The sequence below is a fragment of the Mauremys mutica genome, chromosome 2 (genome assembly GCF_020497125.1).
Source record: "Mauremys mutica isolate MM-2020 ecotype Southern chromosome 2, ASM2049712v1, whole genome shotgun sequence".
Taxonomy (NCBI): Eukaryota; Metazoa; Chordata; order Testudines; family Geoemydidae; genus Mauremys; species Mauremys mutica.
This window is the reverse complement of record NC_059073.1, coordinates 133,183,503-133,448,975: the sequence shown is the minus strand read 5'-3', so window position 1 is coordinate 133,448,975 and position 265,473 is coordinate 133,183,503. Positions and strand designations below refer to the sequence as shown.

At 48.3% G+C, this 265,473-nt stretch overlaps 6 protein-coding genes across 12 annotated transcripts; 3 read left to right on the top strand and 3 right to left on the bottom strand.

The window, feature by feature from the left end:
* The first annotated feature begins 17,330 nt into the window (after positions 1–17,330).
* ERLIN2 (ER lipid raft associated 2) lies at positions 17,331–37,862 on the top strand. 3 transcript variants are annotated; one of them, XM_045005878.1, is made up of 13 exons: positions 17,801–18,014; positions 18,171–18,240; positions 19,058–19,179; positions 20,619–20,700; positions 21,659–21,705; positions 23,289–23,350; positions 24,609–24,734; positions 27,431–27,504; positions 27,791–27,849; positions 29,373–29,464; positions 30,487–30,576; positions 33,414–33,493; positions 34,725–37,862. In XM_045005878.1, exons 3-13 carry the CDS (start codon positions 19,073–19,075, stop codon positions 34,905–34,907), a joined length of 1,002 nt encoding a protein of 333 aa, XP_044861813.1. In that variant the 5' UTR covers positions 17,801–18,014; positions 18,171–18,240; positions 19,058–19,072; the 3' UTR covers positions 34,908–37,862. The 3 variants fall into 3 exon arrangements, with proteins under 3 accessions (XP_044861814.1, XP_044861813.1, XP_044861815.1); XM_045005879.1 differs by lacking the exons at positions 17,801–18,014; positions 18,171–18,240 and adding an exon at positions 17,331–17,405; XM_045005880.1 differs by lacking the exon at positions 18,171–18,240.
* Positions 37,863–45,266: 7,404 nt separating this feature from the next.
* Positions 45,267–58,197, top strand: LOC123365001 (pyridoxal phosphate binding protein). The gene is made up of 8 exons (XM_045007589.1): positions 45,267–45,393; positions 47,303–47,410; positions 48,465–48,500; positions 49,175–49,250; positions 51,759–51,893; positions 53,017–53,159; positions 55,477–55,575; positions 56,484–58,197. Exons 1-8 carry the CDS (start codon positions 45,295–45,297, stop codon positions 56,610–56,612), a joined length of 825 nt encoding a protein of 274 aa, XP_044863524.1. The 5' UTR covers positions 45,267–45,294; the 3' UTR covers positions 56,613–58,197.
* An 11,797-nt stretch (positions 58,198–69,994) lies between these two features.
* Positions 69,995–186,442, top strand: ADGRA2 (adhesion G protein-coupled receptor A2). Its single transcript, XM_045003455.1, has 19 exons — positions 69,995–70,370; positions 113,006–113,077; positions 154,215–154,286; positions 154,673–154,744; positions 157,377–157,448; positions 157,896–158,059; positions 158,406–158,619; positions 159,341–159,505; positions 165,360–165,561; positions 166,150–166,299; positions 166,782–166,943; positions 167,125–167,325; positions 167,411–167,612; positions 168,116–168,324; positions 172,024–172,151; positions 174,264–174,387; positions 174,785–174,930; positions 175,924–176,013; positions 182,542–186,442. The coding sequence occupies exons 1-19, from the start codon at positions 70,132–70,134 to the stop codon at positions 183,776–183,778; spliced, it is 3,921 nt and encodes a 1,306-aa protein (XP_044859390.1). The 5' UTR covers positions 69,995–70,131; the 3' UTR covers positions 183,779–186,442.
* A 73-nt stretch (positions 186,443–186,515) lies between these two features.
* On the bottom strand, positions 186,516–194,179 carry BRF2 (BRF2 RNA polymerase III transcription initiation factor subunit). The gene is made up of 5 exons (XM_045003456.1): positions 194,068–194,179; positions 193,350–193,512; positions 191,922–191,981; positions 191,222–191,543; positions 186,516–188,458 (listed from the first exon to the last, which is right to left on the bottom strand). The coding sequence occupies exons 2-5, from the start codon at positions 193,501–193,503 to the stop codon at positions 187,747–187,749; spliced, it is 1,248 nt and encodes a 415-aa protein (XP_044859391.1). The 5' UTR covers positions 193,504–193,512; positions 194,068–194,179; the 3' UTR covers positions 186,516–187,746.
* Positions 194,180–199,269: 5,090 nt separating this feature from the next.
* RAB11FIP1 (RAB11 family interacting protein 1) lies at positions 199,270–221,029 on the bottom strand. 3 transcript variants are annotated; one of them, XM_045005855.1, is made up of 6 exons: positions 220,645–221,029; positions 211,703–212,151; positions 210,068–210,893; positions 206,737–209,061; positions 205,273–205,378; positions 199,270–202,944 (listed from the first exon to the last, which is right to left on the bottom strand). In XM_045005855.1, exons 1-6 carry the CDS (start codon positions 221,001–221,003, stop codon positions 202,729–202,731), a joined length of 4,281 nt encoding a protein of 1,426 aa, XP_044861790.1. In that variant the 5' UTR covers positions 221,004–221,029; the 3' UTR covers positions 199,270–202,728. The 3 variants fall into 3 exon arrangements, with proteins under 3 accessions (XP_044861790.1, XP_044861791.1, XP_044861792.1); XM_045005856.1 differs by lacking the exon at positions 220,645–221,029 and adding an exon at positions 220,072–220,146; XM_045005857.1 differs by lacking the exon at positions 206,737–209,061.
* An 11,837-nt stretch (positions 221,030–232,866) lies between these two features.
* Positions 232,867–255,370, bottom strand: LOC123362728 (prolactin-releasing peptide receptor-like). 3 transcript variants are annotated; one of them, XM_045003168.1, is made up of 3 exons: positions 247,910–248,042; positions 245,527–245,970; positions 232,867–234,953 (listed from the first exon to the last, which is right to left on the bottom strand). In XM_045003168.1, the coding sequence occupies exons 2-3, from the start codon at positions 245,943–245,945 to the stop codon at positions 234,320–234,322; spliced, it is 1,053 nt and encodes a 350-aa protein (XP_044859103.1). In that variant the 5' UTR covers positions 245,946–245,970; positions 247,910–248,042; the 3' UTR covers positions 232,867–234,319. The 3 variants fall into 3 exon arrangements, 1 of the variants encoding a protein (XP_044859103.1); XR_006576539.1 differs by lacking the exons at positions 245,527–245,970; positions 247,910–248,042 and adding exons at positions 252,439–252,579; positions 255,293–255,370 and having other exon boundaries at positions 234,819–234,953; XR_006576538.1 differs by lacking the exons at positions 245,527–245,970; positions 247,910–248,042 and adding exons at positions 252,369–252,579; positions 255,293–255,370 and having other exon boundaries at positions 234,830–234,953.
* Between the last annotated feature and the right edge of the window lie 10,103 nt (positions 255,371–265,473).

Below are 265,473 nucleotides of genomic sequence, written 5' to 3'. Positions count from 1 at the left end.
CCAAACAAAATAACTTCATCCAGAGAAGGGTTCCGGCTCCCCGTCCTCAACTCGCAGGAGTGCAGCCGCGCTCTGCGCCTGTCTCTCTCTCTCTCCTTGTGCGCCTGTGTTGTCATCCATCTGACTTGCTGTCTGCCTTTCTCTCTCTCCTTCTGCTTCTGTTTCTGACTCTTTCAGTGGGAGTGCGTCTCTGAGCACGTATGAGTCTTTATTTCTCGCTCTTTCTTAACTCCGACTCATTTAATTGTACTTCGCTTTTAAATATTAAAGTACCAAGGCCAGATCCTGTCTAGGTGCTGAGCACCCTCAATTCCCAGCGGCGTGGGTGGGGATAGAAGGTTCTCAGCAGCTTGCAGGATCATGCCGTAATGAGACAGGTGCTAATCCTGGGGGCAAACCTGCTGCATGCACCATAATCAGGACATTAGCAGAGCATATGGCATAAACCAGTACCAGTGCCACTAGCTCTTGCCATGCAGTGTAAGCCTCACAATACACGGTATTTCTCGTAGTGCTCCAGCCCCTGGCAGCATGAGATTACATGGAATCTCCGCTTTCATTACCAAAAAAAGTTTCTAGCCCTCAGAGTTGCCGAGTAAAGCTTGAAAATGTGACTCCAGAGTAATCTTAAAGCTCAAAATCCAGAAAGCAAACAGGAAGAGCCCAAAACATATTTGTTTGACTTAAAAATCATGAGGGTTTTTTTTTAATCTCCTGACTCTTTTTAGGCCTGAAGCATAGTTTTGGTATGTCTGGGGTCAGCAATATTGCAGTGCCCTAAGTTCCATTCAGCTTAGGGGATGCCAGTGCTGGCACTGGGGAGTGGCTGCCTGGTCCCCTTCTCCCTTCAGAGGCTTTGCTGATGTGACTTGGGTAGCAGGATTGATCTCTAGCGTAGGTTGCTGCCTCTGCATCACCTGCCAAGCTGGCTCTGAAGCAGCCTGAGCTCTCAGAGCTGCCGTGCCTGCGGGAGAGACCTTCTACGGCCCCTTCCCAGTGGAAACGTCCACAGAAATGTTTCCTCTGTTCGGATACGTGTATAGATGCAGAATGCTGGTCCTTGTTTGCCTCTGATCTGAGTCCAGGACTTATTCGTCATCCTCAGCACATCTTCAGCCCAGAGCTTCAAAGCTGTGGTGGGGGAAACCAAGCCTCCCTCCCTCCTTCTTGTGATTCCACTGAAGATCCCAGTGGAGCACTGCTCATGCATCCACGTCGGTGTTTCTCCTTGAGCCTCCCCTACCAGATGGAGCAGTGTCTGCTGCTTGCTGCAGGATGGGGAGGAGCATCAAAGATTTGGAGACGGGATGGTGTGTTTGAAACCATTTTTAAATTGGCTTGATGCCTGTGAGCAGTGCCAGTTCAACAGCTCTGCAGACTGAAGGCCTTGTTTACTCACAGGACAAAGACAGCCCGAACATCAACAGGACACCACCCCAAAAGAGGATTGGGCTGAGGGCACCGCTGCAAAGGGGGAGTGGGGCCAAACCCTTTTGATCCATGAGGCTTCCTATCACCTGAGTTTCCAGGGCGGAGCTTTCTGGTAGCAGCCCTGGCGTGTCAGAGAGAGCAGGAGCAGCCTCACGCACTGCGAGATGGAAATGCCCCCTGTGCCCGAGTGCAGGGATACCCCTGCAGGGAGATAGGCTGTCCCCTGCTACCACATCGCTGGTAACTCTTATGATGGGAGCATCTCATGGTGCTCGCAGAAGGTCCAAAGTCAAAGCAGATGCATTTGTGCTGTCCTTGGGGTGAAAACCTCCTTACCCAAGTCCACAGAGTGAGGAGAACAAGTAAGAGATGAGCCCAAATTGCTGTGCGGATCCTGACCCAAACTCTCCGAGGGCTGCTTTGATCCAGGGTTGTGGTTTGGCCCATTACAGATGGAGATTTGGATCTGGCTCCAAACTCCACCAGGGCAGAGATCCCATCTCTAGTAAAAACCCATTATCCCTGCAACTTCCCATTTAGCCTACCCCTCCCAGGTGGCCTCACTCCCCTCAGGCCACCAGCGTGCATGTCCAGCAGTGTGTGTTCTGCACAGTAATCCCCTTCTTAAAGGCCACTTGCCTGATGCGATTCCCCTTCACTGGGCTCTCCAGTTCCTTTCCCCAGACAGCTGAGCTCTTTGTAGTGACCGGACCCTTCAGAATTGTCACAGAGTGATTAATGACCAACAACCTTGAAATTGCCCTGATTGCCAGTTTGGGTATTGTTGGCCTGAAGCTTAATGAGTTCAGACAGACTTTTGCAAACCACTTTACTCGGGCAGCTGTTTAGTCTCATAGCTTCAGATTCTGGCAGAGTGAGGTGGGGAAAGGGCGGGGGGGCGGTGAACACACACACACACACACCCAACCCCATCCCATGCACTCTATCCACCTGAGCCTGCCCCAGGAAGGACTTGGAAGGTTGATCACACATGGGCTCTGGAGTGTGGACACCAGCTCTTGCTAAGCAGTGGTCAGTTCCGCCATAAACTCCAGTCAGTGGCAGGCTACTTGCAGGGGAGCGACGATGGTAGAATCTTCCCCTATATTTATATGTATGTGCTGAAACAGAGGTAATCAAACCCTATGCTTCAGGGCATAAGTAAACCGATTATTGCAGGGACAGGAAGACATTCCCACCCCTCCCCTTCGCCCCGCATAGCACATTGAATAGCCAGCCAGGTGCATTGTAGGGCAGTTTTGCCTTCCACTGAAGCAGAAGCTGTTGGCTGCTGCTGGAGGCAGGACACAAGACTCAAAGGAGCAATGATGTGTAGTGCATCCATTCCTGTGTTCCTCGGTGCAAGTGGTGATGCAGGATTTCACTGAATGGTTTGAAACTTTTACTCCTCTTGCTGCAGCTGCCACTTCCCTGGCAGCAGCAAGGGAGCCGAAAGAGGGTAACTCTGAATTCCTTAAGCCCGGTTCTCAGTTATGCGACAGCCTCTGTGCTCATGCTGGCAGCATAGAGGGGCCTTTAAGTGGGTGGACGTGGCCCCCCAGAGACTAGTGCTTGTGCTGGGGCCTTCCTGGCTGGCATATAGCTAGTATAAGGGCTCTGCAGTGGCCTTGTTCCCAGCCTCCCAGTGTACAAGAAATGTTGGGACCATGTCATGGATAAGGAGAGGGTGTGGCCAGAGTGCATTGCATTATGGCTGTTCCTGCTTTCCAAGGTCATGAGAAGAAGCAGGGTGTAAGTTCAAGCTGCCCTGAGGCTGCTTCCACTTACACCAAGTGGCAGGCAGGCCCTGAAAGGCCATGGACTACAAGGAGTGCCAAGCTGGTTTAAAGCCACCTTACGGCCAAGTGCAGGGACAGAGTAACTGCAAATGAGGCCCCTTTCCTTGTCAGCCAGGCTTCTCCATGCAGAACTCAACAGCAAACAGCATTTCCACTGGGTCAGATTCTCACTGGGCATTTTACTTCCAGCAACATTCCTCTGTCCTAGACTGATTCATTAGCAGCATTTTGGATCGTCACAGGGGCATCTAATGAGGGCCAAGTTTATTGCTGTTTGATTTTTCTGTTAAAACAATACAATAAAATAAATGCGTTTGGAAATCTGGTATGTGTTTGTACATGGTAGATTTATTGCTCTGGAGGCTTCCAGAGGGACATGGCCTTTCATTCCCTTCCTTATGGAACAGATCATATTGCAGAGTTTAAAGGACTCTGGAGCTATGATTTATTTGCAGGGAAAAAACTAGGGAAATCCAACTATCCGCTGCCTGGGTCAGATCGTCCAGTAACTCCCTAGCCAAGAGAATGTAGCTGTGTGTGCATCCTCCATGTATTTTCTTCTGTAGCTTGTATTATCATATTCCAAATATAGTACACAGCCTCTGCTGATCTCTGACCTCGGCTTCAGCACCTCTGTGAGGCTTCCCTGGCCCTTCTTGGAATTCCAGAAATAAACCAGCATTTTTCTTAGCATCGAAAAGCAACTCACCACGATGGGAGAACTGCACACGCCCTTGACTGTGGTCTCCATCTCCACATCAGTTACCAGCACTACTTCCTTTCCCGACCGCGCTGCACAGAGTTGTGTTAAGTCGCTTTGTGTCACTCGGGGGCTTGATTAAGAGCAGAGACCCAGGTTTCTGTCTCTAGGCTTGGCTTTTAAATCCACCAGCCGTCCTTTCCTTTCCAGGAAGCTCCCTCCCAGCCCTGCATTTACACAGCCGCACAGGAGAGAGAGTACGACTGCTTGGATTAAAGTCAGGGTTCATGCTCAAAACCTTTTTTCCATGCATTTCCAAACTAACCAGTCCATCACCTGTTCCAGTTCCCCAGCCTAACCCTCTGACAAGAGAGGATTATGTGATTGAGCTCGTCAATTGGAATGACGGCAACATGAATGCAAGCGTCATGTAACAAAGCACTGGTCGGGCAGGGTGGCTCTTATTGCGGCTGGCGCTGAATCATTCCTTTATTCGTATCTGATCAGAAGTGAAATTCATTTTTGTCACTGATACGGTCAGCTTCTCTAATCCTCCAGGCTCTGCTGGGCTGAAATGACCGAAGCAGGGCAGCCTCCCTTTGCTTGGAAAGGCCATTTCCCTGGTAAAGCAACGGCCAACACACATTAAACTGAGATAGCAGCATGGACGAGAGCTCATAAACGACGGTGCTGCTGCAGCACGGCCAGTGCTTCCTGGACAAGAGGAACCAGGGACTCTTTCAGTTCCAGTGGAGTGACATAGTGTCACAAATCCAAAGCCTGCCCAGCAACTTCACAGTTGTCGCTATGCCATGGAGGTCTGGAACTTTCCAGCAATGTTGTGCTTAGAACTCAGAGCCGCCTGCTCCAAAAGCCACCTGAGCTACAGAAAACTCTCCATTAGTTGTTAGCAATATCGGGCAAATGATACACAGTTGAGCAGTTCAGATTCTGCCTGCGAGGGTAGGGATATGCTGATGCCGTAGACTGTTCTTTAACTAATTGGAGTAGAAGCAAACAAGTTTTTTAAACTAACGTAAATGGTGAATTTTCTGTAACTTGAAGTCTTTAAACCATGATTTGAGGACTTCATAACTCAGCAGAGGTTAGGGGTCTATTTCAGAAGTGGGTGGGTGAGGTTCTGTGGCCTGAAATGGACCGGAGGTCAAACTAGGTGATTACAATGGTCCCTTCTGACCTTAAGGTCTATGAATCTAAGTTGGAGTTGATCAGTGTTACCCAAGCTAGCACTGGAGGGAGCTTATGTTAAAGCATTCACAGTTTGGATAAAGGAACTGTCTTGGAACCTCTCCAGATAACAAATCTCTCAAGAAAAAGGTGAGATCCCTAGGATTTTCTGTTCCCAGCCCGGGTGGACATCCCATGGCATTCTGGAGATTCCCCTTTATAGTCCTAGAAGTGCAGAGGTAGCAGCAAAAATGAAAAATAATTTTCCACCAAGCACTACAAACTTTCTCCAAAAAGGGTTGATTCAAGTTTCTGGCGCAGGTTTGGGCCAGTTCTTACTCTGTCCAAATTACATTGTCCCGTCACTCGCCATACCATGTCTCGCCTCGGAGCTTGTTAAAGCCCTTTCCACGTCTTAATTTTCCATACAGTGCATTGAAATGAAGAGTCTTCAAACATGCTGACAGCTGCACTTTATATACAGCTGAGTCGGTGAGGTTTGCTGAGCACAGCAAGGCTTTGGAGGAAGACAAGCAGATTAAGTGTTAGTTTTTCATCCTGCCATTATGGTGGAAGGTGAGATATTTTCACCACTGTAAATAAACTGTAGGCCACAGCGCCTTTCCCCTGAAAGGAACTGGTTTGACTCCATCCCTCTGCTTAATAGTGAGGGGCCCCAACTGAGATGAGGGCCCTGTTGTGTCAGGCACTCTACAGACACACAGTGAGACATTCCCTGTGACAGAGAGCTCACAGCCTACATAGACAAGACAGACAGAGGAAGGATTGATATCCCCATTTTACAGATGGGGAACTGAGGCACAGAGAGATGAAGTGAATTGCCAGAGATGACACATGGAGTCTGTGGCAATGTTGGGAACTAAACATAGAAATCCTGAGTCCTAAACCAGTGCCGTAAACTATCCTTCTTGTCTCATGACAGCCATCTTAACAGTCTAGATAGCTAGCGTGATTGATGACTGGAATCTCACTAGGCAGCCTGTTGCCAGGAGACTTTCGCCCAAAGCGGCTCCAGATTTTTGGAAGTTTCCCCCATGCCTGTTTTATCTGAACTTTTCTAGCAAGTATTTTTAGCGAGGGCATTTCTCTCTCGCGCTTTTTGCACAGATGGGTTCTGTTTGCCATTAGCTTCCCCTAGCCCGCCCCTAGGAGCTGATCTGAGCACTAATTCTCATGCATGTTCTGGGTAAATCTACTTTCTTCTCCTGGATGAATTGTGGTTTCTAGGAGCCATTAATCATTTTCTCTTAAAAACGGGAGCGGGGGCTGGGAACATTGCTCCTTTATTTACTGAGAAGATGACCTGGCATCCTGGCAGCTGGCTCTGGGTTGGCGTCTGGAAGATTAAGTGAAGGAAAAGCCTCTGGGCAAGTTCCCCATAGTGAGTGTTGAGCTCTCTGTGTTTCCTCTCCCTCTCTAACTACTGGGCTGAGCTGTGATGGCTTCCACCAGGACAGGGAGTGGTCAGCAAGCTCCCCAAATGCTGCAATTCCAGGGCTGGGACATTTCCATAGGCCTGCCAGTGCTCACCTCCAGTGCAGCTCCAGCCTCCAGGTGTCCCCTGGTGCTTCTCAAGGTGGGAGGTGAGGTTAAGCAATAGATCTCGGTCCCATCCCAAAGGAGCCTCTGACTTGAGGCCAGGATCTACGACATCCCAGCGCCAGTAGTGATGGTATGTCTCACTGCATTGAAATGGCTTCCCTCCCCATTCTGGCAGCTGCGAACTGGCTGTCAGAGGTGAGGGGAATGCAAACAGTGCAAAATGAGATCAGGCTGCAAGGGGGAAAAACAAATAGGAAGTCAGGGGTGTCTGAGAATGAGCAGACATCAATTAAATCACACGCCACATCCACATTCCCATTCTCAGGGATCATGCTCTCTTAGCCCATTCCCTGACACCTGGTTCTCACTCTCACAGGCTGCCTCTGAGGGGCTTTGGCACATCTCTCGGTGAGGACTGCCTTCTGGTCTGGAACAGCCCAAGGTCTGCGCTCAGAGGCTTGCTCACTTTGCAAAATGGCCTGTGGCAAGAAGGCTGAGCTCGCAAGGCTGACATCAGAGGCCACTAGCCATGCTGGATAGCCAGCAATGTTGTTGTAACTGCAAACACGCCATAAAAGATTGGGTGCCAGGAGAGAGCCTTTTTGCTTATGGAAAACAGGAATGTTTGGATCTGATGCATTTGCACATCAATCAGGTTATAGATCCCTTTGCATCCCTTTGCAATGAGCAGGGGATGTTATCTATGGTAATTCAGCATTTATTAACACGCCCTCTCCTTGTCCTCTAGGTATAAGCCTATGGGGGACTATTGCGTTATAAGACTATTTACAAAGGCAACTTGTCTTTGTAGATAGGCCCATGCAACCACTGCCTCCAATCCCAGTGGAGTCAACACAGTCTTTCATACCTCTAGCTATCTTGCTGTTCAGGTTCTTATATTGGTGCACACCATAATATCTGAGTGAACTTCCCAGAAAGATAAACACTGTTTCACACAGTTCACAGCGACCTTTCAGGGTGACTTGTCTTAATGTGCCAGACAAAATATCCTTTACCCTATTGTCCCGGACCATCTTTGTCAGCATCCTCCCATCTCAGAGATGGCTGCATTTCAGCAGTATTGGATGTGATACCATAGACTTGTAGGACTGGAAGAGACCTCTAGAGATCATCTAGTCTAGTCCCCTGCACTCAGAGCAGGAGTAAGTATTATCTAGACCATCCCTGACAGGTGCTCTTAAAAATCTCCAATGATGGAGATTCCATAATCACCCTAGGAAATTTATTTCAGTGCTTAACCACCTTGACAGGAAGTTTTTCCTAATGTCCAACCTAAACCTCCCTTGCTGCAGTTTAAGCCCATTGCTTCTTGTCCTATTCTCAGAGGTTAAGAACAATTTTTCTCCCTCCTCCTTGTAACAACCTTTTATGTACTTGAAAACTGCTATCATGTCCCCCCTCAGTCTTCTGTCCTCCAGACTAAACAAACCCATTTTTTTTCAATCTTCTTTCAGTCTTTCTCTAGTAGTAGGATGAATGGCCTGGTGCTTTGGGTGCTAACTTAGTTCTTTTCTACCAATTTTCTATATGACCTGTGCCTCAGTTCCTTATATGTAAAGTGCGGATAATCCCACTGCCACAGGAGTCTGTAAGGATAAGTACACTTAAAAACAAATGCTTGCAAGGGTTCAGATACCACGTAATGGGGGCAGCGATAGACAGATATAAAAGGCGCTCTTGACATGTAAAATATTTTAATTCTTTTTTAAATCCTTTTGTGAAGAAAACATCTACACAGTTGTGATGCCCCCTTGAAAGTTTTCTTGGGTTTGTAAAATTTATCTGTATCGTAAAATATTTTATAATGATGGCTAGAAAAGTTTACATATAAACCCTGTTCTTTACATGCCCTAAGCTCACAATAAATACCTATTAAATGAAATAAGGACCCTTTCTCCTTATCACCATGACTGAGGCTCTAGTAGGCAGAAAGTCAAAGAAAACTTTTCATGCCGTGATTGCAGGGAAGGAAAATAGGTACATCAAACACATGAGAACAGTTTCCAATTCAGGAGTGTCAGAGAGTGATTAATGACTAACAGCCAGAGAACTGCCTTGATTGCCAAGTGCTGTATTGTTAATGCTGACATTTAATGAGCTCAGACATACTTTAACACAATTCTGCACCATAATCTGCAAATAATGTTCAATAGACTCAATTTGTTTTGTATTTTTTTCTCCCCCTCCCTCCCACCTTGTTTTTCAAAATTGTGTCACAAAATTGCCAGGGGCCGAGCTAAGAGGCACTGTATTGTCATGCAGGATACTGATCCTTCACTGGCCCTTTAACAGTCTGTGGAGGGGACAGCAGAAGAGAGCTTGCCTCCTCCAGGGGCCAGTCAACAAAATTGCCTAGCCAGCTTTGGCCAAGATGATGGTCTATAGGTTGAAGCACTGGCCTGCAACCCAGGAGACCAGCAGTCAGTTCCTTGCTCTGCTACTGATTCCCTGTGTGATCCTGGCCAAGTCACTTAATCTCTCTATACCTTGGCTCCCATCTGTACAATCGGGATAATAACACTGTTTCATAGGACTGCTGCAAAGATGCAAGGCACTCAGATACCATGGTGATGGGGAACATATATGTACCCAGATAGCAAACCAGTTAATGCTGTTATGCAGAACTGATTTAAAGTGCTGTGAAGCAAGACCCATTGACTGCTGTATTCATGCCTGTCCTGTTTTGCATGGTGTTCTGTTGTTCCAGTGGTACCAGCTGCCCAAGGAGGACTTTGTTGGTTAGTTACTTGCTTTAAATAGCAGCAGACATACACATACATATAACCTAAGTGTGATGAGATGGTCTTACACATATATATGTGATCTAAGAACATTTGGTGGAACTGTCATGCCAAATCAGTATCTATAAAATTACATTCTGTGTGTGCTGGTTTATATTTATGGTCAGAGTTAAGGGTGTACGTGATTACAGGCAATTTAGAACCCAGTAATGGGACTGAGTAGTTCAAACTGTTCCTTCCAATGTGAATTACCTTGCTCTTGTCAGCTCTGAATTTCATCTGTCATCACCCTGCCCAGCTAAGCTTTCTCAGGTCCCTCTAGAGTTGCTCAGTCTTAGCCAGTCTCAACTCAGCTAAGTGATTTCTCGACATCTGGAAATGTTTCCAATTCACTTCACTCCTGCCCAGAATCATGAACAGGCATATGACCATGGCAAAATGGTCATAAACACACGCATGTGAACTCCATGTGACAGACACCTTACACCCACATGAATACAATCAAAATAACACGATAGATGGCCATGCATACATTCATCTGACCCAAACACAATGAGATGGTCATTTTTTGTTTCCAATGGCAGGTCTGCTCACAACTCTTGTGTCTCGGGGGCTGTAACATGTTACAGAGCTGTTTTGTAATTACCTCCAAGCCCTGAAATACCATGCTGTCCTGCTTACCAAGTTTAGCCTTTTGCAGCTGTGCGGGTGACAGCTCTGGGAAGGAATAATGAAGGGGTGCATTTCCTTTTTGCATTTCTGGACATGTAATGCTGTCGCTGAGTGTTCATACATTCCTTGCAGAAAGCTCCTTTTCCTGCCATCGCCTTCCACCAGGGGTGCGGGAACGGTTTGTATAGTAAGGGTGCTGAGAGCCATTGAACCAAACGGTAAACCCTGTATGTGATGGGAAGCACTTCAAGCCAGGGGTCGGGGATATGGCAGCACAGCCCACACCCGTAGTTCCAGCACCCCTTACTTCCATTGACTTTGTTTCCCTTGGCCTGGTACCACAGGAACAGCCTCCTGAAGAGAAGGGACCTACTTTCTCTAGCCTCGTTTTAACAATGAGCCATTTAGCTTCTCATGACTCCTCTCCCCATTGAAAATCTGGCTCAGTGTAGCCAGCGGTACCTCGTCCTTCTAAGTGTTAATTTGCCTTTTCTTGCATCTATGGCACTGCATGGTTATTATTGGATTTAGTCTTTGTGTGTAATGCCATAAGGGTGCTCAGTACTGAAATTCACCCTAAGGCCAGTGCACCCTTAAATCCTAGGATTTAGCTGATGTGTAGCTCTGTGCTAGCCCTCTGCATACGCGTGAATTTCACCCAGAATGAATAAAGACATGGTCTTTGCCCCAAATTGCTTGCAGTCTGGTGCTCTGATCCATCATCCCTAACACATGTGAAGCAAGTAGTTCCATTGCAAGACTACTCTGTGTTGCAGGATTGAGCCCTAGGGAAGCCATGACAATAATAATAGCAATAATAATAGTAATTATTATTACAATAAAAGATGTTCAGATCTAAGCAACCTACTTATGTGAAAAGAGCCACCTTTCAACTCCGGTTGATCACGTCTCCAGGGTAAAAGTACTAGCGGAACCGTCTGTAAATAATAATAGTGCTTACATGGTGCTTTTCATCTTCAAGGCGCCTTACAAACAACTTATTAAATAATTATTAGGCATCATTATTAGTGAAATGACTCGTTTCTTTTCCCCAGTAATTTTGCCCAAACAAGTTGGAACCGAAGAGCGGCCTGGCAAGAAAGCAGGAGCTGGAGCTGTCATTGTGGGGGCTGCTAATACCCAGCCATATTGGCAGTGTCAGCAGAAGGGCCAAGGAATGGCTGGGCCAGGGAGACTGAACTCCCTTCTTACACTCAGAGGTTGGTTCAGACTGGCCCACACAGTGGCGGGTGGAGAAGTGTGGGAGAAAGGGGCACTGCCCTTGCCTTTGCTGTACTTATTCTACGGGTAAAGGGCATTAGTCTCCAGGGCTCTTAAGGTGTTCCCGTTCCCCAGAACTAAGCAATGCACTTTTCTTGGCGGTCTGGCTGTGTTCTGGCCCCATCTCCTCCTCCAGAACAATAGAGGAGAGGGTACGTTAATCGGTCACACCTCCAGCAGACATTTTGGTTTTACATCCAGGCCCCAGCATGTGTGTTGCCGCAGGGAGCTGAGGGCACCAACTCAGTACCACTCAGAAAATAACCAATGTTTTTGGTAGGGAGTTTGGCAATCATTTTAATGGTGCTGGCAACACTTCCTAACAGCTTAGCATAAGACATGGGGAAAAGTCCTGCAGGCAGGAGTAGTTGCAGTGGGCAGTGCATGGGCAGGGAGAAATAGAGGGGTGTAGAATTTAAGGAGACAGAACTCGTGAAATTTGGCCAGGACAGCGGGGTTAGTCCTAGAGGGCTATTGAGGCAGGGTCTCTCAATAGGGGTATACAGTGTCTAGTTCATTTCAGGTGCTGCCACAGTACAAATAATAAAAATGCCAGGGGTCATTAAAGATCATGAACAATTAAGGCCTGAGTTTTATGGCCTGTCTTAAGGATGACTCCTCCATCAGCCCAGCACCAACCTCACATCATGGTAGGGTATGGGCTGAGTCCAGACCAGTGGAGAGCACCATCTACCCAGACATTAACAGCTCTTTCTGAAGCTTTTCTGAGATCTCTCATGCAAATCCTGACCAGGGCCAGCTCTGTTCTGTTGATGATGAGATCACAGTCTGAAGGGGGGTAGGGCTGCAAACAAGCCTCGTAACTCTTCTAAGGCGACCTCAGGCAATGCAGCAAGCAGTGATAAGGTAAGTTGTGGAATCATCATTACTGGAGATAGTCAAGGATTCAGACATAGGGCTAGACGGCCATGTATCAGTAATGCCTTGCTCTGTGTCACTGTGTGCAGCAGAGAACACAGCAGTAGTTCCATATAAAGGGACCAGGGGCTTCTGGAGTCTGAAGTCTCCTCTGCACAGAAGAGGTACAACCCAAGCTTCCCTCAGGCTCCCTTTCCAGTTCAGTGCAGACCACCTGTAGATATGAGAGGGCAGCTCAGTCTTCATGCTCCTTGCAATCCCAGCCCTCCCTCCTGGGACTATCAGCAAGGGAGTCAGGACCAGCTTTGGAGGTGGTCTCCTCTTTGCTTTTTAACAGGGACCCTTCTCCACCAGGAACTTGGCTGAGACCTTTACACCAGCCACGGAACAGCTGGTGTCAGATCCTAAGAACTCTCGGTGAGTACTCATCATTGGATTTAAACAGGTGAGATGGAGCTAAAGCCTTCCTCATCCCATTAAAAGTCCCTGACGTCATCCAGTCCCTGGGATCCTGCACTTCTATTAGATCTAGCTAGTCAGAACCTGCAGTCATGCAACAGCTACATCACCTGTCCCAATTCCCTTCATCAAGAGACAGAAAACTCTCCAGCCAGTTATATAGCTTACGTATTGTGACGCTCTCACACTGAAGTCAATGGGAGTTGTGCCACTCACCTCCGAGCCACAAAAGAGGATCCTCCAGCTCCCCCTTGTTACCAGGTATGCTATATCTCCTGGAACGCCCATTGGCTGCAGCCCTTCCTTGCAAAGGTGGAGTGTATTCCGTGGGACAAGGCGCAGTGATGGGCACCATGTCAGTCATATCTAGGCTACATCCTTGCAGCACAAACATGACAACTGAGAGGTAATATACAAACCCCGTTAAGGGCCCACTTGATAGTGGGAGATTCCTGCCCCATGACTCTGGTGTTATTAACCCAAAGCCCCACATCTCCCAGTAATGCGCTACACACTGGGCTAACCTTAAACTCCAAAGCAGGAGCCATGGGGACATAGTTTTCCACCTCTATTCACAACTGTCAAGCAGTGATTAATGACCAACAAGCCCGAAATTGCCTTTATTGCCAGCTCAGTATTGTTACTTGTGACAGTTAATGAGGTTAGACAGACTTTTACACAGCACTTTATGGGGGCCACAGATTTGTCTCCTGCAGAGCTTAACAACACCACAAGCTTTTGTACACAAAGAGCAAAGAATGTTTGGTTTCCTCGAAGACAATGGACAAAGAGCCAGCTCACTTTTAACACAGTGTTTGTCCACCTGTTCTAATCCATTATCAGTCATTCGCTTTTATGCTTTTGTAGTCAGGGCTTGTAAAGGGCCAGGAGGAAGGTAATGAAATAAAATATTGCACCTTTATTAAAAGAGGAGAGACTTTCCTGGTCTTCCTACTGCAGACAGGCTGGAGACAATGGCATTAACAAGAATATTTCAAAGACTTTCAAACATATCTCAATTAACTTTGCAGTAAAACCTGCAAAATATTTGTATATGGGCTCCCCTTCATCAGGCCAGGGAAGATGGGTGGAGGAGGAAAGGAAAAAAAGTTTTCAAGCACTAGAGAGAAGTGGATGTAGTAAACCATTCCTTAATATAAAAAAGTCTCTGCTGTTAAAAACCAGAGAGAGCGGCAGCACAGACAAGCACCTCATGTTCCTGGCCCTGGGTCTAAAAATAATGATTTCTTGGCTTCCCCCCCCCCACAGGATTATTACAAGTAATATTTACCTTTGTGCTAGTTCACATCTTGATACTGTTAAACACGTGGCCACAGATGGTTTCCCATTTAGAGTAACCATATAGCTTGAGCGTTATGAAGCAAAACTCCGTTGGTGAGCCAAAAAATACCCTGCGTTTAAAAATCTATTACTTCTAAATATTATATGTATTTTGTTTCAGCTCAGAGCAATTTCCTAGTTTACTCTTATTAAACCAAGAGGTGACTGGACAGCAGTTCTTGATTTATGAAACACATACTAGATTCATTAAAACCTTTAAAGATTTAATACATTTTATCAAGGCCTTAAATCTGGGCAAGCATTTAAAAAATCTAATCCAGGGCATATTTCATCCCAGATGCCTCTTTGCACGTATTTAAGAGCTGTAAAATGTGAATTGACAAATATTGCAGCTATTTCATTCCTTATTTCTAAATGGTGCTGAATTCTTCTGACAGGTTTGTTATATACACCCTGGGAGATCTATCAAGTGTAAAGATCAACTTATTCTCTTTTATTGACATTTTATATGTCTTTTCTATATTTCTTAAGTCCCCTTCAACAATTATGGATGCTGAAGATTTAATATATTTTTTCATGGTCTGTCACTTTTCTTATTATTACGCCTCAGTCTGGCCAAACGTGCATCTGAATAGGGAACAGATTTTTTAAATCACCTACAGATTTGTCAAACCAGGAATAAGAGAGGCAAAGAATTTGTGACATGATCTAACAGCCACTTCGCAGCTTGAGATTGACATTGGATTAGTGTCAGTCAGGTAGAGTTCATGAGTTTTTTATTTCCAAAGAAACTTGCTGAAATCTTTCCCATGCAGAGGGAAAATTAAGGCAGGTAGAATAGAAATGTATCCGTCTCAGCCTCACTGTGGGATAAAGGCTTCTCCAGCCCTGCCCCCATCCAACTATCTAACTCCCCCACATTGCTGCTAGCCCCTTTGCAGGGCAAAGGTCTCTTTAGTCTGCTCCTGCTCATCCCTCTCTCCCTGACATTTTGAACCCCCTGTAGCCAAAGACCTGTCTAATGCCACTTCTCAGCACTGTGGGTGGGTTTCCGTCACTTTCACCCACACCTAAACAGAACAACAAACATTTTATCCAAAAGACAGCACCTCCAAGCTGCACAGCACCCCCAATAGCACCATCATGGGGTCCAATCCCAACTAACTCTTCAACATCTGGCTTTCCTTGGCCCCAACCGGCCGGCCCTCACTGTGTTGAGGTCACAGCCATGAGCCTTGACAGCAGGGCAACTCCCGAAGTGGAGCAATGGCTACGGGCCACAGAGTGCTAAAGAAACTCTTTTGCACACTTGCATTTGTAGAAAACTATTCCTGTGCATGAGTGTAATTTACTAATTTGATGGAGCCAAGTAGCTACTTCTAGTTCTCCGACAGAAGTCCATGCCGTTGGGTGTCACATGGTGTGGGTAACCAAGAGAAGCGTCAGAGCCCTGGTTCCTTTCAGAAAACTGTGTATTTCAAGACTTGTTTGCAGTGTTGTTGTGGCTGTGTTGTGAGGAAAAAGCTCCTATTGGACTATCTTGTGCTGGTGAAAGAGACAAGCTTTCGGGCTAACTGAAGAAGAGCTCTGTGTAAGCTCCAAAGCTTGTCTCTCTCACCAATAGAAGTTGGTCCAATAAAGGATACTACCTCACCCGTCTTGTCTCTGTATTTCAAGAGTGACTGAGTCCATCCTCTTGCAGATACCTGGGCTGCTAGCTGGTTCTGCAATGCCAACTATCGGCACTACTGCATGCACTGAATTTCCCAGCATGGAATTGTGCTTGCAGCCAGTCAGCTGAGCTTGACTTTACCCAAGCTGGCTCCATATCGAGTTTTCATCCAAAGCACTTACAAATGTTAATTCACAGACTTTCACTACAACCTGCATTTTGCAGATACAGAAACTGAGGTGCAAAAAGGGTGATCATGGTCTATCGTGCCCAGTAGCCTGTCTACAATAGTGGCCCGTACCAGAGCTTCAGGGATTGTACAGAACATGGCAATTATGGAGTGATCCAGCCCTGTCTTCCATACCTGGCTTCTGGCAGTCAGAGGTTTAGGGTCACCCCGAGCATGGGGTTGCATCCCTGACCATCTTTGCTAATAGCGATTGATGGAGCTATCCTCTCATCTTCAACAGAGACTTAGGCTTTGGCTACACTTACACTTCAAAGCGCTGCCGCGGCAGCGCTTTGAAGCGCTAAGTGTAGTCAAAGCGCCAGCGCTGGGAGAGAGCTCTCCCAGCGCTGTCCGTACTCCACCTCCCTGTGGGGAATAACGGACAGCGCTGGGAGCCGCGCTCCCAGCGCTGGGGCTTTGACTACACTGGCGCTTTGCAGCGCCGCAATTTGCAGCGCTGGAGAGGGTGTGTTTTCACACCCTGCTGCAGCGCTGCAAATTTGTAAGTGTAGCCAAGCCCTTAGGAGCCTATTGAAAGTCAATGCTTTCAAGTCAAGACAAAATCACTTGTGCACATTCCTCTGGTAAGTCAGTGGCAGAGCTGGGACTATAAACCCTATACATATATATAGACTATATGCTATAAGAAGTGTTGGTGTCAGAGCTGAGAGCAGAACCCAGGACTCATGGACCACAGAGGTGAGACGATTTTGGAAAGAGGCATAGGACCATGTCAAACTGATGGCAACACAGCAAGTGAGCATCGGAGCCAGGGATAGGAGCCAGAAGTCCAGGGCTGCACGGAGGGTCGGTGTGGGAGCCAGGAATAGGACCCAGGAGTCCGGAGCTGCATGGTGGGTTGGTGCGGGAGCCAGGCCCAGGAAAAGGACCCAGGAGTCTGGGGCTGCATGGAAGGTCGGTGTAGGAGCCAGGCCCAGGAATAGGACCCAGGACTCCGGGGCTGCACGGAGGGTTGGTGTGGGAGCCAGGCCCGGGAAAAGGACCCAGGAGTCTGGGGCTGTATGGTGGGTTCGTTATGGGAGCCAGGCCCAGGAATAGGACCCAGGAGTCCGGGGCTGCATGGTGGGTCGGTGTGGGAGCCAGAAATAAGACTCAGGAGTCCGGGGCTGCATGCTGGGTCGGTGTGGGAGCCAGGCTCGGGAATAGGACCCAGGAGTCCGGGGCTGCATGCTGGGTCGGTGTGGGAGCCAGGCTCGGGAATAGGACCCAGGACTCCGGGGCTGCACGGTGGGTCGGTGTGGGAGCCAGGCCCAGCAATAGGACCCAGGCGCCCGCCCCAGCATTGGCAGGCAGGCGCTGACCTCACGGCGCCAGCAGGGAGTGAGTCTCTGGCTCCCCCTGGCGGAGCCGCCGCTGGAACTGCAGGGCTCGCGGGGCCGGGGGCGGCGCGCAGTGATGATGGTATCAGCGTCACCGCGGCGACACCCGGAAGTTGCTGCAGCAGGCGGTGAGTGCGGGAACCCTCCCTCTGCCCCCCCCCCATCTCCGAGCCAGGTTCCGGCCCCCGCCCCGCCGGGCCAGCCCCCCTTGCTCTCCAAGGGCTGCCCCTCCCTCTCCCGCCCCGGGGATCCCGGCCCCCCGCCCCCCAGGGCCACCTCCCATCCCAGCCCGGCTCCCACTCCTTCCTGGGGGGACCCCTCCCGCCCCACGGGCCCCCTCCCCTTGCAGCTCCCCTCCTGTGGGCCCCTCCACACCGGGCTCGACTCTCCCTCCCTCCAGCCTCCCCCCCTGCTGCCCCCAAGGCTGGGACCGGCGCCCCCCCCCCGGGCTGCCTCCCCCCGGGGTCTCAGCCCCCATGGGGTGAAGGCTGATGTGAGCACAGCTCCCCTTGGAGTCCGCTGTCTCAGGTTTCCCTTATGGCTGCTCCATCCCCAGGGGCAGGCAGTGGTTTGTGGTCCCAGATTGGTAACAGAAGACCCTCAGGCAGTCTTAGAAATGGTACAGCCCCCCGGTCAGGCAGGCACCGCACAGGTGAAAAGGCAAAGACAAGGTCCCCTCCCCAGCGTAATTTGTAATCTAGCCCAAGACCAGAGACTGAGTAAACCAGCAGCAATAGGTAGGGAACTGTGCGGCTGGGAGGGGAGGGAAGGAGGTGACAGCAGCTTGGATTGGGTATTAGGGTTCCTTTTAATGCTTGCAGGTATGAGCTACTTAATGGGGCAATACCTTTGGCCTTGTGTTTGTGGTTACGAATTATGTCCTATGTCTATAGCATAGCTCAAACCCTTCCCCAGGAAAGGAAAGAGACGTGGTGCTTTTTGTATAACATCTAAGGATTTAAGGTACGGTACTAAGGAACCTTTCCTTAAGATCACATGCATTCCCATGTGCGCTCTTTCTGACATTTACAAATAGTAAATAATGGTTTGTTGGGAAATAACCATCAATTACCATTCTGTGGGTGCAGGTCACAATTATAGTGGCAGAGCTGCACTCACTGCTTCGTTTGGCAGCCTGTGTAATTTGGTCGGGACTGCAAGAAGCCTCCTCTCCTGTTGAGGGGCATGTGTAACTCCTGGAGTTAATGTGCCCACATCAAACAAACTGTATGTGCCAAAAGTCTTCTAGTCCACTTGTGCATGTTGCTACTATAGCAAAACAGCTTTAAACTCCATGGAGACTGAGCCTGGAGAATAGGATACCATCACTATAATGTGAGGTGGAAGTTGCACTAGACTCTTGGCTTTCTGGTTCCTTTAACTATACCCCAAATGCACTGGTAGGGGATGTCTTAAAACTAATATTTTAGTAAATCTAAACAAAAAAAAAGAGAGCAAGCTGAGATGTTGTCCAGTGGCTAGAGCAGGAGAGTTGGAGTCAGGACTTCTCAGTTCAGTTCCCAGCTCTACTACAGATTCATTCTGTGACAACAGGCATGTGAGTTTGCTGCCTCAGTTTCCCTATTTATAAAATGGGAGTAAAACCTGCTTCCTGGGAATACGTGAGGGGCTTACTTTTTGTGAAGCACTTTGAGATCCTCTGCTAGAAGGATAGTTATTATTAGATCTTGTGTTAGTATTAGGCTAAGTACATTTAGTTAAATATTTCTCAGTTTGCCTCAGTCTCTGATCTCATGTACTCTACGTTCCCTTTCCCCAGGCGGAGCTCTCAGGGATGGCCCAACTAGGTGCGATAGCGGCGCTATCTGTTAGTTTTCTGGCTGCAACTCTCTTCTCTGCAGTACACAAAATTGAAGAAGGACATATTGGCGTTTATTATAGGTAAGACATGCATCTGGAATATTGTTTGGGTTCACGGTATTTTGAAATCACTATCCAATGGCTTTCCCCTCAGATGCCAATATTCTGTCAAAGAGGGGTGGAGTTGGGGAAAGATGTAGTTTGTAGTCCCAGATTGGTAACAGAAGACACTCAGGCAGTCTTAGGAATTATCAGTAATTCCACTTTACTATGAAATATCATGTGACTCATCCTCCTTCACCTGGATGTAAAGTCTGAGTTCGAGCTTCTATGTTTTCCCCAGAAGAGTTGATGATACCCCATAACCCAGATATTGAAATAAGGATTGCAGCTCTCTGCTCTGCTTCAGGTGCTTGTGATGATAACAGCTGTGTCAGGAGAGAAGCAGAAGTTCAAGTTATGGTCTTGGCTGGCTGGCAGGTGAAGGAGGGACTGACTGTGGAGTGAGTGATGTTGGTGAAAGGTGCAGACCTGACAGCCGTGAGGATTTAAGTCCTCTGTTCATCCTCAGATAAGATACAGCATTGGCAGCGCCAGCTTCCCTGCTAATAGACGTGCCCTGACCTAAAGGGACCATCTCTGTGTGTGAGAGAGAGTAATTCAGTCTCCATGGCTTATTCAACCCTTTGCCCCTCTGCTGAGCCTGCCAACAAGGGGGCCGATTAGTGACAAATGTAATGGCATGTTTTTGTGACGTGGGCACCTGTCCATTGAGGACTGGCTTGAGGGACCTCTCATCAGCCCATTCCACACAGGCTGCTGAACAGCTGTTGGGTGGTAACAACTTTTGATTACTATCAGCCTGGGCTGGATTTGAACCGGTGACCTGGAGGTGAAAGGTCCAAATCCCATGGCACTGATTTTCAACTATTTAGTCTTAAGGTATATTTAGCCCATCTCCATTTGTTTTCTGAGACTAGCAGGCTCTCCAGCTGCTTTGGATCATTAGGGTTCGTTAATTGCTATGGCGCTTTTCTCATGTATTGATCATAACTTTGAAAAGGTTTTGAAATCCACAATCATAATGCTGTGTGTCTGACTCTTCACTAGCTGGTAACTTTTTGTATCCTAACTGGCAATTGAATGTGGCTTGTGACAGAGCAAAATCAACCCCCCACAACCGCAGAGAACAATTTTTCCTTTCTTATCAAAGACAGGAAGAGCTTGTATGGTTTTAGTATTTGCTCATTATCTAAAGTGTCTTCAGTATGCTGTGAATTCAGGGTACGCAGACTGTATCAAGGACTTTAATTAAAGGAGAAAAGTGTCCAAGCACAGATGACAAATACAGATATATTTGCAGATATCTGTCTGTGTTTGGAAGTGACAAGATTATGTCAGTTTATTTACCTTTTCAGTGCATCTAATCTTTAATGCTTCCATACCTTCCTGTAGTCAAAGTATCTGCGGATACTTGGGAATAAAGTGTGTACCATTCTTCTTTGTTTCTTCTCCTGCAGAGGTGGCGCATTGCTGACTTCCACCAGTGGACCTGGCTTCCACCTTATGCTCCCCTTTATAACCTCCTACAAATCTGTGCAGGTATTTTTGCATTTGTCTGCTTACATTAGTGTTTTCCCACCAAATTGGTCAGAAAATGCTGCATTTGGGACATCAGTCTTTTCCAGGGAAACAGCCTGTGATGTCGCTGGCACAAGACTGATGATGACACTTTCAGGAACCTCCCAGAGGAGAATCTAGGCAGGAGAGGGAAATGCCTTTATGCTCAGTATGAGCCTGAAGTCAGTGGGAGTTGGTCAGACTCTGCCTGGACAAAGGGTGAAAATGGCCTATGTGCAGAGGACCAGTGCAAGGGTTGTGTACCACTTAAAGCCCCATGGGTACATCAGGCTTGGGTTGGACCTCTGCATGGGGCCATTTTCCCCCAGAGCAGAAGGCGAAGACCCATAGAGACCCTGCACTATAAATGGTCTTTTGCATTACATTCTCCCTTTTTATAGTTCCTCCTGCTACAACCTCGGGTAGATACAACAGACTGCTGCAAGGTTTGCATCACTGAAGTTGCCCCAGGCCTGCTCTGAACTTTCTGGGCTTTTTCCCCATTATCTTTCTCTTGGGATGGTATATCTTTCTTTTCCCCAGTTTTTCTTTCAAGCAGGGGAATAGACATTCTGAAGTGGGGACTTTGAACCTGTCCAGTAAACTTGCCGGCTAGATCACTGGCAAACGTTCTCAAAGAGTTATGCAGTGATGCACTCTTTCTGTTGAGCAACCTTTGGACAAGTGGCTTTCAGATTTATCCCTAGAGCTGACAAGCACTGGATAGCAAATGGAGGAAGAATCAATAAAAGCAGATTTAGTTCTAGCTTTTGCAGTTCCCCAGGCTACTCCAGGACAAAGGGGTGATATAATGAGGAACCTGAGAGCTGATACTCTGTAAGATGGCAGGAAAGCTGCTGAAAAACAAAGGAACTACATAACTCTTGTACTGTAAGCAGGCTGGCTCTTAACTGAATCTTTGTTCTCTCTCTCTCTCCAGACTACATTGCAGACAGATGAGGTGAAAAATGTTCCTTGTGGTACCAGGTGAGATGTCAGACCATCATCTGGCACAGCAGTCAAGTTATACCAGTTTTTCTTCTTGGTTTCTCCCCATGCTGAATCATAGGTTGCAGTACTTGAATGTACTTTGCCCTTTGTTCCTGTTAGCAGGCTGGTCAGACGCCTTCTTGCCCTGACCCTGAATTCGATCCTATGTTTTCAGGAAGCTCCAACATACCTTAACATTTGTTGCCTTATTGTAGCTGCATGTTTGGTGTGTTTTTAGTTTGTTCTTAGTATGAAGACAATAACACTCTGCTCTTAGTGTTACACCACTTCAGAATAACATACAGTAAATAATGCGACTGTTTAATAGTAACAATGAGAACTTCCTATAACTTTACAGTTCTCTTAAAGTCTACTGATTTGATTCATCCCTGGCCAAAAAAAAAAAAAAAAAAAGACTTCTGCTGGCATAAACCAGGATGTAAGGCTCCCAGTAGCAGAAAGTCCATCGGGTATAGGTTGTGGTGACTACAGCTTCCCTCTACTGAGAGCCTACATTAGCTCATCACAGCCTGAAAATTGTGTTGTGCTGACTAGGGCAGGGCCATGGACAAGGCAGGCAGGGAACGGGCTGTTTCAGAGCCTCCACTCTGCAGTCTCAGCTGGTGGGGCTTCTGCAGAGTGTCAAGTAGAAGCTGACTCTGGCTTCCCACAGGGCTACCCTGGGGAATGTGGCAGTGCAAATACCCTACCCTCTCCAGGGCATGAATGTCCTTATGGGTGTGACTGCTCTTGTCTCTAGGCTTGAGAGGGGACCTCAGTCTCCATGGCCTGATTCTTGGCCTACTTAAATTTCAAGTGAGGATAGACTGCATTACAGTTGGCTTCAGAGCCCTTTCCATGTCTAATCCTTTACTTAGCACCTTCTCTCCATGGATCTAAAATCCTGAGCATCACATGCTCTCTGTGAAGCAGGTTTTATCCCCATTTTGCCAGTGGGAAAATAGAGGCACAGAGAGTTTAAGTGACTGGGGTGAGGTCACAAGAGAGTCAGAGAACTAAGGAAAGGATTCAGGAGTCCAGAGACCCCCCCACACTCTAACCACTAGACCTGCTCCTCCCAAACTAGAACCCATTATTCCTAGCTTACACGTAGCTAAATCCAGAGTAAACTTTGCCATTGTTCTTGGGGTTCCCCCAAAACCTTCCACTTGGATTTGCTGTAAGTGCAGGCCCACCACTGTGAACTACTGTTACAAAGGTTGTGAAGTGTCCCTTTCAGTCCGCTAGAGGGTGTTGTCTCCATGACTGGTCCCTCCTGATGTTGTCTATGTGGCAGTTGGATGATCAGCCTCTAGCAAATTGTGAAATAAGAATTTGCTTTTATGAACGGGTTCAATGCAGGGTTGTGTTCCTGGGAGCTCTGTTCTCTGCCCCCCATCCTAGTCTCCTTTAAGTGCTGAATAATTATGGATAAGAAGTGGCTTGTTCTAGAAGAGCCAGTACTCCATACATTTTACACCCACCCCGGACCCTGGCTGTATCCCTGAACAGCTTTATTTGGTGCCAAATGTTACACCGGAATGTTACACCCTCCTTTTCTTTTTCTCTTCCTTTCACAGTGGGGGAGTGATGATTTATTTTGACAGGATTGAGGTGGTGAATTTCCTGATCCAGGGTGCTGGTGAGTTATCTCTGCCAATGAGTCTGCACGGCTACAGTATGAAGTAACACTCAGTCACATCTGAGTGTTAGCACGGCTTTTGCCTTCTGAAAGCTCCTTATGTTCCTGCTAATGCAGCATGGGGTTGAGAAATCATATCTGCTTGTGCAGTGATGGATTTGGAGGCCAGAAGAGCTATAGAAATTCAGCAGTGTCCCCTTTAAAACCCTCTGCTCTTTGGGCATAAACACTTAAATTTAAAATTAAGTTTAAACTTAAGACACAGAACCAGTTTTACTATTTTTTTATATATTTCTCTGTTTTTTTTATTGTCACTGACATTCTTATTACTTACTACCACTGATACACTAATTTTTCTAGTACCTTTCATTGTAATATCTATAATGCCTATCAGATGATAATTATTTATATCATAGTAGCCCCTACGAATCCCAGTGGTGGTGTGCTAGGCACTGTCATGAAGCGCCAACAATCTAAATAGGCAAAGGGTGGGAGAAAGGGGTATGAATATGATCAGAGAATTGGCATGTGAGACACAGATTAAGTGATTTGAGCACCTTTCACTTGAAAATGTCACAAACTGATGTATAGAGTCCCACTGAGATGCAGCCACCTCTGGGGTGGCATGCAACAGCCATCTAGCATGTTGGAAAAGAGTGGAATGAGGGGATACATTGGCCAAGAACATCAGGGCAAACCCCTCTGCTTGTGAATACACTGATGGGAGCACAGAAATTCCTGGTGAGTGGGACAGAACCAGACCGTTTTAGGTCCCATTGATTAAAAGTAAATCCATGTACAGCTTTGGGCCTGGGGGCTTCTTCCTGCTCTGAGAGTCTCACAAATTGCTATGTACATGCCCAAATTCACTAATCCACATATCGTATTGTTCAGACACATAATCCTTGTCTCACCACTTCTCAGCAAAGATTTAATAGCAAATGCTGTAGAAAGGTACTAAGACTTCATTATGTTTACAAAGCATATGACAGAACATTGGTTAGTATATTATGAAGTATTAGCATCAATAATTAAACCTTCCCTGTCAAAATAAATGAACAAAGTGCGCTTCTGCAATGCAGAGATCTTCTTTCCATTTTGTTCACTTGCTAGTGGCAAGGCTCCAGGCACTGGCAGTAAGTGGCCCCCAGTGACTAGTACAGATGTGTCAGGCTCCCATTGCATGTATCCCAGGTGGAGCCCGACTCAAGACCAACACCACCCTGGTCTCCTAATGCAAACCTCTCTTTCTCACCAGTGTATGACATAGTGAAGAACTACACAGCAGACTATGACAAAGCACTCATCTTCAACAAGATTCACCATGAGCTGAACCAGTTCTGCAGTGTTCACACTCTTCAGGAGGTCTACATTGAGCTGTTTGGTGAGCCCCATCTCTGCCCTGGGGCACTGTAACCTTACAGATGAATTGTCGCATTCACCCGAACATAACAACATCTCCTGTTGCTACAGCAAGGTTTTCTGCTGCCCATAAAATCTAGTAGTACACAATCAGAGCCTCCTTTAGGCCTCTCTCCATAATCGATGGGATTCTGATGAGATCGCTCCAGTAGCTGTTCTGTTCATGACCAGGGTTGGTTCAGTTTAATTAGTTAAACCTACACATACACACACTTACACTATCTCCTGAAGTATAAGGAATATGTTACTATAATTAAACTGAACCAGCCCTGGTCACAAACAGAACAGCTGATTGTCCTGTCGAAGGTATGGAAGCTTCGTCAGGTAAATGGCTCTGTTTAGCTAACCCTTGCAAAATAGTCATGGGAAATTTACTGGTCCAATCACAAAAAATATAAACAAGAACTTAGTCACCTGTCAAGAAATGTTACTCATTCAGGGCAAGCAAAATGCTGTATGGTGAGCTTATATCTCAGTTCTACCAAAGCAGCTATTATACTACCTAGGCATGCCATGTGGGTGTTCGAGAATAGGGCAATCTCTCAGGATGGGACAGATGATCCTCCATTCAAGACTGCAGGTTATCATAAAACTAGACTGTGCAGAGACTAGGAGAACCTGTTACAGGAGGGTGTCCTGACAGGAGAGGGACAAACAAAATGTCTGAATTGACCTTTACCCTTTCTAAATTCTTTAGTTATTCTCAGGATTAATTTTTCTTCTGAAATTGTGAGAATGTCTTTGCAATACTTATCTCAAGCTGGAGCCCAATCTCACTGTGTGACATTTGCACAGACACGCTGCATGTTCGTCCTTGAGATTCCGCGATCTGTTCTTCCTATGGCTGTGTGATAGTTGCTAATCATTAACTACTGTATCTGAACTGCACTTTTTAAGGGACTAAGAGATCCCTATTTTGACCGTGCACTGCTACAAAATATAGCATTGGGACTTGGTTCTATAGAGAAACAGGAGGGGAATTTTCAGAAAGTGTATTCATTCTTCACCCATAGATGTCTCCAGATGACATCAGCAGCTGCTGACGACAGTAGCTAAAAAGAGACTAAAGTAAACTGATTTGCACTGAAGGAAGGGTCTGTATAAATTTATATGCACTCCTTCATGATTGTTTCTGTCTGAGCAGGATGCTTTTTGGCTGAGGAGTTAGAAATGGGGTGCAGCCCATTGAATACAGACCTATGTCATGATTCCCTGCCTGTGGAGGCAGGTGCAGGAAACTGATAACAGCTGTTTCCTAAACTCCTGGCTGAACTGTGTTTTGAATGTGAATTCCAGACATCCGAATGGGGACAAAGCTAATAACTGAGGGAGTGAGCCTGGATCCCTTTCAGGGCTGTTAATTTTTTATTTTCCTGTTGCATTTCTCAGCAGGCCCCAGTGGAACATGCAACTTTCCTTGGAGCTTTCATTGCAGCAGGGCTTTGAATTCTTTATTTCCTTTTGAAATTCCCCAGCTACACTGAAGTTAATTCCTACCCACTGAGCCAAGTGGATTTGCTGATGAAAATGTGTCCAGCCTATTAAACTAACGAATGTGACCTTTCACCTTTCTCCCTTTTCCTCGTTCCGTCTCTTGCTGGCACACATTCAGCCCGGGTAGATCAAGGCCTGGCTAGGCCAGGTTTTAAATTACTGGGACTGCTCCAGGACCTGTTTGGAATGATAGCGTTGTGGGACATTGGTTAGAATAGCTCAGAATTTACTTGCACACACACCATGCGTGTGGGCATTTCCTTGAGTACTCACTGGAGGCTTGTGGCATCCCTGAGTTCCTTTAACAGAGAGACTCTTAGAAACCCAGAATTAGAAGTCAGGAAGGATCCAGATCCCCTGTTGCCCGAGAACCCCAGACACTGCAGGAAACTTGCCAAGCAGTGTACACCCACCTGATCTCGTAACATGACACCTGTTCAGTGCTCACAGAAAGATGCAAGTCCCTTGAGGTCCCTGCTGATATGGTGTCCTGGGGTAATATTCCTTCCCTGATTCTGAATTTGGCAGTCAACTGTGCCATGTACATCTGAGTGGTAGACACAGTGGATAAGGATCCAATCCCAGTTATCTCTTGAGATACTGCCAGTTGCCTGAGTAATTGTCCATTTATTCCCAGTAATGTGGATTCTGAGAGTACCTCCCAGGTCCATAAATCCCAAAGGTATGTTACTGGAGCTGTGGAAGATTGCAAAAAGATTGTAAATCCCCTTCTTTTTTAGATATTGTTGGTGCAAGTTCACCATCATGACAGACCACCCACCCGCTATTCATCCTACCCACCCCACACCAGTTACAGTATTTTGGTTTCACTGCCAGTTTTGTCTGGTCTTGCATCTTGCTTATGTGATACCATCTTGTTTTGCATGTGTTCAGCCTGAAATTTCAAATCAAACCTGATTTACTGAAAGGCTTCAGGGCCTGGCTCAAGACTGGAGTTTTGTTAGGAAAAAAAAAAGTGCACGCGCACACACAGGTGTCTCTTGATTTCCCCTATGGGATGTGTAGCCTGTGTGTATCTAACCTCAACTTGTGTTTCATTTCCAAGAGTGCTAAATCAAAGCCTATCCTGAATAACTCCACAAGTGATCTGAGAGCCAAATGCCTTGTGTGTTCTTTAACCATGTCTCACTTTTTTGATATCAGATCAGATTGATGAAAACCTTAAACTGGCTTTGCAGCAGGACCTGACCACCATGGCTCCTGGACTCATTATACAGGTAAGCAGGGTCCCACCTGGGCTGTACAAGGTGCTGGTCATGGGGAGGACAGTCACATCTGGTACAGAAATGCTTACGAGATTGGGTGTGCAGTGCTGGGCAGGGATGGCGAGCTGCACGTCATTTCTGGAAAACTGCTCTACCAACTAGACTCTGTGTTGAGTTCCTTGAGGCAACTAATGACTTTTGGCCCAATTTTAAGTCCCACACTTTTGTTGCCAGTGCTTTGATTGCTTGTGGTGTGTTGGCTGTTTGTCTAGCTTCCTCCTATTTGCTGTCTTTCCAGGCAGTCCGTGTCACGAAGCCAAACATTCCAGAAACGATTCGGAAGAATTATGAACTCATGTAAGTGCCTGGGACTCTCACCTTTGCGTTACCAAAGTGAATTTGTCATCCAGACTAATATGTTTTCATAGTATGCTGTGATCTCAGTGCCCTCTACCAAGCATGCTCTTTTAGCCTCCTGCTGCTTCTTTGCCAAGGGCGGGAGGCCCAAGTAATGGGAATGGCATCATGCAAGCATGCCTCTGCCATTGGGAAGGTTTTCTATATTTTGTGTGTGTGCGGGCATTTGGATGGCAAAAGTGGTTCATTTAGGGGCCTGTTGACCTTAACACTGTGCCTTCAAGGCTTTTTAAAAGGGCCTCTTGACAAGTGTGCACGAATGGCAGGGTGGATAAATTCTATCTGTAATCCTGCCGTTTGAATGGCGATGAAGAAATTGTTGATACAACAGGCTGAAGACTTCACATAGCTTTGAAATAACTTGTTTTAATAACACTTGGCGACATGATCCTGTTGTTTCAACACTTCCTAAGCCAGCAGCCTGCCTTGCACTGACCATTCAGAAACACACAGGTTCTCTGAGCACTGTGCCACCAAAGGGGGTGTAATCAAAAAAAGTCTTCCTTTCTTCCCAAATCCTCTCCCAGGCCTGTGTCCCTAGCCCCAGAAGTCCAGGTAGCTTGTGTGTGATGGGGCAATATGGAGATTCCTTATTTCTACAATCAGCCCATTTTTATCTCTGTCGCTATAAATACAGCACGGTGTGTGGTGTACTTTGGAGAGTGGCTAGTTCTTCAGGTCTGACTGCTGCTCCCTGAACTGTTTTTGAAATGGTTGAAATTTTAGGAGAAAAAATGGTGGTGGTGGTTTCAAAAGAGAATGTTCTTTAATTTCACTTTGTTCTTAGAGGGCAGTAGGACCGTGGGGGTGAGAGAGATACGGAGCCATTTTACTAAATAAAAAAAAGTAGCATTTGATCCTGCACATACACCTCCCAAAGCTATTTACTTACAAACGGAAAAGCAATTTCCAAGTGAAAAAGGGAAAACTTACAGCTATGGCTATGTTGAAGGCTAAGGTTTTTTATATAGCTTCACTTCCTGCTTTATGTTCCTAATTTAATAATTTGATACCTCCACTAACAGTAACTTTATATGCATGTATCCTAGTAATTAGTGCTTATACTGCCCTCCACTGGAGGGTGATATGCTCACTGGAGTAGCTCTGATTCACCCAGCAGAGGGCAGCAGTACACATTACATACTGTGTGATCATGCAAAAGCAGTACCTTTACTTGTTGTGGGAGAGGAGAGGGCTTTTTATTTATCGGGTCAGAAAAATGGAGTAGGGAGTTTGTCTATGAAATTAGCAAGGTAGAGTGTGAGCGTATGCATTGTTCTGTCCACTACCTGCCCCTGCAAATGCACTCTGGAGAGAGAATCTACTCAGTGTCATGCATATGGGTAGCAGTGGGACAAACGTGGAAGGCGTGGCTGTCACCTAAGGAGGATGGCTGCACTTCTAAGAACTCGTATCCTGTGTGGTCGCTGCAGTTCTGCATCTGTCTTGTTCTGGCTCACTAGGGAAAGCGAGAAGACAAAGCTGCTGATCGCGGCTCAGAAGCAGAAGGTCGTGGAGAAGGAAGCAGAGACGGAGAGGAAGAAGGCCCTGATTGGTCTGTATATGCATCTCCCATAGATGTGGCTGGTTGGGAAACTTTCCAGGCATGGGTGGGTGTCTAACCCAAACACCTCTCTGGAAGTACATGCAGAGCATGTGCCACTGCTGGGTCTTATGCGAGCAGCAGTATAGTGGCTCTAAGAGATTTTAAATAAGGCGACCGTAAACAAGATGAACACTGGCTGTTTATATGAAGTGGGATGGGGCAGAGACTGAAGTTTGGGGAGGATGAGAGAAGGTCTAGCACATCTCTAGTCGAGCTGATTCTGTTCAGAGTCTGTCAACAGCAAGCACAGTGACAGCCATAACTGCACCACTGAACGTGTGAACCAAGGGATTCGCTGTGAATTTCTCTACTGTAAAATTCTGTATTTGGATTAAATGTGCAGTCACAGGTTCCTGTGATTGTCTGTTTTAAAATGAGTTCCTCCTAATTTGGGCTACTTCCAGGAGTTCTTTGAACAGCTCCGTATCTTGTAGATAAGGACACTGAAAATGCAGAGTGTTCTCTTTCTGCTTGATACCCATCTCTTGCTCATGTAAAGCCTCCAGCACAGCTCTGGACTTCTCAGATGGTTTTCCTATGCTTGCTTTGCCTACAAACATCCCTTGATGTGATGCTGAACCTCTTGAGGGCTGAAAGTGATGTATGGGTATGTCCACACTGCAGTCTGAGGTGTATGTGCAGCATGTGTAAACATACCTAAGGTAGCTTTATCTAGCTAACTGGGGTATCAGTAGCAGTGAAGCCATGGCAGCATAGGCAAGCCGCCCAAGTATATACCCCAGCTCCCTGGTGGTTTCACTGATATTGGGACCTGAGCTAGCTAGATCAAAGCTAGCTCCCATGGGGCTACACCTACTGCAGCTGTACCTCCAGTTGCAGGGTAGATCTACCCTATAAGGATTGGGTTTGCCAGAGGAGTATAAGGAGGTGTGGGGCTGAGATTGCTTCTGTGGGAAAGGAGCTCAGGTCATAACTCTTTGGGCATCGAGATGTTTCCTTTACTGCTGCAGAGGCAGAAAAAATTGCCCAAGTGGCCGAAATAACGTACGGACAGAAGGTGATGGAAAAGGAAACGGAGAAGAAAATTTCAGAGATTGAAGGTGAGCAACAACCTTTCCAATAACAAATTCCTTTGTGCTTCTTCTCTGAAGATTTCAAAGCACATCACAGATATTTTAGTTAGTCCTCACGATGCTGCTCTGAGGTGGGGCAGTATTATCCCTATTTCTCTTATGGGTAAACTGAGGCACAGAGTGTGCATGTGAGTTGGCCAAAGTCTAACCACAACATGACTGAGCCCCCATGTGAAAGTACAGAGGCCTTTCATATTGAACCCCGGTGTATGATTGATTCAATAACCTTTCATGTGACCCTCAAAATGTATTGCAACTTTCAAAACTTATTTGTCTGCATGCTCAGATTCTTCCCTTCATTTCCACCCCCATTTCAGACTGGAGCGCTTGGAGGGACTAGGTCGATTGGGAGAGGAGGACATGTTTGCTCTGGCAAATGTACCAAAGTTGGAGAGCCCCAAACAAACTCCGAGACACTTGCCGCTGCAGCACAGGAGGCAGGCAGTGTGATTGTCAACAGTATTGCAGGAGCCAGCACTGCAGACTCCCGCTCTTCCCACGGAGATTTGTTACCACCACTACAGTGTGTGGGACACACCTAGGAACCAGGCAGAGCATCTTCCAGAAGCAGGAATATGCTAGAACTTTGTTAGGAAATCCTCTCAGGGTGGGGTGCTGCCATGCCATTCCATTCAGGCACCCACAGTGTTCCATGGAAGTTTACATCTGCCCCTCTTTCTTCAGAATTTTTCTAAAATGTGGACACCTATCAGGAGTTTTCAGTAAACATAGCTCTAGATTTTTGGTCTAGTCAAAAGGAAAAAAAAAATGTGCCCAAACTCATCTCACCAGTTTGTCCAGTTCTGAGATAAGCAGAGACCTGCCTTGCAGCTTTCGAGATCCAAAGATCAAGGTTGGTGTGTCTTAGAGAGGCAATGGTGTGTGTGATGGGGGGAGGAAATTGCCCTAGGCTAAACAAGTGAGTGTTTCTCTTTAAGCATTATCAGCAGTAAACAAGCCCTATATTCTGTCTTTTCCTGTCATGGATTCCTGCATTATTCACACCTATCTGGAATTGCTGTTTGCTTCCTTTAGGAGCGAATATTGACTAGGGGCAGGAATGGAAGCATTTCCTTGTAAATTATCTCTCTAATCATTTTTCTTTTCCAAGGCGATGGTTCTGAGTGCTTTATAGGAGCTTGAGCTCTTAACCGAGGGCTTGGCTACACTTACAAATTTGCAGCGCTGCAGCAGGGTGTGAAAACACACCCTCTCCAGCGCTGCAAATTGCGGCGCTGCAAAGCACCAGTGTGGTCAAAGCCCCAGCGCTGGGAGCGCGGCTCCCAGCGCTGTCCGTTATTCCCCACAGGGAGGTGGAGTACGGACAGCGCTGGGAGAGAGCTCTGGCGCTTTGAAGTGTGCACCGCGGCAGCGCTTTGAAGTGTAAGTGTAGCCAAAGCCTCAGAGGGCTTTTTCCCCATGCAGTGCCTTGTGTCAGGCAAATTCCAGGACAAGAAAAGGGCTCTGCCTCTCTGGCTCAGAGCTGCAAGGCCCTATTTCCAATTATGTTCATTATAGGCCCCATCAAGCTTTGCAGAAGCCCACTGAGGAGCCAATTAGAGTTTTACAGATCAGCAGCTTCTCATTAAGAAGTTCCCAGCAGAACTACAATAGTTTTTATTTCTTATGAATACATGTCACCAGGTGCCAGGCCTTCACTCCAGCTCCATACCAGACAGCGGCCCGTGCGTCCTGCAGGCAGGGACTTTCTGCCCTGCATCAGCCCTTCCAGCTGCTCTGACTGAGTCGGCAGAGCTGTTCTCATTAGTTGGCCAAATGGAGCGAAGCCTCAATTCCCAACCTTCCAGCTGCTGGTATTGTTTTTAAATGTGGATGTTCTCCCTGTTGGTGGAGATAAAGGAATGGTTTATCCAGTTGTTTGCTTTGAAACAACTTGAATAGGATCGCGGTGCACTCTGACAAGCCTGGATTGAGGAGTGTTGTTGCTCGCAGAGTTGAGTGCCCTAAAACAGGCTGTGAATATCCAGGGAACATAGTGGACCATACAGATAAGCCTGGCTTTACAGACTGTGCCAGTGTAACATTAAGGTTCATTAAATATGGTTAACCACAAAATGTCGGGGAAAAGGAAGAATGCAATAGGCAGTGGGGAAGTGTTGGTTTCTTTAGATGACCTTTATAAAATGTTTCATCTTGTATCCCTGCCTGATACTGACGAGAGGTGCTTGTCTAAGACTTGAGCACTCAGCATCTTGCAGGATCAAACCCTTTGTTTGCCAAGCTCTTGAAATCCTGGAAAAAGCCATATCTAAGAGCCCATCCAGGGGCCTGAGTTTAAGGGTTAAAGATCCCCTGGCCCTTTACACAAGAATTGGGGATGTTAGCTCCAGTGTCCTGGCCAAATTCCAGTTTGGGTAATTACATTCGCTACCTAAAATTCCCCCTGTGGTTTCAGTTTGATGGGGTGTTTTTTATGTCCTGTGCAGATGTGGTGTGTAGGATTGCTGCCTGCTGTTCTGTAGTGAGTTAGCTGCCATGCTTTTTCCCAAGAGATGGCTGTGTTTTGGAGGAGAGTGAAGATATTAGCCATTTGCCTCTCTTGCAGGGGAAGTGTTGGTGTATAATCATCTCATTACATTTCAGAGAAACTGTAGCTTCTGATCCTATTTCTTCCCCCAAGACCCAGGTGTGCCACCTATAGTTCAGAAGTGGTGTTGATACCCTGGCAGCATGTGGATGCTACTATAAATACAAAGACGGGTCCAAATGTGGAGCACATTTAACAAGTTACAGCAGCTGCATGCTCTCTTGTATTTAAATGGCTGCCGTGGTTTTCCTTACAGATGGTGCATTCCTTGCTAGGGAGAAGGCAAAAGCTGATGCCGAATGCTATACTGCCATGAAGATAGCAGAGGCTAACAAGGTATTTATCTGTACTTTGCCAGGCATGGTACAAACAGAATAAGAAGATGGTCCATGTGCCGAAGAGCTTATAGTTTGTTTAAAAAAAAAAAAAAAGAAGGCTGTGATACTGACTCCATGCTACATGTACAAAATGAATGTAGTTACTGACAATCAGGCCAGACTGATAGGGCACTCTTTGAACAGTGTTCACATTAGTATTTTGGTGGCATTCGCTCTGGAGGAGAGTATCAGAGGGGTAACCGTGTTAGTCTGGATCTGTAAAAAGCGACAGAGTCCTGTGGCACCTTATAGACTAACAGACGTATTGGAGCATAAGCTTATGTGGGTTCCTCTGACGAAGTGGGTATTCACCCACGAAAGCTTATGCTCCAATACGTCTGTTAGTCTATAAGGTGCTACAGGACTCTTTGTCACTTTCTGGAGGAGAGTTAATCATGAGACTAGAATGGCACTTTGTCCTGGATGGGCAGGGATGGTGTCCCTAGCCCCATTTGCGAGAGGCTGGGAATGGATGACAGCGGATGGATCACTTGATGATTCCCTGTTCTGTTCATTCCCTCCGGGACACCTGGCATTGGCCACTGTCGGAAGACAGGATACTGGGCTAGATGGATCTTTGGTCTGACCCAGTACGTCCGTTCTTATGTTCTGTAAATATGAATCTGTCCAGAGGAAACCTAAATGCGCTGGCTTGTGCTCTATGGAGGCTGCTCTGTTAAATGCTTCTGAGACCAAGGCTCCCTCTCTAGAGAAAGCTGGAGCTGCAGCACTTCAGTGTGATGCTAGCTCTGTTATAGCCAGAAAGTTTTAACTAATGCTTTGTGTGCCAACTGGCAAACTTCTTGCACAAATGGAGCAGGCCTCTAGAGGATGCTTGTTATGAGAAGATGTGATTACAGGGCACATCAGAATCATGCTGCTATTATCCATGGAATTCATCAATCTAGCAGAGCCATGAACCTGCTGGGGGGCAGCAAGCAGGAGGAGAAGAAATCAAATGGACAAAACTCTTGGGTGTAGAGTTAGAGGGATCACTGCCAACAGCAAAAACCGGAAGGGAACATTGTTTTTGCTGGTGTTTCTTTAAATAGGAAAAAGATGGGTATTTATGTCTTCGGGTGTCTGCCAGGTACGCTAGTGCTCTGGAAAAATGGTCCCCTATATGATCACAACAAAAGCTTGTTAGTAAATCTGGATGGCTTCTGATGTTCTGTTTTCTCTTCATGCAGCTAAAACTAACTCCTGAGTACTTGCAGCTGATGAAATACAAAGCTATTGCATCAAACAGCAAAATCTATTTTGGCAAAGATATTCCCAACATGTTTATGGACCACACGGGGAGCAAGCCTGCAGAGGGACTGGTGGAAGAGATGAGAGGAGAGAATTGGGCCGCTGCCGCTGAGGATTTGTGAAACCATTTTATAACACCTAATGACCTTGCAAAATTTCTGTTTATTTTTTAACAGATGAAACAAACTGAGAAGTTGGTTTCCCCTTTTGATTTTTTCACTGTTCTGTGCTGAAGCAGATGAGCCAGACTTAACCCTCTCAACCTTTTGTCTAGAAATCAGTTTAGACACAACTGTTTTGATATTCACAGGCCATTTTTTGGTTCCTTCGCAAGCCGGGTTCACCTCTGCACCGTATTTTGACTCCTCCCTTTTGGAGGCCTGGTCATTCCCTAGCAGGGGGAGAATCCTGCAGATTTCCAGCAGGATGATTTGTTGTGTGGTTAGGTTGATTAAATGAAACTTTGAGTTCTACATGAGCAGTTACAGCAATTGGGATACGGGAGGCAATGCCCTTCTTTGCTGCTGGAAGCTGTCATTGCTTTTGTTGGAGATTTCCACTACAATTTTTTTGAGCCCTTTGAAAGAGACAGAGGTGCTAGGATTTCTGTACACTATATATCCCAGCTTAAGCAAGGCAGCACGGATGTGGTGGCAGAGATTGTTAATTTCCCATGTCCTGAGATCAGTGTTTTTGCATTGTCCACATTTTGTAGAGGGATAAGGAGGTTCTAAATTCTGTAATTCTCTTTCTAGAAAATCCTCTGTAGAAGTGGTGCTACCAGGTCAGGGTTGAGGTGTTCTGGTGGGGGCGGCGTGAGCATTCCCTGTTCCTGTTCTCTGGCTAAATGGGACATCAGTCTCCCAAGATGCCAACATATGGTACCTTTCACCAACATCAGATTGACTTTTAGGAAGAGTAGCTTACAAAACAATGAATCACTCAGACCCCCCATCTTGCAAACACTTTTGCAGGTGAGTAACTATGCTCAAGTGAATGGTCTCATTGACTTATTTCCATATGTGTTCGTAGGATTGGGGCCTACATTTGAAATAGCCCAGTATGGTTCAGTGGCTGCGATACATTATCAGGAAGAGGATGTTCAGACAAGTTGAAGTGAATGGCTAATTTAGACCTCGTGTAGGCAGGGGCATACAAAACACAGTATTGTATAGTCACAGGGAGAAACAGGTGCCCCCGTTGTCTTTAGACAATTCAGAAGAACAATTTATCCTTCTCCCCCTCCAGAATGATGCTGTAATACATGTGGTCCATTAAGGTGCAATTTGATTTGTTTTTAAGTCTTCAAGTATGCAGCTGTGAAGAGTCCATAGATTTTTATGATGTATTGCGTGTGTATGTGTATATATATATGCAAAATCAACTGGGGGAAAATAAAGGGCTTAGCATAATTCAGGGCAGGAGAGAACATCTGTTCCCCCCAGGCCATCTCCTCCCACTTGGCAGGAAAGCCTGTTTATTAATCACTGTTTTATTTTGCAACCTACACACAGATACATGGTGGCTCCAGCCTGAGTGCAAACACCGTTGTCAGTGGCCAGCTTATTTCATTTATAATCTGTTGTTCCATATCCTGCCACCTGCTGCGTTGGTATTAGCGTGCTAAACTCATCAGAGCGCTCAGCCTGTCTGGGTGTTTTTGTAACAACACAGCCCCAGTCAGATAGAAACGTGATGAATTTCTGCTGCTTCCAATATTTTTCACATTCGTTTTCTTTAATATTTTCACAGCTTGAATGACTACTACTTTGCCTGTACTTGAAAATATAAAATGAAAGCTGCCATCAGTTACTGCATGACAAAACTGATAACTCTATTTGCGGTATATCTCTCTATATATTTTTTTACTTACTGGAAAACCTGAGGTTTATACCTTACATTCAGATTCCAGACTGATATAACACTGCAATAGAAAAATCAAATCACTACCCCAGCTCTCACATAACTAGCATTTGCAAATAGGATTCTGCACAGAGAACAGGAAGAGCGTCGGAAGAGCAGAACTTTTCTTTTTTTGCGGGGTGGGATTGTGGTTTATACTGAGGGTGGTCTCACTCGTTCAGGACTGTCTCACACTCATGGTAAATATTTGCATCTAGTAACTAATGCGTAGTTTTTAATCAAACATTTTTTACTAGTCAAAAAAAAAAAAAAGCCAAAGTGTATTGAACCATTTTATATGACTTTCATGTAAAACTATGTGGAATAAATAGGACTTTTTTTACCATACAATTTCACTATAAAAGAATGAGGAAAAACAGAGAAAAAGAAGTAGCCAATATTAGTACAATGTTAATTTAAAACACAAACATACAGCCTAATTATTCCGCCTGGTTAACAGTTTAGGGTGTGTCTACACTGCAGCAGCGAGCATGCCGCCTTGCCCAGCTAGGCAGACTGGTGCTAGCTCGGCTTGAGCTAGTGCACTAAAAATAGCAGTGTGGACACTGTAGCTCATTCACGCTATTTTTAGCTGCGCTGGCATGAGTCTGTCTGCCCGGGCTGGGAGGTTCGCTTCCTGCTGCAGTGTAGCCATGCCTTTAGTTACTGCAGCTTGTGAGATGACAAAGTGAAATCTTAGCATAATTGGGGGGTTTTATCTTAATTTAGCTAGAGCAAAGCTGATGCCATGCCTTTCTCTACCAGACTGAATTCAGTGTTGGCATCTGACACAGTTTCTTCATTATTTTATATCTTTAACCTCTTTTGCCTTCCAGAGTAAATTTGCTACTATATTTTACTCTATTCCATCTCTTCCTTGTGAGCATAGTGACAAGATGTCAGCTGGGTCTTTGTTTTTGTTTTTCTTTCTTTCCTGCATGCAAATTTGCAATGAGCATTTGAATGTGTAAAACCACTTGTTTAATGAAGGGACTACGAGGGGTATGTGAATGGTCATGTTTGGGAATCCCTGATTGAGGCATGAAAATAACTGCATTGGCAGAGGAAGTTCTGACCTGGGCAAGCATGGGAAGTGATGTGTTGGAATAAAAAAGCCGTTTTATTTTGCTATTTGTTATAATGACTGAATAAAAGTTTTTTCACTTGTAGCTTAATATTTTTTCAAGCATGAATGAGCTTGAAACATGTTAGCATGTACCTGGACGAGGAATGGGAGGGGAAAGAGATCCAGGGCCGCCCAGAGGATTCAGGGGGCCTGGGGCAAAGCAATTTCAGGGGCCCCTTCCATAAAAAAGTTGCAATTTTATAGAATACTATATTCTCGTGGGGGCCCCTGCGGGGCCCGGGGCCTGGGTCAAATTGCCTCACTTTCCCCCCCACCCGGGCAGCCCTGAAGAGATCTGCTCTGGTCCCTCAGCTTCTGTGTGACAGTTCAGGCAGCTGTGTGCAGAGCAGAAATGTGCATGCTGTGAGCATGCTGCCTTTACCAATGTGCAGAGTGAATTGACTTGGAGTATAATTATTGGACGCCAGTGACAAATTTCTAGGGTATGGAAGATTTGAGGGGAATAATTTTGTTCGTTCACATGGTTGTTTTACCTTTAACCTGACGGGGCAGCATGGTGTGTTTTTAGAGCAGCTGTGTAAACGCTGTCGTTCTGAATATCAGAAGAGAGGGGAAGGCAGCTGATTGCATCAGAAGACAAATATTTTGGTTCAAGGTACCATGTGACTATCTTCCCATTAGATTTGAGGTGATAAAGATTGGGATTGTCACAGAACCTCAGGCAGTGGGGTATCCAATTCCTGGATAGAAACACCTTTAGGCTCCCTTAACAATTCCAACTAGAACAGTGGTTCTCAAACTTCTGTACTGGTGACCCCTTTCACATAGCAAGCCTCTGAGTGACCCCCCCACTTATAAATTAAAAACACTTTTTTATATATTTAACACCATTATAAATGAGGGAGGCGAACCGGGGTTTGGGGTGGAGGCTGGCAGCTCGTGACCCCCCATGTAATGACCTTGTGACCCCCTTGGGGGTTCTGACCCCCAGTTTGAGAACCCCTGAACTAGAATGTGCAATTGGTATTGTTTCAGCAGTGCTGCGAATGACCCCAGCCCTAAGTCCTTGCGCTGTGAAGCTTCATCACTTGCTCAGATCTGATACATAGAACAGTAATTGGGGCCTGGAAAGTTTTGGAGACAGGGAGGCTTAGTGAACTAAGTGTGCGTTTCATAACTTTTTTTCAGTACCTTTGGGTGTGCCCTAGAGAGCAGCCATTCCTCATCAAGCGGGGGCTCAGGCTCTGTGGACCATGCAGTCCTGCCCTTCCATGCTGGGACTGCCCATAAAGAGGCCAAAAGACATTTTGTGATGTGGACATCAAGAGGCTAGATGGAGTCCCGCGGCTCCTTCCAAAAAAGCCTCTGATGGCAACGGCTGGACACGGCTGGGTGTAGTTGAAAGGGCTGTGTCCCATTGTGAATACCTCTAAGCCATCCAGTCCTCAATGTTTTAACAGTAAGAAATAACATTAACTCAGTTTCCCATCTGTAAAAAAGGCTAGTGATACCATCCCCTGTAAAGCACTGGTGGGCGCACATGTAAAGCGCTGTGTGAGAGCCAGGTATTATTATTACCCAAGAACCCCATAGTGTACAATAGGATGAGTCAGCCTCCCTGAATTAATTAAAGCTAAGGTACCTTTTCTCTCCTCAGCTTCCTGTCAGAACAAAGGAGTAACCAAGCAACCAAATAGCTCAATTTGCTGTAATTTTTCTGAGTCACAAATGCAAAACATGAGCTAGGCAATTTAAAACAGTTAAACACTTACATGCCTGGGCTGGATGAAAGAAAAGGCCATCATGCAATGATTAGTGGCTGTGGCTGGTTTAGGCAAGACCTTGTCTTGCATAATGTGCTGCTTGCTTTCTAAATTGGTCTGCATTAAGGAACAACAAATCATTGTGTGACCCACCACACACACACACATGTTTACAAAATGGGGAATAACTGGCTAGGTGTGGTCATACTGCTGACAAGGATCGGGGGCTGATAGTGGATCACAAATTGGATATGAGTTACCAGTTGCAAAAAAGGCTAATACGCTGAAGTGTCATAACAGGAGTATTGTACACCTCTACCTCAATATAATGTGACCCGATACAACACAAATTCGGATATAATACGGTAAAGCAGAGTTCCGGCGGGGGCGGGGCTGCTCACTTCCGTGGATCAAAGCGAGTTCGATATAACGCGGTTTCACCTATAATGCGGTAAGATTTTTTGGCTCCTGAGGACAGCGTTATATTGAGGTAGAGGTGTATGTCAGACATGGGGTAATTGCCCTGTTCTGCTTGGCACCGGCTGGAGTACTGTGTCCAGGTCTGGGCAGCCCACTGTAGGGAAGATGTGGACAAATTGGAAAGAGTCCAGAGAAAAGCAACAAAAATGATAAAGGTTTAGAAAACTTGACCTAGGAGGAAAGGTTAAAAAAAAGCATATTTAGTCTTGAGAAAAGAAGGCTGTGGAGGACCTGAAAAGTCTTCAGATACGTTAAGGGTTGTTATTAAGAGGACGGTGACCAATTGTTCTCCATGTCCACTGCAGGTAGGACCAGGGCCGGCTCCAGACCCCAGCGCGCCAACCGCGCGCTTGGGGCGGCGTCCCGCGGGAGGGCGGCAGCCGGCTCCGGCGGACCTCCCACAGGCATGCCTGCGGAAGGTCCGCTGGTCCACCGGCGCCGTGGGACCGGCAACCGGTAGAGCGCCCCCCGCGGCGTGCCGCCCTGCTTGGGGCAGCGGAAATCCTAGAGCCGCCCCTGGGTAAGACAAGTAGTAATCAGCAGCACTCACCTGGGATGTGGGAGACCCAGGTTCAATTCCTCTTTCTGGATTTGAATAGGAGGTTCCTACCTCTGAGCCTGGAGTTGGGCTGGTTCCTGTTCATGAATTGTTAAAATGAGAGAGGGGTGTGCTGGTTGGCTTAGGCAGTTCCCTGCCTAGCTTGCTGGCTTGTGTGGATCGCATTCTTCGATGCTCTCTCTCCCCATTCATTGTGGAGGGAGCCTAGCTGCCTAACTTGTTCCTGTGATTTTCTACATTCCTAAGTTAGGTGCTGTGATGCTCAATGCTGCAATGCCTAGTCTCTTTGTGGATCCTACGCATGGAGAGGCGTCAGGAGAGCAGAGGTCAATCCCAAACTTGAACATGACTCTCTGACTCTTAGAGAATTAGGTAAGAAGGGGGAGAAAAGGGCAAACAAATAAAATGAGTTAAAGGAATAAATTAAAGCAAAATAAAAAGAAATTAACCATAAGCACTGGAGCCAACAAAAATATCTGGGTCCTAGCCAGGGCTTACTGTCCTAGCCAGGGCTTACTGCCCAGGCCATAGCTTTCCTTCTCAATAAAAACATCTGTCTGAGCTCTCCAGTATTTACAGTTTTCATTTAATGCAGCAGGGACTGAAGGGAGGGACCTGGCAAAGGAAGATTTAGCTTCCTGTTTACCCCATTCCTCATTTTAAAAAATGCATATTAATTGGCTGTTAAATGGGTGCACTCAAGAAAGTGGGCCCAAATGGGTGTCCTTGTCTCATTTGCCACAGAACCTCAGCATGCCCAGCTATCTCTCCTATGATTCTGCTGTCTCCATTCCTGGCCAGCCTTGTGCTCAGAAATTTGCAAAACTGTGCTCTTTGGATCCTTTCTGACCGGAGTTACCATTTTTCAGTCACTAAGAGTGTGTTTGTTGGGGAATAAAGATGAAGCCTCTGAGGATTTATTCTGAGTTTAGCGGCACTAACTCTTTCTTGTTGTGTGTGGTTCCATATGAAGTCAGTGGATAAATATTCTCTGTTACACAATGCTGCCATGCTTTTGAGAGAAGGATTATATTAGATATATATCTGTGAAGATAAAAGGAGTGGGAAACCAAAACCTTTTTTCCAGGGAAGAGCAGGCCTTTTTCCAGTGCCCTGTCAAATTCCTGTCTTGTGTATAGAAAAAGGCAAGAGCTCATTTTGTTGACATCATTCAGTAATTCCCAGGTGGTTCTGTGGTGCAGAGTCTGTAGGACAGTGAAGTGACTTCATTCAACAAATGTATTTCACTCAAGTGCTGTGTGATGACAGTTGGAAAAGCAACTATAACAATGCTGTCATGGAGTTTCATGATTCAGTTATTCCAGATCAAATTTGCTCAGATGGCAGATTCTCTTACTGACCGCATTGCAAGCTCTACCTAGACCTGAAAATCCAGCCATGCTTTCTGCCCATGGCATCAGCACCAGCAATAAAGATTCTGTGGTTGGAAATGAGCTAACTCTGGTTATGATGTACAAGGCAGAAGATAATCCTCCTTCTCATATTCTTCTGCAGCCCTGCAGTTGCTAACAGATCTTTTGATGAAATTCACCCTTATGTACCACTTAAACCCTTAAATGATGCATAGGTCTTGAACTGCACAGGAGTGAATTTCATCTGCATTGAGGTAATCACTGCTTTCGAATATGGCAACATTCATGAGGAAAATGTCTTGTTACCGTAGAACTATCAAGATGTTAACAAATGGGACTTTGTCTAAACAACATTCCTTTTGAAATAAAGGAGAAGGTCATGGTTTAAATGTTTACATGTGGAAAACGTAGGGTGTTTCCTCTCTTGGAGTCATGGATAAACCCTGTATTTCTCATGCAGCCTCAGGTGTTATTTTTTCTTTTTGTTTTTTTCCTATGCTATTATCTGTGGTGCTTTTTAAAAATTCTGTTCTATTATTACCCAGACTGGAACTCCAGACCTTTGGAGTTAAAGAGTTATTTGCCTCTGGATTACTGCATGAGTTAAAAAAGGAATGTATTCCCCGGATCATCGGAGGGCAAGAACATCTTTCAAACAAGAATCTTAGTCTGTAGCTCAACCCTACATTTAGTTGGAGGTCCACATTTTGAAATGTGATTTTCCATGAAAAATAAATGGGTTTTAACTAAGAGAATAAAATATTTCATGAAAGCCCATGCTCCATGGGTTTTCCCATCCCTTGTTCGAACTTGTTCTGCATCACAGTATGATCATGTTGCATCATAAAGTTATTACAAAAACAAATTGTCTCTGAAAAGATTAATTTTCAAAGGTAGCAGCCCTATTTGGAGTTAGGGAGTGTCATAGAAAAAACTAGAGAATCAAGACCTGCTTAAATAAACCAGAGCCTACAGTGCGGTTTCTAATTCATTTCCAACTGCACGTCAAAGTATTGGTTTTGATTTTTCCGTGTTGTATTGTCTAGGTATTTGTATGGCTTCTGGGTGAGTGCATCACAGACATTAATAAATGTACCTTGTCAACATCCCTGTGAAATCCCCAGTTTGTCAGTGGCGAATTGAGGCACAGAGCATTTAAGGGTCAGATTTTCAAGTACTCAGCACCCAGATCTGGGATCAAACTTTCAACAGCTCGGCTCCCATTTAGGCGTCTCAGTAAGGGCTAGATTTTCAAAACCATGCTGATGATAACATGCTGATCCCTTTGGAAAATCTGGTCCTAAGAGACTTCCCCAGGGTTGTCATACTGAGTCTGTGGCAAACCAGGGACTTGAACCCAGACCACTGCCTTAAATAGAACATTATTCTGTTTCACCATGAAATGCAAAAGTGGCAGGGAAGCTGTGCTCCCTAGATGTGTACGTATATAGGTGGGGCCTGGGTGTTTTCAACAAGCAGCCCCTATCTCTGTAACTCATTTCTTCCTTTGAGTCAACATAGTCCATCTTTGTTGCCCTTCAGGCCAGACTGTGTGTGAATTCTGATTACCCAGCTTTTCTCTGAGGCTTTGTCTTGACAAGGAAAAGTGGTTGAGTTTAGACCAGGCTTAGCTAACGTGCTGGTTAAGCCCACCCTAAACTCAACCAATTTTCCTAGTCAACACAAAGCCTCGGGGAGTTGTGGTTGATGGCAGTGTTGTTTCATTTGTATTTGTTAAAAGGATGCTGTGAACTTTAATTTGCCCCTGATATATATGTTGGAAAGAGATGCTTTTATAACCCCTAAGGCTGATGGAAACATTTGTATAATGAAAAAACAAACACCAGAACCAGTTATTTTTGAACAAACATTCTTCTGCAGTGTGTGAGCTCCAAGCAGGGTGCCTCTGAGCACCTGGAAGTGAAATTGATTATAAACAACAGTGAAATTGACTTAATTGATTTCCAGCATCTAAGCTGAGCGAAAGGCAAAGACTAAACACCGTACATCAGTTACAAAAGTAAGGGATAATTAGGTTGTTTTCACTTCTAACATTCTAAGGTGTCTTTAGTAACATAGGTAAGAAATGTGTTTCTTTACAACATATCAATATTAAGATAGCAGCAGTTTCCCCTTAATATGGACTTGGCTGACATTTAGGTCCAGAACTACAGAAAGACTTAGGCATCTAACTCCTATGGTAGGTGGGTGGATAAGGTCTCCCTTATAACTTGTAGCCAACTGGTTAGAATGCTTTTTTAGGATGTAGGAAAACCTAGTTCAATTCCCTGCTTTTACTGATAAGAAAGGATTTGAATTTGGGTTTCACCCTCTCAGGTGCATGCCCCTTAACCACTGGACTGAAGGATAGTTTGATGGGGGGCTTTCATAGATGCTAAGGCCAGAAGGTACTAGTGTGATCTAGTCTGACCTGCCAACACAGGCCATGGGACTTCACTGAAATAATTCATAGAGCATATCTTTTAGAAAAAACAGCCTCTCTCAAGCTCTCCTGTTGTCACTGTTCCACTGCGTATAAATAGTTAAGCATACTTTGGGCTAGACAGAGTGAGTAAGAATGCTCCTTTAGTCCAATGGTTAGGGCATTCACTAGAGAGGTGGGAGACCCTCACTGCTCATCTTTGCCCTGGCTTTTTTGCTGACATGAACACAAAGCACAGTGTTGATGTAATATATTAAATGATACAGGAATTCACTCCTTAAGGGGAAGCCAGGCAGACAGAACCACAAGTAACAGAGCCAGCTGAGCATTACTGGCAGGTGCTCAGGTGGGCCATGTAACAACCTGAGCAGACCAGAATACGTGTATTGTTAATTAGTATTGTCAATGTACTTAAAGGAGAATTGATGATGTCTCTCTACAAATACTGGCTTTCTTGTTATAGTTAATGGCATCACAGAGATAATTAATGGAAATTAGTTATCCAATACTTGTATTACAGCTATTGCATCATTCTCATTAACGGTTGTCATTTGATGTGGCTGCTTGTAAGCTTTTGGCCCTGCCCTCAGATGATTGTAGTCCATGCAATCCACCCGCTGCACGACACGCACACAGCACTCCCGCGCCGGGCCAGCCCCGCTTTGCAGGGTGCATGTGCACTGGCAGGCTGCCACTCCTGGGAGGTGCTTAGCCTTCACTATGGCCGACCTTCTCAAAATGGCCGCTGCGCGCGGCCAGTCCCAGGGCGCAGCCTCGCTTCCGCGGCCCCACCTCCCTCAGCCATTGGCCGGATGGGTTGGAGGGCGCACGCCGATTGGCTGAGTTGAGGGAGGCGGGCGGGTGTGGCGGAAGTCGGGCTGAGGGCGGCTGCCTGGCGGGGGATGTGGTGGAGAGCAGGGATGGCAGCGGGCGAAGGGCTGGGCCGGGCGCTCCGGGCGGTAACGGAGCGGATGCAGCAGGCGGTGGCCAGGCGGCCCCAGGTGAGAGGGGGCGGGGCCCCGCTCGATGCACACCCCTACTCGCTGGGCCCCCCCCATGAGCCCCCCAGCACCGTGGGGCAGGGCCTCTCCCCCCCCAGCACCCGCCCCTGCTGCGCCCCCTAACACTGGTGAATAACCCCCCCTGCCCCACTCCAGGGGGCCTCCAGCACCCCCATCCGCTGGGCCCCCTAACACTGGTGAATAACCCCCCCTGCCCCACCCCAGGGGGCCTCCAGCACCCCCATCCGCTGGCCTCCAGCACCCCCATCCGCTGGGCCCCCTAACACTGGTGATAACCCCCCCGCTCCACTCCAGGGGGCCTCCAGCACCCCCATCCGCTGGGCCCCCTCCATGAGCCCCCCAGCACCCGCACCTGCTGGCTGTGTGTGGTAGGGTGAATTTCTGGGTGAAGGCTGGTGGGAGGCGGGTGCTAAGGCATGATTGGGTTGGCCTAGCCTAGGAGGGGTTTGGGGCTGGCTGGTTGTGGGGGGGTGTTATTGGGGAAGGAGTGTTTACAGTGGGGAGGTCAAAAGGGGGTAGGTTAGGTGGCTGCAGAGCATCTCTCCCCTCCCTCAGCTGGCTGGGTTTTCTCTTCCCTTCCCCTCAGTTGAAACGATTGGTCTGGCTTTTATCATGCCCCCAAATCCTATGAGTCTCACATATAGGGGTCTCATGCACCCAACCAGAGCACCTCAGCTGCTTTAGGGGCTGCTGTCCTCCTTCCATCCCCAAGACGTGCTCGTTGTTACCTTCTGAAAATCTCCCACCCTCGCCAGCACTAGGCTACTAATCGGCTCTCTCTGTCTCCTGCTTCTAAAAGCATGGGCGACAGGAGGGATTATCTCAGCCCACGTATTTTTGTGTTGTATCTAATGGAAGGAAAAATCAGGGCGTTTTTTGCCTTCCCTGAGGGATTCTGGTAGCGTAACTAATCTAAGCACCCACATATATTTCTCCCAGCTGTCAAATTAAGTCCAGCTCTGGCTGCTTAAGTGGCATAACATAGAGCTTGAGAGAAGGCCCTGCTTTTTCTATACTGAGGATTTCTCACTCTCCCGAAGTACATGCCCCACTGGGCAAGAAGTCAAGAAATGTTTGTAGGGAATTAGCTGTAAAAAGTGTGTCAAAAGTTTCTGTAAGGTCACACCACTGGGGAAACAACATTGTGTTGGAAAGTTAACGAACATATTAACTGACATGTTGAACATGATTTTGTACTTAATGTGGACAAGGACAGATGTGGTTAATGACACACTAGCTGGTTGTAGCTAACCTTATGAGCCACCTAGGGGTAACCATTTAACCCTAGGCTGGTTTTTGAAAAAAACATTGTCCTTGTCTACATAAGGTGCAAAATCACAATCAACAAGTTAATACATCTTCTAACATGATGCTTTTTCTCAGTGTAGATGTGGCCAAATTGTCAGTTAAGATTGCTGGACCTCATCTACATGGGGAGCTGTTTCTGACTGAGTCCATCTGTGGATGCTCTTATTCCAGATTAGTTTATTCCACTTTGGAGTAAGAGCAGTGGGAATAAAAGCAGCCCCATGTTGTTAATCAGGAATAGTTACTCAGCTTTAAATTCATACCCTATCTTATTCGGTTTGTCTTGCATGTGTAGATAAGCCCTTAGAGCATCTTGCCAGCATGGCCCTTATGATCCCAAGCGGAAGAAATCCTCATCAAGACAGTTAAGTTCTTCTCCTTAGTGGCATATTGTGGCACCTCCTGCACTACAGAGCAGGTTGGTCTAGAATACAGGCTTTTGGAGAGAGAAGGGGCTGTTGTTTTAAGTAGCTTGCCATGAGGATAACTCTTATTCCATTAGATGTTGAATAGCCCTCTCAACTGAGGTTTGGTCCTGGTATTCATGCCACTGACTTCTCACAACTGCTTCCTTTGACAGAGTCTCCCTGCTGTACAGCCTCGACTCGTGGCTGTCAGTAAAACCAAACCTGTAGACATGGTTATAGAGGCCTACAATCAAGGGCAACGCAGTTTTGGAGAAAACTATGTAAGTGCCCCCCCACACCTTTCTCCCATTATTTCGTAGGCTTTAAGGCCAGAAGGGACTGTTGGGATTTAGTCCAGCATACTGCATGGTACAGGCCATAGAATTTCACCCACTGAAATCCTGCATCTGGCCCAAGAAGTTGATCCTGAACTACAGCATGCCTTTTAGAAACTGTCTGACAAGCATTCGCTCTCTTGTGGTGAACCCTTAAGCTTTAGCCCCCGGGTGACTAGTAAAAGCGGACTCCGCTTCGAATCCATAGTTAGGTTTTCATTTGTGGACTGAAGCATTTTTCTTTATTTGAAGGTTGTTTAACCACCACTGTATGAATTCTTGTCTTCTAATTTCTTGACAAATGCTATAGTTCCATTCTAGACAGCAGGACATAATGGAAAGGGGAGTAACTGGGTATTTTATCCAGCAAGCCATAATTCTGGGCTGCGGTATTTCATGGCTGGCTCCTTTGCTTACATCCTGTTCTGTTTTTGCAATTAAACCTCAGCCAGCAGGGTAAAGAAGGGAGAGCTATAAGCAGTGCCTGAAACTTTTAATATTTCTGTACCAGATAACAGCACTTTTAGCTGACCTCCTGTACAGCAAGGATGCTAGCTTGTGGCTAGGTAGAGGAGGGGGAAAAAATCCAGATGTGCATTCTTGGTAAAGTAGTGAGAAAAAGTACCCTATATCTGAATGCTGTTCAAAGTGGCAGTACAAGTAAAAGCACAGTACCTAACTTCAGTTGTCTTCTACCAAATGCCAGACTCTCAGCTGAGTGGTGCTTGTCTGTGTTATACTCCATGAAGTACGTTCTGCTCGTGTTGCCACTGTATTACATCCATTAGCATTACTGGGTGCTACAGAGGAGAGAGCAGTCCCCATCTCACAATCATCCCCATAGACACTCCATGGAAAGTCCATAGTCGTGTATTTGCTCGTACAGTTGTATGGAGTGTCCCAGGAATGCTGGTTGCGGCACAGTACCTCTGCTCTTCCAGCAGAAAATGGAGCAGTGCCTGATGTACTTTTATTGAGAGGATGTCTTTAATTCACTCAGGTTCAAGAGTTACTAGAAAAGGCATCAGACTCCAAAGTAAGTATACTGTTTTTTTATATGGTCTTCCTGTCACCCCCAAAGTATCTTTACAATTAGGCAGACATTCCATCTATGTTTTAAGGAATCAAGGTGGAGGCTGAAGGAGGGTGGGACGTCCTTAGCTTCAGGGCTGTTTATCGGAATTCTTGAAGCTCTTGTCAATGAGCAGAGTTAGTCGTGAGGCTTGTGTGTGGACCCTGCATTGCCACTTTTTAATATATTTAACACCATTATAAATGCTGGAGGCAAAGCAGGGTTTGGAGTGGAGGTTGACAGCTCATGACTCCCCCATATAATAACCTCACAACCCCCGAGGGGTCCCGACTCCCAGTTTGAGAACCCCTTCAATAGTGGTCTCTGCCACAGGAGATACAGGCTGTTCTCAGGTTTTAAAGACCAGTGATAATGACTTGCTTTTAAAAAACCACATTGTTTTATGGTTATTTTTTTACCCACACTTTGCATAACATTCTTTTCCCTTAGTCCTCCCCACAGGAACCAAACTCACTTGCACCAGAAGCACTGTCTGAGCCAAACTTCCCTCAGTAAATTACAGAAAGAGATGCTTGGGGATTTTTCTTTTTTCCCTAGACACAAACAGTACTACATGCTTTTTGGTTGGTGAAAAACTTGCAGTTCAAACCTGATTAACTCTTCCTCTCTGTTCTCAGATTCTGTCTTTGTGTCCAGAGATTAAATGGCATTTTATAGGTCATCTGCAGAGGAGCAATGTCAACAAACTGATTGGTAAACTTAATTTAACTTCTTTATGCTCAGTGTCCCGGGGCACAAATTGTTCCTATGTCATAACTTGCTTGATTAACCCATTAGTGCAGTTGGTTACAGACCAAGAAAGCATGGTCCTGGCTTCATGTTTTACTTTTACTTCTGTCTGCTGTTATCCTTTTCCATAGTCCACTGCTGGCTGGAGGCGATTCAAAATAGCTCTGTGATACTTTTGCTTCACAGGAGGCTGGGAGCCCCTTAGTTGGGGGAATATGACTTTGGTGTGTCTGATATTCGCCTCTGACTGCAAGAGAGAACTGCTTTTGTGTTCATGAATTTTCACATACACTAAAATAAAACACAGCCTGTGGAACTCATTTCCACAAGACATCAAAGACCAAGAGCCTAGCAGGACTAACAAAGACTAGTCAGGTGCATGGATAATGGGACTATTCTGAGATTTAAAGGTAAAACTTTCAAAAGTGCCTAAATGAGGCCTTGGCTACACTAGAAAGTGTTGGGTGGTATAGCTATACAGCAAACCCTCCTAGTGTATATGCGGCTCATATGTACCAATGGGTGGTGGTTCTGATATATCTATTACCCAACAAAGTAATCTGTGGCTACGTCCACACTACAAAGGTAAGTTGACCTATGTTAAGTCGACCTTACAGCCACTGAAGTAATTACTGTGGTGGCTGCTGTTCACACTATCCTCCTGACTGAAGAGGGGCAGTGTGTGGGGCTGAGAGCTCCAGGGCTCTCAGCTCCACACCAGGAACCCAGCTGCCCCTGGGGCTTCTTGCCTTCCAGCTCCCAGCCAGCAGTGGGGGTGGGGGGCCAGCCACCCAGGGCTTCTCGCCTCCAGTGGGGAGATCCGCATCCATCGTTCGGCTGGCTGCCGTGCTCCCGGAGGACAGGAGGAGTGGGGAGCCCAGCCGGCAGCCCAAGCCGGGAGCCTGGGTGGCAGTCTGGCTTGGAGTGGAGACCGGGCAGCAGCCGAGCTTTGAGCTGGCTCTCTTGTCAATTTCATGGCTCAAGAAATTGACAAGAATGACAGCCAATAGCCCTTGTAAGACTGCATTGCCCTAACTACACCGACATGAGCCCTACCCCTCTTATTGAGGTGGTTATATTATGTCCGCATAGCCGGGGAGTTACGTCGGTGGAAGGAGCATTTCAGTGTGTACACCTCCACTATTTTGTCGACAAAACTCTTTAGTGTAGACAAGGCCTAGATCAGAAAAACACTCCTCGTCTGGTATTACGGCATCTACACTGGGGCTTTTGCAGACCCAACTCTAAGTTTTGGAAGGGCTGTAAAACCTCTTGGATGTGCACCAACTTCTATTGGGGGTGAGGAGGAAGCTTCCTGGGGAGTAGACTCTCATACCTACTCACTGCAGGTTTGTTGCAGCTGACAGTGGCTACTGTGGAAGACAGGATCCTGAACTGGGATGGGGCTATGGTCCAGTCCTATCTGGCATTTCTTGAATCCAGTACAGAATAGTATTTCATGAATTTTTGTTGTTTACTTAGAGAGAGCTTGGGCTGTAGAAAAGCTGTGCTGGGTCACTGTGACCTCTTCTAAGAATGGGAGAGATGATGTCCCACAACGGAGGGATATTTTGATATGTGCCATTTGTAGCAAGTAGTCAAGCTGAACTGCCACATCTGCTAAATTGGCCTAACATAGTCTGTGTGTTCCACGGCAAGTGCACAGTGTAGCGCACTGAACATGCTCTGCAAAGTCTAAAGTCTGTCTTTGGTGTAGGGCGCTAAAGAATGATTGAAGCCTCATGGAAACCTGGTGACAAGATCATTCTGTTTCTGTATCTCTGTTACTGATGCCTGTCTGCATGTTTGTTCCTCTGCCTCTGCTGCTTCCCAGAGGGAGGCTTATGACTTCAAGCGGGGAGTAAACAGCAGGAGCAGATGATCCAAAGAACTACCACCATGTTCCTCGTACAAATGGCCTTGGTAACAAAGAGCAAGGCACAAAAAATACAGTAAGCTCTGGGGGTGTAAATAGAACTTTAAGCTAAACGCTTCCTGCACTGCATGAGATACCTGCAGCTTTAAGGTTTTAGAAAGCACTGTGGCAGGTTAAATCCTCTTTCAATCCATTTCTTTCCTTAACAGAGATTTTCAACTATTTCATTTGGTTTGCAACCAAAATTTCTCTCTCTATCTCTGCCCCTTACATTTGTACCATCAAGTTGGGTGCCATTTTGCATTTAGCTCCTACGGTGCCGTACATTCTCAATGTGCTGTACAAACACAGACTAATCCTCGCAGCCCGTGTGAGGGAGGGCGGTACTGTTCAGTTCATTTTATGGATAGAGAAACTGAGATCCAGAGGTGAACAGACTTGCCCAAGGCATGTGTTGGATCCGGGATTGGGACTTGGGAGGTCCTGGCGACAGTTAACAAGAGGCTATTGCCAGTGGAGGCAGAAGGTGTTTCAGCTACAGTTGTTTGTGCTTTTGCCAACAGAAATGCCTTCAAATCTGCCTTATTTCTCCCTAGCTGTCCCCAATCTGTTTATGGTGGAAACGGTGGATTCTATGAAACTGGCAGACAAAGTGAACAGCTCGTGGCAGAAAAAAGGGTCATCGCAGAGGTTAAAAATCATGGTGCAAGTTAAGACAAGTGAAGAAGATAGTAAGTTGTTGGACACTTGAGCTAATGACATTCATGTTCTGTTAGCACTTTTAATGGGTACAATATAGCTGGGTTAGACTAATGTGTGTATTTAAAGAGCTACTCTAGGTCTGAAATTCAACCTGCCTTCAGTGTTTTAAAATGGAGTATCTCTTTCCAGTCTGAATAGCTCAGTTAAAAAACCTCCATTATCACTGAGAAATTGGGGAGGTGGTAAATCCTGCAGGGAAACGGGAAAAGCAAGGCTTGGATGTCGTTTGCCGGCATCACCAGAGCAGTTAATGCTATTCCTCACATTGGCCTGGCCTCAGTTGTGCAGGAAACAAAATGTTTGTTTCAAATGTCATTGGAAACGTGGGGGCACGGGAGGGCAGCCTAGCTTGCCTAACAGAAATCAAGGAGCTATGTGACGAGACAGATACATGCATTTTTAGGCCAGGTCTCCACTTAAGTTTTTACCAGCATAGCTACAGTCCGCTGGGGTATGGTTTTTAACAAATCACCTACACAGGCAAAAGCCCTGGCATAGAGGCTTTTATAGCAGCAAAAAGTGCTTTTGCCAGTTTGCCTTATTTCATTCACTGACCCAGAATAAGCTGTACTGAAAGGCGCTCTTTCCGTGGTATAACTGCATGTCTGCACCAGGACGGTTTGCCAGTGTAGACAAGGGCTCATATTCGAAAGCACAGAGGAGGTGTTGCAGAGAACAGAGTAAGCAAGGCACTGTCACCATCTCTTTCAAGGTTGATTTTCTTTTAACATCGATAGATTTTTTTTGTATTGCAGACTTTTTGGGTGCTGCTCCTACATCAGGTGAAGCAAGTGGTCAAAGTGCCCGAAGTGGCAGTGCTAAGGAGAATGCATAGGAGATTTTTCAATGCTCTAAAACCACTAGACCACCCCAGATGCTCCACAGCTCTTGAGGGGCTGCAAGTGGCTGTACCACTCTGTGCTCCATTTGTGAGAGCCCCAGCATTTGGTTTGATACTGCTGTAAGCCATAGATTTTTGGTGGGCTAAATTACAACAAAGTGAAAACCATACGTAGGCAGCCTCTGGCTCTGAGCAGGGAACTCGATCTGGAGTTTGGCGTGTGTGGCTGTTTCACCATGCTTCTTTTTCAGGTAAGCATGGTCTCCCACCTGAAGAAACAGTGGGAACAGTGGAGCATATAATCAAGGAGTGTCCAAGCCTGGAGTTTGTGGGCCTGATGACAATTGGCAGCTTTGGACATGACCTCAGTAAGGGACCAAATCCTGACTTCCAGGTAAGACTTAACTGGGGCCAAGTCTTTGGACTCACTGGAAATCAGTGGCAAGATTCCCATTGCTTGGGACCACGTTTAGCCCTTTTGACAATAATGCTGGCTAGGGCTTGTGGAGGACAGAGCTAAATGTGTGCAAAGCTAAACAGACCACCCCCACACTATTCATAAGGGGAAGTACAGCTCCCATGAACCCAACTGACCGAGACTGTGCCATCTCTTCCGCAGTGAGGCAAGGAAGCGGGTACATAGCCGCAGGTTGAGAGAGGTGCAGCATCCAGTTACAAAACTGCCAATTAAGGGCTACTGTTGCTTAGCTCTTCCAGTTGAAAAGGCTGACTGCAGAAAGGCCTGCTGGGAGATGCATTCTTACAGTAGCGTGACTGTAAGCCAGTGCGACCAGCTCCCCGGCTGTGGTGTCAGAACTCTCAGCGGCAGCAGAATTTCAGTCCCTTTCTTCAGGGATGGGTTTAACTTTCAAAACCAGAACAGATCCCCAGGTCTGGCTGCATGGTGTCTCCTCGAGCCTCTTCCTCAGAGGGATTCTGCCTCTGCCCTGCGTATACAGGAGGTGTCTCCAGCAGAGTCTTCCACTTACCTGGTGGGGAAAGGACCTGAAAGGAGGCTCTCCCCAAGTCCCTGCATCTCCTGCAGGGGTCTCTCCTAACTGAGCTGCTTGCTGGCCTTTCATTTGAGGACCAGGTGATCTGCAAGCTATGCTTGATTCTTGGCCTAGGACCTATTGCCTGGGCAATGCATGATTAGACATAGATGCAGCTAAGCCCAGCTCCCTTAAAAGGCCGCCCCACCATGTGATCACAACCTTATGCTGCAAAGATTTCTAGTACGTCTATACTACAAGTGCTACAGTGGCACAGCTGCAGTTACGCGGCTGTAGTGCAAACGCTGCAGCGACGGAGGTGGGTTTTCCATCACTGAAGTAAATCCACCCCTTCCAGAAGTGTGAATTTTTTCAAGCCCCTGAGGGACTTTGCGAAGTGGAGCTAAGTTTTAGGTGTAGGCCAGGCCTTGTCAGGATCAGGAAGAGGCTTCTGGGTTGCATAGGTCACACGTTGTATCAGAACAAATAGTTTCCCTTTTCTGAGGCAGATACCTCTCTAACAAACTCTCATTTAATTACGATATAGAAAACATCCATAACTGGCAGTAGCTACACTAACTCAGTGTCACTTCCATTTGGTAACTAATGAAGTGTTCTACAAACCTTTCCTGGGTATTGGAAGGAAGTGAATTGTTAGTTGGTGTTTGTATTGTGGTAGTGTCTAAAGACTTCTGTCAGGGATCAGCGCCTATCTGTGAGGTGACGTATTAGCCTGACATGGACGGTCCCTGCTCCAAAAAGCTTATGTTCAAAATATGACAGTAAGGCTCCAAATGAAAATAGTCTTCAACTTGCTCCAGTGTTCACTCCTTAATACTTGGCATTTCTAGAGCATTCTTGGTTTGCAGAGCACTTTGAAGACAATATCCTCAGTCCCCTCTGAGGTAGGTAAATAGTATTGTCCCCTATTCCATAAAGAGAAACTGAGTGACCTAGAGGTTAATGACTTGTTCGCGGCTGCAGAGGCCATCGACATCAGCGCTGGGATGAGAATGTGGGAGTTCCTGACTCCTAGTTCTAAAACACAGGTTAGCACAGTTTCACCTTGGAGGGAAGCTTTGCAGTCAGGGTATAAACCCCTGGCAACAGCATTTGGAAATGCTGATGCACCCTTATCCCTGGAGGTTCAAAGGTGTCAATGTTGTCCAATTCAAGGACTTACAAGGAAGTATAACTTACAACAGCCTGGTCCTTTGTGTAATCCCATCGGTCCTCTCCGGAGGCTATATCCAGGACACTCATAGGAGCCCATCTTGTGAAGATTCAGTGCATTTCCTCAGCAATCGCCTGATCAGACAGATCTGCCTTCAGGCAAAGCTTCCACCACAACTTGCCTTTGCTGTTTTCTGCTTTGAGGGACCTGTGTCTGAGGCCAAGTAGCGTAAGGTCCTATTGCTGCGCTGAATTAGGCCTGCTCCACGCACACTGCTGGGACACCTGTATCCCTTTAGAGGATGTGAAGGCTTCTGTGTGTATTGTCGCTAATGTGGCCTATAGATAAGCTGCATTGTACATTTCCAAAAACTCACGAGGTAACTTAAAAACGGGCACGAGTCCTTGAGAACAGGGAGAATGGGAACTGCAGCCAGATGGAGGGAATCTCCGAAGAAGAGCCTAAAGCTTGTTCCAGGACACTCTGAAAAGCATTTAGTGTAACTATTGAGCAATGTGTAATCTGCCCCTTGTTTCCCCTCTTAGGTGTTGATATCCTTGCGACAGGATGTATGCGAAAAGCTAAATATCCCCATTGAGAAAGTTGAGCTGAGTATGGGCATGTCCACAGACTATCAGCATGCAGTAAGTTTGGTTTCCTTGGGCCACCCCAGATCAAAGGTAGCAGTCATCCCACTGATACCACCTCCCTCTAGAGATAGTGACAGCACAGGCCTGTGATCAAACAGCCAGACCTTGCAGCCCATCCTGCACTGAGATTCAGAAGCTAAGTCTCCTGAGGCGCACAGCTGATCTTAACTGTAAGCCTAGAACTGGGTCATCATTGATCTCTCTATTTGATAGCTTCCCCTATTTGTCATGAGTCTTCCCAGAGTAAGGCTTGCTCCAGTGACTTCCACATTAGTGTGACTTTGAGCACTGGTTCTATTAAGGACACACCCTGTGTATCTAAGGTACTTACACGGACCCCATCCCTGGGGTGTCTGAGCCCTTCCCAATCGTTAATGTATTTCTCCTCACAAAACCCTTGTGCGGCAGGGCAGTGCTATTATCCCCATTGTACAGTGGGACACAGAGACTAAGTGACTTGCCCAGGCTCTCCCAGGGCAACTGTGGCAGAGCACGGAGTTAAACCTGAAGTTCCCAAGTCCTATGCTAGCACCCTAAATGCTGGGCCATCCTTCCTCTCTTCTTTTGTTCTAAAGCAGGCAAGCACAGGGCTAGCAAACTCAGCCAGTTCTGTTCTGGGATCTGCTGTCAGCATGGGAATACGGCTAGCTTGTTTGCTAACTTGTTCCACTGGGGGATACCTCTTGCACTCTGGCTTACTACTGGAGTAAATGATCAAAAGGGCACTTCGAAACCCAAATGTAGAGCAGAGATTGCATGTGGGAATAGAGAAAACGTGCATTCTTGTGTGTCCTAGTGGTTAAGCCCCAAGCTGGGTTACTGATGGGGCTAATGGGCTGTGGGACAACTTTGTACTGACCCCCAGTGTCTGAGAGTTGTCTTGTTCCCTCTTCTCTCTACAGATTGAGGTTGGATCCACAAACGTCCGGATTGGAAACATTATTTTTGGAGAGCGGGACTACTCCAACAAACCAGCCAACGCCAGTGACGCTAAAAGCAAAGTGGAGACCTTGGCTGTGCAAGAGCACTAAATGGAAAGAGGAAAGATGCTCTAAACTACAGGACACCAGGGAGACTTAACTATGCACTTTCACCTCCTTCCGTAGTGACAGCTTGTCATGCTAGCGAGGGGAAATACCTGGTAATAGACCAGAGGTCTCAGAACCTATAACGATTATTGTATGTGAGTAGAAACTGGATATTATTATTTTTTTTAACCCACAAACAACAAGAAAACTTGTGATTGAAAATGACTTCAGTGTCTTAGCTACTTTTAAGAACAATCACTCTTGGATAACTATATTGGATAAACCGATTAAGCACTAGAATTGAGTTATTAACGAGCAAGAGGCATCTCCAGCAGTCTGAGATTATATTTTTAATATGAGGCGTGGTTTACCTGACAGAGAACTAACTTCTGGTTAGCCAGTTTTAATGTTGTCAGAGGCATCTCTAAATACCCACTCATCTCGAGTGAGAAGGTACATGGCTCAATAGCTACCGTGTGCCTAGGTAGAAGCTACTGAATAACACTTAACAGTATTGACACTGAAGAGAATATTCACTCATCTGTTCGTTATTAGAACGGACATAAAGAACACAGTTGCTAGTGCAAATCAATGGCACGCTGCTTTTGGCACATAAATTGGAAGGTGCAAGTGTGCTGGCTTGGCTGATCAGAGATTGAATTTGTCCTCTCCAGACTGGCATTGCTAACTCTTACCACTGGTGACATATCTCCTCCTGTCTTTGTAGGTGGCTTTTAAGCCTTTAATCTTTTCCCCTTGTAAAGTGTTGAGTTATTTACATGCTACCCGATAAGTCCGGTTGCAGTGTGCTCTACAGGTTAGAGCAGGGAACTGTGTGTCTCAGACTCCTGGCTCTGCCATTGGCTTGCTATGTGATCTTAGGCAAGCCACTTAACCACTGTGCCTCAGTTTCCCCATCTGTAAAATGGGGATAATAATACTGACCTACCTCACATGGAGGATTGTGAGGCTTGCTTGTTTGTAATGTGTTTGAACCCCTCAGAGGAAAGGTGCTGCAGAAATGCGAAGTATTATTACCCCATTACTTCCAGATGTACATGAAATCAGTTGTATTTCCACTGCGCAGATGCTGTAATATAGTTCCCAAATCTTTAAATTCACTTCTTCATTGGCCCTGACCTCTGCTCTTTCTAAAAGCGAGAAGAAGGAAGCTGTTCCATCACAGTAGCTGTTTCATCCAGGCTTGCAGCACATAGTTTCACTGACAGTGTTTACAGCAGATCTGTTTTGTAACTTGCATTTTGACAGTCGGCTTCAGGGTCTTGTCTGTTGCAAGAATGAGGAGACCTTAGTCACCAGTAGCAGTTCCTGCTTTTCATGGCAAAAGGCTTCTCTCTGTGTGCGTGTGTTTGGTTAAATCAGCCGTGGGTTTTATCTTCTAAATGTAACTGAAAAGAACACACTCTTGAATCAGCCTGTCATGTTACATAGCTTCAACACTGCATGCAGTCCAAACGGCCCTCGTCAGAGCTCAAAGGGTGGTGTTTGATATAGTATGTTAATAAAACAGTTGTGAATTTGAATACCATCTGTGCCAATGACAAAGCCATTAAAGATGTTATTTTTATGTTCCAATGTTTTGGATGAACGCTGGGGGACAGTTGCTAGTTGCCATGCAAGACATCTGCATAACATGGGGCTGATGTTTAGTAAGACTGGCTTGTCCTGGAGGAGGGGGTTGCTTTGAAAGACAGCGGAAGCAAAGGGCCAGCCTGCCTGCATAAGAGGAAGGGCTTCTTGATCAGAGGGAAAAATAAACGAAGGCTGAGACTGTAGAGCAACCCCAAATGAGGTGAGCAGTTCTCTTGCTGTGCCTCTGGGTGGCACTGTCCCCCAATTCTGTAGATCTGGTTTAAGAGGGATGTTAGTACCTTTTGGCTGTGGGGTACAGATATGTCCATAATAATCCTAGGCTAAAGTGGCTAGCCAGAGGTATGGAAGTGTTTGTGCTCTCTAGCCACGAGGAGGCTGAGACAGAGCAGGAAGTACCGAAGCAAGGGAAACAGAGAAGAAATGATCGAGAGCATTAGCCATCCCCACTCCAAACAATAAAAAGGAAGGTGGTAGAATGGTTATCGCTACAGATTGTGTTGGCTCACCTGCCAATCAGCTATTGAGGAATGACAGTCTCCTGGCCTACACGGTGCTTTTCCACCCTGATCTCTACAGCAATAACAAGTTTGGGCTATTTGTGTGTTTATACACCAAACAAGCCCTGATCTTCAGTATGCTTTCTGCTATGGACTGCAGAAGAATGGAGCTCAATGATGATAGACTCAGCTGTGAATCTGTTTCTTCCTTAGCTCATGTTCCCTCCATGAAGCCCACCTGCTTTCCTTTCTCTCCCGTCTTCTCTACTCACTTCCGGAGTAGAAACTGGATACTAGTGGGGCTTAATGAGACAATGAATGATCTAGACTGGAAGGTAAGTTCCAGGGATCATGGTATTGCAGGAACCTATTGTGTTAGTGGGTTAATGCAGTGGGCTCTGAATTCTGGAGAGTGGCATTCAAATAACAAACTAGGTCACCAATGAACATAAGTGTTTGGTTTCCAAATCTCCGTTTGTGTATGTGTCAATTTGCACTCAGGAGCAGCACTAAAAAGATGCCTAGGACTCAAATAGCAGGATCTGCTGCTGGCCTTCAGTGAAGTACACAGTCACAGCTATGTCCGAGACCTACAGCTGATATAATGAGGTGTGCAGCATTAGAGATGCACTTTGCCTTCTTGCCACTACCTCTCCCACAGTACAGAACTAAGGAGTGGTATCAAGGGCAGCCTGGGAGGAGGAACTACCATTATGATCACAGTGGCTGTGGAGGGGCGAGTGCCAACATGAGAAGGCATTAGTGGGGAAAGCATTGCACTGTTAGCTTCTGTTCTCAATTTGTGAAGCTGCTTCACTCTCATGCATTCCAGCATGGTGTCACTGACAACCTGGGAGCCTTCTGTCTGTGCTGCAAGTTTGATGGGTAGCACCAGTGCCAGCTTCATGCACACCCTGCCCCCCACCAATAGAAGGACACCCTCCCCCCAAAGCGGGGATTTGGTCTCCTTTGGCCACTCTGAGGCTGCCAGCCAGGGGGCCAAATGTGGTGGTCCTCCCTGTCTAGGGAGAAGTGGGATTGGACCCCCCACTCATTTCACAGAGGCCCACTTGCCAGATGCTAACTGCTAGTCACTGGAATGGAGTCAAGAGCCTTGTGATGAAAAGTTTCCTGGCCTGTTATTAACCCCGTGGCACCTCATCCCCCTGCAACACGAGCTTTATTTACATCTATTAAAATATAAGCACTTGTCTAGTTTGCTGCCACTCCTATTCCCTCTTCTAGGGGCATTATCGCTGTCAGCATTTGCCTTGAAAGAATAATCCCAGCTGATGACAGTTTAGTCTTGAGGTCGGATGGATTACCCCTCCCATATAAAAAGTGTAAAGAAATAGTTGTTTGTGTTAAATCTGCAGCCTATTGCTTCCAGTGGGTATCCTTCAGTTCTTGTGTTGTATGAAGGTGTAAATAGCACTTACTTTCTTCACCCCAGTCATGATTTTATAGACCTCTATCATATTCCCCCCTTAGTCCTCTTTTCCAATCTTAAAAGTCCCAGTCTCTTTAATCTCTCCTCATATGGAAGCTGTTTCACACCTCTAATCATTTTTGTTGCCTTCTTTGTACTTTTTCTAATTCCAATATCTTTTCTTGAGATGCGGCAACCAGAACTGCATGCAGTATTCATGGTGTGGGTGTACCATGGATTTATATAGTGGCATTATGATGTTTTTCTGTCTTTTCTGTCCCCTTCCTAATGGTTCCTGATATATTAGCTTGTTTGACTGCTACTGCACATTAAGCAGATGTTTTCAGAGAACTATCCGGTTGACTCCAAAATCTCTTTTGTGAGTGTTAACAGCTAATTTTGACCCCATCAATTTGCATGTAATAGCTGGGATTATGTTTTCTAATATGCATTACTTTGCACTTGTCAACATTGATTTTCATCTGCCATTTTGTTGCCCAGTCACCCAGTTTTGTGAGAGCCCTTTGTAACTCTTCACAGTCAGCTGTGGACTTAACTATCTGAAGTAATTTTGTATTGTCTGCAAACTTTGCCACTTAACTGTTAACCCCTTTTTCCAGATCATTTGATATATTGAACAGCACAGATCCCAGGACAGATCCTTGGGGGACCCCACTATTTACTTGTCTCCATTCTGAAAATTCACCATTTATTCCTACCTTTGTTTCCTGTCTTTTAACCAGTTCCTGATCCATGAGAGGACCTTCCTCTGACTACATGACTGCTTACTTTGCTTAAGAGCCTTCAGTGAGAGACTGTCAAAAGTTTCTTGAAAGTCCAAGTACACTACATCCACTAGATCACCCTTGTCCACATGTTTGTTTGATCCCCTCAAAGAATTCTAATAGATTAGTGAGGCATGATTTCCCTTTGCAAAAGCCATGTTGACTCTTCTCCAAAATACTGTGTTCATCTGTGTCTGATAATTCTGTTCTTTATTATAGTTTCAACCAGTTTGCTTGGTACTGAAGTTAGGCTTACTAGCCTGTAATTGCCGGGATCTCCTCTAGAGTGTACTTTTAAAATTGTCATTACACTAGCTATCTGCCAGTCATCTGGTACAGAGGCTGATTTAAGTGATAGGTTATGTATCACAGTTAATAGTGCTGCAGTTTCACATTTGAGTTCATTCAGAACTCTTTGGTGATATCATCTGGCCCTGGTGACTTATTACTGTTTCATTGATCAATTTGTTCCAAAACCTCCTCTGCAGACCCTTCAATCTGGGACAGTTCCTCAGATTTGTCACCTCAAAAGAATGGCTCTCAGGTTGCAATCTCCTTCACATTCTCTGCAACACAGACAGATGCAAAGAGTTCGTTGAGCATTGCCACAACAGCTCTGTGTTCCTTTAGCACCTCGATTGTCCAGCGCCCCACCTGATCGTTTGGCAGGTTTCCTGCTTCTGAAGTGCTTAGAAAATGTTGTTGCTGTTAGTTTTTGTGTCTTTTGCTAGTTGCTTTTCAGATTAGTTTTTTTGGCCTGCATAATTTATACTTTTACACTTGACTTGCCAGAGTTTATGCTCCTTTCTATTTTCCTCAGGCTTCCCTGCCCAAAACCTAGTTTTTAAAAGCTATATCTACAGTGGCATACAGGATCTGATCCAAGAGATGAATATAGCTGAACCATTCGGTAATAGCAACTATAATGTAATTAAATTTAACATCCTTGTAGGGGGCCAAATACCAAAGAAACCCACCACAGTAGCACTTAACTTCAAAAAGGAGAACTACAAAAAATGGGGAGGCTAGTTAAATGGTAATTAAAAGGAACAGTCACAAGAGTGAAATGCCTGCTAGCGGAACAAAAAATAAAATAAAAATACCATCCTAGCTAAACAGAATCAAGAGGCAGAGAGACACAGAAAAACATCCTTTAAAAACTGGAGGTCAAATCCTACTGAGGAAAATAGAAAGGAGCATAAACTCTGGCAAGTCAAGTGTCATAATGTAGCTTTGTATTAAAGTCCTATCCACATGGCATATACAAGATTTATTCAAATGGCGCATTAACCTTGGACTCTCTATTAACTATAGACACTCCAGGCTCTCTCCCTGCCTTGGAGAAGCTGAGACACCCCCATGATGCACTCTCCTGTACAAACAGACCCGTCTCCCAGCACTTCAAAGCAGTTGTGAGCCAGGGGAGCAGCGAAGAAGCATGAGTTAGACTCCCTGTCTGTCACGAAGGAACTGTTCTTTGGGGATTGAGAGACCATCTCTGGGTAGACTTGGCTATCTCCAAAAGAAATAAAAACATGGATTATTCTAGGCTGGAATCATGTGTTGCTGCTCTTTTCATAGCAGTGGGTGAGGAAAGACTCCATGCAAAAGCTATATTTAGATAAATATCAATACTAAATAAGCAGCCTCCTACTCTAAAGGCAGCTTTTGAAACCACTGAGCTTTGCAGGCTTCAATTACCCAGTTAGGAGGAATCCAGTCTGTCCAGACACTGTCCTCTACCTCTATCCCTCCTCCTGCTGCTAAGTCAGGTTTGTTTGTTTCAGATAGTATCTTGTGTGTTGCAAAGTACTTGGCTTCAAGTTTGATCTTCCTGCCAATCTGTGAAATAAAATCAATGTGTGACCCTATTTGACAGATGTGCAGAGACGCGATCAGTGCTGGCTCTAGCTTTCAACAGGGTGGGGCTGCTGGGAGGACTTGGATAGACATGAAAGTTATCTGTTTTCCCCATTAGGCATCATTCAGTACAGTATATAGACTTCATGTGATGCTCAGGAGGGATCTCATCCAAAGGAAAAGCAAGCTGTATTGTTTCTTCTGAGGGCAGGAAGGACTGAGGAGGAGGAGGAGACCTGGCTTCAGTTTCTGTCTGTGCCTTCAGACCAGTCACTACCTATGGATAAGTTTAGAATCTCTCTAGAGGAAAGAGGGGGAGAGAGGAGCAAATGTGGATGTGGCTAAGGTGGTGCCAGCACAACGTGTGGGGAAAGGTCTAGGAGCGGCTCACCCAGCATTGGAGGGTGTCCCAGCTTAGGGTTAGAATGCTGTCAGAAGATGGCAGCTGGTTTGTGCAGTGACTGATCTGAAAACAATAGGTATCCCCAGCACAACAGCCACCTCCCTGATTACCACTTACCGGTACATAAGAACGGCCATAGGGGGTCAGACTGATGGTCCAGCTATCTCAGTGGCTGTTGCCAGATCATGCTTCAGAAGGAAAGAACAAAACAGGGCAATGATCAAGTGATCCATCCAGTCATCCATTCCCAATTTCTGGCAGTCAGAGGCTAGGGACACCCAGAGCCTGGGGTTCCATCCCTGACCACCTTGGCCAATAGCCTCATAGACCTATCGCCCAGGAACGTATCTAATTCTTTTTTGAATCCTGTTACACTTTTGGCCTTCACAACATCCCCTGGCAATGAGTTCCACAGGCTGACTGTGCGTTGGGTGAAGTAGTACTTCCTTGTATTTGTTTTAAACCTGCTGCCTATTAATTTCATTGGGTGACTCCTGGTTCGTATGTTATGTGGAGGGGTAAATAACACTTCCCTTTTCACTTTCTCCACACCAGTCATGATTTTATAAACTGCTATCATATCCCCCCCGAGTTGTCTCTTTCCTAAATTGAACAGTCCCAGGCGTCTTAATCTCTCCTCATATGGAAGCTGTTCCACACCCCTCATCATTTTTGTGGCCCTTCTTTGTGCCTTGTCCACTCCATTGATACTTCTCAGCAGTGTGGCCTTGAAGACTGAGCTTTCTTTTCTCCTGGGGTTTCTGTGCTCATCAGCATGGTGCTTGTGTCGACTCAGAGGGTCTCTCTGTGGATAGAAGCATCTTGGTCCTGGAGAAGTTTCCACCGCAGCTGCCTGTGCTGTACCTGTTCTGTGACTAGAAGACTGTCTGTCTGCAGCTCCTTTCAAATGCTCTCTATCTGTGACATTCCCCTGCTGGGGAGTCAAACCTTTTCCAAGCCTGGCTGCTGAGTCAAGCTCGTCCACTGTGTTGTGACCTGTTTCAGGTCTGCACCTAGGATTAACAAGAGCTACTCTGCATCTGTTCCTGCTGCGTCCAATGAGAACTTTCTCTTTAGAGCAAGCACTTGGCTCTAACACCCCGGTGTTTGGCTCTGATGAGCAGCTGTAGAGGCGCAGTTGGGCTGTAGTCATTGTCACTCAATCCCTGCTAGCAATTCTACATAGAGCTTCATCCTTGGGGTTGCTAAAAGTAAGAAGCCGTGAGTGTGTGAGATCTCTCCTTTGGCACAGCTTAGGGCTCCCATGCAGAATGCCTGTGTGTTGCTGCCCTCCAGAGGGCGATGCCCCTCTCACGGGTATGGTCTGCATGTGCGCTCTCCCCTTGTAAACAAGTGTTATTAGGGGAGGGTGTGTGGATTGGCCTAGCTCTGTGGGGCACTCCATTTGGAGCTCTTTAGAAGGCTGCAAAATGGTTAACTTCTTAATTGATTTTCATTCTCACTCTGGCCAGGACATTCTTGCAGTTGAGGCACTCAAGAGACCTGGGTTGAAGTTCCTGTTCAGCCATAGACTGACTGTGATACTGGACAAGTCACTTAACCTCTCTGGGACTCAGTTCTCCAGCTGAGTAATGGGGGCTGTGAGGGTAAATCCATATGCAGTTGGAAGGTGCTCTGCTACCAGAGAAACCTAGGAAGAGCCATACACCTCTACAGGAAGCCCTGGTGATAGGCCGACGTGGAGGGCTGAAAATCTCACCAGTGCTTGTTTCTGCAGCATCTGAAAACCAGTCTTGCAAAAACAAGTGGTTTGGATGTAGCCCTTCTGACAGATGAGCCCCCAGCACAGTGCAAATTGCATCTGATGACAGATGTAACACTTACTTTCTTGACATGTCATTTGACCTGCCTAATAGGATCTGTGAAAGCTTCAGACAGGGTAAAGGCCTTAGCTACACATGGTGAGGGCCAACATTCATGATGGGCTAGCCAGGGGCTGGAGCCTGTTGCAGATTTCATCAGTGGAAGCAAAATGAGACTTGTTTATTTCTTGGATAGCAGATTTCCTCAGTGAAAGCCAATGTAAAAGAGGTTTTTATTGGACGCAAATAAGCAGAATTTGGAGACTCTTCTGCTTTGATTTTACTCAAAGCCAGAGTGTTTTGCTTTTGAGGTTGGGAATGGAGAGGGTTACCGTGCCTCTAACACTCAGGCTCCAATGTTATGAAGTTACCCAGTTGTTTGGTTTAGCAGGATAATGATTCAGAATGGAGCAAGCTGGGTGTTTGGGAAAGAGTTTAGAGGGGCTTGGAAATAGCTGAAAGAACTTGTACACGAAGCTCAGATCAGCTGGGAAGCACTGTTTGAACATTCTCCTCTAGTGGTGATGTCCCTGGATATGTCACTTTTGTTATTGGTTTGGAGGAGGGTTGACTCTTTGTGGAGGTAACTTTATAGGAGGCTGAAATGCTGAAGACCATGTGCCGGGGCATGATTGCTTCAACGTGCAGAGCTCTGATTGGCCGGAGAATGCTGCCAGCCCTGACCAATATCCTCCAGGGCTCAAGAACCTCGCCAAGCCCATTCCTGTCCGCTCATGAGGAACGCACAATTAATGCTGTGTTTTCGAGGGCCCCTTCTAACCACTGGGTCAGACACATCGCCCTCGGAAAGAAAAGGCAGAGAGTGCCTCAATTATGGGCTGGCGTTGGATCCAGGGCAGTGCTCAGTATGTATTCGCGTAGGCATCCTCCTACCTCCCCACTGGCTCCCAGGAGGGAGGAGAAGTGAAACGGGTCATTAAGGCAACCCAGAATAAATCAGTGGGTGAGAGCCTAGTCCTGAATGGCTAGGCCACCCACTGCTACCCATGGAACTCTGGACAATGCATAAATGTTCTCTCTGTGTCTCTTGGTTGGAGTTTCCTTAATTTCCTTGCGTAAATTAGTAGCAAAGCATTAGGCCATTTCCCTGGTGGGATATTTGCAACGGAGCCCTAATTGCTATTTGTAAGATGATGGACCCACTCAGGCCTGCTGCTAGCTTCAGCTGACCAGTATTTTGGCTTTTTCAAACACTCCAATACCCTAATCCAAATACTTGTTTACTTAAGGTTTGAGCGGAGTGGCCTACTGCCATCCAGGGCAGTAAGCATAGGGCATGATCGTGTTTGCAGGACTGAGCCCTTGTTTTCTGCTTTGGGTGGTAGTTTTTTGAAATTCCCAGGGGCCTTGTCACTTAAAATCATGTCGCAAAGGAACAAAATACCTTCCTTTTGTTACTAGCAACACTGGAGGTTAGGAGTGAAAGAACTTTAATCCGCTAGGGCTAGATTTTCCAGAAATGGCTAGCTTTGTTTAAAACTCTCAAAGTCCGTTTCCCTGTTGTTCAGTCAATATCACTGATGCAACCTGGGGTTCATCTGCAGCACGGAATGGGGTGCGTGTCTGTCTCTTCTGGCTGTTTCTAATAGAAGCTGACAAAAAGATAGGTGGAAACACTTCTGTGAGTGTCAGTGTTTTTGAAAAGCTCATTTGCACCAAGTACGTGGTGGGCTCAGGTTAAGTTGCCTCCTGCTGTGATAGTCACTCCCTGGAAAGGAAGGCTTAAAGCTCCATTTAGGAGCCCTGGCAACCACAGGCTCCAGTCCCAACAGAGCTGACTCCTCAGTGAGATAAAGCCTGTTCCCTGCCGTTTTCTGTCTTTGAGTCATTACAATGAAACCTTAAAAACTGATTGGCTAGTGAGGAGTGTGTCAGACTCCACTTGGCATGCAGGCTGGGCCCCAGGCAGCAGCGTGGGGGCTGGTCAGCTAAGCACAGGGCCATACCCACTTGCAATACACTGTACAGCTTGACTGACCAGACATAAAACCTGCGTGCTCATTCGCTCTGCTCGCTCAGGGAGGGAAGGGTGTTCATGTGCCATATTAGAATAACCCTTCTCAGGCTGACTAGGGTGAACACCAGTTAAGTCCTGTTGTCAATTTAATGGGGGACAAATAGGATGTTGGTTTCCAAGGAGGGTATAACTGGCTGGACCTCGCTGGTCTCTAGTGCTAGAGTTCACTAGCACTTGGCTAGGTGCTGACAGCAGACAAGAAAGGCTTGGGGGCCCCTTGCAGCATTTCCTGGTAAAGAGGTGGGTTCACTGTGAAACCTGGTTCTACAGAAATCATTCCTTCTCCCAGCTCTGCCTCCCTGGAGCAATGTCTCTTGATGGGCTGGGGAACTGCAGCTGTACTTTGCTCCTTTCAGTGGGTTCGTCTGTGCTTGCATTCTGTTCCAGTTTCACAGTAACAGGTTCGTTACAGTAACCCTTTACATTTACCTGGCTCCTGCTACCTGAGGAGTTCAGTGCACTTTGCTGCTATTAATTTAGAATGACTGTCCCCAGTGAGGTAGGTCAATATCACCATTTTACAGATGAGACTAAGAGCGGTTAGGGGGCCAATGCTGAAAGGTGCTGAGTGCTTTCTGGGTCCCTTTGCCTGCTCCATTGGCTTCTTGCCATTCCTGATCAGCTGAAACACACTCTGCCAGCTGCTGGGGTTATGCATCTAAAGAGCTATGCTAAAAATCCACCTGCCTGTGTCCCCAACGTGAAGAAGCCTATGTGAGCAGCTTGGGCCTTTGTGCTGCTGTGAGTCCGCTCCCCTACCCTACCCCTGCAGTGAGCTGCTCTTCAAACAGCCCACGGCAGAGATCTGTGTAGGGAAAGGAAGGAATAAAAATTCTCTCTCCTTCAGGAGGGATTAGTGGGCCCTGATAGCTACCCACAGTGCAACACTCCGGAAATCGCCGCTAGCCTCGGACATGGACACACACCGCTGAATTAATGTGCTTAGTGTGGCCGCGTGCACTCGACTTTATACAATCTGTTTCCAAAAACCAGTTTCTGTAAAATTGGAATAATCCTGTAGTGTAGACATACCCTGGGAGAAGTCATAGTTGCAGAGACCTCTTTCCCCAGCCCTGACTCCCTCCTCTCTCATGTTGGGGCTCTTCAAGAGTTCATTGCCCTCTTTTGATCCCTTTTTATTTGAAACACCAGTGGGCTATGGCTGCAGCAAGCACAAGCCCCCTGTACTGGGAGATGAGGGGGAAACACCAAAGCCAGCTTCCAACAGTGGGACACAGGATGAACAATATTGAAGTTAGCATGAAAACCACTGAAGCAAACAGACACTTGAAAGCATGCAGTGTGGAAGCCAAGAGGGGCTGGAAGAGACAGACCACAAAGTGAACTGCAGAAATGCCTTTCAGTTCTTACTTCCCAGCACGTGGTACCCTTCACTATACTGCCTTCAGTCCACATGCACCATCCCTTTTGTGCTGTGTTTGTACAGCACCTAGCATAATGGGGTCCTGGCCCATGACTGGGCCTCGCAGGCGCTACTGCAGTACCTGTGAAGAATAGCAACAGGACATTCACACAGATTATGGGCACTGTGCTTCACCGCCCACAGTTAAGCATCTCAGTCTGGCTATAGACACTGAGACAAGTGATCTGACTCTCAAGGTGTTGAGCACCCCAGCAGCTCTCCAGCCACATGGGCATGCAACTAGAAAACAGGCCTGAGGAGGAAAACGGGAGTGAAGCAGGAAAAGGGAACCTGCTGGATAAGGCATGTGGGGCTGAGTGGGAAGCCAGGCAGAAGGGTGGAGGGATGGCTGTGTTACAGGACTTGAGCCGGTTGGAAAGGAAGAGGGAGCAGTGGTTGTCAGACTCCCCAAGATGGTGCAATAGCCCAATAAGGGGGGTTGCCTCAATCTTTAGTGCCACCAACACCTCCTTCACGCTACAGGTCCTATCACAAACTACATCATTCAGCTTCAGCTCAACCCACTGCTACACCAGTGTCCTGGAAGGCTGCACTGTCACTGGCTTGTGGCCCATTGGCTCAGCTCTTCTGTCTCCTGGGCAGATGGACATGCTTTCCACCTTGCTAGGCGGTAACCTGCCAGGTGCTGTGCCAGGATGTGGTTCATCTGCTATCCAGAGTCCAATAGTGGCCTACAGCAAATGCTGCAGGATGGACAAACTGTCCTGGCCCGATGGTTGCTGTACAGGAGCAGATGCTGCCCTCCCCAAACTTTGCAGATACAGAATGCCTCCTCCCAGGGAAAACCATCCTCCTGGCTCCAGCTCTGACCCAGCCCCAGCAGCCAAGTCACTGGGGAGGGGGACAGTGCTGTGGGGTGAGGGAACTGGAGTGCTCTTAACACACTGCCCACGCCTGGCTTTGGAGGCAGAGTGGGGGCAGGTCTGGCTGGGGGGCTTACACAGCGCCCGAGGGCTGCGCACCGGGTGTGTGGGGAAGGTTCCCGCTCCCTCTCCACAGGCCCTCTGGGTGGGCACCTTCGGCAGGCCCCTCGCGGCTCGGTGGGGCTGGTGGGGGAGGACGTCGGGGACTCCGGGGAAGAGCCCCGGGAGGGCGGGTGCCGCGGGGCCCCGAGATGTGTCGGGGAGCGCTGGGGCGCAGGAACCCCGGAGGGTTGGAGGGGGCGGAGCCCAGGGGCTCGGTGGGCTGAAGTGGGGGGGGAGGCGGGGGGCAGGCGAGCAGGGGGCCGGGCTGGGCGCTCCCGGAGCAGGGCGGCGCTAGGGCCCCGCAGCCGAGCCTGGCGGAGCAGGGGAGGGACCCGAGCGGCAGCCGCAGAAACCGCTAGGTCCCATCCCGAGCGCAGCGGCCGGACACTTCCCCGCCGGCAGCCGCGGAGCCCGAGCCCCCCGACCATGCCGCGGGCTGCGCAGGGCACCGGGCAGTCGCGGGAGGCAGCCAGGCGCCGGGGCGGCTCCGGGGGCGCGTGAGGGCGGAGCGCCCCTGGGAAGGAGCCGGGACCCTGCACATGGCTGCGCCCGGGACCTGGCTCTAGGGGGCCCGCACCCCTGTGCGCCCAGGGCCCTTCCTCCAGCGGAGCCCCGGCCGGGGGCGGCGTCTCGTGGCTCGGGGGCGCCCGGCGAGGATGGGCTGATGGGCTCGGGGCCGCCCCGCAGGATGCGCTGCGCGGCCGGGCTGCTCTGCCTGGCCGCCTGGCTGTGCGCGGGGGGCGCCCGCAGCTGCCCCGCGCAGACCCCCCGCTGCAAGTGCGTGGGGGAGCGGCCCAAGGGGCTGGGCCTGCCCAGCGCGGCCCGCAGGAAGGTGATCTGCAGCGCCGAGGAGCTGCCCGAGCCGCCCGACCCCCGCCTGCTGCCCAACACCACGGTCACCCTGTGAGTAGCGAGCGCGGGCTGGGCGGGCGGGCAGCGACAGTCCCGGCTGCCGGGACCCCCCACCCCCCACCCCAACAGCACCCAACAGCCCCTGGTTCCCGCTGCCTGGTCCAGCACCCAGTGCCCCCTATCTGGTTCCTCCAGCACCCACTGTCCGTACCCCTAACAGCCGCAGACTCCCCCTGCCTGCATCCCCCCATACCTGCTCTCTACGCACCCAAAGTGACTCCCCCTGCCAACCCCACATCCCGTGTGCCCCTCTCTACCTACCCCCCAGCACCCACCATCCCCCTAACACAGGGGTTCTCAAACGGGGGGTCGACTCCTCAGGTTATTACATAGGGGGTCCTGAGTTTTCAGCCTCCACCTTAAACCCTGCTTTGCATCCAGCATTTATAATGGTGTTAAATGTATTTAGAAAAAGTGTTTTTAATTTATAAGGGGGGTCGCACTCAGAGGTCTTCTATGTGAAAGGGGTCACCAGTACAAAAGTTTGAGAACTACTGCCCGAACAGCCACCGATCTCTCCTGCCTGCCCCCAGCACCCACCCTGATTCCCCCTACCTGCCCCATACACACCCAGAATGACTCCTCTGCCTACCCCTGTGCCTCTCTCTGCATTCCCCCAACACCTCACCCAGTGCCTCCCAGTGACTGCTCCCAACACCCCCAAAGTTCTCCTTCTGCCAGCCCCTCCGCTTGCCCCCCCCCAACACTCTCACATACATCTCCCTTTTTTCCACCAGTCACTTTGCTTCCCTTAGGCCAGACGCTTTTCCTGTGTGTAAACTCTGCTGGGCTGTTGGAATCCAGGGTCCAGCGCTCCCTGGCCAGAGGGGACGGTGGGAAGTGTTTGTTTGTTGAGGGCTATAAGCAGGCGCCGCTTCCAAACCACATAATGACCGGGCCAGGCCCCTGCCTTCGGGGAGCGGGGGGAGAAAGGGGGCTGAGAGTTCAGGCATGTGATTGGGATGATGATGACTTCGGTTGCGGGACTAGGGCCCACTTATGTTGGAGGTGAGGTGAATCGAGGAGGCTGTGCATGGGAGCCTTGCACACAGAGACCTTGTTTGTACATCAGTAGACGTGATTTCCTAGGATCTCCCATCATCACAGCTGTACCCAGGGGGTGACGATGGGAGCTGGTGCTGTCAGCGTTCTAGCTGCCATGGGGTCTGAGTGCGCCCAATGGCGGAGCATGCACCAGTGTGAAACTTGCATAAGCACAGCCGGGGCATGGGAGGCCATTCCTAGAACATCTGTGACATGGAAGAAGGCACCAGGCAGGGAGGACAGAAAACCCACGGGAAGCAACTCAGGCTCCAACTGTGTCTTGGTCTTGTCGACTTCCAAGTGTGCCACTCTTGGTGCGCTCGTTGGGCCCAGTCTCGCAGCCTGTGCTCAAGCCAGTAGTTCCACTGACTTCGTTAGCACCACTCACCAGAATAAGGTCTGTCCATTCTCAGCCCTGTTCGTATCAGGTCAGACAGAGTCTTTAAGAAGACTGGAAGAATGGAAGTGGCTAGATAGGCATGGGCACGACTGTAAAAAAAAAAAAAAAAAAATCTCTTTGTGGGCCTGATCCAGAGTCCACTGAAGGTAGTAGAAAGAGGTCCATTGATTTCAGTGGGCCTTGAATCAGGATGGGTCCCGTTTCCTACTGGTCTGTATTGGCAAAAGTTCCTAGTGCAGGCCTGGCCTGAAAATCAGTGAAATCAGTTTCACTTTGGTTTATAGTCAGTTTCATTTCCACCTTTTCCTTTGGCAACATCTGGGGCTTTACACAGAGAGCTTTTGTTTGAAAACAACTGTTTCCACTGGAAATAATAAAGCACAGGTTTCTTAAAATAGCTCCCCTCCCCTCAGTTTGATCTGGTAATGTAAAGTAGGGAAAGTTTTAAAAGTTCCATCTGTCTTTTCATTGTAACACTTGATTTTCAGTGGTTTGTATGCACAGAAGAGGTCTCACAGTTGAAACTTGTCTTAAAAGTCCTCAGAACCCCACTTTGTCATTTGAGGCAATGTTAATAGTACTTTATGCTCATCTAGAGCCCGATCCTGCCAAGGCTTTTTCACTTGCTTAGCCATACAGGCAGTAAGCAGGGTTCACTGGGACTGCTCGCAGGGTGTGATGTTAAGCATATGCATTGAGTCCCTGCACCTGCAGGTGTGTGCTTTGTGAATTGTCCTATTGAAGTCAACGGGACTATTTACAGTGCATAAAGTCAAGCACTTGCATAAGTGTTTGTAGGACGGGGGCATGTTTTCTGAGTTCCAGCATATAGGCAGTGGAGCCATTTTTAAAAAGCCAAGCAATGTTCTTGTTCTGTGTTTAACTCTGGTTTGGATTTACTCTTGCATCAATTTTTGTTAAGGCTGTTGGTATGTAGTGGTGGTGTGCTTATTAGTTTGTTTTTAAATTACAAAATAAGGGATTTTGTTTTTAAAGCCATGACATGTGCGTGCAGTGGCTGTGCGGATCATTCAAGTTCAGAAAGGGTGGGGTTACTCTAGCAAGCAAGCCTACTGCACTCTGGCACCTGACACGTTTGGGGTTCTGTTCATAAAGTTCATTTTATCTCCCCAGCCATGTTTTAGCCTGTGCTCTAGCATACTTGACATATTGGCTAAGATTTTCAAAAGCAAGTAGTGATTTCATGTGCCCAGCTTGTATCGCTTTAAAAGGGTCTGATTCTCAGAATGTGGGTGTTCGGGGCTTTCTGAAAACCAGGTCCCTTTCAGAGATCTCAAGCTGGGTCCCTGAAAAATGAAGCATCCAGATTCTCTAGTCCTTTTTGGAAATCTTGGCCAGTGGGTGTGCCTGTGTGTGTGTGTACACATAGAATAACCTATTTTGGCAATGTGAAAATCTTCCCACAAAGACAACACTAAAGATATAACTACAATAATACTACTGTAAATAGTCCCAAAACAAAATAAAACCAGTGATTTTCATAATTAACAGTGATATCTGCCGTATGTAATCCACTCTCTCCTTTAATTACCACCATACATAACTCAGAAATTCTGTTAAGACATCTGATCACTTTTCTCACTTCCCAGAGAAAACTGCTTTTTATTTTTATATTTTTTCAATTTACATCCCTGCCTCTTCCAAATGTGCACTGGGGCCCTGATTCAGTAGTCCAGCCTTATTCAACAAAACACACAAGCACATGCTTTGATGCTTTGCTGAACTGGGACTTGGATATGTGGCTAAAGGACTTTATTAGCTGCTGCTGAAATGCTGTATAGGAGGAAAGAACCAAACCGCACTGAGTGGCGGGGATGGTGAAAGCAGAAAGGGCATTCTGAAGTCTGTCTTTCACTGATTTAACATTGCTAGGTATTAGTTAATTTTCAGTAATTTGGCTCTCGGAAGGAGACGCTCATTTGCTGATAGGGTCATACAGAGACAGCACACAATGCAAAGTAGCAAAGCCTGATTGACCATACAATGAACATTAAGGGGCACCACTCAAATCTGACATGAAACTGACAAACACAGGCAGAAAGCTACAAATATTCAGTGACCCCAGACTTTAGTGTCCAACACTAAACGTGATTTATTCTAAACCTTTTCCAGATGGAAAAATCAAAACCAGAGGCTTCCAGTTGATGAGCGGCCCGTTTAGATTATGAGGGCGTAGTGGCTTGGTCTTCCGTTGGATTTAAAGTAGGAAAGCAGCAGTTGGCCCTTGAGAGTCACAGGGCATCCGTTCCGTTCTCTGTAGGTACTCACACTGCTCTCATTACGGTCGTATCTGAACGCCTTCCAGTCCTGCATTAAGCAACGTGACTAATGTCTATTTCTCAATGAGTGGTACTGCTGAAAAAATAGTTGCACTTCAAACCCATTCTGAAGGATCTGACAGGGGAAGATCTATGGGCAAAGCTCCTGAGTAACTCTGCAGGAGAGACTCTTTAGATAAAGTTGTAGAGCAGCTGATTCTTCGTGGGAAAGTTTGGGTACATTTTGTTTAGAACAATAACAATAACACTTGGCACTTAAAAGTAGGGCCCTAATTCTGGTCGTCTTCAGGTCTGGCCAGAATACAGGGACACGTTAGGCCTGAACGACCAGCCCTAATTCTGTCTTGCTTCTGTGCCCAAGCAAGTTATTCCTGCCAGAAAGTGATGTAACTGGTATGGCACAGGGGTGCATGTGCCCTGGCCAGGGTAGTACGTGCTAAGACACATGGAGCACGCTCCCTGCCCCACCATGCATCGCTCCTCTGCTGTTCTGCCTGCCTGCGGAAGTTGGGGGAGACCAGCATGTTTGAGCTGCAGCCAGAATGGGGAGCACCCATGCCTGTGCATGACCCGCAGCCAGAACATGGCCTGCGATGTTGTAAGAGCCCCGATGGTTTATGTTTTGAGTTTCTCTCTCTCTTTTTTTTCTTTTAAACCGCTAGGGGTGTTTGACGGAGCCAAGATCTTTGTGGCTTCAGAGTCTCAGCAGTCACGGCTCCTTATTCACCCTTCAAGTGAGACATCTCGCTGGTATCACAGTTCTCCCCACCGGAGCCAGAGGGAAGGCATGGAGGAAATAAGCAGCAGTGGTGGATAAGAGCCAGTGCATTCAAGATCCTGGTTCCATGTGAATGTGTCCAGTAATGGAAACCAGGGTTAGAGAGAACCAGGCACAGAGGCAGAGCCACCTCTAAAGCCTTCCATCAGGTGTTGGAGGGTTGACCTCCATGGATTAAACTCCAGCCTAGGCAGCATCTTTCCATAGTGGCATGAGTGATGTGGATGAGAGGACCAGAATCCACGTTTTGTGTTTTCCTGCCGTGTCTATAATGCATGGCTGATGCTCCTAGAAAGCCTTCTGTTTAGAGAAAGTACAGCTCGTTTTCTCTCCATCCAGCTCCCCCATGGGGATCGGTGCTACGCAGATAGATAGAAGCAAAACCAGTGAAATGCCAGCAGATGTTTAACTACAGAAATTAACTCCATGTGATGGAGTGTCTCTGGCAAAGGAAGAGGCCTGATGTGCCGAGAACCGGGGATGCTGAGTGCTGGGGATTGTCTGCTCTGCCATTTGATTGAAGTCCTCACGTTGTGCCCGGGAGGCTCCATGCAGACCATTGCAACTCCAGGGGAGCAGCATGGCTAAGGGCTTGATCCTGCAAGGTGCCCAGCACCCTCCAGTCCCATTGAAGGCTGTGGAAATCGAAGTTGCTCTGTATCTCGCAGGGTCAAGTCTTAAATAGCCACAGCTGTCTTAGCACGACATTCTGCATGGCTTGGCTCCGTCCTCTTGCCAAAGCAACTCCGTCACCTGGAGTCAATTTCTAAGGAAATGGAACAGCTGCAGGTATGGGATGTTGTTGGCTCTGGTTAGAGCTTTTGTGCTTTGTTATTGCAAAAAAAAAAAAAAGCAATTTCTTCAGCGTGCAGCCATTAGAAACCTGCCTCTGCTAATGTTCTTCTCTAGCACCCACGACCCAAGGTCAGGCACGCTCACATGCTGGGGGAAGTGTACAAAGGGGGAAGGGGTATTAGGCCACTAATATCCTAGTTTAGTATGAACAAAAGTTGCCAGTTAGCACTTGTTTATGTATGTCTCTCACCTGCCCTTGCATACATGCATGTATTGGTGCACACATAGGTGTTTGTGTGTGCCATACGAGCTGGTCTGTGGCATGTATTGGGGCTTTTACAGCTACTCTGGTTGGCACAAAGAGCCATTATCCAAGCTGCAGCCTTGTGGATTAGTAATGGAAGAAACACCCTAGGCTCGCCAGACTGTTTTCCTTTCCTTAGAGACAGGGCTGGAGGGTTCCCTAAAATGCATTCTTCCTGCATGGGTCACTTATTTGAAATGGCCCAAGTTGTGGGTTTCCCAGAACTTCTCTAGGGAAACCGCTTGTCTGCTCATGATGGTCCATGCCCACGTTACTATTGCAAATGTTGATAACTTTGGAAATAAAAATCTGGTTTCACAATTTGACTCCTGTGCATTAGATTCCAAGCAGGTGAGCCCAGTGAAGCAGAATTTCTCTCTCTCCTCCCTGACCTTTCTGGTACGTGGTAGTGGAGATGCATGAGAAGGCTCTTTGAGGGTTTTGTGAGTGAGATCATCCAGGAGCAACCAGACTTGATTGATATTTGTGTATCAAAAACTGGGCTTCTAATGGTACCTCTTTTGCAGCCATAGTTTATGGTGTGAATGCCGCTGCTCTGTTATAAAGTCCAGCACAATATACATGGGGTTCCGCTCAGTCTGGCCGCACATCGCCCCATCTGGGGGATGTGGGTGAAGAGAGAATGCAGTTCTGCCTCTCGTGCCACTTCTGATGTTCGTCCAAAGGCGCTGCGAGGTGACGGGGCCCTTTCAGACCTGTATTAATAAGGTTTTAATTCCCACCCCCTTGGAATGACCTCTGTGCTAATAGCCTAATGGAAAAAGTACTGTATTCTTAACAAGACACAGATAGCCGTGTTAGGCCACAGCCAACCCTGCTGTTACACACGCAGGAGTCCAAACCTCTTCCAGATGTGGAATTCTAGAGCAGGCCTCATTTCTGCGCACAGCTTGATTGCACCAAAATTGCATATTGTCTGGGGGAATATAGGGTTTCGACTTATGACCAATTTCCAGTTCTACTTGAACTGGCCTCGCTGAGTCCTGTTTATCCTGGGCCTCGCAGATGGTTTCTTTCTGAAACCCTTTTCAGCCTCCTATTTGTTATTTATTGGGCTGCAGTTGTGGCAGCTTTTTTCCCCCTTCTCTCCCCTTCTTCTCTTTGAAAAAATCGTCTCCCAAAGGCAAAGAGACTCTGGCGGCTCGCACGCTGATTTAATCATGGCAAGGCTAGGGAACTGGAACTAAGAAGATTGCACGGTAGAGCACATGTGGACGTGAGGGCTCATTCTGCCAGCTTCCTCCTCGGCCTCCAGTGCCTGCCCAAGGTGTAAAGAGGACATGTCTGTGGAGCATGCCAAAGTTGTTAGACCCCTTTGAGGTGGGTGTGAGGAAGGCTGGTCTTTGGAGGAGGGGTACTTTATGTGTATTTGAACAAGCTTCCATTTTGTTAGGAAATGTCTTGGCCAGCAACTATCATGACCCCTCTCTGAAATGAACCTCAGTGGGTCTTCTCTCAGTCATCACGTCTGTCCCCTGTATAGCAGAGACCTGCTCGAGATGGGGTTGCTGAGTAGCTCTGATCTCTGGCACACGTAACCGCTCTGCCAGTGGGTTTGAGTGCAAGCTGTTAGGTTCATGCTGGGCTGGGCTGGTGCCGCACAGAGTTCCTCTGCACAGCAGTGCCCAGAGAGTCATTTCCCTGCCTAGTTTTTCTGGTTTGAGTCTGGCCCAAGTTGGTAGTGACTGCAAGCTATTCCCGCCTCATGGCTCCTTTGTGCCTGTGTGAAACCACTTTGGTGGGTCTCAGCCCGTCCCCCAGAGGACGAGCGAAAATGCCACCACAGCTGGCACTAATTGGCCCTCTGGTTGGCAGGCTTGCCAGTGGCGGTGGGGAGTCAATGAACCAGAGACTGAGCTCTCCAAGACACGCTGAGACACAGACAGACCCATAGTATGATTACAGACCGTACAGTGCTCTGTCACCAGAGGATCTGAAGAAGGATGGTCCAGTGCTTAGGATGTTAGCCTAGCACTTGGGAGACGTGGGTTCAAGTCCCTCCTCCACTGCTGAGGGCTGGGGGAAAGCTGAGAAGTGCAGAGGAGCAAGGGGTTCAGACAGAGACATCTCTTAGGGAAGGATTTATTAACAGGGATACTTCGTATCCTAGTAAAGAGGGAAGGATGGTCGTTGATAAAGTACAGATAGGAACTAAAGAGAAACAGATTAAAAAGAGTTCTATTCAATTACATCACATGAAGGCAAACAACTAAATATTGACAAATGTCATAAGTGCTTGTGTACAAATGCTAGAAGTCTAAATACTAACATGGGTGACCTTGAGTGCCTGGTATTAAATGAGGATATAGCTATAATAGGCATTGCAGACACTTGGTGTAATGACGAATATCAATGGGACATGGTAATACCAGGGTACAAAATATATGGGAATGACAGAGTAAGTCGCACTATATGGGAAAGAAAGCATAGAGTCAAATACAATAAAAATCTTAAATGACTCACACAGTACCATCAAATCTCTACAGACAGAAATTCCATGCCTGAACAATAAGAGTGTAGCCGTAAGAATATACTGTTGGTCACCTGACCAGGAGGGAAACTGTGATTGTGAAATGCTCAGGGAGATCAGAGAGGCTACAAAAACAAAAACTCAACAATAACGGGGGATTTCAGCTATCCCTATGTTGACTGGGAACATGTCACTTGAGGACAGGATGCAGAGATAAAATTTTTAGACACCATTAATGACTGCTTCTTGGAGCAGCTAGTCCTGGAACCCATAAGGGGAGAGAGAATTCTTGATTTAATCCTAAGTGACACACAGGATCCGTCCAATAGCTGAGCCACCTCTGTACCAGATGACTGGCAGATAGCTAATGTAATGACAATTTTTAAACATACTCCAGGGGCGATCCTGGCAATTACAGGCTGTTTCAGTACTGGGAAATTGGTTGATACTATAGTAAATAACAGACTTATCAGATGCATAGATGTACACAGTATTTTGGGGAAGAGTCAACGTGCCTCTTATAAAGGGAAATCATGCCTCACCAATCTATTAGACTTCTTTGAGGGGTCAAATAACATGTGGCCAAGGGTGATCGAGTGTGCATAGTGGAAAGCCTTTGACAAGATCCTTACCAAAGGCTCTTAAGCAAAGTAAGCAGTGATACAATAAAAGGGAAGGATCTCTAATGGATCAGGAACTGGTTAAAAGACAGGGAACAAAGGGTAGGAATAATGATCAGTTTTCATAGTAGAGAGAGATAAATAGTGGGGTCCCCCAGGGATCTGTACTGGGACTTGTGCTGTTCAACATATTCATAAGTGATCTGGAAAAAGGGGTGAACACCAAGGTGGCAAAGTTTGCAGACAATACAAAATTACTGAAGATAGTTAAGTCCACAGCAGACTGCGAAGAGTTACAAAGAGATCTCACAAAACTGCGTGACTGGGCAACAAAATGGCAGATGAAATTCAGTATTGATAAGTGCAAAGGAATGCACATTGGCAAACATAATCCCAACTATACATACAAAATGTTGGGGTCTAAAGTAGCTGTTATCACTCATAAGAGATTTTGGAGTCAACCCAGATAGTTCTCTGAAAACATCCATTCAGTGTGCAGCAGCAGTTAAAAAAGCTAAATTTACGTTAAAAACCACTAGGAAAGGGATAGATAATAAGATTGAAAATATCATAATACCAAAATCCAGGATAGACCCACACCTTGAATACTGCATGCAGTTCTCGTCACCCTGTCTCAAAAAAAAGATATGAGAATTGCAAGAAGCACAGAGAAGCGCAACAAAAAATTATTAGGGGTGTGGAACAGCTTCCATATGAGGAGAGATTAAAAGGACTGGGACTGTTTATCTTAGAAAAGAGACTACTAACAGGGGACATGATAGAGGTCTGTAAAATCACAAAAGGTGAGGAGAAAGTGAACAGTGAAGTGTTATTTACCCCTCCACATAACACAAGAATGATGAGTCACCTGATGATTTCAATAGGCAGCAGATTTAAAAGAAACAAAAGGTAGTACTTCTTCACCCAAAGCACCGTCCATCTGTGGAACTCATTGCCAAGGGATGTTGTGAAGGCCAAAAGTATAACTGGATTCAAAAAAGAATTGGATAAATTCATGGAGGATAGGCACATCAATCGCTAGGGATGCAACCCCATGCTCTGGGTGGTCCCTAGCCTCTGACTGCTAGAGTTGGGATTGGACGACAGGGGATGGATCACTCGATAATTGCCTGTTCTGGTCATTCTCTCTGAAGCGTCTGGCACCAGCCACTGTCAGAAGACAGGATACTGGGCTAGCTGGACTATTGGTCTTACCCAATATGGTCGTTCTTATGTTCTTACAAGTTCCTTGTGTGATCTTGGGGAAATCAGTTAGCCTCTGTGTGCCTGCGTTTCCCTTCTGTAGAATGGGGAAAACAGCACTGCCCTACCTCACAGGGGTGTTGTGAGGATAGTGCATCAGATAAGTATGAAAGATAGATCTCAGAGCTTCACAAAGGTAGGTCAGTGCTGCTGTTCCTGTTCTGCAGATGGGGAGGGGAAGTGACTCACCCATGGACCCACAGCTGGTCAGTGGCCGAGCTGGGAATAGACCCCACGAGTGAAGGATGCCTGTGTGGGTGCCCAGTGGGAAGCTCCCCTCCCACCCCAGCATTGGGAGGATGTTGACTTTCGTCCCAGAGCAGCTGCTCCTTCCCCATGTGTTCCTGATCATCCCTGGTGTGAGCATGATGGGCTGGCGGGAGCGAGCGTCTGCAGAGCATTCCAAGGCAGGTAGAGCCTGTAGCCTCCCAGCCTTGTGTTTGCCCCCCGGCGAACCGGAGTCCTGGTGCGCTCTGGCTCCGGCAGAGCAGGCTGTGGGGATTCCCTGAGAGGGCTGAGTAATGCCCGTGTTCTGTAGAAGCTGCCGGGCTGAGTCGGTTTGCAGCCCAGCTCCTCACTGCTGCAGGTGGAGGGCCTGGCATGCGGAGGGTGCATCCTGCTTTGCAGCACGCAGTGGTGCTCTGAATGGATATGGGCCGGGGTATCCTCTGCCCTTCCTAGCCCCTTTGAGCTGTGCCCTCACGGTGTGACACTGCCTCGGTCCGGGCCTGGGGGACCGCTGGTGGGCCACACTCGATCGTGCTGTTGACCAGAAAGGGCCAGGTTGAGCCACAGGGGCTTTTGCTGGTGCTGGGCCCATCAGTGGGTGCTGGCACCTGAACAGGGGCTGAAAATGAGCGGTGTCCGAAACCAAACCACTACCCAGGCCTCGGTTAGTGTGTTAGAGGGGGTAGGACAACCCTTGTCTCTGTCTGCACCGTACATCAACCTGGCCACCTCCCCCAGAGACTCTCGGCTGATGGACTCATTCCAGCTCTCGGGAGCCAAGGTGCCAGGTATTTGGCTTCTGTGACATGGACACTGGGAGGAGGCTGGGCCAGCAAATCATCAGCTGCCCCTTGGGGTGTGGTCCAAGCGGGGAGGAGAGCCTGCCTGGTCTCTCTCTGCTGGAAGGCCAGTCGCCCGGCATGCTGCTCGCCCCGGGCAAAGGGCCAGCATGAGGCCTGGAGCGAGAGAACCTCTACGTCCAGCTCAGCCAGTTGTGGCGGGGTCCAGGGGAGCTCCTCTTCTCGCCAGCAGTAGGCTCTCCTGGGTGCTGATGTGAAGGCATTTCTCCTCCAGTGCAGCGCAGCGCCAGCTGGCGTTCACACATGGCTCTGGGGAAGTGGGAGAGGACTAGCAGCTAATGACGCTTGTTTCCTTCAGTGCAGGGAGGACCCCGGAGGATTATATTGATATTCCCAAGGTGACTCTCCAAGAGCCTTTGCTTGTTTACATCTTAGGTTCCCGGCAGCAGCCAGTGCGGTTCCTAGTGGTTCAGCTCAGAGCAGGCTCAGCCATCGGGCTCCGACCTGCTCTTCCACCTTGGGTCTTGTTGCAGCAATGCACAGGGCTGCTGCAGAGCATGGCAAGGGGATTCCTGCTCCCCTAAAGGAGAGGTGGGTGCACAGGCACTGCACTTGTGCTGGGGCAGCTGCTGGAAAGGGCTGAATCATTTGTTCTGTATCCGCCAGTGAAATCCCTTTAGCTGTAATGTAGTGCATAATCCCTGGGTTGGATTGAAAAGGGGAGCTGGCTGCCCCGTTCCAGCAGCGTCTTGTGCCCATTTGTTCATTGTCCATCCAACTGAGTGAATGCCTCTGCTGCTTCCCTCTCTCATGGAGTTACGCCCTGCACGGGTCATGTTGCGTTTGCTGTCAGTCCCTGTGCGTGACTTGCCCCGAAGCATGATGCAGGCTGGTTAGGGCAAGAGCACCTCGGATGCAGGAGCTTGGTAGCGATGGGAGGAAGGGTTGATGTGTCAAGCTGGGGATCAGCCTCCCAAGGGGAAGCAGTGGCAAGTTCATTTCATGGGGCATTTGGTCATAAGGTGATGTGCTGGGGAGCATGTGGTCGATAACACACCTCGCTGCAGCCTGCTATAAGAGATTGAGCGGCACCCCGATAGTCCTCTAGCACCTCTTGAGTTCGGGGCTCGTGTAGCTAGTGGATTTCTTGCCCATCACCGTGAGTTCTACTTTGATCCGCTTTGGCTGAAAATATTGGCTGTTCCTTATTTTACTGCTGTGTCCCACATAATTTAGAAACGACCTCATCCCTCTGGCAACGGCTGCACCAGGGCCGTTCCTAAGCCACCCTGAAATGAGCAGCTTGAGCCCCGGGCCCTGCCTCGGTCTCGTCCTGTTAGGAGCTTCCGGGGACAGCTGCAGAGGGCAGCTGGCTTTGCTGTGGTGCTCTCCTCCCCTCTCCCAAGACCTGCTGTGGCTCCGTCCGAGCTCCTGAAATGTGAGCTGGCAGCTGACGCTTTGTGCTCCAGGTTTGCGTGGCAAAGGGAGTAAATTAAAGTGATGTTAAGGCCAAGCAGGGGGGCTCCGTAGGTCGCTCAGGACACCTGTTGCTGCCAGCCAGGCCTGGAAAACCCCAGGCGCCCAGGACAGGTCAGTGATGGGGTGGAGCGCGAGCCAGGCCAAACTGCTCAGCCAGCACTTAGCCGCCATCCGTTCCTAGAGAGATCTACACCCTCTCCGCATGTCTCTGCAAGCATCCCTCAGTCCTACGCACACATGGGACTTTCCTGCACACGGTTTTATTCCTCTCTGAACCAGGAGGCGGTTTGCTTTTTGAAACGGGGGGTGGGGTGGGGCAGTTAAACAGGAAGGTGTGCCCGCGAGGAGTGCTGGAGGCCATCAGAGGCCTGACACAGGCAGACGTGAGTGTTTTTTCACTCCCTTCTTAACCCGGTGCTCAAAACCGAGGACTGTTGTCTTAGAATCAGCGGCAGGTGGGGTGGCTGGCTGCCTGCTGGCTGGTCCCAATCCTTTGCCAGCAATGGAGCCGGGAAGGGAATCTGAGAGCAGCACGGCATGGGCCATAGGGGCCGGGTGGGAGGCAAGACAGAGAACACGGCCCGTGCTCCAAGCACAGAACCTGTTGTGCAATAAGAATTAGCATCCCCTTGTCCTTCTCCAGCACTGGGGAGCTTGCCGGGGGTTGCATGCTGGATCCAGCCGTCGGCATGTGTCAGCACAGAGCTTTCTGCAGGGAGTGCTCTGCAAAGCAGCGTGTGAGAGGGACAGCTCGGGGGGGCCAGGGGGCCTGAGAGCCGTCGGCATGGTGAAGGCTCCAGGCCATTTGCACCCCTGCTCCCCTACTCTTCTCCTTTGTTTTGTTCTTGTTCCTCACCTTCATTTCAACTCTTCCTCCTTCTGGGGGCATGAATGACATGGCCACTGGTCCTGTTTTTATAGGGTCTGTGGATGAGACCGTCTAGGTTCCCCCTTCCCCACCCTCTTGCTTTAGGAGCTGCCCCAGTGCCACGCATTACTGCTTTTGTCTGAGGAGCGAACAGCCGTCCAGGCCCGAGCCTGGTGTAAACCTGCCGCCACAAAAAACCTGTTCGCCTTCCTCCCCCGAATTGGGCACATCTGGATCACCTTTCCCTTAACGGGAGGCACAAGATGTAGGCAAGTGCTGCAGGGGCGGGGAAACACCTCGGCCCCTCTTAGCTGCTGGTTACTGGCTGGGCGGCAACGACCGTCTCGGAGGTTGTGTTTTCCACACAGGCGAGAACAAGACCGTGTTCAGCCATGGCTCTGTTTGTAATGCAGGCAGGGTCTGGGAGGGCAGGCGGGCGTTGTCAGAGCATAGAGGGCTGAAACACCTAATACTGTGCCCTTAGCATCCCCTTTCATCTCAGTCTGTCCAAGGGCTTTACTGTGAGCAAGGGGACTGAGCACTAGCGATAAGGTGATCTCCCCAAGAGCATGCAGCAAGTGTGTTGCAGAAGAACCCTGGAGTCCTGACTCAGGATACTCTGCTCCCTGGCATGGTTCATAAAGTGACAGACTTGAGTATGGAGCCTCCAAGTGGGATGACCTCTGCCGGGGCTCTGAGCATGGTTGGATACCCAGTGCTGCCCGCTGTCCTTGTTTGATCGTGAATTTTGAGATATTTGATTGCTTTTCTTAAAGCCCCATCTCCTGGAGTCAGGTGATTATGTGAGAATCTCAACTTTCTTTTTTCTCTCTTTCCCCCACACCCCCCGTAACTTTCTGGCTTTCTTGGTTGTGGCAAAAAGCTGGAAAAGGTGAATCCTGAAGGCAAATAAGCCCCCAATCTGTATTGTTTTAAAAAAATCTCCTGCTTTTTCAGCCAATCTCCTGATTGTTTTGGCAATACTGGAAACCTCACAGCAGCGTGCCAATTCTCTGCTGGCGCAGGGAGCCCTCCCTTCCCCCCCCCCAGGTATCTGATGTGTCAGGGGAGGTCTTACTGCCTGTGCCGTACTGGCCATTTCGCACTCTCTCTGGGATTTTATTTTTCCTGTTCTAACAAAAGCAAGTGTTGGAACAATAATTTTCAGGCCTCCAAAATAGCCTGCTTTGATGTGAGCCTCAAGACAACGCCCTGGGCATGTCGCAGCGAAGGGAAGAGCCCCTGAGCCTGTGAAAACAAAGGGAGAAGCTGGCTGGGAGGTGGGGTCAGGGGGTGCCACTTGGTCATGCCCTGGCTGGGCGGCAGCCTGGATTTATTTGTCTGCCCCTGTTCACGATGAGGCCAATGGGATTTTAGCCCTTAGCTGTAGTGGCACCAGGGGACCCAGAGTGGGGTGCGGAGGTGTTTTGGCGTTGTCACTAGTTGAAGTCTAAACCCTAGTGACCTGTGGCTTCTGATCATAATGGCCAACCTGCAGTTGGCAGCGTCCACCCGTTTCTGCAGAGAGAGGCTCAGAAAGGAATGTGCCCTGGAGACAGGGCTCTCCTTTGGCCCACCAGCAGAGATCATCCGTCCCGGTTGGGGGTAGGCCCAGAGGAGTCAGTGTGCTGGGGGATACCACTGCTGCTTCCTGAGGCTTGTAACCTAGCACCTTTCTCCCACATGAAACCCGCATTTAGACCATCCAGTGCAAACCGATGAGTTCTCCCCTCCCCCCCTGGGAGTGGCCCATAACGCATCAGCTCTCGAGCCATGTGCTTTAAATTAATGCACTTAGAAAGCAAAGCATAAATCCTCCCCCTCTATTACTGCGCTCCCATCTGATGGTATTTGCCTTTCTGCTGCACGTCTCCATCCTGCCGACCGCGCTCTGACCGAGGGGGGCTAGCATCTCGCCACCTCCTTTTTTGGTGGAGTCCATAGGAAGTTTGTTGTTTTAGCCGCTCTGTTTCTGGAGCCGTTGTTTATCCAAGTGGATTCCAGCGGGCTTGAGAAAACAACCTGGCCTCTTTGCTTTTGGCTCCTCTTTCGTGATTTAAAAAAATCCCCTGTGTTGACGCTCAGCAGTGACTCGACGGTGCTGCAGCAGGACTTGGCACCCAGCAATTAAGTCCTATTAACTTCAAACCACTGGAACCCCTTGGAGACTCTGCGCGACAGGTTTTTGACACAACCCCAAACACGCTCCACATTAGGGGGCGTCAAGTGTTGTACAAAAGCCGCAGCTCTCTGGGCTCGGAAGAATCCCCGACAGCCGCTACATCTGTGACAAGTGCTCCTGGGTGTGACTGTCCATGGACAATGTTGTCTGCCCAGTGCCCTGAGCCCCCCTGAGCCCGCCTGCCACTGGGCTGCTGCCAGTTATTTCCATTTGACTCAATGCTTTAATTCCTAATCCCCGCATTGTCCAAAGAGACTTTTCCAGCCCTCGCTCAATTAGCCAATTAAAGTGTGTAGTGTGGCTGCAGTGTGTTCCCAGGGTGAGGTGGGGAGAGCGGGGAATGAGAAGCCATCCCACCCGCCTACTGTGTTAAATGCTAAATTTTGTCATGCTTATGGTGGTGTTAGGTATTACTCACATTGTATTAGTGCCAAGAGGCCCCGCTGAGATCTGGGCCCCTTATGCTGGGCGCTGAACAGACACACAGTTCCTGCCCTGAAGAGTTTACATTCTGAATGGACAAGACCAACACAAGGTGGGAGGGGAAACTGAGGCATGGAGGGGCCATGCCTTGCTCACAGTCGCACAGTAGATGAGTGGCTGAGTTGGGGACAGAGACTCCCAGCCCAGTCCCCTGCCCACGGGACCATGCTGCCTCTCATGATAGAGGGTGGCTTGGCTTTTCAGGTGTCCAGCGCCTGGGCAGCTGGAGCTGTGGTGCCTCCCCTGTGATGCTGCTTTGTCTGCACACTCCAAAGCCTTAATATTTTCATTCCCTTGTCCCTTCTGAGCAGAGAGGCCTGGTCCTTTCCCACTCCCCCTGCACAGGAGATTGAAATGTGAATGTGTTTAGCAAAAGGCTTTGTAAGTTGGAATCTCGTGAGTTAATGTTTGGTTGGGTAGCTTCCTGCACTCCCTGCTTTGAGGGTCCCCGTGACATCCCGAGCCAAAGCCGAGTCCCTGCTCCGGAGAAGGACTGTCCTGCTTTCATGGTCTGCCAAGCGTGTGTGTATGTGAAGAGCAGATGCGGCCAGCTGGGAGGAGAGGGGCTCTGGGACCAGGCTGCACAGCCTGGGTGGGGAACGCGGGGAGGGGAAGGGGGAGGGGGGAAGTCGCTTCCCTTGCTGAGGCTTCCTGGATGTTTCCATCTCTGAAGTCTCCCCTGCCCGTACCCACGTCCCTCCTCAATCCATTGCTTGTCCCCACCTTGGAGAGGGGACGGTGCTGATGGGGCAAGTAGGCTTTGGAAGCAGTTGGCTGGTCTCAGCCAGTGCACAGCTTCCCCTAACACCCTTCCTCTCTCCTGCTCCCTGCTTCGTTATGGAGCCAAACCGTGTGTGGGTCCCTAAGTAAATAAACAACGCAAAGTCAATAGCAGGAAAGGGTCTGGAGAGAGAGGGCAGGAGCCCAATCAAATGAGGCCCTGCAGCCATGCATACAAAGTGTGGTTTCATTTATCATCAGCACCCAATTCTATACAGAGTGGGCTGGCCTGGGACCCTTCCCTCCCACCCGGCCCCTCCAGACCTGCCAAGGGAAGCACGGCCCAGGGGACAGCGCATCCCACAGCAGCCTCGTCCTGCGCGTCAGGAGAGTGCTGACTCGGCGCGCCCCAGGGGAAAGGTCCCTGCTGTCCTATCTGGTAACTGCCTGGTGGATGCAGCAGGGCTCGCATCTCCCTTCTCCTGGTGGGGACAGGCCAGTGAGAAGGGGGCAAGGCAGGAGGGGTTAGGCTGGCCTTCCCCCAACACTCGGTGCCCTGACCCCGTTCTGCCTTCGTGATCCAGGCCTGAGCTCTCGGGGGTAACTGTCAGCAGAAGGCTTTTTGCTTGAGGGCAGGGATAGAGGCAAAGCAACCCATCCTAAGTAAGAGTAGAAGAGTGAGTCTCTTTATGGGTGGATGCTGGGTTTTCAGCTCCGGTGTTTCCACCACACTGGGATGGAGGCAGTGATTTCTTTGGGGGTGGGTGGCTGGGGGAGCTGGGCAGGGTTGGGGTAATGAGATGAAGGGTGGTTCTGGGGTGAAGGCCCTGGGCAGGACTCAGGAGATCGGGGTTCAGTTCCCAGATCTGCCACAGACTCCTTGTGGGACCTTGGGCAAGTCACTTTGGGTGGAATTTTAAAAAGTGCCCCAGTGAATTAGGAGCCCAGCAGACCCACTGAAAGATCTGCCCCTAGGCAACCCACCCAACATCTCTTGGGCCTCAGGTCCCCATCTGTGCAGTGAAGATGACGATTCGCTGGAGTGACTGGGTGGCATTCTCTGGCCTGTGTTATGCAGCAGCTCAGATCCGATGATCACAGCGTTCCTTTCAGGCCTTAAAATCTATCCGTCAGAAAGCACATGAATGTTTTGCTGCCAGGATGAATTCCGAATCCACAGCCGCCTCTGGCAGACCGAGTGGCTTTGTGGGGAGAGATTCCCATTGTGTCAATGCAATGGAATCCCCGGCCGCGCAGTCCCCTGGAGGGTTTTTTGGCCTGGAGGCTCTTGAGGCTAGAGGCTCTGCTTGCTCTCCTCCCGCTGAGACGGCATGCAGAGGGTGACACCACTCCCTCCAGGCCCAGCTGGAGCAGAGAGAGAGGCAGACTTGCATGCCAGAGGCAGGGCCTGGATCCCTGCTGCCCACATGCCTGTCGGGCCCCGTGACTCTGCTCCCAGATGCCATGTGCAGATGCGTGAGAATGCATGTACAATCCACATGTGTTTAAGGCATGCGTGTGTTACACAAGCAGATGACAAAATCACACTCGGGTACCCGCAGATGTACTGTCACTGAGAGCGCAGTTTGCCCCATCTCTCGTTCTGTTGGGCATGTGTAGTACCTATCGGCACGATCACCCATTTCTCATTGCTGGAGGCCTTTCGTGCTCGTGAATGAAAGGCTTTGTGGGGTTGGGGTTTAGCACTGGTTCCTGGCTTCAGTGTGGTGGAGTTAGACCCCTGATGGTATTTGGGTGTAACATGGGCCGTCCCCCTTGGATGGGCTGGGGAGTCCAGGAGAGGCCCTGCTCTCTGAGGGGTTTCTTCGGGAACAGTCCGAACACCGAACTCCCTGGAGGGGCAAAGGAGGGGAATGGACTTGGCCTCGCATTTGTAAGTTTGAGACTCCAGGACACACAGATGCCATTCACTCTCTGCCTGATGGCTGGTTACCCCATCAGTTCAGGGACCAGGTACAACACAGACCTGCTTCTGAAGGGGGCTTCCTTGGGGGAATCCACCAGGCAGTTGCCACCTCTAAAGCCAGCTAGAGGAAGGCGTCGCCTGAGTTAACTGGGTCTGTGATCCCAAAGGAAATGCTTCTCCAGTACAGCGGTTCAGACTCTGTTGGCTGGCGTAATGTCTCTCTCCTCCTGCCCATTTCTGTGTGTGTGTAGAGTGCTTTGTGGGAAGGGGAATGGGTGTCTTCCTCTCAGAAGGTGAATTGGAGTTTTTTTGTTGTCTAGAAGGGAGTATTGTGTAGCCTACTGCTTGGAGTAGGAGGCTGGGAATCAGGATTTCTGGTGTCTGTTCCTGGGTCTGCCTCGACTCACTGCTGACCTGTGGGCAAGCTCCTTAGCTGGGCTGTGCCTCAGTTCCCTCATCTGGGAAGTGGAGACAATAAATCCTTCTCTTGCTTGCAGGAGGAGGCAGCGGGGTTTGCATGGCTTAATGAAGCTTTATGGTATGTGCCTATTTGAGCTCCTCTGGTGAAAGACTTCATTGATTGCAAAGTGCTGCTATGAGAGTTGTAAGTTTTATTTTCAGTTGCAGAGGGAAATTAAGGGAAGTGGCTCTAAGTCCTGCAGGGAGGTGGCTGACACTCCAGAGCTCCTCTCAGTCCCTGCGGATGTGGCTTGTGCGTCTCTCCCATACAGATTTGGGGTGACGTATCTGATGCAGCTTCTTGGTGGTTTTCTTTGTCTAGTTTTCTGGTGGTCAAGTCATCGGCAATGGCTAATAACCCCTGGTAATCTGCTCAGATCCCAGGGATGAGGTCCAGCCAAACTTTATTTTGTTTAGAACAAAGTGTTGGTTTTACACTGTGCTGGCTCCTTCACTCTGCGCTCTGCTTAGTTTTAGCTCATATTTAGCAAATGCTCAGTTTTATTTGGATGATTGCTTTCACTGGGGTCAGTTCTGCGGCGGCTGTGTTATTCATCTAAGGGCTCAGACTGCACTGATGATGGCCAGAACAAGTCCACTAAATGTCCCCCAGGCTCTCCCACTGCCTCTGCACAAGGGTGCTTCCTTTGCTAATACACCTCTACCTCGATAGAACACAACCCGATATAATGGATTTGGATATAACGCAGTAAAGCAGTGCTCCAGGGGGGCGGGGCTGCGCACTCTGGTGGATCAAAGCAAGTTTGATATAATGTGGTTTCACCTATAACGCTGTAAGATTTTTTGGCTCCTGAGGACAGCGTTATATCGAGGTAGAGGTGTACCATCTTCTCACTCCAGTTCTGCTGTTCTGGGGCCAGGGAGCCACTTGCAGAATGCCTGGGGTGGAATCGCACACCCCCTCAAAGGTGATGGGAGTTTTCCCATTGAATTCAGTGGAACAAGGTTTGCAAACCAGACATTTGCTGTCTGGTAGGTAAATTCCAAGCTCCGCCCTTCTCATGCCCTTGCTGGAACCCCTGGGGGAAACGAAGACTGCCCTGGTTCTGGAGTCACCAATGCAATTGGTGATCATGGTGAGGCTAGGGGGAAGGCTGCTGCATCTCTGTTAACAATAATAACAATATCTAGCTTTAATATATTGCATTTCATCTCTAGATCTCCAAGTACTTTACAAAGGGGGCCAGCAGCATAATTCCCATTCTCCAGATGGTGAAACTGAGGCACAGCGAGGTGAAGTGGGTCATCCACTTCTACCGCTGCTCTGCTGGAAATAGAACAAAGGTCTCCCGTGTCCCAGTCCAGTGCTCTGTCCACTAGGCCACACTGCTTCCCTTAGCCATATTGCCTTACCGAGTGGCCACCAATAGCTGTCCCCACTCCTTGTTTTTCTAGAAGCCAGAGGGGGGAGGGCAAGTGTGGGAGGGAGCGTTTATCCCCGTCTCATTTTATTTTCAAATGTTTGCTCAGTGCAATCCCCTGGGGCTGTGGCGGGCGGCGTGAAAAGGCTCCTTGTTGCACTGGGGTGCTTGCTACAGAGCTTCCCAGGCAGAAACAAGAAACCATTGCCCAGCATGCCGGAGCATGACACTGGGAGTCAATTTAGCTCCTGCCTCCGGAGAAGCAGCCTTTTGCCCTGGGGGAGGAGGGGCCCTGCCTTGGGTGAAGGATCTGGAAGGTCCCTAGTACTGTAACCAGATTTGGTTGGATTGTGACTTCACTGAAGGAAATTGGACAAATATCTGGGACCCAGAAAATTCTGCCTGCCGGATTCCAGCTGGGGAGGACTTTCATCAGCTCCCAAGGGCAGCAACTTGCTGCTGGAAGATTCTTGCTTGTGCACAGTTGGTCAGGAGCTGGTGGTCACCCAGGCCGGGTCAGCAGTGACTGCAGACTGGACCCTGTCTGCTGGCTGGTCAGCAGCCCCTAGGGTGACCAGACAGCAAATGTGAAAAATCGGGACAGGGGGTAGAGGGTAATAGGAGCTTATATAAGAAAAAGACCCAAAAATCAGGACTGTCCCTATAAAATTGGGACATCTGGTCACCCTAGCAGCCCCTGGTGGCTCTCTGCCCTGTTCCCAGTGGGACTCGTGTCCCGCTCACAGAAAGTACTGTTTCTACCAGCACTGAACGCCTGTCTCTGGGGGCAGCCCAGGGAGGAAAGTCACAAACTGAATGGGCCACAGAGACTGAACTCCCCTTTCGCCCCTAGAGGCAGGTCCCACCAGGTCAAGTCCCAGATGCATTGGTGTAGAGGGATGGAGGAGTCTTGCTCTGCTGCTACCTGTGCTCTGTTGGTTATCAGAGCATGTGTCCTATAGCAGTGAGGACCGAGTACACCCTGTCTCCAGGAGGCAGAGTCCTGTTGACCAGGAGAAAACCAGCCAGTGAACTGTGCCTCTAACTGCAGCCAAAGCCTCTGGTGCCCCTCTTGCTGCATGGGACCATGTGCTGCCACTTAGCTGAGAAAGCTGCTCTGGGCAAGGGGTGACTTGCCCAGGCATTGTTCACCACTGCCCTTTAAAGGGTGTTGGGCTACTTCCCAGCTCTGTGGGAAAGGGGCCAGGGACGAATCTTCACAATGCAGCCTGGATTTGAGTACTTGTCAGGGACCAGCTCCTGCCTCGAGGCTCTAGTCTAGGTTATGACATGCATTGTGCGTGGCTGCCCCTTGACCAGGGCCGGCTCCAGAGACCAGCGGGGCAAGCACCTGCCTGGGGCGGCCCTTTCCCGGGGGGGCTGCAGGCTGGGCCGGCGGACCTGCCGCAGTCATGCCTGCGGGAGGTCCACCGGAGCCCCGGGAGCAGCGGACCTGCCACAGGCATGACTGCGGACGGTTCGCTGGTCCCGTGGCTCGGCTGGACCTCCCGCAGGCATGCCTGCGGCAGCTCAACCAGAGCCGCCGGACCTGCGAACCGCCCGCAGCTGCGGGAGGTCCAGCCGAGCCGCGCGACCAGTGGACCCTCTGCAGTCATGCCCGCGGGAGGTCCGCTGCTCCCGCGGCTCGGGGGCGCCTCCCGGGCATGACTGCTTGGGGCGGCCAAAAACGTAGAGCCGCCCCTGCCCTTGACAGATCTCTCTGTGCACTGCATGCATTGAGGGTGAAAACTGGACCTGGGCATTATGCAGCGATTCATGTCAAATATATTTTGGCCTTCGCTATTTGGCTTCCCGGTGGCTTGTAATACCAAGGCAGATGACTTGTCAGGGTCTGAACACTAGGTGGGTTAGGCTTATAAGTGGTACTAAGTAATTTTTAACACAAATAAAGACTTTATTAACATTGGGAAGGGACAATGGACTAGTGGAGACCCCAGCTCTGCTGCTGACTTGCTGTGTGTCCTCGGGGCCTCAAAAGAAAGGCTGTTGCCTAGAGATTGTAAAGTGCTTTGAGTTCCTTGGAAGAAAGGTGCCATGTTACAACATAATATAATTTGTATTTCAGAGACAGAAGAAAATGGCTTGTTTGGAAAAGGCTGACACATTGCTGTGAATAAGAACAGCTGCTGCGCTTGCAATAGCAAGGGAGAATTGCAAGGCTGGTTGCGCCTCATGCAGGATAGTGTGAGCTGCTCACCAGCTGGGGTCAGGAAGAAAGTCCGTCCCCCATACACAGTGTGTTGGGCTGTCTCTACACCTTCCCCTAAAGCAGAGGTTTTCAACCTGTGTCCGCGGGGTCAGCAGACAATGTCTAAGATTTCCATCTCCATCTGAATTTTTGTAGGGGTCTGCAAATGGCAAAAGGTTGAAAACCCCTGCCCTAAAGCATCTAGCATTGGCCGCTGTCTCGGGGAGGAACTGCACTTGAACAAAGCATTGCTCCTTTCTGGGGTGGCGATTCTGAGGTTCGCATTTGTTCACATAAGCAGTTGATGAAGCTTTCCCTTTATAGAGCGAGGCAGAGCTCGGAAAAAGCGTTTGCGGTGGAAATACGTTCTTCCTGATGCTCATTAACAGTGGAGTTTCCATGAGCATTTGCAGAGACTCCGATCTCCATCCCAGAGGAACCTGCTGTCTCGTGATAGAGTCCACAAGCTCTTTGTGCATGTGGCTCACAGAAAGTCTGCCTGCCTGGGTCTGTGAATTCAGAGTAAAAGTTTTGCAAGCACCTTAGTTTCTCAACTGATGATCACTAGCTTAACTGAGTTTGGAGTGATTGCGTCTACTGCAACTTTTTGCTGTTGGCTGGTGGGGCTACTCGTTTTCTTGTGGCAAAGAATGGAGATGCCTTGGCTTTTGGAACTTCCCTGGACAGTACTGTATCTTCTCCAGAGTAATCAATATGATCTCACCAAAGATTGACTCATTTACAAGGGTGCTGCCGGCTTAGGCTAGGCCCAGAATTTAAGGTTGCATTACAGAAGGAATCTCAAACCTGATACAAGGCAGCATTTCAACACCTGTTTAATTATTATAAGCACGTGTTTAAGTGATTTCCTGAATCAGGGCCCCACTGGTTCAAATCTTGAAGTTCTTCTTCAGCTTTCACTTACTTTTTAGGCAAACAAAACTTGCATTGAGTTGGGTGGGAATTTGCCTGCCAAATGCAACCGAACTGGGATGACAGAAGTTAGCCCAGAATGAATGAAAATGTTTTCATATATCACATTTAAAAAAAAAAAGTTAATCTTTTAAAATTTGCTAGTGTTGGATATCCAAACACAGCTGCATTCTGCTAGTGCATGAGAGCTGGAAAAGGAAGTCAATGCCGGAGAGAGCTGATTGGAAAATAGAAAGTGTATTTCAAATATATAATATTTTACATTTTTGTGGGAGTGGCGTTAAATCTTGTTTTAATGGTGGGGAGCCCTTTTTCTCTTGTTTAAACCTTTTCCTCTCATATTTAAAGAGATTTTAAAAAGCATGTGTGGGGGGGCGCGTGTGTGTGTGAGTGCGTGCACATTTTCATTTTTGCCAAAGACCCATACTTTAATTAAAAAAATAATCTAGAGGAATTTCAACCTACTCTAAAACAGACCCTGAGTGGAGAGTAAATCCAACCTCCCCAACCTGAATGAAAGACACAGTGGGAAGTCCATCCGATTGTAACCCTCCCGTGAGGGCGGTTGGGGTGGTTGCTTGTTACAGAGAGAGCACTTCATTGCTGATAGCTTTGTAAACCATTTTTTATTTTTATTTTGATAGTTTCCCTTTTAAACACAAACCAACTTTTCGTCAGTTTCATGAAAGTCCAGCCCTGAGCAGCAGATGTTTGAAAGCTCTACTCTGGCTAGAGAGCAGAGGGTTATTTTAGATGGACTCAAAGCATGTGCCCACAGCTTTGGACTTTGTTAAGACATGTCTGGGCTGACCTCTTTGTAATGCAGCAAGCAGGATGCTGGCAATTACTCATCGGGCCCATTATCTGGAATCTCTTTCACTACTTGACTCTTTGGCCTCATAAATGGTCCCCTGGTGAATTTCTTTTTTGCTGGAGAAAACACAGCTGATAGGAATGTTATCTTGGTTCTGGCCCTGGAGCACTCAGCCCAGATGCAGGCTGGGGAGGGGAGAGAATGTAGGGCAGCAGTCGAAGCGCAGCGAGGAAAGGACCTTGCTCATCAGCAGATGGCCTTGCACAAGGGGTTCAGATGCATGTGCGAAATTAAGGAGCTCTTTTCTCAGTGGTGGTTAGAGCAAGGCACTGTTGGTCAGGACTCCAGGGTCCTTTTCCCAGCTCTGTGGCTGGGGATGTGGTCTAATTGCTAGAGTAATGGCAGTCAAGACTTCCGGCTTCTGTTACAAACTTGTGTGAGAGCTCTGGACAAGTTCCTTTCCCTCCCTGCCTCAGTTTCCCCATCTGTCAAATAGGGTTTATAATATCCCCCTTGCTTTGTACCCCTCTGCAGAAAGGCAGAGTGAGACAGTCTGGAGTGGTCGCTGTGCAGAGCAGGAGACGCAGCTCGGAGGGTTAATTGCATTGGTTGCACTTGGCGCTGGGGTCTTTGAAGCCTCAGGTGAAAGGCATTCCACCTACTGCCTCCATTGAGGCTCTCTTGAGTCTGAGGCATTCTGGAGCCGCAGCCTTCAGATTGGCACTTCACAGCCCAGCCGGGTATCCTCTATCTGTGGACGGGCAGGGAGAGATGGGAGAGTTTCTGTGGCTACAGAGAGCACTGAAAGGACATGGTTAGCTCTTCAGACGGCTCAGCTGCGCTGCCTTGGTAGGCCTGGACAGCCAGACATGGCCAGCAATGGGTCTGGAGTTGGAGACGGGATCGTTATTGACTCATTAAGATAGACATGGTGGCAGTCAGGGAGAGACGAGAGGCCCAGGGTTACTCTGTGGAGTGGTTGGGTTTATTTTTTTTCTGCCCTTTCTCCAGCTGGTTGAGCACCAGGGGTACAGATGCAGGAACGCTCTGAAGCTCCCTTTGCACCGGCTGGAGTTCAGGAGAAGATCTAAAGGCTGCCTACGTGTCCTTAGGAATGATCTGCCCTGCTAGGTAAGCTGCTGCTCCCTGCTGTTATTGAGCAGAGATATGGGGAGCTCCTGTGACGCTGTTGGGCCAGTCTGAGCTGGGCACAGTGGGAGATGTGGAGCAGGGAGCTCCTGTAATACTGCAGGATGGATCTGAAATGGTCTAGTGCTGTGGAGTGAGTGGGATCTAACACAGAGCAGGGTGCGATGATACAAGAAGCCGGGCTCTGCTGCTGGCTCACTGTGAGCCTGAGCAAGTCCTTTCCGCGCTTGGTGCCGCCGATTCGCCATCGGTAACGGTCCAGGCCGAGTGTTTGGTCATGGCTCTGACGTTCACTACCTAAGCATGGCTTCTGGGGTTGTTTATTTCATAGCACCTTGCCGTTCCCATTGCCTGCTGAGCAGGGCTGCCCCGGGAGCATTTGCCACCTGGGCCTGGTGTGCCGGACCGTGGCACGGTGACCCTGGGATCCATTTCGGAGTTCGACACGGCGAGTTCCTTATTAAACAGTTTTAATATTTTCCTGCCGGAGAAGAGAGCAGGACCCTAGAAACGTGGGGCTTGCTGCTTTTGTATTCTCTTTGCCAGGGCTGGCTCCAGGACAAACAGCCAGCTCTTATGCTGACCCTGCCCTCCCTACAGGGGGTTTAGCGGTGTCATTGGAAATCCTGGCTTTGAGGCATAAAGCCCTAGATGGTGAGTGGGACCGACCTCCCTCCTTCCCGGTGATGCACTGTGTTAGCAACCCAGCAGAGGTGCCTGAGCAGAAACCCCTCTGATGGAAGAGAGGGGGTGCCTGGCAGAGTGGCCTGTGACGGGTCTCTGAGCCTTTGGAGCTTGCAAGATTTCCTCTCCCACCCCCACCCCCCCCAGATCTGCAGCAGTCTGAGTTTGTTAAGCTTCAGGACATGTGCCAAAGAGAGTTGTTTTTCCCCCCTCCCCTCCTGCTCCCATAAGGAGATGGGTGAGGGGCAGGGCTGGTAGCAGGCGGGGATTTTGTTGCTGTAGGGCTGTTTGATTTGGGCTTGGGGCCGGTTTGTTTGTATGTGTGCTGTTAGAAGTTTGGCCAGGCCCTCCTAGCATTGGAGCAGCACTCCTTCATTGCAGAGCAACAAAACTCCAAGGAAAAAGACACACAAACCTTTCTCAAGCCCCCTGAGGCCCCTCAGCAAGAAGATGCTGTGGAAATTCAGAATGTTACCGGCAGTGACTGGGGAGAGACGAACTCAGCTCATTCTATTTAGCTGATCCAAGGGAAGGTAAAGAGGTGACTGGATCGTGGGCTGTAAGTACCTATGCAGGGAGACGATTTCTGAGAGTAGAAGATTCTTTAATCTAGCGCACACAGGCAGAATGAGATCCAGTGCATTAGAAAAACTAAGCCTAGAAATAAGGCACAAACGTTTCGCAATAAAGGCTGTTATCCTTTGGGAAGTGGACTGAGGGAAGTGGTCTGTTCTCAGTCACCTGGAGCGATGTCTCTCGGAGCTACGCTTTAGTTCAGCCAGAAGTTGTGGGCTCAATGCAGGAATTGCTGGGCGAAATCGTCTGGTCTGTGTTATTTGAGAGGTCAGATCCCTTCTGGCCTTGAAATCTGTAATAAGGTGCTGTAGAGAGCCTGGCCTACTTTGGGGAGAAGAAATGAAGATGGATGATTGTCACGGACTCTCAGATCATGCCCACTCTTGGCCCCGTGCGTTCTGTGGGGGGTGCCCCTTTCAGTGAGACAGCCCTTCTCGGGGGTCCACTCTCTCTCGGGGTCAGGCCCCTCCACCTCCTGGAGCCGCACCTCTCTGAGCCTTAGCACGTCCGTCTCTGCCGTGGGCCCCCTCAGGGAGTCCACGCGCTCTGGACCCCCCGGGCCTCCTCACCCCCGAAGGGGTTGATGCAACCCTGTTCTCTAGGCCGGAGTGACTCCCAGCCAGCATAAAACAGGAGGGTTTATTGTGAGTTGAACACAGCACAGGAAACTCTCAGGGCCTCAGGCCTGGCCTCCCTCAGCCCAGCATATCCCAGTCTCCCTTGCCTCCAGGGGGGCTCTGCTTGCTCCCCCTCTCCAGCCCAGAGCCCCCTGCTTCCCAGCTGGGCCTCCGATATCCCCGGCCCCAGGCCCCACCTCTGTCCATTGTCTTCTCTCCAGGTAAACAGGGTCGTAAAACAGGAAGGCCTGGGTCTCCTCTCCTCTCAGCCCTCCTCTGGCTGGAACTGGCTGGTCAGGTCACCGGGGTCTTCTCTTCGCAGCCCATTGTCCTCCCTCTGGCCAGAACCGGCTGTGACTCCTAAGCTGGGTCACCAGGTCACCAGTCGCTGGGGTCTCCATCCTCCTGGCCATCGGCAGGGGTCCCAAGTTCCCTCTCTGGTCCTCTGTAACAACAAACTCCCTCTCCCCTCACCTCGTTAAACCAGTAACACCCGGGGACACTGAGTCCCCCTCCCTCTGCATGCAACCCACTGGAAAACACAGAAAAACCAAGAAAACCCCCCACTTCGTCACAATGATCTTTCAGGAATTAAACTAGGGAAATGCCCTTGCAAAAGCTACATGAAAGTAAGGATGATTCTGAAGGGGGATGCAGGATCTTCAGGCTGCCATTTAAGAACAAGTACATGGCACTGGACGGACACTTCAGATGCAGTCACCATCCAGGGTGGAACCTCAAGCACCAGCTCCCGCGAGGACAACGAATGTGTGTCGACGTGGTGCTGGCACATGAAGGAAGATCGGGGAGACTAGGGCTTGGGGAGCGGGAGGCCGCTGCAGGTGTAGAAAGAGCAATGGAAAAGGAGCTGTTAGGAGAGAGGATCTGGGGACTCCTGGGTTCCTCCAGCTGTGATGGGAGAGCAGGTTTGGCTCAGGACTCACCCTGGTCGCCACTGCAAAGGGCTCATGGATTTTAGGGCCAGAAGGGAGCACGCTAGCCTGGCCTCTTTCATAGCACAGGCCAGATAATTCCTCCACTGAGTCTCCCACCTGCTCTCCAGGTTCTCGGGCCGTGTGGCTGTGAGCACAGCTCCACCCACTCAGCATAAGAACCTCATTTCACTCACCGATCCACCCCAGTCGGCTGATTTGAAGAGCAGCGGGCTGGCTGGCTCCAAAGGGGCCGTGTGTCCTAGCTTCTTGGGTGCGGCCAGGACTTGCAGGGTCCTTTCACAACTGATTAAAATTGTGCTGTGGGCATGAGGCCCTGGGGGCTCTCCCCACCAAGGAGGAAAGCATCCAAAGTAGTTCTGAATAGCTGTGGGGCAGGGGGGCACACGTGTGTGTAGAGGGGTGGGATCTCGCATCCCTTTTCCAGGCCATCAGGACTTGGATTCCTCGTGGTGGAGCCTGGCTGCAGATCACACAGGATGCTGATTTCATCTTGGCCTGAGCTCCTTGCCTTTTAAGGAGGGGATTTTATGGCGTGGCAGAAAGTTGGATGGTCCCAGGGGTCAAGAGAACAAAGTGAGTTTCCCCTGCCAGATCTCGCACACTTAAGACGGAGGAGATCTCTTGGCTCCTCTGCTCCTGCTGGCCCCACACGAGAGACTGGAGGCTCCCAGGCAGGAGAGCTGCGGGCGATGTGTTGGTGAAGGGGCAGCCACTTGATGATCTTTGGCAGCTGGGAAGACATCCCACTGATTGCTTGAATGTCCGGGGTCAGATTCTGACAGCATTTACACCAGAGTCAGTCAGAAGCCGCTCCACTGAAGGCGTCCAGAGCTCCCCGTCCCTCTTAGTATTAGTTTGCTAATTAAAAAACAGAGCTAATGAATATTTACGGTGCTGGTGGAAGCTCCAAGGGCTCATGGAGGGGCCATCTCCGCAGCAGAGTTAGAACCCGGGGGGCCTCCAAGCTCTCTGGAATGCTTTAGCTTTGCAGGGAAATCTCACTAGCATTAGTCTTTTCTCAAAACAGCCTCAGACTGCTCTGGGTCAGCCAGGGCAGGAAAATGGCAGGATCACTCCTCCCCACCACATGCACTATTTTGACCTGTTTGCTTAAGCCAAAAGGCTGTGGGACAGCTTGTGTGTTGCATGTATGTATGTAGCACGCCAAATGTTTTTTTAATATACGACGTGTGTGCAAAGTGGAATATATTGAATAAATGTTGGCGTATCTACGTGCGCAGCGAAGTCTCCTGCCCGTCCGGGCTCTGTGTTCCTTGGTTTTGTGGCTGGAGTCCCTCCGAGTCCAGGATGCAGGACGTGTCTTTCACAGCCCCCCGCAGCCTGCTTGGCAAGGTCCGGGAGGACATTCCCTTCTGGAAGTTGCTTGAATTCTCTTGGCGGCGAGAATTCACACACCACCAATGCAGCATTTGTCTCGGCGTGGCTGCGCTGTAGATGCAACCTCACTGCTGTTTTGTCTGAGGAGGCGCCACGCCGGGGGGGAAGAGGGTGGGGTTTTTATAATTGATATTTTAAAAGATAGTCTTTTAAAGAGCCTCCTGCCCCTCACCCTGAGCAGCTGGTTTATACGGCATACTCCGTGCTGCCCTCAGAGGGCTGCGTGTGTCGGGAGTGGGGGATAATTACACGCGGGCTCCTGCTGTGGCCACATCTGGAGGGATGTGTATAGCTTAGGGAGGACACGGTGAAACTACAGGAGGGGACAAAGGGCTGAGAGGAAACTGAAAGACCGTGAACTGGAAGGTTTTGAGAGGGGAACATAACCACAGTTCATGAACGCCTCCTGCATAACCATCTGAATGGAGGGGAGCTTGGAAATGGCTGTAATGGCATCTAGGCGTTGCTATTAAGAACAGGGTCCTAACAGCTGGTGCAGAACATGAGGCTCCCAAGAGGGGTGGTGAAGGCACGGTCCGAGCAGAGATTAGTGCACAGGTGTAGGTGGTGATGGTGTGGCAGGGCCCTGAGAAGTGCAGGGGAATCAGTCTGGCTGAGCTAGGGTATCACCGTATTTCCTGCTCCGATTCAGCACCCCTGGGTGCTGTTAGTAAACCAGGGTGCGAGCTTTCTGGACCTTCCTTTCTCCTTGTGACAGTACAGGGCATGGCACCTGCTTTGCACAAGCTGATGCTTGTGAGCAGGGCTTCTGGGTAGCAAGGGGGGACCCTTCAAAGGCTCAGAGAAGCTCCCCAAAAGTTGTGAAGTTTCTCTGTGGCTCATTGGCCTGCAAAATTGCATAGGGGATCCTGGGAGAACAGGCCACACTGGTGAGATGTCAGGTACTTGCTGCCTCTAGTTAGGCTGGTTATCAAGGCTCAAGAGGTTGTGTGGGATTTGGGGGGTTATGTTATACATCCCTACCCCAGGAGTTCCCGGGATGTCCCAGAGCAGGCCATGGGCTGGAAGTAGAAACCTCTTAATGCCCTCTGGTGTTGCACAGCACTTTTAATCTGCTAAGGCAAACAGAGAGTGGATCCTTCACTTTCAATGATGTTTGTTGGGGGTTCTCGAGAGAGAGTGCTGTTTGCTTTCCAGGGAGCCCAGGCTTTTCTCCAGGATCCAGGCCTTTCTTCCTTTCTCTCCCCATTTGTTCATTTATTTCCCCACATACCTTGGGTTTTTTGTGCACTCAGAGGGGCAAACACGCCTCTGGAGACAGGCTCTGCTCAGGTGACAGAGGAAGAGGAGTTAGATTGATCAGCTTTGTCCCTAGCAGAGACTAGCCCACGACACAGAACCATGGAAGGACTGGGAGTGTCTGGGGCGGGGAGGAGAGATGGAAGTAGCCGGATGGCGGGTCAGTGTTGAAATAGCAGAGGAGCTGCAGGTTGGTTAGCATGAGGGAGACTGGGTAAGGGCAGGACTGGACTAGAAGGGAGTGCTGTAGATGAGGACTTAGGTACCTCAGCAGAGCTGGCGGGTAAGGGGTGAGGCCCTGGCTTGAAATAGCAAAGGTTTGAGGAGCATCGGCACAGTTCAGTGGAGTGCTGGGGGGAGCCCAGGGCTGGAAGAGCAAAGGGGCTGCAGGTGGGGATTGAGGTGTGTTGGCGTATCTGAGGTTGGGAGCGGGGCCTAGTCTGAGTTGGAGAGCACCAGCAGAGGAAGCTTGCGCTGCCCTTGATAGCACTGTCTTGCTATGAGTTCCCTCCCATTTGTAGGCACTCCGCTCCCCCCCCTACCCCCGGTCATTAGGAGCAATAGCTGGATGAGGAGAGGAGAGTGGAGATTGTACCAGCTTGCGAGGGCAGTCTCTCAGCAGTCAGAGGCTTGTGAGTCTCTGTTCGATTGTGGCGCTGTGCAGACCACTGACTGGTGAGCGGAAGAGGGCTGGGCTAGAATCTGCTCTTTGTTCCAGAGGGTACGTGGTGGTCTGGGCAGGCAGAGGAACCTGCCCTCTGTGGGAGCCGATGCTTTCCTCAGGGCACGTTTCCCACGGACATATGGTGCTTGTTTGAAGGTGCTATTCGCCACCAGCCACTGGGTCTCGTAGAAGCAGATGCAGACTGTGCCCTCTAGCTGGGATCCCTGGCAATCCCAAGTACATTTCTGCTGTGATTACATAGGATCCACATGCATGCGGTTCTGTGTGTGAGCGTTTCTCCTTTTGGTTGCTACTAGCCAGGGGCGGCTCCAGGCCCCAGCACGCCAAGCCCGTGCTTGGGGCGGCATGCCGCGGGGGGTGCTCTGCTGGTCGCCGGGAGGGTGGCAGGCGGCTCCGGTGGACCTCCCGCAGGCGTGCCTGCGGAGGGTCCGCTGGTCCCATGGCTCCGCCTGCAGGAGATCCACCAGAGCCGCCTGCCGCGTGACCGGCAGAGCGCCCCCTGCGGCATGCCGCCCTGCTTGGGGCGGCGAAATGTCTAGAGACGCCCCTGCTACTAGCACATTGGAAGCAAAATGTTATAGATGAGAAATAACCAGACTCCCGCTGTAAATACATGCTGTGACTGGGTAAGCTGCTTTACCATGGGCCAGTCGGTGCAGGGCTGACCTGACGTGGGAAGTTGTGACCCTTGCATGCATGTGTAATGCTGCACAAGGCTTCTTCTGCCTTGGTCCCTGCTTTAGAAGGAAACCTCCTTTGATTCTATTGTTTGGCTGAGCATTGCTGGAGTGTTTACTCAGGGCTGGTCAGAGTTTTGTTTCATAGACCTTCTGCTGAGGGGGATGAACACTTTGGCAGACAGGTGGGTCAAGGGAATCCTCAGTTGGTTAAAGCAGAGGAGCCAGACTCCAGGTTCTGCAGAATCTTGGTCCCAGGCCAGGGTAGATGCCGGCTGTCTCTGCAGCCCAGCCTGCCGGAAAGGAACTGCACTAGCTGAAGCAAGGCCCCTTTTATAGCCGTGGGGTCTGCAGAGCTGGCTCTGCAGCATGGGCCGTTCGACGAAGGGCAGGGCTCAGCCCAGCGGGTTCGGCTAACCGGAGTCCAGTAAAACCGGAGCTTTTCCTGCGTGTGCATATTTCTGCTGATTATTTTTTGCCTGGGGCCTCTCCAGGGCCGGCGCGCTGGGGAGGAAATGGTGAGACGTGGCAGGCCTGGAATCCCAGCCTGCTGTGGTTTCTCAAGCCTTTGACTTGTGGAACCAATTTGAAGGCTAGCAGGGCTGCTTGTCATTTCCTCTCCCCTCCTCCAGTGGGGTCCTGAGGCTCTGTGGACACAGCAGTGCCCGGTGGCAGCCCCTCATTAACACAGGATACAGCCCAGCATCTTGCTCAGGCCAGCCGCTCCCTAATTGCTTACAAAAGGGAAATGGGGAGGGGAAGAGTGAGCGGTGGGTGATGGGCATTGCTGTGGGGTGGGGCAGCTGCTGATTGACTGGGTGTTAGAAGCAGAACGCTGGCACTGCTCCCATTCTGAGCGATGGCCCCCGGAGGTCTCCTGGCTCCCACTCCTCGGATTCCATTGAATGAGGTTTGCATTTGGAAACCCTGCGATTCTCCTTCCCTGACCCTACTTGGGTCTCCTGGTGCTTCAGGGGCTGCTTGTACCCTCGGCAGAGGGGTTTAAATGTATACATTACTCAGCGTGGCCACTCCAGAGGGGGAGACAGTCAACTGCAGGGAAACGTCCATGCGCTTAGAAGCTGAGTGCTCCAGGGGCTGCTAGAGAAATGCCCAGAGGCTGGTCAGGGAGCAGCAAGTCTGACCCAGGAGGGCGGTAACATCGCAGGCCAGCGTGGGTGGATGTGTATGTGCATTAAGTGTCATTTGTATTGCAGTGGAGCCTAGAGGCCCCAACCAGGGATTAGGGTCTTACTGTGCTAGGCACTGTATGAACATATAATGGAACGATGCTCCCTGTCCCAAAAAGCTTCCAATCGAAGTACTTGGTGAGAGGTGACTAAAGCTGCAACAGATGGGGTGGAGCACCAGGTAAGAGAGAGACCATTGTGATTGGTATAGCAAGCAGTAGTCAGAGCACACATGCGTACACTCGTAAGAACGGCCATCCTGGGTCAGACCAAAGGTCCATCTAGCCCAGTATCCTGTCTTCCGACAGTGGCCAATGGCAGGTGCCCCAGAGGGAATGAACAGAACAGGTCATCATCAAGTGAGCCATCCCCTGTCGCCTATTCCCAGCTTCTGGCTGCCAGAGGCTAGGGACACCCAGAGCATGGGGTTGTATCCCTGGCCATCTTGGCAAATAGCCATTGATAGGCCTATCACCCAGGAACTTAGCTAATTCTTTTTTGGCCTTCACAACATCCCCTAGCAACGAGTTCCATAGGTTGACGAAGAACTTCCTTATGTTTGTTTTCAACCTGCTGCTTATTAATTTCACTAGGTGACTCCTGGTTCTTGTGTTATATGAAGGAGTAAATAGCACTTTCTCTATACCATTCATGATTTTATAGCTTGTTGGCATCCTTTTGTCTGCGAGAGATGGTGGGAATTGCAGCCTATGATGTAGATGGTTTGCAATGTCTCATGTGACTGAATAGACCAATCTGAGATTTGCGTGCTCTTTGGCAGTTATTACAAATATGTGTCTTGATTGAGAGCTGCTTGCTTCCTACAGGCTGTTTTCTCTTCAGGCTGTAGGAGCCAGCTCCTGTCACAGACTTTGATGCCCTGATGGAGACAATGGCACCAGTTGTTACAATCACTTGCTAAGATTTCCCATCGGTCAGGATCAATTCCAAATTCCTTCATATCTCGCTGGCATGTGTCTATATAGCGAAGCTTGGGATGTCCTGTTGTTCTTGTTCCCTCTGATAGCTCCCCATATACATGTCCTTGGGTATGCATCGTCTTCCAATCTACACAGATCGTATCTCCCTGATATGATCTCTTTTCCAAACTGAAAAGTCCCAGTCTTTTAAATCTCTCCTCATATGGAAGCTGTTCCATCCCCTTAATCATTTTTGTTGCCCTTCTCTGTTCCTTTTCAGAGTCTAATAAACCTTTTTTGAGACTGCGTGACCAGAACTGCATGCTGTATGCAAGATCTGGGCGTACCATGGATTTATATAGTGGCAGTATGCTATTTACTGTCTTATTATATATCTCTTTCCTGATGGTTCCTAACATTCTGTTCGCTTTTTCAACTGCCTCCTCACATTGATTGGATGTTTTCCAAGAACCATCCACAGTGAATCCAAGATCTCTTTCTTGAGTGGTGAAAGCTTATTTAGACCCCATCATTTTGTATGTATAGTTGGGATTGCTTGCCAACATGCATTACTTTGCATTTGTCAACGTGGAATTTCGTCTGCCATTTTGTTGCCCAGTCACCCAGTTTTGTGACATGCTTTTGTCACTCTTCATGGTTAGCTTTGGACTTAATTATCTTGAGTAATTTTGTATTGTGTGCAAATTTTGCCTTCTCTCAGTTTACCTCCTTTTCAGAAAATTTATGAATATGTTGAATAGCACAGGTCCCAGGACAGATCCCTGGGGGACCCCATTATTTACCTCTCTCCACTGTAGGGTGACCAGATGTCCTGATTTTATAGGGACAGTCCCTATATTTGGGTTTTTTTCTTATATAGGCTCCTATTATCCCCCCCACCCCCGTCCCAATTTTTTACACTTGCTGTCTGGTTAGCCTACTCCACTGTGAAAACTGACCATTTAGTTCTACCCTTTGTTCCCTGTCTTTTAACCAGTTCCTGATCCATGAGAGGTACTTCCCTTTTATCCCATGACAGCTTAATTTGCTTAAGAGCTGTTGCGGAGGGGCCTTGTCAAAGGCTTTCTGCAAGTCCAAGTACACTATCTCCACTGGATCACTCTTGTCCACATGTTTGTTGGCCCCCTCACACGCTCATGTAGGGGGGGAGTGTGTATATGTGTATATGTATATATCTCGTTCTGAAATGTTCCCCTGTATTTATTTTTCATTTATTTGTTAAGAGGCCTTGCTGGCCAGAAGATGGACTGTTGGGAAGAGAGGACTTGGGCCCCAAGAGGCCTTGCTAGTTCCCGACAAACCTCGGCCCAGTAAATGGGCTAGAGAAACCCAAACAAAATCTGGAGACATCCACATACATGCTGGGTTTTCTTAGGGGGAACTAATGGAGTCCGTGCCCTGGTCTCTGCCTCCGGCACACACACACAGCAGCCATTCAGCCAAGCTGGAGAAACAGCCTTTACATAAACAGCACTGACTTCAAACATCAATAAGCCCTCCCCTGGTAACTGAGCCTCTCCACGGTGCTTTCCCAGTCCAGGGTGAGGCATTTTTTCCCTTTGCTTTTAAAGCATGTGTGCTCACTCACACACGCAGACCAGCCTACTGGGAAAGTACATAGCTTCGTCTTCTGAGTTTCTTTCATGCATGGTGGAAACACTCTAGGCCCGTTGTTGATTGCACGTCCAATCCCTGTATTTCTGACGGGCGTAGAGCTGCCTTTTAGGTACACAGTGGTCTGCCTGGGCCAGCACCAGATGCTTCAGAGGAAGAAATCCTGCCCCAGAGAAGTTTCCTCCTAGCCCTCATTAGTTAGCTTAGTGCGTGCCTTGTAGCAGGAGGGTTTGTAGCCCTTCCCAGGTTCCTGTTTGTTTTATACTACTTATATCATCACTGGATATTCTGTTATTCATATAAATGTCTAGTCCCATTTTGAAGCCTGCTAAATTCTCAGCCTCCATGGTGTCTTGTGGCAGTGATTTAGCTCAATTTAATCTGGCTTCCCCTCTCCCAGAATCCCTCGGCTGCCCTGAAGCGCCATATCCAGCAAGAGCAGGCCCTTCTCTGCATGTATCATCAGAGAGACTCAGAGTGCTTTATGAGCAGTAAATGAACTGAGCATAAACAAGGAGTCTGGGGCCCAATCCTAATGAGGGGTGCTGAACACTCTCCGTTCCAGGCACTCGGCACTTTAAGGGCTTGGCCCACAGGTGAGCATTACCTCTAGGTTGCAGATGGGCAAACTGAGGCAGAGAGCGGTGAAGTGACTTGCCCAGAACCATGACATGAGTGTGTGGCAGAGCTAGGAATAGACCCCAGGAGCCCTAACTTCCAGCCCCACTGGAGAGCCCTGGGATGGGCAGATGCTGGGGCGGGGCGGGACACGGGCTCTACAGTGGAGTACGTTTCTGGGAGCCTAGTGGAATGGGGTGGAAGGCAGGGAGGAGCCAGGCATGTTCCAGGAGGGGACCCACTGAAAGGAGGGAACCCCGATGAAAAACAACTCCATTCTGCTCTTCCCATCTGCCCAGCTTTGGGATTCGCCCAGACGGAGAAGGGGAGAGGGGCTATAGCTCTGTTACCAGTGACAGGAGAGTGGTGTTTCTAGTCCGCCGGGGCTATGTATGCTCCCATTATCCCCTCCCCCAGCAATAACCCTGACCCTGCCTGCTGCTGCCCTGCCCTCAAGCAGCTGGAGCCCGCAGTGCTTTTCCTAAGCAGCTAATTGTCCCCCACTTCCTCTGCTGCCCTCCACCTCCTCGACCAGACAGAGCAGGTCCTGCCCCGGCTGCTTCAGCTGCGTAGAAGCCAGCGACCTTGTTCAAGGTTGCGTGGGATCGGAGTTGGATTCCCAGCACGCATTCCCCAGTGAACCCACGATTCTGCTCCTGCTGGTGCCACAGACCTGTTGTGTGGAGGGGAGCCGGGGGAGTGAGCGTGGGGAGTTGCTTAAATCTTTCTGGGCTCTGTTTTGCGGGGTGAGGATGCCCACCACTGGAGGGGGGAGGGTGAACTCGTTAAAGCCCTTTAGGCACTCTGGTCAGCTTGAGATAGTACCATTAGCCAGGTTTGGGTGCTTCGTGCCTGCGCGTGACCGTAAGGGAATACATCGGCCTGTTTTATTAGCCCCTCCTCAAAGGCAGCTGTCAGTCTGCTAGCCTTGGTGCCTGTTTTGCGCTGCAGAGTCGGGCCTCCCCATGGCACGCAGGCGTCTCTCTGTGGCATGCCTGGCTGCTGCGGGAGGCAGGGACTCTGTTACTGGAGGCTGATGAATCATGAAGGATTTTGATCTCCTTGTGTTGCTGCGTGAGCCGTGTAGCGAACTGAAAAATGCCCAGGTCTGAGCTGGTCTGCTCCTGTCCGCGTTCCACGTGACTGCTGGGGCAGGAGTTGATGTGCAGGGAAAATTAGGTAGGCATCATCGTGGGTTGACGAATCCCTTCTTGGCTCCCCCCCAAATATAGGCAAACTTTATACTCAGTCAGGTGCAAGCTGTTTGTCTCCAAGCAGCAAGATGCTTGTTTACCTTCATGCTGGGAACATCCTCCCACTTCCCATGTGTCAAATGTCTTCCCCACTCCCTTTAACCCCTCCTGCACTGGCCTCCCAACTGAGGGCACCTCCTTGCTTTCCCTGCTCCCAAATGGGTATCCCGTGTTTCTTTTTTGACCAAGCATCAGCTCTCTAGGAAAAGGACTTGGACTCCGCGTGTTTTGTAGCACACTTTGTGCAGTATTTGTTATTAGATAGTGTCCCACGTGTGCTCGGGGCTTCACAGAAAGCATGGAAAGCATTGTCCTGACCCGAGAGAGCTTAGACGGGGTCTGTGCTAGGCAGCAGGGAGGGCACAGGGCATGGTGGGGCCCTGGAGTACAGGAACAGAATTGCAGGGTTACTCCAGTTTGGCATGTGCATGTGTTGGGGTGCTGTTTGGTGATTTCTGTATTGAAGTGGGTTCTCTTGGGGTATTTGGGTGGCCTGTTCCATGATGTGATCTATTTCTCTGGTGGAGTGTCCTTGTTTGATGAAGGCGGTTTTGTGTGTGACAAGGTGTGTATCCCAGACTTTCTCCTTGGAGCATATTCTGTGGTCTCTGAGTGCCTGGCTGTAGATAACAGATTTATTGGTGTGTTTGGGGTGGTTACTACTGGATCTGTGGAGGTGGGTGTGGTGACCTATGGGTTCCTTGTGTATAGTTGGGTGCAGCACCCTTGCTGATGGTGATGTCTAGGAAGTTGATGCTAGTGTCACCTAGTTGTTGATGCTGGTTGTCACCTATCTGGAACCCAATGGGGTGTCCTCTGTTAGACCTGACCAGCTGCGTGTATCCCGCCGGCCTTCAGGGCTGGCTGGCTGGTGTGCCCGAGCAGGCCCAGTTAATGGTGTGAGACCTGACACGCTCCATGCCTGCTGCCCCTCCCAGCCGTCAGCCCCCTCTGGTTTTATAGGGCTAGGTTTCCCCCTCTGATGTACTGCAGATGTGAGGAGCTGTCTCAAGCAGCAGCAGGAAAGTCAGGGCTCTGAGAGCCAGGAGGATGCTGGCCTGCACGGGGGCTGTGATACCATGTCAGAGGGGCAGGTCAGGCCAGTGAGCAGCCTGAGGAGTGTGGAGGGCAAAATGGGGGGCACTGCACAAACCCCACATGTGGCGTCCAGCTCAGCAGCTCGTTTCTCACAGCTTTCCTCTGAGGCAGCCCAGCTTCTCCTTGCTGCGGCGCTGGGGCCGGCTGTGCTGAGTGTCCCGCTCCCAGACTGCTCCCCTTACCATGTTCCTCGCTTGATTCCTAATTGCAGCCGTCCCAGCCAGACGGAAAGTTCCACCTCCTGGACGCTCAGTGGTGGCAGGTCATGACCCGAGGCCTCGTTGTGGAGCTAACAGGGCTGAAGTGTAACCCTCAGACGCTGTAGAGCCGTGGTTCTCACCCAGGGGTACGTGTATCCCTGAGGATATGCAGGGGTCTTCCAGGGGGTCTGTCAACTCAGCTAGATATTTGCCTAATTTAACAACAGGCGACATAGAAAGCACTAGCAAAGTCAGTACAAGCTAAAATTCCACACAGACAGTGACTGGTTTATACTGCTCTGTATACTATACACTGAAATGAAAGGACAATATTTATATTCCAATCGATTTATTTTGTAATTATATGGTAAAAAGGAGAAAGTCAGCAATTCAGTCATAGTGAGCTGGGACACATTTGTATTCTTATGTCTGATTTTGTAGGCAAGTAGTTTTTAAGGGAGGTGAAACTTGGGGGTACGCAAGACATATCAGACTCCTGAAAGGGGTCCAGCAGTCTGGAGAGCCGCTGCTCTAGAGACCCCCCCTCTGGGCAGCTTCTGGCCATTGGGATAGGCAACACCACGTGAAGAGGTGGGAGATCCAGAGTTGACACTGGGGGGCATTCCTTAACTGCCCCTCTCTCCCCACCTGTCATCCCCACGAGGGCTTGTGGCAGAGAGACTTGTCCTCCTGCTGCTTCCTTTCCTTGCTGCTGCCTGCTGCAGAGAAAGGGGCTGCAAACTCCTTGTGCAGTCACCATCGCTCTGCAAAGCCTGAGGGAGGCCTGTGTTGATCAAGCAATCGGCCCCTACAACTGCTCAGGGTCTCCCTGTCCTCTCTGCTCAGTGCATGTGGAGGGCTTGGGTCCTACTAGCTTGTGTCTGCCTGCGTTTTCCCAGCTAAGCCTCTCTCCCTGCCCCGCTCTCCAGTTCCCTCTTGCAGAACAGAGATCTACCCATCAGAAGACACCAGCCCTGTTTCCCTTCCTCCACAGGGGCTGGTGCAGGCTCTTCCCTAGGGCCTCTTCTCCAGGCCACTGTGAAAGGTCCCAGCTGGTGACATTCTGCTGCTTCCCCTGGAGAGGCCTCTTCGTATTTATAGGGCTTGCCACACAGAGGGACTGTTTGACTGCGGTGGGTGGAAATCTCGCCCCCGTGGGTCTCTTGAAAGGGCGAAGGAGACTGGAGCAGCTGGCGAGGGGAGGGCACCCTCAGTGCTGAGGCAGTTAAAAGCACAGTGGCTGACTGGTGGCCCTTTTGGCAATAGGCTGCATCTGTAAGTGCTAATTGCTGCTAAAGAGCTTTAATGAGCTGCTAGCTGAATTGGTGGGTGCGTGTTCCTTTCCCCTCCTCTCCTTTCACCCTGGCTGGCTTCCGCTCCTCAGCCGGAGCAGGACTGAGGGCCCCCTTTGTGGTCAGCTAAACTGTTTACTTTGGGATAAAGAGTCGGTGCGGAGCGGCTTGAAAGGCCCTGCACCCGGGAGCTGCTGGAATCCTGACTCGGAGCCCCGCTCAGGGATGCACCGAGGGGACAAAACCGTTACCACCAAGCAGCTCCCTGATTGTACAGAACGGCCTTCTGAGCCCTTGCAGCCCCGAGGCAGGGAGCCAGAGCAGGACGGGAGTGAGGGAAGTGGGGAGAGGAACTGGGAACAGCTGAGTCCGAGTCTAGCAGTGGCCTGTCAGGATAATCTCTGAGCTGTGGGCTGTTTCTGAATCGTGTCCAAGGCTGATCCTGCCTTGGCCAGCCTCAGAGCCCTAACCTGTTTCAGGGACACGATCACTACTTGCTGGGCGATGTTGTAATCGTTCTCGTAGCAAATGCACCCGCTGAGGTGGCTGTGACCGCGGTGTCCGTCCCTAGTCGGGTCCTTAGAGCTTCGAGACCTTGGAGGGATTTGGTGGGTTCTGAGGGCCGCCGGCAGAGTTGGGGATGAAGGCAGGAAAGCAGCAGAGAGACCCAGGCAGGTAGCAGGCGAGTAAAGGAGGGAGCGGGAGTCTCGTGACCAGCCCAGCCGCTGGCTGCCTCTCCAGCCGGTGGCGTGTCCTCTTGTCTCCAGGAGCTGCTTGCGGTGGAGGATGCTCATGCACTTGGACAGTCCCAAGCACTGGTTTCTTCTGTTGTTTAATGAGAAGTGTGTAACATGTGGACTTGGCAGGCTCCCGAGCCCGGTGCCCCTTTCTGCAACCTCAGGGGACCCTCAGCCTCCTCCCAACACAGCCAGGCTGCTGCCTCTTGCCCCAGAACACACCGAGAGTCCCACGCCTTCGGTTCGGCCCAGGGCCCTGGGCTCCTCTCCCCGCCAGCGCTCCAATTGCTTTCTCTCTGGCCCCCACTTCACTGCCCTCTGACCCTGCCAGGCCGCAGCTGCTAAAGCCACCTTCTGCCCTGCCCAACGGCCCTTTCCACACTCCCACTGGCCCCGTTTGTGCGCCTCCGCCTGGCCATCCAGACCCTGCTTCCAATCTCATGCTCCCCCCCCCCACACACACATACCTGTCAGGTAGGGGTCTCCCAGAGGTTGTCGGACGCCAATTCCTACCCCCCGCAACCCACGCTTTACCCTGCCAGCGGGGCCAGGGTCTCCACCCCATGTGTCTCCTCCTTCCACTCCCCCCCGCTTCGCAACCTTCCATGCTGCTCCTGTAAATGGAACAGGCCCCTGGTCCCAGCACACCAGCCTCCCCATTCAACCCCCTCAGAAAGAGCTGCTGATTCCATGCTTTGCTGGGAGAGAGACAGAGTCTGAATCCTTCTTCGTGCCACCCTCCTCTGGCTCATCCCACTGCCTCTCCTCTCCCCACACTAGTTCACTCTGGCACTCCCTTCACACACAGTGCTCCTACACCCCTGCCCACCCTGCTCCTCCTCTTTCCCTCAGACTCCTGTCTCCCTGCACGATGGTACTGTCGCAGTTTTGAGGCTCTGGGGCGCTGCTGAGGAGAGCCGCTAACAGGCCATAACTATTCGTATGGGACTGTGAGATACAGGAGGTCGGACTAGATGATCGAATAGTTCCTTCTGTCTGTAAACGTTACAAAGCCGTGACATCTCTGCGCGTATGTTGTGGTATCTCCAGTTCTGTTCCCCTACATCTGGCTGTGGCTAACGAAGCTCATCCCCGCCCCCCCACGGACCACACACCTAGCCCCAGCCGGTCATGCAGGCATTTGCTGCTTGTTTAACTCAGGTTGAATAACCCCCCTTTCCCCCTTTCTCTTTCCCCCACAGGCTTTTGAGTAACAACAAGATAACGGTGCTGAAGAATGGCTCTTTCTTCGGACTGCGTGCTCTCGAGAAGCTGTAAGTGCCAGTCGGGCCATTGTGAGTTCTGAGCAGCTCTGGGCTCCTAATGAGGGACTGGGAAATTAGTGACCAAAGCAGAGCAAAAATTAAATGGGCGTGGAGGGGGAAGGGAGAGTTTTTTGCTGCTGTGACGGGAGGAGGGGGAACTGCTTGGTGTTGGAGGGGTTTTGGTAACCAAATGAAATACGCAACCCAGTGTAACCTGCTTTTCCATTGTTGCTATAAATATGGGGGAAATTGCACTTAAACTCCACATCACTGGCTGGTGGGAGCAGGGGGGAGCAGCTGCTGTGTGTCAACATGCAAGGCATCCGGCCTGTCTCCTCTTCTACATGAAAATGGGTATGCCTGATTTCGCTGTGCTGTCCCTGGCTTGTTTGGTGTCTCAAATCACTTTGTACGGGATGGCTGTGGGGAAGAGTGGCCAAAGGGCAGAGTCTTTCCTCTCTAGGTTGCTGATTAAAGCCCAACCAGTAGACCAAAAGTGTTCACCCTATCCCCACTGTGGTGGCCTGTGTGACACAAGTTGGGAGGGTCCGAGCAGGCCAGCATTCGCCCTGCACACACTAGCAGCACAATTGCCTTGCACTGCCCCTCAGCTCGCAGCCTCAGCAAAGAGGCCAAGGAGATAGCTGTCCCTCTGTCCTCTACAGGAGGTCTCGCCAGGACAGGTGTGAGGAACATCAGCTGAGCTTTTCCAAAGCATCTGGAGGGTTTTGGCACCCACCTTTGAGATGCCTTGAAGGGGCCTGATTTTCAGAGGCTGGATGCTCAGCACTTACTGAGAATCAGATTCCTTGAAAAAAGAACAGGAGTACTTGTGGCACCTTAGAGACAAACACATTTATTTGAGCATAAGCTTTCGTGGGCTACAGCCCACTTCATCAGATGCATAGAGTGGAACATATAGTAAGAAGATATATATACATACAGAACATGAAAAGGTGGAAGTTGCCATACCAAATCTAAGAGGCTAATTAATTAAGATGAGCTATTATCAGCAGGAGAAAAAAAAACACTTTTGCAGTGATAATCAAGATGGCCCATTTCGGACAGTTGACAAGAAGGTGTGAGGATACTTAACATGGGGAAATAGATTCAATTTGTGTAATGACCCAGCCACTCCCAGACTCTACTTCTCCAGTTGGGTGCCCAACGGTGTGCATGCGTGAGGGAGAGGGGGAAGAGTGAGGAAGTTTGTGTTGCTTCTTGGCTATCGGGCTCTCACCTTCAACCAGCACTAAATCCCCATACTCGTACCCAGGACTCCCCCCGCCAGTGTTTGCAGCCCTGCCCTGGGGTGTGGAAAACAAACAATTCAGGTGGAGGATGCAGCCACTCTGGCACGGCATGGAGGGTGTCAGAAGAAAAAAACGGTCTCGGGGAGCGAAGGGAGAGGTTCTCTCGGGGACTCCAGGAAATGAGTTCCACTTCAGAAGCTCATTGGAAAGCCACGTTTGGGCTGGAAGCGTCTGAGGGGGCATTGATTTGTGGGGTCCCGTATGAAAAGCGACATTGTCCCTCGAACAAAGTCCACGTTCTTATCTCTCTGTGAAAGGCATCTCTCTGGTGGGAGCCTTTAATAAGGGGAGATTTATGGCCCTCATATGGATTTGATCTGTAGGTATGTAGGAGAGGGGTCCGCACACTAAGGGGGTTTTGTTCCCAGACGCTGCCTTTTTGAAGGACTCCTGCATTCCAGCAGTGAATCGGGGACTCTAGCTTGATGTATTGAGTGAGACTGAAAGTGAAGCCTGTGCTCCGTGTCCCAGGAGGGAGCTGAGGTTCCCCAGCAGACTATGGCGAGACTGTAGCTGGTGGAGCTGGACCAAAGCGGTGCTGTAAATGGCTGTCCCGTGGATGAGGATCCACTCCGTGCTCCCCAAGGCCCAGCCTGGATGCTCTCTGGGAGGTGACAGGGATAAAGATGTGTCTCCATCCCTGCTGGGAAGCTGGGCTGCAGTGCCCCTAAAAGGGGAAACAGCAAAGTTTGAGTCAAACAATCACTCGTCCTGAGGAGAAAAGGACTTAGTGATTTCAGGGCCTTGCATCTCCATTCCAGGGGGGTGTTTGGGATCCCACGGCACAGTTTCGAAAACAGGGCTTTGTCATTTTTCTTCCCTCTTACTGCAGTGAGCTTGTTGGTTGTCACTCCCCACCCCAGAGGAGGTTGCATTTCTCTAAGGTATGAGATCCATGTGCCTTGAGGTCCTGTGGGAATGAAATGCACTATAGGGATATGTCTGAGGTGCTCTCTGGCCAGTCCAGAGTTCTCTGGTGTAAGGTTGGGTGTGTATAACATATATGGAAGAGGGTTCCATTGTCACTTGGAGAATCAGCAGCAGGAGCAGTTGGACTGCTACGAAAGTTGAAGATGATGCTCCCTTGCTGCTTTTATCCAAGGAGCTCTGTGATGTACAGATGATAACTAGCCCCATTGCGAAGCCAGTATTCTCATTGCTGTTTTACGGATGGGGAAATTGTGGCAGGGTAGGCTAAGCACCTTGCCCCTGCTCTAGGCCACCGGGCCCACGTACCTTCCCAGCGCCGGTAGCAGAACACCCAGGAATTGGTACTGTCTGTAAGACCTAGGCATTCCCTAGCTTCCGTGCAAATGAGTAACAGAGAGTAAGGAGGGGTAACTAAGCAGTGCCCGGACTGTGGGACTGGGGAGGTGGAATCTGGGCTCTTGCAAATGTCGCTTGCTGGGCAATGTAGGTTATTTGGCTTAAAAACAAAGCCCTGAACCAGGTGCCAGTTTCTGCAACCCCTCCCCTAGCCCCCACATGGCACCACTTCTGTTCCTGCCTCCTGGACTATCTGCCGCCCACCCATCCACCCTGCTAGCTTCCAAAAGAAAAGCTTCTGCAAGGCCTGGTTTGGGTCTGCTCATTCTGCAAGCTGAACAAAGCAGTGCAGGTAGCAGAGCGGGGTCCCGGGGGTGGCGAGAAGAGAGGGCATGTGGAGGAGGAAAGGGGGAGAGGCCATAGAAGAGAGCTCTACTGTGCTGTGTCAGGCCCGAGTGACATGCATTGAGCCTCTGTGCAGCTGGTGGGGAGTGCACACAAATACCCCATTCACGCTGGGCTTCCAAGTCCTCTCTGCAGCACTCACCAAGGCTGCTAATGACTCGCCGGCTGGGAGGGAGGCGTGTGGCTGTCTTAAAGCTGCATAGCCATGCAGGGAGCTGGGGCCGTGAGAGTGCTTGTCAAGGGGTCGTGCGGCCAAGTATGAAGAGGTGCTGAGCAGTACCCATGGTCCCCGCTGACTTAGTGGGGAGGCTGGGAGAGTGAACGCTCAGCGTGTCAGGGTCACATGTACTGAGGGGCTGCAGTAAGGACCGAGGTGCCTGATTTTAGGCTTTCTGAATTGGAAAACTCTGTCTGTGTGGCCCCGTTTCTCCTCCGGTCTGGGCGTGCTGATAGCCACCCGCCTTTGCAAAGTGCTCCGAGCTACATGGGCAAAAGGCGGGAGGCAGGCTCTAAGTGGGGCTGTGGGTATCGGTAATTCCGGAGGCCACTCTATTGACCGGGCTGTAGAGTAAAAGGACTGAACAGACCCCTGTAAGTTCCGGGTCCCACATTCCAGTGCTGGGTGAAAGGGAGTGTCTAGCATGGTCCGACTGCTGCCTGAACAGCGTCCCAGAGATGGTGGGCGATGGAATAGGCAGGGTCAGGGTGGGGAGCTGCTGAAAGGGAGAGGCAGGGTGTGTTCTGCTAATGAAGAGTGACAAGCTGTAAGTGTGGGGCTGAGAACACCCGGGAGGGAGGGGATTCAGGCCGCCGTAGGGCAGAGGAGGAAGGTTGGGAGAAGGCTCACACTTCCTGCAGCCATTGTCACAGCTAGTACCGTTCCCATTCACAGGGGCCACTAAACAGTGGGTCTGGTGAAGAGAGCATCCCCGTAGCGGAGGCAAAGTGCCCTTCCCCAGCAGGCTCAGCAGCTCCGCTGTGGTGCTGCTGGTTACTCCCCTTGGAGAGCCAGGCCTGAGGCAAGCCTGGGTTTCATTAGCTCCAGCTCAGGAAGCATTTATTAACGTGAACCACGGTCTCGTTATACGGCATGCACCTGCCTCAGATCCCAGCTGCTCCTTCAGGGGATGGGGCTTCTGGAATGGCCCTGATGTGCTGGGAAGCAGGAGAAAGCAGGCAGGACTTTCGCGTGAATGCAGCTAGCAAAGCTTGCCTTTCCCTGCAGAAATCTTCCATAGTATGCACTGGCTGCAGCCTGAGCAGGAAACTGAGAGATTGCTAGGCGGGGAGCGTGGGGGGCTTCCAGCTGTTTCCAGTACGTTTGCCCATACGAGTGTCCCAGGCACATACATTTATATTCTCCTTTTGTGAGGCCACATTTCCCAGTGCTCTGCGCCCGCCACTGGGGCCAGATTTTCAGCAGAGCTCAGCAGCCAACGTTCAGCCAACCCTGCAGTGCTAATCCAGCCACACGTGTGGGTGTGCGAATTCTGACCTTGGTATCGTGTTTTCCTTGTCAAGGGTGAGCAGGTGGGGCCCCGAGCCTGAGAACCTCCCATTGTTCAGGCCAGTCTCATTTTGGTTGCCAGCAATTCGTTCTCTTCTGAACGGGGGCAGCTGGGAGCCCACTGCAATAAACAGGAGATGTGGCAGTGCGGTGGCACAAAGCTGAGGAGCTGTGGGATCAGCACAGATTCAGGAAGGCTTTGAGACTGAGCCTCTTGAGACAGGGACTGCCCCTTGAATGGCTGCAAAGCACCTGGCCTGGCCCAAGCGCTACTCTAAGCCTGAATACTAAGCCTGCTACTCTAAGCATAACATGCATCTTCTAGGTTGGCCTGGGCTGCAGGCTATAGAGCTAATGGCAGTGCCGTTTTTCTGAGCCTGTCCCCAGTGTGTTTGGATGGGGACACTTGCCAGATTCAAAGCTGCCGCTGAAGTTGTCAGTGCAGCCTAGGGGTTTTGGTTACATTTTTTCTGTTAAAGTTAAGGAAAGAGATGTGCCTGAATCCCCTAGGCTGCTTTGGGAAACCTCGTCCAAACTTTATTTGTGAAAGCCAGATGTCCTGATCTGCGTGACTAACACCTGAGACTGAGAGAGAATTCTTTCCACGGTAACTGTCCTCACCACCACACTTGATTTCAGCACGTCACTCACCTTGGACAGTGAAAACGGGGACTAGAAACTCTGTCGTTTGGAAGCTTGTACCTTCCACCAACAGAAGTTGGTCCAATAAAAGATATTCCCTCCCCTTCCTTGTCTCGCTCATATCCTGGGACCAGCATGGCTACCTCAGCACTGCACGCAACGTTCTGTGTCGTCAGTTTCCTTTTCCCACTCCCCTGTGCTAGCATAGCATGGTGTTATGATGTTTGGGTTGCAAACTCTCTAGGGGAAGTTTGTCCAAACATCATTTATAATGAACTGCTTTTAAAAACAAACAAACCATGAAATCCCCTGTTAATACTTACCTTTGCCCAGTCATTTTTTTTAAACTTTGGGGCCTAAATTATTTGTCACGGTCCCTTTAATCTCAGATTGTTTTATTCTCCTCACCCACTTACTTTCAAAGTGTTGGGTCATATCCTCCCCTTGATCCTGGCGCCAAGCTCTCATTAATGGGAGGGGATTCATGCTCCCATAAGGGTACAAAGCAGCCTGGAACATGTTTAAAAATGTACTTTATGGATCTGACTCCTTAAGCAAAGCGTTCAGTGAGGGAGGAATCGCGGCCAAGGATGGTCCGAAAATATACCCTCTTGTAGGAAATTTGATTTCCTGAGTCAACAGCCTCCATGTTTGTCCCCCGCAATCCTTGAACTTGACTTCTGAGTTCCTGCCTTTTCTTCCACCCTCCCGCCCCTTTGCGTACAAATCTGAAAAACTCTTGTCTAATTGGGTTGGACCCCTGGGTGCTGAAAATCTCTTTAAAGTCTCATTCTTCTTGTAGCCCTGAACAAACAGCACGTCCTGATCCCAGTGCGCGGAGCGGCATTAACCTCCCGGTCACCTCTGGAATGTTCAAATCACGCCGGGAGCCCAGAGCCATCAGTCGGGAGGTGGGGGGTGGGCTGCTCCCTCTTTAGCGTTCCCCCCCCCCCGTCTCCCACCCCGGTGCACTCCCTCCCTCCCCCCGATTGCCACTCACTCCAGCAAGCAGCGCGGCGTGCTCTTCGGAAAGTAATTGTCCTTGACAAGGGCTGTAATTGTTTTTCATTGGCTTGATTCGGAGCTGCAGAGATAACACGTTGACCCCATGCCCTCAATAGCTGGACAGAGGGATGGTCTGACCGGGGGAGGGGAGCAAGCGGCAGCGCCCAAGGAGGACTGGCTGCTGGTGTTTCTCTGTGGAAATGTGCACCCAGTTTTTTTCAGAGATGCTGAGCACCTGTAAGGACCAACCCATCCTGGATCTCCCTTTGGCTGTCAGCAGTGGTGTGATGTGTCTGTGCAGAGACAGGAGGAGATCTGGGGAGTTAGCAGGGATGGGAGTTTGCTCCCCTTTCTTTGCATTTGCCAGGCAAGAAAACCCAGGATTTGTTTCCTAGAGAAGGCTGAGTTTGCTGGCCTGGTCCCACTCCCCCTCCTACCCATCAGCCTTGTGCCTCTTCCTGTGGGAAAGTGTCCAGCTGATGGCGGCAGGAGTACAGGGATGAGGAGCTGCATGGAAATCTCGGGGCGTCATTTAATTGCACATACACTGTCCAGCCCGTCTGTTGTGATTAACAAACGTAGCACAGCATTTGAGTGCAGTGCCACAGTCCATCCCTGAGGTGGCTGCATTTTCCTGGCCAGTGACTGACCCTGGTAGATTGTATAGTTTGTAGCACTCCTTGGCATCTCTGGCTGTTGGGTTATATGGTCATTGTTGTGATAACCAGCCAGGGGCAGCCGTGACTCGGACCCCTGTGGATGGAGCAGTGATCTCTTGTGCCTGTCTTGCCTGCCCTCACCCGAGCATAGGCCATGTGCTGCTTGTTATCTGTGCGTCAGGCGGGCACAAAGTGGGTGCCCAGGAGATGCCCAGTACTCTGGGATTTCAGCTCAGCCTCTCTAATGATTTGCAGCTACGTAATGAGATTAATGAGTCTCCTTGGGGCTGGTATGCAGCCCAGGCCGCCACGCTCATTAGCAACAGATCAGCTTGGAGCTGTCCTTTCCCACCAATCTAACTTGCTCTGGGAAGCCCTCAGGTGCTTGTGTCACATTTCCCTTAGCGGCGGCTGGAGGTGGCTGCAGTTTATAGATGCTGGGTGGGGGCCAGGTGGTTTGAGGTTGTGAATAATCTGTATTTGAGGGCAGGTTGGAGAGCAGCCCTGCTAATCCTTGGTTGGGAGCATCATTGTGCTCCATGCCAGCAAAGATCCCAGCTTTGACTGGGCTGAAGGTTTATTTCCCAGGACGGAGCCGCCCATCTGCCCCCTCCCCCTTTAAAGCCCTCCACGTGGGCAGGATCAGAGCACAGCCCCGCTGCTGCCATGTGGCACCATCACAAAGGGGGTGCGAGCTCCCCAGGGCATGTGTGGTTCTGCGGTTGCCAGGCGGGTTGTGTTTGAGAGTCAATTGCAGGTGCAGGTTTCTGAGCTGAAGGTTTGGTTTTAAATGCAGACAAGTGAAGTTAGTGCTGGTGCTGGGTCCCAGAGGCTGTGGTGCTCTGGGTCACTGGACAGTCTGGGGTAGGAAAATCAACCATCAGTCAGTTTATCCGTACATCCAAGGTACTTATATGGCTCCCATAGCCATGATATCTGAGCACCTCCATCTTGAGTGCATTTATCCTCACAGTACCTCTGGGAGGAAGGGCAGTGCTGTTCTCCCTCCATGCTACTGATGGGAACTGGGGTACAGACAGGCTAAGTGGCTTGCCCAGGGTCACACAGGAAATCTGTGGCAGAGCAAGGGCTCAAACCCAGGTCTCCCAAGTCTTTCGCTAGCACCCAAATCAAAAAGCTTCCTTGCTTTGCCCCCGCCAGTGTGTCTCATACCCATCCTGCAGGGACAGCAGGGGGAGTTGGCTCTCTGTGGCACAATCATTCCTCTGGGGCTGCCAACAATGAGGCTTGTGTGTTGGAGATGCCTGTTGTTTGCTGGGTCCCAGTCCAGACTCATTTAGCTCAGGCCCACTAACAGTCACCGCGTGGGAATGGCTTTTGGCCACTACGGACCTGGCTGGATTTGAGCTTGTGACCTGGAGAGAAAGGGGTGTCCCCTTTGTACAGTGTGGAGTGTCTCAGCTGGGCGGTGATGGGGAACTGGGCTTTCTCTGAATTGTGGCCATGGCACGCTGATGATGCTGTGGCTCGGCAGGGCAGGACTGTTCTGAGTCCTCACAAACAGGTTGACTAGTTCAGTTTAAAGATGAAACAAACAGCCAGCTCCAGGCTCTCTGTAGGGCAAATTAATCTGGGGGCTTTCCTCTGCAAAGGTGGGCTCTGTGCATGGCAGGAGTCTCCCAGAGTCTGAATCTCAGGTGCCGTGATTGGGTGCGGGAAGATGCTTGCCGTTGTGACGGAGCCATGCAGAGTTGGGTGTTTGCAGCTTCACTTTCCATTTGTGGCTCTCAAAGTGCATCAAAACACGCATAAACTAACCCTCCCAATCCTGCCTGCGGGGCGTGGCAGCATCACCTCTCCCATTTACTGCATACATCTCAGAGATGAGAACCCAAGAGTCCTATATCCCCGTCTTCCTGCTAAGTAACTGTAAGACCACGTTTGTATCGCCTACATTGATTCCATGGGAATCTGGCATTGCTACATAAACCCTCACCGGGATAAACCTTCCAGTAACTGATGGGATTTCAGAAGAAGCTTCCTCTATGGGTAAGTTATTCCATAATGGGGTTTCTTGCACCTTCCTCTGAGATGGGCTAGGGAGGGGATGCCCCGTTGATCTGGCCTTGCCTGCCAGAGCAATTGTTACGATAGGGCCTTAGTCTTTCCAGCAGTTTCAGGGTTTTAATTAACAAAATTAAATGTGCACCCTAGAGAGAGGAGTAAAACTCTGACACTTTTACCCTATGGTTTAATTTTAAAGACACAGAGAATCTATGAACTGGCCCCTACTGCTTTCTGAATAGTGTCCGCCATCCATCTGTCATTGCATCTCAGCTGTATCCAGCATGCTTGGCTAACTCTGGCATTTGGTTGGCACGCTGCTGAGAATAGTTTCTTGTGCTCTTTGCTAAGGAGTTGCAGGCAGAGAGCCTCTCGGCGCCAAGCCCAAGAGGTTTGCACCTGCCTCTGCATTGTACTGAGAAGCCTCTGCCCTTAGACCGTGCTGTGGATTTGATTAAGTATATATTTGGGTTGAGTGCAGCTAGCAGAGACGGATCCAAGTGCAACACTGGGCGTTGCAGCAAAGAGGCACCAAGGAGGACAAACTCTTGTTCATTTCCAGAACATCATCAGTCCATCAATGCAGACCCTGTAGGCCCCTTCAGTGCAAACATCCCAGGGAGTTTTATAGGCAGCATGCATGGAAGAGACTCGAAGCTAAAGCACACATTTGAAGTGCCCAAGTAAATAAGCCTTCAGGTTGGGTCTGAGCTGAGCCATGGAGATGTGCAGGCCTTGTGTCCCACCCGGTTTATGCGATGGCTCTTACACAGACGGGAGCTTCCCGGGAATGTAATTCAGGGAGACAGGAGCATCCTCTGTGCTGCAGCAGGGGAGGCCAGGGGTCTGGCTGCAGTGGGGAGTGATGGTTTATCAGCCTGGGTGCAGAGCCCATGTTGTCGCTGGTATCAGTTAATATGCATCATGCTTTTGCTTCCAGAGGAATGCTCTGGTTTAGATTAACTGGAAATGGTTTTAATCAAAATGCCGCGGTGCTCAGCATTCGTGATCTGCTGCTCTGAATGTGTCTGGAAGTGGGCGGTGAGCTATGCGGGACAGTCTGCATTCAAGCCCTCTGTTTAAAACAGGTAAAGCCAGAGGGGGCAGATTGTCTGGGGGCTAAAACAGGGAAGTGTGAGGCTGGAGCTCTCAGTTCCGTTCCTGGCTCTGCTACAGAATCCCTGTGTGACCTTGGGCAAGTAGCTTCATCTCTCTGTGCCTGTGAAATGGGACGTGTGTGATGGTACAGACCAACGTTGCAGTGTGGTGGGGAGCGAAAGGGAGTTTAAGCGTGAACCAGGACTGTAAGGTGCTTTGAGAGGCTTGGATGGAGGGAGCAGATTCATTTTTTCCCCAAGATGAGCGTGCATCTCTAGGCTCCTTTACACGCCTATTCTATGCACAGGCCAACAGACATGCAGCTGCCTAGATAAAGACACTTGCATACTGTTATCCCCGTGCTACTGATGGGAAATCTGTGGCAGAGCAAGGGCTCAAACCCAGGTCTCCCAAGTCTTTGGCTAGTACCCAAATCAAAGAGCTTCCTGGCTTTGCCCCCGCCAGTGTGTCTTATACCCAGCCTGCAGGGACAGCAGGGGGAGTTGTCTCTCTGTGGCATGATCATTCCTCGGGGGCTGCCAACAGGGGGCTCAGTCCAGTATCAGTAAAATGGATATATCTAGAGTTATTCCTTTATAAAAAATACCCTCTCCCCAATCTGGCCAGTGCATTGCAGACTGCTCTGCGGCTTCCTGGGGCCTTGGAACTACTAGTGACCTCTTATGGCTGGATTGGCACAGGGAGAGTCTAGAGAGGGGCTTGTTACTTGAATGTCTAAATGGCACTTCCCATTTGCTAATTGCCTACTTAAACATGCTATCCCCTGGTTGTGGTGATTAGTACTGCGTATGTCCTGGCCAGATTCCAGCTTGAGTAGCTACATTCTGCTGACCTAAAGTCCCCTAGCAGCTTCATGGTCGGATACAACACTCTTCACTTCCTGTCCTAAACTGGTGCTGTGTGCTGTCGAACAGTGCTTGCGTCCCACCCAACAGGTGGCTGCAGTTCAGTAAGAGAGAAAGCAATGCCTTGTGTCCCCCTAGTTGGTATAGCGGTTCGTAAATTTTCTGAAGCAGTTTGGATCCTTCAGGCTGCCAGATGCTGCTTTTAATTTATTTTTTAATAGAAAAATCTATGCTTTGTAAATATCACTTGTGCTTTTATCACGTACAGAAATTCAGGCCAGAACTTTCCAACATTTGACGTTCAAAATTCAGCACCTAAATCCACACTTAGGCATGGGGGAAAAGGAGTGGCTAGTGGCCAGGACACTGGATGGGGGCTCAAGAGACCTGAATTCAATTCCTGGCTCAGCCACAGACATCCTGTCACTTAGTCTGGCACATCTCAGCACCCCCTCTGTATGATGATACTTCTGCTAATGACCATACAGCACTCAGACACAATGGTGATAGGTATGTAGATAGTAAGAAGGCTGTTTTTTTTTCAAAAGGTCTGGTGGGCCCAGCAGTTCCCTTTGACTTTCATGGCTTAGCAGCTCTGAAAATCAGGCCCCAGTCTCCTCTGAGTTTGCAGAGAGCCTGGCTGAAGTTAGCAGAGCCCTGCACAGGCACAGGGTAACCAGCAGGATCCCCGGTTGGATTTAGGTGTCTGGATTCAGCCACCAACATGTTAGAATTTTGGCCTCAAGCCCAAAGGACCATTCGGATTATCCAGTCAGACACCCTGCTTAACCCAGGCTGGAGAACCTCATCCCATGATCTTCACATTGAAAAATTTTCCCTTTATGTTTAGTTTGAATTTTTCTAGCTTCAACTCCCAGCCCTTTGGCTCTTGTTTGGCTCTGCCTGCTGGCTCACAGAGCCCTCAGGAGAAAGCCGGGCAGATATTGAGCCAGAATTGCTATGTATTCTGTGAATTCCCAGGCTGAACGGGTTTGGCTCCCTTTGCTCTGAAGGAATCTGGCCTCTGGAGTGTGAGCAGGTTTGTGGGGCAAGGGCTGGAACACGTCTGCATGCCAGGAAAGAGGTTAAACTTCTGATTGAGAGCCCCGGCTTGCAAACTCTCACACGGCGTTCGTAAATGAGTGTCAGCTGATAGTAACCAGATGGCCAGGGAGGGTACACTGGGGGCGATCAGGGGAGGAGTCGGCTCTCAGTGCAGGGTGCTGTGGCAGGAGGTTAGTGAAAGGAGCGTGCTGGGTCCTGGTTTGTCTCTCATCCTGGTAATGCAGATGGCCTTGTGCCCTGAGATGGAGCCAGGGCAAGTACTTAGCACCACATGCCTATCAGAGGGGCCTCCCAGAATTCCCCAGGAGCGTGCTGTGTGTCACCACGCTTGACAAGGTGACAGCATAAGGCTCTGCCGTCCTTGCCCTGCATGACACCAAGAAGCTGTAGGACTCAGCACCCCCGTAACACTGAGCACAAATTCCCCTGTGCCGTCGCTGTACATGGTAGGGAAGATACAAGCAGCTCGCGCTGCAGGAGCGAGTGCTCCAGGCTCTGCCTCAGGGGAGATGAAAGCATCTGGTGAACAAAAGGTGGGTCTGGTTCTGCTGCAGCAAACGCAGGTGTCTCTGCCTGTGCTCTGCTGAAATGCCGCACCACGGACCCCATCACGTGCCACTTCTGCCATCATAGGTCTCCTGTTGGCCCATTCCACATGGCAGCGCATGGGCATGGCTCTATGAAAAGGGAATGAGGGAGGGATTCTGGGAGCTGAAACACAGTGGTTGTGGCTGCTTGTTTGCATCTGCCCCATTCTGTATCCAGGCTGCTTTGGTCTGTCTGTGGCTATAGGGCTTTGTGTTGATTAGCACCAGCTCTCCCCTCCAGGCCACTTTGCACTTGGGTCCTGTCCTGTGCGGCATTGGCTCCCTCTCCAGTGTCTGGCACCCCAAACGGGTTTCATCCCGGCTGGATTTACACCAGAGAGTGACAGGAAGCAACTGCACCACGAGCTGAAAGAGGCTTCGTTCTTTCGGAGTTGAGAGTCAAAAAGCCTCCCCAGTCCTCTTAGGGTCCTGGGCCAGGCTCCAACCATTGTCGCTGTCTGGTGACTGTGAGATGCTTCCCCAGCTCCAGGGACCCACCTGGATGCGCCATGGAGAGCACCCACTCCACAGCCTGCAGGTTAGAGACCAGCTGCTGGCTTATAATAGCCATGGTCCTCAGGGAGTCACACCAGCCATCCCTCCGCCTGCTGAAGGCAGAGTAGCCTGTGTGCGCTTGTGGCTGGGAGCTGGTTGCTCCTCTTTGTCGGCGGTGGTAGCACTTACTGTGAGCTGAGCGGATGCTGCGGCAGAGCACTGGCTGTGTGTCCGTAGGGAATGACAAGGAGAGGGCACTAGGCATCCCTTGAGTGCTGGAAATGAGCTGTATTGCTCCTGGGGAGCTCTGCCGTGACTCAGGCTGCTCCGTGACCCTGCTGCTGGTTCTTATCTATACAGAGTGCGTTGATCCCAGTGCTTTGCTAGCCAAGGGGAGAGAGGGTTACGGTCTTTCTGCGTTGGAATTAACTTTGTCCTCTGTCTACTAGTATTGGAGGTGGTGGCCTGCACCCTAAAGAGAGCACTGGATGGATACATCTGAGTTCAGACACCTGATGATTGCCTTCTACTGGGCAATCTGTGTGCCAAGCAGCAGTGCAGTGCTAGCTGTTGCAGGGGGGATGGTGTTGAATGGGGCCAACTGTAGCCTGGGTGTGAGCAGGTACAATGCCATCCAAATGCCAGGGCGACTCTATTGAAAACCTCTGCTGGCTCCTGGTTGAGAGCTCAAAGCACAAGTGGACTAGTGTGGGTACCAGCACTTCAGCTCCGGCAGGGACTGGACTCCTACCCCGTCTTCAGGAAATGCAGCAGCCATATGTGTAGCTTTCCCTTCTGCTCTGGGTGAAAACTGTCGAGGCTGAAGATGGGGGTGCAGTGCGGGGAAATGAGGCTGAAATGGTCACTGTCTTCCCCAGCCCCTCAGGGGAACGTAGCGCGGGTGCTGCTGAGACAGCACAGACCCATTTTCATATCGTTCTGCCCTGCTCTGTGGGATGTGGTGGAGTCTAAAGGAAACCTTAGAAAGGAGCCCAGTGCTATACCTGGCAGGAGTACTGAGAGCCTGTGTTCAGATCACGGCCACCTCCCTTGATTATTTTAGGCCCCATGTGTGGAAATTCAGAAAGGGAGAGAGGCAGGCGGCTGCTGAGGAGCCGAAACACATTAGTTTACTCCAGCCCTGAAAGGCTCTGGTGTAACGTCGCCCGGAGTCAGAGAGAAAAGTAGCTTTCATGGTAAATCAATCCCATACTCTGTAAACACTCGCTGGCAGTTTGCTCCGGCTGAAAGAGGCTATTAACTTTCCTTACATGAAAGAGCAGGGAAGGTCTGAGAAATCCTCTTACAGGAACTAATGTGCTGCACAAATACCACTGGGCAGGGGAGGGAAAATATGAACCGGCTTCTCTATTTGCCATCTCTCAGATTCCGAAGCTTGGAACGAGCTAAGAAAGCAGCCGGGGGCAGATTTCCTGCAGCACAGAGTTAGGCGGGCTCTGAAATGTTGGCACAGAAATGTGAGAGAGAGAGAGCAGGCGTAGAACTCTCCAAGGCCTTGTCTATGCTTAAAAGTTTTGCTGCATGGCTATCCTTAGTGCAGACACAGGGTGTGCCTGTAAAAAGGTCCTATTGCTGATAGGACTTATGCCAATTTCCCAGCAAAATAAGCTCTACCGGCAAAAGCACTTTTTTGCTGGTATAACTGGGTCTGCACTGAGGCTCTTGCTGGTACAGCTATGTCGGCAAAGCATCACACCCCTAAGTCACCTTGCTATGCCAGCAAAAGCTGTCAGTGTAGACTAGGCCTAAGCTGCTGTGTGCACATGCCCTTATGAGCAGGTCTGCTGCAGAATTGCTTGCAGGAGGGAGTCTCATGTTTACAGCCAGGTTCCTGCAGCAGTGGCACCAGGGACAAGAGAAGGTGGCTTGTGGCTCAGAAGTGATTCATAGATTCACGGATCTATGGCCAGACGAAACCATTGTGATCAGCTAGTCTGACTTCCTGCATAACACAGGCCAGAGAACTTCCCCAAAATAATTCCTAGGACAGAGCTTTCAGAAAAACATCCCATCTTGATTTAAAAATTCAGTGATGGAGGAATCCACCATCCCCCTTGGTAAATTGTTCCCACGGTTCTCTAAAGAATCTGTCTGACCTAGTGTGCAAGTCCCTCTTTAAGCTCTGTTGACCATTACATTTTTTCATGGGTACAAGATATGAATTCCTAAGGACCCTGAGCGACATCATGCCTTCTGCCCCTTGTGGCCCTGCACCAGTCAGCTAGCTCAGGCCAATCCAGTACCTCTGGCCTGGGGGCACAGGAAAGCTTCACCAGTTCTGAGCAGTCTCAGACCTTGTCTCCATTTGTGCATGTCTGACTCAGCTTGCTCTAAGTTCTGCTGGGTGGGCAGCTTTCTGCAAGCCTGGTGCTCTCTTCAGTTGGCTTGTGTGGCATGGATGTGCCTGCCCCGTGTATTTCAATGATGCCTAAAAGAGCAAGAGCAACTCCAGCAGTGTTGATAGCAATTAATGAGGGCATTCGAGGGCAGTGTGTTGTGATTGCTTATAGCCTTGAGCTGCATTCTTCCTTGGTGCTGCTCCCTTGGTTACACACAGGTGAATTTGGCCCACTTAGTGGATTTCGGGGCCCTGTTTTTGCAGCTGCCCTATGTGTGCAGCACCCACAGATCTCGGAGGGGCTTGCAACGAACATTCCCCTCTCCTGTTGTCACTGCAGCAGCATGGGAACTGGAAGGCAGTTTCAGGTGAGCACCTTTACACCTGGGACCTGAAAGTGAGGTGGAGGAAAGACAAAGGAGGAGCATAGGGAGTGGGAGGGGCTGGAGGCTGAGAGGAGGGGCTGGATCTGTGCAGAGTCTAGAGGGTCGAGGATGAAAATGAAGGCTGTGAGTGGCCGGGGAGCCTTCATTAGCACAGCACGCTGCTAGCTGTGCTCGCGTCTGTAGAATATCAACAGGGGGCTGATTTGTGCAGGGAGGAGGGAAAATCTTGGAACTGGAGGAAACACTAAGCCAAACAAAAGTAATGGAGAGAGAAGAGCCTTATCGTAAATCTGCAAGAGAATGGAGGCTCTGACCGGCTGGGAAAGGAAGTAACTTAATAAAAAATGTATCCTGATGAGAGAACCACGCACTGCACTTGCCTGGGGTTCTGCTTGGCCTCCCCTGAGAGTGTGATGCAAACAACCCCGCAGCCCAGCCTGACCTGCTGCTTCGTGCTCTGCGCAGAGGCCTCCTCAGAGACAGGCCCTGATTCCAGGCTGGGCCTGTCTCTGGCCCCAGCGGAGGGCTCCAGCCCCTCGTCGGCTGACTGCTCTAACATGGAGGCTTTCCAAGGCAGATGTAAACACATGGGCTCTGTCTGGATAACGTCTCTGCACAGCCCGCAGCAACAGTGAGCTCGCCCGCAAAATCAGACGGGACAAAGGATTTTCCTCATTAACTCCCGTATGGCCGAGGGGGAACACAGATTGTAGCTTCCTGTTAGGAAAGAACAGTCTTTCTGAAACCCCAGCAACCCCGTCTGCCCACTGAGGTACCCGGGGCAAATCATAGGCCATGTTTGTTTAACAGCAGTTACATTTTTGTAGCTGTTTGATCACATCAGAAAGCACTTAGAAGATAAGCAGCAAAGAGTCTTGTGGCACCTTATAGACTAACAGACATTTTGGAGCATGAGCTTTCGTGGGTGAATACCCACTTCGTCGGATGCAACATTAGAAGATAAGGTTGCCAATTCTGGTTGGATGTATTCCTGGAGGTTTCATCGCATGACATAATCTTTAGTTTCTCGGGACTCCAGGACAATCCTGGAGGGTTGTCAACCCTATTAGAAGGGCCATTTGGAGGGGAGGGGGGTTGGTGATTTTTAGGGTTGATCTCCACACACAATTGCACCAATTTTAACCTAAAGCATGATTTTTAAACTGGTTTAGTTAAACTGGTGCGAAAGACTCAATATAAACACTCTCATTTCAGTTTAGACCAGGCTTATTTCCATTTAATTTAAGCCTATAAGGAGCAACAGGTTTAAGCTAAACAGAAATATAAGCCCCTCTGAAACTGGTGCAAGGGAGCCCACAGAGGGGTTTGCACCCATGTAACTCACCCCGTTTAATGAAACCAGATCAAGCTTGTGGGATGACAAGGCCTTAATCCATATTAGAAAAGGGCTGGAATCGTATGGGAAGTGGAGTGTTGGAGAAGCCAGTTCTCAGAGGTGCTGGCCTGATGTCACTGAATCCAAGGGGTGTCTCTGTCTCCGTCAATCTTCATAAGTGACTCAGCAACAGACCAGCATGTGAAATAAGAAGCTGCTGGAGGCTCTTTTCATGAGATGTTACATTATGGGGCCACCTCCTCAGCTAGTGTAAGTTACGTAAGAACAGCCAGGCTGGATCAGACCAGTGGTCCATCTAGCCCAGTGTCCTGTCTACTGACAGTGGCCGGTGCCAGAGGGAGTGAACAAAACAGAGCACTTTATCAATTGATCCACTCCCAGCTTCTGGCAGAACGAGGTTTAGAGACACCCATAGCAATTGATGGACCTATCCTCCAGGAACGTATCTAATTCTCTTTTTAACCCCGTTATACTTTTGGCCTTCACAGCATCCCCTGGCAATGAGTTCCACAGGTTGACGGTGTGTTGGGTGAAGAAGTGCTTCATTATTTTTGTTTTAAACCTGCTGCCTATTAATTTCATTCGGTGACCCCTAGTTCGTGTGTTATGTAGAGGGGGAAATAGCACTTCCCTCTTCACTTTCTCCACACCAGTCATGATTTTATAGACCTCTATCATATCCCTGCTTAGTTGTCTCTTTTCTAAGTTGAACAGTCCCAGTCTTTAATCTCTTCTCATATGGAAGCTGTTCCATACCCTAATCACTTTTGTTAACCTACTTTTTGCAATTCTACTATATCTTTTTGGACTGGGGCAACCAGAACTGCATGCATTATTCAAGGTGTGGGCGTACCATGGGTTTATATAGTGGCATTATATTTTTTGTCTTATTATCTATCCCTTTTCTAAAGGTTCCTGACATTGTTCGCTTTTTTGACTGCCGCTGCACATTGAGCAGATATTTGTCAAGAACTATCTACAATGACTCCAAAATCTTTCTTGAGTGTAATGGCTAATTTAGATCTATCATTTTTCACATATAGTGGAGATTGTATTACTTTTCATTTATCAACATTGAATTTCATCTGCCATTTTGTTGCCCAGTCACCCAGTTTTGTGAGATCCCTTTGTAACTCTTTGCAGTCTCCTTTGGACTTAATTATCTAGAGTAATTCTGTATTGTTTGCAAAGTCTGCCACCTTACTATTTACCCCCTTTTCCAGATCATTTATGAATATGTTGACGAGCACAGGTCCGAGCACAGATTCTTGGGGGACTCCATTGTTCACTTCTCTCCACTGTGAAAACTGGCCATTTATTCTTACCCTTTGTTTCCTGTCTTTTAACCAGTTACCAATCTATGAGAGGACCTTCCCTCTTATCCCACGACTGCTTACTTTGCTTAAGAGCCTTTGGTGAGGGACCTTGTCAAGGGCTTTCTGAAAATCTAAGTACACTATATCCATTGGATCACCCTTGTCCACATGTTTGTAGACTCCCTTGAAAAATTCTAATAGATTGGTGAGGTATGATTTCCTTTTACGAAAGACATGTTGACTCTTCTCCAGTGTATTGTGTTCATCTATGTCTGATAATTCTATTCTTCACTGTAGTTTCAACCACATTGCCTGGTACTAACATTAGGCTTTCTGGCCTGTAATTGCCAGGATCGCCAGTGGAGCCTTTTTAAAAAATTGGCGTCATGTTAGCTATCCACCAGTCATCTGGTGTTGAGGCTGATTTAAGTGATAGTTACATACCAGTTAGTATTCCTGCAATTTCATATTTGAGTTCCTTCAGAACTCTTGGGTGAATACCCTCTGGTCTTGGTGACTTATTATTGTTTAGTTTATCAGTAGGTTCCATAACCTGCTATACTGACCCCTCAATCTGGGACAGCTCCTCAGATTTGTCACCTCAAAAAGAATGGCTCATGGCTGGGAATCTCCCTCACATCCTCTGCAGTAAAGACCAATGCAGAGAATTCATTTAGCATCTCTGCAATGGCCTTGTCTTCCTTAAGTGCTCATTTAGCACCTCGATCAGCCAGTGGCCTCACTGGTTGTTTGACAGGATTCCTGCTTCTGATGTACTTAAAAGAAATTTTGCAGTTAGTTTTTGTGTCTTTTGCTAGTTGCTCTTCAAATTCTTCTTTGGCCTGCTAATTATATTTTTAGACTTGACATGCCAGAGTTTATGCTCCTTTCTATTTTTCTCAGCAGGATTTGACTTCCAGTGTTTAAAATATGTCTTTTTGTCTCTAACATTTAGTTTGAGCCTCTATTAAGGTGTTTTTAGAAAGTTTCCATGGAGCTTGCAGGCATTTCACTCTTGTGACTGTTCCTTTTAATTTCCATTTAATTGGTCTCCTCATTTTTGTGTGGTTCACCTTTTTAAAGTTAAGTGCTGCTGTGGTGGGTTTCTTTGGTATTTCCCCCCCTACAAGGATGTTAAATTTAATTATATTATGGTTCCTATTATCAGACTGTTTCAGCTATATTCACCTATTGGACCAGATCCTGTATGCCATTTAGGACTAAACCAGGGAATTGCCTCTCTCCTTGTGGGTTCCAGGACTAGCGGCTCCAAGAAGCAGTCATTAATGGAGTCTAGAAATTTTATCTCTGCATTGCATCCTCAGGTGACACGTTCACAGTCAGTATGGGGATGTCGAAATCCCCCATTATTGTTGAGTTTTCTGTTTTTGTAACCTCTCTGATCTCCCTGAGCATTTCACAATCACAGTTACCATCCTGGTCACGTGGTCGACAGTATATTCCTACGGCTATATTCTTATTATTCAAGCATGGAATTTCTATCTATAGAGATTCTATGGTACTGTTGGATTCATTTAAGATTGTTGCTATATTTGACTCTATGCTTTCTTTCCCATATAGTGCCCACTTCCCCACCAGCGCGACCTGTTCTGCCATTCCAGTATATTTTTGTGCCCTGGTATTACCATGTCCCATGGATTATCATCATTCCACCAAGTGTCTGTGATCCCGTTATATCAATATCCTCATTTAACACCAGGCACTCAGGTTCCCCCATCTTAGTATTTAGACTTCTAGCATTTGTATACAAGCACTTGTAAAATTTGTCAATATTTTGTTGTCTGCCCCCATTGAATGAGACTCTTTTTCATCTGACTGGTTCTCTTCAGTTCCTAGCTGTACTTTATCAACATCTAGCCGCTCTTCTTTATTAGGATCCCCTTTAAAAATATCCTCCCCTAAGGGATGTCTGTGTCCGAACCTTGTGCTCCTGCATACCTGTTGGCTTTCCTCCAGCCCTTAGTTCAAAAACCCCTCTATGACCTTGTTAATTTTACAAGCCAGGAATCTGGTTCCACTTTGGTTTAGGTGGAGCTCATCCTACCTGTATAGGCGCCTCCTTTCCCAAAAGGTTCCCCAGTTCCTAATAAACCTAACTCCCTCTTCTGAGCACCATTGTCCCATTCACACATAGAGACCGAGCAGGTCTGCCTGTCTGTCTGGCCCTGTGTGTGGAACTGGAAATGGAGAATGCTACCATCAAGGTCCTGGAGTTAAATCTCTTTTGTTGTCATAGCTGCACTGAAGTGAATCAAGCTACTCCACCCAAGTCAAAGTAGCTGTACCAGTTTATCCCAGCTGGGTCTCTCTCCTGCTGGGTGAGCAGTTCTGCAGGAGGCATTCAGCCCTTTCCTTGCCCTCCCCCAGCTCTCTCCGAATGCAGTTTAGAGCCTGGTTCCTGCTTTGTGTCATTAGCAGGATAATGTATTGTATTTTAAACCCCCAAATGCCTGTCTGCATCCTTAGCATGCCCAGCAGGTCAGGAAGTCGGGGTTGAGTGGGATAAAGCCTGTGGTATTTGCTTCTGCTGCTTCTATTGTCACTTGTTTATGTTCCTGGTGGAATGTTGGGTTAAAGTCCCAGGGACACAGCTGTCCCAAGGGACCGCTGGATGAACTTGGAAGGGGCGCGGGATGGAGAGTTTATATTATCTCTGGCTGTTTACATTCAGGCTATGGAAGTCTTTGGTCTGTATCCAAGGAACTGTCCCGAAGCAGTACGAGCACACTGCGATTTCTCCTTGGTTGAAAGGGATTCGCTGAGGGTTCACCCGTCCTGCTAAACTCCAGTTTTATATGGTTTTCATTGACTCGTAAAAAGTGTGGGTGGGTAGAGCCCCTGAGAGGGTTCTGTCCAGGCGAGTCTAGCAGGGAGGCCTTAAAGCTTCTGACTGCTCTCACCTGGAACATCACCTTGGATGTTCCTTATTGCATGGGAGGGATGGAGACCCTTGTGCTTAACCCACTAGCTGCTGGGGAAGCCCTGCCCCCCCGAGCAGGGTATTCCAGGACTGCCCACTATGAGGGTCTTGCGCCTTCCTTTGCAGCTGCTGGTACTGGCCACTCTCACAGGCAGGACGTGGGATTGTACGCTTGCTGCAATGCCTACAAAAAACGTGACAAGTTAGGCAGTCGTTGCGCTGAGACCACTGCCTGTTATGCTGACCAGGATCGTCTCACTGTTTCCTGTGCTCCCCCGTCTGTATGTGTCTGTCTGTTTTCTCTTCTCTTCTCCTCAGACTGGAAGCTCTGTAGGGCAGAGACTCTTTGTTCCGTGTTTGCTAGTGCAATGGTATCCTGGTCCATGATGGGGCTCCTCAATGGAAGAGCAATGCAATAATAATAGTAGTAGATGGCCCCTGGGGAGGGATAGCTCAGTGGTTTGAGCATTGGCCTGCTAAACCCAGGGTTGTGAGTTCAGTTCTTGAGGAGGCCACTTAGGGATCTGGGGCAAAAATTGGTCCTGCTAGTGAAGGCAGGGGGGCTGGACTCGATGACCTTTCAAGGTCCTTTCCAGTTCTAGGAGATTGGTATATCTCCTATTATTACCTTTACCTTATTACCTGGTCTGGCCCATCAGTTTCTGTGACATATCTGGAATCACAAGGAATGCTGATGGCTAGATAGTTGTGCCTCCACCCTTACCGGCAGCCAGTGCTCTCCTGAGTGCTGTGAGAGACGGGATTCCTGGGCCGGCCAGCCAGCCTGCTCCTGGGAGGGTTCCAGCCCAGCTCCCCAATCCCAGAGGATGTGGATGAGCTGTAGGAGAGTCCAGATTTCGGGCTGTGTTTCAGAACGTGGTTTTAGGAGGTGGGATGGGGAGATGATCTAAGAGCAGTGCAGCTGAGCTCCCAGAGCCTGCACTGACGAACCTACCCAGCCTGCAGCCAGGTAAGCAGGAGCTGTTCCTTCAGCACCCCCTGTTCACCTGGATACAGCGGGCGTTGGTGCCCTCTGCTTGGCCAAGGAGAGGTCTCTAGTCAGTGGTTTTGAAGTATACGTTTTTAGGGATGGTTGTAAATAATGCGACTCACAGACACAGAAAAGCAGCAGTTCCCTGTGCAGGGACAATGAACGAGGGGCCTGCCGCATGGATTCACTGCGAGGCACAAGGCTCCCAGATCTGGGTACCATCCCACTTGCCATTTGCATTTGTTCTCCCTTGGCTGCTGCCCTGCCCGCGGCGGTCCCTGGCTGGCGGTGGTGGGAATGATGGCTTCTCTCTCTCCAGTGCAGTGCAGGGACTCTGCACTCAGAGGCTGGGAATCCAAGCCGTTGGTGGCAGGAGAGGAAATGAGTTTTGAGTGAAGAGGAGCAAACAGGAGGGAGCGTCGCTGCCACTGTAACAGGACCCTCTTTGCCCCCCTGATAACGTGCGGATGGTGGGTTTGGCATGTGGCACGTCTCCCCTCGCTCCGCCGTGCATGGGGGTTCGGAGAGCACTGGAAAGCCATGCACACGGCACATTGTTTCCCAAACCCAGCCAGAGCCCCCCAGTGAAAGACGAACATTTTTCAGAAGGGGAAACTGCAGCTTATCAAAACAGAGGCTTCCAAGAGCAGGGCGCTGCATGCAGGGCGCAGTCTGTACCTCTGCTTGTCCCTGCCCGTTGCGATGGGGACCAGGCTCTCGCTGGCAGAAGCCAAGGCCAGAGGGGTCCTGCCTAGTCCCGCACATGTCTGTGGAAGGTGGTTTCTTGTGTCACTCAGGCTCTCTTTGGGTTGAAGGCCGGTTGTGTCTGAAGGGTTAGAGGTTGTGCCCTCTGGTCTCCATCTGCTCCCCCGCACCAGCAGCCCTGGTCTGCTTCTCCTTGGGCGCCTGCCTCCCTGTCACCTCCAGGCCCAGCCTGCTCCCCCTTGGGCCTCTGCATCCCTTCCTTCTGAGCTCCAGCCTCTCCCCCACCCCCAGTCCCCAATCTGCTCCCCCCAGGCCTCTGCATCCCTTCCTTCTGAGCTCCAGCCTTCCCGTCCCACCCAATCTGCTCCCCCCAGGCCTCTGCACCCCTTTCTTCCGAGCTGCAGTTCCCCCCACTCCAGCCTGCTCCCCCTTGAAGTCCATGGTGAAAGTCCCATTGTAAATCCTCAATTACTGTGCAACCCACAAGGAAGAAAAAATCCCAGTTGTTGGCTCAGCTGGAGATAGGTTTCCTCTTCTGCTCTCTGCTGAACCAAGCAGCCCCGACATGGCGCAAGAGGGCGCTTTGTCTGATCTGGAGACAAAGGTGACCCCTTGTGGGTCATTAATGCTCCCACTGCACTTGATTTAAAGAGGAGAGCTGTTGACTCTGATGTCCTGACCTCGATTCCAGCTCCCTGCAGACGCGGCTGGACTTGGTACTGTGTCTGAGATTAGTGTATTCACTTCCTGTCCTAAACTACTGTGTAGTATTGCTGTGTGCTGTTAAAATGCCTTGTGTTCCACCCTAGAGACTTGAGTAGTGGGTGACACGAGCCTTATGTACCAGTGTGCAATGAAAGACACCTGTGGAAGTAGTAATGATTGCTGACCTGTAGCTAACTTTCCACCCCAGATCCAATAATATTATTAAGGAAATTTTAGAAGCAAAGAACCCTTCCCAGCTGGAAACCCTTCAAGCCAAGATCCCACTCAGAGATGAGCAGTTCCAATGTTCTCAAGGGCTGGAATTGCGGATGTTTCCAAGGGAACCCTGCCTGACCCAGGCCTGTAACCGTGCAAAAGGTGACAGTACTACAGTTATTCTTTAGCTGCTGCTAGAGGACAACTCTGATAGGCTTTCTCCCCCGGTCCCCAACATGTCAGAGGGAAGAGGTGGAAATCTGCAGTAAAGCTCTTGAACTGCACAGGCTGCTCAGAGCTCAGCAGTGCTACCAGTTCCACTTGGCTGTTTGCACCCAGTAACGCCAGGCTGTAAAAGGGTCAGAACTCTGCTCTGTGCTCATCCAGGCCATGTAAAAGTGAGCCGAAAGCTCAGGGAGGCTAAGGAAAGGTAGGGGCTTGGAGAGACAGCACATGCTCAGTGCTGATTAGCCTGGGACTCGTGAACTGGAGTGTTTGCTGACTGCACAGCCAGGCAGCGAAGAACAACGTTTGCGATGCGTTTCTTTCCCCTTCCTGAAGTGCAGTTGTTCTGTTTGGATTGGACACTCAGCACTACCCTTAATGCCAGATGGGGTTGTCAGTAGATGAGTGCTAAATGGACGCAGGACAAAACCAGCGGGGAGCAGCAGCTGTTAAAAGAAGGGGGGGAGGGGAGACAGCTTTGAAGAGAGACCCGAAGGAAAACATGAGCGGAACGTACACTCCAGTCTGCGTCAGTCTCTTCCACAGCCGGGACGTGGGTCTGGGGAGCAGGGGGAAGGGGGGTGCTTTCCCAGCATGCCCAGCAAACTGTTGGGAGCTCAGGGGAGTCTAAGAGCCTTTTATGAGCTAAAGGGAGAATTCCCCTTTGTAGATCTATGTAAATTTCCATAGGGAACGTGCAGGGTTTCAAGGGCCAAAGGCTCTGCCGTGATGGATCACATCACGGGGCCATCTAGCCCAGTCTCCTTCCCCTACCAGTAGCCGTTGCCTGATGCTTCAGAGGAAGGTGAAAACCCACGTCCTGTGCTTAGCTTGTTCTTGCAATGCCGTGCAAGATAGGGCGGGGTGTAGTTTCTTCTGACCCTCCCCCTCCTCCATCTCCCCACCTCCTCTTCGGCCCTGGGTTGGTGGTCTTTCAGGCAATGAAGGGTTAATGAGCATTATGGGATCAAAGAGAGTTTGTTTCCTGTTCATTGGTGAGACTGGGTACCACTGACACCTGCTTTGTTATGCGTGAAATGCAGGAGGAGAAAATATGAATGGGACCAACTGTGTGAGAGCAGGGGACCCCCGGGCGAAGTGACAAGGAACCATAAGCAGAGATGGTCAAGCCCAAAGCAGCAGTTTGGAGCCCTGATACGTAGCAGGATATTTCCCTTTAGCAGAATCCCACTGATCATTTCCTTTGTTCTTCCTCCATCTCCAGTAGCCTTTCCAGTGGAAAAACCCTGTGGAATCAGCAGATTGACCCTGTCCAGATAGGTATGGGACGCGGCTTTATCTGCATTAATGCTGCTTTCCTTCTGTGGTGAGCTTTTGAGCCAGTTCTTATTCAATGCCGCTTGGACCCATTCTCTTCCAAAGCTCTCATGGTGAGAAACCTTCCAAGTCCTAGGTTGGTTTTCACCTGCCAAATGCAGGACTCTTAGCATCTTCATTGGTTGGTAGGGCCACAGTCAGTGTAGCACGTGAATAATCCTGCTGACTTCAGTAGGACTAGCTGTGTGGTTAAAATTGAGCATTTGCTTCAAGGCTTTGTGATGGCACCTAGCTGACCGGGAGCATTGGGTATGCTGGGCTTTTCCTACTCAACCCACGTGTTCACGTTCATGGAAGGTGCCAGGTTCACAGCCCTGAAGGTCCTCTTCTTGTCCACAAAGCAGAGGCAGCAGGGCAAGCCACCCCCCCCCGCCACACACACTGCTCCCTGCAGGAAGCTAGAGTGTGTGAGAGAGAGCTTCATCTCCATGGCCATCAAATCCTTGGCATCTTGGCTGAGGTCATCTTCTGCGTGGTCACTTAGTGCCAGCTGTGATGGTCTTGTCCAATGGAAGCTGGACTTGGGCCACTGACTTGCTTTATTTAGGATGCCAAGCAACCATGGGGGTAATTTCCAGATGAGAGTCAACTCAAGCCTAGGCAACAAGGTTAGATCCCCAGAAGATGGGGAAGAGACAAACAGGCTGACTGCACAGCCTTTCATCCAGCAGCGTGATAGAAATGGCATGTTCAGTCCTTATTTCCAGGGAACAGTGTATCATTTGATTTTTTAGTTTGCCTCCAGTGCAACGATCTCCTTTGCAATTTGCTGCTATCTACATAGAGTTGGCATGCTTAGCAGTGGTCAGTCAAGAGTTAATAAAAATCCCAGACCTCATGAAGCTGTTCCTCCTGACTCCAGCTTCCTCTGTAAAGAACTTGGGAAACTGAACATGGGTAGTGTTGTTTTTGTTGGCAGGGCAGAGTGTGTGCAGAGATGAGGTCATCCTGCGATGCGTCATGAAATATTTTCATAATCTGAATTTTGGCCTATAATTCTTGGTCCTCTTCAGACCTGAGGAAATAAGGTCCCTAGAAAGGAAGGGGGTCTGCAGCCTGCATGGAAAAAGCACTGTTTTTACATCTGTGTGGCTAGCGATTGAATTGCTGCCAACGATCCCAAGGGAACAGAGTTTGGTGGCCTTAGAACTACTGCCAGTGGCTAGCAATATACATGACAAAACCACCAAGCAAAGCGTGGCTTGCTGGGTGCCTGTTGTTTGGCGATACCTGGGAATTAGCTGTTATAGAAACTGCTGTAGTTAGGGGTCTGGAAAACTTGCGGGGAGAGTAATACTATGCATTGATTGTCCAGTGACTTTCATGCCGGGCTGCAGGGCTATTTACAAATTCATTAACCCACCCTATGGAATAAAGGATGTAGTATCAGGATTACTCAGCTCACTACTGACAGGCAGCCACCTCTGAGATGGAACACTGTATCAGCATAGAAGAGGAAGTAAAGAACACAGTATCCGACTGAAACGGCAAAGGGAACAAAAATCACCATCAAAATTTGCTCTCCTGGAATCCGAAGCAAGGTAGCTGCGTTCCAGGTGGGAGGTTTTTATGGCCCAACCATAAAGTAAGCCTTGATGCTGTTTAGAGCAACTAGGCAATTGTCCTCAGGTATGTACAGTGCCCACCCGAGGCTCTGTCCTAGAGGGGAGTGTGTGTGTGTGTGTGTGTGCGCGCACACGAGAGAAAGAGAGAGATTGGTCATGTCACTTGTTCCCAGCACGTTATTTTCTTCTCTACCCTGATCAAAGCACTTACTGTGTGAGAGAGATTTTTTCCATCTCTCCAGGTGGGTCCCAAGCTGGCTTTTGCCAGCTAAAGGGCCTAGAGTTCTCACCCTGGCAGTCACGACTACCCTCCCTTGCTGCCCAGCTGGGAGACTCGTTTTCTCTTGTAAGACAGGACCATGGTCTGGGAAAAGCTGAGAACCCCTGAATTAGGGAAATGATCCTCCTTCATTGCTGGATTCACACTGCCAGGCGCACTGGCCCTCACATGCTGACTGACTTGCATGAGCAGGGACCATCTCACCACTGCCAGGAGCTCTGGCTCTGTCGCATGCGGGTGTATTCTGCTCCAGATGGGTGTTTCCACTTACACTAGAGCAGTTTCCTGTCGTGTGCTCTAGGCCACAGAGTCAGACGCAAGGAAGAGGGCACTTAGCACCATCTAAACAGTGTCCTGACACACCTCCTGCTTCACAACTGCCCCTGTCTGGCCCCATAATACTGTGTGGTTGATCTCGAGGCCCTTTGCATCTGCTCCTTCTCAGGCCTGGCTTGGCAGTAGCTCTGTGTGCAGCCAACAGCGTTTGCTCTCTGCTAGATGGGCCCTGCGGCAGGAGCAGTTTGGGGCTGCAGTCCTAACTCCTTGTCTGTGACCAGGTCTCCCAACCAGGGCGATAGGAGGTCCTGGCTGCTTTCACAAGGTGGTTCCTTTGAGTATCTTGTTGCATTAGGTCGTGGCTTAAATCCAAAATGTGCTACTCCCAAAAACCAAAACAAACTCAACTTTTCTGCTTCTGGGTTTGTTTCCCAGCAATGCCCCCCAGAGATCCCCTTCCCCTTCTCTCTCTGCCTCAGCTTCCCTATCTGTAAAACGGGGAAAAGAGACCAAACATTTCAAAAAGGCTCTGAAGCTGGCCTGGCACGTTGAGATCCTGGAGGGAAGATGCTAGAGAAGGGCAGGTGGTGAGGTTTGTTCTCTTGCCCATTTGGATAAACTTAGGAGCGAAATGGATCCTGTTCTGAAGTTTGAAAAAGTTTGATTAACTTTATCTTAAAACAAACAAAAAAAAAGTCACGTTCCTCTCCTGCTGCCTCCTCTGCTTGAATGCAACCACCTCTAGGATGACACGTGGCAGCCTGCGTAAGAGCCCACCACAACGCCATACGGTAATTGGACAGGCAGTGAAGAGGAAGAGGACAGGAATGTTGGAGCTGCCTGTTAGTGCTCTGTAAACCCATGGGGTGGACAGACCGTAAGCTAGTGTAATGTCCCAGTGGGAATATAGCAGGGGGCACTTCCCCATATCGCAGCCAGTTGGCAAGAAGGGCAGGGGCACAGCCCAGGAGATTGCTGTACATACAGAGCGGGGGGTGGCCTCCGTCTGAGATCCCAGCAGAAAAAACAAGCAGCACCTCCACTTCCCCATTAACTTTGCCCTCCCCAGCTCACAGCAACTTGGAAAAATGCTGCTTCCAGACCCAAGAGGTTGAAGGGAATTATCAGCCTGGGGAGGAAACAAAAGCCCCTCAGAGATGTCTGCTTCCTGCTCGTTTTGCCTGGAAGGGTTGTAGTCAGGGTCCCCCACCCCCACCTCCGCCCCTTCACATTTTAAGGGTTTATTTTATTTTTTTTATTTTGTTTTTGAAGTAGGGAAAAAAACCCTCCTGATAAAATCTGGATTTTATTCCTTCTTCCGAGTGCTTCAGCTCCTGAAACGCTTCCCCAGCAGCCCTGGCCGGATGTGCTGAGACGGCGCTCCACAATAAATTCAGCTTGCCGAGCTTTGGTAAAGGAGCCATTTCCTTGTGGCGTTTGGGATCGCCCTTTCACCTGACCGCAGCCTTCCCTTCCCTTCCTTACTTCTCTCTTTGGCTCTGTCTGCACAGACGAAGCTGTGCACAGGTTAGCCTACCGGAGCTAGCTGGAATTCAGCTACTGCAGGTAACAGGACTAGTGAGTGAAGACAGTGCAGCGTGGGCTTCAGAGGCGGCTAGCGGGCAGAGTACATACTCAGGGTCCGTGCCGGGTTTGTATTGCCAGCTCTGTGCTGTCTTTAAGGCCATCTGCATGTGTGTTTGATTTCCCTCTCAGTAAATGCTGGTTATTAATGAGGGAGACAGCTTTGTAGTTACTTGGGTGGCATTGGAAGGAAAAATTGACACGGACATTTACTGATTATAATTTAATCTTTCCATGCCTGTGTCTGAGGGGGTGTGTGGGGAGGTGGGGAGGGATGTTGCCCTCTTCGCTGCAGTGTGTGGATCCCTCAGTCTTTGACTTTGGCGCAAGCCTGCTGTTGCTCTGCAGCTGTGATTAGATACATGCTACAATCAAGCTAATAAACCGAATGAGTTTCCTCCAAGCTTGGTGAAGAACAAAGACCTTTTGAGACCCTGTTGACAATGGCTGTGTGCTGTTATCACATGCCTCTGGTGCCTGGGATAAGGCAGCTCCAGAAACAACTTTGCCCATAGGCAGGAGCTTTCCATTGTAGCCTTTGCCAATTTCCTGCCTTTCCCCCTCTCCAGAGTTAGTGCCTAAGAAATAGACTTATCCAGCAGGCAGGAAAATATTGCAGAGGTGCTGTGGTTTCAACTGTGGGGAGCCAAGAAAAGGGTTTTATTTAATTGCAGTGTGATAAGGAACAAGACAAAAGGAGCCAATGTTGAGGGCCCTGTGCCTCGTTCAGCCTATGCTGGGTAATCAGGGAATACGTTGTGCTTTGGGGCTCATACCCCTCTGCCACACCTGCTCTCTCCCGCTGGTTCCCCCATAGGAACCTCAGACTCCAGGACACTCAGCAAGGGAGGGGACAGGGATATTCCCAGTGGCTTCCATCTTTCAGGTGTAGTGCAGTGAGTGTCTGGTTCTGGGAGGGGTCTGGTACCTGCAGCTCCCACTTGTTTCAAGAGGATCTCTCCGAGTTAGGCCCTGTCCTGGGAGAGGCAAGGCAATCACGGGGAGCCACCACGTCAGCAGTGTGGGGGATCAGGGCTGGCCTTGCTCCAGATGGAGTCAGTAGGGGTTTAGAAGGAGCAGGCCTCTTGACTGCAAGTTCTGCTGGGCAGGGAACCTGTGCTGGGCACAGTCTGTTCAGCACCACATGCTCTTACAGTGACAAATACAAGAACTGGGATGTTATGGTTAAGTTACACAATAAACACAAGCTCCTGCCTATGTCAGAGTCACACCTTTGGAGCACAGGGTCAGGATTTGACTTGAGCTGACCTAGTTTCAATGTACCTAGCAACACCCCATTACTAAGAGGCTCCTCACATCTCAGTTCCTCAGGGCATTTCTCTTGGTTTATTAGTTTTATGGACTTGGGTCTCTCTCTATTTTACTTTTTTTAAATGATTGCCAAGGCCAGGGGTTGTTCCGGCTCCAGCAGTGGAGGGAGGTTGGGGGACAATAAGCACGTTCCATCGGCAGAGGACGAGCTCAGCTGTGGGGAATGGCAGAACCAGGACGTGCTTTGGCACCGTGCATACCAACAAGGGGCAGGATCGTATCCAGGGTGACTTGGCCCCACGGATCTCGCTAGACTCAGATTTCTTGGCTCCAGGGGCATGGTAACTAGTGGCCCGGGTGAGAGAGATTTCACCTTCTGGCTGTGGTACAAAGAAGCCAGAGTCCTAGTAACCTTAGATTCACTGAGTTTCAGCCTAACCTCCTGTATGTCACAGGCCATTAAATTCCACCCAGACGGTTACCCCTGTATTGAGTCCAGTAAGTTGTGTTTGGCTGAAGCAGATCTCCAGAAAGGCAGCCAGTCTTGGTTTGAAGAGATCAAGAGATAGAGAATCCACCACTTCCAATGGTTATTCAACCTCACTGTTAAAAAATGTGTGCCTAATTTCTCATTTAAATTTGTCTGGCTTCAGCGTCCAGCCATGAGTCTTGTTACTCCTCTTTCTGCTAGATCAAAGAGCTCTTTGTAGTCAGGATTTTCTTCTCATGAAGGTGCTTGGACACTGTAGTCAAGTCACCTCTCAATCTTTCTTTTAAGCAGCAAGACAGATTGAGCTTTTGAAGTCTCTCGCTGTCGGGCATTTTCTCCAGCCCTCGAATCATTTTTGTGGCTCTTGGCTGCACTTTCTCCAATTGTTCAGCATCTTTGTTAAAATGTGAGCACCAGACCTGGACACAGTGTCGGTCCCACCAACGCCATGTACAGAGGTAAAATCACCTCCCTGCTCACTGCGCCCTTGGTTTTGTACATCCAAGGATCGCATTGGCCCTGTTAGCTGCGGCATCGGGCTGGTTGCTCATGCTCAGCTGCTTATCCGTGGTGACCCCTGGAGCCTTGGTAGGAAGGTGTTGAGTGGAGGGATGACACAATGTCCAGCATGCTAATGAAGAGCATCAATCAATCGAAATAGAAATGGCCGGCGGAACAGAGACGGTGACTTGGGAGAAATGCGGGGACACAGAGAGATGGTGCACTGCTGCATGGCTCCGGGTGGGCTGGCTCCTGGCAATGTTTAGCTCAGTTCTGATCATGCTTTACGGAACTTTTCTTTTAACTTTCTCTTCCTTTCCGCTGCTAAGGAACTGCTGGTTGTGAAAGACAATTGCAGCTGGAGACTGACGCTGGTGATTCATTGCTGTCAGTGCCCCCGGACGAGGAGATTACTACTTACTTACCTGTTCTGCAGAGCACCTAGAGGCCCCAACTGGAATTGGGGCCAGGGTGTGAAGCACTGTCCACGCTGTCCTTGCCCCAAAGAGCCTATCATCTGCAGAGAAAAGACAGGCAAAGAGCGGGAGGGGAGTCAGAGGCACCGAGAAGGGAAGTGACTTGGCCAAGGTCACCCAGCAGATCAGTGGCGGAGCTGGGAACACAGCCCAGGTCTCCTGAGTCCCCATTCAGTGCCCTGCCCACTGGATCTTACTGCCTGGGGGAGGGAAAGGGTCTGTCTGCTGACCACAAAGATGGGCTGGGTGTTCGGTCAGAGTGAGGGCTTCTGAGGGGCAGGAGATACTTCGAGGCACTGCCTGCACTGCAAGGGATTCCTAGAGGGCAGGAGGAGCGCAGAGTTCCCACTTCATCAGGTGCATGGAGTGGAAAATACAGTAATACAGCATGGAGAGCAGTGTCCAGCATGTGGAGAAAACATTTCTCAGTGCATGCTGGGAGGAGGTGACAATGTCTCTGAAGCAGCAGCATTGGGGTGCCCCTGCCCAGACCAGGGGATTTTCCCAGCCTGTCCGTGGCACTAGGTGGGATGCACCAGATGCGTCACTAGCACAGCTCCAGAGCCGTCCTGGCTGAAGAACTTCCCGACCTCTCCGGAGGGCGGCTTGATGTTACCGAGGGAGTCATGCGGAGTTTCTTTCGGCAGGCTGGGTGTCCCCTTTCCCTCCCCTCGCTGGGAAGAGCGTGTTTGTGCTGACCTCAGGTCAGTGGGACTCGCAGTCCAGTTTACTCGAGTGAACTCTCCAGACATGAGGTCGCTTGTAATGGGAATAAAGCGTCGTTTTCTACCTGGCTGTGTCTCCACTTGGGGGCCCGCCAGGCAAAGTCTGGAGGCAGAGGGACGTTTGTAAGCTGCGGTGGGCAGGAGTTGAATGAAAGATGCAGTCAAATGGAAATTGGTTCAAGCTAAACTACAGTAGTTAAAGCTAAACTACGTGGGCAGGTTTGAGTTCCAGGGACCAACAAAATGCATGTAATTCCACCTGGATGGAGGCCTGTGTCCGCATGGGCCACGGGGGTACGCACCAGTGCATGGCTTGGCCTATGGCTCTGCTCTTTTCCTCTGCAACAGGGCAGTTGCTTCAAACTGGAGTCTCCTCTAGGAATTTCTCCCCTCTCCAGCCTAGTGGTAGTAACAAAAGAGACTCATGAGTCTCTGTCGTGCCCTCCATCCCAAAACAAGCTACAGAAACTGCCTCACTGGCATGCAGCTGCTTCTTGGGTGGAACACAGCCACTCATATAACAACACACAAGCCGTGGATTAGCACAGGATTGGTGTGGGGGAGGGGATCCTGTATCCAGCTGAAACTACAAAGGAGGTTTCATTGGTAGGATGGAATTACCCGAATTGGTGGCGTGGCCAGTGCTCTGGATTCAGTGTGGTGGGTGGCAAAGCTGTGTGGAATGTTTCCGATGCTCCCTTTGGGCCTCGAGACTTGGGGTGGTTAGAGAGCTGCCGGGGAGAGGAGAGGGAGCAGCAAGCAGAGCCTGAGCCCTGTGGACTATAAGGTGTTAAATAGATTGCAGGCGAGTGGCTGCCCCTGCCCCTGGGTACAGAGACTGCAGAGCTTCAGGATTCTCATGGGACATAAATTGTGCAATTATAGGAAACGTGATCTGTCAGCTAAGGTTACGCAGAGAGGGCTCAGGGCAGGAAATGAGACCTCTGGTGAATCTGGAACAGCCCTCTCTCTCTGCAACTGTGGCAAACAGATTTGGTACAAATGGGTGGCCAAAAGCTTCATGTTACCGAAGGGCCCAGGGCCATCTCACTCCGAGGGCAGTGGGGGGTGTCTGTGAGGCGCAGCATGGCTCTGAGTACTGGGCTCCTGAGCTAGCCTGGTAGTGTTCTCCAAGGGGCATATAGAAGGCCCCAGTTTAAGAGCACAGGGATTCAGCTGTTTCCTTCTGTTGACATTCTCTGGCTCAGAAAGACATTCCCTTCTCTGCGACCCTGTGTGCATGGGGAACATGCCAGAGAAGGCTCCCTGGTGGGAAGGAGGCAGCAAAGGGCTGTGACATTGGGCACATCGCTTATGGCCTGTTTTTCAACTCTAAAACAACGAGGAGTCCTTGTGGCACCTTAGAGACTAACTAATTTATTTGGGCATAAGCTTTCGTGGGCTAGAACCCACTTCATCAGATGCATGGAGTGGAAAATACAGAGGCAGGTATAAATAGACAGCACATGAAAAAATGGGAGTTGCCATATCAAGTTGTGGGGGTCAGTGCTAACAAGACAATTCAATTAAGGTGGAAGTGGCCTATTCTCAACAGTTGACAAGGGGTGAATACCAAAGGAGGAAAAATCAGTTTTGTAGTGCTAATGAGGCCAGTGGAATCAAGGTCGCCCATTTCAAACAGTTGACAAGAAGGTATGAGTATCAGCAGGGGGAAATTAGCTTTTGTAGTGACCCATCCACTCACAGTCTTTATTCAGGCCTAATCTGATGGTGTCCAGTTTGCAAATTAATTCCAATTCTGCAGTTTCACACTGGAGTCTGTTTTTGAAGTTTTTTGTGGAAGAATTGCCACTTTTAGGTCTGTTATTGAGTGTCCAGGGAGATTGAAGTGTTCTCCTACTAGTTTTTGAATGTTATGATTCCTGATGTTAGAATGTGTCCATTTATTCTTTTGCATAGAGACTGTCCGGTTTGGCCAATGTACATGGCAGAGAGGCATTGCTGGCACATGATGGCATATATCACATTGGTAGATATGCAGGTGAATGAGCCCCTGATGGTGTGGCTGATGTGGTTAGAGCCTATGATGGTGTCCCTTTTCAGCTCTGTTCAGTATGTTGGGTGCTGAGTTCTTTTGAAAATCTGAATGTGAGAATCACAACGGGAGCGGTGGGGTGCTGGGCAGTTTTGAAACTCAGGCCTGGACTTGGAGCTGAGCCCTTCTCTGGCCCTTAATTGCCCCATGCCTCAGTCTCCCACTTTATAGACGGGAAGTAGTGATATACCTGCTCAGTTTTGAGTAAAGCTCTTTCCAGCTAAGTGTTGTTACTGAGTATCCCCTAGCGCAAGCACACGACAGTTTTTAAAAGGATAATTTAAAAGGATGATTGAAATTATACTTGTATGCAGCGTGCTCACGCATACACATGTCCATATGAACCAGTATTAAACAGTGCCAGTGACAAAAGACCTCTAGCCAGTTACTGGTCATATCAAGCTAGGCAGGCACATTTTCAGCAGCAGCTGGCCTGCTGTGGGATTCAGCCCATAGACTCTTAGCTGAGACATTGCTGGGAGTTGTCCAGGAGGGACCTTGCACAAAAATGCAGGTGGGTACTCCCAGAGTGGCTTTACCTATGCTGTCCTCTTTAGCGCTGTGCGGATAGAGCAGGCCGAGCTGCAGCCAAGCACATTGGGTGGGCTGGGGTGTGCGTCTCTCCCGTTGAGTTGTCTAAGCAGAGAGCGGGGAGGAGAAGCAGTAGTTTCTGCACTGGGAGGAGCCCAGGGCTAGAGAGCAAAGAAAAATCTAAAAGCCAAGGGTTCTTAACAGGCTGCAGAACCATAACCAACCCCAGGCAGCTCCAAGGACTCTTTGAAGCAGGGTTTAATGGGAAAGCAACCTCTGGGGCTTAGGGAACTGACCCAAGCATCACCTCCCCTATCCAATGTCTGCCTCTGCCAGGCCGGATTCCTGGGGGATGGCCTATGGGTAATAAATCAGTCCCCATGTGTAAAAGCGAAGGGGGCTGAATTGTCAATGTGGCTCTGCAGCTACAGGCAGAGACTTGGATTGCTGCCACCTGCATGGAATGGAATATGCTGACTCTCCATGGTGGCTGCACTGCTGATTCAATCTGACGTTGTTAGAGCAGGACCCACCCTGAGCCCACCAAACCCTTGGTGTGCTTGGATCTGGATCCAGCCTTGCTCCTCCAGCTTATCTCCCCCCTCATGGGAACGTCCCTGAATTGGCCATGCTAGCCCTGCTCCAGGATTGTGGAGAGTGCCTCCCGCGTCCGGGAGGAAGGGTGCCATTCTCTATGGAATCTTATACAGTCTTACATCATTTCCATGACAGCACCCTGGCCTGCCCGTTAGGTTTTGCAGTTCTTTCAAATCCACAAGCACCAGGCTCATTAATTCCCAGTGAGCCGGGCTCTGCAGCGCTGTTTGTGTGCATGGGGTCGCGGGTTGCTGCTCCTGGCTCTTGGGGTTTCTCACTCACTCAAGGGGCAGCCTCGGTATTTGCATTGTGCTGCCAGGACTGTGTGGGTTTCACTGAGTAAGACAAGCAGTGTGGAATGGAGCCCCATGTGCTCCCAGCAGGGCCGGATTAACTTTTTATGGGCCCGGCACCAAACATATTTGTGGGCCCCCATTGGGGAAATGGGGCATGTGATGGGGGGCAGTCCGCAGAGCGAAGGGCCGGTTGGGGGCAATGAGGCACAGTGGGAGTGGTCCCACTCAGCCCAGCACAAGGGCACTTTTTACAAACCCAAAACTGCTAGATGCACACTGGCCTACCCAGCCCTGCGCTGCCAACGTGCCCCTTCCACACTGCCCCATTGCCCAGTGCCCTGCCCTTATGCCAGCGCCCCCTCGCCCAGAGACTTCCCCCACAGATCCCTATGCCCAGCACCTCCTGCCTAGAGACCCCTCCCTCTGACCTCCCACCACAACTGCACAGCACCCTGCACACCATACCCCTGCCCAGCTCCCCCACCCACAGATCCCCTACTGCCCAGCACCCCCTTCACAGTCAGTCCCACCATCACAGCTGTACAGTGCCCCATATTCCTGAGGGAATTCTGCATCAAATTCTGTGCATAATATTTTAAAATTCTGATTTTTTTTAATAATAAATAAATAAATGGAAGCTCCACCATGGCAGTGGGAGCACAGGCCACTGGCTGCATGGAGGTGGGAGAATACCCTGCAGCCTCCCCCGGCCCCCTGAGACAGGGACTTGGCAGTGAAGCTGAACCTGACCCTGACACAGAACAAGGGCCAGGCCTGTCACAGAAACACCCTGGGGCCCTGCCCCTTTTGCACCAGGCACACCAGATGTGGGCAGGGAGGCTCAGCCTGGCAGCAGGATCCAAATGCAGAAGGACTTAAAGTGGGCCCCCATTGGGGAAATGGGGCATGTGATGGGGGGCAGTCCGCAGAGCGAAGGGCCGGTAAGCGAAGGGCCAGACGGGGGTAAGAGGGTTCTGGGGGGGGGGGAAAGAGAGTTCTGTGAGGGGCAGTCTGGGTGCAGGCAGCTCAGTGGGGGATCTGGATGCACAGGGAGGTGCCAGGTGCAGGGGCAATGGGAGTCTGCAGGGGGACCAAGTGACAGTGGTTGGAGCTCAGGCGGGCGGGGGGGAGTCTGGGTGCAGGGGAGGTGGGGTTGTTGTACTTGAAGTACTGCACAGGATCTTTTCAGGGGGAATAAGGCAAACACCACATTCATTGGTAATACATGCATCAATCAACACTGTATCATATGCATATGATCTATATTACACTCATGCACTCACATGCACACACACAAACTCTGTCTTGTTACCAACTAGTTGCTCTCCTTAACTTCACTGGCCAAGTGAGTTAGTCTCTAAGGTGCCACAAGTACTCCTGTTCTTTTTTTAGATAGGGGAGGGGTGGAGTCAGGCTTCTGCCGATCCAGATCGATGCTCCAAAGTTGACAAGACCAGACCCGGGGTCCTCTGCAAGACACCTCACCTTTATAGCAGCTTCCCTCTCATGCAAATCTATACCAGATTCAAAATCTGTGTCTGTCAGTTGGTCCTTTGTGCTGCTTCCTTCTGGGTGTTGTCCCAATGCTGTTCAAAGAGGGTGTTTCCAAAAGAAGGTTCTTGCTTCTAAACGCCCCCCCACCCCCAGGCTGTCAATATGTTTGCTCTTCTTTAGTGAGCCCACTTGACAAGTTTTATTGTCCTTGGGTCTGGCTTCGATCCCCTCTCCAACTAGCTGTCTCGAGGTGCTTGCCTTCTACGCCTTGCTCATTCACACCTCATTCATTCAACATGGCAATTGATTAAGCGAGGGGGAGAGATCTTATTCTACTCCTAGCAAAAAGACATTTTTCTTCTACTTTAACGATCCTTAGGGGCTATAACATTATACCAAGGCTTAACACACACAGTTTTCTGTAAGTTTTTCTACATAGGGATCTGATACAAAGTTCCTATATCAAAGGACTTGATACAAAGTTGTATGAAAATAGCTTAATACAGGGTTATATGGAGAGGCATAATACAAAGTCATATGAAAGTTATGTGAAGATGCTTAATACAGAGATTTATCTACAGAGTTCATTTGGGTGGGGGTGTAAGTGTTTGGGGCTCAGTGGGGGGGGTGTCTGGGGGGGGCTCATCAGGGTGGTACAGATGCAGGGGAGGTGGGGCTTGTCAGGGTGAGGGTTTGATGGGCCTGCTTAACAGGGGAGCCCCAGCTGCTGCCAAGGGGATCCGCATGCTGGGCCCCTGTTTCCCCTATCCCAGGGATCTGCAACCTTCGGCATGCGGCCCACCAAGATAAGCCCCCTGGCCAGCCGGGCCGGTTTGTTTACTTGCCGTGTCCGCAGGTTTGGCCGATCGCGGCTCCCACTGGTCGTGGTTTGCCGCTCCAGGCCAATGAGGGCTGCAAGAAGCCGCGGCCAGCACATCCCTCGCCCTGCAGCCCCCCCATTGGCCTGGAGCAGCGAACCATGGCCAGTGGGAGCCACAATCGGCCGAACCTGTAGACGCGGCAGGTAAACAGTATGAGGAGGTCCCGTTGAGGATCTCCCTCATGGCTTTCGGCCAGTTCATCCTGTATAGTTTCTATATACGGAATGCAGCCGCCGGATCGTAGCGGCGGCCGACATGCCTTCTCCTGCCTTCTCTGGCGGTGTTGTTACGGCTTGGTCCGGGGAATCTGCGCGTGGCCTGCGAGGCCTCCTGGGGTTCCCTCCTCCTGGCAGTAATTTCCGCAGAGAGTTCTGCAGTCAGTCTGTCCGTCAGGCTGTTGAAGGTCTCAAAGTCCTCGGCCTTTGCCAGTTCTTCCACCCAAGCGGATTGCCACGGTGTGGCGACCCTCGCTTGTGGCTGTCGTTCCTCCTGCTGCGGTGTCTCCGCGGGTTCAGGTGCTGCGGAGACAGTTTCTGGCCTCGTTGTTCCTCGACCTAGGGAGAGGTGTTCAGGTGGGTCCTGAAGCGGGGTTGGACTAGATGACCTCCTGAGGTCCCTTCCAACCCTGATATTCTATGATTCTATTCTAGTCTATTCTATTCTATGATTCTATTTTAAACAAACCAGCCTGCCTGCCAGGGGGCTTACCCTGGCAGGCTGCGGGCCAAAGGTTGCAGATCCCTGCCCTATCCCCTTCTCTTCCCCATCCCATGCCCCTTCCCCACCACTCCATCTCCTCCCCATCCCACCCCCTTCCTTCCCCACTGCCTCTGTCCTCCTGCCCTGCCTGCCCCACCATGGGCACTCACTGTTGTACAAGATGAAGGATGGCTCCCAGCACACAGAAGGGAGCTCAACCAGCACTAGGATCCGGAAGGTGGTGGCGTCCAGCTGCAAAGTGCCGGGAGCTGAGCAGCACCTTCTTTTTTCAGCCTGGCTGTGCAGCTCTGCGGTCAGAGTAGGTCTGCTTGTTCCACCCTCCCCTCCCCAAGGGCCTCACCCTGCCGCTTCTCTGCCTCCTCTCCCCAGGTGAGCATGCTGGGCCCTCCCTCCTGCCGGCAAACAGCTGATCGGCGGGAGGGCACCAGAACGGAGCAAGCTGTGAGAGGAGGCAATGGAGGGGGAGTTCGGCAGCCCTACTGCAGCAGGAGCCTCAGTGCCAGGAGCACCAAGCTTCTGCCCCCCGCAGGAGAGAGCCGGGGCCCCCCTGGGGACGTGGCGAACCGTCAGCTCGTCCTGGGATGCACACCTGTATGGAAGGACGCCCTGGCCTGTTTTACACGTGGGGACACCGAACACGCACGCATGGCCTGCTCGGCCAGTTAGGGGCTGCTTGGCAGACCCTTTGCTGCCTCCTCTGCAGAGCTCCAAGTGTGCAGGCGCTCGTGAGCGCAGAGAGGCCCTGGCGTCTTTCCCTCCTTCAAACCCTCAGGGAGCTGTAACAGTTTCCAGCCTCAGTCCCTGTTCCCTTCTGAGAGATAATTAGAGAGAGATTGAAAGCTGCTAATGAGGTTCCTGCCCAGCACTTCACAGCCCTGGCAACTCCTGGCTCTGATTGGCTGGGGAATCTAAACCCGGAGCAGGACAACAATAGGGTCCCTTTCTGCTGCTGGGTCCATGCAGGATCTCAAAGTGCTTTGCAAACACCGAGTGAGTTAACCCTCGCACCTCCTGGCCCTTCTCCCCATGTGGCCTGTTCCCAAGAGGTTTATGTGCCCTTCCAGGCCAGTTATCCTGCCTGGCTAGCGCGGTGCAGCCATTGTGAAGGGCCTGCAGGCTCCTGCTCCCTTGGAAAGCAGTGCTGTGAAGTGGAGCCATAAGGGTCCTGACACCCCTACTGGATAATGGGGCCGGCTGTAGAAAGAGGCACCAGAGGGGTCCAGGTCAAGGTTATTTCAACCCTATCGTCTCTCTCAGACCTGTCCATCCGGCATGGCCCAGGATCCGCCTGGGCCGGGATTCCTTCTGCCCCCTCCCGGGAGGAATGTCCTTGCCAACTCCTCCCCTCCAACCAGGCCACTTGCTGATCAAGATCCGTACTTGGCTGCTGGGAGCAGCAAGGGGTCTCCGGCAGGCGCTGCCGTACTGCCCTCATTCCGGATAGTCACGTGTGATTCGAGCTAGGGCGGAGGGGGTGCCAGTCCAGTTCCTCGTGGACAGGCATCCACTTCACAAGCGGTGCCACCACACAGGGCACTGATGTCCCAGCCCCATTTTTCAGCAGCCTGGGAAGTCTCTGGAAGTGCTTTTCCCATCATAGAGTAGGTGAATGGATGAAGCTGTTGCTGGCATCAGTGCATCATCCCACTACCCTTGGGCAAGTGGAGGAGGAGGCCTCTTCAGGCAGCCCGGCCTTGGTCTGTGGCATTAGCCACAGGTGTTTGCCAGCTGGTGCCATGGCTCCCTGTCCAAGGGACCTTCCAGCACGGTTTGCACCCACTCTGGGTTCCGCTGAGCTGGGTCGACACCACATGGGGGGAGTGATCTGCCAGGAGCACTGTGCTGGGCTGCTCTGCCCCCCACCAGGACACGGAGCCTCCTGCTGGCCACTGGCTTCCTTTCTATCAATTTTCTCTCTCTCTTTCTCCAGGGACCTCAAGAACAACTTGATCAGCACAATCCAGCCTGGCGCGTTCCTTGGCCTCTCGGAGCTGAAGCGCCTGTAAGTGGCCCCGGGCTCCTGGTTCACTCTTCTGGGAGAGTCGAGCCTGCAGCTGGCTCGTGGGCGGGGGCTGGTGCACAGACCAGACCCCATCCACACAGGGTCCCCTCTCTGCGCCGCAACCTGGGCTTTGAAACAGCCCGACTCTGGGAGCTACCGGTCCTGCCGCTTTGCCCCACACACCGGGCAGGTGCTGAGCTCCTCCAGCAGTGCTGGGCGCACTCATAGCAGCAGCTGCCCCGTGCTCAGCAGTGCCTGAATCCTGTCAGTCGGCTCATTTATACAGCACTTCTCCCTGCAGCACCGGAGGCTCCCCCCAGCAAGGCGCAGCCGGCACTGGCTTCCAGCGCTCACACAGCTCTTATGTCCCTTCTGCTTGTTTCCAGAGACATCTCCAACAACCGCATCGGCTGCCTCAGCGCCAGCGTCTTCCAGGGACTCACCAACCTCCTTCGGCTGTAAGTACCCAGGAGGGGCCCGCGGGAAGGGCTCCCTGGAGGGCACCTGCCCACAGGCACAGCGCTGGCCAGGGGCTTTTGGCTGTTCTGGAGCAGGACCCTCACACTTGCTCTGCCGGTTTCGCCCTCGTTCCCCTTCCTACCCGACAGCAGGACCCTCCTCTCTGCTAGCAAGGGATGGAGCAAAGCCTAGCCTTTCCTGCCGCTCCATCTCGCTACCACCGGCCCCTAGCCTGGGACAGCTCGGCCCCTGCCAGCCAGAGCCTAGCAATAGACACACTCCAACTCCCGAGTCCCCTGAGCGTCCCCAGGCCATGTCCAGCCCCTGTTCCACTGGGCACTCACCGAATTACCAGCCCTGCTGTTCCCAGCATACCCGTTACACCCGAGACTACAGCTCGGCTTCACGGGCCACACTTAGATTTGTTTACAGAGGGAGTCTGTACAAGTTTATTTAAGGAGGAGCAGAGATGCCAATGAGAGCAAGTGGGATGTTGAAAACAAAGGGTTACACATATACACTAAAAGCATCACATGCCTGCGAGAGCTTAAACTTAACTGATAGGATGTTGTTATGTCAGAAGAGGAAACGCTCACTCAACATCCTTCCAGTGTGTAACAGCCAGACTTGGCTGGGAGCTTCTGTTCGTGAAGCAAGTCCACCGCTTATTTCCTAGGTGATGCTACCAGGGTGTCCCTGTGCAACCCCCGAGAGATCAAAACTACCCTTTGATTTTTGTTCCGGAATCGGACGCCCTCCCGAGGTTCCTTCCTGTAGATGTGCAATCTCCCGTTGGTTTCTGAATTGGGATTAGCTGGTGGTTCAGGAGGCAGAGGGGGATCCATTGGGAAGTATACAGTGCTCGGTTTGCATCTGATCCAACTGATAGATAAGCACCTCCTGCTTGTCAGGAAGGACCGTCTGTCACCTCCCGGTGCCCTGCTTTAACGCCCAGCCTTACAAACAACATTTCCAGGATAGGTCCATACCTGCTAATGTCCCCTTATCTTTTTGCCATGGCTGTGTGTTACTGGCTCTCTGTAGAGACCTCACGTGCCCCCTTCAGTGAATTATTGTGCGCATAACTGACCCAAAGATCCCTAAAAAACTCTGTGCACCCTCTATGCCCTCAGCCAGGTGGCATCAAGAGGGTCACAGGGACACTAGCCCACCCAAAGTGCTGTCGTCTCTGATCTTCAGCCTCTCTTGGATTTAGACACATGGGCGGGAGTCTGGATTGTGGGGAAGAAAGGAGGAGAGAGACCCCTGCCCCTCAGCCAGCCACCCCTTGGCCGCTCCCAGCCTCCCCCTGCAGCCTGCCCAGCCGCCTGCCTGCCCAGTGGCTCCATTAGCTCTCCAGGTCCCAAGCACAGAGTGGCTTAGCTCCTGGGGGCAGACGCTTCAGAGCAGCTCCCGCTGGAGAATGCGTGTGACGATGGCTGAATGGACTGTCTGCCAGGCGAAGGTAGCGCTCAGCGCGGAGCTCATTAAAGGCCCTTGCTGCTCAGCCTGTCATGTGGGCTCCACTGTCCCCACCTGTCTGGGGAGCTCATTAAGTGCTGCTTGGCGATTGTGTGCATTCTTGATCAAAGTGAGCTTTAAAACCCCAAGACACAGCAGCAAGCGGGACCGGGCCTCTTGTTTTCGCTTTTCTCCATAAAACCAGGCCAGGGAGGGGGGCTAAGCCTGAGAACAAAAGCTGAGCGAGACTGAAATGGCTGGAGAGATTCTGGGGGGAATTGGATTAAAGCAAAAAGCAAACTTTTGCCCTGAGTTTTCAGTGTGCATCTCTGTATAATCCATGATGCTAGCGTGTAGAGAGAGTTTGTAAAGTGAGAGGGAGTAACTGAGCCCCAGGACTCCTGGGTTCTCATCCCAGCGCCTGGGGACTGGGCATCAAGACTCCTGGCCTTACATTTTTCAAAGTGACTAGTGATTTTGGGGGCCCACATGAGACCTAAAGGGCCCTGGTGTTCAGAGGGCAGATACTCAGCACTTCCCGCATGTCGGGCCCCTTTAAAATGTGTCTCATCTGACCCCCAGAACACTTGTGACGAGGTAGGCCCTTGGGTTCTGTTTGTGGGCCTCCCTCAGGTGGTGTCCCCACTCTGTGCCATGGGGATAATGGTGGTCGCCCCCTCACAGAGGGAGTAGTGAGGTGAGGCTGAATGACGGTTTGAGGGGGTTGGGTTCCATACAAGGTGAGCTGGGGCAAATTCTTTGGCCTGAGATAGACGGGAGATGATCTGTGGAATGCTTCTGGCTCTATGGAACTCAGGGTGTTTATTGTGTCCGGTAGCCTTGCAATGGGCCAGGTGCCGTATGAACACAGCTCCGTCCCTGCACCGAAAGCTCTCTTTAAGGTCCCAGTTCAGCAGTCTTAGCAATTGAGGCGAAAGCCGTCACGTGCTCCCTGGAGCCAGGAGCTTTCCTGCCCCGGAGTAGGGTGGGAGGGAGGCAGACGTGTCGGGAGAGCAGGTTTTGCAGTCTCTGGAAATGCCCATTCCCTGCCCTGGCTCTGCGCCGGGAGATGTTTGCACTGGGACTTGGCTTGGCGCGTTTGCCCAGCAGGTCAGAGTGCATCAGCCAAACCTCTGTCACCTCCAGCCCGGTTCTTGTCTCCTCTCACAGGAACGTGTCAGGGAATATTTTCTCCAGCCTCCAGCCCGGCGTCTTTGACGAGCTGCCATCTCTGAAAGTCGTGTGAGTATTTCGCTGAGAGGAAAGGGTGCGTCGCAAGGCCCCCCTCACCAGAGAGAGTCACCCTGGCCAGCAGGGAGCTGAGCGAGAGGTGTGCGCGGAGCCCTGCAGGGACCAGGCTCACGCCCAGTGCCGTGCAGCCGTGGTGTGCTCTGGCAGTTACACGTGTGTGCAGACTGGCACGGGGACAGTAGTATGTGTAGCTGCCAATGTCCTGCTGCAACGGGTACACCCTCTGTGCTGCTCCTGTGACGATCTGGCCTCCTGCAGTGAGTGTCGGGGGGACAGGCCTCATGCTGTTACCTGTCCCAGCGCGGACCCCGGTGCCCAGTGGTCCCTAGCCACTGAAGCATGGGGGTCCTGACAGCAGCTGGGCTCACTCTGCCAAAACCCGTCTCTGTGGGGCCTCTGCCATCCCTGACTCCAGCCCTTTGGGTTTGCCTCCTCCAGTGACTTTGCCACCGAGTACCTGACGTGCGACTGCAACCTGCGCTGGACGCTGCCCTGGTCCAGGAACCGCTCGACTCAGATTTCCGACAAGACGCTGTGCATCTACCCCAGCCCCCTGCATGCCAAGCCACTGAGGAGCGTCAGAGAGAGCCAACTGCAGTGTGGTGAGGCAGCCTGGCCTTGAGCGTCACTCCCAGAGCACAGAGGGCAGGGGGTGGGCAGCATGGAGTATCTGAGGGCTAGCCCCTAAGCCGTCCGTCAGGCCTCTGACTGCCAAGGCCCTGGATAACCCCCTCGGCAGGCCCAGTAGGGAGTCAGATAGTGCCAGCCGGGCTGGTGGATGCCAGTCTGGCTAGGGAAGGGACCGAGACCAACTCCAGCCTGTGGCTCATGACCCACAGGGGCCTCTGGTCATGACCGACCCAGGTGGGCTGGGCACCGCCAGAGGGGGCTCCTTGCCCTGCCGGGGGATGAGGTGGCTCACCCAGGTATCTCGGCCCTTTCCCACAGTGGGCGCTCCGGAGCTGCACACCCACCACCTGATCCCTTCGCTGCGGCAGGTGGTGTTCCAGGGCGACCGCTTGCCCTTCCAGTGCACAGCCACCTACCTGGACAGCAGCACCCGCATCCGGTGGTACCACAACCGGGTGCTGGTGGAGGGGGACGAGCAGACTGGCATCATCCTGGAGGAGAGTCTCATCCATGACTGCACCTTCATCACCAGGTATGGCGCGGGCTCCATCCTGCCCGGGGTGCTGGCCTGGGCACTGGGCAGCGAGTCATAGGCACTGGGGGAGGATGCCCTGGCATAAGTGCTCTGTGGTGCAGCCAGTGTACCAAGCTGCTCTGGGCAGGGGCCAGGTTCCCAAACGCTCAGCTCAGCCCTGGCCAGGGGTCGCTCTGGACCTTGACAGCTCCTGCTGAAACCGAGCCCACGGGAGCTGGGATTCCTGACTAAGCCTCACTTGGGTGCATAGCGCTCTGCTTCACCTGGGGCGGGAGGCTGGGATCTGGGCACCTAACTCCCCTAGGTTCCTTTATAAATCCCTTCTGGGATTTTTATTTATGGGCTAAATGGCCACATTTTCTTGTCAGCTGCCACGTCCTCCCCAGAGATGGCTGCCTTGTGGTGGCATTTGAAATGATCCCTGGGCCTTGGTTTGGGCCCCCACCCCAAAGGAAAGGGACTGCAGGAAAGCACTGGGTGAGCCCTGGGGAGATGTCTCACCAGTGGGTGAGCAGTGGGTATGGATACAGACACGCCTCTGCCTGTCACTCGATGGTGCCTAGGGCAGTGCCAGGCGTGTCAGCTAGTGCCGCTGCCCCTTAGGCCGGGGGAGGAGAGAGGCTGTGTGTTGTCCTCTCGTAGCCTCCTGGCTTCTCAGATGTGAGCGTTTGCCTTGTCTCTCCCCCACCCCCACCCCCACCGCCCATCCCCCCACCAGTGAGCTCATCCTCTCCAACATCCACGTCTCTGCCAACGGTGAGTGGGAATGCGCCGTCTCCACCTCCCAGGGCAACGTCAGCAAGAAGGTGGAGATCGTGGTGCTGGAGACGTCGGCCTCGTACTGCCCGGCCGAGAGGGTCACCAACAACCGTGGGGACTTCAGGTCAGAACTGGGGCTGCCATGCCCCAATGCCCACCCTCCAGCGGCACCTCCCGATTGCTGCCCCACGCCCACTGTCCAGTTACCCGTGGGGGAAAGGGCCTGGGGTAGGAGTGGCCTCATCACGGTTCCTGCTGGGATCGGTGTGTGGTGAGCGCCCCCAGCAGGGCACCGTGTTGCTGGCACAAGGGGCAGTGGGTTTCCCTGTGGGGCTGCTGAGGGTACCGGGTTGCTGGGCCAGCTGCAGTGTAGAGGAGTCCCTTTCGCCAGCTGCCCCTACAACCCTGGGGGCATCGGGGGAGTTCCCTCCACCTTCCTCCATCAGTATGAAGAGTTCGGCTGCCTGGGAGGATCAGAGGGCATGGGGGAAAAGGGAGTAGCACACAGTTTGCCCTGTGAGCCCAGTCTCCACGTCCCTCCAGCCCAGCCTCCAACACCTGGTGCTTCCAAGAGGGGTGGAAAGCTGCACCGTGGCGTGGGGTGTGACTGGAGATCCCGCCTGGTTGACAGTTGGTGTCTGTTTGCAGAGTCCCCCGGTGCCTCTAACTCCAGACAGAGCGTGGGAGGCAGGGGGCCAGGCAGCAGCGCAGCAGGCATGGGGGTGTCAGGGCTTTTCTGTTGCCTCCCCCCACCCCTATTCCTCGGACTGCAGGCACAGGGGGGGTGCTGAGACTCAGTCACGCAGGTGACCCGGCGTCTGGCAGTGATTAGGCAGCCATTGATAGGGAGGCTTCTTTGAAAGGCTTCCCGTGCTGGCAGCGCAGACGGGCTCCAGAAGCAGAGGTGTTGGAATTTCTCTGGCAAGAGACGAAAGGCTTTGGGAGCCCACTGTAACCTCGGCGGGGCCTTCATGGAATATAAATTACTGGTACAGTAAATATGGCTTAAATTAGCAGGACCCCCCGCACGCCCCGCCCCCTCCGCTCTGCTCTGAGCAGGATATGGAATTAGATAGCTGGGGAAATTGGCATTCTGCTGTGGGAACTCTCCTGCAGGCCTCTGGCACCAGAGCCGGCTTTAGGCCTATTCTAACAATTCTCCCGAATCGGGCCCCGCGCCTAAGAGGGCCCTGCGCCTAGTGAGAATCCCTTCCCTGGCTAAAGGCGCCTTTTTAATTTTTACTCACCTGGCGGAGCTCCGGGTCTTCAGCGGCACTTCGGCGGCGGGTCCTTTGCTCGCTCTGGGTCTTCGGCGGCACTTCGGCGGTGGGTCCTTCAGTGCCGCTGAAGACCTGGAGCGAGTGAAGGACCCGCCGCCGAAGTGCTACCGAAAACTCAGAACACCACCCGGTGAGTACAAGCCCCACGTGTTTTTTTACATGTGTGGTTTTTTTGTTTTTTTAAAGTCATCCCTGCTGGGGCCCCGTCGAAACTGTTTGAATTGGGCCCCGCACTTCCTAAAGCCGGCCCTGTCTGGCACCCGGAGCTGGGCTGTGTGGAGGACTCCCGGCACAGAGGGGCTTGGGAGGTTTACTTGCTGCCAGTGGGTTGGGAGAATACGGGGGTGGAGGGGTGAGGAGGGTGTAGGGGGATGAAGGGTGCCAGGGAATGATACAGGGTACAGGGCAACTGGAGCCCTGTGGGGATATAGGTGGGCTTGGGGAAGGGGGGCACAGGGGCTGCTGGGGGTGTACAGGGTGGCTTGGGATCTGAGTGTGAAATGGGCTGTGGTGGGGGGGTACAGGGATTGGAAGGAGTGGGATATGGGCTGCCAGAGGGATGCAGAGGAGGCTGGTGCCCATGGGGGCATGCAGGGGGTACAAGGGCAGCAGGCTGCCAAGGGGTGGGGAGGATTTAGGGGTCCAGTGGCATTACTGGGCTGTGAGAGCTGCTAGACAGGTGGGGTCCATCCTGCTGAGGGCGGAGGGGCACGGGCAGGGTGCTATCTGGCACTGGGGCACCAAGGGGCATGAAGGGCTCAGGCAAAGCAGGTCGCCCCATTCACACTGCCAGCTCCAGCCAGGATCAGCGCTACTCAGGGGATTTATTCCAGAATAAGCTATGGTGTGAATTTAATGCACGACAGCTCTTTGGGACTAGCCCCCATGTGGGCACTCCGAGTCAGGGAGAGCATGTCCATGCCAGACAGCTGTTCTAGTCAATCTCCCCACGCAGACAAACCCTTTGACCCTGCAGCCATATTGGTCCCTTGTAGCCGATTGCCAGATCAGGTTCATTCCAGCCATTGGGTCTCAAGATCGGTGCAAAGGACTGTGGGAAGCAGGAAGAATTCTGGGCTTGGATGTCTGCTGAGCGGAACTGGGGGAAGGCATGTGACCTCCATGGGCCTCCCTCCCATCATCCAGCTGTTGCGGTAGCGGGGGAGCAGGGAGTGGCTCAGAAACCAGATGTTGAAACAGCTGGGCCGAGCCGAGATTTCCAGGAAGGGAAATAAATTACCCCATAAAAATCTCAGCTGCTCTGTGGATTGTCTGAAGTTTTTCTCTTTGTCATGCCCTGCACGCAGCTGGAAAACTTTTTCCTGATCCCCCTTGGGATCCCCCCAGTGCACGGCATGGACATGTTCCCCCCCCATGCACAGACGCATGCCAGCTCCCCCACTCCATGCCAGCTCCCCCACTCCATGCCAGCAGAGCTTCCTTGCTGTTTGCACCCGCCTGGTTCATGGGCAGTTGACCCAGCAGAGCCCCAAGGAAATGGTGCTTGTTAACGTACCAGATGGGGTGCTCACCAGCTGCTTTTGGTCATCAGCGAGCTGAGTCTGGGTGGGGGGTGTCTGTCCAGTTCCGAGCAGACAGGAGCTAGATCAGTGTTACAAAAGGAGCGGGTGGGCCAACCCCCCTTGCCTTGTGACGACAGGGTCGCCAGTGCTCCGGGTTCTCTGGCTGGCCCCTTCCACCCCTGTGCTGCTCCCTGCAGCTGCTGAGCCTCAGCTGTCAGCCCATCCCTGGAGGGGCCCTGAGTGCCCCAGGGGAGGGACCATTCTGCTGGGAGCCTGCCAGCTGCTGTGCTGTGTCCTAGGAGATGCGCAGGCAGGCTCCGGATGCCCCTGCCTCCCTCAGCAGGGCAGTGCACCCAGCTCTGCACAGCCGGTTTGCATTTCTCCCCCACTGTAGTTATTTTCTCCGGCTCCCTTGAGGCTGGTGGTGGGTTCCCAGGGCTGCGGCAGGGGAGCTAGGAGCAGGGATAATCACTGCCTAGCCCAGCCATGGCACTGCAGGAGGGCTAGGCATTATTTTCCTTTTATCATTCAGGAAATGGAAATTGGCCTGCCTGTGGCCACCCTCCCCCCCCAGTGCTGGCCAGCCTGTCCCCCATCTCTGCTTGTGGACCCCCCCTCCCAGTTCCTGCCTGCCTGCCCCCCCCCACCTGTCCCCTCCTCTGTCTGGGCTCCCATGGTCTCTGTAGAAGCCTAGCTCCGGGCTGGGGGAAGGTGTCATGCTGCCAGCCCTGGTGTGTGGACCCCTTTGTCAGTCAGTCTCAGGAGGGGATAGCCTGGGCAGCAGGAGGTCACGCTGACCCTGCCCACATGCTCAGCAGGACACCCCGAGTGGGGAGGAGAGCCTCTGTGGCCCAGTAATAACATCCAGGGACCAGAGCGGGGCTGGTTGCTGGGGCAGGGCAGCACGTTCTTGGCTAAGGCTCTCATCCCTTCCCAAGTCCCGAGAGGCTGGCCAACCTAGGGATGTACATGCTAGAGAATGCAGCTGAAAATCCCCCCTGCAGGATCCACCTGCCTCCTTAGATTTAACCTGCTTCCACACATGCTAAGTGGTGAGTGCAGCAGGCCTGGGACTGACAGACAGAGCGAGCTGCTGCGGCTGGGAGTCAGGGCTCTGGGGTTCCCTGGTTGGCATTGCCACTGGCCTTTGGGCAAGTCCTCCTGTCAGGGCAGCCTGGAAGGCCGGAGCAGAAGGTGCTTGGAGGAGGCAGGTGCTGCAGCTGCTGCTGTTATTTTAAATGTCATTTTTTACGGCGCTCCGAAGCACATAGCACGGGGCCAAGGCGCTCCTTGGCCATTGGCCATTATCTTTGAAAACTCATGGTGAACGGGGGAGGTCCCGGATGACTGGGAAAAGGCTACTGTAGTGCCCATCTTTAAAAACGTGAAGGAGGAGGAGCCGGGGAACTACAGGCCAGTCAGCCTCACCTCAGTCCCTGGAAAAATCATGGAGCAGGTCCTCAAGGAATCAATTCTGAAGCACTTAGAGGAGAGGAAAGTGATCAGGAACAGTCAGCATGGATTCACCAAATGCAAGTCATACCTGACTAACCTAATCGCCTTCTATGAGGAGATAACTGGGTCTATGGATGAGGGGAAAGCAGTGGATGTGTTATTCCTTGACTTTAGCAAAGCTTTTGACATGGTCCCCCACAGTATTCTTTCCAGCAAGTTAAAGAAATATGGGCTGGATGAATGGACTATATGGTGAATAGAAAGCTGGCTAAATCGTCGGGCTCAATGGGTAGTGATCAACGGCTCCATGTCTAGTTGGCAGCCAGTTTCAAGTGGCGTGCTCCAAGGGTCTGTCCTGGGGCCGGTTTTGTTCAATATCTTCATTAATGATCTGGAGGATGGCATGGACTGCACTCTCAGCAAGTTTGCAGATGACACTAAACTAGGAAGAGTGGTAGATACGCTGGAGGGTAGGGATAGGATACAGAGGGACCTAGACAAATTAGAGGACTGGGCCAAAAGAAACCTGATGAGGTTCAACAAGGACAAGTGCAGAGTCCTGCACTTAGGACGGAAGAATCCCATGCACTGTTACAGACTAGGGACCGAATGGCTAGGAAGCAGTTCTGCAGAAAAGGATCTAGGGGTTACAGTGGATGAGAAGCTGGATATGAGCCAACAGTGTGCACTTGTTGCCAAGAAGGCTAACGGCATTTTGGGCTGTATAAGTAGGGGCATTGCCAGCAGATCGAGGGATGTGATCATTCCCCTCTATTCAACATTGGTGAGGCCTTATCTGGAGTACTGTGTCCAGTTTTGGGCCCCACGCTACAAGAAGGATGTGGAAAAATTGGAAAGCGTCCAGCGGAGGGCAACAAAAATGATTAGGGGGCTGGAGCACATGACTTATGAGGAGAGGCTGAAGGAACTGGGATTGTTTAGTCTGCAGAAGAGAAGAATGAGGGGGGATTTGATAGCTGCTTTCAGCTAGCTGAAGGGAGTTCCAAAGAGGATGGATCTAGACTGTTCTCAGTGGTACCTGATGACAGAACAAGGAGTAATGGTCTCAAGTTGCAGTGGGGGAGGTTTAGGTTGGCTATTAGGAAAAACTTTTTCACTCAGAGAGTGGTGAAGAACTGGAATGGGTTACCTAGGGAGGTGGTGGAATCTCCTTCCTTAGAGGTTTTTAAGGTCAGGCTTGACAAAGCCCTGGCTGGGATGATTTAGTTGGGAATTGGGCTTTGAGCTGGGGGTTGGACTAGATGACCTCCTGAGGTCCCTTCCAACCCTGATATTCTATGATTCTACCCTTATAATTATTGTAGGGCCTGAAGACTGGGGATCAAGGCCCCACAGTGCTAGGCACGCCGAGACCAGAGACTGCCCTAGCTCCTAACCCAGGATGTGGGCAGCATGCAGCGGAGCTAATTAACCCACAAACCGGGGTGGGGAGATGTTAGCGGGACAGCAGCCGGACCAGTCCCCAGTGCAAGGACCTGCCAGCTCCGTGGCAAAGGATTTCGAGGAGGGACTGAAAGGGGATAATTTGGGGGCTTTGCGGATTTTGGTGGGGATCCTTCCTATCGCAGGGGAGAGAACAGGGAGGATCCTGCGCGGGGTGGGGGAGGACTGGGTGATGGAGAATGGTGTATCAGGGACCTGCCCGAGGCCCCAAAGTGACCGGGCACGTTCTCATTGCGCGCCTTCCCTTTTCGTCTAGGTGGCCCCGCACCTTGGCCGGCATCACTGCCTACCAGTCCTGCCTGCAGTACCCCTTCACCTCGCTGGCCGCGAACGGGGGCCCCGCGGCGGAGAAGCAGGCGTCGCGGCGCTGCGAACGTATGGGACGCTGGGAGGAGGGCGACTACTCACACTGCCTGTACACCAACGACATCACCCGCGTGCTCTACACCTTTGTGCTGGTGAGTGGGGCCTGGCTGAGACACAGGGAAGGAAGCAGCTTCCTCTTCGCCCATCCGGCCTTCCTGTCTTAATGGCATGCGTCATCTGTCTGTCTGTCTGCAGTATGCATCTGCACGCGTGCATCTCTGTCTGTCCGTCTGCAGTGTGCAGCTGTCTGCTTGCCGGCCTGTCTGTCCCCCACACCCACTGCGCTGCTTCCCACGGGGCGGTGTTTGTAGCGTTACTCATATGCTCTGTCTGGAGTTAGAGGCACTGGGGGACTCTGCAAACAGACACCAACTATCAACCAAGAGGGCAGGACTGGCACCGCTGGGCTCCCATCTACAGCGCTTCTAACTCCAGACAGATGGACAGACAGGCTGGCAGGCAAACGCGCTGTCTGCCTGTCATGTTTCCAGGCTTGTGTGGCCATGGTATATCTGTGCCAGTTGCAGGCTGCAGCTGAAGCCCTGCATGTGGTTCAGTGACCCTGCTGTAGGTCAGGGCATCTCTGAGGCAGTCTCTGCCCCGGCTCCCTGGCATGGTTGTGTTGGGCTAGCAGGAGGTGGGTATTGACCGAGCTGGTGACTCCCCCGTTGCCCCTGCAGATGCCCATCAATGCTTCCAATGCCCTGACGCTGGCGCACCAGCTGCGCGTGTACACAGCTGAGGCTGCCAACTTCTCCGACATGATGGACGTCATCTATGTGGCCCAGATGATCGAGAAGTTCATTGGCTACGTGGACCAGATCAAGCAGGTATGGCTTTCTCCCTTGCCCCAGCTCCCTGTCACAAGCCCTCTCTGCACAGCCCTTCCCTTCCCTTCCCATCCCTCTGCCCCTTCCGCGCACGGCCTCCTCTGCCCCAGTTCTCCCTCTTCCCCTCCCCATGGTGCTGTCCATGAGCGCTCAGCTCCTCATCCCAGTGCCAAGGTGCCTGTGAGCAGAGCCCAGCCTGGGGGTCGAGTGCTTCAGGTATTCCCCTCCTCCAGCCCATGAGCTCCTGCCCAGAGCAGTCACTGGCAGAGTATCCTCCAGCCCCTTCCTAGGCCTCTCTGCAAGTCCCCGCTGGCCCTCACACCCACCCAGAGACAGGCTGGTGTCATCACCCCAAGAGGGAGGTTGCGGCACACAGGTGGAGAGACCATCCAATGCTCCAAACACCCCTGGGGAATCTTCCTTGAATCCCTGGGGCTGGGTGTGTTGGAGCCCACAAAAACCACCCCTGTGCTCCCCTCCAGCTCCCGGACGTCATGGTGGAGATGGCAAGTAACATGATGCTGGTGGACGACCACATCCTGTGGATGGCTCAGATCGAGGACAAGGCCTGCACCCGCATCGTCCGCTCCGTGGAGAAGATCGCGGGCTACGTGCTCAGCAGCAACTCGCAGCATGTGGCCGTGGTAGGGCCCCAGGGCTGGGGAGCTGGGCAGGACTGAAGGGAGCGCAGGGCTGGAGTAGCAGGGGGCTGGGTCAGCACTGAGGGGTGCTGGGGGAGAGTGGCCTGGCCTCTGCCTCCGAGGCTGCCAGGCTTCTTGTGGCGGGTGCCCTGCTAACGCCCTGGCTGCTTTGTGCCCTCGGCAGAACTCGAGGAACATCGCCTTCGAGGCCTACTTGATCAAGCCGGAGAGCTACACGGGGCTGAGGTGCACGGCCTTCCAGAAGCGAGACAGCGGGCGCCTGTCGCTGCAGGAGCAGGAGGCCGAGCCCCTGGCTGACCAGCAGCTGAAGTTCAGGTGCACCACAGGCCAGCCCAACATCTCTCTGGCCAACTTCCACATCAAGGTACTGGGGGTGGCGATGGGGAGGGGCGGGGCCGGGGAGCTGCGCCGTCTGGGGCTTGCTAACCTGTTGCTCCCTGTCCCCTCAGAACAGCATCGCTCTGGCCTCCATCCAGCTGCCCCCCAGCCTGTTCTCCGCCTCGGCCCCGCTTTCCCTGCCCCAGGCCTGCAAAGTCCAATTCCTGGTGTTCCGGAACGGCAAGCTCTTCCGCAGCACCGGCAACTCCTCCCGCCTGGCCGACAACAGCAAGCGCCGCAGCGTGTCCACCCCCGTGATCTACGCCGGGACACGTAAGGGGCGCTAGCCTGGCACTGCTGCAGGGGGACAGGGCCATTCCACTGGGCCATGAGAGAGGCTGCTGTCAGCTGGTCAGACTGCCTCACACTGGAGCCCACGTCCTCCTCCTCCCGGTGGGCTGTGCGCCTCTCAGCAGCTCAGACTTGCCCATCCCATGACCCAGATGTGAAGCCGTAGGGGCCCCTGCTGGCCAACTTATCTGGAAGGAGAGCAGCTGCCCTCCCCCCTGCCCATGGGGGGTCTGGCGGGGCATTCCCGTGGCAGCATGCAGAGGCCATGGGCCTGCCTTCCACTAAGCATTGGTTGCTGCTGCTTTACTCTCCCCTTGTGCGTCAGGTAGGATGTTGCTTAGCCAGGTCCAGGAGGCAGCTGCAGAGCAGGTACCCCAGGTCTGGCCCTGCCTGGGACCCTGGGCAGCAGGAAGTGGAATAAGAAAGTGAGGGATGAGCCCATGCAGTGCATCTGCTCAGCCGTTCTCCTCCCCTTCCCTCCCCAGATGGCTGTGGGGTCAGTAACCTCACCGAGCCCGTCACTGTCTCGCTGCGCCACTTCAGGGAAGGAGCCGACCCCATGCCTGCCCACTGGAACTTTGAGGTGCTGGGGGGCAATGGGGGCTGGAGCGCCGAGGGCTGTCAGCTGGCCCACCAAGAGCCCAACATCACCACCCTGCTCGGCCGGCACCTGAACAACTTTGCAGTGCTCATGGTAGGGGGTGTGTGCTGGTGTGTTCCTGGGGGGCAGGAGCAGGAGGGGAGACTCTGGCCTCCTGCCTGAAGTAGACGAGGGGTGTTGTCTTGGGGGTGGGCAACTGCTCTCTCCTCTTCACACAGTGGCTCCAAAGCATCACACCATGTTTGCCCTAGATTTACTCTACCCCCTCTCATAAGAACGTAAGAGCGGCCCTACTGGGTCAGACCAAAGGTCCATCAAGCCCAGTATCCTGTCTTCTGACAGTGGCCAGTGCCAGGTGCCCCAGAGGGAATGAACAGAACAGGTAATTATCAAGTGATCCATCCTGTCACCCAGTCCCAGCTTCTGGCAAACAGAGGCTAGGGACGCCATTCCTGCCTATCCTGGCTAGTAGCCATTGATGGCCCTATCTTCCAAGAATCTATCTAGCTCCCTTTTGAACCCCATTACAGTATTGGCCTTCACAACACCCTGTGGCAAGGAGTTCCAGAGGTTGACAGTGTGTTGCATGAAAAAATACTTTCTTGTTTGTTTTAAACCTGCTACCTATTAATTTCATTTGGTGGCCCCTTGTTCTTGTATTATGAGAAGGAGTAAATAACACTTCCTTATTTACTTTCTCTATACTGCTCATGATTTTATAGTCCTCTATCATATCCCCCTAGTCACCTCTTTTCCAAGCTGAAAAGTCCCAGTCTTATTAATCTCTCCTCCTATAGAAGCCATTCCATAACCCTAATCATTTCTGTTGCCTGTTTCTGAGCCTTTTCCAAGTCCAATATACCTTTTTTGAGATGGGGCGACCACATCTGCACGCAGTGTTCAAGGTGTGGGCATACCATGGATTTATATAGAGGCAGTATGATATTTTCTGTCTTATCCCTTTCTTGATGATTCCCAACATTCTGTTCGCTTTCTTGCCTGCTGCTGCACATTGAGTGGATGTTTTCAGAGAACTATCCACAATGACTCCAAGATCTCTTTCTTGAGTGGTAACAGCTAATTTAGACTTCATCACTGTATATGTATAGTTGGGATTATGTTTTCCAATGTGCATTACTTTGCATTTATCAACCGAAGCAAAGAATTCATTTAGTTTCTCCGCAATGGCCTGATCGTCCCTGAGTGCTCCTTTAGCATCTCAATCGTCTAGTGGCCCCACTGATTATTGAGCAGGCTTCCTGCTTCTGATGTATTTAAAAAAAAATTGCTATTACTTTTGGGGTCTTTGGCTAGCTGTTCCTCAAATTCTTTTTTGGTCTTTCTAATTATATTTTTACACTTCAGTTGCCAGAGTTTATGCTCTTTTCTATTTTCCTCATTAGGATTTCTCTTCCACTTTTTAAAGGATGCCTTTTTGCCTCTCACTGCTTCTTTTACTTTGTTGTTTAACCACGGTGGCTCTTTTTTGGTTCTCTTACTATGTTTTTTAATTTGGGGTATACATTTAAGTTGAGACTCTATTCTGGTGTCTTTAAAAAGTTTTCATGCAGCTTGCAGGGATTTCACTTTTTGTGCTGAACCTTTTAATTTCTGTTTCACTAACCTCATTTTTTGTAGTTCCCCTTTCTGAAATTAAATGCTACAGTGTTGGGCCGCTGTGGAGTTTTCCACACCACAAGGATGTTAAATTGAATTATCTTATGGTCACTATTACCAAGAGGTCCACCTATATTCACCTCTTGGGACCTGATCCTGTGCTGCACTTAAGATTAAATCAAGAATTGCCTCTCCTCTTGTGAACTAGCTGCTCCAAGAAGCAGTCATTTAAGGTGTCAAGAAACTTTATCTCAGCATCTCTTCCTGAGGTGATATGTACCCAGTCAATATGGGGATAGTTGAACTCCCCCATTATTATTATTGAGTTTTTTATTTTAATAGCCTCTCTAATCTCCCTGAGCATTTCAGTCACTATCACATCCTAGTCAGGTGGTCTGTACTATATCCCTACTGCTATATTCTTATTTTTCAAGCATGGAAAATACTATCCATAGAGATTCTATAGTACAATTTAGTTCATTTAAGATTTTTACTTCATTTGATTCTACGCTTTCTTTCACATACAGTACCACTCCTGCACCAGCACGACCTGTTCTGTCCTTCTGATATATTTTGTACCCTGGTATTACTGTGTCTCATTGATTATCCTCATTCCACCAGGTTTCTGTGATGCCTATTATACCGATATCTTCATTTAATTCTAGGCACTCTAGTTCACCCATCTTATTATTTAGACTTCTAGCATTGGTATATAAGGACTTTAAAAACTTGTCATTTTTTGGCTGTCCTCTGCATGATGTAATTGAATGGGACTGTTTTTTCATTTGACTGTTTCTCATCAGATCCTCCCTGTATGTTATCATTTTCCATCCTCTCCTCCTTATTAGGACATAGGGAATCTCCAGTTATAGATCCTCCCCTAAGGGATGTCCGAACCACATGCTCCTCTGCACCCGTTGGCCTTCCCCCAGCCCTTAGTTTAAAAACTGTTCTATGACCTTTTTAATTTTAAGCGCCAGCAATTTGGTTTAGGTAGAACCCATCCTTCCTGTATAGGCTCCCCCGCTCCCAAAAGCTTCCCTGGTTCCTAAAAATATAAACCCCTCTTCCCTACACCATCGTCTCATCCATGCATTGAGACCCTGCAGTTCTGCCTGTCTAACTGGCCCTGTGTGTGGAACTGGAAGCATTTCAGAAAATGATACCATGGAGGTCCTGGACTTCAATCTCTGACCTAGCAGCCTAAATTTGGCCTCCAGGACCTCTCTCCTTCCCCATGTCATCGGTACCTACAGGTACCACAACCACCAGCTCCTTCCCAGCATTACACATAAGCCCATCCAGATGTCTCGAGAGATCTGCAACCTTCGCACCAGGCAGGCAAGTCACCATGTGGTTCTCTCGGTCATTGCAAACCCAGCTATCTATGTTTCTAATGATCAAACTGCCTATTACTAATACCTGTCTCTTCCTCCCCCGCAGAGGTATCCTCAGTGTGAAAGGATACCACGTCATCTGGGAGGAGGGTCCCAACTAAGGGAACGTTTCCCTCTGCTCCAGTATGTTCTCCTTCCCTGATACTCTCATCCTCCTCAAGAGCACAGAGGCTGTCAGACCAGGGGTGGGACCATTCTACTGTGTCCCAGACAGTCTCATCTATGTCCCTCTCTCTCCTCCAGCTCAGCCACCCTGGTCTCCAAAGCCCGTACACGGTCTCTGAGGGCCAGGAGCTCCTTGCACCGAATGCACACACATGCCACCTGCCCATAGGGCAGGTAATCATACATGCTGTATTGGGTGCAATAAAGTGGGTGGCCCCCCACTCTGTTGCTGGATTTCTACCCGTGTTCTCTTTTTACTCCCAAAGCTTGTTCCCTTGTTGGTGCTTTGTTTTTATCAAGCGGTGTTTTGACCTTTACAGGGGCTAGATACACCTAACATTCTTTGCACTTAAACTCCCATTAGCCGCTCCTGTTCACTAGCTCCCCCTCGCCCCTTCCAGCTGGCCTGCAAGGAAGGGGAGCGGTCCCAGATGGCAGAGGGGATCATAACGGTCATTGTCCGCTCATGCACAGGATGTGGGCTGAGGCAGCAGCAATCTCCAGAGGCCCTGGCACGGCAGTCTTGACTTAGCCAGCTTACAAGCAGCCCCGTAACCCCTCTGCTGGGTGGAGCCAGGTGTAGATGTGAAACTAATTTTGTTTTTGTAACTAGGAACTCAGCAATTTCCCCAGTGAGGCAGCAGGCCCAGCTGAGGTTCTGCATCCTGTTCTTTACACCTGCACTGCCCTCCTGCTGCTGTGCTTGTTCACCACCATCATCACTTACATCATCAACCACAGGTGAGCTGGGGCTGCAGCAGGGATGTGGTGCTGTACTCTGTTAACCAGCTGCCACTTTCACCTCAGAGGTGGCTGCACTTCAGTGGTTTGGGGCTGAAAGGTAGATAAATACCCCCTGGCCCTTGGCCATAGACAGTGGCAGCTGGAGGAATAAGGGATCTGTCCACCAGCTTGGATTTTTTTCAGACTCACTGAGGCACTAGCCAGCAGCCACAGCAGGGTGTAAGGCACTTCCTGTCACATCGATCTTTAGGAGACTTTGTTCCAAGGTGTTTTTAGTGGAGTGAGAACCCCCTGGGCTCCTGTTTCCTGACAGAGGACACCAGAGTCAGTCAAACAAATCCTTCTTTATTGTTCCCTACTGCACAGTAATGCACAAAGCAGTCATCTTTCCACGGCAGAGTGCTCACACCGCAGATCCAGACGTGGAGTCAGCAATCCTATTTTAAAAATCAAACTAAGGGTCCATATGGTGTAACCCTTACCACCACCCACTGAGAAACAAGGTCACCAGAGAGCTGGGAAACCAGACACTTACTGGTCTAGCTAACTGTAACGACAGGGATGATTTTGCTATGGAGACCAGGCTGTGCTTGGTAATCGGTAATTTGATCCCCTCCTGAGTGGCAGTGGGCATCCCTCCTACATGGAGACAGAGGTGGATATGCCAAACCTGAGAGGCACTGTCCAATCCCCAGGCCATGCCTTGTTTTCCTGCAGCTCTGCCATGAAAAATGGTAGCCTTAACTATAAATGCTGTAGTTACTGCAAATGGGGTTGTCTGCTTCACTATAGTTCAGTTGGTCTCTAGGACCAGAATTGGTTATAGACTGGAGCACGTTTTCCTTATGCAAACCAGATTTCAGGGGCCACAGTCTTAGGATTGTTGTAAAATAGGATGAATTCGATTCCCTTTCTCCCACTCTTGACTTCAGTAAGTTGGCAGGAGCAGGGACAGTCTGGCCCCTGGTGTAGAGTGCCCAGCGCACGGGGGAACCCTGAGGTGCTCCTTCCATCCGTAGAATACACCTAGGAGTAGGATAGAAAAGTCGAGCCCCTAGAGGTGCGTAGTGTTCAATGCAGCCTGCCCATTTCTACTCTGCTTTTCGGATGTCTGTACTGTTACCCATCACCCTGCCATCCTAACTGGTGGGCGAGTTCTCCCGTTCTCTTCTCGGTCTGTTTTTCGTCCTCTCAGGAATCAGCACACTCTCCTCTTGGGGGGTGCTTAAAATCCTTCAGGCTCCCTTGCCTCAAGTTTCCTACAATAAAGCCCAAACCGATCAGCCACTGGAGAGCCATGCCATTTACCCTTTGTATTTCTTGCTAACCCCTTGCAGGTTAAGGAATCCGGCATGGTTTAATTCAAGTAACAGCACTGGTATTTAGCAACAGAATTACTTAAATATTTATTCCTGCCAGACCAAAAACATAGCACAATGCTGATGCCTTACAAAACACACGTTTTAATAAACCTTGAATGTTTAAATAAATTTCTTTTCATTACAGTAATGTAAAGTTACAGCATTAAACCTTGTTTATCAATAATCGGTTTTTGTTTATTTTAAACAGTGATGTGTTTTCTTCAATATTAACACACTAGCATCACGGCTTGACTTGTAAAAAGCCTCACATGTAAAGTCTGGAGTTTTTCCAACACCAGACCAAATGCACAGGCATTCTCTGAGCCATCTGTATGTGCAGAGTTCAAGAGGTGGGAGTCTAGCTATTAGCTTTTCTCCTAAAAATTACAGCTCAAAATAGTTGTGTGCATGCTTCAAGATGTAAATGACCCTCTGACAGTCTTAGTAAAACAATTCCAAAGAGACTGAGAGAGCTTCTCTCACAGCAACTATTCCAGGATTACCGGGTACAGTGTTGCTGTTATTGACTCCTCTCTCTAAGGCTGTCCTCTGAGAGGACCTCTAAGGTACCCAGGACTATTATAATTCAGGTAAATGCCCAGTCCTTGGGAAGGCTACAACCCTGCCCAAGTAGTAGCATGTGTAGTACCTGTTTGCTAGAAGGGACTTTCAGAACATACAGCATGGTAGTGGTGAATTTAACTCCAAGACAGCAGCTAATCAGCACTGCTGCGCGCCTCTCTTTCAGCACCATTCATATCTCCCGGAAGTGCTGGCACATGCTGCTTAACCTCTGTTTCTACATCGCCATGACATCGGCTGTGTTTGCGGGAGGCATCACTCTGACCAACTACATGATTGTCTGCCAAGCAGTAAGTACAGACCAGCTTTTTTAGACAGTCCTGGGGAAAGCAGACTTGTGTTCAAAGCGTTGAGCCCATGACAGACCACTACCCTGTGTGTCACAACTGGCAGCATCCATGGCCGAGAGGCTCCCACCAGGAAATGCAGAGAGATCCTCCTCAGAAAGCGCTTCAGGTCTGGGCAGAGGTGATTGCTTCCTCCAGGGCCAAGTACATTAGAAACACAGATGCAAGAGGAAAAAAAGCAGCAGCAGCCGTAATGCATTTAGCAGAGCAGGCCCAAAGTTCCCCATAGCATTCACCACAGCCAGCCATTATAACAATAATATATTAGTGCCTGAATCTAACAACTCCTAGCAGGAATATGCACACTGACCTGACTGCTTTGTAACCTCTGGCCCTGTAGGTCGGCATCATTTTGCACTACTCCTCCTTATCCACTCTTCTGTGGATGGCAGTGAAGGCCAGAGTCATCTACAAGGAGGTGACGTGGAAGGCGCCGCAGCAGCAGGAAGGGGACGTGCCCCAGCCAGCCCCTCGGCCCATGCTAAGGTACAGATGTTGCTCTTTGGTGCAGCTATTACTAGTCTGAAGCGATTGCCAAGAGACACGCTCAGGAGAAAGCCACAGGGAGTAGCACCCAGCCTGTCTCATTCACTGCCCAGCAGCTAGCATCAGAGCACTTAAGCAAGAGGTTTTCAAGTGTGACATGCATTGCAGCTGTCTTTCCTTGAAAAGTACCCCTGTGCTTAGTGTTACCTAATACAGACTCTTCTTTTCAAGCCCATTTTTATTGCTTCTCAGGCTGGGCAATTTCCTCTCCTTACAAAAAGGTGGCACCCTTTAAAAAAACAATAGTAATAGTGACAACAGGGTGGGGGCTAGAAAGCTTAAATTGAGGGAAAGTGTAGTTCTCTCCCAAGATCCTCCATCTCAAAGATGGCAGAGCCAGAGTTGTTCAGCCCCTGGGACAAGAGATTTAGAAAGTTATGGAACCCCTTTGGGGTTTAGAGAGCATGGCCCCTTTAATAAGACGACCAAGAGCACCCAAGACTCACCACTGGGCTGGAACTTTGCTCAGGCCTCCTAAACTGTGTGTGCAGACGCATTGCTCAGAGTCTGTCCTGTCAGACTGTGCTACCACTGGGCCCATGGGGCCTTGGTTTGGATGCAGCCCTGTTTTACTGCTTCCCCTATATTTCCCTTTGTTGTTTTTCTCCTCTCAGCCCTCTGTAAATAAATATCTCCCTTTGTTATATCCATTGTACTTTTCCTGTGGGTATGTGTGTTCACTATGGGGGGTTTGGAACAGGTGCCCCTGGAGTGGAAGGGATTTCTCCTGCTGCATTCCTGCGCGCACTGTCTCTTGGCCACGAGGGCGCTAAAGTTACAGTTACAAGCAATTGACAGGGCCGAGAACGATTAGGCAACCGGCACTGTAATTCCAGCTGGAATAAAGGGAGTAACACCTGCAAACAGGCACAGTCCAAAATGATTACATTCCCTGAGGGCAGCAGGGTAACCATGGCTTTGTTCATGTTACAGATTCTATCTGATTGCTGGCGGGATCCCCCTCATCATCTGTGGGATCACAGCGGCTGTCAATATCCACAATTACCAGGATAACAACCCCTAGTAAGTGCTACAGGAGCAGTGAATTGTTCCTCCCTTACCTGCCTCCTTCTTCAGGCACTAGTGCTTAGCCGTAAGGGAGAAGAGGAGGCCTGGTCAGGAAAGGCTGATGTTGCAGCAGTGTAGATCAGAGACATGCAGAGAAGCGAAAACCGACCATGCCAGGACATGATCCACTCTTATTTCAAGACCAGGGCAGGTCAGAAATCATTACCTGGGCTCTTGCATATCCTATAGCTGCAGCTGAATGTTATCCTCAGGCTGCTAGAGAATGGCTTCCCGACAGCATCAGCACCCATAGCAAACAGCTGCTGGAAAGTTTGTAACCTGTCCTTTAAATCAGCTTCGGTACCCAATGACTGGAAGTTAGCTAATGTAACACCAGTATTTTAAAAAAAAGGGCTCTAGAGGTGATCCCGGCAATTACAGACCAGTAAGTCTAACGTCAGTACCGGGCAAATTAGTCGAAACAATAGTTAAGAATAAAATTGTCAGACACATAGAAAAACAAACTGAGCAATAGTCCACATGGTTTCTGTAAAGGGAAATCGTGTCTTACTAATCTATTAGAGTTCTTTGAAGGGGTCAACAAACATGTGGACAAGGGGGATCCAGTGGACATAGTGTACTTAGATTTCCAGAAAGCCTTTGACAAGGTCCCTCACCAAAGGCTCTTACGTAAATTAAGCTGTCATGGGATAAAAGGGAAGGTCCTTTCATGGATTGAGAACTGGTTAAAAGACAGGGAACAAAGGGTAGGAATTAATGGTAAATTTTCAGAATGGAGACTGATAACTAGTGGTGTTCCCCAAGGGTCAGTCCTAGAACCAATCCTATTCAATTTATTCATAAATGATCTGGAGAAAGGGGTAAACAGTAAGGTGGCAAAGTTTGCAGATGATACTAAACTGCTCAAGATAGTTTTGTGAGATCTTTTTGAAGTTCTTCACAGTCAGCTTTGGTCTTAACTAAGTGATTAGGCAACAAAATTTAAATGTAAAGTAATGCACATTGGAAAAAATAACCCCAACTATACATACAATATGATGGGGGCTAATTTAGCTACAAGAAGTCAGGAAAAAGATCTTGGAGTCATCATGGACAATTCTCTGAAGACGTCCACGCAGTGTGCAGAGGCAGTCAAAAAAAGCAAACAGGATGTTACGAATCATTAAAAAGGGGATAGATAATAAGACTGAGACTATATTATTGCCCTTATATAAATCAATGGTATGCCCACATCTCTAATATTGTGTACGGATGTGGTCTCCTCACCTCAAAAAAGATATACTGGCACTAGAAAAGGGCAACTAAAATGAGTAGGGGTTTGGAGAGGGTCCCATATGAGGAGAGATTAAAGAGGCTAGGACTCTTCAGCTTGGAAAAGAGGAGACTAAGGGGGGATATGCTAGAGGTATATAAAATCATGAGTGATGTGGAGAAAGTGGATAAGGAAAAGTTATTTACTTATTCCCATAATACAAGAACTAGGGGTCACCAAATGAAATGAATGAGCAGCAGGTTTAAAACAAATAAAAGGAAGTTCTTCTTCACGCAGCACAGTGTCAACTTGTGGAACTCCCTTACCTGAGGAGGTTGTGAAGGCTAGGACTATAACGGCGTTTAAAGAGAATTGGATAAATTCATGGTGGTTAAGTCCATAAATGGCTATTAGCCAGGATGGGTAAGGAATGGTGTCCCTAGCCTCTGTTTGTCAGAGGGTGGAGATGGATGGCAGGAGAGAGATCACTTGATCATTGCCTGTTAGGTTCACTCCCTCTGGAGCACCTGACATTGGCCACAGTCAGTAGACAGATACTGGGCTAGATGGACCTTGGGTCTGACTCGGTACGGCTGTTCTTATAAAGTTAGTTATTTCTGAACCAGAAATGAAAGATCTTTCCATGCTATGATCCAACCCAATTAAATGATTCGGGGTTTGAATTTAATCTGCCAAGAAACCAGGCAAGTATGTTTTGTTTGCAGAGGTGAGAGCTGAGCAGGGAATTATGTTCTATGAGTGCCCATGCCAGTGAAGGGGAAAAGCCTTCGTATGCTTTTGAATCTATTCCTACAACACACTGTTGACACCCTCCCCCCTTTTAGTTACTGCTGATGCTGTCTCTGAACAATGCACAGGCCTTTGTGTTTGGGGGTTACTCACTGTGTGCTGAGCTTGTCTGTCCATCTGATTGGTTGGTTGGTTGAAGGACCGTGGCTGCCAGGTGGAAGCTATGAAAACTAGAAGCCTCTGTTGATTGGCTGAGCCTTCATCAGTGGGTGGGGCTACCCAGCAGGCCAGGGCTAAATGCAGCAGTGCGCAAGCGACATTGGGCTGCTAACAGGGAGGGCGAAGGGGCAAGGGCTCTTTGCTGTTGCTTAAGACCTCACGATTGAAACAAAACCATGCCGGTGACTAGGAGACCATGCAGGCAGAAGCCCAGCAGGTATGAGTACCTGCCCCGTGGGTAGGTGGTGTCTGTGTGGATTCAGTGCAAGGAGCTCCTGGGCTTTGGAGGCCAGGGTGGCGGAACCGCAGGAGCTAAGGAAGGCAGAGAGGTATGTTGATGAGGCTTTCCAGGACATTGTAGAATTGTCAGACAGCCCCTGTGCTGTTGAGGAGGGTGAAAGGCCCAGGAAAACAGAGGAAAACCTTCCCCTAGTTGGGACCCTCCTTCCAGATGGTGCTGGGGTTGCCTCTCACACTGAGGTTACCTCTCCAGGGGAGGGAACTCCAGTCACTAGGAAACAGCAGGAGTTAGTAATGGGAGATTCAATCATTAGAAACAGATAGATTGGTTTGTGATGACCGGGAGAACCGTATGGTGACTTGCCTGCCTGGTCCAAAGGTTGCAGCTCTCTTGAGGCATCTGCATAGACCGCTGGGGAGGAGCCGGTGGTCATGGTACATGTAGGTACCGATGACATAGGGAAGGGTAGGAGAGACGTCGTGGAGGCCAAATTTAGGCTGCTAGGGAAGAGACTGCAATCCAGGACCTCTATGGTGGCGTTCTCAGAAATGCTCCCAGTTCCACACACAGGGCCAGGTAGACAGGCAGCACTTCAGAATCTCAATGTGTGGATGAGACAATGGTGTAGAGAGGAGGGGTTTAGATTCATTAGGAACTGGGGAAACTTGGGATTGGGGGAGCCTATACAAGAAGGATGGCCTCCACCTAAACCAAAGTGGAACCAGACTGCTGGCACTTAACATTAAAAAGGTTGTTGAGCAGTTTTTAAACTAGGAGATGGGGGAAAGCCGACTGCTGCAGAGGAGCGTGTGGATTGGACAGAGACTTCTCTAGGTTACAGTCAGGCACAGAGGATGGAAAAGGATAATGTAAGGGCCAGATCGGACGCATCAGAAAAGGGCAGACAAATAAACATTGACAAGTTTTTAAAGTGCTTGCATGCAAATGTTAGAAGTCTAAATAATAAGATGGGTGAACTAGAGTGCCTTGTGATAAAGGAGGATATTGATATAATACACATCGCAGAAACCTGGTGGACTGAGGACAATCAATGGGACACAATCATTCCAGGGTACAAAATATATCGGAAGGACAGAACAGGTCATGTGGGGGGGAGTGGCACTGTATGTGAAAGAAAATGTAGAATCACATGAAGTAAAAATCTTAAGTGAATCCACATGTTCCATAGAATCTCTATGGATAGAAATTTCATGCTCTAATAAGAACAACACATTAGGGATCTACTATCGACCACCTGACCGGGACAATAATAGTGATGATGAAATGCTAAAGGAAATTAGAGAGGCTATCAAAATTAAGAACTCAATAATAATGGTGGGGGATTTCAATTATCCCCATAGTGACTGGGAACATGTCACCTCAGGACAAAATGCAGAGACAAAATTTCTCAATACTTTAAATGACTGCTTCTTGGAGCAGCTGGTAGGGGAACCCACAAGGGGAGAGGCAACTCTAGATTTAGTCCTGAGTGGAGCACAGGAGCTGGTCCGAGAGGTAACTAACAACAGGACCGCTTGGAAATAGTGACCATAACATAACATCCCTGTGGTGGGAAGAATATCTCAACAGCCTGGCATTTAATTTAAAAAAGGGGAACTATGCAAAAATGAGGGGGTTAGTTAAACAGAAATTAAAAGGTACAGTGACTAAAGTGAAATCCCTGCAAGCTGCATGGGTGCTTTTTAAAGACGCCGTAATAGAGGCCCAACTTAAATGTATACCCCAAATTAAGAAACACAGTCAATGAACTAAACAAGAGCCACCATGGCTTAACCGCCATGTAAAGGAAGCAGTGAGAGATCAAAAGACTTCCTTTAAAAAGTGGAAGTCAAATCCTAGTGGGGTAAATAGAAAGGAGCATAAACGCTGCCAAATTAAGTGTAAAGATGTAATAAGAAAAGCCAAAGAGGAGTTTGTAGAACGGCTAGCCAAAAACTCAAAAGGTAATAAAGTGTTAAGTACATCAGAAGCGGGAAGCCTGCTAAACAACCAGTGGGGCCCCTCGATGATCGAGATACAAAAGGAGCGCTTAAAGATGATAAAGTCATTGCGGAGAAACTAAATGGATTCTTTGCTTCAGTCTTCACGGCCGAGGATGTTAGGGAGATTCCCAAATCTGAGCCAGCTTTTGTAGCTGACAAATCTGAGGAACCGTCACAGATTGAAGTGTTACAAGAGGAGGCTTTAGAATTAATTGATAAACTCAACATTAACAAGTCACTGGGACCGGATGGCGTTCGCCCAAGAGTTCTGAAAGAACTCAAAGGTGAAGTTGCGGAACTCTTAACTAGGATTTGTAACCTGTCCTTTAAATCGGCTTCTGTACCCAGTGACTGAAAGATAGCTAATGTAACACCAATATTTAAAAAGGGCTCTAGAGGTGATTCCGGCAATTACAGACCGGTAAGTCTAACATCGGTACCAGGCAAATTAGTTGAAACAATAGTAAAGAATAAAGCTGTCAGACACCTAGAACAACAAATTGTTGGGCAAAAGTCAACATGGTTTCTGTAAAGAGAAATCGTGTCTTACTAATCTATTAGAGTTTTTTGAAGGGGTCAAACAAACATGTGGACAAGGGGGATCTGATGGACATAGTGTACTTAGATTTCCAGAAAGCCTTTGACAAGGTCCCTCACCAAAGGCTCTTACGTAAATTAAGCTGTCATGGGATAAAAGGGAAGGTCCTTTCATGGATTGAGAACTGGTTAAAAGACAGGGAACAAAGGGTAGGAATTAATGGTAAATTCTCAGAATGGAGACTGATAACTAGTGGTGTTCCCCAAGGACCAATCCTATTCAACTTATTCATAAATGATCTGGAGAAAGGGGTAAACAGTGAAGTGGCAAAGTTTGCAGATGATACTAAACCACTCAAGATAGTTAAGACCAAAGCAGACTGTGAAGAACTTCAAAAAGATCTGGGCAACAAAATGGCAAATGAAATGTAATGTGGATAAATGTAAAGTAATGCACATTGGGAAAAAATAACCCTGACTATACATACAATATGATGGGGGCTAATTTAGCTACAGCTAATCAGGAAAAAGATCTTGGAGTCATCGTGGATAGTTCTCTGAAGATGTCCACGCAGTGTGTAGCGGCGGTCAAAAAAGCAAACGGGATGTTAGGAATCATTAAAAAAGGGACAGAATAAGACAGAGAATATATTAATGCCCTTATATAAATCAATGGTATGCCCACATCTTGAATACTGCGTACAGATGTGGTCTCCTCACCTCAAAAAAGATATACTGGCATTAGGAAAGGTTCGGAGAAGGGCAACTAAAATGATTAGGGGGTTGGAGAGAGTCCCATATGAGAAGAGATTAAAGAGGCTAGGACTTTTCAGCTTGGAAAAGAGGAGACTAAGGGGGGGGATATGATAGAGGTATATAAAATCAGGAGTGGTGGTGAGAAAGTGGATAAGGAAAAGTTGTTTACTTGTTACCATAATACAAGAACTAGGGGTCACCAAATGAAATGAATGGGCAGCAGGTTTAAAACAAATAAAAGGAAGTTGTTCTTCACACAGCGCACAGTCAACTTGTGGAACTTCTTGCCTGAGGAGGTTGTGAAAGCTAGGACTATAATGGCGTTTAAAAGAGAACTGGATAAATTCATGGTGGTTAAGTCCATAAATGGCTATTAGCCAGGATGAGTAAGGAATGGTGTCCATAGCCTCTGTTTGTCAGAGGGTGGAAATGGATGGCAGGAGAGAGATCGCTCGATTGTTACCTGTTAGGTTCACTCCCTCTGGGGCACCTGGCATTGGCCACTGTCGGTAGACAGGATACTGGGCTGGATGGACCTTTGGTCGGACCCAGTGAGGCCGTTCTTATGTTCTTAGTGCTTACAGAAGGAATCTAGGATCCAGAAACCCATATTAATCCCAGCACTGGATGTGTTTCCTTACCTGTGAAATGTGAATAGTGCCCCAGCCTCAGATCTACTCACAGGTTGGCCCCTGAGATGTTGATGACTAGATGAAGCATTGGCAGGGCCAAGGCAGACTCTTAAGCTCTTCTCTCCCCTACAGCTGCTGGCTGGTGTGGAGGCCAAGCCTTGGGGCTTTCTATGTTCCTGTGGCTTTCATTTTGCTCATCACTTGGATTTACTTCCTGTGTACTGGGGTCAACATCTGGTGCCAGTCAAAGAATCAAAAAGACCCTCCAGTGCCCCTCGAGACCCCCCCCAGGTTGGGTGGCAGCAGCAATCTCTTGACAGACTCAGGCTCCATCTCAGTCACCCTTAACTCCGGGACACACAGCGCCGACGTGGATGGTGTCTACTCATTGAAGATGCAGTTCTGGGCACTGCTGATCACCCATTTCTCGTACATTGCGCTGTGGACGTTTGGGGCCATGGCCGTGTCCCAGCGCTGGTACCTGAATGTCATCTTTAGCTGCCTCTACGGGATAACAGCTGTGGCACTGGGGCTCTTCATCTTCATCCACCACTGTGCCCGGCGTCGAGACGTGCAGAACTCCTGGTTTGCCTGCTGCCCATCCTACAGGAATGCGCTGCCCATGCAAGCGTATGTCCACCCAGGCATGGCAGCAGAGGAGGGCTCGCAGATCTTCATCGGGTGCAACCCCGAGGTGGCTCATTCCATCAAGTCCTCTTCCTCACCCAGCAGCACCAACTCTACCGGGGGCCACTGCAAGCTCACCAACCTGCAGGTGGCTCAAAACCAGGCAGAGAGCTGCCCCCTACCACAGCCAGCCTGCTACGAAGAGATGGAGCCGGCCAACAACAAGAACGCCAGCGCGGCCAGGTATGCTAACAACATACATGGGCGCAGGAACCACAAGAGCAGAACTAAGCAGTACCGGGAGGGGAAGCACCACCGCTTGAAAGTGCTTCGGGGGCCTTCTTCAGATCACCCCTCCAGCGAGAGTGGAAGCCTCCACAACAGCCATTCCGAGAGCTACCACAGCAGCAGAAACAGCCCCCTGAACAACAGCTGCATAGGACCGAGGGGAGCAGCGGTGCAGGAAGGGGATGCTGCTCTGACCCAATCCGAAGGGAGTGACGGTGGTAGCAGCGGCCATCAGGTTCCTGACTTCAGCAGAGCTCAGAAGAAAAGCGCTAGCAGGGACAACCTCAAACAGGCCCACACCATTGAGAAAGAGACTAAGCGGAGATCCTACCCACTCAACATGGCCAACCAGAACGGGGGGCTGAAAGGCAGTAAGTATGATATAAACCTCACCAGTGCAGAGAGCATGGTTGGCATGAAGACGGGCCTCTGGAAGAGCGAAACGACCGTCTAGAGCGCTGAAGGGCCCGGGCAACTAGAGTATCCCAGCATGTTTCTCCTCAGGCAAAGAAGCAGCTCACCCAGCCAGTGGCAGGGCATGGGGAATGGCGCTGCTAACTGAAGGCATCTTCCATCCAAGTCTAAGTGTGTTATAAACATGGAAGTGCACTACAGGGGCCTGGGTGGTACTGTCCAGAATGTTTTAATTCCTCTATCAATCAGCAGGTAATGGTGGGTCTTGTTCCACCTGGTTGCTGGAATGGAGAGAGGGTCAGAGCACATCAACATGCCTCATCTAATTCTCAGTGGACACAGGAGCACTAAGATCTTAAGGTGAAAGACAATCATTGCAATTCAGGCTGCTGAGGAGCAATCTTATTTTAATCACTTCTGCATGTCACATGAGACTGATTCTAAATGCTATTTTATAAATATACAGAAGAAAAATGTTTATTTTTCAAATCTATATTATTGTATGTATATATGTATAGACTGATTGGTAGCTGATGGAAGTGCCTCCATGTTACACGGTCAGTGTTCTATGAGCAGCGAATCTCCCCTTAGGAGTTTTGGCAAGAACTTACTTTTGCCATCCAGTGCCGGTTTGTAGACCAGAACTAGCTCCTTCATGCAAAGACGCTGCAGTAGAGATGTGGCTGTTTCATCCTTACGAAAAAACACATTTTCAGAAAGAGAGACTGAAATGACAAGTATTTGCTCTGACTGTTCTTAAATGTATATTTAGCCCTATGGGTTACTGAGCTACCAAAGTAAAAGCATAGTTAAAAATGAACAAGAGGTAAGATAAGAAAAAGCTCCAAGCAAAGTAAATTGTCTGCATATGACAGACGCTAAAATCGCTGCAGGAAAACTGCTCTTGAGCTGGGTTAAACGCCCTCAGAAGCCAGTGCTATGCAAAAGGGTTGTTGGCTGCAGCAAAGAGGCTTCCATCAATGAAACAGCAGGGGCATTATTTTGTATGTACGTTACACTCAATGTGAAAGTCTCGTGCCTTGTATGTCAGGTGTTACTCGAGAGGGAACCAAAGAGTTGGACAGTGGACAGAGGTACAGATATTGATATTTGCCCATAAATCCCGTTTAGCATGTTCAAAATTTTTTTGCTCTTGAAGGAAAACATTTTACTTAAGGTGAACAGATAATTCAGAATCTACCGATCCAAGAGGAAAGAACATTTTACAGACTAGGGCTGGTTCTATTAAGTGAAAAGAACCTTGCTAAACTAGTAGGGCAATTGTTCAGGCCACACATGCTTACAGCCGCACAGAGAAAAATTGAATTAGGTAAGTGTATATATAACTCATCCTTCCTAATATGTTTTTAAAAGGGCTGGTACTTGGCTAAGCACTTGTTTGTCCAATACAAAAAAATCAAGTACCCTTTTTCTAGTGTAAAATATAAAGCAGCTTCTTACTATGAATACAGACAGGTCGCAGAGCCTGGTGTTGAAAAGGAGCCTTTGGTTAAAATGTTTACAGAAAAATACCTCCTAAAAAGGAAGTTGCTATTCAAAACCGTGCCCAGCAATAAGCTGTTGTGGTAGCATGAGCTGAGATTTGCTGCCAATTCCACCACATATCACTAAAGAAACATAGTGAGAACTCATGAGGAAAAAACAGAGCATCTTTAGCCTGTGAGGCATTGAACTGGGGTACTCAAACCACCAGTAATTTTCATACCCTAACCAGTGGATGAAGAAAGAAACAGCCCTTAGAATTCTCCTCTCCCCTCTGTCCTGCTGTTTGGCACTCATTCCCTACACAGAATTTGTGTTTGCCTTTCAAGAGGAGTTTTGACCATAGGTCAGCTGAGAAGAGACCCGCGGTGCAGTTCAGAGAAGATAATTTTACCCTTATGCCTGTAGTCAGCAGGGAGACCCAGTGCCTTAATTGTTCTGCTATTTTGGCTGCTTTTGTCCCACTTGAAATCAAAGAGGATTAGAAGAGTGGGGCACGTTGCCTTGGACACAGGACTACAAGCCAGGAACCTCCTGCACTCTAAGCCCAGCTCTGATACAGACTCCCCTTTGTGGCTGAAGACAAGTCACAATCTCTGTGCCCCTGTAAAAATGGGTATCGACACTTACCTACCTCCCAAGGGGTTAGTTATGGACTGAAGTGCTAGAAGGCACGCATGGAGCCAGCATTCAGCCACAAGCCAGTGCTCATGTCCACACCATTTCTAAGAGATTTGGGGTGGAAAGATGCAGGAGTTAATGGATTATAAAGCACTTAAAAGATTTTTCTCTATTTCTTCCTCTCCATTCTGAACCACCCCATCCCCTCTATTGCTGAAAGACCAATGGGCTTACACTGCAGTGCTACTACCCCCGGCCTTGTTAGACTTCCCTCTTTTTAAACGTGCTTTGTATTTAATACAATTTGAATCAGATGCTGATATCCCAACCCACACACTCTTGCTGATGCTGAACTTGTTATATGCTTGCTGCATTGTGACAGTATTATATAAAAGCTTTGTATTACACTTATTTTGTCTGTTTACATTACAAGCAAATGACATATCAACAGAGCTTCTTGCAATATACACAGGGGAGGGAGCAGGGAAAAAGTGCCAAAGAAAATGGGTTGGGGGGGTTGCATTTTTTTTATATAAACCGAATGTTTCTAGCAGATATGTTTTGTTTTAATATATTAAAGATTTGCAAATCTACTAAGAAGTGATGTTGCTTGTTTTAGGCCCTTGGTCTCCAATACATGACAGACCCTTCAGCACAGCAAGGTCATTTCTTTTATTGAATTTGGCTGTACTTAGATATCAACAACTGGTGCCATAATCATACAAAGAAAGGATTCAAAATTCCAGCAGCTTCACATAATACATTTAACAGCCAAGGTCAGAACTGTTTTCCTTACTGGGCAGAGGGCAACGCTAGCTTCCCAACAGTATTAAGGATGTCTCTGATATCCAATCCAACCCACCCACTATCTGTAGTGGCCCCAAGACAGATCTTGTAGCGTGATGCCCACACATGGTCTAAAACACGGGGCATTCATATTGCTCACCAAGGGAAACAGGCACTACATTTTGAAAAAAGCCTTAACAGCAAATGAAAGTGGCAGTTCTACTAAATCACAAACAATGCAGCTGAGCACTAGTGAAACAACATGGCAGGGTCACACTTCATGGAAAGGAACTTAAATGAACCAAGTGCCAAACAGCAAGCTTGGAACACTGAGCTTTCACCAAGTGTTACTCTGTTTTAGACAGGAAAAAAGTACTCTGTCCTCCTCCATATCTCCAAAGGTAAATGCATAACCCTGATATTGCTCTAATAATTAATAGAAGGCTTGTGTGCCACTGAGCAGCCCTGAGAAATGAACTGGCTGACCTATTCAAGGGCCCTCCCTCATCCAAATAATCCTACAATTGAGGACAGGAAATGCAAAGCAATTAGTCCTAACCAAAACCACACAGATCAACAGCCTTTTTGCCCAGCTGGAATTGTCACGCCCAGATACAACAGCAAGAAATCTGAATGTTTCTCCTGCCAGGCACCATAGAATTACTTACCCATGCTACTACCACCGCCTTTGATCAGTACACAGACAAGTTAAAGTCACTTGTAAGGGCTGCACCAGGACATCTGGATTTCAACAAAATGACTAACTGTAAATTGGTAAGAGAACGTCCTGAAGGCATTTCTGGTAGCTGTGATGATTATTTCTAACACACTAAAAACAGTTTCCCTAGGAAAGTCTCAGTTAGGAAGTCATTCTGGTATTTTAATTTTCTGGCCCAGCAGAACTAGGAGAGCATATTGTCATTTACTTACAACTCCTCCCCATAGCATGGAATGCTTAAGAGGTCCCATTATCCTATTTCCCCAGTGGAAAGCGTGTCCGCTAGCAGTGCCACAGACAGCTGTGCTGTAGAATTCATACCTTTGCTTCAAGTGGCTAGTTCTTAGTGCTTTTGTCCATGTTGCTCTTGGGAGCTTAGTTCAGTGCCAGGCCTGGGCCTTCCTGAACTCCAGCATCTCCTCCTGGCTCCGCAGGTATTGCTCTATTTCGCTGTCCGAAATGGCCTCATCTCCAGTGATAGCCTGGTCCGAAGGGCTCAGGGCTGCTGTTCGAAGTCTCTTCCTGGGGTTTATAAGGCATGGTGGCAGCAAAGGCCTCCGTACACTGCTGCATTTCTGTTTGCCCCCAGGCTGGCAGCCCTCAGCTTGGGCCGAGCACCCTGCAGCTTGTGGTGAACTCTCAGAGTCATTGTCTGCTGCTGTGGCACTTTGATCCTCAGTGTCTCCTGAGCTAAAGGAGCTTCTCAGCAGGAAGTGTCGGTGCTGGAGCAGGTCCCCGATGTGTTTGACCACAGTCTTTTTGTCCACATTGAGCACGCGCAGCCAGGCCAGCTGGGAGGCCATTCTCAGGAGGATGTCGTTAAGCTCCTTCAGCCTCAAGTGGGCCGGTGGGGGTAGGTCTGTGCCTGCCAGCTTACAGAAGCGAGGGAAGGTGCATGTCAGGCGCCCCACAGGCTGCAGCGACTGCCACGCAAGGTAGGCCGCAGCAGTGACGATGGGAATGGGATGCCGGCCTGTCACCAGCCACGTCTCACTGGCTAGCTCCACAATCTGGATTGTTCGGGCAACCATCTTTTCCTTGTCCTCAGCAAATTTAGCAGGGACGCTGGCTGAACTCTGGAACAGCTTGAAACTGAGAGAGCAAAGAGAGCCCATTAGCTATATTGCTGCACTGGGTATCAGAAGTAGAAGGAAGCCATTAGATCATTAAGTCCATTGTGCTGCAAGGGTAGGGGAGGTGTCAGGTATTACTGGGGCCCTACCAAACTCATAGTCCATTTTGATCAATTTCTTGGCCAAAGGGTTTTAAATTGGGCAATTTCATGTTTTCAGATGTTTACCTCTGAAATTTCATGGTGTTGTAACTGGGGATCCTGACCCAAAAGGAGGTCATGGGAGGTTGCAAAGCTGTTGAGGGGAGAGGGTTGCAGGATTGCCATCCTCATTTCTGCACTGCCTTCAGCGTAGCTATGCAGCTTCCCGCAGCTGGGGTGGGAGAGGGGGGTACCCGGAGGTGGGTCTGATCCCTCCCCAGCCCAGACAAACAGCTAGGAGCCCCCTGCTGGGGCGCTCCCAGCCCTGCCTCTCCCTCTCCCCTCCAATAGCTAGATTTCCTGGGGAAGGGCTGATTTCACAGTCTGACACGTGTTTTTCAGGGCTGTGAATCTGGTAGGGCCCTAGGTATTACATGGCCACAGCACTGTCGGAGGCTTCCAATGTGCAACACACACATCAAAGTGCAGTCCTCTCTGCAAAGGGCCTCAGGTGGCTCCCATATTCATCCTCAGGCTCCCCAGCCAATTTGCTTGGTTTACACCGGTTATTATTGATATGTACAGTGCCAACAGCTGGCTAGATCTTCCAGGAGAAATGCAAGACCTCGGACAGGCTTTCCACACATTCACTTTCTGCTGTAGGTGAGCAAGGACTACATCACTGGGCCTCAGAAACAGGGAGAGACGGCAAGAAGAAAGAAGTGAAGTTCTAGCCAATCCTATGAGTCTCAAGACAAAGGGAGAGAAGCAACAAGTCTCATGGCTGTTGAGACCACTCAGACTACCAGGCCAGAAGGGCTCTTTTCTAGTCTGACCTCTTGTTTAACAGGCCACAGGACTACCCTGACTTAGTTCAGTTTGTATTAGAGCAGATGCTTTAAAAATCATCCAACATGGATTTAAAAATTGGCAGTGATGGAGAATCCACCACAATCCTTAGCAAATTGTTCCACTGGTTAATTACCCTCACTGTTAAAAATGTGCATCTAATTTCTAGTCTGAATTTGTCACTCACCTACAACATTTAGGGAGGCTGAGATACCATGGTGATGGGCAGAGGGCAAAAACCAACAAATTTACAGTGTAGAAGGTATACAGTATGTGTGAGTGAAAGACCACAAAAAGAGGGATTGAAGATTGACAGCACACTTTTTTAGATATAGAAGAGGAAAGATTTAAATATCTTGTTTGTTAATACTTCTGGCTTTTCAACTGCCAGCACTGCAAATTTCCCCTGCGCTCTGACACTCAAGATTGGGCTTTCTAGCTAGAACATCTCCAATATTAAAAAATTCTCTAACTGGAATGTAGTTTGATAATTTTATTATGCCCAGTAGAACCCAGCCTGCTCACTAACAGCAGTACAAACAGAACAGAGCTACCATAATTAAACCAGATGAGCTGGTAACCAGTTACATGGGGAGCAGATCTGTTAAAAACAGAGGCGATATTTATACTTAGTCACTTTTCTTACAATAATGGCACTATAAGCCTTGTAGCCCATTCACTGAAAATGGAGGGAGACAGGTAAAGTCTCTCCACACCAAGCTGATACACTGAGTCAACAGTGGAGTTGGGAATAAACACAAGTCCAAGCACCTGGCATGTCCCCTGCTCTAATCACAAGACAACATAAGTGATCTCTCTCCTGCCATCCATCTCCATCCACTGCCTCACAAGTGGCATTTTTATAGCACTTCATCCCAAAGCACTTTGCAAGCAAACAATACACAAGGGTTGCTTCACTTGACACTGAAATGCAGTCTGGTAGAATATGGCAGCTGTTTAAGAACACTAACACACAGCAGATCCAGGTGGAATTCTACAGTATAAGTTAGAGAAGCAGAATATAGGCTGCTTAACTGTAACCTCACTAGCAGTGGCACAAAAGGGGTTACAGATTTAGTGCCCAAAGATGTTTATTATTATTTATTTATATTGCCGTAGCTCCCAGGAGCACCGGTCATTGACCAGGACCCCCATCCTGACAGGCACTGTACAAAACAGAACAAACTGGCCTCCCCCGGCACTCTGGGATCAGAAAAACCACCTAAGAGTTGGCTTCCCACGCCTCCCATCTCTCTTACATCACCAAAGGAGTGGTTAGTCTGGGGCAATACAGGAGGCAGCTTTAGTTTGTATCCCAGTCAATACAAGAACACATGGATGTATTCACATGAACACAACACTTAGCGGGGCTATGCTCCAGTTGTGAAACACTATGGCCACAAGTCTAAATCTCAGTAGGATCAAAACAGCCCTTCATTGTTCTGAATCAGATAAACTAAATGTGGGCCTTTCAGACAGGGCTCTAAAACAGAAGTCCCCTCTGCCATGTATGGCCCGTCTTCATGTATGAAAGACAATCATTGCAATTCAGGCTGCTGAGGAGCAATCTTATTTTAATCACTTCTGCATGTCACATGAGATTAAAGATCCCAAGGGACAAAGCTTTGCCTTAATGTTCTTGGCCAAAGCTACCCCCATTCCATGGTAGTACAGCTTGATGTGTCCATGGTTGCAGTCTTTCAGCCCACGGGCGGCTGTGTTTTAGTTATGCCTCTATCATTTGGAAGCCATTTGGATCCTCTATTATGAATGGTGTCAGATGGTTACATTACCTGTTAAGGTGTGTTTTCACCAGATCCGTCAGGCTCAGGGCTGGTACATCCAGTTCAAGCTCTTTCAGGACGCACAGGTAGACGCTGGCAAACAACTCCTTGTCTGCGTAGAGCAGGGAGCAGATAGTACCCATGGTCAGGGGCCAGTTGTGCTGCCGGCAGGTCACAAAGACACAGCAGCCTACCAGAATCTCCTTCTTCTCCAAGCTGACTAAGTGGAAGGAGGGGTGTTCAATTGCTCGCTGGAAATAGGACAGGGCTGTCTCTTCAAACACAGCTGGGAGATAGAGGACTTTGCAGAGATCCTGGACACGCTTGATCCCTGTGGGAAAACACCATGATGCTTTTAACATTTGCACAAAACATTTCTTTAACCGCACCTCAGCATGATACTGCAGTGCAGCAAACACTCAGTCAAAGCCAGGTGGGAGCAACATGGCAGTGTGGCAACTTAAGCCTTATCAACTGCCCACGGCAACTTTTGCCCATTTCTCTTCATGCAGCTGGGAAGGTTTTCCCAAAGGTTCCCCTGGGCTCAGAACTAGTCACTTGTAAAAAGTTAGAGACTCCCTGTGGCTTTTAGAAAAATGAGAGGTATGAGGAACAGATTGTACAATCTGAATGGTAGCCTCTTCTCGGCCAGAGCATCACGCAGAGTCTTAGTGTTGCAAGAAAGGAATCATTAAATAAAAGCTCTCACCTCGTAGCTTACAGCGGCTCAGCTGCTCATTCTGGCCGGTACTCCGTGAATACGTCACTTCTGGAAAACAACAAAGCATCAGGCACCCACCTTTCAGGGGTGGAGTGGAGAGTGAGCTTGGTGCTACTGAAGACACCAGATTTCAGTTTCCAAGGCTGGTCACTCTCTTTCTATCCACAGAACAGGTACCAGCAGCACAGACAACAACAGTGCAGGCTCTCTCAAGCATGCCTCATGCCATTTGCCTCAATCCTGAACTAAAAAGAGATCCTCCCTCACTCTCTAAGGTGAATGGTGTTCAGTTCTCATGGGCAATTCGATTCTTTGATTCTCTACAGATTGCCAGCAAACGATGTGGTCTTTTAGAGCTATTATAATTAGTGAATAAACTTATGAAAGTGGTGTACCAAGAACTTCTGCGCTTTAGGTCTGGTACACTCCAGATCGGCAGCAGGCTGACAGCTCAGTGCGCTACCGGTTTGGGGTTCCATCTGCCGCCAGCACTGCCAGTCTGGGGTCCTGGCCAACAGCCTCACTCATCCTGCTGCCGGCCTGGGTGAATGGAACCCCAGCCCGGCAGCAGGAGCTGGCAGCCGGAACTCCAGACCATCAGCTGGCTAAGCAGCTCAGCATGCTGCTGGTCTGGGGTTCTGTCCATCGGCCCCTGCCAGCCGGGGTCCCTGCTGCCAGTCTGGGGCTCTGTTGGGGGGCCCCTGTAAATGTAAAATTTATTACTGGCACATGAAACTATGAGAGTTTCTGCAGATTTATCTTGCTTCTGTAGTCCTGGTTTTAACTTATTTCTCTAGCATACAGAGATTGCCTCGGCTGTCTGCAGAAACATTCGACTACCTCTTCATGTAAAAATGCCACAATATAAAATAGTGATTTTTTAAAAAAAACATAAGAATCATGGAATTCATGACCTTTTGAGGGAAAATAATCATGATACAGCATCAATGAAACCTGCACTTGAGTCTTATAAGTAGGGGCCGTACTGTGAAATCTGGTCTTTTGTGTGCTTTTATCCTATACCTTGGCAACCTTTCAGAAGTGGCGTGCCAAGTCTTCAGTAATTTAAGGTTAGGACTAATGGTTTGTAATACAGGTGGAGGAAGGGAGTCAAATTTATGATCTCTCTGATTTGGGGGAAGAAAGGTGGGTTAAGAGACATCTGTCCAGGCCTGCTGTTCTTGGTGCCTTTGTAAAGTTTAAAACAGCAATGTATCTCCTACTCTCTTTTCTGCACAGTTTTTAGGGCAAAAAAAGACTTTTGATTAAAATATTATCCAAAACTCTGAGTAATGGGTGGGGGTTTTTTGTTTTAAAATCTCTGCCTCCCTGTCCTCATGACTATGCGATGACTTTTCATGCCATTTACACAAAGCCCTGCGGATTTTGACATATTTATGTCAGTGTTTATTTGACCTTGTAAATGTTCTTCATCTTGGAAAGTGGTTGTCAAGAGCCCCTCCGTGAGGATAAACCCACAGTCAGCACACACCAGTTGGTTCTGAGCATAATGTGCATCCTCCACAATTTCAGAGGAGCCACAATCAGGGCATTTTCTCTGGCCAGACATCTTGAAAACCTGCAAGTATGAATTGAGACAGATACAACTTAGATAATGTTTTCACCCTAAACTCTCCCTTCATAGAAGCTCAGCCGCTTGAGTCAAGGCTGTAATGTGGCTTCAAGTTTTCCATACAAACCATTTTTAAAAAACGGCAGGCTTAAGCTGCCTCAGCAGAGCTAGGAAGCGAGGCGCAACCAAACTCCCAACTCCTGCTGGCCTCACTCGCCTGAGTGATGGCAACGCCTGCCCAAGTCAGGGCTCTCGGGGTTGTAGCTCTTGTTTTGCAGGGAACTGGGAGAGGGCAGAGCCGTGTTTCAGTTGCTCTCCTCCCCCTTCCAAGATCACCCCCCGCAGCCTCCCAGGAGATTTCCCTCCGCTCAGCTCAGCACCGCCCCCCCGCCCCGAAACCTCCCGTTCAACACCCCCGCCCGCCAGCTCTGGGCTCACAACGGCCCGCCCCTGGGCTCAGCCTCTGCCCAGCCCCTTGCCAAGGTCTCCCCGGCCCGGCCCGGCCCGGCCGTCCCCTAATGGCCCCCGGGGCACAGACACCGCCGGCCCCCAAACACTCACCTCGCTCGCGGCCTCAAGCAGCTGCCGCCACCACCTTCCCGCTCGCAAACGGAAGTAGACGCCCGCGCACGGCCGGGGGAGACTTTAGATCGCTGCACCCTGCCCTCGCTGGCCGCGGAGAAAACACGATCGCATTCGTCACATCCGGTCCGGTCAAACGGCTGCGTCCGAGTAAAGGCAGCTCCCCCGTAGCCGCGTTCCGCCCTTCTCCTGGGCTTCGCACGCAGTGGGGGGACTGGGGACAGGCTCCTGTGCCATGGGGTTGGCGTGGTGCTGGCACCGGCAGCGCTCGGGACGAAGGGGTGAGCAAGGAGCCGGCGGGCACCATTGCAACCGCGGCGCCTGTACATTTTCCAACCTCCACCCGTGACAGATCGCTGCAGGAAGGCGCCCCTAGGCTGGAGCTCACATGTCAATAGTCCCCTCCCGCCTTCTGCCCTCAAACATTGTAATGTAGTTATTGCACCTCGCTCCTGACATGACTGACACGAGCTTTTCCTTGGGGACCCACCAACCCCTGTATCTTCTGGCTCCTAGAACACAACCGCCTACAAATCAGTAAATTGACATTATGTAACTAACCCATTCATCCTTTAGCTCCCCCCCCCTTTAAACTAGAGGAGTGGAATCTAAATGGGCTCACCAGTATTACCATATGGGACAGAAAACAAAAGTAGATGGAACGATGGGACTGTCTGCTCATTGGGGTGTGGACCAGCAGATGGCACCCTAGCTTTGCATTTACAGTTAAAACACGTTAGGTACCAATTAAACTCCTAGCCCTGGATCCACAATATTTTTAGCAGAATAGTAAACATGGAACACATCGCTAAAGTGACGTGATTGAGGTCACTAGAAGAGAACCCAACAGCCATGACCAGACCCATGCTCTAAACCAGGGGTTCTCAAACTGGGGTCAGGACTACTCAGGGGGTCATGAGGTTATTACATGGGGGTCACAAGCTGTCAGCCTCCACCCCACACCCTGCTTTGCCTCCAGCATTTATAATGGTCCACACTCAGAGGCTTGCTCTCTGAAAGGGGTCACCAATACAAAACTTTGAGAACCACGGCTCTGAACTACCCACAACTCCTGACCTTGTGAACCAGTTTTGAGCTAGCTTTAGGAACACCTAGTAAAGTGTTCTTTCTATAGTGGATCACACATTGCCTCACCCAGGGAGGGATGAAAACCAGCCATTATAAAGTTAAATGTAATTAAAAATGCCAGCACACAGTCTGAACAAAATGGGGCATAAGCAAAGGGGGATTTCCCTCTTCATGCATGTGAAAAGCACCCAAGTACAAAAGGCAAATCAGTATCCAGGCAGGGGCTGCATGCAGCTGTGCATGCACTAGTGGTATAAGCACAAGAACACAATGTACATATACAGTCCATATGACATCCAACACATGGTGCTTAGTCATCCAAGGACATGGATTAGAACAGGGGTAGGTAACCTATGGCACGATGCCAAAGGCGGCATGCGAGCTGATTTTCAGTGGCACTTACCCTGTCCGGGTCCTGGCCACCGGTCCAGGGGGCTCTGCATTTTAATTTAATTTTAAATGAAGCTTCTTAAACATTTTAAAAACCTTATTTACTTTACATACAACAATAGTTTAGTTATATATTACAGACGTATAGAAAGAGACCTTCTAAAAATGTTAAATGTATTACTGGCATGCGAAACCTTAAATTAGAATGAATAAATGAAGACTCAGCAAACTACTTCTGAAAGGTTGCCAACTCCTGAATTAGAAACTATTGAATTCTTGCATTCTAGTCCTGGCTAAATTGATTGCGTAGCCCTGGGCATGTCACTTCGACTCTGTCTCCATTTCTCCAGCCTCACATCAAAATATGGATACACACTCATTTGCCTCACTGTATGGAAGAAAGGATTAATGGCTAATGGCTTTATCATTGTAACAGGGACCTGCTGCAAATAGGAAGATATGAACTATTCCATATCCGCTGAAAGTCTTCCAGAGATTGAGAGTCAAATGTTAGTCTAAGGCAGTTGGTAGCACTTGCCTCTTTATTCAGAAGGCCCTGAAGATCCTATACTGGGACTTAATACATTTATTCAGGGCTGACTGAAGAGCACTATGAAATCAAGTAGTCATTCTGGCCCCTACAAGAAAGATTGCAGAAAAACAAACTTAGTCCCAATCAACTTGGAGAAGTGATAACAGGCCGATATAGCACTGGAGATTTGGTAATTTCAAAGAGCCCCAAAGTGAGTAGGAAATCAGTTAGACAGGCTTGATGTTTAATAACACAAAGAGGAAAAAGAGACTATACTTGGAAAAGGCCATTCTCAGTGATGTGCCAAAGTTATTGCCATCTTGATATCAGCACACAGCTCAAATGGGTGCAAGTCATTTGGCATCTGAATCTTATGCACGAGACTAGACTGAGGCTATGTCTACACTGGTAATTGAATGACAAAACTTGTGTCTTTCAAGGGTGTCCTCCCCCCGAAAGACAAAAGAAAGTTTTGCCGTGACAAGTGCCAGTGCCGACAACACAAATGCCGCTCATTGGGGGTGGAAGTTTTTCCAGCAGGAGAGCCGACAAACAGCAGCTACACGGCATGACTTTTAGCGGCACGGCTGTAGTGACATCCATGTCACTAAAAGCTGCGTAGTGTAGATATAGCCTGAACAACATGTCAATGAAGAAAGCCTTCCTAAAGACATTGCTAAACAAAGAATGGCAGAAAATTTAACAAGCAAGGAAACATTTAGGAAATTAACCAGCCACCACTGGAACTCTGCTCCAGGAAAACCAATGTCAGAGGACTCTAATATGAATCAATTATGAGCAGATACAGCTAAAGGTAACCAGCCCTCATGTTTCAGAGAATAAGCCAGCCTGGTGCTTGCACGGAAGTGGAGCTTCGGAGAGGTGGAAAGTTGCTTACCAGGCCATAGCAGTTTCCCAGCTAGCCAGGTTCATTGGCAGTAGAGGGTTTTTGTGAGGCTTCATCAAGCATTGACCAGAAGATATCAAACTAGAGGAGCCAATGGGCTGACAGAGCATGACAATTCACATGAAACTAAAAACAGAAGCCCTGCTTCCCAGAATAGTCAATCAGCTGATTTACCTTCTCCAGTGAAGGCCACGTGGAAACACCTGCAGCGAGAGTAGGCATCTGATTAGCTTTCTTCCAAGTCTCTACAATACCTCGTTAGAGCTACGCACAAGGATGAAATGCCTGAAAGTACCAGGTAATTTCTATTCAATGCTGGCTTGTAAGTTTCCCCAGAGCATTAGTGCTGATGGCCCTGGCAGTGGAGGGAACCATTCAGACTGAATGCAGAAGGATCTTAATAGCTAGTTTGATTCATCCCTTGAAGGAAACAATGCCTCAGAATGGAGGCAGAGAGAAGCATTATAGAGGCTATTATAGTAGCATGCAAGTTCTCCTGGCAAGGCAAATATATTTTAGGCCACAGTGGTCTGACAGAGAAAAAGGAAAACTGATTATTCTTCCACCTTGTCCTTGCTGCCCAGATATCCTGAACAAAGAGTGAAGAGGATTTAAAAGTTAATGCAGTTAAAGTGCTCCTGAAGGACTGACATCCTTACTAACCTGGTTCTAATGGAATAACTTTCATACCTTTCTCTATCATGGAAATAAGCTCAGTCTTCACATGCTGCTGAATTTTTTGATCAGACTTCCCACCCCACAGAGTGTTTACCATGGACTCAACGCAGCTAGAGACAGCTCCCGTCCCTCTAGCAAATCCCAAAGTAGGAGAGCGATAGGCAGCAGCAATGTTTGTGTGACAAAGAGCATGTCTTCACTAGCAACGCTAAAGCGCTGGCTGCGGCAGCGCTTTAACGTGGCTATGTAGTCGTGGCATTAAAAAAAAAACACCTCCACGAGGGGAATAGCTCCCAGCGCTGGTGCACTGTCTATACTGGAACTTTACAGTGCTGAAACTTGCAGTGCTCAGGGGGGGTATTTTTTCACACCCCTGAGCAAGAAAGTTGCAGCACTGTAAAGTGCCAGTGTAGACAAGCCCAAAAAGTCTCTCTTCTACTCACTTTCTGCCAATCGGAAAGTTGGATGTACTGGATCACCATTCGCCACAACCCACTGCATTTTTTTAAGTCCTCCTACCAGGGAGGAGCAGATATAGAAATAACAAACAGAAGGAAGATCATTATCAAGTTTCATTGTAGTGGGTGTCTAGCTAGCTCAGAGGATAGCGGTAATTGCTACACTTATAGTTTACTTGTCTATATCTAGCCCAGGTTGCTGTGGCCTAACGCTGTTACTCTCAGCTTCTGTAAAATTAGCAACCTGTGCAATTCCCAGTGAAGGGGTGTCCACATCAAAAAATCATAACTAGACCCTTAGTTGGCACTCAATCAATCACTGAAAACGCCTTGAAGACGTAATTCCCTTCTCAGCGCTAGAGGAGAGATTTGGGGCACAGTGCCAGGAGAACAGAGCACAGGAAGTTTGCCCTGCTGCTGGCTATGCTGCACTTGTTCAGTGGTGGATTTCAGTCTTGAGGAATGTTTGCCCAGCTCCTTTAACCAGTTTAAAAAAAAAAAAAAAGTAAAAAGTCACAATTTTGAGAACTTACCATGGTCGTACTGTATGACCTGGAAAAGAAAGGCCACCCTCATGTCCCCCCAGTGCACAAGTGAACATCAAGCATCCTCTGCTGACAACTATCAAATGCTGGTATTTTGCGGAGCAGAGAATATCTGCCTCAACTTGAGGAAAATATGAGCTGGCAGCCAAAGCTAGAATTGCCTTGAGATGCCACATTAAATCTTAAACACGTCTTTCTTTTTGTAGCACACAAACATTTGTCTTCAACTGTAAGCCAGTTTCACCTGCTTGTTTTATACTTTGACATTAAGTTATCTATATTCCCAGCTTCTCTCACTTCAGCCATTGAGCTTTAACTGCAGGAGACTCTGACCCTCTGTAATCAATCACATATGGCATAAAATGATTTCGCCATGCAAGCTTTAGGAACGGCTGAGAAAGCAAATGCAATTTTCTCTACGGCAATGGAAGAGACTTATTCCACTCTGCAGAGCCACCGCAGAACAGTTCCCCAGATTATATACATTAGCGATTTGTCCATTACACGGAGTTCTCTCCATTCTGTCTTGTGCATTTTCTAGCACTTCCAGAGTCTAGTGAAAAAACAACAAGTGTTCAAACACTGAATTAAAAATTTTATTTTAGTGTTCCATAAGAATGAATGTCATTTTTAAAAACCAAAAAGGAAAAAAAAGTACCCAGACAAAGCAGAAAATATAAACATAAAAATACATTTGGATCCTTCAATATTAAACATTCATTAAGCAACTGTACAGGGGCTTGACAAACAAGCTTTAATCTCATAAGTACTCAAATTAAGTACCTTTCTTAATAAAAATTCCAGTTCTTCTATGTCAAAACACTTCAAAAACAGCATTGCCAATAAAAAAATTTGAGGTACAATAAGATTGTGCAACATTTTCATAGCTAATGAAGAAGTGTGGCCTGTAAAGTACCACTCTCTCCTGGCAGTGCGCAAATCTCACCAATAAGTGAGACTTACCACGTGCAACCAAGAGATCAAGCCTCATTGCGTAAGAGCAGCCAGCTAACCTTTTGTCCAACAGACAGATAGACTCCAAGTGTAACTGGTATAAAAGATGACCAAAAATAGAAAAACCCTATCAAAATTCTATAGTCCCATCTTGGAAGTAGAATGTCATAACCTTAAGTGGAATGTTATCAGCAAATATTAAAACCACAGGGTTTAAGTTTTCCCAAGTTAAGAATACATTTGGTTAATGATAAACATCTTTGTAAAGTATTTATCCCTCAAGCATTACAAACAATGGCTTCAGCTGCTGGTGGTGGAGTAGTACCTTAACTCCAGAGCAGAAGGGCAGCCATTTAAAATGAGGCTAGTAAAAATCACTTCATATCATTGGATTCATTTAGATTAGTTCTGAGTATAAAAGCAAGTCCAGTCATTATGATGATAGTTTCAAATTCAGACTGTTTAGCTACTGCTCAAAGGCACTAAAGAATAGAGATCTCCACAGTTCTCATACAACCAGAAATCTGTTGGTAAGCTAAGGAATCAAGTCCTGAAGGCAAAAAAAATGTTTAGAGAGGTGCAAACAATTCCTCTCCATAGAAACATCAAGGGGGATAGAGGCAACTGAAATTAATGTTTCATCTTCCTCACTATTTCAAGGCACAAGCAGCAGTCAGTCATTTTCAGTGGAAGATAGCTAGTTCCATGCAAATTAAATATATATAAACAAGATCTAGAGATTCTGCTAAAAAAATCAGCATAAGCCACTTCACTCATGGGATCTGGGACACTGAAAATTACCCCTTAACTGAAGTCATCTGCTCAAACACTCATTGTTACTATGTACCTCTGGTCCTAGAAAGGAACACTACACCTTAAACCTTTCTTTCGTAGTATTATGAATTATTTCATGTATGGCTTCCCTGGAAGGAAAGTTGTATGATAGGCAAAACTTAACCGCCCTACGCTTTTTAATCACATAATCAATCACAAAATAACAAATGCACATAACAGCATATATATTTATATACAATTCCAGTAAACATTGATTTATTTTATGTAAATAGATTAAATTATACTTCACTACAAAAAATACAGTATCTGAGAAGTTTACAGTGGTCTCCAGTGTTTTGTGAAAATATTAACTATAAGGCAATAGACTATTAAAAGGCTAATAGGAAATTCAACTAGTCTTCACCTCTCATTAAAGTGCTCTAATGAAAAGAATACTGTGACAAACTGTGCCCTCCTAAACTATAGGTGAAATTATCACTCAGAACTTTAGGGAAGACTTAATGGACCCTTTCACCTTGATAAAGGGTAGAGTTTGTTTTATTTTTTTGCTTCACAATACATGCTAGACGTTAAAACAGATTATCCAAAGTACTTTAATATTGTATCACGGATCCTCACTCTGCCTTCAAGAAGTTAATTTGAGAACAGTGAGCACAGAGCTGTTAAAATTGAGAGCCTGCCACACTTCAGCCCCAACACTAAATGTAGATGTAAGTTAATGTTGAATCCAATCACAACTTTCCATCCAAGTGCTAAATTTTATTGACAATTCCTATCAACACTATAATAAAATAATGATTTTAAGTGAACCTACTAAAATGATTGGTTTGCGAGTATCTTGCTGTTTGCTATCCGATATAAACAAGAAATGCCTGTCCCATGGCAAACTCCATAGTTACAGCAGATTAAGGCAAAAGATTCAGTCAGAGGTATCTGATTTATCTTGCAAAATAGCAGCACAATGTCTTCTGATTACATTTAAAATAAAACCTGTTCTAACATTCTCAACCTAAAATCTTATTACTGGAAACCAGATCGATTTTTAAAAGCCACCATTTGAATGCTCCTTTACTAAGAGATCCAGGTCTCACACACACACCTACCCCTACCCCGCACACAATTTAGATTTCCATATGGATCAACTTGGACAGTTGTTCCATACTGTAGGTCCTAGTTTCCCAAATACAGCATGTTAAAAAATTTATGATCTTGAGTGGCACAATAGAAAAGTCATCACGACTTGCTGTGCATAGCAATATAAACAAACTAAGCATGTGTACCACGAAGGAAACAGGTGCATACATGTTTATATAGGATACCGAGTCAACTGCATGGGAGTTGTGTGCCCCCTAGTTTGAACAAGAACCTTCAAATCAGGACTATGATGGCTATGAAACAAAACAGCTCCTAATTCAGATCACTATATCGTCTAAAATCTGTAACTGTTTTTTAATCATGCAGTCGAATGGCAATTATATCTTTGTTTGATTTTTGCTATATTAAAGCAGCCATAAGAGCCTGCTCAGAGCACTGCTTTGAAATTTTTCAACACTAGGTTTATACAGGCTTTGCGCTTCCCTTCCCAAAATGAGATGTAGACACTTCATTAGTACAATCACATTTTCATGTAGATTTAAAGGCCCTCCAATTTTACAGCATATTTGAAGGGCATTACATTTTTTACAATAAGGCAACTTATGGTTACCAAACCTCTTTCTGGAGTGCATTTCAACTTCTGTAATATAATTATTTGAACAAAGCAATCAAATCCTTGAATTAGTGTATGTGATGGCTTATATTGCACTATAACTTAAGTCTTAGAATTAAGAACAACTGTTGTTCTTAAAGTCCAAGAAACACGGTTCAGTTTTTAAAACACCAACCCTTCAGCTAAACTCCCAATACTAATAAAATAAAGAAGCTCAGAAGCCAACAACCATCAGTGCCTCACTGAGAAAAATGGCTTAAACATTCACAGCCACATGAATCTCAGGCCTCTGATTACATTCTTTAACAATGCCTCCCAGGTGGTGGTAAAATATTTACAGTGTACCAGAAAGAAAGGTGGAAGACTTCTGACTATTGTATTTTTGGCTTATGTATTCAAGACCTGGTATAATTATTAACTAGTCTCCAGATAAGTGGAATCAACTTTTTGCAAGAGACACAGAAAGGTGATTTTTTTTTGTAGCCAGCAGTACCAGAACATCAGCAACTTCACATTATCTACCTGTGAAGTTTGAGTAACAAGATGGGAGTCCAGTCCTTTATTCAGGTTTACTAGCAGAGGTTTTACATCCTTCCAGCCTTATATTTTGGAGATGGAGCCCGAAGAATGTTGGGGGTTTCTTCCATGACTCTGACAAGCAAGTTATCAATGTAGTTTTCTAGCTCCCGCACCTGGAGATCTCTCTTTGTAATGGTATCCTTCTGTCTCAGCACCAGCTGGATCAGCTCATCATGTGTTAATTGAGCATAAGCATAGGCAGGTTCCGAAGGATCGTATTTCTTTTGGAGAGAGAAGACAGACAGGGTCAATGCAGAAATAAGTGTTTTACAGTAATATGAGAAGACTGCCTAATGATCTTTTTATTCAGGGAAGGTTGAAGAATTCCAGGGATATTGGTTACCAAAACAGGATTGCTCTTCAAAGAAATTACTGTACTTTACATCTTGTTAAAAGTTTCACACAACTGGCATTTCAGGATTTATCAGTCATTACTACTTCAGTGAACAAGAAAAGCAAGTTCCCCAGGGCCAAAACCTGCTAGGCTTGCAACATCACCAATGACAGGGAAAAGCTACAGGACCAAACCAGTATGGTAAAGTGACACAAATGCAACTGCTATCGCAAGAGAGACATCTGTTAGGGCACTTAGCAATGGCAGCTAGAAATGACAGCAAAGTTATAATTATTGGCAGATATTCATGCACTTCCAAAATGTGGACAGGTGGAGCTTTATAACAATAGATTATATGGAAAGGAAAGTAACAGGAAAAATATTTAAGTACTGCACTTTTATGGCACAAGAATATTTGACACTGTAGGATTTAGGAAGCCCAGGGCATCTATTCTAAGAGGAAGTAAGACTCAAAATGAGACAACATTTGGTGGCGCTTTCCAGAGACTCAATTTTATGGCTCAATATGTGTCAGCAATTTACAGTAATGTGTGAATGCCAGGTTTGCATGGGGTTAAAGGGTAAATTTGAGTCCGTAACAAAGGACAGATGAGTTATGATCCCAGGACATCAATTGCCCAAAGACTTGCATAAAAAATTCCCCATGTAATATTAGCACTGAAAGCTCTATAGAACCACAAGTTAAAATAGACTGAATAAAGCAAGAGTCAAGCTCAGGTTAAACAGCAGTGAATGTACTTGATGACTTTGAGACTGAAATTTTAAAAATACTGTTTTCTCTTTTGACAAATTAATAATACATTGCTGGGCAGTTATTCTTAAAATTAAAATGCTGTTTACTGTTTTAAATAGGAATGATTTTTAGTAACCTCTGCCAAGTAATTTGTTATATTTCCTTTTTAGTGCAGCAAAAATACAAGTAGTATTAGCATAAATATTACTTTAGTACAGAATACTCATTGTACAACAGATTTATTCATAGTTGTATCTCAGTGGCACTACAGGGAATAGTTTTGTATTGGCACAGCTAAGATATGGTCTGGAAACACCAGATGTTTAAGAAAACAGGCTTCTGTAGACTTTGAAGAGCAGCTCACCTGAGTTTAAGTGAAAAAAATTCAACTTTTCAGTCACATTTTTCTTTTGTGGCCGTTTACTTAGGAGTCTCAGAGCCCAAGCAGTAATGTCTAACATGACTATTTTCAGCACTGACACGTAAGCCCACATCAGCTGACCCAGGCTCTGAGATTCACTGCCATTTGGGGTAGGGCGCGCAGGCATGTAGACATTCCTTAAGATGAGGAATCCTATATCACAAGCCAGTTTGTGCCTGGATTTCTGAATCAGAATTTTCTCAGAACATGGTCTGCTCTCATTTTACAGACCTCTTATCTAATGGTGCCTCAGGGATCAGAACTTATGCAAACACTTAAACAATACTTTTCAGAGCTTTGAGAGGAAGAGAAAGAAGGTGAAAGCTTTTAGCCACGCACATTTAGAAATATAACCTACTTTTGCTAGGCAACATTCTCCTGCTTTAACAAGTGGGCATGTGGCCTTTCAGACAGTGGAGAAAGTTCTTAATCGTGGAAGCTGCCAATGCAGCAAGTTACAAGGTGATGGGTCCCACTAGTCTCTGCTGAAAGGAAGATCAGCAGTGCAGGAGATAGTGACTACCTGCCCCCAACCACCTTGAGTAAGCACAGTGTATGCAGACTCCCAGTGACCGTGGCCACACCCCACACATTGTAGGCAATCCTTGCTGTCTCCAAAATAAGCATATTTACTTGTCACCCTCTACCCGAGCCACTCCTACTAGTCATCTTCCTGGCTCACAACCAAGCCTCTCCGGCAACATACCCATCTAGTGGGGAACCAAGGAGCACTTCTGGGTTTACTCCAGTAGTACAGACACAGTTCCTTGGGACACCCCCATCAGGAGTCTTTTTTCTTTTTTTTTTTTTGCTTTAAAGTCATTTGCATTGAATAAGAACAAAAAGTGAATTTAATTTCTTCCTCCCAATGCTGGGAAATAGAGAAAATAAGGAAATCCTTTAACAGACACCATTTGAGTGTCAGAGCCAAAAAATGTAAGTTACCCTGAGTAGGCAAGTTCACACTGAGTGCCCCAGAAGCTATGAAGTTTACAGTAACTATTATGAAGCTATAACCCAATTTTCAATTTCTTTCATACCTTTCTATTGCTCTCAGTCCAGTTTTCATCCATTTTTGCGGCTGTGGTCAAATTTTTAGTATGCGACTTATTTGCTGTCGTGTTCATTGGCTTCACAGGATGAGGTCTGAAACAAAAGCCACAACTTGTTTAGGCAGTTCCTTAACATCTTGAGATCCTATCACAAGCAAAGCATCCAACAAGTTCCTAAATCCAGTAAGTATGAACACAAGGGGATTTAATGAATTTCTTTATACACCTCAAGGTACAAGAAATTCAGTTCCAGGACAGAGTTCTGCCTCCAATTACAGTCTTCCATTGAGTGTGCACACACTCACTCACTCTGTTCTGCTGACTTATTTTATTGCATTAAAAAAAAACAAAAAAGAAACAGTATCATGGTAACTGGAAACATCACAACAGAAGTTGGTTACATGAGGTGCTTACACCATATTCATGAGTGCTTAGTTTTTGTTTGGTTGTGGGTTTGTTTTTGTTTTTAAACTACACACATATTACTATAAGAGTTAGATTCTACATAGTTTTCCCACATTATCTTCATTAGAAGTCTACATACCAAATATCCTCTTAGGCAGCAGATTTATTCCAACTTCGCTAAACGGACTAATTCTGGCATAAGGCACACTAGATGTCTAGACATAATCTTGTACTCTCTAGACCCATTTGTAATGGCAATTTTAAAAAGTGGAAGTTACCCACCCAACTGTGTTTCAATCAAACCATTTCTGAACAGTAATTCCCTGGAGCTCTACAATATGTGAGACAGATAAAGCGGTTCTGAGGCTAGCAGAGTTTCACAGAAAAAGACAGCTCCAATTTGCACCTTAGACTATAATGGGGTGCCAGTTAGTTGGAACTGTGAACAGCTCTGGAAGTCCAAAAGCATGTTGGTCATTTGGGAGTCAGGCCTATTAGTCACATAAAGTAAGGTTTGCCTGTAGTATGTTTTAATGCTTAGAAATCTTTACTCTACCAGTTAAGTGACCACCACAGTTTGCCTTTGATTGTATTTCCTCATTTCTAAAAAGCTAGAGATCATAATGCAGTTTACTAAATCCAGCTGTTGACACCAGAATATCTGTGGTATTAAAGTAGCATTATTCAAAAAGGATAAATACATATTTGACTAATGAGCACGGAGTTCCCTAATGTAAACAACTTGCCATAAATAATAGAAGTATTGTGAATGTTAGATTTGCACAAAGCACTGCCACTGCTCAATCTATGCTTTTGGGTGCACAGTTCTTTTTGTTTCAATCACTGACTTTTTGCTAATAAAAGTTTGTGGCAGTGGTCTTACACTGGTATGGTATAGGTCTCTCACAGGGTCCAAAAGTCAGACCAAGTTAAGATTGTATGAAGTCACATCAAAATGAAAAAACGATCACAATATTTCTGTAGCAAGAAAAAAGTATGTCTTGTACAACACTGAGAAATTTTCTATGCATTGCCCCGTATTCTCACCTGTGCTTAACAGACACACTTCCACCATTCTGTTGTGTTTGATTGGGAAGTGTCTCAGAGGGTGAAACCCATGCCTGAAGCAGCTTCTTCTTGCCAGCATTTTCGACTTTATGACTGAAGCTCTCTGCTGGTGGCTTTTTCACTGATTCTGCTCTACTACTGTCACAAGCGCCAGATTGGGGGGAACTAGAGGAAAGGGAGAGTTGGGAAGAACTGGACAGGGAGGTAAAAGAAACAGACTTTTCAGAGGGCTCAAAAAAATCACTCTTCCTACTTTCCTTAATACTGCTAGATTCCTTCAGTTCCTGTTCCTCAACAACACACCCATGCTCACTGGGATAAAACATATCTAAACCTGACTCACTAGTCTTGCTGCTTGCACTATGAATGTCTACTACTGAATTTAGTTTGGATGATTTGCTAGATTTACAAGCATCTTCAGGGCCACCTTCTCCCTTCTGAAGCAATATACTTGCTCTATCAGTAGAGCTCATATCTGAACTGAGTTTTTCTTCCTCAGTGACAGACAATGAACCTATACACTGATTTTCAGTATTTGGAAAACTTTTATAAATTGCAGTCATTTCATTGTTCTTTTGATAGTTGTCTAGAAGCTCATCATCTGATCCTACTTCTGGAATAACTGGAAGGCCAACATGTGTTAGACTCTGATCTCCAGTAACTGGAATGGCAGACTTAAGGGCTGTTCCAGAGTCAAATAATGAATCATCATGACCATAACTTTTGTGTTTTAAGTGTCCATTATTGCTATCATCTCTGTCAAGATGATGTGTAGTTGACAGATTGGCTGTTTTTAATAAGCTGTCACCGGCTGGGTTTTCATGTGGGTTCATGGGATTCTCTCTATGAAACACAAATCCAGACCCAGACATTGTGCTGTCAGATGGAGTAAGCAGCTCTTCATCTTTCGGTCTATCAGTCAGAGAAACAGGTGCACACTTATTTGGTTTTACAGCATTTCTTGGGGTAGGCTTCGGCTTTGCATTTCTTGGGGTAGGCTCTGGCTTTGCAAATAGAGGATTGAGCTCACTAACATCCTCTGACTTGTTAGGGTTCTTAGGGAGCAACGTGTGAACTCTTGGAGTTGGTTTTGGCAGCTCTACTTGAACTGAAGAGTCACTTTTGATGGCATGAGTTACCCTGGACTGTAATGTGAGCCCAAATTCTTCCATTTTGAGTGAATTCTTACTTTTCTTTCCACTACGTAGTTCTTGCTCCTCACTTAATTTGCTTTCAGCAGAAGATGGCTGTATTACAGCATTCCCAGGTGAAAGGCTATAATTAGACTTGGAGAGAGAAGTTAGTTCTTTGCCATCTTTCATCCAGGTTTCAGCACCTGAACTGCTGGTTTCAACATCTTCCTGAACAGTGCTCTCATTGTTCTGAACAGAACTCTCACTTTCATCACAGAGTTTAGATGAAGGGTAGCACTCCATACCCAGCACAGAGGCAAACCCGTGTCTCTTTTCTATTACGGTTGGATCAGCAGTGAACATTTCTTCACATTGATCAGGATGCCATCTCTCACACGGCTCTCTATCTAAAGTCTCAGCATGATTTCTGCTGGAATCAGTATTTTCCAACTCATCAAGATGAAAGGTCACAGATTTCTTAACGCCGCTGTTATTTTTTTTATCCAATGATACTATCTGTACCTCTTTGGCATCACACTGTTTCCTTGGGGTCTGCCCAACCCTTTCATACACAGGTAGAGGAGGAGACTCAGACAGTGACCCCAAAGAATTTGATACAGTATTTGTATCATTAGTCAAACTTTCATTTTGAGACTCCTCTGAAGAAACAAAAGTGGGGTGCTCCGAATCAGCAAAGTTTATTGCAAAGGAACAATAGCTTTTGCTAGAAACAGCAGAAGGAAGGGAGAAAGAGGGAGGACTAGTAAAGCTTTTGAGGTCTTGCACTTTTGATTCCTGTCCCAGTTTAGATACAAAAGGGTTATTGTCAATAGAAAGGTGAGTAGAAAGGAGAGGAGGAGAAACATGCCCCAGAGTTGCAGGAGGATGGGGGAAATACAAGAGAGGACTAGTGAAGCTTTCAGAGTCTTGTGCTTTGGATTCCTGTTCCCAGTCAGAAATGAAAGGGTTACCATCATTAGAACGTTGTCCAGAAATGAGAAATGGAGGAAGAGAGCTACCAGAGTCTCGTGCTTTAAATTTTTGTCCCAATTTAGAAGTGAAAGGGTTATTGTCATTACTAGAATGATGTGCAGAAAGGAAAGCAGGAAGGGAATCAGGTACAGAAGTAGGAAGCGTGGCTTCGGTTTCATCCTCTGAAGACACTCCCAGTCTGTAAAAGGGACAAAAAACTCACGTGTCAGTTGCAGATGCAACATGTGAGAGACACACAAAGACAAGTTCTAAAGGTAGATTTCACAAAATTTGCAACATACTAATGATGTATAAGAAACTGCAAGGACTTAAGAATTTAATGGACCAATAAAACAAGCTTGAAATAATTTATGTTAAAATATTTTATATGCAATACCAATACTCGTGATGCAAAAAACTTGTGTTGTAAAGTTTGCTACATGCAAATCAAAGATTACTAGGGCGATGTCTACTTTTAAAGCAACTGTACATAATTTCTTTTGCATTCAAGACATAAGTACTAATAGCATAATAGCTTAAGATGTTTACATTTACACACAAGGCGTTTAAACATAAATGTAATTGAAGATCTAGTGTTAAAGACAGACAACTCAGGATACTTGTTAGTAAGGCCACGCTTCTTTCATATATGTAAGTCAAAGAGCAGAATTTCTGAAAAAAGTCTCACACAGAACCCCAGAAATATACTTAATGAAACTGAATGCCAAAAGCAGATGTGTTCCAAAATTTGCCATTCTCCAGGCCACAGCAAGAAGTACAGTGGAGAGCAATAGGCTTGATTAAAGATATTTCGGCCCTTCTACACACTTCCAAACTTAGACAGTAAGGCAGGAGAATATTGTTAGCTTTTGTTATGGGTTAATAGAACAACATGGAATAAATGACTTCATACTATCTAAAAGATACAGGCACTAAAAACCATTATGTTAGTGCATCCTCACTTATATGAAGTTAAGTTGGTTAAGAAGGGAAGTAAAAGTTAATACTTATACCAAGAATCTTAATAAGTGTGTAACTGGTTAAACTTTCATCTAGTGGCGAAACACAAATGAGTCCCCCACAGGAGATGTTATAAAGGGCAACAGCTACAGAAATGTTACCTTGTGGCAGGAAGTGGGCCAGCCTAGCCATATGTCTGCAGTGCTTTATATCAGAATCTGAAACTGAAACAAAACAAGACTAACCTGGGTTTGACAGCTTTGGTTTGGATTGTCCTTGCAGAGGCTGCAGACTTGTCTGGTTTCTGTTCTTCCATGAGCGATTCATCAAAGGGATTATGTGATTTCTTGTTTCTGGGGACATCTGCTGTGATGCTGTTTTTTGGAGTACTTTCTTGGTTGTAGTCCTTAGGGATTTCAACAGGTTTTACCTCTTTTTCATTCTTTTTTTCTTCAAGAAGTTTGACTTCTCTCTCCTTCAAAGTTATATCAGACATGTTTTCTACATCGTTTTTCACTACTTCCTTTCTTCCTGTGACTAGAGACAACAAAGCAGACTTCTTGTTCTCTTGTTTTTTGTCCTCTTTAGTTTCTTCTTTTGCAGTTTCTAAACTCAGTGAAGCACTATTTCCCAGTAAATCTCCACCGCTAAGTAGTTTGTATGATGGTAGGGTCATAGACTTAAAGGACTCCAATGAGTGTGACCCAGATAAACCTCTGCTAGGAGACATTCTTCCTGTCTTTTCATGTTCCTTAGTGGATTTTGAAGACGGGTTTTCTTCTGATTCAGAGATCTGGTTTTTCCTGAATGTTTGAGGGGAAGAGGAAGGAGTGTTGTCCTTTTTTGTTTCACTTTCCTTCCGATAAACATGATTGCCATTGATACACACATTGGATCGGGGTGTTGGATCATTTTTGGATTTAAGGCCACTGAATAAGGAAAGCCCTTCTTTCTTTGTGTTGCTGGAGGTTATTTCGTTTAGTTGCTTATTGTCTGCACTTGCTGTTCTCTTATGAGCCATGAGTACAGGAGCATGAAGTAAGTTATCTTCAGGTTTGTTTCCAAAGGCCTCTGGGAAAAAAAAACAAAGAGACATTAAAGCTATGAAAAAAATATTTCCCGGTGACAGCCAATATTACAGTCTAAAGTGTTGAAAGACCAGTGATTACCATGACAAGGGAAAAATTATGTTTAGAGATACAGAATTTTTTTTTTATCTAAAGCAGGAGTATCACCCTGTAAAGCAGCGGTCCCCAAACTTTTGCAGGTTGGGCCCACCCTATCCCTGTCTGTGCCATGCCCCCCCAGAGCCAGGGGACACAGACAAGGGTAAGGGAACTGAGGCTGGGACTGCAGCGGAGGTGAAGGGGGGAGAGAAAGAGGGCACAGGGCTGAGAGTGGGGCCAGGAACATAGCTGCAGGTTGGACTGGAGCAGAGCTGGGGACAGGGAGGGACTAGTGCCTCTCTCTTCCCGCCGCAAAGAGACATAGACCCATACCAGCAGACTAGCCAAAAGCCTGGTAGCTACAGCACTCACGTAGGATATCAGACACCCAGGTTCAAGACCCCACTCCTAATCAGGCAGAGCATTTCCATCAGAAAATTCCCAATCTGCCCTACTGTTTTAAATAAAACATATACAATAAAAGAGAATTGCATCTGATCACCCACCTACAAATGTACTGCCAAGAGTGCTTTAATGCTTCTTTTAGCCAATATCTTCAAATACTTTGTCACTTTCTTTTTCATAAGAAAAATGGGTGAAATCTTTGCTAATATTCTGTCAATAAATCGATCTGCTGTATCAAAAATCAACCTCTCTTTTGAGCAAAGATTTAAGATAGTAATAAAGTTTAATACTGTGAGAGGAAATACTCACTTTCTGAATTTGGAGGAAAGGACTCATCATCATCATCTTCCCCCCACTTTGACTGAAAGTCACCAGGTTTAAGCCTAACTTTCTCTGTCACTGGCTGAAAAGCAGGTAAAACTGACATGGACTGGGAGAGGGAGGTTTTCTGCAAACCAGGTTTAGAAAATAGGGTTTTGATCTTGGATTTTTTCTTTTCTCTCTCAGGTGATTCCTCTTCACTATCAGCTGGTGAGTGAGTTATGCTGGGAATGATGGCTGATGCCGTGTCAGGCAATCCATTGGCCCGCTTTCCTTTGAGTTTGCCTTTCAGCTTGCCAAATGGAGACCGGGACTTGTCTTTCATGGATAAATCAAACATGCTGGCTGTCATGTTGCTCCTCATGAACTGAATATCCACCTCAATCTCTCCTCTCTCTTTTTCCTTCTTGCCTGGTTTGGAGTGAAGTTTATACCACCTGCAAAAGAAAGACAGAACATTATACAAGCTTTGAAAACAAACTGGTTAATGCAAGCCACAGAAAAATATGGCAGAGGGAAAAAAACGGGAAAACAGACTCCCTAGCTGGGAAACTATTTCATGTTTAGACAAGGATCAGGCAGCTTATTGTGGGCAGAGGTGAGGACATTTCTTTGGCATCTCTGCTAAAATAACTTTTTTTCCATGTACCATGATTTAACTGGCACCAGAGACTTGGTGGGATAAGACCCATGACGGGAATACAGGTATAGCGAGAGGGGTACAGCTTCTTCAGGAAGGACTGGCAGGGTAAAAAGGGAGGTGGTGCAGCATTATACATCAAGAATACATACACTTGTTCCAAGGTTCAGAAGGTCCAGAACCAATTGTTCATGGATTAGGGACCCAATTTTATGGCATTCCAGGGGCTTCTGTATAGATTACTTAGGTTAATCTTTCTATCTACCCAATGGGACTCAGTGTTCAGTCTAGAAGATACCATCAGAGATGCTTAGTTTTGCAGTTCTCAAACTGTGGATTTGTGTCTCCAGAGATAACATGCTTGTTAACAGCAAAAATGTTTTTAAATAAATATAGGTGAGAAATAGTTAAAATAAGACAATTTAAATGTCTGTCTGGTGTTGTTCTCCTCCTAATACAGCGTGGCAAGAAAATCCTCCAACTGGAGATAGTTCAACTCCAAATGACTTAATAAATATCTGCTTCAATTACCTTTGGTAAATGAAATAACCAAACAATCATTCATTTTCTGATATAACTGTAAAACTAATCTGAAAAGTTTTCAAAATAAATCAGTTTTAAAATGTATAGTCAAGAATCCTGTGGCACCTTATAGACTAACAGACGTTTTGCAGCATGAGCTTTCGTGGGTGAATACCCACTTCTTCAGATGCAAGTGGTGGAAATTTCCTGGGGCAGGTATATATAAGCAAGCAAGAAGCAAGCTAGAGATAACGAGGTTAAATCAATCAGGGTGGATGAGGCCCTGTTCTAGCAGTTGAGGTGTGAAAACCTCCCTTGGTTTTCACACCTCAACTGCTAGAACAGGGCCTCATCCACCCTGATTGATTTAACCTCGTTATCTCTAGCTTGCTTCTTGCTTGCTTATATATACCTGCCCCAGGAAATTTCCACCACTTGCATCTGAAGAAGTGGGTATTCACCCACGAAAGCTCATGCTGCAAAACGTCTGTTAGTCTATAAGGTGCCACAGGATTCTTTGCTGCTTCTACAGAACCAGACTAACACGGCTACCCCTCTGATACATAAAATGTATAGTGTGTACCTTCTAAAAATGAAACCTACATCTATCTCTGAGTTGTGAAGAATATGTATTAAAGTTATAACAACCAACACGAATGTACTTTTATGTAGAAATCCATGATTACATTAAGTTTTCCTGACTAGTGATTTAAACCAATTTGATTTAAATCAAATCCACCCTGGGCAGACCAGATGAAAGTTTCTGGGTACAAAGTTTCTGGTAAAGACAAAATGAGGGGGAAATAGGGATGACCTCATGGTAGGACTCTACTGCAGACCACCAAATCAGGAAGATCTAGAACAAATATCCAAAACACAAGAGCTGGTAGTAATGGGGGACTTTAGCTTCCCAGACATCTATTGGAAGAGTATTATGACAACATAAAATGTCCAATAAGTTCTTGGAATATATTGGGAACAATCTGTTGTTTCAGAAAGTGAAGAAACTAAACAGGGGGCAGCCCTTCTAGACTTGATTGTGACCAACAGGTTGTGAATCTGCAGGTAGAAGGCAATTTGGGTGAAAGTGACCAAGAAATGATAGATTTCATGATTCTAAGGAAAGGACCATGGACTTCAAAAGAGAAGACTTTAACTAACTCAGAACTGGTAGGTAAGGTCCTATGGGGAAAAACAAAACAAAACTAAGGGCATGTCTAAACTTACCTCTGGATCCAGTGGGGGTCGATTTGCATCTAGTGAAGATGCAGTAAATCAACTGCTAAGCGCTCTCCCGTTGACTCCAGTACTCCACCGGAGTGGGAAGCACAGGCGGAGTCGACGGGAGAGCATCAGCAGTTGACCTACTACAGTGAAGACACCGCAATAAGTAGATATAAGTGTGTCGACTTCAGCTACATTATTCACGTAGCTGAAGTTGCGTAACTTAGATCATCCCCCTCCCAGGGTAGACCAGGCCTAAGGGTAAAGGGGTTCCACAGGGCCCATAGTTTCTTAAAGAGAAACTATTAAAGCGCTAATGAGTCATTAACTAAAAATTAATTAAATGAGGAAGGGTAAAGTAACATTTCACTTTGGTTTCCCAAACTTTATACTTTGTTTCTGCTTCCTGAAACTTCCAGGGGTTAAAAGTAGAAGCAGGTATGACAGAAAAGGCATCAGTGCAACAGAACAAACTGTACAGATGCAGTTACACACCAACACCTGAAATAGTTCAGTCAAGGCATTCTCCAAACACCCCATACCTTTCTTTCCAATTCTCTGTTCATTTACTATTTCAATACTTTTCAAATATAGAAACTCCTGAACCACAGAGGGAAAATGCCTATAATTTCCTCTTCGGAATCAAGCACCTTATCACTGTTGGATGTTTCTATTTACTTTAGTCTGTTAATACAATACTAATTCAGAATCAAGGTACCAAAAGCAAGATTCTTTATAGACAGGACTTCTACACTTATATTTTGAACACTGTTTCTGAAATTACAGTTTTAAACACTGCAGGTTCTTTATGTTAGACTATTAAAACTTGTTCAATTACCAGGCAAGGTGTACTACTTGATGACATTTCAATCTTGTTGGCACAAAGAGTAGGTATTTACTGGCATCATGCACCATGCATAGTTTCTTACCAATCCCTAGGAGCTGTAGAGATCTGCTGACCCTGCAGAACTGACAGGAAAGGCTGTTTTGAAAGGAGCTGGGATTTTCCCTCACATCTTAACTACTAAATTAAAACAAACTAATAGAAGTATTCCATCACAAGTGGAATGAAAAGCATGAAACATGAAAATGCCTTGCTGCCTTTTTTTGCACTGCCACACATTGGGGGTGAAGAGAAATAATGGGTCCAGACAGTTTGTTTCAAAACTATTTCAGACAGCTGACCCTAAAATGAGTTTCCACTTTCAGACAAACATAAAAAGGTCTCTTGAAGAAATGCATTCAAGAGAAAGGGGTGAGAAAACTTGAGTTCAAGTTTTATTAAAGCAATTTTCTTTCTAGTGTCAGCCTACAACAACTAACAGCCAAATTACAAAATCCCTAAAACGAAACCTATACTGGAAATGCTGACCGTTCTCACTGGAGTATCAAAGATAACAAGTTGAATAAGTTCCACTCATCAAGCCTTAGAAAAAAGTATACAAATGAATATTTTTGCATTTAAATGTAAAAAGCCCCTGGCCATTTTTTGTGACTCAAAAAAGTGTGTTTAATTCAAGGAATGTTCTTACGTATTTTCTGGCTCCAAATATACATCAGTGAGCTTAACCTGTTTATTTTGCATAGCCCGTTTAATAAAATGGTTCCAGTTGAATGTTTTAAAAAAGCTCTAAATATTCAAGGAATGCAACTTCTATTAAGTACAGCCATAATTTCTAAGAAAAGTTGCTGTGCAAGGAATAGCTATTTACTTTCAGCAACACAATCTTTGTAATATTGTGCAACAAACTGTAGGCACCTTCCCCACAGACTAATTAGCAAACAATGTGCACGTCAGCAGTCAGGGCCAAGATTGTATATATTCTGCATACTGTAACTAAGGCTACGTCTACAATAGCACTTTTGTTGGTCAGGGGTGTTTAAAAAAAACAAACCCACCCCAACAAAAGCACCGTTGTGGACAGCGTTATGTCAGTGAGAAAACGCTCTCCTGCGGACATAGCTACCACTGCTCATTAGGGGTGATTTAATTATGCTAATTGGAGAGCTCTCTCTCTCCTGCCAGCATAGAGAAGCTGCACAAGAGGCCTTACAGCACGACCGGCAGCAGTACAGTAGTGCTGCTGGAAGGTCCATAGTGTAGACATAGCCTAAGTGGGAGGTTAGAAGAAAAACTTCAAATGAAAATGTTGGGTTATTTTATTATATCCTCTTCAAAAAAATTAAAAATAAATCCAGTAGCCAACAGCCCACTGACAAGGAAGTTTCAACATAAGAAACAAGATATGAAAACAGTTAGACAAAACTACGTTTTCCAAGAGACATTACCAGGTTTTTCCTTAATTTTGTTCAGATCTTTGGATAAAAGCAAACCTGGAAGAATACTACACCACTATCTAATGGAGTATGCAGGAAACTTACTCCATTAGATAGTGGTGTAGTATTCTTCCAGGTTTGCTTTTATCCAAAGATCTGAACAAAATTAAGGAAAAACCTGGTAATGTCTCTTGGAAAACATAGTTTTGTCTAACTGTTTTCATATCTTGTTTCTTATGTTGAAAACTGAACCTTGATGTCTCTTGGAAAACATAGTTTTGTCTAACTGTTTTCATATCTTGTTTCTTATGTTGAAAACTGAACCTTGATGGCTGAAGAGCTTTTAAAGTCCAAAATAATAAATATTTAAAACTTGACATGTTTCCTATGATAGGCTATAAACATCTGCCATATGCCATCTTTTCCAATGCATTTTAAAAAACAGCTACATTTTTCATTAGACGTGTGTTTGAGAACTCCTTCACACAACACACACAAAGTGCTACACAGCTTTGTCAAGAACCACTGTTTGCTTATGGGCCAAGTTGGTGCTAATGCTCCTGTATGCCTGATACCAGCCCAGAACTATTTTTTTAAAAATAGTCCCTGGAAGAAAAATAAGTCCACACCAAACCCAGCATTCATGGTTGTCAGTCCATTAGGAGGAGCCTTTACATGGGCATACTCAATTTACAAGAAGCCAGTGATGCCAAACCTCTTACTTTTGTGAAAGTAAAGGCCAAACTGGCCCTCATGAAATTCACCAAGGTAGATCAGCTAGGTAGTTAAAACAGTTCATTAGTCTATAATATGGTTAGAGTGTATGTTAGCCACACACTGTTATTCTATTAAGAATAGTCTCACAGTAGAAACCATAATCTTACTAATTTAATCTAAATGCTTTTGGCTGCTCTGAAAACAGCAAATGTGAGAATGCAATGTTGATCTAGCTGTACAAAGCTAGGAGGAAAAATCTTTAACTTCATACAATTTCCACTCCACAGTTAACGGAAAACACCACTACTCAATTAGCTACTATTCCAGGAGATTATGCCCTTTAAGAGTATTTATTTATTAAGAACAAGAGTGTTTATGACTTGCATTGTACAGTACTTTCATTCTTCAGCTAAACAAGAGGCCTTTACAAACATGCTAAATATTCTTGGGTGACTTCACTGTTCTCAGTGTGAACTGTTACTGTTTCTTTTATATACAAAAACCAAGTGTATCTCAAAACTGAAATAAACATTGAAAACTTCCCTCTAAACCATATCCTACTCCAAGCCATTATTGCCTCCACAATAGAAAAAGGTTAAAAATGGACACTGACTAACTTGTAAAACCCAATCCTACTCTCCTCCAGATATAACTAGCAAAAGACTGACTCCAACACTAAGTCAATAAAGCAGTTTTATCTTTTGGTAAGTAACACAAGTAGTCAGACTTTCTTAGAGGTACCAATACAGCTTCTGTGAACATGCTATTTCGACTCAAGCATATGTACAAGAGCACCAGAGAACTTAAGTTTGTCCATACTGAAATACCTTCACAGGAGCTTTAGAAAAGACTGTGATATCAAGACTCAACTAGAGGTTTAATTTAGAAAAAAAGTCTTAAAGATTACCTACTTAGATGACCTTGTCAATTATTTCCTCCTCAAAGGAATGTAGATACAATCTTTTAAAAAAAAATCCTTTATTTGAATTACCATACACTGATGGGCATTAGTCCAGGCATCATACTTCAAGGCAATCAAAACAAGTTGTTTTCCTAGGGGGCTATGATATAACAAGTTAGCCCCCTAGGAAAACTACATTTAATTAAATTGATCGTGAATGACTTATTCAATGAATTTGTACATTGTTTTTTAATGCTGATTGATAGTTACAGTTATTATAAGTCTAAGTATTGTTGGGGTTTTCAAAGCTTCTGTATACATTTTATGAATCCAAATAAAACAATATATATTTAAAATTATAGTTTTTGCCTCATGCAAAGTATATCCCTTCATACTGAAATCAACAAGAACAGGTGTAGCTGGTATAGTTAAAAAATAAGCCAAAGCCTGCTAAAATAGATGCCCATTGATTGTATTTGTCATAAAGTTGTACTTTCCTGCTCTAGAAGTTTAAATGCAAGTTCATATTTTTCATCTGAAAGTTTATATATTTCATACCAGTGGAAAATAACAGAAGAAAACGATGACACTAATCTTGAAGTCAGCTTATTACTAATGACATTTCCATCCCAGTAGCAGAAGGGTACAGTAGTGCAGCAAGTGAAGATCTCAAACTCATTTGACTAGAATTTTCTGATGTGGTGCAAATATTATTCATATGTAAATAAGTTTTCATTTTACAACAACTATGGTAATAAACATGCCTTTTAACTCTCCTTTAATATGCTTGACCCTACTAAAAACACTTCCAATAAGTTAGTGTATAGTTCTTAATACAGCCTGTAAAATCAGAAGCCAATAATCTCTTTGAAGCAATGATGCCTTTCTGGCTAGAGGGGTGAAAACATTATCTAATATTAAAAAACATCCAGAGTTTATAAAACCAAAGACACTAACATCAGAACATAAATTATATTTATTTGAAAGGTGGAGTTAATAAGCACACAACTAAAATTCACTAACATTAAAAAACTTAAATCTTCACTCCTGTTGTGAACTCCAGTGTTCATCCTCCTATTTCCCCTCCTGCAGATATTTTTGTAAAAGGGTATGATCCAACCCATAGGGTCCAAACTGAGTTGGGCACACAAACAAAAATGGACACAGAGACCCCTTGTCCGCTTGCAAGGAAAGGAAAGGAACTGCAAACACACTAATGTATATGTTTTTTTGTAGTAAGGTGTTTAATGGCATAATTTGACCTGCAGAATCTTCTCTGCCGGTAATAATGCACAAGAAAGAACCCATCTGATTCTGCAGGACTAGGAGTCAGAAAAATATCCTCCTGCTTGTAAACTGAGACTATCTGATGAAAAGTACTTGAAACCGAATAGCAAATCCCAGAATGCCATTTTAAAAATCATTTTCCTTCATCAAACAATACTATATCTTTGTCATTTCCTGAATTGACCAACTGTTCTCTCAAACACAAGCTTGAAATTTAAAGAAATTTTTCTACCCCTCATGAAAGAAACATTACACACAAAAGAACAAGCAGAGTGATACTGTCCCAAAGTCTCCAGTAAAATATCTAAGATATGTAAATTGGTCCTATTCATCACAATGCCATGTTAATTTAGAAGCCTCATGATGACATCCAATTTAACTGTCAAGATTATTTGTTTCAGAAACACCTGCTCAAGTGTTTATCCTGCAATCTGAAACTGCTCTCCACTCCCTCCAAGTTACCAACAGCGTCATATGTCCTTCACCCACTTGCCAATCCACTTGCTTCCCTCACCTTGACAACTTCTGCAAGACATAGCCAATACAAGTTTCTCATACTGAAAACTGAAAATGTAAGGACAATGCAGACTACATTACATTTATAAAAATAAATATCCTTGATGCTGTACTGGGTATAGTCTTTATCATTTTATTAAAACTTTAAATTAAGCTGCCACAGACTCTAAAGACCTAGCTGCAAAATTCTGATTAAGTTTGCCATGGAATAACAGAAGCTTTGTCTACAGAGAAACACACATTAAAACTTCAGCTGATTTATAGCTTCCTTACTTCTCAAATTAGCTCCTTGTTATCAAAGGGCACTCCCTGGTTGCGAACCCAGATTGATCCCATCCCACACAAATCTCTCTCGCTTTATGATGGTAAAGTGCTGACATACTGCACCAAGAAACTGATGCTAGGGGAGGGCAAGTCAAACACTCAAGCCCCAGCTCAAGACACAACGGTTCTGATCTACGCCGGGATTTCCAATCATAGGAAAGAGACAATTTCAGAGGCGCATCCCGCTCCTTCCTCCAACTAAAGCTGTGGGCGAGCAATAAAAAGAAATTAACGGAGCCCAAGCCAGACAAACGGGGAGAAAGGACGGAAAACAACCCCGTCATTGCCCTAAGAGCAACCTGCCGCTCGGGGAGGGCCCGCGCTGGGAACAGACCCGGGGCTCAAACCCAGGGGCGATCCCATCGTGGGTGGCTTTAGCGAGCCGGGGAGAGCTCGCCACGCCAAGGAAACCCGCCCGAGCTCGGGTCAGACCCAGAGTTTCCAGCTCCGCTCCAGCTAGGCAGCGGGAGGGACAAGCCCTTGCCCCCCCCCCGGATCCCCGCCACCCCCGGCGGGACTCACCGGGTGCTGCGGCGGCCCCCCTCCTCCTGCAGCTCGGCCAGGCGGATCTCGGCCCGCCCCAGGAACTTGTCGAGGCCGAGCAGGGCGCGGTGGAGCACGGTGAGCTGCAGGGCCGGCTCGCCGCCGTGGCCGGGCCGGCGGGGGGGCAGCTCGAAGGTGGCCTCCTCGCGCCAGACGGGGGCGCCCAGGCAGCGCTCCGACACCGAGGTGGCGAACTTCTCCTTGCCCAGCGCCATCAGCGCGTAGGCGTCGCTGCCGCCGCCGGCCCCCTTGGCCTTGGGCCGCAGCCCCCGGGCCTGCAGCACCGTCACCTGCACATGGGTGGGGGCCCAGCGCGGCGGAGAGTCCGAGAGCGACATCCCGACCGACCGACTCCCGGGCTGGGACTGGCCCGGCAGCGAAGCGCTCGCGGCAAAACTCGCGAGAGCGGGGGCTGGCTCGCGCCGCCAGAGGGCCGGGAGGGGCGGGGCAGGTGTTGTGGGGGCGGGGCACACGCTCCGTGAGGGGGGGTGGGCGTGTCCAGAGGGGAAGGGGGCGGGGCATCCGGGATGGGGAGAGTGGGCTGGCTGCCTGAGTCCCAGTTCAAACCAGGGCCTGCCAGCCACCCCCAACCAGGGCCGGCTTTAGGCCTATTCCACCAATTCCCCCGAATCGGGCCCCACGCCTAAGAGGGCCCCGCACCCAGTGCGAATCCCTTCCCTGGCTAGAGATACTTTTAATTTTTACTCACCTGGTGGCACTTCAGGTCTTCGGCGGCACTTCGGCTGTTCCTTCGCTTGCTCTGGGTCTTCGGCGGCAGGTCCTTTAGTGCCGCCAAAGACCTGGAGCGAGTGAAGGACCCACTGCCAAAGTGCTGCCGAAGATTCGGAGCACCGCCCGGTGAGTACAAGCCCCACGTGTTTTTTTTTTACATGTGTGTGTTTTTTTGTGTGTGTGGCTTTTTTTTTTTTTTTTAGTCATCCCTGCCGGGGCCCCGTCGAAACTGTTCAAATTGGGCCCCGCACTTCCTAAAGCCGGCCCTGCCCCCAACGGCCACTGTCTGGCTGCGCCTCTGGGTGTGTGCAGCACCTGGCGCCAGGGGCTGGCCCTGCCGAGTGGGGCCTCTGGGTACCACTGCCACAGTCAGCAACGCTAACCATAGTAACCACTGTCCCCTAAGAACAGCGCCAAGTGTCCCTTTCAAACAGCCACCCTCCAACTGTCCCCGTCAAACAGCCACCACCAACTTCCTCCTTCAAACAGCTGCCCTCCAACTGCCCCCTTCAAACAGCTGCCCCCCAACTACCGCCTTCAAACAGCCGACACCCAACTGTCCCGTTCAAACAGCTTCCCCCAAACTGCCCCAGCCATGCGAACAGCCACCCTCCAACTGCCCTGGCCATGCAAACAGCTGCCTCCCAGAACAGTCCCCTTCAAACAGTCACCCCCAACTGCCCCCTTCAAATAGCCACCCCCCAACTGCTCCAGACATGCGAACGGCCACCCTCCAACTGTCTTAGCCATGCGAACGGCCACCCACCCCCAACTGTCCCCTTCAAACAGCCGCCCCACAATTGCCCTGGCCATATGAATAGCCACCCCCCAACTGTCATAGAACAAGTGGCCAGGATATACAGGGGAGAGGTGGTGGCATTTATTTGGCAGTACTTCTGAATAATCATATGTACAGTATTGTAACTTTGAACTTTGTGATTATATCAGTCACAAACAGATTCTCACCCTCAACATATCCTAATATGCTTTCTGATTGCTTAGTTTTATCCAAGAAAAAGCTGCACATATTAGGTGTGAAGTATGAGATTTACAGGTTTCTACAAGCTTCCTTCCTTCAGTATGTGCTTTTGTCTCTGCCCTTCCCCTTTTCAGTAATTGACAGTTTTACACCAGGATGCCTTGTTCTTCGGAGAGAAGAGAGGAATGAGAAGGTGGAGAATGTGGTTTTGTTACATTCTGTAGTTTCGGTGTTTGGCTCATACCAATGGAATGCTTTCAGGGCGTGGTGCTTTTTATGTAAGGAATGGATCAGACAGGTTACTCATTTACACAAGTTAGTAAACCCATGATCTCACCCTGTTTCCTTACATCAGTTCCCCAATAAGAACCCTCTGTAGTCACTCCTTGCACATGTTCACAGATACAGTGCGGAGACTTGCACTGAGAATATTAATAGAGTATTAAAAACAGGAACTTTACCTCTACTAAGGCTCGTGATGTTGCTAATGCCAATGCAGGAGTAAATGTTTAGAACATTTCCCTAATATAGACAAAACTTCAGCTACTCACTTTTCACTCTCTTGATTCTTGTGATATCACTATTTCACTGGGTCTCCATTGGGGCCTTCGGGATAGATATGACCTGCATTCCTTTGTAAAAAAACAGCTTTTTGAGGGGAAAAGGCAAATCAGGAATTCTCAATACATCACAAAAATAAACAGCTCAGTCTAGTTGCAGCTCACCCTTAATGACTCATGTTAACACTTCCTGGAGATTCACCTTCCCTCATCCTGGAACTTCTATCCTCAACGCTTATGTTTACATTACCATCCAAATCATTAGGCCTTCCAATAATTTTCCTTTGGGGACCTGTGTGACCAGTAAGAGAGGAATGCTAGGAGCCACTCCTAATGCAAATAGGCCCATGACCCATGAGTCAAGTGTCTGTGTTCTCCATGTGACACCAGACATAAATAGAATGCAGAACTGAAATCATAAACATACATATGGAAAAAAAAAATTTACCATCATAGCAGAGACCAAGTATGGAAGTTGTCAGCTTAATGCTGAATGCTGTAGCACATTATAATCAAATGAATTATATGACAGCAACTGTTTTACAACCTTAGCTATAGCAAATGCGATTAGACCCTGGCTACTTAGATAGTTTATATTAGATGGCCAATGTGTAATGATACATAATATACAATTGACAATAGACAATTGACAATGTGGAGGCAGCATCTATATGCTGTGCCAGATGATAAATTCCACAGCTGCGTTACATATGAATTTATCACACCTTTGACAGCCTCATTGCCTTCTGCCCACTAATCTATTGACTCATTCCAACATTCCAAACACCCGGCATCAAACAGTTGCCATTTAAAAAAAAAAAGTCAACCTACTGGAGAAATGTCTCCTCCTTTTCTCCCCAAATGTGGGATTTCAACCCATATTTATACCAGCCCAAAAGCCCAGAGGAAAAGAGTTACTCTCGGGCCCATGACAGGTGATTTACACATAAAAATGTCAGTTTTAAAGTCCGCTATCTCATGGCCTTAGGAGGCGATAAGCAGGTGCTCTGTCTCATTGGAGAGACTAAATGCTCCAATAGTGACTATGTGGGTAAAACCATACAATCACTATGCTCTCCAATGAACTCAACAGGAAAGCAATCGTTCTATATCTGACTTATCATTCCTCATCTAAAAGGAAATCTATATGACACTTTCAAAAGGTGAACCTGGGAGCTTAAATTCGTAACTTTACTGGATCCTAAAAATCATGGAGTCAATAGTGACACTGGATTTATGGCTTATTACAACCATCTATAACCCACTAACAACACTCTTCAGGCTGATTCTTGCTTGCATATTTATAACTGCCTCTGAAAACTTCCACTACATGCATCCGACGAAATGGGTATTCACCCACGAAAGCTCATGCTCCAATATGTCTGTTAGTCTATAAGGTGCCACAGAACTCTTTGTTGCTAACTCAATACAGTTTACACTGCCCTCTGTCTCTCTCTGTGTCTTTGTCTTTTTCCAACTGTAAACCCAGGCTTTACCTCTCAGGGAGCTGGGAGGCTTGATTATGTTTATAAGGTGCTTTGAAGATGTAAAGCATTCTATAAGGACTAGATACATACTAGTGTTATTCAGTCTCCTTGCCCCAGGAAAAGTACTCATTCTCCTTTTAAACTAATCCCACAAGAAAAATAGCACACCCACTTTCCAATACCTCTGTGATTATTTTTGTGAAATCTGTAGGTGATTCACAGTAACCCATCCTGGCTAGTCACCCCTCGTCCCCTATGGCCACCAGTGCCACTGTCTCATCCTCTCTCGTTGCATGCCTGTGCACTGGATTAGCTATGTTTCACCTTTTATAGCCATGGCTCTGTGACACAGTTTGGGCTATACTCAGTTTTTCCCAACTCTAGGCATGGATCAAGTGTGGGAGACCTCAGCATGAGGCAAAACAAGTCTAGCATTGCTACTTGCAAAATTAAAATATGTGTAGCTGGGTTAGTGTAAGCCTTCAAGGTAACACACTGCACCCTGTCACATCTCTTTAGAGGTAGCCTGGTTTATAGGCCAGACTTTAAACTGAAAGGATTTTATTATTTATGAGCCCATTTTACAGTAGTTAGGCCAGGTGTGGATAAATGTCCCTGTTAGACAATTAATTAGGGGAAGAGGCTGCAGCCTGCACCTCTTAACAAGCAAAAGGGGTATTTAGTACCTATTGCTTGTGTAATTGCATATTTTGTTTTCTTTCTGCAGTTCCTCTAAATGAGCAGTGTCTTGTAATTGTTGTGTGCTAAACAACAGCACCCCCTTCTGCCATGCAGTTCATATTAACTCCATTGTTTAAAAATGTTGAAACTATTAGAATTTGATTTTTTTTTCTTTTTTCTTTTTCTTTTTTTTTTTTTGCTTTAGGAACTGGTATGAGGTAAATGAAAAAATAACAAGCCTTTTCTTGTCTCCTTCCCTTTTGCCCTCTCTTTCTGTGTTGTATCAGCCAACTCTGTACCTGTGTACGTCAATAAATTCCAGATGTTCGGTAATCAGTTAATTGGAGGAAACAGATATACAAATCATTGGCAGCAGAGGACTTTTCCTCTTGACAAGGCTGCTTCTTGCTCAGTGGCTGTAATCTGGTTAATTTTGTAGTAATGTGATATAGTAATGGGATCCCAAAGGATGAAAGTGAAAATGCACTGAATTTCAGCAGACTAAATATTGGAAGACTGTGAAAAATACTGAATGACAAATGCAGGCAAAGAAAGACTGATGAAGTGTACAGAGGGAGAATGAGTAGCCAACTACAGGACATGTGATGTAGGAATGCATATAGCAGGAGCTGTAAAAATAAGGCCTGTGATGATGTTGTACCAAGAAGCACAAAGCTAAAGAAGAGCCATGTGCAGGCAACTAGGTGTAAAACAGCTGGACCAAGCAGGGCAAAGCAGGACATGAAAAACTGCAAGTGTTAAAAACAAGAAAAGTGTTAAAAACTATAAAAGCTGATGAAGGAACAGGAGATTTCCCCTTAGGCTGCAGTAAGATATAAGGCTTTCCTCAGCACACCAGATCCCATCCAACCCCCACAGGAGTCAATAGGAATTTTCCATGTATTGTAATGGGTGCTGGATCAGGGCAAGAGACAGCCCGGGAAGAGTTAGTGGCCCAAGAAGCAAGCAGACACCATTGAAGCCTGAGAGCAGGAGGAGGTATGAAGGGGTACGTCTACACTACGGGATTATTCCGAATTTACATAAACCGGTTTAACAAAACAGATTGTATAAAATCGAGTGTGCGCGGCCACACTAAACACATTAAATCGGTGGTGTGCGTCCACGGTCCGAGGCTAGCGTCGATTTCTGGAGCATTGCACTGTGGGTAGCTATTCCGTAGCTATCCCATAGTTCCCGCAGCCTCCCCCGCCCCTTTGAATTTCCGGGTTGAGATCCCAGTGCCTGATGCGGCAAAAATCATTGTCGCGGGTAGTTCTGGGTAAATGTCGTCAGTCACTCCTTCCGCTGGGAAAGCAACGGCAGACAAGCATTTCATGCCTTTTTTCCCTGGATTGCCCTGAAAGATGCCATAGCATGGCAATCATGGAGCCTGTTTCGCCTTTTGTGACTGTCACCGTATGTGTACTAGATGCCGCTCACAGAGGCGATTCAGCAGCGCTACACAGCAGCATGCTTTTGCTTTTGCATGATAGCAGAGATGGTTATCAGCCATATTGTACCATCTACCATACCATAAATTGGTAATAAGATGATCGTGGCTACCAGTCCTTTTGCACTGTGCCATTTGCTGCTGTCATAAGTGCCCCTGGCTGCTCTTAGCCAGGGGCGCAAAAGCCAAAATTGGGAATGACTCCCTGAGTCAATCCCTCCTTTTTGGTATCAAAATAGAATCAGTCCTGCCTAGAATATGGGCAAGTGTACTAGAGAACCACTGTATCAGAGAATCAGAGAGCACAGCTGCTCTGTGTCAGATCCTGCAGAAATTATGAGCTGTATTCTATTCACAGGGGGTGCTCCTGCAACAACCCCACCTGTTGATTCCGTTCTTCCCTCAGCCTTCCTGGGCTACCGTAGCATTGTCCCCCCACTTGTGTGATGAAGTAATAAAGAATGCAGGAATAAGACAAAGTGACTTGTTAGTGAGATATGAGTGGAAGGCAGCCTCCAGCTGCTATGATAGTCCAGACAGGACAGTAAGGAGTGTGTAGGAGAGGAGCCCAGCATCCCTCTGCTAGTTCAGGGGCAATTGAATCTTTTCTTTACACATGAAGGGTGGGGGCTGATGGAGCTCAGCCCCCTGTTGCTATGAAGACGATGGTTATCAGCCATACTGTACCATCTACCAGGAAAAATTAGGACCAGGCGCCCTTGATCGACCTAACAGATGCTAGTCAGCATGGTTACCAGTACTTTTGCACTGCCCCATGTGCCAATAGGCTGATGATGAGGATGGATACCAGTCGTATTGTACCATCAGCCATCCATAGCGTGGGGGGAGCAAGGATGTTGGTGTTGAGTGCTGCACCATCGCGTCTATCTGCAGCATTCAGTAAAGATAGGGTGACATGTAAAAGAGTCAAGAGAGGATTGTTTTCCCTTTCACTTCTGGGGGTGGGGGGGCGGGGGGCGTAAATTGCCTAGCTATGCCCTGACCCACCGCGGACACTGTTTTTGACCCTAGAAGCATTTGGAGCTCAGCCAAGAATGCAAATGCTTTTCAGAGACTGCAGGAACTGTGGGATAGCTTGAGTCCTCCAGTCCATGAGCGTCCATTTGATTCTTTGGCTTTCCGTTACGCTTGTCACGCAGCAGTGCACTGAGTCCCTGCTATGGCATCTGTCTGGAGATATTTAAAAAATGATTTTGAATTTCGTCTTCTGTAACGGAGTGCTGATAGAACAGATTTGCCTGCCCTTACAGCGATCACGTCCGCATCGTCCATGCGGGAGCTCTTTCTTTATTTTGATTTTTAACTGCATCACCACCCGTGCTGATCGGAGCTCCACGCTGGGCAAACAGGAAATATTCAAAAGTTCGCGGGGCTTTTCCTGTCTACCTGGCCACTGCATCCGAGTTCAGATTGCTGTCCAGAGCGATCAGTGGTGCACTGTGGGATACCGCCCGGAGGCCAATACCGTCGATCTGCGGCCACACTAACCCCAATCCGATATGGTAATACCGATATTAGTGCTACTCCTCTCGTTAGGGAGGAGTACAGAAACCGGTTTAAAGAGCCCTTTATACCGATATAAAGGGCCTCTTAGTGTGGACGGGTGTGGCGTTAAATCGGTTTTACGCTCCTAAAACCGGTTTAAACGCGTAGTGTAGACCAAGGTGAGCAGCATCAAGCCAGAGCCTCTGATCAGGAAATCTGAAAGTCTGAAGACTCTCTAGAAAATGAGGAGCTCTGTCCCAGAATGTGTGGTGGTTTAAGGAACCATGTGCTGTGGGGTGAAGCAGGTTAATTCATCCCCAATATTAGTGAGGAAGGATAGATAATTCTGTGGTTGAGGAACTGGATTGGGACTCAGGAGATCAGTTCCTGGCTCCGCCACAGACTCCCTGTGTGACCCTGGACATGTGAATTACTCTCTCTGGGCCTCAGTTCCTCATCTGTAATATGGGGATAATAATCCTTCCTTTCTCTCCCACATTATCTTGACTCTTTATCCTGTAAGCAATTTGGGGCAGGGAATGTCTCTTACTATGTGTCTGTTCAGTGCCCAGCACTATTGGTTGGAGCCTATAGGTGTTACCATAATATAAATGATAACAATAATAAGAAAGGGCAGGTCTTAACGAGGGGCCAGGAAACTACAACACTTGTTCTGCTCCCCATCCCACCTTTGATTATATGATGAATCAATCAGACTTTAACTTCCAGGGGCATCTTCAGTGTCTGCTATACTACACGGTGCACACCAGGGTCTCCATGGAAAAGACAATACAACCCTAGGCTATAGTATCTTGTCTGGGTCAGAGTCACATGGTGGGCAGGGATGATGTGAATGCCTCCTGGCCTTGAGCTCCCATACCTGCCCCCACCGCCTCCTTACATACCCTGGAACAATGGAGTATCTGGAGGGAGCTGAGGGGCTCAGGCAGCTCCTCTTTCTGTGTGAGGGGGGAGAAATCCATGTGCACATGGTCGGTCTATCTCTCTAGGTAGATGCATAGCCCCTGTTGCATCTGAGGTTTTAGGGGAGGTCCCCTGCGTGCACAGATCAGGTGGGTACAACCCCTCCCCCTCCTTCTCTTTGGTTATAGCTATTTCTTCCCAGATACATTAGCGTACAGTTTACAAGCTGAATCTCACTTTGTCATTGTGTGCCCATATTTCCAAACTCTCTGGTACCCTTTGGATTATTTCTGTGTCTTTACCAGCATTTGCAACTTCTTTCAGTGTGACAGCCTCAATGAATTTTCCCACCACGCAGGCAATTTACGTTCTCCTTCCGCTCATGAATGATCAGATTTCATGTTCAAAGTAACAAACAGAATGGCAGAGAAACCTGCAGGGTCTCCCTGGGATTTAGAAAAGGACCAGAGTACAGCAGCACAAAGGGCTGATGTCCCAGATGGGAGAGTAGGATGTTGTGGTGTGGGTGCCTAAAGAACTGGCTTTCAAGAGAGTTTCTGAGTAAAATTCACCCAATGCCAAGGGCCAGTTCAAGGTCTATGCACCATTTTCACTGGTTTAAGTGGTGTATAGGCCTCATGATGGGCCTTCTGGACAGGAGTAAAATTGCACCTGAGGAAGGATTGAGGGAAATTTAGAAGAGCTTCAGGGATCAGGAGGCCTGATATTGTTTGCTTTATACAGTGTATAGTTAGCTGGAACATGAAATGCACGAGGCAATGGAATTTGCTGATGATGCAAAAATAAGGACGGCAGCAGTCAGTACAAATGAGGAGGGCAACACAGGTCCAAATGGCCTAACCACTAGAGACAGCATCTTAGGTGCACAGAGAAATGTTCATGCACACAGAGCCGCAGCAGTGTCTAGAGAGATTTGGTGCAGGATAAAACTTTAACCCCTTCAGTAAACAAAGCTTAACAGTGGGAGGAAAAAAAGCAAGTGGATTTCTGGGCAATGTTTCTAACAGAGCACAATAATAACCTAGTGATGGATCCACACGTGAAATACTAGTACGGTATGTAGCATTCCCTCTAGGCTGGGAGGCAAGTTAGGTGCTGCTGAGGTAGACAGTAATGAGGTAATAAGCTTCAGCACAGGAATGGATAAGACCTCCACTTTATGGTACTTCATGAGGAAAACCCAGAGGTGCTTTAAGAGCTGCTGAAATAGAGAGACTGCAATATGGAGAACGGCTTTGGAAGGCAACACGTGACTCACAGCAACGAGCCTTTTTTATCCCCTTGCTCCCCAGCACGGGTGCCTAGGTTTTTCTGAGAGGGACAGAGAGTTGCAGTTGCCCTGATTTTCTCCAGCATTATTTCAGCACCGAGCAGCCCAGCCACCCTCCCGCCTAGATTGCTATTGCTGTCACTGGGGCGGGAAAGGCATTCCAAACAGGCACCTCAGTGTGACAGGCAGCGGGCAGAGAGCTCTCCAAAACCAAACCGCAGCTCAGGGAGTGCTGGTACCTTCGGAAGGAGATCCACTCTGTGCTCCTATTGAGTCTGAATCAGTCATGAAAACAACGAGGAGTCCGGTGACACCTTGAAGACCAACAGATTTATCTGGGCATAAGCTTTCGTGGGTAAGAAACCTCACTTCTTCAGCTGAATGGAGATGACTCCTTGTTGTTTTTGTGGATACCAACTAACATGGCTACCCCTCTGATATTGAGTCATGAGTTAAACTCCTCTCCCAGGCAATCAGAGCAGTGTTTACAAGAGGTCATTGAGATAAGGATGTTGGGGGGGGGGGTTGCTATAAATTCGTGTAGGGACCAGAAAAGAAAAACTGAACATGCACAAGAGAAAATCTGTGATGATCAGTGAGGGATGGGGAGCAGAAATGCCCATGTGCCCCTTGTTGAGGGAAACAGGCAGAGCATGGGGTTGCTGTGGCACGAGGGGGAGGGAGCTCTATTCCCTCCTGCAGCTATCTCAGTCTCTTTGGAGATCAGGAACTGAGAAAGCCCACAGTGCCTCCGTATCTATCACTGGAATTTATTAAGCAACAAAATGAGTTTCAGGGGGGAGTGATTGCTTTGATGTTCTGTCAGAGCCTCCTCCTCCTGCATCCTGTTCTCTGCAAAGATTTGGAGAAGAAAGAGAGAAAGTGGGACAGATCCTGCCAGGTGGCAAGCCCCTTGTGAGAGGTTCTGAGCACCTCGCTTGATGTGAGTGGGAGCTGAAGATGCTCAGCCCCACTCAGAGGCCAGAAGCACCTCACAGGATGGGGCCATGGGAGAGCTGAGTGGGACCCTCTCCTGCTAAGCTTTGGAGATGGGCTCCAGCATTTCCTGCTTCCTGATAAAAGAGGCACATTCCTCTTTTCCGAGGCTGTGGTTCCTCTGGCGCTTGTTCCCTTTTAAGAATAAATTCCCTTCTCCTATCCCGAGACTGTTTAAAATACACCCTGGGGGGAATGACTGGCTTTTAGGAGTTACTTTGACATTTTCAAGCAAAATGATTTATTGATGCATTTTTAAACAATTCTTTGCCAAATAAAGAGCCACACTGAATTCTCTGCTCTTCTCCATTCTCTGCTGCTCAGACTTAGAATTTCTTCTGCTTTTTTTCCTGCCTCCCTCCTCTTTCTTCTGCTTCCTCCTCCTCCTCATAAATGGGAAATGAAATACATAAGAAACACATTGATTCTGCTGCATCCTTGCCAGTATCCTACAGGCTGGCACAAGCCTGGAAGGAATTTGGTCTCTCCAAATCGTTACTGACACTGAGATCCACGCTGGCATCTTGTCAAGCTCCTATGGGCCACATCAACGCTGCATATGCATATTCATCAAATCAAAATATATGCATACAGTACAGCCACCGCATTGGCTTGGCTTTGTCACATCAAAGTGGTAAAAATCTGCATCTGATCCCCCCAGCCTTCACCCTGAAGTTACACAGAGTGGGGCAACAAGGGGTTGCATTTCGGGACCCTACAGAACACACTCTGGGCAGTGCACCTAAGGGTGCTGTTACTGAGCTCCCACTGGGCCTGGCGTTGCAGGGGCTAACGTGGAGTCCCTCAACAGGGAGCTCTCTGAGGCAAGCGTATGTCTTTTATGGGTGGTAGGTGATTAGCTGTTAGGTAGCTGGGTGAATGGGCAGTTACACAGTGCCCCCCCCCGCCTTTGGCTGGGTGACACGAGTGTCAGCCTGCTGCAGCCCTTTGTCAAAGGGGATTATCAGGGCTGATTCTAGAAAGGAGAGAGGCTACAACATAACATCACAAAATTCCCATGGTACCAATGTACCTCTCTGCCCCGAAATCCGGTAGCTGCACTAAGGACTGGAGAAGGGCAATGGGGTGAAGTAGTGAAACCCTTTCCAGGCCAGCTTCTGAATGTGGCTAGGAGCAGAGAGAAGATGAGAAATCCGGGTCCAGGACCCCTCACTGGGCCCTGGGCTAAAGGCACAGGAAGAGGATGGGGAAAGAGTAAGAAGGAAATAGAACAGGGACTACATAAGAGGCTTTTCACCCACCCAGCATCTCCTTCCTCATTCATTGCATAGACATTTCCTCATGGCTGGTCACTCATATCCCCACTGTTGGTTGGGCATGTAACCCTCCTGTGAGATAAGGAAGTCTTATTAGCCACATCTGAGGCCCAGAAAGGTGCAGTGACTAGGCCAAGGCCACCGAGTAGCAAAGCTGGAAACAGAACCCAGGAGTCCTGACTGTTAGTCCTGTTCTATAGCCACTGGGAAACATTCCCCCCAGACCCCCTCCAGATCCACTGATGTCTGGATGAAAACAGCCTTCTCTTTGATGGAGTCGTCATGAGAAAAAAGAATCTCAAATCTCTGGCACTGCTTTATTAGGCATCAAACACATCAGCTCAGCGAACAGCAGGTGAGGGATGAAATCATTAGAATCATGTCAGTTACATGTCACTAGGATCTCACTCACTGCAGTTCTGTTCCCAGCAAGCATCAGGGCTGCAGCATCTGCACTTTGGAAAAGAAAATTGTCTCTAAGCTCAGCGTTTGAGAGAGGAATCTTGAAGTTATTCCTTTATATTTATTGTACTATTACAACAAACGTCGATATACAAGAAAGAGTATTGTATTAGACACAGGAATACTTTGACAAGGTTACATTGCAACCCCAAACACTGGTGCATATACCGGTACTTCACTGTCCCAAACTTCTGTTTGACTTAAGCAGCCCCTTCCATGGCCATACAACTCATTCTTCTGTTCAGAAAGAAAGAAAGAAAGAAAGAAAGAAAGAACTATGCACAATAAGTCAGCCTTTCACGCCAGCTGAATGGAGGAGCAGTTCCTATTTAACTCAATCAGGAGAGGTGGGGGTTGTGCACCCATATATGCAGGGCTGAATATGGTGCAGTATTTGTTCACATATACCCACATTACCATTAGACACAAATCCACTTTTCCCCAGGCTATTGCCCTGAAGTGATGCTGCTCATGCTTATGGTGTCATATCCAACAAGGCAAGCAGGCTGTACAAACATAGGAACTGCCAGATTGGACCAGACCTGAGATCCAGCTAGTCCAGAATCTTGTCTGCCACAGTGGACAATACTAGATGCTTCTGAGGAAAGTGTAAGCCCCCACAATGGACAATTATGTAGTACAGTGCCCCTGGGAAAATGTCTTCCTGACCCTCTGCAGTTAGTGCTTGGCTTACGCATGATGGTATGTATCCCTTTGATATTTTGGTCCTGTCTAGTGTTCTGGGTATCCTTATTCTGAAATCTGCTATGTTCTGTACCTCAAAGATGCCTTGTGATAGTGCGTTCCCCAGGCTGATCGTGCTTTGGGTAAAAAAGCACTTCTGCTTCTTAAAGTTCAGTTCTTGGATGGGTGACATCTGGGGACCATGCAGATGTGGAGATACCCTGTGCTCTTTCTTCTGAGTGAGTACTGAGCTTCATCATGTTCTAAAGGACATGATACTTCTGGAGCAGATGAGGCAGAAACCCGAGGACCCCAGATTTGCACACATTAAAGACCTGGTGGCACTTTTTGCAAGAACTAGGGCACATTCTACTTCTGTAATTTAAAATCCCAAACTCCCAATGCAATTGTGGTGGAATACAGCATCATTCACTTCATGTAATGGAACTCTGGTGCAATGTGGTTGGCTGCTGTTAAACACGTAAATAGTCACAGCCTTCCACCTGGGAGGAGCCAGCATTTCAGGAGGTGGCTGTGCTGATTCTTGTGTGTATCAGTTTGGGATGCAAAGGGTGAGAGGAATGCAAGACCATCAGAGAGCAGAGAAACCAGGTTCCAGGCCTCAGAGCATCACGCTCACGGCTACGCAGTTATTAGTGGGGATGATTTTCTGCTTGAAGGTGAACATCTTCTTCAGTTCACTGCGGAAGCGGTCATGCAGCCAGGCGTAGAGAAAGGGGTTGCAGCAGGAGGAGCTCATGGCGAACCAGTGGCAGAGCAGCTGGATGAGCAGGAAGTAGTGCTTGTTGATGAGATTGATGTCTATGTCACGAATGATGTTGAAGACGTGGATGGGGAGCCAGCAGATCCCAAAGGCAGCCACCACCAGCACAATGAGCCGGAAGATCTTCCTCTTCCTCACCCGGTCGTACTCTGCCTGGCTTTGTGTTGGGTGACCGGGCACTACACGGTTCTTCAGCTTGACTGTAATGCAGATGTACGAGAGGGAGACAGCTGAGAGGGGCAGGATGTAAGTAATGATCAGGGTGCTGTAGGCATAGGCCAGGCGCTCCTTCTCCTCCTCCATCCAGAACTCCTCGCAGATGGCAAAGCCCTCCTTCTGGAACTCCACGTGATACGTGTGGGCGATGGCAGGGGCCACCAGCGCACAGGACAACAACCAGATTCCACCCACCACATACACACAGGTGGTGACCGAGATGCGTTTCTTCAGCGGGTGCACCGTGGCATAGTACCTGGAAAGAGAGGGAGAGGGAATGAGTGTGGGTGCTTTCTCTTAAATGGCGTTATCCCTGTAGCTCATGTATCTCACCAGTCAGGGCGTGCTCTTGGTGTGTGTGCGTGTATCAAGACCAAAATAAGGTCTCAGCGATGTATAGGAAGCATCTCACCCTAAGGAGTCATGAGGGGTCCTCCTGACTGAGCTGGGGGAGGAGTCAAGCTGAGCTCAAATTGCTTTTTGTAGACCTTATTGTTTGCACCGAACCTGACAGACATTGAAACTAGCATTTGGGCCCATGGGAAGAGGATGGTGGAGCTGGAGCAGTAAACAAATGCTCCAGTGACCAACTGCATGAATAGAGTGGCACTACCAGCTACACAGACCCCTGCCATGCTCCCAGAGGGTGAGACTCCTCCACAATAATATATACTGAGTAATGTGGTTACCTAAATTAGCCGCTAGAGACCGTTTTACATTAACGTGCACATGTTCTGCTGCTGTCTCTGTGTTCATGTATTTACAACAGTGAGGATGGTGTTTTAACTGCACTCTCTCTCTCTCTCTGCCCCACCTTTGAAAGCTATAATTGCTCTTTAGGGCCGGCTTTAGGCGGATTCCCCCGAATCGGGCCCTGCGCCTAAGAGGGCCCCAAGCCTAGCCAGAGTGCGGCCAGTCCCGTGGCCCGCAACCCCGCTCCCCCGACCGGAGCGGGGCAAGTCCCGCTGCCCCGCAACCCCGGCCGGAACGCGGCGAGTCCCGCGGCCCTGATCCCCCGGCCAGAGCCCGGTAACCCCCGCGGCCCCGCGCCCAGCCAGAGCGCGCCGAGTCCCGTGGCCCTGATCCCCCGGCCAGAGCCCAGTAACCCCCGCGGCCCCGCGCCCAGCCGGAGTGCGCCGAGTCCCGTGGCCCTGATCCCCCAGCCAGAGCCCGGTAACCCCCACGGCCCCACGCCCAGCCGGAGCGCACCGAGTCCCGCGGCCCCGCTCCCCGGCCGGAGCGCAGCAAATCCCACTGCCCCACAACCCCAGCCGGAGCGTGGTGAGTCCCGCTGCCCTGATCCCCCAGCTGGAGCGCGCCGAGTCCCGCGGCCCCACTATCCCAGCCGGAGCGCGGCAAAGTGCTCTTCATTTTCATCCAAGCCCCGGTCCAGGTGTTTCAGCGTCAGGCTGGGGTTGAAGTTTCCCTGTAGAGGGCTAAACCCCTCAAGGCCACCCAGAGGATTCTGGGGGCCTGGGGCAAAGCAATTTTGGGGGCCCCTTCCATAAAAAAAAAGTTGCAATACTATAGAATACTATATTCTCGGGGGGGGGGGCCTGTGGGGCCCGGGGCATGGGGAAAATTGCCACACTTGCCCCCCCTTCTGGGCAGCTCTGAAACCCCTCTCCAAGCAGACAGCTAGTGCTACACATCTCTGAAATCTGCCGGGTACGGCTCAAGTGGGTGCCACATGGTGCCGAGGGCTTGTGCTGGCTCCTCTGCACAGGATGGTGCTTCACCCACAATTAATGCACAGGGAGTCCACTCTGTGAGAGAACAAAGAATGCTACCCCCTACTGAACTGTGGAGTCACTGATGGAAAGATTTCCTCATCTGCTGGTAACTACTACAAAGGACTATCTTTCGGTGTATGGTTTCAGAGGCACAGCTCCCATCATTGTTAATGAATCCTGGGGTGCTGTACCACAAAGTTATGTCTACTGTATATTTGATCAGCTTCATCGACATTACCTGGGTTGGAGGAATGACAGAGGAAAAGGAAAGGCCAGTCAGTATAGGATACAGGTATCAAAAGGTACAGAGATGCCCACGTGGTTTCTCCTATTTACCTCATAGATACAAGAACAAAAGGGCACTTGCTGAAATTAGAAGGTTAAAAATTAAATTGCGTTTTAAAAAGCATCAAGTTTCTACACTGATGAAAGGAGAGAGTAGTTAATGCATTCTGTAGTTAACCTTTGGAACTCACCATCACAGTATATAACTGAGGCAAAGAGTGAGTGTGGTAAGAACAGCATCTGCCAGTCGCACTAGCTAAGGTAAAATTACAAGGACTATCAACCAGGTTTCAGGGTCTAAAGTTATCACTTGATGGTGTAATAAAGCCATTTCCTGCCATAATGTATATATACATTATATATTATGTATATATAGTACTGCTCAGTTGGGGAGAAATACATCTCCTGATGCATCCAGCACTGACAGCCATCAGAGACAAGCTATCAGACTCAGTGGGCTCTTGCTCTGTTCTAGTTCTACCAGCTTCAGCATGTGCCACTAGTTACAATCCCTAAAGCTTCTGGCAGTCCTTAATCGATAGAACTCCACATAATCAAGGGGAATCAGCAGCAGTCAGCTCAGCAGCAGCATGCGCAAATTCCAGGGCTGAGCACAAAAGCTACAAAAGAGGTTTTCCCCTCAGTTCCAAAGCTGTCATTTTCTAGTTAGTCTAACATTTAATGGCTGCTTTTTCTTATTTCATTAACATTACATTTCTATTGCATTAAATTAAGCAAAAAGGCCTGACATGAGGTGCCAAAGCTGCAGGAAATGATACCCTTCCAGTGCAGAAAAGCCTCTAGTCCCTAAGAGCTGTAATTATCCCAGCAGAGGCACAGCCACAGAATTAACCCCTGGGAACAGCTTTTATTGTGGAAGAATGAAATAATAGAGGCTTTTATTTTCCCCATCCTGAGGCCTTGTGTTAAACAGTGGGTGCCTTCAGTTGTCTCCAGAAACACCCGGCCTATCAGAAGGCTCCTGATCAACCACCCAAGCAGCCCTTTGTATGAAGTTACTCTGAATCATACTTGGGAGCTTCAGGCAGCATTTTTTAAAAGACTAAAACAAAACAAAAAAATCACCTAATTAATCTCTTTTCTCCTCCTTCACTATGTGCATTGTACTAATTTCCTTGCTATTTCTTATGATGAAAGACTTGTAAGAGCTGAGCCTCCTGCCAGCCATTTTAAGTGAATAAAATGTTATTTTATGTAGCACCTTTCGCATACTGGGTGTTCTACCTTCAGCACTAACTCACACTCAGCTCTCCCCTGCAACCCTCTGACTGTCTGTCTATGTAGGTATCTGTACCTCACTCTTCACCTTTGAACCTATGTAACTGGTTGACATTCACATCCAGGAAAGCATCTCTATTCAGGATAGCCCTTAAGCATGTGCTGAACTTTAAACATGTGCTTAAGTCCTATTGAAGTCAATGAGACTTAAGTCCAGGCTCAAAGTTCAGCATATGGTTATGTGGTGTCTTGTGTCAGGGCCAGAGATAATTTTGGTTGAAATTGTCTAGCTGTGTCCCAGCCTATATTCCAGCTAGTAATAAATGCCCCAGTTAGATATTATTCAAATTATCTTGATTTTTATTATGACCATCTTATCCCTTTACTTGTATTTTATGACTAGATTGCACAAAACATTCAAGATTATACTGGAAAATAGGAACTGGAAAGGAGCATCTGAATTTAAACAAACCCTCAGCAGAAGAAGCTTGCATAGCAATTGAACTGATCTCTCTGACAATAAACCTACCTGTGATGGATATATAACATTTTTTATAATTTATAATTTATTTTGTCTAGACAGGAAAGCAGGCTTGCATCTGTCATATGAACCTCCCAAAACCAGGATTCGGATCAATCTGTGCTATCATATGAGTGGGACAGCAGTATACAGAGCTAAATTCAGGCTGGACCTAGGGTTATAAAAGATGTGCACTCCCGCTTAACTTTACACACGAGTAGCTCATTGAGATGAAGCACCTGCCTGTCTTTGCAGAATCAGAGCCTTACTCCTGATTTCCTTCTCAGGGAATTCTTTAATTCTAGTATCAGAGGGGTAGCCGTGTTAGTCTGGATCTGTAAAAAGCAACAAAGAGTCTTGTGGCACCTTATAGACTAACAGATGATTGAACTCCCTGATTGAACTAACCTCGTTATCTCCAGACTGATTCTGGCCTGCATATTTATATCTGCCTCTGGAAATTTCCATTACATGCGTCTGACAAAGTGGGTATTCACCCATGAAAGCTTATGCTCCAATATGTCTGTTAGTCTGTAAGGTGCCACAGGACTCTTTGTTGCTTTTTAATTCTAGTGTAAATGGGACCTTTGAACTGAACAGTACCTGACCATTGCATTGGCAAAAGTGATGCTTTGACGCAAAATTTGAAGGTTCTGTGACTTGTCCCATTCACAGAGTAAATATTTTAAGGCCATTTCATTCTGGATGCTGTTGGGCTGCGATATGACCAGTTTCTCACAGAACATATACATCTCTTTAGGGATGTAAGGGTGAGAAATTCCTCAACTCCTTGCCATGCAGAGAGCCAGCTCAAAGCCGGTGCACCACCTAAGTCCTACTTATTTTAAGGACACATGTAGAACTGGGGTGATGAATAGGCCTCTTTGCACATAGGAGAATCTCATCCTATCTGAAAGAGTCCCTTTGAAAAGGGCAGCTAAGTGTTTTAGCTAAATCCTTCTGCTCCATCATCAGTTCCTAACCAAACCTCTGAACTTAAGGGTACTGACCGGTTTTGTAATTCCTGGGAAGGTGCACGAACTCCAAAGACTGGACGGAGGAAAATTAACACAGAGGCCTGGTTTGATTGAATAATATGAGCCTGATTCACCACTCCACTCCATTAGCTTCACCCTGGCATGACTCATTTGGAGTTAGTGAAGTAACACTGGCATGAAACATGTATAAGAGAGTGGTGAATCAGGCCTTATGTTAATAAATAATATGCAGCCAAGAAGACTTACGGTGATGGGAGCTTGAGAAACATCTAAGATGACAGACAGAGACAGAGAAATATTTTCAGTAATGACATTTTCCATTCCAACCTAGTGGTGCCTTCTGTACCTTGCAATGTACCACAGAATCACTCACTAATGCTGCTTTAGGGAAGGAAAGGGAGTAGTTAAAAGTGGGGCTCCCTGAACATGTAGCCCTAAGTGTGCAGTTATAAAGAGGGTTATGAATGCTGCAGCTCCTTTCATCTAGATTCTCTTTTACCATGGAGGAACAGCCCAACCCTAAATGCAAAGAGAGTTACAGAAATTCAAGATGGAAAAGCCTTATTGGGACATAACTAGTTCAGCCCCCCATCAGAAAATGCAGGATCAGTCCAAACAGCACAGTTACCAAGTATATTTAAGTCTCACGTAATCAGATTTCCAACACTCCCCTTGGTAGGTCATCCTACATCCTAAGAGATCTCACTATCAGAAAGTTCTTTCCGGCTAGTGCAGCTTAAATCTTCCCTTTGTTCGTCTAATCTGCTTTGCCTCCATTGCACCTGTTTTATTCTGCCAGCATCTGAGTCATGTTTGCATTAAAGATGCTCCTTGTATCTGGGGCTTAGTTTTAGAATCCGCCTATTTCTTTCCATTCCCCACTGGGACTGCAGCCTTCCCATTAAAAGTGACATCGCCATGGAAACACAGTGTTAAAAAAACCAAAGCCCAAAAAAACCAGCCTCAGCCCAGATCCCATGTCTGTCTCCGTTTAGGAAGGGATCGTGCCTGCCATTTGGGGGTCAGAACAATTTGTCTGGCACAGATTTGTATGGCAAGGTATTAATAACCTGGAACTAGCAGAAATTATACCTAGTGGTCTACAGAACCAGCAGTCAAGGACATCATTATTTAGTGGCACTGAAATCAGAACAAGAGCAATAGGAAGTTCACTCCCAAACTAAACACACATACATTTCCAGTCCCATGCTGGTTGCTTAGCCCTCCTGGTCAGGTGAAGGGATATGAAATTAGCTTATTTTGCTACACAGCTGGCTACAAGTTGCAAGCATGGGGAACACTTTATCATTTCTGCCTATAGGGAAAGAAGCATGGAGCACAAATATGCCTCACACAAAGAGAAGGAGATTGAGTAGCATATTCCTGTTGTGTTTGCTTCACAATTTGGAACATTCTGGCATGATGACACTGGTTTAATCTTCACCGTGCCATGGCATCTCTCCAGCCCTGATGAGTGCCAAAGCCACAGGACTTCAGTACAAAGTGCAGAAGGAGGAAAGGAAATGGAATTGCTATTTGCAGTGATCTAGGCTCTGTCATTGGATCAATCTGTCACACCCGGTGTTTGCAGCAGCTCCAAGAAAGTAAGAAGCTTGGTACTGGATTTACAAAGTCTTGTCTGGGCACAGTAGAGATGTTTGATCATGTCACTATCATGCCATAAGCTGCACTGGTATTAAAGTCACATCGAAGTTCCACTTTTACAGCAAGCAACAGCACTGAGGGAAAAGACACCTTGTAATGCAGAGTTTGATGTATGTGTTGTGGGCTCTGCAGTGACTTCTTGTCAATGCCCTCAGTAACAAGCTCTTCTCCCAACCAGGTCAGAAGCTTGCAACAGCCCAAACCAAAGACACCAGAAAACAACAAAAGACTATGGTTCAAATCCCAGTCCTGGCACAATGGAAAATGGGCTGTTTCTTTCTCATCCTAGATCCTAGCTGTACCCATATAGCTATAGTGCACAGCTGGTATTTTCTGCTCAACGGAAACCCGGTGCTGGAAAAGCAGTGGGTGCTGCAGCTCAGCAATGAGGTGCAATGACAGAGCTGGGTGTGTGGGGAGTGGGTCTGGATTGAGCCTCTCTCCTGAATGAGTCTCTCTTTGCCAGGAGGTGGACTGGAGAGGTGTGCAAAGAGCGGCTTAGCAAACAGTGAATGAACACATCATGGGGAAGCATGGAGATACTGCCTGGCTTTCCCCTGAGACTAGTCTTGTTGCATCCCTCTGAGGAGGATTAATTTCCATTTGCCCTGATGCCCGCTTTATAATCTCCTTGTTGATATGATCAGTTATTACTGCTGTTTGCGTAGTGCATACAATGTGCTCAGCGCCGTACAAGACACAAGGAGGACATATGTATAGTCTCCTCCTGTGCGTACACACAGTTGAATAGACATGCCGGAGATTATTCAATGGTTGTAAAAATCTCAGGCCAGATCCTCAACTGGTGTAAATTGACCTAACTCCACTGATTTTACTGGAGCGACATGGATTATACGAGCTGAGGCTCTGGCCCTAGCTGTTTCACTTTAAGAGTAAATCTACACTGCAGAAAAGGCGAGTTCTTAACTTGGGTTAGCTAATGTGAGCTGAAGTAGCAGTGAAGACACGGCAACTTGGCTTTTACCTTGGGTTGGCAGCTCGAGTGAAAGCCATAGAGTTGAACGTGTGCTGATAACTCGAGTTGCCATGTCTTCACTGCTATTTTAACCTGAGTTAGCTAAGGCAAGTTACGCCCATAGCCTTTATTTGCAATGTAGACATACCCTACGTTACTCGCTCCAGTTGGTCTTTTTAGTGCAGCAGTATAGACTTGTTCTTTTCCAGTGCAGACATCAGGCACTATTCCACTGTCAGTCAGTCTGTAACACTGATTGATTGGTTTTCCTGTGATGCCCATCACCACAGAATCTGAGCACCTCATGTACCTTAATGAACAGAGTCTTACGACACCCCTTTGGGGGAGCAAAGTGTTGTTACTTCCTTTTACAGAGGGGAAACTGAGGCACGGGCAGAGTAAATGACTTGCCTCAGGTGACACACAGAATTGCAGCAAAGCCAGAACTGCAGCTAGAGCTCCTAAGTCTCAGTCCTATGGCTTAAACCCAAGCCCCTCCTACTACAGTTAACTACTGAAAGGAGCAATCCTGCACTGTGCAGTGGAAGCTGGACCTAGTAGGCTATTGGTAACTCTAGTTTCTAGGGTTCTGTACTAGAATTCAGAGCAATAGACGCTGTCATCTGCAGGAGATGATGCTCTGAGTTGTTCAAATGTTCATTATTTGGTGGCATGGATGTGCACTGGTGCTAGATTTGATGCTGAATGACCGCTAGCACTGTGTTTGGTGTGGCAGATTCTCATGAATCTTAGTATGGTCCCCAGCCTGCAGGCTGGAAAGTCTGCCTGGGAACTGTCAGGAGTGAGAGCTGATTTGCTTTGGTGAGCAGAAAACAGCTGAAGAGCTGGATGGCTGACGTTTATTAATCTTGCCCTGAAGGGGACTCCAGACAGCATGGATTGTAAGTGAGGTAATTGACAGGCACCAAAAGAAAAGCACTTGAAAATGAAGAGAAGCCTCAAGAAATTGAGCTGGGTTAGAAGAAAGTGACCAATGGGAATCTAATTCCAGGTGCTTGCCTCATCTGGGCTCGACTGTGCTACTCAATGCCTCTCAAGATCAAGCCATTAGAGAGCAAGAAACAACTGACCCATCCTAGGGCCGAAGCCTGAGGTTCTTACTCAGTCCTTATTCAGGCAAGCCTCCCATTAACTTCTGTGGGAGTAAAAACTGAGGAAGGGCCTGTGAATTTGGCTTGTACACATTAAAGGCCAGATAATCAAAAGTGCTCAGCCCCCAGCAGCTCCCATAGCTTTCAATGGAAAACCCATCCACTTCCTGTAGGTGCCTAAATAGGTGGTGACCTCTGCTGAAAATCTGGCCCTAATGGCCTGATCCTATGCAGTGCTGAGCACCCTTTAATCCCATCTTGTGGGAGAAGAAACCTGCAGTACTGGTCCCTGTGGGCAAGAGTATGTCCCTCCTTTTCACACCTGGGCGGCGGAGGGGAGAAAATAAGGAGCCTACTCCTTTTTGCAGCCCTCTTTGAGGGAACACAGCCCTGGAACACAGGGACTACTACTGAGTTGCTCCTCATTGGTTGCCCTGGTGTTACACAACTTTCAATTCCCCTTCCCAGTCTAGATCCCCAGAGCCTGGAGTCAGGCCGAGGAGGGGCCCTGAAGGAACGTATTGATCCTTTAAATGATCTCAGCGGGGGTATGCTGAGCCAATGGGGCTGCCAGTTAACAGTGTGTGCGCAGAACTGACCATGAGAACTGTAGGAAACAGCTGCAGCAAAGGAAATGAAAGGAAATAATAAGAGGGAGGGAAATTAATATTCATTCCAACTGAGACACAGGAACTCCCGGCTGTGTCTGTAATAATGTCTCTAGCACCTCTCATTCAGGGATGCCCAAATGCTTTACAAACACTAAGTCTCTCACCCTGGATAGTGTATTCCCATTATACAAAACAATTTAGAATCAGATTTCCAAAAGAGCCAAGCTCCCACTTAGACACCTGTAAGTGGCCAGGCTTACAAAAGAGCCGAGAACTACAGCTGGTTGGAAGAACTTCAGTGGAACTGCCTTGCAAAATGCAGTTGTCTCAAAATCAAAACCATGTTGTATACACCAAAATTTGGTTTGGGAGGAACGAATCCCAGCAATGAAAACCAACCACTTTGATTTTTCATTTTTGAAACAACTTTTTGCTTGAATTTCTTTGTATTTGTATTATATTAGTTAGTCGCTAAGGTGCCACAAGGAATCCTCATTGTTTTTGCCAATACAGACTAACACGGCTACCCCTCTGAAACCTAGGAACTACAGTTACCTGTCTACAGCAATAGCTGTGAGGGTGAAGACAGACACATAGACTGACATAAAACAATAACGTCAAAATTGACCCCAAACATTTTGATTGCTCTGAAACTTTTTTTTTCTGGAATTTTCCTTCCTAGAGCATTTTGAAATTTGAAGGTTTTCTTCTGATTTGAAACTTGGCATACCTCTACTCAACATGCCGAGGGCTGAGCTCTTTTAGTACCTGGACATAAGTGTTGCAGTGGGAGCTGAGGGTTTTTAAAAAAAATCTGTCTCCAGCTGTGGATGCTAAATGCTTACAAATCTGATCCTGAGCTCTACTGAAAGTCTGATCCTCTGACTTGCCCACAGCCTCTCACAAGTCAGTGACAGATCCTAGAGGTGTCAATGGGCACATTAGATAAACACCATTCAAATACATTAATAAAACAAAATCAATCAGTCCCGTCACCAGCCTGTGCCTCAGTTTCCCCGATCTGTAAAATGGGGATAATAAATCATGACTATCCTCATTAGGGTGCTGTGAGGGTTATCATATTAACATTTGTATATTTGAAGATGCAAAGTATGATGTAAGGGAAAGTAATAAGATTTATAATTAATTACTGAAATTATTAAAATTTCAGTTCCCCCTCATCTCCAAAGTGATACTTTTTCTGTGCAAAAACCTGGACATTTTTTACATTTAGAATTTCATTTTGCTAAAAATCATTTTTCACAGTGAATCACGCAAAACTGTAAGGCGTCACATGCCCCAATGCAATAAAAAGCCACCACTCGGCAAATACTTGTTTAACGAAAAGCTAAATTCTAAGGCTGCAAGACGGGCTGCAGTGAAATTTCAAAGATTTCTTAGTGATATTTCATGAAAAGATTTTGGTATTTTGAGGCCAAAAAATTATTAAATGACTCCCTCATCCACAAAAAAAAATAAAAAAAATAAAAAATAAAAAGGAAAATCATTATTTCCAAAGGCTAGGAACTACAAAAACAAGGACGAGTCCTTGTGGCACCTTAGAGACTAACAAATTTATTTGGGCATAAAATAAATTAGTTAGTCGCTAAGGTGCCACAAGGAATCCTCATTGTTTTTGCCGATACAGACTAACACGGCTACCCCTCTGAAACCTAGGAACTACAGTTACCTGTCTACAGCAATAGCTGTGAGGGTGAAGACAGACACATAGACTGTCATAGGCTGCATCAGGAACACGAAGTAACACAAGAACTTCCCGAAGATCCAGCCCTGTGGGTTGAAGGCGTAGGCCAGGGTAAAAGGAACACACGTTGCACACATCAGCATATCTGAGAAAGCCAAGTTCCCGATGAAGAAGTTGGTGACATTGTGCATCTTTTTGGTCCTACAGATGACGTAGAGGAGAAGATAGTTGCCGAAGATGCCAATCAGCACCACCAGGGTGTAGCAGGGGATGATGAGGGGCTTGAAGGACTGGATCAACTGGACTCCCGTAAACTGAGAGCTGGAATTGGAGCTGTTCTTGAGGATGATCTCGTTGATGCTGTCATTGGTCGGGAGCTTGTCCCAATTCCCAATTGGTTCCATGAGTCAAAGTCAACTGAGAAGCAAGCTTAGACAAGAGCAGAAGGGGTCAGCATTAGTGACCTTAATTACAGGGTCATAACCATGACTCCATTCATTTGTAGTTCATGGACACAGTTAGCAACCCGTGTATGTGCCACGTAATTGCCACTGAATCCTTCTGTGGGCATCTCTTTTAGTTGGAGCAGGAAACAATCCCTGAGAGGTAAAATGTGACTTGTTAACCTAATTCAGTGTCTCAGCTATGCAGAGAGTTTCCAGCTATGTTTGAGTATCCCTGTGTGAACAGTTATTTAGGTGCTACCCGCTGATATTCCTCTCTGTTCTGTAATTCACGGGTCACAGCCTGAGAGTTGAATTGAAATGTCCTCATGGTACATCAAATTTCACTTCATGTTTGTGCTCTAGCTGCAATTAGCCTTCATACTGAGGCCAATTCAGTTCCCCTCAGTCCTGTCCCTTTATCCTCCTCGTAATCCGACTTCTTTGTCTCAAACTTCCTCAGAATATTTTCCCCCATTTAATTTTCCTGGATTGACTAGAAGGTCTGGGAAGAGTTTTGTTCTACAGATTCCTGGGAAAGAAGATGGGAAAATGGAGGTTTAGAAGAGGAGAGATTCAGATAAATAGCCCTCCGCTGATAAAGGGGACAATTCCAAGAAGAGAGGGCCAGACCCCAAATTTAGGATTTGAAAGAAAGACAGAAATTGGTGGACATAGAATTAGATTCAGTCTTGGAATACAAATCCCTCCAAGTCACCCCACCATTCATGACCCTTCTTATCCTCGTCTGTCAGGGAGTTTTGGCTGGCCAGTCACAGCCACAAGGACAGAGCACTCGTGCTGGTGAAATTGATGCCATAAGAACTTCTGCTGTACATCACTCAGGAGAGTATACAACTCATTTCCCCATATGTAGGAGATAATGAATGGATTCCTGCTGTTATTCAGAATGAGTACACACAAGTGCATTGCACATCCAGCAGGTTTTATTATGTTCTTAAATTATATGTTTTCCCACAAAGCATTGTGAGTTGCCGCTCAAATTATTTTTCAGTCTGACCTGAAAAACATTATTCTAGTGCCTAATCTCCCATTTGTCTATGGAAGCGGGTTAGTGAGCTTTTTAGTAAAGTAGCCCTTTTCTCCTTTCCCGAACCCCTTCATTTCTGTCTTTGTTAGCTCTGTAAACTCCTACGGCAAAGTCTTATCTAATTTAATAGAACAAAAATCACACACTTTCTATAGATTTTTAGGAAACATCTTACAGAACTGAACAAAGAATTCTATCCCTGCTATCGAATTCTATAGGGTGGCTCAAAAAACCTATAGAAAGCTTAGCAGACTCTGTTAAATCTATATATTTTGATTAGTTTCTATTGAGCCCCATTGGTTTTATCCTTATTCAACTGTATAGAACTTTTCCAAACAGGGAGAATTTTGAGACACTGTTCATATGGAAGATGCTTTCAAAATAAACAATATATTATTAAAGGCAATTGCAAAGTATTATTTCTGTGGAATCAAAGCAAAGTAATACATTTTATATCACTCAAACCTTTCTAGTCTGTTCCCAAATGAGCTTCCAAATGTGAACTGTACAAAGGAACTAGCTGTCTCAACAACAAGATGAATGTAAAATCCTCCTGTACGTTATTTTGTATAGGAGTCCTTGCTTCTTCTGAGATGATACTAAACAGCAAAATAATTCTCTCTCAGCTGTCTACACTCTCAGTGCGCTAAGGGCATTTTTACAATGAGACACTAGTGGTCAGGAATTAAGTAACTTCTATAATGCAGTAGCATCTAACTACAGAACCGTTCCAACCATGTAGGCACATTTCTTGCTCACTAGTTGGGTTATGCATATAGTACATTTAAAAGAAAAAGAAAAATCTGCTTCTCAATTTGGGCTGAATATTCCATCTGTAAGTGCAAACAACGGTACCATTGCATTCTCTACTGACCTGGTGCAGAGGAAAGTCAGGGTGGAAAGGCACTCAGGAGCTGTGTTAATTCCAGGAGGGGTTTGTGTGTCAGAGAGAGGAAGAGAATTCAGACTGCTCTCTGATCCTTTGAGGCTCTGTATTCCAACTATGCTCATAGCTGTGTGCTGAACTTACGGAGATCCACGCTTCCAACCCTCTCACTCCCCCCACTGGCTGCTGCCTCCCTCCACTCCTTCCTGTAACCGCAATGAGGATAGCGAACTTGATTCTTTTCTGCCGCAACTGTCAATTAGCAGTAACTTCTTTGAAGCCGGAGGAGGAGAAAATTCCAGGCTGGAGCCCTCAGCCTAGAGATGTCAAAGGCCCTTTTTGCTTACATCTCAATAGCCCCTTCTCTACAGTGCTTAATTGTGCTGAGCCCCAGCACCTCTAGGCTTGACAGTTCATAGCCCCAGCATCTCTGGGCCTGGCAGTTCGTAGCCCCAGCATCTCTGGGCTTGGCAGTACGTAGCCCCAGAACCTTTGGGACTTGGCAGTTCGTAGCCCCAGCATCTCTGGGCTTGGCAGTTCGTAGCCCCAGCATCTCTGGGCTTGGCAGTTCGTAGCCCCAGCATCTCTGGGCTTGGCACGTCAGTTTTGAAAGTATAAAAATTACTTGAGCCCTAGCACCTGATAGCTTGAGCCTTAGACCTGTGTCATTATTAATTAAGCACTGCTTCTCTGTGATGTCTATGAAAGAACAATGAAGTGTTGAACAAGCTCCAGGTGGAAAGTCAAAGGTTGAAGGTACAGCTAAGAGACAAGCCCTCTTTCAGACAGTATCCTAACCTTTGGTGGCATAGTTCAAAGCCCTCATCAGTCCAATACCAGCTGATAAAATAAGTACAACTGATGTTTAATCTCATTGGCATGCACTTTTTGCAAGAGTCAGAGTGTTAAATCTAGCTATCATGTTCCACCCAAGAGGTGGCTACATTTCAGCACTGGGTGAAAGGATCCCTGTGTACAAGGATTCTTTGGGAGGAAGGGTGCTATCCAGTTGGTGATCCCTCGAGGTTGAGGATGATCTTTCGCAGCTTTTATTTTTCATGGGTCCTTTGGTGGCTGAGGAGTCCAAACCTTGAGCCACAGGCTCGTTGGCAGAAATTGCAGGTTGTGTTGGAAGACAGCGTTGGGCCGTGATTGCTGCATGACAGTTGTCGGTCCTTCCTTTTCTGGTGTTTTTCTGCAACCAGGACAAGGCGATTTTTCCTCAGAAGTGGACGTTCCCTCTCTGACAAGTCTTCGCCAGTTATCCCTATCCTGGGCTGCTGTCTCCCAATGTGTGGTGTCAATGCCACATCTCTTGATGTTTATCTTGAGGGTGTCTTTAAAGCGTTTCTTTTGACCTCCCTGTTTCCTTTCTCCTTTGGTGAGTTGGGCATACAGCAGTTGTAGTGGTAAGCGTACGTCAATCATGTGCACACAGTGCTCGCTCCACCTCAGCTGCTGCTGGATAATCAGGCCCTTAACACTGAAGAGGTTGGCTTGTGTGAGGACACTGCCGCTTTATAATAACTATTTTCTTACAATGCATCTCCTTTTCCATTGCTTGTTTAATTCAGGGGGTATTCATTAACAGCTGTTTGAATTCCTGATCAATAAAGCCAAAGAGACTACAGAACCTTCTACTAAATTCATTCCCAGTTCATCTGAGCCATCATGTAATTTGATGTAAACTTCAATAATGAGCCACTTGTATTAAAAAAAGAACACAACATCTGTCCTTTATTGTGATCAGTTTTAATTGCTTTAGGCAGGCATTATTGGAGGATTTGATTGTCACAATTCTGGGCACGTGCATCTGTATTCCTCCTCCACCCTCAGGCTTCCAGCTCCCCAGCCATCTCCTCTCTTGGGCGGAGACATGCATCCCTCTCTCTTCTGACCAGGCTATTTCCAGGCTGCACAGTTCCCTGCCTCCACTGTGAATTTACCAGCAAAATCAGACTGCCTCAGCAGGCCTGCTTTACTTTACCATCTCTGAAGAGAACACAGGCTAATTGCCACAGTGAAGTTACCACACAGATCTTTCTAAGCAAGCACATTTATTCTCAAGGGTAAAGCAGTACAGAGAAAACATATTCAAGCAATAAAAGAAGCTACACCCATGCTAATACCTGAGACCACCCCAACTCCAACAAGGGTTCTGGCTGGTGAACAGTCCTTCATATCCCACCATCGGGTTTGTGTGTGGTCACAAGTTCAGAACAAGCACCCCTTGAATCTGAGCGTTACTTTTTTATGTCATTTGGGCCTTTTTATCCTGGAAATTGCTAAGTCGTAGGCAAAGGTCCCCTCCCCAGGGCGATCTTCCAAAGATCAGGTCTAGAGGCAGGCATTTGCATTCCCCTCCTCCCAAGTATTTCCTAGGAAATCTACTCAACTAACAGATAATTCTCGTCTTGGCCCATTGTTCAAAAGAGTCCTATCCCAGTGGGACACACAGGCTTTCATCTCTATTTCTCCTTATTAATTCTGGAAGTGGGCTCTGCCTGACGCTCACTCAGAGACCCACAGCTGCGCAGAATCCACAGACTCACTGGGGAAGCTGAAGCTAGCCTGAGAGAAATATCTAAAGCGTCTTTTATGTTAAATAGAGTATCATCAGCATTAAACTTGTGTTTGAACTTCCTGCTCGTGTGAAAATGTGTTTTAATTTATTCACCATCAAATGTCTTTAAACCACTGGGTTATTCATTAAAAAAGAGATACCATTTACTGCCTGCTGTCTTATACATATAACTTTGTGAAGTGCTCTGGGGTTACTGTTTGCCTGAAAGATACACTACAGAATAAAGTGGTTATATTAATTTAACCTCTCACCAAACCCAAACATCTCTAGTGTTACTGATAGTTTACAGCGCATGCTTAGATAGCACTACTCTTCCTAAAGAACTTTATAAGCCCAGACTGAAAACAGATACTGTACATATATATGGAGCTCTGCCTATCATTTTAGTATCAGAGCCCTCACAGTCACACCCTTGTGAGGAAAAGCAGTGTGATTATCCGCATTGTACAGATGGGAACTGAGGCACAGAGTAGATTAATTGACTTGCCCTAGGTCAGACAGGCAGCCTGTGAAAACCTGGGTTTTCTAAGCCTGAGAGCAATGCCCTTTCCACTCTCTCTCTCCCACTCCTGAAATGCAGCCACCTCTGAAGTGGAGTGCATCAGCTGTTTAAGGGCATGATCTGAAGCCTACTGAAGTCAATCGAAAGGCTTCCACTGCCTTCAACAGGCTTCAGATCATGTCCTAGGAGTGCACAGCAACATTACTCAACAAGAGGAAAGGAATCCCCTATCAGATTGAAACCGCATGGGGATTTATGTGGGTTAATTGTAACGACCTGAATTGCAAGTGGGCAGAGACGCTCTGGCTAACACCACTGGTCTAACTCCTTCCCGGGAGCTGGCCACATCACAAAACCCTCCATCCCAGTTCAGGGGACTTCATTGCTGTGTAAGGGCTGAGATTCAAAGCCCTGTGGCTACAGAGAAGGAGCCGTTCAGCTTCCAGGGTTGCCATGGAGTCTGAACTGCCCTTTTAGCCCTACAGGTCCATCCAGGCTGAGAGGCTTGGTCAGGGGAGGAATGGGGGGATGCTTGAGCTGACACAGCCTAGACTGCACCTGCTGTGCAGGGGAGAAATTCACCCCTATGCAGAGGGGCCAGCACAAGGAGTATGTTTCCTCCCCAAAATAGGGCTGCAGTGGTGCACAGGGGTGAATTTCACCTTGGGTGATTAGAGGACGGAGCATCAGTCACCTGGGCTCAGCCTGGCGCCTTTCATCAGTGCACCACTCACTGGCAAACATTAGAAGAAAATAGCCTGTTGCTCTTGGGGTGAAACGTGTCATTTTCCAGGCCCCAGATGCCCAGCCCTGGGGGCTGGCGGGTGGGGGGCAAAGGACACCGGTTTGGCCTTCACTGAGCTCTTCTGTCCCTCCCCAAATCATTTGGATTTATGAATTGAAGCTACTATGGCTGTGATGCTGAGGACATTCATTTTCTTTGCACTGCAGGCCATTAATGCACTAGCCTGGAAGCTCCTAAGTACCGGGAAATGATCCAGCTGAAAGCTCCCAGCCATTACGTCAATGAGAAAACAAGGCTTAGGGGAGAAACAGAAGAAATCTCTCTGAATGGTGCATACAGGGTGTCACACAAAGTTAGAGCCTGATTCTCCACTACCCTGCACCTCCTGTAATCATTTACGCTAGTGCAAATCGATGCTACTGAGTCAGACTGACCTGGGGCAGGGGGACCCACCTCTGCATGGCTCATTCAGTCTTTGGCTTCAGCTAAGACTACCAGTCAGTGCCACGTGCAAACACGTCTCTGCTAAGAACCAAACTGAGATCAGTTCTGCCTTCCCCAATGTGACATAGGCCACCAAGCAGCCAGCAGATGCTAAAACCCAGGAGCTACGCACCTGGGCTAGATTTGAACTGGTGACCTAGGGCCACAAGGCCCTTTTGGATCCCCTGAGCCATCCAGCTCACCTGCTAGCTCACTTTGTTTGTTGCAGTTTTGTTTCCATGGTGTTGAGTGTCTTCTATTAATTACTGTCCTGTTGCCATGGTTATCTCAAAGTGCTCTGTGATGTGCCGCCATGCAGGACGTTGTTTGAACTCCACAAACACCTAAACAAGGGCATGGGAAAGCAGAAAAAGAATTAGCTGAAGGCACCTGAGATCTCCCCTAGTCCAAAGCGGGAGCGAGCAGCCCAAAGGACGGAGCTCCTCTCAAAGGGCTTCCATCCATTCATCTCTAATCCCAGAAGCGGAGCTGGGTCTGAGCTTGGGAGGGCTGTAACTGGATCCTACCAGGGTGTGTTGCCATTGTACGATCTCCTGTTAGCAGCATTAGCTTTGCAGCCAGGCACTTCTGAGTCAGTCCCAGCTCTGCTAAAGCCACTTCATCTCTCCAGTTTACACAGCTGTAAACCAGAGCCTATAATAATACGAACCTACCGCACAGGGTGTGTATCCATCGATCCCCCATACAGACGTCTGTCTATCTCCCACCATAGACATGCAACCACCATCCATTCAGCAATCCTGGGTGTTACACTAGAGCCTATCAGTCTAGTATCTGAGTGCCTCCCATGAGTTACGAACCAACCCACCCACCCAACAGGGGCCTCTCTTCCTTCCTTCCTCACTGGCAAGGTGCAGGCTCAGGGGCTGCTTACTGGATGCAGCAGTGTGGGAATGGGGTAGCGAGCTGTGGGTGCTATTATAGGCCGGCCTGGGCAAAGAGGTGGGGTTTGTGTTTAGCTCTGAATGCAGAGCAGGTTAGTGGGTGGTTTTACTCCATCTGGCAGTGGGTTCCACAGACCAAGCCAAGAGCTGGCAGCAGGTCTGTCACCTGCACTAGGGGTCATAGCAGTCCCAGGAGGTATGTTGAGTGTCCAGAGCAACCCGCAAGTGCTAACTAATGGAGAATAAAGGTGCTAGATCAGCCCTAAGTCTTATTCATTTACCTGCTTTTCCTGTCAGCGTGAGACTGGGGAGTAAAGTCTCACCCTTTAATTAATTTTTCTAGACAGAGCTTTGTTTTGTTTCTTTTTTTAACACAATGATGTGATCCAAGCCAGGCTGGGTGGATGCAGCTCTGCATGTCAGAAACCTGGACATCAGCTGGAGGATTTTAACACAGAAAACCAGTGGGGCCAGGGCTTGAGAAATCAACAATGGCACAGGGTGTGTGGCTGGGTTCCCTCTTCTGGCTCTTAACATGCCTGGAGGGGAGTGGGGGAGAGTTAAATGAGAGAAAATCCCATCTAGCTGGGGTCCAGTAGCCCTAGGAGACATGGTGAATAGGGTAGGCAGTCTGAGGAGGGGGATTTCCAGCTTAGCTGTCTGTCTCACTCTCATCATTGTGTTGCATTGGTGTCTAGGGGCCATGGTTGAGATCGGTGCCCTATTGTGCTAGGCACTGGGCATACACACAGTAAGAGTCAGTCCCTGCCCCGAAGAGCTCCCAGGTGAGATAGACAAGCTGGACAAAAGGTGGGAAAAGGAAGGGTTGTTATCACTATTTTATAGCTAGAGAACTGAGGCCCAGAGAGTGTATTGCCCAAAGTCACGCAGGGGGGCAGAGGAAGAGCCAGGCGTGGAACCCAAATCTCCTGAGTCCCAGGCCCATGCTGTAGCCACAAAACTATCCCGTTTGGAGGGGAGCTTGGACGCCCGGAGGGGGATCTTTCATTTTTGGAAACATCACTGCAGAATGTGTCAGTGTTTCCAAGATGAAAGATGGCAGAATTTCACTTCCATGAAAAATGCCTGGGTTTGGCTTTGAAAATTCAGGGTGAAATTTTTTCCAAAGCCTCAACATTTTTCACAGAAGTAAAATTCAGTTTCCTGACCAGCTCCAATCACAGCATTCCTGTTTCACTGGATCATTAGTAAGACAGGACCGTAGGGCTGGGGGATCCATATTGAATGATATTTTATTTAGAGGGTTTGTTTAACCCTCTTGCTCCTTCCACCTCTCTGCCTGAGTCACAAAAGGATGTGGTTTGTAAACACCAAGCACCTTTATGTATCTAAAATACCAGTGGGACAGAAGATGAGAGACCACAACTGCACTAATTACCCGGTTTCCGGCCAGGAGCCTGAGCTTCATTTTTGCATCGCCGCATGAAGGAGGCACTACAGCCTTTGGCTACCATAGCATGTAATTTGCTCCAGTGCATTACCACCTCTCAAGGCCAGGCTTTTTATTCCAGAAAAGTATTTTCAGTCACACAAAGGAGCAGCAGAATAAGATCAGCCCCCAAATGCCATCATGACAAGTCCCAGAACAATCAGAGTCAATCCAGCTCAAAACAACAGTCATTTCCCACCATCGGTAAGACTGGAAAAACTTACATGAGTAAAACCAAACTTGTTCACATCACGAGCCCTCAGCAGTAACTGACGGAGCGGGGCTCTTGGGAATTTTATTGCAAGATGCTGATGCTGAGATTAAAAGTTTGTCTGCATCAGGGAGTTTAACATAGGAGTAGCTACACTGGGGGCAAACCCACAATGCAGATGCTGGCACTCCTACGTCTCAACATGTGCATCCTGCTCTCTCACCCCTCCCCCCCACACTCTGAGGAATAAAGCACACCCTGTCTCCCCTGTTTTTCATGTCAAAGTCCTGACCTATGTTCTCTATCTTCCAATCAGAGCTAGCAGCATGCAGGTCAAGGGCTTTTAAACCTTGCAATGTTCCTCTAATGCCTCACTTATAGGGACATCTGTGCTGAGCTACCTTGTGCTGATCTGCTGGAAAACACACAGTGTTCATGCATCTTTCATCATGTACTAGTGCACACACAGGGACTGCAACACAGACACCTACCTGTTCATGACTTTTAAAAGTTCTCCACTGCCTTGCACCTCTGCAGTCACTCCCACCTGTGCAGGGGGTGGAAAATACCACCACTGAGGTCAGCAAGTGAAGAAATCTAATTGGGTAACATTTCACACCCACTCTGCACAGGTGTGAATGACAACACAAGAGAGCAATGGGCAATCAGGCTCTTTGGGTTCAAAACAGAATTAGATAAGTTCCTGGAGGATAGATCCATCAGTGGCTATTAGCCAAGATGGCCAGGGACACACACAACCCCATGCTCTGGGTGTCCCTAAACTTCTGACTGCCAAAAGCTGGGACTGGGTGACAGGGGATGGATCCCTCGATAAAGTGACCTGTTCTGTTCAGTCCCTCTGAAGGACCTGCCCTGGCCACTGTCGGAAGACAGGACCCTGGGCTAGCTGGACCATTGGTCTGACCCAGCCTAGCCATTCTTATTTTCATTTGATCTTAATCTGCTTTGCATTTCCTTTCTTCCTGGATTTCTTTGTCCAGCTTAATACTCTCACAGTAAGTAGTCTTCATGCCATTGCTGTATCAAGCAGAGAAAGTGGTATTCAGTGAGGTTTTTAATTAGCCCAACCTTTAATTCCCACCTTGGAAATCAAAAGAAATGTATTTACCAGCTTTACTCAGGTTTCCTGGGAGGTTGGCTACTCTGCCAGAGCTAGCTCTGGAAAATACTCTCCTTATTACAGAATCACAGTGTCAGAGAAATGTAGGCCTGGAAGGGACCTCGAAAAGTCATCAAATCCAGCCCCCAGAGCTGAGGCAGGACTAAGTAAACCTAGACCATTGCTGACAGGTGTTTGTCCAACCTGTTCTTAAAAAACATCCAGTGATGGGGATCTACAGCTTCAAGCTTGGAAGCCTATTCCAGAGCTGAACCACGCTTATAGTTAGAAAGTTTTTCCTAATATCTAACCTCAATATCCCTTGCTACAGATTAAGCCCATTACTTTTTGTCCTACCTTCAGTGGACACTGAGAACAATTGATCGCCGTCCTCTTCATAACAGCCCTTAAATATTTGAAAGACTTACCAAGTTCCCCTCAGACTTCTTTTCTCAAGATTACACACACCCAGTTTTTTAAATCTTTTCTCGTAGATCAGGTTTTCTAATCCTTTTATCATTTTTGTTCTCCTCTGCACTCTCTCCAGTTTGTCCACCTCTTTCTTAAAGTGTGGTGTCAGAACTGGACACAGTAATCCAGTCAAGGCCTCACCACTGTAGATTTTTACTGATTTGCACTTTTTATTGAATTTCATCTGGTTGATTTCAGACCAATTCTCTAACTTTTCAAGGCCATTCTGTATTCTAATCCTGTCCTCCAAAGTGCTTGTAACTCTCCCAGCTTGGTGTTATCCACACATTTTATAGGCATCGTCCTAGTCATTAAAGAAAATATTGAATAGTATCAGACCTAGGACTGACCCCTGTGAGATCGCTTTAGATACACCCTCCCAGTTTGACAGCAAACCACGGATAACTGCTCTTCGAATATGATCTTTCAACCAGTTGTGCACTCACCATATCGTAATTTCATCACTACATTTCCCTACTTTGCTTCAGAGAATGTCATGTGGGACTGGTCAAAAGTCTTACTAAAATCAAGATGTATCACATCTACTGTTTCCCACCATCCACTAGGCCAGTAATTCTGTCAAAAATGGAAAGGAGGTCAGCTTGACATGATTTGTTCTTGAAAAATCCATGCTGACTATTCCTTATAACCCTGTTCTCTCCTTACAAATTGATTGGTTAGTAATTTGTTCAAGTATCTTTCCAGGTATTGAAGTCAGTGGCAGCTTTACCATTGATTTCACTGGACTTAAAATCAAGCCCATGGTGGATTTTTGATCTGACTAGCTGAAAACATTTTACAAACGTGCTAATTAAGCTTCTTATCCTAGCTGGAAAGTAAGTGATATCCGCCCAGGTGTCCTAATGCTTAGGCTACAGCCACACTAGAGAGTTTACAGTGGCGTGGCTGTACTGGCACAGCTGTTCTGCTGTCAGCTCTGCAGTGTAGCTGCTTTAAGTGGACGGGAGAGAGCTCTTCCATTGACGTAATTACTCCACCCCCAAGGAGCGGTGGTAGCTATGTCATTGGGAGACGCTCTCCCGCCGACACACCAGCACTTTGGTCGCTGTAGTTCACATAGATCGGGGGTTTATTCACACCGCTGAGCAACATAACTTATACCCAGTGTAAGCTGTAGTGTGTTCACAGCCTAAGTCACTATGTTCAAGATGTTCTCCTCCTCCCAAACTCTTTTGGGCAATGGGCCAAGGAACTGGGACCAAGAGACAAGCCAGAATTCACTGATCTATATTTTTAGGGCCTGCAGTGCAAGCCACACTGAAGAGGAGCAGACCCTGCTTGTTTCTTCTGTCAAAGCCTCATCTCCTGGGGCCTTCTAGTACAAATGGCTTCTGTGGGATGAGCCCTCTATCTCCTGCACTAACTGGCCTTCTTGCTTGCTGCATTAGCAGGCAGGTCCAGGACTAGATGGGCCCTGGAGACTGACCTTCCTCTCACCACTAAGTGATCACTCCATATCTGGGTTGAGCCACATTGGCTGAGCGTGTGGCTTTAGCCATCCCTGCCCCTGCTGCATGGCATGTAGACAGAGGCTGTTGTTTAATGAATCCCCATTAAAAGAAGATAGTATCTTCTGTGCCTAGCTCACTAAATCAGTTCTCTGCCATTGCAGGGGATGCAGGCAGCTGGGCACCTCAGCTCTGCAATTCTCCGCCTCAGCCATGCAATAGCATCGCCTTTGGAGGCTGCAATGTGTTAGCTATGTCTGCACTACAGCCTACGTCAGCAGAATTTACATCATTCAGGGATGTGAATAACCCCTCCCCCCCCCGGTCCACCGAGTGCCCTAAATTAAACTGACATAAGCTCTCATGGGCACAACACTGTCATCAGGAGAGCTTCTCCCACTGACGTAGCTTCTGCCATTTATGCAGGTGGGTTTTTTAAGTTGAGGGGAGAGCTCTCTCCTGTCGGCATACAGCATCTTCCCCAGACACATTGCAGCGGTGCAGCTGCATTGATATAGCTGCACTGCTGTGCCTGTAGACTGGTCTAAATCTAATCCAGATTATGGGGTTCAATACAGGGGTAAAGTGGGTGGGCTTCAGTGGCCTGTGATGTGCAGGACATCAAACTAGATGATCTGGTAGGTCACTTTGGGCCTTAAACTCTATGACTAAGAATTTAAGACATATTTTTTTTGTAAAGACATTAAATCCTCCAGGTTCTGGCATCTGCTTGCTAATTACTCTGCAGTCAGCAATACTCCTGTCCTTTTCAGGCATCCATCAATGCATTCGCCTAGTTGCTAATGCGGCTCGGTATTAACTCACAGACTGTTGTTTTTAAAGAACACATCTTTTCACATGAATGTCCTATTCTCCTTTCAGACAATTCATCCTCTGCAGCATTTGCTAGGTTTTGTTTGTCAGTGATTAGCCAGTGCCTCCCAAATGCCATTAGCCTCCCCCTCAGCCAATTACTACATAAACAGAAATCTATTCTTTGATGCTTTTCGTTACTAGCCATACATACTGGAGACATCAAGAACAAGTTGAAAAGAAGAATACGTATGGAGCAGAACTACAAACAAATAAAATTCTCTAGCCACGGGGGAAGGGAAAAATACAGGGATTCCTATTCCTAGGCCCGCCGATAAAATGCCCCATAAATGACCTGATTATTACATAAAGACCCTTTGGAAGGAGTTGATGACCCCCAGTCAAGATAATGGGTCCCTCTAGAACATGCATTTGTTACGCGGGAACTGCCAGACATCGGGGATCAGACCAGGCTGCACCTAGCCCAGTATCCCCTCTCTGCAAAGGGCTAGCTCCAGCCGCTTCAGGGGAAGGTGCAGACAGAGGGCTCAGCATCTCATCTGGGAGCCCAGAGCGTAATCACCCAGCCTTCCCTTACGAACTTCTTCAACTCCTCCTCTCTCTCCATAACACCTCCAGAGGCAGAAAGCTCTCAGAGGGGTCGCCATGTTAGTCTGTAACAGCAAAAACAATGAGGAGTCCTTGTGGCACCTTAGAGAGTAACAAATGTATTTGGGCATAAGCTTTCGTGGGCTAAAACCCACTTCATCAGATGCATGGAGTGAAAAATACAGTAGGCAGGTGACTCTCTGGGTGATTGTCCCATCAGTGTGGTGTAGGTGGTGGTGTTGTAGTCATGCTGGTCCCAAGCTATTAGAGAAACAAGGTGGGTGAGGTAATGCCTTTTACTGGATCAACGTCTACTCATGAACAGAACAGGAGTACTTGTGGCACCTTAGAAACTAACAAATTTATTTGAGCATAAGCTTTAGTGGGCTACAGCCCACTTCTTTGGATGCACAGAATGCATAGATTGCTTCCGTCAACGTGCGAAGGCTGAAATTGTGGAAAAGCAACATCACTTGCCCCATAACCTCAGCCATGCTGAACACAATGCCATCAACAGCCTCAAGAACAACTCTGACATCATAATCAAAAAGGCTGACAAAGGAGGTGCTGTCATCATCATGAATAAATTGGAATATGACCAAAAGGCTGCTAGACAGCTCTCTAACACCACACTCTACAGGCCATTATCCTCTGATCCCACTGAGGATTACCTGAAGAAACTACACCATCTGCTAAATAAACTCCCTGACAAAGCACAGGAACAAATCTGTACAGACACATGCCTAGAATCCGACCAGGGGTATTCTATCTACTACCCAAGATCCATAAACCTGGAAATCCTGGACGCCCCATCATCTCAGACATTGGCACCCTAACATCAGGATTGTCTGGCTATGTGGACTCTCTCCTCAGGCCCTACGCTACCAGCACTCCCAGCTATCTTCGAGACACCTCTGACTTCCTGAGGAAACAGACTAACACGGCTGCTATTTTGAAACCCGTCATTCTGCTCATGAGAGAGACAAGTTTTCATGCTTATACATCTGAAGAAGAGCTCCGTGTAAGCACAAAAGCGTGTCTCTCTCACCAACAGAATTTGGTCCAATAAAAGACATTACCTCACCCACCTTGTCTCTGTCACCTCAGCAGGCAGTTGCCCTCTACCCCAACTCTGCCTAGGCATGGATGCCCACAATACTTTGGATAAGACACCTGGCCTGTGCTGGTCTAACAAATAAAGGGGATCTAAACAACCCCCTCGCCATAGTCTAGAGAGTCCTATCAACCAGGAGTTATTTCAAAGCATCGCATTGCAAGGCAGCTTACCTGCCTTTGCTGTGCAGCTTTTACCCATGTGTATTACAGTTCTGCACCCCTAGCCACTGCCAGCATGGAAGAGGAGATGCCCTGCTCTACAGCCAGCCCCTAGCCAGTCGAGGAGCAGTTCCAGAATGCCTCCCAGTGAAGTGAGTTATGGTTGTCTGCAAACATCACCACCTATAACTCTCCTGCTCAATGTCGGCTCGGCTCATAGCTCATCCTATGGCGAGCACTGCTCAGTACGTGGGGCCATTGTGCAACCCACTTGTGTGACATTTACAACAGCGTTTTAGTTGGCCTTGAGAGTCTCGCTTTTATTTCCGCAATTAACTGTGCTGCTAATGCAGCGTGATGGACGCAGGGACACACAATACAGACACTGTTCATCACAACCCTGTGCAAATGCCCTTTGTTTCTCTCAAAACACTGCTTCCAAAAATAGCTGCTGTGGCTCCCACCCCAGCCTTTTGAAAGAAGCATCTCCTCTCCCAGAGCATTCTCCCCCCAGCACACATGTGGTAACTGCAAAAATGTAACTGTAGCAGGGGAGCAAAAGAGGCAGAATTCTTCCCCATTCACGGTGCCGTGGGTTACTGGTTGGAGCAGGAGCATCAGGACTCCTAGGTTCTATTCCTGGCTCGCTATCAGTCTAGCAAATCAGGATATAGACACAAAGCCCCATTAGTGGTTTATTTGATATAGCAATTGCTGTGTGAGAAGGAGAAATTTTAAGACTTAACTGATGTTTATGATCATTTTATAATGTGAGTTCTTTATGCTGAAACAGCGGGTAGACATTTGAACTCATTTGGTGACTTTGAACACGTATGGTCACTTTGGGAGAGAGATCGAGGGGGATGGGGAACATGCCCACTCAGCTCCATTCCTTCTAATTGCCCTCCTGCCCCACTTCTGTTTCACACTCTGCATTCTTACCCCCCTGCCTAGCAGCGAGAGTCTCACCAGGGCTTGTCTACAAGTGGGAGTTGGTGTGCAGTAAACTGGGTGTGAATTAAAAGTGCACTAGCTATGCCATATTACCTCCCCAGGCGGAAACACTTACCACGCACACTAAAAGTGCCCTGGTGCAGCTGCTCAAGGTTGGGGGTTTCAGATTAACTCAATCTAGGGTTTGGATTATGATAGGAATGTGGGCATGGCCTGCAGTGGGGGGTCAGCTGATGAATGCCAAAATATTGTGCACTTCCTTCTGACCTCTGACATGCACCAGCTAGCCCCGAGCATCCCCTCACACTACACCAGGGCATGCTGTGGGAGGGGGCGTAGAAGGCAGCTGCACTAATTCAGTTCTCACTGGGGACTTCCGCACACAGAGGGACTCTCCAGCAATGGAATCCCAGCCAGTCTCCCCTCAGAGGGTTCAAAGCGAGCAGAGCCAGCCAGGGACCCTGTCCCCATATTAGGCTACATACAACCCTTTGCACAGCCACTCTGAGACATCTCCTCTGAGAGCAGAACACAGTGACAACTGAGGTAGTTAGGAATAATTGAGAGCTAGTTTCCAAGCCAAGTCAGACATGACTAACGCACTGGATCCCTTCATTCTGCAGCTCATCCCTGCGCAGTCAGGGCATCACAATTGGAATTTCTCCACAGTGAGCTTCCCCATGGGACATTGCTTATTCAGGTTTCCTTGTCTAAATGTAAGTGCAGGCTGTGTGTAATCAGAGCCTGACACTGTTGCAGCTTTAATGCTCTCCTGCTTTGATCTTATGTCCATTCACATGCTTCTTCAGTCTGCACTGAAATAACACACTGTGCAAAAGACAGAAGCTTGCAGGTAACACTGGCTCAGAAGCTAAGCATTGTGCTGAGAAAACTTCTGAGCCTGCAGCGCTTATGTACACTGGAGGAGCTGAGATCAGGACCTGATTCCGTGCCTGGTTCACTGTTGCATTTTGATGTATTCAGTGTTTCTCAATCACAATGATTTCTTGTTGACTGTTTTCCTGACCGGTGCCAGGGCAGTTGCCTAAAGTGTTCTATTGGTTTTATTTTTGTAAAATGCTTTTGTTTTGGACTTCCTCCTGTCTGCCCGAGATATTATACTAAGGCTCTACACAGTGAATGATCAACTGTTTCTATGGTAACCCCTGGGGCAGCGATACCACAGAGATGGAGAAGGGGATCGTGCCTAGAGGTGAGAGAAGACAAGAGACTAAACAAAAAGGAACAGATGAAAATTGAGGGAGAGAAGTGCAAAGAGAAAACTGGGGAAGGTATTGACAAGAGAGGTCAAAAAAAAGCAAGAGTCCCTTGAAAGTGGGTATTACTGGGGGCAGTGAGTGGAGGAATTTCAAAGAGGTAAATAAATGGTTAGTGGGCTTTCTTTCTAGTTCCAAGAAACCTGACTGCTGCAGCTTTCAAGAAAGATAATTGGTGTTGAAATTATTTAAAATCCTGTTCCACAAACATTCTGTGCAGAAATAAACCAGGTGCCGACTATTCAGATACATTTTGTTTTGTTAGCCCCATGGACTTGTTTGCGGAGACACATGCCTCAGGCTGGGAAGAGGCACACAGAAGTCTCTTGGTCTTCTCCAAATTCTCCAGAACTTTCGAGTCTCCAGACCTGGGCTGGAAATGGGAATGCTTCTTAGCATCCAGCCCTGGAACGCAGACTTGCTCCTAGTGAAGCCAATAGGAATTTTGCCTGAGAAAGAACAAACGGATCAAAAATTAAGGGCCTGATCGTCTTCCCTTGACTCACATGCAAAGAGGGCCCCTCTGTGTGCAGACTTCACCCCTTTTATATGGAAAATGGGGGAGCTGTCTTTGTGTTAGCATCCTCCTTCACCAGACCACCCATGTCTGGAGATTGAGGCACCTTCCATGACACCCAGTATTACTTCTCTGGAAAGTAACGCACACCAAGCCAGGTCTCCAAGGCTGGTCTTTTCTGGGGAAGCCAATGGATCTTGACTCCTGAGGATCAGGATCTGGGGCCCCAGTGTGAGCCCAGAGCCTCTGGCAGACAGCCCTGGAGTCTGGCGTCCCAGCCTGTTCTGGGCGGTTACACTTTCCCCCAGGATAGGGCAGTTGGCTGGAAATTCACTCTCACTGAGTTCTCCTCCCCATCCCCCCTGAGGAGGGGGGCTGTGTGAGAAGTTGTCAGTCTCCCCAACAGCCTATGTCCCTACTTCCATTTTTGCTTCAGCATCCAATAACTCAAAGTATGGGAACCGAATGGAGCTTACCACACAGCCAGTGAACCCCCTGAGCTGAAGATGTGTGATTTTGTTCTGAACTCTGTGGTTCCTGCCCTGGGATCTACATTAAAATGGGAGTCAAACATTTCCCAATTTTTTTCCCCCCAGCCAAAACTATTAGCCAAACTTGACCTGAATCCGCATTTTTGGTGGATCCAATGAAAAACTGAATGAAAATCCCCTCTCCTCTCCCCAGCTCTAGTCTAACCCTATCTGCTTAACTCTGGTCAGTTCTGCTCTTGGGAACATGGGAACACAGCAGGGGGGATATCTTGACAAACTGAAAGAGGCAGCATCACAGTCGGACCCTCTTGCATGGAAATTCCTGGGAATTGCACCAGCTCCGGCGATACAGCAAATGGTTAATTACATGAGATGAAGTCCCTCTCAGGAGTAACTAAACACTTATGTTAATTGCAGCAGTTATAACCGATGTAAGTGGTAGCTATGTGGAAATAATATTAAAAGAGTCTGAATGGTTAGTAGGGTACAAGGCGGAGGAGTGTGTTGCTTGCAAACTGACTGATGAACCACAATAAGTCAGGCAACAGCTGGAGCTGAGAGGCAAAGAGAGACTCAGTTTGTGTGTTCACTCTGCAGCTGTGAGCAGTGAGAAGTAGCCTGCTGCACCCTAGTTGTGGGTAGCTCATTCCCCCTCCCCCTCGAAAGAGGTGAAATGGCAACTTAAAACCCAACCACAACTACACCCACACAGCTAAACAACATAGACCCTGTTACCCAGACAAGCACGCGAAGGAAGGTGCAGGGGAGAGAGTGGACATGATGGCTCATTTTCAGAGCAATGGCCCATGCAACATTGTGCTGCAGACTCAGGAAATAAAGACCCATTAGGGTCTGTTCTAGGGTGACCAGACATCCCAATTGTTTAGGGACAGTCCCAATATTCAGGGCTTTGTCTTATATAGGCACCTGTTACCCCCCACCCCCCGTCCTGATTTTTCACACCTGCTGCCTGGTCACCCTAGTCTGCTCCCATCCCACTGAATTCAATGGGATTTTCCCACTGATGTTAACAGGAGCAGCACTGAGTCTGGGGCTGTACATATAGAACCTCCCCAGGCATTTGATTTGAATCAGATTAGTTGCCTAACTCAAAGGCAGCCCATATCAGGGGCACCTTGGGCTACTTTTCTTTGTGCGCCAGTTTTTGAAGAATGGCAAATGCTGATCTACCGCAACTTAGCGCTGTATCAATGGGTTGGCTAGCACCACAGAAGGCAAATTATAGCTCTCACGGGGATTCCTGTTACACTACACCAGTCATTACATGGAGAGAGCTTCAGAGGCTGGAAGGGGATTCTTGGGATTCCCAGATAATGTGTGAACAATAGCAGGTGCTCCGGTGGATTATAATAGAGCTGGTTGCGAGAGCTGAGTAACCTGAGACATCTGGATAATCTTTGATAAAGATAATTGAAACAGGGCCAAATTCTCCTCAGTTAGGTCCATGTAAATGCTAGGAAAGACAATGGAGTGATTCTAAATTTACACCCAGGTAACCCAGAGCACAAGTGGGCCCTTAATCTCAGTTTTTAACCACTTGTCCCCAGAACATCCAGGTCAACGCTCCTGTATCCTTACCGTATTGTGTGCGACTCCAAGGGATCTCATATGCCAAGTGAAGGCAGGGCTGGTTAAAAGTGAACCCAGAGCCTGCC

Coding starts and splice junctions, on each gene's coding strand:
- BRF2 (XM_045003456.1), bottom strand. CDS start 193,503: ATGTCTGGCCAGAGAAAATGCCCTGATTGTGGCTCCTCTGAAATTGTG. Junction 191,982..193,349: donor AGATGAAGAACATTTACAAG/GTCAAATAAACA, acceptor GTTGTTTTCCAG/AAGTGACGTATTCACGGAGT. Junction 191,544..191,921: donor GAGCCGCTGTAAGCTACGAG/GTGAGAGCTTTT, acceptor GTTTTCCCACAG/GGATCAAGCGTGTCCAGGAT.
- RAB11FIP1 (XM_045005855.1), bottom strand. CDS start 221,003: ATGTCGCTCTCGGACTCTCCGCCGCGCTGGGCCCCCACCCATGTGCAG. Junction 212,152..220,644: donor GGGGGCCGCCGCAGCACCCG/GTGAGTCCCGCC, acceptor TTTCTTTTGCAG/GTGGTATAAACTTCACTCCA. Junction 210,894..211,702: donor CTTTCCTCCAAATTCAGAAA/GTGAGTATTTCC, acceptor TTTTTTTCCCAG/AGGCCTTTGGAAACAAACCT.
- ADGRA2 (XM_045003455.1), top strand. CDS start 70,132: ATGGGCTCGGGGCCGCCCCGCAGGATGCGCTGCGCGGCCGGGCTGCTC. Junction 167,326..167,410: donor TGGCCAACTTCCACATCAAG/GTACTGGGGGTG, acceptor CTGTCCCCTCAG/AACAGCATCGCTCTGGCCTC. Junction 172,152..174,263: donor ACTTACATCATCAACCACAG/GTGAGCTGGGGC, acceptor CCTCTCTTTCAG/CACCATTCATATCTCCCGGA.
- LOC123365001 (XM_045007589.1), top strand. CDS start 45,295: ATGTGGTGGAGAGCAGGGATGGCAGCGGGCGAAGGGCTGGGCCGGGCG. Junction 48,501..49,174: donor AAAAGGCATCAGACTCCAAA/GTAAGTATACTG, acceptor CTCTGTTCTCAG/ATTCTGTCTTTGTGTCCAGA. Junction 49,251..51,758: donor CAATGTCAACAAACTGATTG/GTAAACTTAATT, acceptor ATTTCTCCCTAG/CTGTCCCCAATCTGTTTATG.
- LOC123362728 (XM_045003168.1), bottom strand. CDS start 245,945: ATGGAACCAATTGGGAATTGGGACAAGCTCCCGACCAATGACAGCATC. Junction 234,954..245,526: donor ACAGCTATTGCTGTAGACAG/GTAACTGTAGTT, acceptor CTCTCTTTCCAG/GTACTATGCCACGGTGCACC.
- ERLIN2 (XM_045005879.1), top strand. CDS start 19,073: ATGGCCCAACTAGGTGCGATAGCGGCGCTATCTGTTAGTTTTCTGGCT. Junction 27,505..27,790: donor CTCCTGGACTCATTATACAG/GTAAGCAGGGTC, acceptor CTGTCTTTCCAG/GCAGTCCGTGTCACGAAGCC. Junction 29,465..30,486: donor GAGGAAGAAGGCCCTGATTG/GTCTGTATATGC, acceptor TTACTGCTGCAG/AGGCAGAAAAAATTGCCCAA.